The 245,350-nt window shown below is 43.5% G+C and overlaps 3 protein-coding genes across 3 annotated transcripts; 1 reads left to right on the top strand and 2 right to left on the bottom strand.

The window, feature by feature from the left end:
- The first annotated feature begins 20,810 nt into the window (after positions 1-20,810).
- Positions 20,811-81,902, top strand: TFB1M (transcription factor B1, mitochondrial). Its single transcript, XM_040238733.1, has 7 exons — positions 20,811-21,004; positions 24,184-24,335; positions 39,551-39,659; positions 40,914-41,065; positions 48,898-49,017; positions 77,061-77,188; positions 80,107-81,902. The coding sequence occupies exons 1-7, from the start codon at positions 20,872-20,874 to the stop codon at positions 80,315-80,317; spliced, it is 1,005 nt and encodes a 334-aa protein (XP_040094667.1). The 5' UTR covers positions 20,811-20,871; the 3' UTR covers positions 80,318-81,902.
- CLDN20 (claudin 20) lies at positions 61,714-64,262 on the bottom strand. Its single transcript, XM_040238734.1, has one exon. The coding sequence runs from the start codon at positions 64,170-64,172 to the stop codon at positions 63,513-63,515; it is 660 nt and encodes a 219-aa protein (XP_040094668.1). The 5' UTR covers positions 64,173-64,262; the 3' UTR covers positions 61,714-63,512.
- TIAM2 (TIAM Rac1 associated GEF 2) lies at positions 80,447-195,833 on the bottom strand. The gene is made up of 26 exons (XM_040238728.1): positions 195,530-195,833; positions 193,064-194,209; positions 187,044-187,479; positions 183,899-184,071; positions 182,495-182,719; positions 168,885-169,070; positions 167,704-167,850; positions 159,911-159,982; positions 151,221-151,382; positions 149,734-149,838; positions 149,454-149,532; positions 146,713-146,805; positions 145,874-146,137; positions 125,083-125,186; positions 96,986-97,165; positions 94,440-94,508; positions 93,408-93,533; positions 92,268-92,376; positions 88,741-88,920; positions 86,733-86,851; positions 85,667-85,775; positions 85,015-85,073; positions 84,342-84,447; positions 83,310-83,397; positions 82,796-82,950; positions 80,447-81,542 (listed from the first exon to the last, which is right to left on the bottom strand). Exons 2-26 carry the CDS (start codon positions 194,201-194,203, stop codon positions 80,947-80,949), a joined length of 5,082 nt encoding a protein of 1,693 aa, XP_040094662.1. The 5' UTR covers positions 194,204-194,209; positions 195,530-195,833; the 3' UTR covers positions 80,447-80,946.
- Positions 195,834-245,350: the final 49,517 nt, after the last annotated feature.

Here is a 245,350-nt window from a genome sequence, read left to right as displayed (position 1 = left end):
GAATGGACTGGTTGGATCTCCTTGCAGTCCAAGGGACTCTCAAGAGTCTTCTCCAACACCACAGTTCAAAAGCATCAATTCTTCAGTGCTCAGCTTTCTTCACAGTCCAACTCTCACATCCATACATGACCACTGGAAAAACCATAGCCTTGACTAGACGGATCTTTGTTGGCAAAGTAATGTCTCTGCTTTTGAGTATGCTGTCTAGGTTGGTCATAACTTTTCTTCCAAGGAGTAAGCGTCTTTTAATTTCATGGCTGCAATCACCATCTGCAGTGATTTTGGAGCCCTTCTTATGTCCCATTTGAACTCTCTACTACTAAGTTGTGATGCTTGGGGTAGCTTCCCAAAATGTTCTGCATTTCCAAATCTCATCTGGAAATGAGGGGATTAAACTCCTTAGATCAGGGATCAACACAGTATAACTCACAGCCAAATCCACCCCAGCATCTGTTTTTGTGAATAAAGTTTTATTGGGAACATAGACACCCTTAGCCATTGACATATTTCCATGACTGCTTTTCATCTACAATGGCAGTTGAGTAGTTACAACAGATACTTTATGGCACACAAAGCATAAAATATTTTTAGGTGACAGAATATTTACTACTTTGCAGGAAAATGTTTGCCCTTACCTGACTTAATTATTCTTGATTTTAACAATATAGACAGATACACATGTATGAAAATCCATATATACAATACAAAAAATGTTCCTATTGTTGGTGATTTCACTTTCTCAGAGTTTAGACTTCTCATTGTTTTCCAGTCTCTCTCTCTCTGCTTCTCTCTAGCAGTTTTGTTACTCATTACAGCAATCACTTCTTACTTTTCTTAAAAGATTCTTCCTATTGCTTCACTTTGGGTCTACTGTTTTCTCTCTTAAGTCTATCTTTCTTGCAAATATGCCTGTAATTAACCCCATATAACTATCGATGCTTTGAATTGCTGATATTTTTCTTTAAAAATACAAAGACCTTTGAAAATACTGACACTGTCTTTAAAACAAAGTAGCTTTTCAAACCAGAATGGAGGAACTTTGTCTCTCTTCAACTAGTTCTCTTTCTTTCAACATCCTGCAGAAGTGCCCAGATCCACACCACTCCCCTCAGTGGGTAGAAATGTCATGATTGACTTCAACTGGTTTCTCTGCTTTCACCTCATTCTCACGCCTTCAACCTTAAATTTCAGCTTTCAGTTTTCATCTTTATCTGCTGCACTGCTTCCCAAACCCGTGCCCCTGACCTTCCCCACATCACTTCCTGCTGCTTCCTTTCCTTCACGTTTTCATAGTCTCCTGATCATAATGGAAGCGTTTTAGCTAAATCTTCTCTATCTAAAAATCTCTCCCATACCTTTGGCTCCTTTTTTCTCCTAAATCATTCTAAATCACATCACAAGGTTCTATTTTTATGTTTTCTTTAAATATACTTACCTCTGAGCATTAAAGGACTCCCACTTCTTTCCCTTGAGTATCCCTGTATATATAGAACACTCACTAGGGCTACGGGTTATTTATATTCTAGCAGTCAGCACTGGGGTTCCTTTCCCAGCCTGCTGCCATTAGGAGAACTAAAGCAGAATGTTGAAACAAACCACAATGTGAATTTTTCTCTGTAGTGAATCTGAGTCCAAGCGATTAACTGATAACAAAGACCACACTTTCCATAATTACAGGTAAACATGCTGAAATGCAGTGCTGGTGCCGGGAAGAGATGGAGTCAACTGAGCAAATTTTTATGAAATTTATTGAGCATCACTCTTTAAACGGCAGCATCCAGACTGATGATATGCATTGACCACTAGTCAAAGGGCTTCCCTGGTGGCTCAGTTGGTAAAGAATCTGCCTGCAATGCAGGAGACCCTGGTTTGATTCCTGAGTCAGGAAGATCCCCTGAAGAAGGGATAGGCTACCCACTCCAGTATTCTTGGGCTTCCCTTGTGGCTAAGCTGGTAAAGAATCTGCCTGCAATGTGGGAGACCTGGGTTCAATCGCTGGGTTGGGAAGAGCTCCTGGAGATGGGAAAGGCTACCCAAAACACTATTCTGGCCTAGAGAATTCCATGAACTGTATAGTCCATGGGGTCGCAAAGAATCGGACATGACTGAGCGACTTTCACTCACTCACTCACTAGTCATAAAGAGAGCTAAGACTTGGGCAAGAGGATTTTAATCCCACAGCACTTCAACTACTAGGTTAAATAACTAAAAATTAAAAACTAACACTGACTGCTCTATGTAGGATAGTTCCTATGAATGCTAAAAACTTCGTAAAATGATCTCTTGCAAGCCTGCCCCAAACCACTCCCTGTGTGGTTTCGGTTGCACACTGCACAAAAGTGGCACATTCAAGGAGACTATCACACCATAGCCATCTTATTATTCTGAAAATTTTTTTTGTACTTTTATCATAACTTTGTAACTTCAGAGATGAATGAGTTTTGTGGCAGATGACTATAAAAAGTCTTTCTTCAGTAAGATTGGTATATTATCACTTTCTGATTGGACTTATGAAATAAAAATGTGTTTGATTATTATAATATTTGATAATATAATGACATTCAAAATAACCTGTATTTCTAAATAAGAAGTTGCTTTTCTCACTGAAGAACTGATTAGAATCTTAACATTAAAAAAAAAAATCTCTATCAGCATCACGTATGGAGAGAGTAACATGGAAATTTACAATACCACACGTAAAATAGACAACCAATGGGAATTTGCTGTATGACTCAGGGAACTCAAAGAGGGGGTCTGTGACGATCTAGAACGGTGGAGTGGGGAGGGAGAGGGAAGGGAGATTTGGGAGGGAGGGGACATGGGTGTACCTATGACTGATTCTTGTTGGTATATGACAGAAAACCACAAAATTCCATAAAGCAGTTATCGTTCAGTTAAAAAACAAAGAAGGAAAAAAAAAACTGACAAAATACATTCTCAAAAAAAAAATTTCTATTAGCAGCAATACACTGTAGTTCATGTACTCTGCCATGTTTTTCCTAACAAGTGGGATTGCAGAGTTCCTATTTTAAATATACAGGCACTTTCATTATGATACAAATAACTAGGCAGTAACTAATATTAATTTAGCATTAATAATATACAAAGTAAGTACTAAATTGACATAAATTAGAGATTACTACGTAATGATCTGCTAATTACATTATAGCACTTGTTTATTTGTTGCTATGGAAATTTCATAATTAACTGTTATTAAAATTTGGGGCTTGTTACCTATCTCTTATTTTTAAATTTAATTTTCTAATTATTGTGATTAAAAATTCAAATCATGTATTAGGTTTAATGATTTCATTTCTATTATCTATTCACAATTATTTTATGTTTGCATCACTGTAATTAATGAGAAATATATAACATACTAACTTCAAAAAGATGTTTTACTTGAGAATGGAAAGCTTTCTCTAATTTATGCCAAGATGCCCTGTCAGTTAGCAGCAGCCCTGATTCCTCCAGCACTATGATGGAGAAGATACTATTATTTTTCCCTCTTCACACATGAGGAAAGAGGGAAGAGAGGCTTAGAAATCTTAAATAATTTGCTCAGTGTCAGAGATAGCAAGTTATGAAGGCAAGAGTCAAATTCTAACACTTTGAGACAGAGCCTTCCTGCCTAACTGCTGAACTGCAGGGTTTGGGAAACTGCAGGTCTCCCCTCTTTAAAAAGGGCCTCCTTTGGGTTCCTGCCTGACTAGACACTTCTTTCACTGATGTCACCAACTGGACCACAAAGGTGAAGTGTGTTCTTCTAGAAGGTGACAGCAGTGGAAATGGAAGCTGACTACGAGGAACAAACCAGAAAGAAGTGCAGTTAAACGCCGGATCTCCAAAAACGCGTGCTTGGTGTGGGGAGAGAGCACAGTTTGATGAGAAGCAGATTAGATTCCAATTCTGCCTCTGCCGCTTACTCAAGAACTACCCGCCAAACCCTTGGTCCCCTCCAGTATCCCTCTCCAGGCATTCACTTGTCCAAGCCAGGACCCCCGGAATCAGTCTTTCCCTCACCACCCCACCTCTTCCTAACCATCCTAAGAGCCATGGAGCTATCTTCCAAATATCTCACAAACTAGCCTGTTTCCTCACCATCTCTACCACGGTCACCCTGGTCTCACCATCATCTCACACCATTTACTGTAAGCCCCTCTTCTCCAGTCTCCCTTTTTATATTCTGACTCCTCTTCAATTTATTCTCCCCATTTTCATCTCATCAAAATCAGGTATTTACTTACAACCTTGGAATATCTATTGTTCCTCAACATCAAATTCTACCCTAGCCTACAAGGTCATCCAAGGTCAGGTCCCGCCTCCTTCCCCAGTCAACTTCCCTGCTTGACACGCCTCCCCTCTTCTACTCAGCAGACCTGGTTCAGATTCTCAGAGGTTCTCAACCCCTCCCACGTGAAAGCCTTTGCATGAGTTGTTCACTTTGGCCTCCTTAACACCCATTTCAAAACTCACCTTAAGCATCAGAGCCTCCAGATGTGCCTTCCTGACCTTGACCTTTCCCCCTTATCTGTCCCTACCCCCACATTGGCTGCTGATCAGATCAGTTACCCTCTGCTAGTTTCTCCTATTGGAGAAGGAAATAGCAACCCACTTATATTCAACCTTTTGTTTGTCTTTCATGGTCTTTATCACAGGAGGGCTTCCCAGGTTGCTCAGTGGTAAAGAATCTGCCTGTCAATGCAGGAGACACAGGCAATGCAGGTTCGATCCCTGGGTTAGGAAGATCCCCTGGAGGAGTAGGAAATGGCAACCCACTCCAGTATTCTTGCCTGGAGAATCCCATGGACAGAAGAGCCTGGCAGCCTACAGTCCATGGGGTCACAAAGAGTCGGACAGGACTGAAGAAACTTAGCATGCATGCACGCACACATACAGTTACCAGTTGATTAACGTCTGCCTTCCCCGGTGGACAGAAAGTCAAAAACAGGGAGTGCCCATGTCTGTTTTGCTCACCGTTTGGATTCTTGTGCTTAGCACAAAGCATAGTTCACTAAATTCCTTTAAAATGATTGAAAGAAACATGTGGCTTTGAGCAGATTACTTAAATTTTCTTAGTCTCTTTCCTCAACTGTTAAAAAAAAAGGATAATAGCAATACCTACCTCAAAAGTCATTGTGAGACTTAAGTAAAAGCAGCATTGTAAAGCACTCAATGCATTGTTTCCTGCAATAACAAGAGCGACAAGAATTAGTCTCTATTTTCAAACTGCTTGTAGTCCTACAAAAAAAGGAAGTCATTCACACAAATAATTAAAACACTGCAGAATATGAGCTTATCAGATTAGCCTTTACCGTCTGAGACACCAGGGAAACCCATAAAAGGCCTAGCCTAAGGCATAAAGGACTTCCCACGTGGCTCAGTGGTGAAGAATCTACCTGCCAATGCAGGAGACCCAGAAGATATGAGTTCAATCCCTGAGTCATGAAGAGCCCCTGGAGAAGGGAATGGCTTCCCACTCCAGGATGCTTGCCTGGAAAATCCCATGGGCAGAGGAGCCCGGTGGACTATAGTCCATGGGATTGCAAAGAGTTGGACACAATTGAACACACACGCACTCACCACTCACTCAAGGCAAAAAAGGTGAAATGACCAATATTCAGGGCACCTTATTTATATGTCCTCTCCCCTGGGATCCCTCAGGAGCCCTACTGCTGGAATAGAAAAGACAAAGGACACAAGAGTGATATGGAGAAGACAGGCCTCTCCACTCCTCCTCAGTACAGTCCTTCCTCTGTCCACAAGGGGGACTCTACTTCCTTCTCCATTGTCCTCTAGGAGGGTGTGTGTGTGTGTGTGTGTGTGTGTGTGTGTGTGTGTGTGTGTGTGTCCCTGCAGGACTTTTGGTCCTGTGCAAAACGTCCACAAGACATTTGGTCCACAAGACATTTGGTCCACAAGACATTTGGTCCACAACAAAGGTCCTTGAAATTGTTTCCTATCCAAAATATCTGACCGTATTTAGTCCATGCCCAAATGTGTTTTTTTTTAAATTTCATTTCATTTTTCTAAATCTTTATTATGGTTGCTTTACAATGTTGTGTTAGTTTCTACGGTACAGCAAAGTGAATCATTTGTATGTATACATATGTACCCTTTTGGGGGGATTCCTTCCCACCATGCCCAGAGATTTTGGACATGACCAGGTATCAAAGATCTTTAGTCTCCATGGCCCTTATGAATAGAAACGAGTGTCTGCTAAGTGTGTGTGTGCCTGAAAGCAGGAATCATTTGAAAAGTCAGCTGTTGTCCATTTCCATTATTCCTGCCCATATCAACTACATTAAGTACCCAATTAAGGTTCATGAATGAATGAATGAAAGGGAAATGAAATTACATAGAAAACAACATGGATGCATTTTACATCTGTAAGATGTTTTTGGCAAACTCAATAGAAAAGACAAGGACACAGGAGGAACCATGAGGAAGCAGTGCAAGAGCCCAGAACATAATTCTGTTCAGAGGGTTTTCAAAAGAGAGATCAAAGGAAGTGAAACCCCCACCAGGGGCAGCTCTGGTATGTTTAGCCTTCAGCCGCTTCATAATCTACCTGCACCCCCTACCCCTGAGTCTACTTTGACATGAGATCTTTAAATGTTTGGGGGGGCCAGAGAGAACCACTTAACTGCTATCTGATTCTTCATCTGTAAAATAGAGCTAATGACACTGACCTTCCTCCTAGAGCTATTGTGTGGGATAATTAATTAATAATTGTAGAATCCTTTGAGAGTCTAAAGTGCGACATAAATGCTAAGCATTATTTCCACACAGTCTCAGCTGGCTCTTCGAAAGTACATTCTGGTCTCGATGCCTTTGATCTGCTGTTATCACCTGAAATAGAGCAAACAATGCCTCTGTATCATTAAGCAAATGCATAATGAATGCTATTCATTGTTAAAGGTTACTTAGCAATTTAACTTTTTTTTTTCTTTTGAATAGGGACATCCTCCTGTGAGAGGATTATGTAAGCTAATAGCTAATGTATCAAAGGAAAGGGGAGAAAAGAAGCCACCATGGCAACCAGAGTCACGAGGCCCATGCTTCAGCCTTCAGAAGAAACTGGTGTCCACTTCACCAGGAGAATAAGGAGAGAACCAAAGGAGAAGGCAGGCAGAGGGGTCAGTGGTGGAAAATGGCAGGCCAGGGCTGGGCCTCCTCCTTCCACATCTCTCAGCTTACAGTGCAAGACACCATGTGCGCTATTTGGGAGGGAGGAGGATTTAGGCAAGAGTCAAGTTTCTCCCTCTCTCCACTGTTGCCCTCTTCCACAAGTCCCTTCATGTTCACTGATGCTTTACTGGGGAGATTGTTCTTTTGAATAAAACCTTTTCTAGAGATAAAGGTGGGCAGTGCTGTGATCAGAAAGCCTTTATCCTTCCCTGCATTCCTACCGATGCTCATTTATCTCCACAGAAATTGACCTTGACTTGAAGCCCAGCAAATACCAGTCCAGTTCATTAACTCCCAGAGCAATCAGCCCAAGGTTTTTAAGGTAAGCTAGGTAGCCTGATGGGGCTTCCCAGGCAGCTCAGTGGTAAATAATCTGCCTGAAATGCAGGACAGGCAGGTTTAATTCCTGGGTGGGAAAGACTCCTGGAGAAGGAAATGGTGACCCACTCCAGTTCTTGCTGGGAAATCCCATGGACAGAGGAGCCTGAAGGACTACAGTCCATGGAGTTGCAAAAAAGTCAGGCATGACTTAGTGATTAAACAACAACATTCTCCTATAAAATGTGGAAAAGCTCGAAACTTGTAGATTCATTCCTTTTATATTAAAATATTGGAACAGGATTACAACTCCCTTACGTGTTTCCTTTAGATTTAGACAGAAGAAATAAAGCGCTCATTTATTTGGTTTAGATTTTGTAGGTTTAGATTCTTATCTTCTGGTGCAGTTAGAAGGTATTGGGTTATTTTACAAGTTAAATCTTTAAATGTTAGAGTTAACTTTTAAACCATGTTTTTCAAAAACTATATACATTTACAATGTACTCCTCTCCCTCTATTCCTTTAAATAATACCCAAAACACAGCTCTCACATCCCCTCTATGCTTTTTACTGCCTTGACTATGGAGATTTTATGTCCCTTATTTGGCATTGCTGTTTATTGTCATTCCTCCATAATTCTGGGTTGTTTTTTTTCTTTTTTTCTTTGCTGACCTGATTTTATTTCAGTATCCTTTGGAAAATCTATCTTCACTATGCTTAGTTAACTCAAACTTTGGCACGATTGGAAAAGGCTGGAAAATCTTTCTTAACGTGGAACAAGATCACCACCAAGTGGCCAAGCTGGGTGGGCTTCCTTCTGTGCACCTTTTCAGATTTTCCCCCCACATTTTTATTTCATTGGATTATACACAGCAGAAGTGTCCTTAAAGATAACTAATCCAGCTCCTATGCTCTTCAAATGAGAAAACTGAAGGTCAGAAAGATGAATTTCTTTGATTGAGGCCATGATGTCTCATAACATGCTATCATCTGCATTTTTTCAATGACAATGTCTCGAAACTGGGATTGAACTTCAGGGTCAACCAATCCAATCCTCTGTCATGTAGACAGATGGCTTCCCTGGTGGCTCAGTGGTAAAGAACGTGCCTGCCAAAGCAGGAGATGGGGTTTGGTCTCTGGGTCAGGAAGATCCCCTGGAGAAGGCAAAGGCAACCCACTCCAGTATTCTTGCCTGGGAAATCCCATGGACAGAGGAGCCTGGCAGGCTATAGTCCATGGGGTCGCAAAAGCATTGGACACGACTTAGCAACTAAACAACAAATCATATAGATGGGGAAACTGAGACATAGAGAAAGAAAATGCCTTCTCAAGGTTCAGAGAGCTGATCAGATTTGTACAAGAACCCAGCCTCAATCACACGTAGCCTGGCATTCATCCTCCTACTAAACCAGCCCCATTTGAAAATTTTTTTTTGCCCCCATAAATTATAACTCTAGTCTTAAGAGGTGGCCACAGTATCTGAGAATAAAGTACTGAAATTTTTTCTTCTTTGAAATAAATAAGTCTACACCAGAGGAGCCCTTTTTTTTCTTACGATTTTATTTATTTTTGACTGTGCTGGGTCTTTATTGCTTTGCAGGCTTTCTCTAGCTGTGGTGAGCCAGGGCTACTCCCTAGTTGCAGCGCAGGGGCTTCTCACTGCGGTGGTTCCTCTCCTTGTGGAGCACAGGCTCTAGCATGCGTGGGCTTCAGAAGTTGCACTTCCCGGGCTCTAGAGCACAGGCTCAGTAGCTGTGGCGCATGGGCTTGTTTGCTCCGAGGCACGTGGAATCTTCCCCGACCAGGGATCAAACCGGTGTCTCTCACATTGGCGGGCGATCTCTGTACCTCGGAGCCACCCCTGAGCCACCGCTGAGCTCCACCTCCCAGAGAAGACTTTTGAAAAAGGCAAATTTCATTCTCGTGGATGAATTGTTCCTTGTGAACAGATAGAAAACATATTTCACCACTTTTGTTTATATTGAGGAGGTGATGAATTTGAGCGAAGGTAATTAGAAATTCCAACTATACTCTTTTGACTTAGGGAAAAGACTTATCTCTAGCTCAGAATGTCTTGATTCTAAGGTTTGACTGCCTGGATTAGAGAACTTTCTTTGGTCAACTGAGATAACTGCTCATTGTCTTTGAATTCCCTTCCATCTACCTTCAGAGTCATTGTAACAAAAGTAGAAAGGTCCACAACACTGAAGATTCCTCATCACTCTGAGCAGTCTGAGTTCCTCAATTCTCAGGGGGAAGAGGAATTCGCCTCAGGCAGCAGGCGCTACGCATTCTTGCCCCAGCCTGTGTCGCAGGCCCTCCTGAGTTTTCCTGCAGCTATGATGCTGGGCTTTCCCCTCCCTACCCCCTCTTCTGTTCTCCGTTCTTAGGGCTCTGGGGTGCCTCCTCAGCTTCTAGTGGGAAAACTCCAAGTTGGATTTCACCAAGTTTTTCAATGGGTCCTCAGGGAGGTTGGGGCTTGGCAGCCCTAGCATTAAACCACATTTAGTGACTTTTCTCCATTTCCCGTTGCATGTTTCCCTTTCCTCCTCTGTGTCTCCTGGGATCACCTTCCAGGTGAACTACCTGCATCCAGAGCTTTGCCTCAGGGTCTGATCTTGAGGTGATACAGGCCACGATGCGGACACTGTACCCAAGCCAGCTTTCTGCCTTGGTGCTAGAATAAGCGTGGTCCTCTAATAAGCGTGTCCACCAGAAGTGGTTCAGCCTGGCCCTCGCTCCTGCATATGGGCAGATGAACCATTAAGCTTGGGAAGTTAAAAGTGACGGGCCTTCACTTAAACAAGCCTCTTGCAAGACCCTGGAAGGGTCCCTGGAAATATACTAATATGGTTGTATGTTTTTGTAAAATTTGCAAAAGTAGGGCATTTTAACAACAGTTAAGACAACTGTTTCTGTCCAGGTGACATCTGGTGGCAGAGACCACTTTGGGAATCTGACGCAGGTGGAAATTGAGCTAGGAACACATTTTAGTTGAACTTTGGAAAGATGATTTAGAACATTTCAGTAAAATAAATGCAAAATTATAGACTCCTGGTTTGTGTGAATATGGAATATGCCTTTCTGCTATCTTTAAATTTATGTAAAGAACAAAAAGAAAATTTAGACTAAAAAATAATGGGTAAGAAAGAAAAGCAGTAGAGTGATAAATGGAGCAATAAAGTCAATAAAATTATTCTTATATCAAGAAGTGAATTGCAACCAAAAAATTCATATCAAATGCAGTAATTTATTAAGAGTAATAAATACATTGAATAGAAGTAAGGAACAGGTTCATGAACTATTTGATAATCTAATTAATAAAGAGAAGTGAATCATATGAATACACTGGAAAAATATTAAATATCTTGATTATTTGACACCACATACTGACATCAATAACCTCAGATATGCAGATGACACCATCCTTATGGCAGAAAGTGAAGAGGAACTAAAAAGCCTCTTGATGAAAGTTGAAAGAGGAGAGTGAAAAAGTTGGCTTAAAGCTCAACATTCAGAAAACGAAGATCATGGCATCTGGTCCCATCACTTCATGGGAAATAGATGGGGAACCAGTAGAAACAGTGTCAGACTTTATTTTGGGGGGCTCCAAAATCACGGCAGATGGTGATTGCAGCCATGAAATTAAGATGCTTACTCCTTGGAAGAAAAGTTATGACCAACCTAGAGAGCATATTCAAAAGCAGAGACATTACTTTGCCAACAAAGGTCCGTCTAGTCAAGGCTATGGTTTTTCCAGTGGTCATGTATGGATGTGAGAGTTGGACTGTGAAGAAAGATGAGCACAGAAGAATTGATGCTTTTGAACCGCGGTGTTGGAGAAGACTCTTGAGAGTCCCTTGGACTGTGAGGAGATCCAACCAGTCCATTCTGAAGGAGATCAGCCCTGGGATTTCTTTGGAAGGAATGATGCTAAAGCTGAAACTCCAGTACTTTGGCCACCTCATGCGAAGAGTTGACTCATTGGAAAAGACTCTGATGCTGGGAGGGATTGGGGGCAGGAGGAAAAGGGGATGACAGAGGATGAGATGGCTGGATGGCATCACGGACTCGATGGACATGAGTCTGAGTGAACTCCAGGAGTTGGTGATGGACAGGGAGGCCTGGCGTGCTGCAACTCATGGGGTCTCAAAGAGTCGGACACAACTGAGCGACTGAACTGAAATCAATGACTGTAATATAAACTCATGATACATCAATACAATGAGGATGCCTGTGACAAATTGGTAAATGAGTGTCATGAATTTGAAGTATTTAAAATTAGACACCGCACCCTGAAGTGCCCTAAGAACATACAGATCATATATATCAAAAGCTTAAAAGAGAATTTCCAACTTTGACAACAATCCTAACAACTTATGTGCCATTGCCAATCATGAGTTTGAAGCTGAAAGAAATGTTTCTAAACTATCAAAAATAAAAACCAAATTTTAATCAGTCAGAGTAGAGGAAATACTAAGTTTATCTTTCTATGCTCTCTGTGGAAAATATTCTCAAAATATTCTCATATGAAAAAACAACCAAGGAGTGTGCTCCCCAAAATGTTGGGGGAAAATTATCAAATGAGCTTGTAACGAGTTAATAATAAACATTACTTTTCCAGACGTTGTGATGTTTGTGCTATTTGTCATGACCTATAATTTCTTTCCTTATTCCAAAAAATGATTTTCATATCCAATTTTGTATTCTTTTTCTTACAGAGAGCCTCCCAAATTGTATAAGCGTCCATATCTTACCAAGGTTTCCTCTAACGAATGTAATGCCTGTATGCATGCATGCTAAGCCCCTCAGTTGTGTCTGACTCTTTGTGACCCCATGGACTGTAGTCTGTCAGGCTCTTCTGTCCACGGAATTGTCCAGACAAGAATACTGGAGTGGGTTACCATGCCCTCCTCCAAGGGATTTTCCCTGCCCGCGTTTCATATGTAGCTGGCATTGGCAGGCAAGTTCTTTACCACTAGCGCCACCTGGGAAGCCTGAATGTAATACATCAGGCCTTAATCCTACAAGGGAAAAGAAGCAAGATGCCCTATCATCTGCTGAATATGCCAGGAACGGGTATAAACCACGAGATTCCCCAAATCAATGCATGTAAAGAGAGTGGGAAAACAGTAAATGATCTTTCTGATATGTCATGAATCGTTACATTTCACAGTAAAGTTAGGAGTATATACATTTACTCAAGAAAGGAATTACCAGCTACTATATGTGACAGTGACCTACCCTGCTGACATTTCCAAAACATAGAAAGAAAACTGTCACGTAAATTACAGAGGCAGTCATCACAGGGGAATGGAAGGAAACTGACAGAGACCTTGGAAAACTGGAGCCTGTTCCATTTTTTAGGCTTAGGGACCATTAAGAAAATAAGACAGTGTGTTAAAACCTGCAGGTCAGAATCCATTACAGAGCAGTAGAAACTAATATATTGTAACAATTATTTTAGAAAAAAATGGTTTAAAAAGAATAGTCTAATTTACAAAACAGATTGGATCACACATAGTTATATTAAGGGTTCCAAGAAGCATCTGTGTATGAAGGGGTGTGTATAGGGTTAAAGTATAAAATGAATTTTTGCTATGACTCAAAGCCTAAAAAGTTTGAAAAGTATGTATAAGGAACATGGAGTGGTTGCAGATTCAGGCACAAGAGAATAAGAATGACAGAAACAGCAGAGTCCAGTTTGGAAATCTGTAGCAGATTATAAATTCACTAAAATTGGGAAGGCATTTTTTAAACAGAAATAATAGTCATGATTGGATTCTGGAGTGAAACCACAAAAGCTTATTGACTCAAAATACAATATATAAATTATAGTATGATATGATACCATGTGATAAAATATGGTATGGTTAACATAATAACGTGATGTAATATAATGAACACAATACAACATAAATAAACAATTGTAGGTATTATGGCCCTAAGCCAGCTCTCCCATTTTCCTCCTCTCTGTCTCTCTCATTTGTAAGACTCATGAGCAAATCATTTTAGATAGTCTACAATTATAGGATTTCAAGCACAATATTATGTGCATACATTTCAAAACACACTATAAGAGTCTGTAATGATAATTTAACATTGTTTTGCACTACCACTTGATTGAACATAACTGTTACCTAAACCTTTTTGCCTAAGTAGAACCACTCACCCTTCTTTGCCTTCACCTCCCCCAAAAGAACAACAGGGTACTGAATAGGCTAAAAGGAATACCTTTTTTTAAACTGGGTAACAGTAAGATCAAATGACACATTTGTTTTCAGGTGTAACATTTGTAATTCCAGCCTTAAGACAATCCTCTGATGTTAACACTGTCAATGTCTCTAAATAATGAAGTGACAGAATAAAAAGTCAATATGCAACAGCCAAGCTCAATAAAAATCTGCAGAAGGGAAAGTCATCTTTCATGAGCACCATAGAATAATAAATGGGCAGGTAATCCTCTGAGCTTACTTTGTCACATGTTACAACAATAATAAGGGAATTAGAATGTAGTTCTAATGGGTTTTTTACTTCAGTACCACAAGGAGCTTCCCAGGTGGCACTAGTGGTAACAAACCCCCCCAGCCAATGCAGGAGACTTAAGAGACGAGGGTTCAATCCCTGGATCAGGAAGATCCCCTGGAGAAGAAAATGGCAACCTACTCCAGTATTCTTGCCTGAAGAATCCCATGGACAGAAGAGCCTGGCAGGCTATGGTCCATAGGGTCACTAAGAGTCAGACATGACTGAAGTGACTTCACATGCACACATCGTAAGAGTATTAACAATATGTATGTTGATTACATACAACTGGATATAAATCTTATGAGTGTATTCAGACAGGAAGAGAGAAGGGGAAGAGTGTTAACATTTATGAATGTCAATAGGGTTGGGCACTATGTTTGGTCTATTATTCTATTATATGCCTTATCTCAGGCTTCCCTGGTGGCTCAGATGGTAAAGAATCCATTTGCAATATAGGAAACCCAGGTTTGATCCCTGTGTCAGGAAGATCCTTCGGAGAAGGGAATGGTTACCCAGTCCAATATTCTTGCCTGGAGAATCCCATAGACAGAGGAGCCAGGCAGGCTACAGTCCATGGGGTTACAAAGAGACAGACATGACTGAGTGACTAAGCACACACAATACACACCTTACTTTATGAGGTATAATGATATATGATATATGAGGTATAATGATATATGATATTTTAATATTGCAAAAATTTTTGTAACACTATGTTATCTATTACTATTCTCATGTTATAAAGAAACTATCGGTGTTCTGTCTCTGTATTGTTAACAACTTACCATACCTTTGTTGGCTCAGAACATAAATTTGTCTTCCTCTTCTGTAGTTCAGAAAGGTGAAATGGGTGGGCCTAAAATCAAGATTTTGCCAGGATTTTGTTCCTTTCCAGGGCCTCTAGGGAAGGACCCCATTCCTTCCATCTCCTAGAGTCTCCCCACACCTTGAAGGTTTTACCCTCTCAGCTCTTGACATTCTTCCTCCATCTTCAAAGTTAACGACATTCGACTAAGTCCTTCTCATGCTGCTTTCTCTCTGGTTTTCTTTCAGTTCCCTCTTCCACTGTTAAAGGCCTTTGGGGTCACATTGGGCTCACCCAGATAATCCACAACTGGACGATTTAGGGGAGGGAGAGGATAGCATGATAGATGAATATGGCAGATCCAACAGCAGTCTGAAGACACTGGGCTCCAAGGGGGCCCCAAGGGAAATGAGAGGGCACCAAAAACCCTGCACTGGCCTCCCTATCCTTCTTCCTGCTGTCTTCACCTAGCCCGTCTCAACTAGAGAACAGGCAGCCCATCGCTGTGAATGAGTTACAGCTCACTAACCTGTCCTGGCAGGAATGCAAATCCCAGGTTCAGTGTGTGCCCACAGGCACAGCCACTTTGGTCTTTGGGGCTTAGGCTAGAGATGGGCAAGGCAGGGGACCTGGGACAGAGAAAGAAGGCATAGATATGGCTTGATTGAGTATCCAGTTCACCTCATAGTCCCTTTGTTGAGGAGGGACAGGGGGCTGTCACCAAGAGGCCCAGGGAGATCCATTTACTTGTTGAATAGTCTCCCCATTCACAGAGCAATTTGTTCCCACATAGATTTTTAAATACATGGGAAAGACTTAGATGCAAAGGTATTCACAGACACAGTTTTATTTATTTTTAACCTTTGTTTTTCAATTGGATGTGGTGTTTTAAACTAATAAACTACTGATATAAACTACTGTTATAAACTAATAAACTACTGTGGTGTTGTGCTCATTCACTTCAGTCATGTCCAACTCTTTGGGACGCTATGGACTGTAGCCCACCAGGCTCCTCTGTCCATGGGATTCTCCAGCTAAGAATACTGGAGTGAGTGGCCACGCTCTCCTCCAGGGGATCTTTCCAACATAGGGATTGAACCCTCATTTTCTGTGTCTCCTGCATTGCAGGTGGAGGCTAATTATTTTTACAATGCCTTTAGCATGTGTTGACTTTTTCTTCATTTGCAAAAAGATCTGCTTCATTCTGCAGGAAAAAATCCTACCCCCTACTCTGAGTCATCCTGAGTGGTGAGGGTTGCCTGTTCTCACCTCTTTATTAGGATACTTGACAATAATTCACAGATCTTTAGGGAGTCAGCAGGCTCTCAGACACTGCCTGGAATGGTGATTAACATTATATATATATATATATATATAATGTAAAATACATATTTATATATCATATATTATCATATAATCAAATATAATGTATATATATATTATATAAATTATATATATAGTGTAAAATTTATATATATATATATTTAAATAGTGTAACTTGTACATGGCTCTCTCAAGCAATTAGCCTGTGTTGCTTGCCACTAGTTGTTTTGCTTCCATCCCCAAAGAATAAGCATTTGGTCTCTCTGCTCAGAATTATCATGTATTTGCTTCTTCCCTCTAGGTAGGTCACTAGATTCCTTTGTGAACAGTGGGCATCAAACAGTCACCAAAAAAATAAATAGAGCAAAATATGTCTCAATATTTCTCTAGAGCATTGAGTCATATTACATGGAATTATAAAATACTATCAGAAAAGGGCACTTTATATACCATAATAGTCATTTTATAAAGTTCAGTTTGATAATTCCAAGCCACATTTAATTTTCTCTGAAAATTCCCACATGGCAGAGAAGATACTGCTCTTTGTGGCTTTCAAGTCTCTTTCAGGGAACAGTAAAATGACAACCTTTTAGAATTAGCACTTCATCCATAAATAAACACTAAATTACTTATACCAAATAAAGTCACCTATGCATTTTCATTAAAATAAATACTAAATTAATAAGTAGCTTTCCTATATAACCATCCTGGGATTTATGAGGTTTAGAATTCTGCAGTTTAGTTTAGTACAAATCACTTGCAGTTCTTCATCTCCACTGATAGGTGGGGCTAGGAATTTCTGTATTAATTATAATATTTTAGCATATTAAAATTTATATCTAGATGAAGCAGATACTTCAAAGCTTCAAAACTGATGAAACTGCATACTTCTCTTTTAAGGGATAAAACTGTTTGCATTAATATGTGAAATACACTACTAAAACACCCCCTGCTGATTTCACAGGCTTTGCAGGGAGTTATGCATAATTTTCTGAAAATTAAAAGACTGAGGATCAGATATTTACGGTGATAAAAATTAGATCTCAATAACTTTTAAAAACTTGGAAGAGTCTTTTAAGGTGGAATTTTAAAAATTCAGTTCAACTATTTAACACATGTATGCGTGCATGCTAAGTCATTTCAGTCATGTCCAACTCGTCACGACCCTATGGACTTTGGCCTGCTAGGCTCTGCTGTCCACGGGATTCTCCAGGGAAGAATACTGGAGTGGGTAGCCATTCCCTTGAGAGACTTGCAGAGTCAGAAGATTGGAGTTCGGGACTCAGCTGTGCCCTCGCTAGCACTGCAGCAGTATATATTGAATACCTTTGTAAACTTCCAGCACAGAATTGAAATCAAAATTAACCGAAGTAACTGTTTTGAGAATAAAAGATCATCCACTCTCAAAAACTGATTACTGAAGACAGCATGGCATAAGACAATAATTCTTGTATTTAGATGTGAGACAAGTTCTTAAGAACCCACCAATTCTCCATGTAATTGTGCTTTTGCTTTTGCGTTTTTTTTTTATGTGGTTTTAATCTTTTAAAAGTTCATGTGAGCATATTCTGAAGCTTCTGAATACTCTCCTTCTAACTGCACTCACACATATATACTCATGACAGCATTGTTGTCACGTCCGGTTGCTAGGTGGTGTCCAACTCTTTGCGACCCCATGAACTCCAGGCTTCCCAGTCCTTTACTATTTCCTGGAGCTTGCTCAAGTTCATATCCATTGAGTTGATCATGCCTTCCAACCATCTCAACCTCTGTCACCCCGTTCTCCTCTTGCCCTCAATCTTTCCCTGCATCAGGGTCCCTTCCAATGAGTCAGCCTTCACATCAGGTGACCAAAGTAATGGAGCTTCAGTTTCAGCATCAGTCCTTCCAGCGAATATTCAGGGTTCACCTTCAGCATCTGTCCTTTCAGTGAATATTCAGGGTTTTCTTTAGAGGTGACTGGTTTGATTCCCCCTTTGCTGTACAGGGACTCTCAAGGGTCTTCTCCAGCACCAAATTCGAAAGCATTAATTCTTCAGGGTGCAGCCTTCTTTATGGTACAATTCTCACACCTGTACATGACTATTGGAAAAACCATAGCTTTGACTATACTGACCTTTGTCACCAAAGTGACGTCTCTACTTTTTAATATGCTGTCCAGCTTTGTCATAGCTGTTCTTTCAGGGAACAAACATCTTTTAACATACTGGCTGCAGTTACTGTCTAGTGATTTTGGAACTTGAGAAAATAAAATCTGTCACTGCTTCCACTTTTCCCCCATCTATTTGCCATGGAGTGATGGGACCAGATGCCATGATCTTAGTTTTTTAATGTTGAGTTTTAAGCCAGCCTTTTCACTTTCCTCTTTCACCTTCATCCAAGAGGCTCTTTAGTTCCTATCCCCTTTCTGCCATTAGAGTAGTGTCATCTGCATATCTGAGGTTGTTGATGCTTCTCCCAAAATCTTGATCCCAGCTGGTGAGTCATTCAGCCCAGCATTTCTCAAGATGTATTCTGCACATCAGTTAAATTAACAGAGTGACAATATATAGCTTTGACATACTTCTTTCCCAATTTTGAACCAGTCTGTCATTCCATGTTTGGTTCTCACTGCTGCTTCTTGCCATGCATACAAGTTTCTCAAGAAACAGGTAAGGTGTCTGGTATTCCCATCTCCTGAAGAATATTCCACAGTTTGTTGTGATCCATATAGTCAAAGGATTTAGTGTATTCAATGAAACATGCCGGCATTACTGTCAAGTAATTTGACCTTTGTTTCTAAGCTAATGAAAACGGCTACAGGCTGACTTAAAGTATAGCTTTCATGTTACTCCAAGAGAAAGGCAAGCCACAATGGCAAAAACTCTGAATGAAGATTTGGTGGTAGTTTGGATCCAGAAAACTGATGAGAAAATTCAGTCATTACATGGCACACTATATTTGGTAAGCTGAACTTTAAAGAAAAGAATTCTGCCAGTCTGCATTAAGATCAGTAATTTAACATCACACACCATTTGTTTTGGTTTTATAGCTATAGATATGTATTTACTAAATTGTATTTTAGTTAGTCATATGAAAATGGTAAACAAGTTTATAGTCAAGATTCAGAATCTCTATATTAAATAGCATTATAAAAATTAAAAGGAACATACATTAATTAATTAACTTTAAAATAATCTAATACTTGAGGGGTGTGGCCAAAATTGGAACTCAGAAAAGAAAGAACTCAGATTAAAGTCTTCCAAGTCAAATGACCTCATCTCCCTCTATTTCTTCATAGTAAGGATAAGGATGGGTTGGCTCAGTGGCAAAGAATCCACCTGCCAATACAGGAGAGGTATGTTGGATCCCTGGGTCAGGAAGATCCTCTGGAGAAGGAAACGTCAACCCACTCCAGTATTCTTGCCTGGGGAATCTCATGGACAGAGGATCCTGGAGGCTTACAGTCCATGGGGTCACAGAAGAATCAGACATGCCTCAGCGACTAAAACAACAACTAAGGATGATAATCTCACCACATAGGACTGTTGTGAGGAATAAACAAAACAATGAATATAACCTGTGAATGAACACCTATGTCAACAGTCTAGACTTTCAAAAATAGGATAAATATTACTAGCTTCTGTTTAGGGTGGAGGAAACAAAATCTTTAGAAAGGTGGTATAACCAAGTATTTGATATATACAAGAAAACGCTTCCCAAAGCCTAAAGCGCTAAACAAAGCGGCTTTTCTCACTGACTACATTTTGAAGGAAAGGAGTTGGGTTCTATTCTAGCTCTCTAGCATATATGCTGATGTCGTTTAACCCCCTGGGCCGCATTCACCTGCAAGTAATTATAGCAGTAACGACCATCTTTGATAGCGGCTTTACCAAATACGATGCACTTTAACTACGTTCTGGATTTACACACCAGACGACCTCTCTCAGTGCCACAATTTTAAAGCAAATATTACGTTCACTTAACAGATTTTTTAAAAATAACAATAAGGCTAAGAGAAGTTAGAAACCTGCCATGCCACACCTGCTATGCTGAGGTTCTAAAAACATCCACCATAAGAGAATTGTTAGCAATCAACAGTTTTGCCGTTAACAACCTGCTATCCCGCAACCCTCCACAGAGGCGCTTTTAGGATCGCCCATCCGCCAAGTGGGGCTTCCCTGTGGCTCAGGTGGTAAGGAATCTGCCCGCCATGCGGAAGATCACGGTTCGATCCCGGGATTGGGAAGATCCTCTGGAGAAGGGAACAGCTACCCACTCCAGTATTCTGGCCTGGAGAATTCCATGGACTCTGTAGTCCATGGGGTCGCAAAGAGTCGGATACGACTAAGCGACTTTCACTTTGGAGTCAAACTCAAAAAAAAATCCTCCACCAGGCGAACTTCATTCACCAGTTCTTGGGTCCGCCCTTCCTCGCTCAGGCCCAGGCCCCGCCTCTCCCCGCCCCGCCATCGCTCCGGCCACCGCCCACCTCACGTGCAAACACGGAGCGGGTACCCAGCCTGCACCGCACTTAACAGGACGGGGAGCATGCGCTTTGTGTGCGCCTGGATTTCCTGTTCGCGTCCTTCGCTTCCGGCGGGGTACGTCTAACCAATCAGGTAGGCTCGGAGGTGGGCCATAGTTCTCCCAGGCTCCTCCCCCTGCCTTCACTTGAGCCTTGGAGGAAAGTCCGGCGTGAGACCTGTACTGCCAGGCCGGGGTTCATGGCTTCTTCCAGGACGCTCGGCACTTTCCGTCTCCCGCCGTTGCCCACGATTCGAGAAATCATTAAGTTGTTTAGACTGCAAGCCGTGAAGCAGCTATCCCAGAATTTTCTTCTGGACTTGAGGCTGACAGGTGGCTTATCAGTGTTCCCCCGGCGTCTTCCTTGCGTCCCTGGGGGAGTGGGGTCGGGGGGGTTTCGCGCTGACCCTGCGGGCGGGCGACGGGGTTCAGACACAAAGGTGTGCGGTGGCCGTAGGTCAGACTCTTCTGCCGCTTTGCCCTGAGAGAACTCCGGAGCCCCACCGCCCAGGGGGTGTGTAGTGTGTCTCGTTTGTTCAGGGGCATTTGCCGTGGGCTTTGGAAGGCAGGCTGTGTGGACGCCGAGCAAACACTAGCTTTGGAAGTCTTCGCATCTCCTGAAAGGCGCTTGTGGAATTCGAATCTTGGTGTGTTACCAATAAGGAATACCTGCACGTGCTGACTGGTTTGGCTTTTTATGCAGTTAAACTTGCAGGGACTTTATCGGTAACAGGTCGGAAGAGTATCCATTTCATGGCGTTCGATATTTAAACGTTTACTTGTTGAGTCTCACCCTAGACGGTGCAGATATTCATTCTGTAAACACTCATGAAACCAGCCCCTTTGTGCTAGAGCTGAAGTGGGATATGAGAGTGAATGAACAAGGCCAAGTCTGTCCCCAAGGAGCTTACATTTTAGTCAGTTTGCTTTCCCACTCCCTAAGTCACGTTTTATGAAGTAAAATTTAGATACAATAAAATTCACCTGTTTGAAGCGCACAGTTGGATAAATTTTGCAAATGTATATAGTCGTTTAACCTCTACCACCGTTTCTTCGTGCTGGTCTTTCTGAAAGATGATACTACAAGAAAGATTATTAGAAATATGGCAGTTCACAGTTGGAGTACATAACATTTCTGAGGTTTTGATATTTCATTCTATTTGGCCCCTCTTAAGAAACTGAGTCAGTAAATCACATTTCGAAAGTTGTGAAGTACAGTCCAACAGCAGGGATGGGTGGTTTTATTTCATGAAGATAAAGTAGCAGTGTCGGCAGGCCAATAGCGATGGGTAACACGGTAAAAAAAACTTAACCTGTTTTCAGTTTTCTTATTTAATTAGATGAGCGCTCTACCACATGAGCATTAAAAGGTCATCCACCTCGAAAATTCTTTGGTCGTGAGATGGTTGGATGGCATCACCGACTCAATGGAGTTTGAATGGGCTCTGGGAGTTGGTGATGGACAGGGAAGCCTGGCCTGCTGCAGTCCAGGGGGTGGCAAAGAGTCAGACGTGACTGAATAGTAATTAGAGCCAGCCATTTCGGGTAGTCATTAGCTGCATTCTAGATATAAAGCACCGTTCCCAGGACTGAAAATAGAGATCTTTATATTGAAAAAAAATCCTTCACATGTCCTTTCTCATATGAATCTTTAGTCACCTTCAGGAATCAATCCCAGAATCTAGATACTATTGTTCCCTCTTCTACAGGAACCTTATTGAAGACAAATAAGGAACTTGTGTGAGGTGAGAAGCTCAGGTGTGAACAGAGCAAGGTGGAACCCCAGACATAGTGAATTGACAGTGCTCTTTGATATCCATTTGTGTTTGAATGTTTCTGAAAAGTTTAAGGTGAAAAGACTGTCCTATCTACTGTTGTAGCTTCCATTTAAAAAAAGGAGAGAGACTATTAAAATCACTCTTAAAATCACTCTGTAATACCTGTGCTTAAGGTAGCCTCTCTGTTCCCTCTGAGAGGTAGTGCTCTTTAGTAGAGAAAGGGTTGGCTTTTAGGACTTACACCTGAGCTGGTGTCCATTTGTTTTCCAGGTAACCTCACTCAAAATAACAGATGAAGAAACTGGAAAGTTCAGAGAAGTTAAAATGGGGTAGTAATTCTTAAGTTAGGGCTTCACAGGTGGTGTTACTGGTAAAGCACCTGCCTGCCAAATCAGGAGACTTTATAAGAGACATGGGTTCAATCCCTGGGTCGGGAAGATCCCCTGGAGAAGGGAATGGCAACGCACTCCAGTATTCTTGCCTGGAAAAGTCCATGGTCAGAGGAGCCTGGTGGGCTGCAGTCCATGGGGTCGCAGAATCAGGTGCTGCTGAAGTGACTTGGCACAGCACACACAGCACAGTTCTCCGTTAATGTAAGGATCTGCTGTGAGAAAGCATGTTAAACACCTGTAACATGCTCAGTGTATGCTCGTCTTCTCCTGGCACCCGTTGAAGAGAAAACTATTCTCGGATAATTGAGAGATTGCTTTTGCCTCTAAGCCTACAAAGGTAGGTTATCAGTAACAAGCAAAAATGAGACTGTACACTATCAGTGAACAGTGTAAAGTGCTAGTATGTTTTCGGTGGCTAAATTTCCATCATCCCAAGAGGCCCAGTTGCTTGGATTTTAATATCTCAGGCAATAAGATTAGTCTGTTGTGTTTTTCCGGAAGGTTGGTTGCAATAAATCCTCAGTAATGTGCTTTTACTTGCTTTCTTAAGGTCTGCTAACTTAGATTGATTAAAAAATTAATTTTTTCATATCAACTTGCATATTTGCAAAGCTCAAAAAACCTTCACTGCTAAATTTAACTTTTTCCTAAAAATAACCAAGAATCTCAATTTCTGCAGGTCCTATTAGCTAGGAACTTGGTACCATTGCCACATTAACCAGCAGCTAGATGTCTGTAGATAAAAGTAAATACTGCCAGCACTTTCTGCTTCTGAATTTCTAACTCGCAACATTGGAAATTCTGAATGTGAAGCTCGCCTTGCTTATTCACGTAATTGATATTCAGCAACTGTAGAGAAGTGGTTTGTGTTTTTCCATCACTTCTTATATTGATTGGTGTGGCAGAGAAACAGGTGGAAAATACCGTGTGTGCGCCTGCTTTTGTGCACGTGCACTCAGTCGTGTCCTACTCTCTGCAGTCCCGTGGACTGTAGTCCGCCAGGCTCCACTGTCCATGGGATTCTCCAGGCAAGAATACTGGCATGGGTTGCCATTGCCTTCTCCAGGGGATCTTCCCGACCCAGAGACTGAACCCTTGTCATGTATATTTAAGTTCAGGAAATTTGTCATGGGAATCCTATTTTTATTAAGGGTCTGGTAGAATTCATCAGTTATATGGTAGACTGTTGGTTTAGGCTGAGTTAAATAATCTGATAAATACTATGTATAAAAGATTAGTTGGTTGAGTAATGCTGATAAGAATTTGTATAGGTTATTTTTCATTTTGAATTCCATATGTTGACGTTTGCCAAGGTAATCGATTCAAACTTTCTTTTCTCTAGATAAAATTGTAAGGAAAGCTGGCAATCTGACAAATGCTTATGTATATGAAGTGGGCCCTGGGCCTGGGGGAATCACAAGATCCATTCTCAATGCCGGTGTTGCTGAACTTCTGGTGGTTGAAAAGGATAGTCGATTTATTCCTGGATTACAGGTAAGTTGCTGAAAGTATCTTACTTAGGAGGTAAAAACCCAGTTTCAATCTTCAGGCCACGATTCTTAAACCTCAGGGTATATACCTTATATACCTCAGGTATATAAGACTTCTACAGTTTGCTCCTCAAACTGCAGTTCTCCAGGCCTCATTCCAGAGATTCTGATTACAGTGGTCCAGGAGTGGTCTAGTAATCTGCATTTCTTACCCCCATCCTCACATGAATTGTTGGCCGCAGCTTTAATAAACCAGCTTTATGCATTGATGCTAAGTAAGCTAATTGCGTGACTTTTTTGGCTACTAATAGCTGTGCGTGCCATGGTACCCCGTTCCTTCAAAAATAAGTAAAACTAAGAAATGCTAACAATGTCTCAGTTACTGGCATGGTTTCTGAGAACCTTCTTTAAATTCAGATAATCATTGCTACAAGCATAAGAGAGAAGATACATGCCTTGTTGACAGAAAGTAATTGTTAAGCTTAGGCATTTGTATAAGGATTTTTTAAGTGAAGAAATTAAGTTGTGCCACAGGTTTAAAATGAGGTTTAAATAAAATGATCATTGTTGTTCTTTAGTCACTAAGTCATGTCCAACTTTTTTGCAACCCCATGGACTATAGCCCACCAGGCTGCTCTGTCCATGGGATTTCCCAGGCAAGAATACTGGAGTGGGTTGCCATTTCCTTCTGCAGGAAATCTTCCGGACCCAGGGATCAAACCTGAGTCTCCTACATTGACAGGCAGATTCTTTCCCACTGAGCCACCTGGGAAGCCAGAATGAAATGATAAATGTATCTTTAAAACAGTAGGTGATGTCCTATGAGAAGTGTTTTAAGAAACTGGTTGTATTTCAATGGAAGAGAAGCCTTGAGTGAGGGGATTCATAGCTGCCTCTCCAAAGCTGTGGTGGGGAGGATCAGTTTGTTTTGGTCTTCTCTAAAAGAGAACTAAACTAGATGTATAATAAACCCTTAAAATCATTGGTAAGTGTACAAATGGAACCGAGGCATTTACTGGACAAAGTCATGTTACCGTAATGGTTACTTGCTTGTGCGTTACCACACTGTGTTATAATTTGCTTCATTACCTTGCTCTTTGATACATAGTGTGCATTTCTCTGTCACTGTAACAATTATAATGACAAATTTTCATCTTACTGCACAATCGAAATGGCATTGATAGGAATGAACTCCAGAGGCCGGGCCTGACAGGGAGGTTGGTCACTCAGGCCCGGTGCTCAGTCGTATGACCTGTACCTCTCAACTTTTGCCCTATCTGTTAAATATATGCGATGTCATTAAATGCTTTTAAATCTAAAAAAAAAAAAAAAAGTATTGAGGGAGGCAGGTGGATTTAAAAATGAGGAGAAACTTAAATTTTTTAAATAGTATAATACAGTGGAACAGATTATATAAGGGATCTTATAAAGGGATTCTTCATGGGGGGCACTTACACCTAATGGCTTAAGGGCCTTTGTTTGATTCCTCTGTAATGCTGAAACTTTAAAAGAGCCCTTAGCCTTTGGTTCATAAGAGTAGCAATTTATTAAGTGAGTCCAACAGAATAATAAAATTAGCTACATTGTTACTTTCATATAGGAGGACAAATCAGTTTAAAATTAGTACATTCTAAAACTTGTATGTGTATTAATGGATAAATGTTTAATTTCTGCCAGAACAGTTTGAGAAAATTTGAGAAAATCTAGAGCTTGCGTTTATGCCTCTGGATATTTTTCGAAACCCAGTGAGTTTTCTTCTCATTATTTTGCTATATCCAGCTTTTATGCTTTAAAAAAATTATATATTTAGTTCAACCTAATTTTGCCAGCCTTGATAGAATTGGTTTCAGATTTATAACTTTATTTGGGGATGATTATATGGTGCAATATTCCTTGATTAAATATGGAATTTAATAGTGATTTTTGCTCTGAACCAGTTTCTTTCCAGAATGGTGTATCAGTTGGAGGTGGAAGTTGTAACAGTGTTATTTTTGGTGGGAGCATAAAATGATAAAAAGAAACTGAATAACATTACACAGTTCCCTGCAGGTTTATTCATCTAGGGTGTCTGCTGGCATAGAGAAGACTCTTCTGACTTCTTTTCCCCTTAAAGGGATATCTTAACCCTGAATCTCACCCTCTATTACGTGTAATTCTTTCTTTTTAGGCAGGCAGGTGAATCACATTTTGCATCACCAGCTTAATTTACATATCCTCCTCTCTGATCTCAATGAAAGATGTTTTAAAGACAGACCAACAGACAGCCACACTCTTTTCACTGCCCCTCCCATATCCCTGCACTCCTGACTTCTGCCTTGTTTCATTTGTCTCATGAGATTTATTATCATCTGACACACTGTAGGTTCTTATTTCTTGTCAGTCTCACATCTTTGAGGTCTTCCCTGGTGGCTCAGACAGTAAAGAATCCTCCTGACAATGCAGGAGACCAGGGTTCGATCCCTGGGTAGGAAAGATCCTCTGGAGAAGGGAATGGCTCCCCTCTCGAGAATTCTTGCCTGGAAAACCCCATGGACAGAGAAGCCTGGTTTGGCTACAGTCCACAGAGTTGCAAAGAGTCAGACACCGCTGAGCAGCTTAACACTTCTTCACCCCTCTGGAATGTAAGTGCCATGAGGGTAGATGTTTTTGTCTGTTTTGTTCCCTGCTGTACCTCTACAGCATCTAAGAGTGCCTGGTGCATACCAGGTGTTTAGTAATGTTTCACATGGAGATAGAAAGGTTGACTCTTTGTAGATATCTAATCAGCTCATTAAATAAATGTGTTACTTAATGGTGAAACCAAATAATTGGGTATCATTAATTATCAAAGTTCTGTGCTTTTTTCCCTAAATATGAAGGTTGGTTTCAAGGTAAATTGCTGTGCAGGAAGTTTATATTTGACTTCTGTTTCTGTAGAAGAAGTAAAATTAATTTTTAGTGTCACATATGCAGGAAAGGAATTTGCCTTAAAAAGAAATGTTGGGTACTAAAATATCAAATAGACTTCTTTTTCTTGTAAAGAATGTTTCAATATGTAAAACCACGTTCTTTTAGAGGTGCTAAATTAATCATAAAACTGAGTAAAGGCAGAAAGAGTGGTCTATTTTAAGAATTCCATTTTAGTGATATCTAAGCTAATAAAATTACTTTTTAAAGAAATTGTAATAATTTATAAAATGTCTGCTAGCTGGAAGTATGTCATTTGTAGCTTAATTCAAGTTCTTAAAATATTATCACGAGGCAGCCTAGGGAAAGAACATAGTGATAACATACAGGTTTTTCACTATTAGCATGCTGTAATGTAAGAAAGGCTTCCCTGGTGGCTCAGATGGTAAAGAGACTGCCTGCAATGCGGGAGACCTGGGTTTAATTCCTGGGTCGGGAAGACCCCCTGGGGAAGGAAATGGCAACGCACTCCAGTATCCTTGCCTGGAAAATCCTATGGTCAGAGGAGCCTGGCAGGCTCCAGTCCATGGGGCTGCAAAGAGTTGGACACGACTGAACAACTTCACTATTCACTAATGTAAGAAAACGTGTTTAATACGTGAAAGCATTGTAGTGTGATTTTTGTAATAAAGAACAGACTCAGCGTCAAATGACCTGTGTTTGATGTCTGGCTCTACCATTTACTATTTATATGACTGGGCAGGTAACTCTCACTGTGCCTCAGTTTGCTCATAGGATTGTTATGGTTTAAATGTGTTTAAAAACGTGCTGTCAGGTTTTGGGGTTTTTCTCCAGTGCTCTTAAGATGTTGCTCTGCTATCTAATTACTTCTGTTGTTTCTGACAAATCTGTCATTCTTTGCTTCTGTCTTTTTTCTTGGGCTGTTTTTATGATTTTTTTCTTTTTTTATAATTTTATTTGTAATTGAAGGATAATTGCTTTACAGTATTATGTTGGTTTCTGCCAAACATCAGCATGAATCAGCCATAGGTATACGTGTGTCCCCTACCTGTTGCACCTCCCTCCCCATCCTACCTCCCTAGGTTGTTATAGAGCCCCAGTCTGAGTTCCCTGAGTCATACAGCAAATTCCCGTTGGCTGTGTGTTTTACATACGGTGATGTGTGTTTCCATGTTACTCTCTCCATACGTCTCATCCTCTCCTCCTTTCCCATGTCTGTGTCTGTAAGTGTGTTCTCTGTGTCTGTGTCTCCTTTGCCGCCTGCAAACAGGTTCATCAGTACTGTCTTTCTAGATTCCATATATGTGCATTAGTATCTCATACTTGCTTTTCTGACTGTCTTCACTCTGTATAATAGGCTCTAGGTTCATCCATCTCATTAGAACTGACTTGAATGTGTCCCTTTTTATAGCTGACGATTTTTTCTATATCATTGGCTTTGAGTCTTTCCATCGTGATGTGCCTTGGTGTTCTCTTCATGTTTCTTGCCGATGGGCCAGTGAGAGCTTCTTGGATCTGCAGGTTTTCCTGCACTGCCTGTTGTCCAACATCTGAGTACTGCCTCAGCTTTTTTGGCTATTTCATGTTTAAAGTGAAAGAGTGTAACTGGTCTGTCTCCTGTATTACATCTTGACCAGAGTAAGAAGCTCTAGGATTCTTAACCATTAAAATATTTATTTCATGAAATTTTGGAGATAGTAAGGCATTGAGTATTGTTAGCATTGCCTCTGGAATTCTATTAGGTAAACAGTGAGTATTTCTACTTGATAGGCAATGTAGGCTTTGTGGGATTGAGAATCAAATAGATTGGTTTTCAGATATCATGTATGCCACTTACTAGCTTTGTGACCCTGGCCTTGCCTTTGAACCTTTTTTAGCTTCAGATTTCTCATCTGCAGCATGGGAATGTTAGTCTTCTTTTGTGGTTATTACAAGGATTGAAATTTATGTAAAGAGATTGGTCTGTTGCCTGTAGTCAATAAATGGTTGTTCTTATAATTCTTCCCCTTCCCCATCCTCTTGCAAAGGGAGATATAAAGTAATCTAGTCATCCTAACAACAGGACCTGTTTTTAATCAGAGATAGTAAATATTTGAAATTCTTTCTAGCAGATTTTAAGTAGGACTTCCTGTTGTGATGACTACATACTTATACATGTAATTTACTTGATGCAGTTATGACCACAGTTAATCATAACATGGACAGCACTCAACCAGTTAGCAAAAGCTGATTCACAGACAAAGTGATCTCCTAGTCCACTGCAAGTAAGTACAGAGAATGCTGGAAGCAGACCCACTGACTACAGCAAGAAGTAACAGTTATTACTGTGGCAGAAGAGCTAAAAGAAGCAAAAGCACAATAGGGAAGGATCCATAGCTATTGAGGCCATTGCTCTACAGTCAACAGTGATCCAAGTCATCAAGAAAAGACTGAAATTGGGTTCATTGTTCTTAGCTTAGGAAGAGAATTGTGCATTATAGTTTAGAAAAATTTATACCTGTAAGTTTATTTTTTAAGAAAAGTTGACACTTAAAGGAGTTACATTGGTTGAATAGAAAAAGTCTTAGTTGCTCAGTCGTGTCTGACTCTAAGTGACCAGTGGACTGTAGCCCACCAGGCTCCTCTGTTCATGGAGTTCTCCAGTTAGGAATTCTGGGGTGGGTTGCCATTACCTACTCCAGGGGATCTTCCCACAGGGATCAAACCTGGGTGTCCTGCACTGCAGGCAGATTCTTGACATGTGAACCACCAAGGAAAACCCGGGGTTGAATAGAAAACTTATTAAATCAAATAGCTAATCCCTTGATGAGTCTGAGTGGGTTTCTGCTGTACCTGTTCTTATTGTTTGTTGTTTAGTCACTCAGTTGTGTCTAACTCTTTGCGACCCCATGAACTGCAGCACTCCAGGCTTCCTTGTCCTTCACTATCTCCCAGAGTTTGCCCAAGCTCATGTCTGTGACTCAATGATGGCATCCAACTGTCTCATCCTCTGTCGTCCCCTTCTTCTTCTGCCCCCAATCTTTCCTAGCATCAGGGTCTTTTCCAGTGAGTCACCTCTTTGCATCAGATGACCAAAGTATTGGAGCTTCAGTATCAGTCTTTCAGTGAATATTCAGGCTTGATTTCCTTTAGGATTGACTGGTTTGATATCCTTGCTGTCCAGTGCGGGGGGCACTCCGCAGAAAGAGAGAGGCAGTGGAACTTCCCTCAGCAAAGCCGAGGGGTCCTGAGGAGAGGTGAGCCTGCTGTCCACCAACCCAGCCCCTCAGCGAGCGAGAGACAATCAGACGCGACAGGGGTTCCATCTGAGAGGTTCCGCTTTATTGCCACAAACTCTTGGTTTATATAGGCAAGCAAGGTTGGGAGAGACCTCCCATAGTTGCACCAATCACGTTAAAGGTCAAATTAGAATATGCATATTAGGTAAAGTCCTCATGAGCTTAACAGGAGTGTATGGTAATCACGTACTGTCCACGTGTATGGAAGTCAAGAGAGCCAATCAAAAACTTTAACATAGACCATGCCCCTATCTCTTCCACCAGACGCCATCTTGGTTTCCAACCGTTAAAGCTAGCCCCTTTCTTTTTAAGGTTTCCCACGTAGGGCCCCACATCCAGGGGACCAGCACCGTAGTTTGAAAAAAATTCAGTTCTTCTGTGCTCAGTCTTCTTTATGGTCCAACTCTCTCATATGTACATGACAGCTGGAAGATAACATAGCTTTGACTATGTGGACCTTTGTCAGCAAAATGTTGTCTCTGCTTTTTAATATGCTTTCTAGGTTTGTCATAGCTTTTCTTCCAAGGAACAAGCATCTTTTAATTTTACAGCTGCAGTTATTTTGGAGCCCAGGAAAATAAAATCTGCCTATTTCCTCTTTCTCCCCCATCTGTTCGCCATGAAATGATGGGACTGGATGCCATGATCTTTGTTGTTTGAATGTTGAGTTTTAAGCCAGCTTTTTCATTCTTCTCTTACACTTTCATCAAGAGGCTCTTTAATTCCTCTTTGCTTTCTGCTGTAAGGGTGGTTTTGCATATCTGAGGTTATTGATATCTTTCCAGGCAATCTTAATTCCAGCCTGTGATTCATCCACCTGACATTTCACATGATATACTTTGCATAAAAGGTAAATAAGCAGAGTAACAATAGACAGCTTTGATGTACGTCTTTCCTAATTTTGAATCACTCCATTATTCCCTGTCCAGTTCTAACTGTTGCTTCTTGACCTGCATACAGATTTCTCAGGAGGCAGGTAAAGTGGTCTGGTATTCCCATCTCTTTAAGAATTTTCCACAGTTTGTGATCCACACAGTCAAAGGCTTTAGTGTAGTCAGTGAAGCAGAAGTAGATGTTTTTCTGGAATTCCCTTGCTTTCTCTATGATCCAGTGGATGTTGGCAATTTGATCTCTGGCACCTCTGCCTTTTCTGAATCAAGCTTGTGCATCTGGAAGGTCTCAGTTCATGTACTGTTGAAGTCTGGCTTGAAGGATTTTGAGGATGACCTTGCTGCCATGTGAAATGAGTGCGGTTGTGTGATAGTTTGAGCATTCTTCGGCATTGCCTTTTTGGGACTGGAATGAAAGCCGGCCTTTTCCAGTCCTGTGGCCACTGCTGTGCTCAGTCTCTTAGTCATGTGCAACTCTTTGCATCCCCGTGGTGGACTGTAGCCCACCAGGCTCAGCTCTCCATGGGATTTTCCAGGCAGTAAGACTGGAGTGGGTTGCCATTTGCTTCTCCAGCACCACCTTTCAGTTTTCCAAACTTGCTGGCATATTGAGTGCAGCACTTAAACAGCATCATCTTTTAGGATTTGAAATAGCTCAATTGGAATTCTGTCACTTCCACTAGCTTTGTTTGTAGTAATGCTTCCTAAGGGTTACTTGACTTCACACTCCAGGATGTCTGACTCTAGGTAAGTGATCATACCATCATGGTTATCTGGGTCATTAAGACCTTTATTGTATAGTTTTCTGTGTATTCTTGCCTCCTTGTCTTTAATATCTTCTGCTTCTGTTAGATCCATACTGTTTCTGTCCTTCATTGTGCCCATCTTTTCGTGAAATGTTCCCTGGTATCTCCGATTCTCTTGAAGAGATCTCTAGTCTTGCCCATTCTGTTGTTTTCTTTATTTCTTTGCATTGATTGCTGAGGAAGGCTTTCTTATCTCTCCTTGTTATTCTCTGGAACTCTGCATTCAGTTGAATATACCTTTCCCTTTCTCTTCTCAGCTATTTATAAAGCTATCTCATGTAACCACTTTTGTCTTCTTGCATTTCTTTTTTGGGGGGGTGGTTTTTGTTATAACCTCCTTACATTTTTATGAACCTCCAACCCACAAACTGGAGAACAATAATACCAAAGAAGTTCTTCGACTGTTGCAAATGTTCTAGGCCCCACATCAGGCTTCCCAACCTGGGAATCTGGCAGAGGGAATGGGACTCCCCAGGGAATCTGACTTTGCAGGTCTATGGGATTTGACTATAGAACTTCCACAGGACTAGGGAAAACAGACTCTTGGAGGGTGCATTCAAAACCTTGTGCACACTGGGTCCCAGGAGAAAGGAGCAGTTGACCCTGTGAGAGACTGAGCTGGGCCTGCCTGTGAGTGAGTGAGGGTCTCCTGTGGAGGCACGGGTCAGCAGAAGCCGTCCTGGGAGGTATGCATTGGCATAAGTCCTTTTGGAGGTCACCTTTAGCCCTACCATAGAGCCTGTAGGCTCTAGAACTGGACTGCCTACAAAGGCAGGGTGCACAGCCCCACCCATCAGCAGAAAATTAAAGATTTAGCGAGCATGGCCCTGCCCGCCAGAGCAAGACCCAGTTTTCCTCACAGCCAGTCCCTCAGGAAGCTTGTACAAGCCTTTTATCCTCATCCATCAGAGGGCAGACAGAAGAAGCAAGAAGTACAATCCCACAACCTCCAGAATGAAAACCACAGTCACAGAAAGCTAACCAAAATGGTCACATGGATCATAGCCTTGTGTAACTCAATGAAGCTATAAGCCATGCCATACAGGGCCTCCCAAAACAGACGGGTCATGGTGGAGAATTCTTAAAAAACGTGGCCCACTGGTAAAGGGAGTGGCAAATCACTTCAGTATTCTTGCCTCGAGAACCCCATGTGTGAAAGTCAGTATGTGGCAGGTTAGAAAGAAGGTAATATTACTGGGCTGTGTAATTACTGCTTAGTTCACTGTACAGTGTTGGCTGCCATGAGCCCCTCACCAGGAAAAGGTGAAAGTGAAATTGCTCAGTCATGTTGGACTCTTTGCAAGCCCATGGACGGTAGCCTACCGCACTCCTCCATCCATGGGATTTTCCAGGCAAGAGTATTACCTGGAAAGATCAACCCGACCCAGGATTCGAACCTGGGTCTCCTGCATTGTAGGCAGATGCTTTACCGTCCAAGCCAGCAGGGAAGTCACCATGAGAAGGTGGCGTAAAACATATAAAATGGCTGTTAGTTTTTTGCACTGAAGGGATTTATAAATGGGCATAGGTTCTAGAAATTGCACAGATTCTTTCCTCTTCAAATTAGATCACCAGCAAACTACCTAGTTAAGACCATAGCTTCCCCTCCACCACCACTCACCCCCTCACCCCGTGACACACACATGCAGGACAGCATTCACTAAGTACTTGTAAGAGGAGAGAGATTTTTAGGTGACTGTGAAGAACACTTCTGCATTTGTTTTCTTAGTTTTATCAAAGGCATTCTCTATTTCTTCCTTGTACCCTTTATAGAACTTAATACCAGAAAAGCACATGTTCTCCCTTGGAAACTGGCTGTAATTACTTCCAACACTGAGTAAAAATGATAGAGTTCAGTATGTTGGCTTCAGGATTTAACATCTCTAGGATTGGTACAATGTAAAGCTCTCACAATCTACATACTTTGTATGCTTCCTTTATCACAGTTTGATTTTCTTCTTTTACAGCCTTATTTAATGAATGCTTTTTACTCAAAGCTTGCTTATGACTCGTTTTGGAAAAATATAGGATTGAAAATGGCAGAACAATTTGAGTGTCTGTAAAAATACTCATTTGGCTGTCATTAGTGCCTGCATAGATTGTCAGTGGTGCCTTTGAGGTCAATATGAGGCAACACTCCCAGAGTTCTGAGGTGTAACAGGCGCCAGTGTTGTTCCTGAAGGGCTGTAATAGTGATCTGTCCCACCCTTTTGTCATTCCCCAAATATCATTATTGTAATGCAGACATTTTCTTCTGTTAGTGGTTGGTTACGAGGTCTTTCTGTGTCATTGCTGATTATCATTAGGTGTTGAAATGGCTGCTGTCCATAATTATACTGTCATTTCTGTTTGTACAACTTTTTTATTTTTTGGCCTCCATAATTGCTCAGGGCCTTCACATAAAGCTGTGAACAGCAGCATTCATTCCTTCTGCAGTGGGGAGCGGGAAGGGGAAAGCTCGAGCTGGAGAGCTGTCCTGGAAAAAGTAGACCTCTTAAAGAACAGGAGGACTTGGTGTGTCATTGACTGACACATAAGCCAGAAGGGGAATCCAAAAAACTAGCACTTTAAACTTGGGAAAGGAAGGTAAATGTGTATTTTTACCAGTTTCCTGGTATGTAGCTGTGTGCGTAAAGGTGGAAAATAATATTTCAAACATGGTTAAAGTTATCAGAGCATGTAAATTAATGCCACAGAGCCAAATTTACATTGTTTTATTTTACCCTTAATTACTAATTACTTCATTACTTTCTATATATTGACATTGTGAAACATAAGCTTTTAATTCTCCCTCTTTGTTTTTGGTATGCTTATTTGTTTTTTAATTATGTGAAGCATAATTACAGAAGAAAATTTAATGTTCTTCATTGATGGTAAATGCTGTCATTAAATACAATTTTTATACAGTAAAAGCCTGTCCTATAGAGAGAGATCTCCCTTTTTTTGTAGTATGTCTAAGTTGTTATATTTTCTAAGTTTCTCTGGAACTCAATCAGATTAAATTTAGCAAATCATGGAAACTTAAAATAATCCATAAGTACATTAATATCAGAGGTACACAATTATTTTTGCTAAACTACCATGGCTAAACAGATCAAACTAGATGATTCCCATAATTTAAAATGTTTAGCCTCTAATCAGCATATGCATTTCAGCTCCACGTTTCTGCAACATTACATGTATAATTGACTTATCAGTGAAATAAATCTTTGCAAGTTTCTGAACCTTTCAAATTTTAGGGGCCCCCAAATATTGTAGGCTACGAGAGGAGTTTTCCAGCTTCATAGAAAACTGAATGCCATTTGATCATTCACTTACTCATTTACTTGTCAAATACATATAAAGCACCCACTGTGTACTGTTGCAGCCACAGGGGATATTAAAGTAAATAAGAAACAGGTGCCCTTAAGGGGCCTCTGTTACGGGGGAAAGAAACCTGTATATACATGACTATAGTACACAGCGCTATACAGAAGCGTGTGCAAGGCACATTGTTGACCCAGAGGTGTGAGTGAGCTACAGCTAGGCGCCTTGGTCCATGTCTCCCCCATGGCTTTTGTGATGGTGCTTTCATCCTTCCTCAGTTGCCTGAATTAGTCAGAGGAGAGTTAGGATAGAGAATTCAGCTTCATTTGAGCTAGAGAAGAAGATCCGGGGGATGCTAAGGGCAAAAGTTCCTTGAATTGGAGCCAAGGTTCTCTGAGTTCCCTGAACTGAGATTTAATGTGGGAAGAGGGTCACCTCTTCCTTTCTTCCTTTTGTAACCTACTTTATTTTTTTAACTTTTTATTTTATATTGGAGAATAGCCAATAACAATGTTGTAATAGTTTCAAGTGGATAGCAAAGGGACTCAGCCATACATACATATATACACGTATCCATTTTCCCCAACTCCCCTCCCATCCAAGCTGCCAGTAACATTGAGCAGAGTTCCCTGTGCTGTACGGTAGGGGGACCTTGTGGTTATCCACTTTAAATATTACAGTGTGTACATGTCGATACCAAAACCCTAACTATCTCTTCCCCACACTGTTTTTTAGATGTGCTTATTTTTATTGATTTTGCTCTCTTGCATGTTTACTTTATAAGCTCATGGATTGCATCTGGCTGTTGTTCTTTATTAAGGACTTCAGGAATCAAGTTTTGTTTTGAGTCCAGGGCACTTAACACATGCACGTTTATAGATGGCTTACCTGTAAGGCTTCGTTTAGTTAGGTGCCAACGCTTCAGTACTATGAGAGCATTTCTTAAGGTGTGATGCTAAGGTGGATGAGGAGGAGGGGAAAAAAGATAAAGGAAAGGAGTACTTCTCTTTTTCACTTAGAAAACCTGAAGAAAGGAAGGACAACAAAGAGTGGAAGGTAGAAATTGGCCAGGAAGTAGCTTTTGTTAAAACATGCAGGATAATTCATTAGGTTGAAAGTGCCTGTGGATCGGAATTACTTCAGGAGCGCTCTGGTCAAGGGAGTGTCTCCGAGTGCCACGTATAGCTGGGCAGGGACACATAATTTTTCTGCTTGGTTGACTCTACTCGCAGATTTAGTTAAAGATCTTGGTAATATGTAGAATCGATCCTTCACATGTACTTAAGATATAAAGATTTAGTTAAATTAAGGTCATCTTTCACATGATTTCTAATTCTCAGTATTTCGTTATATCTTTAGTCTCTATTTGTTAATCAGTATTTTTATTGACATATAGTTGACTTGTAGTGTTTCGATTTATGCTTTTCCATTATGGTTTTTCATAGAACATTGAATATAGGTCTCTGTGCTTTATGGTGGTTTGGTCACCAAGTCGCATCCAACTCTTCTGTGACCCCTTGAACTATAGCCTGGTAGACTTCTCTGTCCATGGGATTTCCCAGGCAAGAATACTGGAGTCGGTTGCCATTTTCTTCTCCAGTGCTATATAGTAGGATCTTGTTTATTCATCCTATATATACAAGCTTATATCTGCTAACCCCAACCTCCTACTTTATCCTTCCCCAACCTCCTCCTCCCTGGCAGTCAGCAGTCTGTTCTCTGACTCGTCCATAATTCTGTTTCTGTTTCATAGATAAATCCATTTGTGTTGCTTTTTAGATTCCATGTATATATGATGTCATGATACTTGCCTTTCTGTTTCTGACTTATTTCGCTTAGTATTGATAATCTCTAGTTGCATCCATGTTACTGCAAATGGCACTGTTTCCTTCTTTTTTTAATAGCTGAGTAATATTCCATTGTAGAGAAAGAAATGGCAGCCTACTCCAGTATTCTTGCCTGGAGAACCAAATGGACAGAGGAGCCTGCAGACTGCAGTCAGTGGGATCACAAAGAGTCGGACTTAGTGACTGAACAACAACGATATTCCATTGTACATATGTATCACATCTTTATCCATTCATTTGTTGATGAACATCAGGTTGTTTCACATCTTGGTACTGTGAATAATGCCACTAAAAACATTACGGGACATGTTCAGTTCAGTCACTCAGTCATGTTTGATTCTTTGCGACCCCATGAACCACAGCACGCCAGGCCTCCCTGTCCATCACCAACTCCCAGAGTCCACCCAAACCCATATCCACTGAGTCAGTGATGCCATCCAGCCATCTCATCCTCTGTCGTCCGCTTCTCCTGCCCCCTCAGTCTTTCCCAGCATCAGAGTCTTTTCCAATGTGTCAGCTTTTCACATCAGGTGGCCAAAGTACTGGAGTTTCAGCTTCAACATCAGTCCTTCCAATGAACACCCAGGACTGATCTCCTTTAGGATGGACTGGTTGGATCTCCTTGCAATCCAAGGGACTCTCAAGAGTCTTCTCCAACACCACAGTTCAAAACCATCAATTCTTCGGCGCTCAGCTTTCTTTATAGTCCAATTCTCACATCCATACGTGACCACTAGAAAAAGCATAGCCTTGACTAGACAGACCTTTGTTGACAAAGTAATGTCTCTGCTTTTTAATATGCTATCTAGGTTGATCATAACTTTCCTTCCAAGGAGTAAGCATCTTTTAATTTCATGGCTGCAGTCACCATCTGCAGTGATTTTGGAGGCCAAAAAAACAAAGTCAGCCACTGTTTCCACTGTTTCTCCATCTATTTGCCATGAGGTGATAGGACTGGATGCCATTATCTTTGTTTTCTGAATGTTGAGCTTTAAGCCAACTTTTTCACTCTCCTCTTTCACTTTCATCAAGAGGCTCTTTAGTTCTTCTTCACTTTCTGCCATAAGGGTGGTGTCATCTGCATATCTGAGGTGATTGATATTTCTCCTGGCAGTCTTGATTCCAGCTTGTGCTTCATCCAGCCCAGCGTTTCTCATGATGTACTCTGCATATAAGTTAAATAAGCAGGGTGACAATATACAGGCTTGACATACTCCTTTTCCTATTTGGAACCAGTCTGTTGTTCCATGTCCAATTGTAACTGTTGCTTCCTGACCATACAGGTATCTTTTTGAATTACAGTTTTGTCTAGGTATGTGTCCAGGAGTGGGTTTGCTGGATCATTTGGTAATTCTGTTTTTAATTTTCTAAGGTACCTCCATACTGTTTTCCACAGTGACTGCACCAACTTAAACATTTCTACCAACTGTGTATGTAGAAGGGTTCCCTTTTCTCCACACCCTCTCCAGCATTTATTTATGGACTTTTTAATGATGGCTATTCTGACCAGTGTGAAGTGGTACCCATTGTAATTTTGTGTTTCTCTAATGATTAGCAATATTGAGCATCTTTTCTTGTACCTATTGGCCACCTGTTTGTCTTCGTCGAAATGTCTGTTTAGTTCTTCTGCCCGTTTTTGATTGGGTTTTTTGTTATTGTTGTGTGAGCTGTTTTTATATTTTGGAAATTAAGTCCTGTCAGTTGCATTGTTTGCAAATATTTTCTCCCATTCTGTAGGTTGTATTTTTGTTTTGTTTATGATTTCCTTTGCTGTGCAAAAGGTTGTAAGTTTGATTAGATCCCATTTGTTTATTTTTGTTTTTATTTCTATTGCCTTGGAAGACTACTTAGTCTCCAGTTTAAAAATGCAGGAGTTCAGTTTTTGCTAAATCTATACCGAAATACAAGCCATCCTGAGGGTCAAAATTATGTCAATATTTGTGACGTTAATAGGCTATTGTTATACTATTATCTGCCGCCATTCCCAGTCATTCCTATGTGTTGAAAGTCGAACACCACGGATGTCTGTTGCAGTGGACACAGCATGCTATTAGTTCATTAATGATCATTCTTAGTCTCTGACTTTCCATATTGATTTATGATGCACAGGTTTGGCGGGAAAAAAATTAATTCCACTGTTCTTTAAAGTGTATGAGCTCATTTTATTGACCTTTTTGTAAACTAGATGCTTTCTGATGCAGCACCTGGAAAATTGAGAATTGTCCATGGAGATGTCTTGACATTTAAGATAGAAAGGGCTTTTCCAGAAAGTCTCAAAAGACAGTGGGCGGATGGTAAGTGTCTTTGGGTTGGTTTTCTTATTTTCTTTTGTAATTGTTTAGATTACAAATATTTGTATTATTTGTCATACATTATAAATATTCATTATATACTTATATTAAAATTAGATAAATAGGTAAGGTGCATTGCAATTTTTTCTGCTTTTCCACTTTATTCCAAAATAAAAATCAGATTGCTTTCTCTTCATCCAAATTTATCTGATACTAATATTTTTCAAATATTTTGGGGTCTGTTCATATAAACTTGGCATTTTTATGATACCATATAAAGATGGAATGAACTAGAAAGTGTTTTCCAAATGGTGAAAAAAGTGTTTTGGTGAGCGAAGCCGTACCCCACCTTTTTTTCGACTTTATTTCCTCTGTCTTTTACATTCAGTAACCTTCCAAGGCACTCTTCATTCATGGACAGTTTTTTGGGTACCTGCTATGTGCCAGCTCCTTGGAACACACAGAAGTGTTTCTTGCCCATAAACCCCCCTCAGAACAGCTGGAGGAGTGATTTGGGGGTGCCTCTGCAGCTGCCCTTGAGTCTCGCTGCTCCACACCAGGCTCCTTCAGAGTGGCTGGCTCTGCCTGGCTCCCCCTTCCAACCGGCTCTTCTCCGTGACCACTTCAGTTTTCTGCCCTGCCCAGCCAGTCACAGACAAGAGGGATGACCCACCTAACTGCCTGCCGCAAACCTTCTCTGCGTCCCCCAGTGTTAAACTGTTACTCTCATCTAGAAGATTTCTCTGCTTCTGTTTTCCCTGATACCAGGCCCACCTATTCTACCTTTCACCTTGTTTTGAGCTTTCTGTAACTTTGCTGGTGGTTATTTTTCCACCCACATCTTAAATCTTGACTTCACTTACCACATATATATTGTACACAGTCTTCATGTCCAGCCTGTATCCTCTTTGTGGGCATCTGACAGATTCTCTGGTGTCCCACAGGAACTTTGACCTCATGTCCAAGGCTAAATGATCTTTTTCCCTCAAACCAATTCTTTTTCATGTTTTCCTAAGCCAAAACCTGGGGACTTTAACTGAATACTAATTAGGTCGGGTTTTTTTCCTTTAATTCAAAGCTGATTGTGAGCAAACATTGCTTCTGAAGAATAAATGGACTGAAAAATACTCAGCCATTATCTTTTTGTATGCTTTTGTTTGATGCTATTAATACCCAGTTTGATTTTACTCTTCACTAAAATTGTATTCATAATACATTGCTGAATAATCATACCAAGTTTTTTCTTATGCCAACCAGATCCTCCAAATGTACATATTATTGGAAATCTGCCTTTTAGTGTATCAACCCCACTGATTATCAAATGGCTTGAAAATGTTTCTCAAAGAAATGGACCATTCGCATATGGTAGAACCCGGATGACGTTGACTTTTCAAAAGGAAGTGGCAGAGGTAAGTTTTAACTTTTTCTGATTGTTTTATCACAAGATCAAATTATCAGAACAAAAGAAAAAGAATATTATCAGTTTGGAGTTGAGAAAGGTAAGGGGGTTGGGTGTCTCATTATTCAATATATAGACTTCGACTCACATAAGCCTGCTAGGCATTTCCATGACTGGAGTGTTCCAAGTTTGTCTCTAAAAAGTAAACCCGCAGAGCACTGAAAGCAGTTTTTGAAGCAAAGAGATCTAAGGAGGGAATCTGCAGGCTATAAACAGTTCTTTTTTATGACATATGAATATAAAAGAGTGTATCATGTATATTCACGGCTTTGTGTGTGTATGGCTTAATCAAAAGAACAGCCGAATCCCCACCACCTAAGTCAAATTGTTGTTATTCAGTTGCATCTGACTCTTCACAACCCCATGGACTGGAGCACACCAGGCTTCCCTGTCCTTCACAATCTCCTGGAGTCTGTTCAAACTCATGTCCATTGAATCGGTGATGCCATCCAGCCATCTCATCCTCCGTCGTCCTCTTCACTGTGGTATTGACCATCTAGTGATGTCCATGTATAGCGTCGTCTCTTATGTTGTTCAAAGAAGGTATTTGCTATGACCAGTGTGTTCTCTTGGCAAAATTGTTAGCCTTTGCCCTGCTTCATTTTGTACTCCAAGGCCAAACTTGCCTGTTATTCCAGGTATCTCTTGACTTCCTACTTTTGCATTCTAGTCCCCTATGATAAAAATGACATCTCTTTTTGGTGTTCTAGAAGATCTTGTAGGTCTTCATAGAACCCTTCAGCTTCTTTGGCATTAGTAGTTGAGGCGTAGACTTGATTACTATAATACTGAATTGTTTGCCTTAGAAATGAAGGATCATTTCTGATTCTTCTGATGAAGGAAATGAAAGATCATTCTGTCATATTTGAGATTGCATTCAAGTACTGCATTTCAGATTCTTTTGTTGACTGTGAGGGCTACTCCATTTCTTCTAAGGGGTTCTTGCCCACAGTGATAGATATAATGGTCATCTGAATTAAATTCACCCATTCACGTCCATTTTAGTTCACTGATTCCTAAAATGTTGATGTTCCCTCTTGCCATCTCCTGTTTGATCACATCTGGTTTACTTTGATTTATGGACCTAGCATTCCAGGTTCCTATGCAGTACTCTCGTTTGTAGCATCAGATATTACTTTCACCACCAGCCACATCCACAGCTGGGCGTCGCTTCCCCTTTGGCTCAGACTCTTCATTCCTTCTGGAGTTATTTCTCTGCTCTTCTCTAGTAGCATATTGGACACCTACTGACCTAACGGGTTCTTCTTTCAGTGCCATACCTTTTTGCCTTTTCATACTCTTTATGGGGTTCTCAAGGCGAGAATGCCAAGGTGGTTTGCTGTTTCCTTCTCCAGTGGACCACGTTTTGTCAGAACTCTCCACCTGGCCGTCTGGGTGGCCCTACACAGAGTGGCTCGTAGTTTCATTAAGTTGCACAAAGCTGTGGTCCATGTGATCATTTTGGTAAGTTTTCTGTGATTGTGGTTTTCATTCTGTCTGCCTTCTGATGGATGAGGGTAAGAGGCTCGTGGAAGCTTCCCAATGGGAGGGACTAGCTATGGTTTGGAAAACTGGGTCTTGCTCTGGTGGGCATGGTCATGCTCAGTAAATCTTTAATCCAACTAAAGTCTTTAATCCCATTAAATCTTTAAATCCAATTAAAGTTAAGTTAATAATTAGATTACTAACATCTCTGACACCCTCTTGTATGCCTCTTTCTGACTGCATCTCCTGTTCCGCACCTACTACCAGGATAATCTATACCATGAGTTTGCAATTTATTATTCCTTCTGAACCTGTGTAGGGAATATTAGGTTCAGAGGGTAAAGCATCTGCCTACAATGCGGGAGACCCGGGTTCAATCCCTGGGTCAGGAAGATCCCCTGGAGAAAGAAATGGCAAGCCACTCCAGTACTCTTGCCTGGTAAATCCCATGAACTGAGAAGCCTGGTAGGCTACAGTCCACGGGGTTGCAAAGAGTCAGACACGACTGAGCGACTTCACTTTCACATAGTTTATCAGATTCTTACTTGTATAATAATATATTTCAGTTTTGTCCATTTTTCAACTTTATAGAAATGGGTTCATACAGTGTATATTCTTTTTATCCTGATCTGCTCATGTTGTCCATAGCTGTAGCTTATTTATACAGCTGTTTACTATCTGCTGACTTTGATCTGTCAGGCTTATCTGTCTGTCTTCCTGTTTGGGGACCTGCATTAGTTTCAGTGTTTGATTATTACAAACAGTCACAAAGATTCTTATGTTGATCCCAGCCGGTACACATAGACGAGATTACTCTAGGGTACAAACCTCAGGGTGGCAATGCTGGTCATAAGGCTTGCAGCCTCAGATTTACCACTCTTTTCTGCAGTGTCTAATCTGTTGATAATTGTATTTTCCATTTCTGTACTTTCATCTCTAAAAGTTCCGTTTGAGTCTTATTCTATCTTCCCTTTCTCTCATGTTTATGCTGTACTTGGCATCCTTATGCATATGTATAATATTTGTAATAGCTATTTTAAGATCTTTGCCTACTAATTCCATTACCTCTGTCATTTCTGTACTATTTTACCAGTTGATGTTTCCCACCCTCTTTGTTCTGGGTCCCATTTTTCTGTTTTGCAAGCCTGGTAATTTTTGTTACAATACTCGCTATTGTGAGGCTTGTTTTTTTTTTTTTCCCAATGTTGTTGAGGGTCAGATTTTGTCGTATAGGGTTGAGTGGTGGGTTTTGTTCTGGCATGTAAATAAAGTACTTGCAAACTGGTTTGAGGTTTGCCTTTCAAGCTTTGTTATGATGGGTCCAAAGCAGCCTTTGATCTGGGGCTAAGTCCTACTACTAAGCCATGGTGTTTCTGAGGAAGCCACCCTGTGTCCTGTGTATTTCATGGGCTCCCTACTTTAGCTGTTGGGAATGCAGACTATTTCCAGCCCCGTAGGAGCTCCGTTTTGTCCGACAGCTTTCCAGGGGTACTTTGTCCAGCTTCCCTAGCCTTGAGGAGTTAGCCTCATACACCCCTTCCAGATCCTTGCTCTGCCAAAGACTTGAAAGGGAGTGTGTCTCCACTCACTCCCTTCCTGTCTCTGCCACCTTCCCTAAGACCTCTCCGCTTCTCCAGTAGCCTGCCCCACGGATCCTAGCTGCCTCGGCCTCCCAGAACATCAACCTCTGTCTCCTGAACTCCAGGTCTTCCCTGGCTGCTGTTTCTTGGCTCCCCCTGTGCTGGAGCTGTAAGCTGGGCAGTCCCGAGGCTCACCTCCTTTCCCTCCTGGCAGTGATCACAGTCCCTTACTGCGTCGTGTCCGGTTTACAAAACCTGTTGTTTTGTGTATTTTAGCTTCATGGTTGTTTCTGTAAAAAATAAAGCAGTACAACTTAATATCAGAATTGCTTTGAGAGTAGACATTGGATGACTACCTTAGTTCAAGTCTTCCAGTATCTTCCTCTCAAATAATTTATGAATGTATTATAAGAAATTTTTTCTTGCATCCATCCCTCTCTCTCCATGTTCCCTTCCAGAGGTGCTGGTTTTCAACAGCAGTTTTGCCCCATTCCCCACTCAAGGGACACTTTTGGTTGTCACAGCTGGGGGTGCTTCTGGCATCTAGTGGATAGAGTTCAGGGCAGCTGGTAGACATGCTTCAGTGCACAGGACAGTCCCCATAGCAAAGAACTACTCAGCATTAACTAGCCCCAAATGTCAAAACCACCAAAGTTGAAAATTTCCGTTTTAGAGTATTGGGCCATAAAATCCATCACAAAAATGTAGAACCCTTTTGTGTTTGTTAGAAACTCTTAAGATGACATCGTCTTTTTCCTGCTGCCGCCGCCAAGTCACTTCAGTCGTGTCCGACTCTGTGCGACCCCATAGACGGCAGCCTACCTTTTTCCTGAGGTCCTAGTCATCTTGTGACTTAATAGTGCTTTTCTGTTGGTTTGAATTGAGGCCATGGTAATAGTTCTCTTTGTTGCTTTTCTCAATTTTTGGGTTTGTCCTTGGATTCTTTTCCTCAGCTGATATGATTATTATGGTATTTCTACTCTTCAGTAGCACAATAGAAATGCAAAAATATTCTCATTCTTTGGGGGGAAAGAGCAAAGGAACAGAGGCTGAAGAGGTGGAGTAACATTTTCAATGACTCAGTGTCACTTGTTATTAATAATAGTGTTGCTTCCAGTTTACCATATGCAATTATTTTTCTTTAACAAAAAGTTGATTTTAGTTAAATTTTAGTTTGAATATTGAGAAGAGTTTATACTGAGTCTATAATTTATGGAATGCTTTAAAAGTATAGATAACACTGGTCCCCTGACTGACTTTCACATTTTTGCGAGTGAGAGCTTCAGTGGAAGACTGTATAGCAGCATCCTCCAATTTTCCCTCTCTTTGTTCTTGACACTGTCATATTTGCATTTTGAATTTTAGCCACAGAAAGCACTTAGAATATTTGCTTGGCTTGACTTTGTGAGTTACAGGGCAGAAACAAGCATGTTTGTCTTGTTCCTCTCTAAGACGACAGGGTGTAAATGTAAGAATTCAGCTCATACACATTAAGGGGCTTGTAGACACTTGAAAGTTGCAGCTCATAAAATAGAATCAGACTGTGTAAATGAGAGTGTAACGAATCTCATCTAACCTCATGCTACAGGTGATGAAACTAAGACTCAACGTAGTTTAATGTCTTCCAAAGGTCGTGGAGTTAGCTGCAGGGAAAGCTGAACCTGAACATAGGTCATATGTGTTCTGCTGAAATCATGATGTTCCAGTGCTTTGTGTGACTGGATCTGTGGTCTTTTCTTTCTGGGTCCAGCATCAACCTCTTCATCTACCATCTCCAGGGGACCATGTCTGGTTAAGGGAATGGCCTTTCCATAAGTTATCTAGTTCTCATTGTCCCTGATATTTGGCTCTGCAGTTTCTCAAGCATAAGTCTAATTTTTCTACTTAAAATTGTTTTACATGAATAGAAAAAAAAACAAAACTGTTCTTGTGAATTCGTTGACCTCTTGTTTTTCTTACACTCAATCAGAATTTTTTAAAAGCTCGAGGGTTAGAGGTTTCCTTTAACTGAAAAATTACCTGGTTTGGTTCCCTGAACTTTCGCTCTTCAAATATATCTTGTAATGGAGTTTGAATTTTCATAGCTTTACCTGTAATATATCAAAGAAACATCAAATGTTTGAGTGGTTGGATCAAACGTTGAACTCTTAGGCTAGCATTTAATGAAGTCTTTTGCAAAGCTTTCTGGTCTGTGGATTGAATTCTTCCTTAATAAATGAGGGACAGGTATTTGTGCTGCTTTCTTCTACGTTATGAGATTGACATGTTTTCATCTCCAAAGCCTATGTGTATTTGCTGCAAAGATGGGATTGTTGTTGTTTAGTCACTGAGTCTGTGTCTGTGTCCATGGACTGGAGCCCACCAGGCTCCTCTGTCCATGGAATTTCCCAGGGAAGAATACTGGAGTGGCTTGTCATGCCCTCCTCCAGCGGATCCTCCCAACCCAGGGATGGAACCCTCATCTCCCTCACTGGCCACCAGGGAATCCCAGAGATAGGAGGGTAACACTCATGGGTCAGGATACTCCTTTCTCCTGGCAGAAGTGGATACATAGCACTCTTAAGTGAAACAGAACTTGAAGAATCACTCCATCTCCGACTGTTGAGTAGTAAGGCACACCACAGGCACACCTGGCCCAGGATTATTCCAGTAATCATTGCTGTCTGTAATGTTGATTCTGTCCTTCAGAAGAGGTCTAGGGAGCTCTAGGAACAGGATGCATTTTAGAAAAATAAGTCTATAATTATTTTATGCATCACTCAGCTTTGTCCAACATAATACCATATTTTTCATATCTTTAAGAAATAAATATGTTTGGAACCCTCTTCTATCTCCCCTTTTTCCCTCCTGTGAATTGAACTGTCTAAAAATTGATTCTCAGTATTCCCATGAACATGTTTTGCTTGCTCTGCAGATATCGATAGATATACATACACATGCACATAGAGAGTAAAGGATAAATAATCTTCAAAAGTTTTCCTATGAGTGCAGTCACACTGTACCTATCTTCTGTCAGTTATTTGCTCTATTTGGGGATTTATGTTGGTAACCTTTGTTGTTCATTGTAAATATTATTTAGTATCCATTGTCAAAATTACCACAATTATTCATTCACCTATTGATGGATCTTTGTTTTTTTGGATACTACGTATAACGTTGCAATGAATATCCTTATAAATATCTACTTGTGAAGCAGGTCTCTAGAATATATTCATAAAGGTAAACCTGACGGATTACAGCAGTTTACTCAACTTTAGCTTTACTATATATTGCCAGATTATAGTCCAAAATGCTTGAACCAGTCCCCTCTCACTAGCAGCACATGAGAATTCCTATTGCTCCATATACTCGCCAGTACTAGGTTCTATTAAGTCCTTTTTCTGTTGTGTAAGTTTTATTTCATGAAATATGAAATTGTATCTCAACTGGTTTTAATATGCATATCCCTGATCTGTAATTTACTTGAGCATAGTTTATGATTATAGTTCGTTTGGGTTGCTATAACGTTGCTCTTCTTATTTTCTATTAGTTTATTTTTTGGTTATTGATCTATAGGAGTTTCTTCTATATTCTGAGCACTAATCCTTTGTCAGATAAGAGTTTCAAATACCTTCTCTCAGTCTGTGATCTATCTTTATAGTGTTTTCATTATACAAAAAGGTGTTAATTTAAGTAGAACAATATGTATCAGTCTCTTGTGACTGCTGCTTTTGCATTGTTAAGAAAGTCTTCCCTGCCCTGGAGTCATAGATACTTACTCATACAATTTTAAAATTTTATTTTTCACTTACTTTTAATTCACTTGGAATTTATTTTTGGTTGATATGAGATATGGGCCTGCTCAATCCTCTTTGTAGATTCCTGCTTATACCAAAGTCACCAAATGATCCATCCTTCTCCCACTAGCAGTTGCTACACCACATCTGTCCCATTTCAAAAGTCCACGTGTGCTTGGGTCTTCAGGGTTTTTGTTCCATGGGTATATTTGTGCCTCTAACAATATGATACTGCCTTAATTTTGATATCTGGCAAGGCGAATGCCCCCATGTCACCTCCGCAGAGCAGCCCCCTGCCCCACATTGCTGATATTCTTCAGGAGTGCCCTGAGGTATTTTTGGCCCTTTACTTTTTCATATAACATTTATATGGAATTTAAAGTTCTTTTGAAAAATCCTTTGGGGATATTGATTGAATTGTATATGAGTTAATTCACACATACCTAATTTTAAAATAAAAATGTTTGGGTGCTTAAAATAAGTTTTTTGTTAAAAAAAAAAAGTTCTCAAAATCATCCAATTCAAGAGTTCTAAATATTCATGGTTTTATTACATTTAAATAAAGGACATACCATTGGAAATGTTCATTGAGACATTGGGGTAGTTCATAAAACTAAAGCATCTTGAATTCATTATTCTTGCTGTTTTCACCTATCTGTATTTATGGATTACTTGTTTCATACAGTATCTTCTACTTTGAAAATCCCAATAGCCAATGGTAGGGAAATTTTCTAATTTGATTTTTTTTTAAGTGCATTGTGTGTATAATTCACACTTCATAGATGTACCTCAGTTAGTGTTGAAGGAAAATGTTCCCCATGTTGGCTATGTATCATGTTAGATAGCCTATGCTTTTAAAATTTACCTAAAAAAAAAATCCACCTGGTATTCATAGATGATGAATGAGTTATTTGCCAAAATTCCTCTTTGTCCTTCTGCAGAGACTTACAGCTACTACTGGAAGCAAACAGCGAAGTCGCCTCTCCATTATGGCCCAGTACCTCTGTGACGTTCAGCACATCTTGACAATTCCAGGTCAGGCTTTTGTCCCCAAACCAGAGGTGAGTTTCTGATTATTTGTTTTGAACAATATAGTATACTAGGACTAGGATGTGTGAGGATGTGTCATAGAAAAGTATTGCTAGAATCTGATCTTCTATGCAAACTGTACCATAACTTTTTCCTTCCCTCTCCTAAAACCATAAAAATCACAGTGGTAGATCATTTCAGTTCAGTCGGTCAGTCGCATCTGACTCTGCGACCCCATGGACTGCAGCACACAGGCCTCCCTGTCCATCACCAACTCCCAGAGTTTAGTTAAACTCATGTCCATTGAGTCAGTGATGCCATCCAACCATCTCATCCTCTGTCATCCCCTTCTCCTCCCACCTTCAATCTTTTCCAGCATCAGGGTCTTTTCCAGTGAGTCAGCTCTTCACATCAGGTGGCCAAAGTATTGGAGTTTCAGCTTCAACTTCAGTCCTTCCAGTAAATATTCAGGACTGATTTCCTTTAGGATGGACTGGTTGGATCTCCTTGCAGTGCAAGGGACTCTTAGGAGTCTTTGCCAACACCATAGTTCAAAAGCATCAAGTCTTTGGCACTCAGCTTTCTTTATAGTCCAACACTCACATCCATACATGACCACTGGAAAAACCATAGCCTTGACTAGACGGACCTTTGTTGGCGAAGTAATGTTTCTGCTTTTTAATATGCTGTCTAGGTTAGTCATAACTTTTCTTCCAAGGAATAAGCGTCTTTTGATTTCATGGCTGCAGTCACCATCTACAATGATTTTGGAGCCCCCCAAAATAAAGTCAGCCACTGTTTCCCCATCTATTTCCCATGAAGTGATGGGACCAGATGCCATGATCTTCGTTTTCTGAATGTTGAGCTTTAAGCCAACTTTTTCACTCTCCTCTTTCACTTTCTTCAAGAGCCTCTTTAGGTCTTTGTTTTCTGCCTTAAGGGTGGTATTATCTGCGTATCTGAGGTTATTGATATTTCGCCCAGCAATCTTGATTCCAGCTTGTGTTTCTTCCAGCCCAGCGTTTCTCATGATGTATTCTACATAGAAGTTAAATAAGCAGGATGACAATATACAGCCTTGACGTACTCCTTTTCCTATTTGGAACCAGTCTCTTGTTCCATGTCCAGTTCTAACTGTTGGTTTCTGATCTGCATACAGATTTCTCAGGAGGCAGGTCAGCTGGTCTGATATTCCCATCTCTTGAAGAATTTTCCAGTTTGTTGTGATCCACATAGTCAAAGGCTTTGGCATAGTCAATAAAGCAGAGATAGATGTTTTTCTGGAACTCTCTTGCTTTTTCAGTGATCCAGTGGATGCTGGCAATTTGATCTCTGGTTCCTCTGCCTTTTCTAAAACCAGCTTGAACATCTGGAAGTTACGGTTCAAATACTGTTGAAGCCTGGCTTGGAGAACTTTGAGCATTACTTTACTAGCATGTGAGATGAGTGCAATTGTATGGTAGTTTGAGCATTCTTTGGCATTGCCTTTCTTTGGGATTGAAATGAAAACTAACCTTTTCCTGTCCTGTGGCCACTGCTGAGTTTTCCAAATTTGCTGGCATATTGAGTGCAGCACTTTCAAAGCATCATCTTTCAGGATTTGAAATAGCTCAGCTGGAATTCCATCACCTCCACTAGCTTTGTTCGTAATGATACTTCCTAAGACCCACTTGAATTCACATTCCAGGATGTTTGGCTCTAGGTGAGTGATCATACCATGGTGATTATCTGGGTCATGAAGATCTTTTTTGTACAGTTCTTCTATGTATTCTTGCCACCTCTTCTTAATATCTTCTGCTTCTGTTAGGTCCATACCATTTTTGTCCTGCATTGAGCCCATCTTTGAGATGAAATGTTCCCTTAGTGTCTCTAATTTTCTTGAGTGGATAGTTAGCTCTTAATCTGATTTTTCTTCCCCTTAAACAGAATGACCAAACCTTCTAGGTTTATATGTGTTATCCCGATGGTGGTATTATCGTTACTATAAATGTTTTCATCTTGCAGATGTATTCTGCCTTTTCTGCATCTAGTGAGATCAGCACATGATTTTCTTTCATTTAATTGATGTGTCATCTGTTGCATTTATTGATTTGCATATGTTGAATCATGTTTACATCCCAGGGATGAGTCCCACTTGGTCATGGTATATAATCCTTCTTTTGTGTTCTCAAATTTGGTTTGCTAATATTTGGTGAGAATTTTTCATCTGTATTCATTAGAGATATTGCTCTACAGTTTTCTTGTGGTAGCCTTATCTGGCCTTGCTTTCAGGTGAATGCTGTTTTCATAGAATGAGTTTGGAAATATTCCCTCCTCCAGTTTTTCGGAGGAGTTCGAGAAGGATTGATGTTAATTCTTCTTTGAACGGTAGGATTTTTTTAGTTAAGCTGTCTGTCTGGTCCTGGGGTTTTCTGTGTTGGGAGGCTTTTGATTACTGCTTCAACCTCTGCTTGCTATTGCTCTGTTGAGATTTTCTGTTTCTTCCTTATTCAGCCTTGGTTGTTTGTGTGTTTCTAAGAGCGTATCCGTTTGCTCTAAGTTGTCTCGTTTGTTGGCATATAATTTGTTCATGGTTGTCTCGTCTGTTCCCGTGTGTTTCTTTAGTCTCAGTTGTAACGTCTCCTTTTTCATTTCTGATTTTGAGTCTTCTCTTTTCTTAGTCTGGCTAAAGGTTTGTCAATTTTAATTTTTCAAAGAACTAGCTTTTGGTTTTGTTTTTTCATTTTTTAATCTCCATTTATTTCTACTCTGATCTTTATTTCCTTCTGCTAACCTTGTTCTTTTTCTAATTTCTTGAGGTATAAAGTTAGATTGTCTGAGATTTTTTTAAGCTCTTAATATATGTATTTATTGCTGTAAACATCTCAACTGCTTTTGCTACATTCCATAGTTTTTCAGTATGTTGTATTTTCATTAATTATTTGAGATTTATTTCTCTTTTGACTTCTTTGACCAATTGGTTGTTCAGAAGTCTGTTATTTAATTTCCACACATTTGTAGATTTTCCAGCTTTCCTCTTGTTGATTTCTACTTTCAATACCATTGTGGTCAGAAAAGATAATGGGTGTTATTTCCATCTTTAACTTTCTGAGATTTGTGCCTTATTATGATCTATACTAGAAAATGTCCCATGTGCATTTGAAAATGTGTATTCTTTGCTGTCGTGTGGAATGTTCTTTATATGCTTAAGTCCATTTACTCTATGATTTAATTCCAACATTTCATTGTTGATTTTCTGTCTGGATGATCTCTGTTGCTGACAGTGGCATATTGAAGTTTGTTACTCTTACTGCTTTGTCATCTATTTCTTCCTTAGTATTTGCTTAATATATTAAAGTACTCCAATGTTGGATATATATATATATATATTTACTATTGTTGTATTTTAAAGATGTATTGACCCTTTTATCGTTATGTAACAACCTTGTTTGTCTCTTGTTACCAGTTTTTGGCTTAAAAATCTGATACACGAATGGCTTGGCCCCTTTTCTTTTGATTTCTCCTTCCAGCCCTACACTTTGAGCCTATGTGTGTCTTTAGAGTTGAAATGAGCTTCTTGTAGGTAGCATATAGTTGTTGGTTTTTTTTTTTTAATTGGAGGATAATTCCTTTACTGCAGTGATTTTGCCATGCATCAGTGTGAATTGGCTGTGGGTATACATGAACCCTCCCTCCCTCCCCTGTCCCACCTTCTCACCCGTGTTGTCATGGAGCACCGGCTTTGGGTGCCCTGCTTCACACATCAAACTCGCACTGGTTACCTATTTCACTTGTGATGATGTGTTTGTTTTCTCAAATCATCCCACCCTCCCCTTCTCCTACTGAGTCCAAAATACTGTTCTTAATGTCTATGTCTCCTTTGCTGCCCTGTACATAGGATTTTCGGTACCGTATTTCTAGATTCCCTATATATGCGTTAATATACGGTATTTGTCTTTCTCTTCCTGACTTCACTCGGTGTAGTAGGCTCTAGGTTCATCCACCTCATTAGAACTGACTCAAATGCATTTCTTTTTCAGAGCTGAGTAGTATTCCATTGTGTATATGTACCACAACTTCCTTATCCATTCATCTGCTGATGGACATCTAGGTTGCTTCCATGTCCTAGCTGCTGTACATAGTGCTGCAGTTAACACTGGATATCTTCTTCAGTCCTGGTTTCCCTGGGGTATATGCCCGGTAGTGGGATTGCTGGGTTCTATTGTAGTTTTATTCCTAGTTTTTTAAGAATCTCCATGCTGTTCTCCATAGTGGTTTTATCAGTTTGCATTCCCACCAACAGTGTGAGAAGATTCCCTTTTCTCCTTACCCTCGCCAGCATATATTGTTTGTAGACTTTTTGATGATGGCCATTCTGACTGGTGTGAGATGATACCTCATTGTGGTTTTGTTTGTATTCATGAGCAATGTTGGGTTTTTGTTTTTAATCCATCTAGTCATTGTGTGTCTTATGATTGGTGAATTCGGTTCATTTATATTAGAGTGATTATTGATAGAGGATTTACCGCTGCTCGCTTCCTTACGCCTTCTGGTTATTTTGTATCAGCATTGTTTTTTGCCTCTCTGTTTCTGTCTATCTTTCTAATTGGTGGGTTTCCATAGTCGTTTGCTCAATCTTCCCTTTTCTATCTTTCATGACTCTAGAGTTTGGCTTTGTGTTTAAAATATGGCTTACATAAAAAACATCTCAGAAATAAAACAGTTCTTCTTATGTTGATATCACTTTATCTTTATTTGTCTGTAAAGATTCTACCCCTTTACTCTTCCACTTATATGTCTTTATCACAGTTTATCTCTTTTGGTGCTGTGAATTCATTGAGAAATTGTAATAGCTTTCCTTAAGCCTTTATGCTATAATTAAGTGGTTAACATACCATTCTAATAGGTTTAAAGTTTTCTGATTCTGACTATTTTTCACCTTTTCCAGGGTATTGTGAACTTTTTCTTTTATTGTCAGTAAATAATGTATTCTTATTTCAGTTTGAAGAATTCCCTTTCACCATTTCTTTCAAGGAGATCTAGTGGTGTGAACTCCCTCAGTTTTTGTTTGCTAGGAAAGCCTTTATTTCTTCTTCATATTTGAAGGGTAACTTTGGCAGATAATTGGCTGGCGATTTTTATCTTTTAACACTTTGAGTATGTCATTCCACTCTCTCCTGGCCTGTAATGCTTCTGCTGAGAAATCTGCTGTTAGCCCAGAGTTTCTTTGTAGGTTACTTCCTCCCCATGCCCCTACCCCATGCCTTTAAGATGCTTTCTCTATCATTGATTTTTGACAGTTTCAGTATAATGTATCTTGGATAAGGTCCTTTGTATTGAGGTGATAGGATGTTCTTTTAGCTTCTTGGACATGTATGCTAAGTTCTTTCCCCAGGTTTGAGAAGCTTTCAGCAATTATTTTTCTAAAGATACCCTCTGCTCTCTTCTCCTCTACATAGATCAATTATTCTTACATTTGGTTTTCTCCTCATACCTGATAGCTCTCTTAGGGTTTCTTCACTTTTTAAAAATCTTATCTCACTCCTGAGTCATTCCTAAATTCCCATCTTTCAAGTTGCTAATTCTTTCTTCAGTCTGATCTGCCCTATTTCTTAAGCTAATGTATTTTTCATCTCATTCATTGAACTTTTCAGCTCCAGAATTTGGTTCTTTTTTAAAATTTCAGTCTCTTTGGTAAAGAATTCATTCTGTTCATTAATTTTACTCTTTAGTTCATCAGATTGCCTTTCTGAGTTTGAAAGTGAAAGTGTCAGCCACTCAGTCATATCTGACTTGTTGTAACCCCATTGGATGCAGCCCCTGCCCCCGGCCAGGCTCCTCCATCCATGGAATTCTCCAGGCAAGAATACTGAAGTGGGTTGCCGTTTCCTTCTCCAGGGGATCTTCCCAACCCAGGGATCAAACCTGGTTCTCCTGCATTACAGGCAGATTCTTTACCACTGAGCCACCAGGGGAAAGCTCTGAGTTTACTTGTGGCCCATTGAATTTCATCATAACAGCTATTTTGAATTCTTTATAAGTTATATTACAATATCCTGTGCCTTTGAGTTTAGTTACTGGAGAACTATCATTTTCTTTTTGTGATACCGTATTACCCTGATTTTCATTGTGTTTGACTGGAATGTGCCTCTGCCATTGCTTTTAAAGTAATAGTTACTTGTTTACTTTGTAATAGAAACCCTTGTTTTCCAGACGGTGGTGCTGTAGCTCAGGTTTTTGGTGTCTCTATCTGATCTGGTTTGGGGGCTACACTCTGGGTGGGGAGCGGTGCGGGGGAGTGTTTTTAAAATAAAAAAGTGCTGTAGGAAAAGCAGGTGGCAGAGTGGAGGGAGATTTGGGCTTAGTGCTGGAGGCTTTGCATGCTCACAGCCCAGTGAGGACACCCTCAAGTGGGGATGCTTCCAGGGGTCCAAGGCAGACAGCAGGTAACAGTACCTTCCCTGCCCTCTGTTACACTCGTCTGCCTCTTTCCCTTTCCTCTCCCTCCCCTCAGTCATAGAGGTTTCTCCTCAAAAATCCAGATGTCGCTGGAGAGAATCGAATCCCTTCGCGGGCAGTCAGCCACTCTCCCCTTCCTCTTTCCATCTCCTCTGTGAGGCAAGTTCTCACTGACCTGATGAAAACTCAGCCCTAGGGAGGGAGGGGGACTGACTCTCGAGTTCCTCCTCCTTGCCTCCAGGCTGGTCTCTGTTCTGCTCCAGTGGCATGCCTGGTTCTCCCTCTGTCTGGCTGACCTCCACAAGTTCTCTATGCCCCGCGTGTCTGCCATGGATTTCAGTCTCCAGTTTTGCTTCCCCCACCCCTGCGCCCGTCAAGTCACTGGGGGTAGCGTCGGCTCACCAGCGTCTTTGGGCCCAAAGCCCCCTCCAGGATCCTGTCTACTTTCTGCAGCGCAGGAGGTCTGCTAGTTGGTCTGGTGTGAAGGATGAATTGTAAATGAGAGGACTGAAAGAAACGACTCGTGCTGCCAAGATGCTGATGTCACTTTCAGAATCCAAATATTTTTTATTTATAATGATTTCCCCCACTTTTTGGAGAAATTTTGTTTTGACAGCTTTACTTGTGATCAGTCATCTGTGGAAAAATAGTTGGATATTAAACTAGGCTCTGACTTATACGCTAATCACAGAAGAATAAAAGCTAATTACAGACACAAAGCTTCTCTGCCAGAAATACAAATCAATAAGCTAGTGTCTAGTTTAGCAAAACCACTGCTGGATGAATTACTACAGGACATACATGTACTATAAAATCTTATTTCTTCATTGAAGGTACACTGAGCCCCAGCCGCCTGAAAAGCCCTAAGCTAGGCAGAGAGGTGGTGGTGACAGGAATGAGAAGTCAGACATCTCCCTTCAGGAGTTCGCAGCTAGTGAGGAGCAGTTTTCTTCTTGCTGAAACTCAAGTATCAAGTCTTGCACAGCTTCCTTTAGATTCTTTGACATTCACTGATATAAGTAGATATCATAAAAAACTGTGTTATGCGGTTTTTAAATTTAGGTGTAGGTGTATGTTATAGGCTTAGAGTGGAGCCCTGACCAGTAGCATTCGACCTGTTTGTACATATTGAACTGTGTGATCTGAGGCATCTCCAGGGCCTTAGCTGCCACCTTCCGCTTCCTCTGCCACATGTCAGTCACAGTTACCTGAGCTTTCCAGGACCTTTAGGAATTCAGTCCGTCTTCCACTTTTATAGCAGACTTAATTGTCATCTTTTTCTTCATCAAACTCAGTATTACCTTCCTTCAGCTTCTCAAGCTTTCAGACATTGTAAATAACTTCTTCCAAATTAATAGATCCTAGTAGATCCTAGACAGAATTTGTTTGGAGATAACTTTTAGCTCATCGGATTTAACACATTGGTGCTCTCAGGGATTTTTTTGCCCTAGAACAGGTGGCCACTGGAATGAAGACCAAGTCACCACAGAGCTTTCTCTCTTCTTATAAAGCATATGTATGTGTGTATACAAGACTTTCAGTAATATAAGACCCAGTTATATCGGGAACCAAGATCTTTACTTTTAGGCTTTTATATTGGTGGTTATCATTGTCATCCAGAATCTTCAGGCTTTTTACCAGAGGTTTCTTAGGGTGGGTGTTAGAGTATTTTTACTGGAAGGTTTCTCTTTGTTTTAGTTTCCTAGTTGAGAGTAACTGATGACTGGAGGTTATTATCAACTGTATCTTTTATTTAAAAGGACAAGATCCACATGTAGTTTACTGGAGCGCTTCCCAGGTGACTTAGTGGTGAATGATCCACCTGCAATGCAGAGGACGTGGGTTCGACGCCTGACTCGGGAAGATCCCCTGGAGAAGGAAATGGCAACCCACTCCAGTACTCTTGCCTGGAAAATTCCTTAGAGGAACCTGGTAGGCTGCAATCCATGGAGTTGCAAAGAGTCGGACACAACTGAGTGACTGAACACGCATGTAGTTAACTAAAAGTACTTTCCCTCCAGGAATAAGGCCTCATGAAATTATTATTTGTAAAATAGCTAGCTATGTCTTGGATTTCCCCCGCCCCCACCCCCGACTGAGGATGTTTGCTTTTTTGGCAAACTAAGCATACAGCAGTTTTCTTTGCTTAGTTTTTATTGTGTTATAAATAATACATGTAGGTGATATATTTGTAACCTAAGAAAATGGTTATCAAGCAGGAGAGAATGTATTATTATAAAGGAAACAAATGATTAAATTTTAGTTGTAAAAGAATCTGCTACTTCTCTGAAGTAGTTTTACCATATTAGGGCAAATCAGGAATACTCTGAGGAAAGCCAGAGAATATTTGACTGATAGTTAACATTGAGCAAATCTTTAAGAATTCGTTTTCATAAAAAAGGGGAAGAGTTTTTACAGAATTGATAAAAAATAACAGTACACGGTGGTCCTGCTGGCTAAATCCTTCTAAACACAAGAAGAGAAAGTCTCAAGCACAACACAGACAAAATATGCTCAGTGCTAAAATAGAGATGCAGGCAGATTCCTGAAAGAGTTGAGAGAGGGAGGTTAATTCTCTGTAGATGCTCAGAAGAAATTTACTAAAATACATGTTCTTAATCAAATTCTAAGAATTAGATCTGGAGAATTTCCTTTGATATAACAAGAAAGGCTTACTTAAAACCTACAATGTACAATCCTAGATGTACAGTCCTACATCTTAGGATTTTTCCTGTGAGAATCGGTTAACCCTTCTAGTAATCAGTCTTTAACTAACTTAATCAAAATCAAGCTTTAATGACAGAACTTTCACTGCTATAAACCTATTACAACTATACCTGGCTCACTCAACTCTTGCCAGACTCTTCCCTCTCATTAACTTCTCTAGCGCAATCCCCAAAGTTTGAACCCCAAATTCTTTTCCATTTACAGAAAACACAATCTCTTAGGTTCTTAAAATTAGACTAATCTGTCTATTCTAATTTTTCTTACACTTTGTAATAAATGGATTTTTAAGTTAGAATTTTTTATAATTTTGTATTTTTCTTTCACTGAGTTAATAACATTATTTTACCAAGTAGAAGACAAAATCTCTTTTGCAGTACAGATTCACAGTTGAAAAATGCTTCCATGAGAATATAAGATTAGTTTAAGTCTCTCAAGCTGGCATCTGAAAACCCCTGAGAATCCATACATTTCTGGGGTTCCACAGTAATTTTTTTCAACTAGACTGCACATTGTAGTTGGTCTCCATATCCATGGTTCCACATTGGTAGACTTAGTCAACAACCAGATTAAAAATAGAAAAAAAAAAAAAAATCCAGAACATTCCAAAAAGGAAAGCTTGAATTTGCCACTTATTGTCATCTATTTACATACCATTTACTTTGTATTAGGTGTTATAAGTAATCTGGAGATGATTGAGAGTATTTGGGAGGAAGTATGTAGGATCTGTGCGAATGCTGGGCCACACTGCATAAGGGACTTCCTTGAGTGTCCTTTGATTTTGGAATCCATGGGGGTCCTAGACCCAGTGCCCCACAGATACTGAGAGACTGCCATACTCAAGTGTGAGAAGTCCTGAGCCAGTAGCTGTTCCCTCAAAATTTTATGTCACCTTTTTTCTGTTATAAATTATGGTTATGGATGTGCTGCTTTAACATCCTTTCCACATCCTGTCCTGTGCTCCAAGGTAGTAGAAAAGCCACTTAGATACAATCTGAGACTTGCAGCAGGCCCTTCTGATTGATGTGACAGAGACACTGGTGGAAGAGCTAGAAGTACTTTGAAGTCAGCTGGTCCTCCTGGAATTCCAGTGCTCCTAGTTTTGAGAACTTGGTCATGTTAATAGGCTGAGTTTTAATACATCAAATAGGGTAATAATGCCACCCTTGAAGTGTTGTGAGGAATAGAAATAATCAATATGCAATGCCTGACGGGAGTATCTCACGCAAGGAGACAGTTAAAGGTAGATCTTACTGTTACCAGTTCAGTTGCTCAGTCGTGTCCAACTCTTTGTGACCCCATAAGCTACAGCACGCCAGGCCTCCCTGTCCATCACCAACTCCTGGAGCTTGCTCAGACTCATGTCCATTCAGTTGGTGATACCATCCAACCACCTCACCCTCCGTCACCCCCTTCTCCTCCTGCCCTCAATCTTTCCCAGCATCAGGGTCTTTTCCAGTGAGTCAATTCTTCGCTTCAGGTGGCCAAAGTTTTGGAGTTTCACCTTCAGCATCAGCTTTTCAATGAATGTTCAGGACTGATTTCCTTTAGGATGTACTGGCTTGATCTATTTGAAGTCCAAGGCACTCTTCAAGAGTCTTCTCCAACACAACAGTTCAAATGCATCAATTCTTTGGCGCTCAGCTGTCTTTATAGTCCAACTCTTGCATCCATACATGACTACTGGAAAAGCCTGAGCTTTGACTAGACAAACATTTGTTGGCAAAGTAATGCCTCTGCATTTTAATATGCTATCTAGGTTGGTCATAGCTTTTCTTCCAAGGAGCAAGGGTCTTTTAACTTCGTGTCTTCAGTCACCATCTGCAGTGATTTTGGAGCCCCCCAAAATAAAGTCTGTCACTGTTTCCCCATCTGTTTGCCATGACGTGACGGGACCAGATGCCATGATGTTAGTTTTCTGAATGTTGAGTTTTAAGCTAACTTTTTTACTCTCCTCTTTCACTTTCATCAAGAGGCTTACTGTTACAAACAATTATTTATGGACTAAGCTGTAATATCCTAATAAAGTAATGTGGATTATAACTTTTAAGACATATAATTTATATCTTATTTTGTCTATTTAGAAGTATGGTATATGGAGCAAGTAACACAGATTGAAAGCATAAAATTGTGTCAGTACAATCTTAGATGAATTAAAGATGCTACACCCCTGACATAAAGGTCAGCACTTTGGGTCATCCACACATGACCTTTGAGAACAACAGCATTTTAGAGGCTTTCAGCTGCACTTGCCCCGAGCTCGAGGCCTCGGTTCAGTTCAGTCACTCAGTAGTGTCCGACTCTTTGCATCCCCATGAATCACAGCACGCCAGGCCTCCCTGTCCGTCACCAACTCACAGAATTCACACAGACTCATGTCCACGAGAAGTGATGCCATCCAGCCGTCTCATCCTCTGTCGTCCCCTTTTCCTGCCCCCAATCCCTCCCAGCATCAGTCTTTTCCAGTGAGGCAACTCTTCGCATGAGGTGGCCAAAGTACTGGAGTTTCAGCTTTAGCATCATTTCTTCCAAAGAAATCCCAGGGCTGATCTCCTTCAGAATGGACTGGTTGGATCTCCTTGCAGTCCAAGGGACTCACAAGAATCTTCTCCAACACCACAGTTCAAAAGCATCAATTCTTCGGCGCTCAGCCTTCTTCACAGTCCAACTCTCACATCCATACATGACTACTGAAAAAACCATAGCCTTGACTAGATGGACCTTAGTCGGCAAAGTAATGTCTCTGCTTTTGAATATGCTATCTAGGTTGGTCATAACTTTTCTTCCAAGGAGTAAGCGTCTTTTAATTTTATGGCTGCAGTCACCATCTGCAGTGATTTTGGAGCCCCAAAAAATAAAGTCTGACACTGTTTCCACTGTTTCCCTATCTATTTCCCATGAAGTGATGGGACCAGATGCCATGATCTTTGTTTCCTGAATGTTGAGCTTTAAGCCAACTTTTTCACTCTCCTCTTTTACTTTCATCAAGAGGCTTTTTAGTTCCTCTTCACTTTCTGCCACAAGGGTGGTGTCATCTGCATATCTGAGGTTATTGATATTTCTCCTGGCAATCTTGATTCCCACTGTGCTTCTTCCAGCCCAGCGTTTCTCATGATGTACTCTGCATGTAAGTTAAATAAGCAGGGTGACAATATACAACCTCTGGTAAAATAAGCTGAGTCAGTGGATGAGTCCACAGAAGATACAGGAGAGAACCTTGCTGTACCCCTGTCAGTCGGTCTGACTCCACTTCCTGGAAGCAGTGGTGCCCTGACCTTCAGTAGAGGCAGCCCCTGATCCATAAGCCATTAGCATCCAGTACCCACAACAGCTGGGGGAGTGGGGTTAGGGGTGTGGTACCACCCACAGCTCTGGTTTCTGCCACTAGACAAAGCTATCACATTCCTTATGTGGCCTTCTCTGACCTGGTTACCTGGAAAGTTCAAAACTAAAGTTCATATTTAATTGCTTTAACAACTGTAAACCAGGATTATCTAATAGCATCCTGTCTTCCTTTTCTTTGTGATTTTAGCCTATCCTTATCTTTTGGTTTTTGTATTTATTGGGCCAGCAATTTTATTTTAAGTTGGCTCAAATGCTTTTTAGAAGTAGATGAGTCTAAAAGAAAAATGTGTAAATTAAAAGTCAGTTTTATAATTAGAAAAATACCAGTGTTGTCCTCCTTAAAAGTCAGGTAAAACAAATGTTGAATAGAAAAAAAAGTATTTACAATTATAATCCATTTTAATTATCTTAATTATAATTCAATTTAATTAGTTATGCTTTCATATGTACTCAAGAATAAAATAAGCAATAAATATAAATCCAAGGAAGAAACAAATTGCTTTTTTGCAGATGATTCTATTTATAAAACACAATGAAATGAACAAAATTATTGGAGGTAAACAAATATGCAACAAGTTTTGCAAAATTATACGCTATGATGGAAATCCTTGAAAGTCAATAAAGTTAGTATATTCTCAAGTCATATAGCTAAAAGTACAGATGACATTTGCTTAGAAGATATTTTGACCACTCAAAAGGAATGTATACATAAATGCATTCCTAATTCCCATGTGAAATCATATCTTTATTTTAGCTCTTTGATGATGATACCGGAGAGAATGATCTACCAAAAAAATAGGTGTAAAATATTTTAGTCTGTACTTCATATGCACAATTCAAAATTATTTATTCACATGAAAGATAACTTCCCACTTTCTGAGTTATTAATGTATAATGAAGTAGCCTTTCCCCCCTTAACCGTTATGTTACGAACAATAACTAAGCTTAAACGAATAAATTATTAGAAACAGCCTTGTGCAGTGTTTCTTTTGCACGTTGGAAAATCCAGTTTTTATTTTCTTTAAATATTTGAATTACATATAAGATAATCTAACTTTTAAAGCATTCTTTATTCTTTAAAACATTTTCATAACCATTAACTAATTGAAGCAGCTCATTTGTAAAAACATTTTTAACATGAATCAAACTTGAGAAGAAAAAATGACAACTTAAAAATAACCTTTAGCGTTCAAATACTAATCAGTTTGATATTAAATGATAGGGGCAAATCAAAAATGCTACAGGTAAATGAACCTAATCTGGAGAGTCCTCTTGTTAGCAGCCAGAAGAGGGCAGTTCATAAGCATTTTAAAACAGATTCTTTTTGTTTTCACTTAGCTTGTACATAATGCTTTAAAAGTCCTAGAGATTTCAGTTGGGGTTTAGTTTGATTTTGCTTTGCTGTGGTAGCATTTACCAATTTCCTTTATTTCCACCTAATCTTTGAACGCCATATTGTGTGGAGATTATATTTCCTAAAATGTAAAAAATGTCCCCCTCTACTGGGAGGTCACAGTGGATGGGGACTTGGGATTTGGGCAACCTCTGAAACAAATGGACATCTTCTATGCGGAAGGTGCAGTCACACAATGGAAATTGAAAACAGAAGTAAATTACTATGGGGTTGTCAGGCAGAGACGGCAAAAGCAGATGATATCCTGAATTAACACCAGGACAAAGTGCTTTTTATACTTGGCAATTTAGTTCTTTTATGAAGTCCAATTAAGTACCGGTTAGTAAGATGTATGTATCAACAGTTTATCTTTAAGAAGAAAAGGCTGTGAAATAATTGCCTTATTAATATAATCAGAACCTCTTTCTTTTATAAACCTTTAGATATAAAACATGACAATAATGGGAAAATAATGTAAAACAGATATACACAAAGTTTGGCATTTTTGAAAAACTTCATTTTTAAAGTATTTCACATTCTTTGTAGAGCAAGTTAAGCACAATTCTGGTATTTAAAGACAAAAGTCACAGCAGGCACCTAAAAATTCCATGCGCATCACACAGTTTTTCACACATAGTCCTTCAGGCTGTATGCCGAACTGTCCTCTGGCTGTGTGGTGGAGATGGGTGGCTGCTTGCGTGGGTGGAGCAAAGCTCCCGACTTCTTCTTTAGACAGGATGTGCAGAAGATCGTGCCGGAGACCACCAGCAGCACGGCCGAAATGATTCCAAGGTAGACGGCTCCTCCAGGCTCATGTTTGTTGCTTTGTGGAACCGTCAAGTCCAGAAAGTTTGCTATGATCTCCTTCGTGTACCACACAGTCGGTATTAAACCAGAGGTCCCTGCAGACAGGAAACAAACTCCTCCAGCAAAACAAGCATGCCTCTTGGTTTCCGGGTCCCCTCCTAAGCGGGTGCATTCCATCCCCACTGCGGAAGTGCAGATCCCCACGGCAGACAGGATGCAGGCCAGGACCATGGCGGCCCGCGCGGCCTGCTCGTGCCTGGGGCGGGCCAGGACGGAGTACTTCAGGGTGCAGCTGAACATGCCGGTGCTGTACCACGTGCAGTCCATCCACAGCCCTTCCAGCCGCTCGATGGCCGTGATGATGCTGGAGCCCGCATCCATGTTCACCTTCCAGTTGGGCAGCAGCGTGGCTGCGAGGACCCCAGAGACCCCAGATAAGGCCAGGGCGAAAGCCAGGAGCTGGACACCCGCCAAGGCCATGACGTCGCTGCGACCTCTGTCCTCCCAGAAAACCCTGACGGCGCTCGGTCAGAACTGTAGCTGTTTCTGCACAGTAGAAAACCAAGTAACAAAAGGCTGGGGGAAGAAGACAAGATCAGGACTGAAAGAAAGGCACAGACGGAGACTTCCGTGAACAGTGAAAACTGAGAACACACCTGACGAGGCCTCCGCAGGGGACGGACGAAGTCACTGCTTCCCAGGAGAGAAGCTCACTCCAGGCCCCCGGGGCTGCCGTTTCCTGAGTGATTTTGGTCGGGTGGTGCTTGGTGCATGGAGTCAAGGAAGGAGATGTCCACTTTGTTTCTTGATTTAACATATTAAAAAGTGTTTATTGGAGTATAATTAATTTGTACCATGTTATAGCTTCTGCTGTACAGCAAAGTGAATCAGTTATACAGATGTCCACTCTATTTTGGATTCTGCTCCCTGTAAGTCATTACAGAGTACTGAGTAGCATTCCCTGTGCTATATAGCAGGTTCTTGTTAGTTATTTTATATATAGTAGCTTTATTTAAAATTTAAACCCTGCTGAAGTTGTCTTTAGGGTAGGCCTGTACCTTGTTAGGAAATTTAGGCTTTGAATTCCAGCTGTAGGACAGGTGATAAAGGATTTTAATAGTATTACAGGTTTTAAAAACTTTTTTTCTAATTAAAATACTCTGTTGGTAATAAGGAAGAATAGTTTCAACCCATCTGTTAAAATTGATTTATAAATATATATTAGAAAAGTTTTCAATATTTGAAAAATGATTATTTTAAAAATCTGTTAAACACTCTCCTTGCCATTCACATGGCCCAAGTGAATTGTTAAAGGAGAAGAAAGTAGTAGAAAGAACTCAAACTCACTAACATGATATCTCTGATTTCCAAATTGCAAAATCTTTACCTAAGGCATGCCATTGCCTCCCTTCAGGTATAAGTTATTCAAAACTGAAACAATTGAGCCAGTGTCTTTTGCTTCTAAGAATGTGAGATCCTTTCTAGTGGGGACCAGAACTGTTCCCTGACCCAAATGAAGTCTGCTGCAAAACCGGTTATTCTAAACGATTCAGAAGTAGTGACATAGGATCTTGAAAGTACAAAGCAGAAGTAACCACATCATTTGTATTTCAGAAAGTAACAGAAATAATTCACCCTTTTCTTTGCTCCCTCCCTCCCTTGCTGTGTTTTAATCTGACAATATTTACTGCCTTCTTTGAGGAAAACATAATAGTTTCTGAAATACAGCAATACTGACTTTTGTATGTTTCCAAATTAATTTTTGAATGATGTATTAGAATGGCTCTATAATGATTCATGTCTGTTTCACACAAGGCAGTATGAGCTCTGAATCTAATAAAATACCTGGGTCAAATCTTGGCTTTCCAGAACCCCTCTGTGCCTCATATCCTCTTCTGGAAAGTGGGAGGATTATAGTATCTGTATCATGGAGGTAAATATGGTAGTGAAGTTATCTAACCCATGGAAGGTACTCAGTAAACCATAACTGACATTGCTATTAGTATTTTAAAATTTTTATGTCATATGACAATTGATATTTAATGGCATTTGGGTGCTTTTTTTTTTCCTCTTCCTTCCTTAGGCCGATTTCATTCATTTTCATAGGCTCTTAGAGCTGGAGGAAACCATAGCTCTATAATCTTGGCTATCACCGTTGTTTCAGATTAGGACACTTAGGTGCTAGACCGCCTCAGCAGTAGAACGGCAGTGCCCGCTTCCTGCGTCTGCCCCTCTCAGCATCCTCACCCTGTCCGCCTCTACCTACCACAGTAATTCCTGGTGAAACCCTCGTGTGTGCTTCCCGTGGGAAGCAGGGACAATGCCACTGCATCTGGAGGCAAAAGCCACTGTTAATGGTCAAGGTCCCTCACTCCCTTTCTCCCCAAGAGAAAGAGAGACTCCAGAGGGAAGTAATAAGGCAGATGAGCAAATGGCTTAGCTTCAGAGACTCACCGAGGTCCATCATGTCTGGCTCTTGTGAAATATCTACAGTAGTATGACTCCATGCCTGTGTTACCGTGAATATAGTTGTATAGTTCAGTATAGTTATAATAACATTGATTCCCCAAGAGGTTAAATCCTGGGCTGTCTGAATTCGATTGTTCTATTTTTGTTCATAATCTTAAAATGTAAATTCTACCATTTCAGGAGATTTCTCTGAGATTTTGAATTCTTAGAGTCAGTAGCATCAGAGTACCTCGGCTTTGCCTGCCATCCTACAGTTCATTCTTTCTCTGTTTTCCAAATTTCTTTTCATATCTGAGACCAAAATAAAAGTTAAGGTTTCTAGGAAAAAAAAATAAAGCACATGTTTGTGGTTTCATAACAGCTGTTTTCAGGTTTGAGTTTTAACATTTCAGACTCCAGCCAGCTCACTCAATTGCTGCCTTCTCAGACCACTCTCGGCTTAAGGGATTCTTTCCGAGTGAGACTGCTGTTAGCATTCCCTATGAGCATCTCATTTTTTTTTTTTTTTCACTTTGGTTGAGTAACCTTTATGTGTTGATCAGTCTGTGCAGTCTGTGCTCAGCTTCCCAATTATAACTCTCTTCTTCCCATTAACCAATACATTTTATAAATTACAGTGTAACTCAGACTTGCAGACAGCCTGTTCATCTTAATTAACCAGTGCTGGCAGTGATAAATTCCAGATGGCCAAAATCAGTGTAAACAATATGACATTGCATTAAGTTAGCACAGTGCTCACTTACTAGTGAATGTTGGACTCTTAAGTGCGTTCCTCTGCATAAAAAACTTAGAATTCATTCTCCAAAATGAAGGTCACTCTTTTCCTTTCATAAAAATACACTGGCATCTTAGCTATTGCTGTGAAATCTTTTTTTTTTTCCCCCTCTCTGTCTCCAGCCATAAGCATGGTACAGTTTGTGGCCTCTTCTCTCAAATTTCTATCTCATAGAGAATAAAGGCATACTTTGTTTCAGTGGTTGTGGTGGTGAAATACTGTGAAAGTAGGCAAAAGCAGAGAGGTCACATGTAAAAACTTAGTTCTAAATAGCACTCTCATGCTTCCAAAATCTGCTGCATATAGAACAGAACCTAAAATGTTAAATTCATGAGCTATTTCCCAAAGAAATTCTGAACTGGATTTCATGAAAATGTAAAGTCAGTTTTCCAGACAAGATTTATTTATATCAAATCTAGCATTTAAAAACAGCCTTACAACTTATAATTCAACCCAAGTTACACTTGAAGGCCTATATTTAGATCCCCAAGCATTATGGAAGCTTCTCATTTTCCATACCTTTTGTCAGTAGCCTTCAGTATCTTAACTCTCGTCAGTCGTCTTCAGTTGAACCCCAATAAGGTCTGATGAAGAGACACCACATACATGAGGCTCAATTCACAGCTTCTGAATATTAATGATAAAACTCCACCAAGTTAACTTGCAAATAGCAACGAGCAACAGAAATCTGCGAGGTGAAAACTGCTGATGGTGCTGGAAGATAAATACCAGGTTCTCCATCTCATTTTTTGAGCTGTGGGAGAATTAAGACAAGAGAGGCGGGGAAGGGAGGGAGTTGTTGTTACAACAGGATTTGTCGAAACCTGAAAGCTGAAAATGCTCTTGTGTCACAATATACAGAGGAGGAATTATTTGGGCGCTCACAGAAAGACTTTCTTTTCTTTTAATATTATGCTTTAGTCCATAGTTATAATTTATTTTTGAACTTTTATCTATGTTGAGAGATAGTTTATTACTTTGTGTCCCCAATTAAAGAATGTGGTCTGAAATATTTTTAACTAGATTGTGCTTTGCAAATGATAGTTAAGTGAGACTTTCTTTTTATTCTGGTGCTTCGGACTTGTATGAAATCAAGATTCACAAAATTGGTAGCTTTCAGACTAAAACATTCAAAAGACGGGTTTAAATATATATATATATTTTGATAAAAGTAAAAAGGAAATCCAGTACCAGCTGATGACTAGAATCTGATCAGTAAACCTACAAGTGTTTTTTCAGGAAGGGTGAGGGGTGGGTATCCTGAATTTTCTTCTGTTAGCCTTTACACTGAGAAAGATTTCCTAAAGCATAACTTAATAGATTTTAGAAAATGTTGTAAAGAAATTACATTGAAATAATGTGACAAAACATTCCAGGTGAAACCAAAAGGCAATACTGAGGTGCTAGGCCATGAATAAGGAGACGGACACGTTCCATCTTCATCTGCTTTGGGTTCCCATTGTTTTCTACCTCAGTAATTTTAATTCTACAAGCTGTGCATTTATAACCATTATGAGAACGGAGGATAATTTTACGTATGGTTGGATGTTTAAATTTTTACTACTGCTAATGGCCATGTTAGATGTTACTCATTTCTTTAAAAAGCAGTGACTAACAATGCATGTTTCAGTTATCTGGATCTTTCTAAGTTTTTGTTGGTTGGTTTTAATCTTCTCTAAGTCTGGCATTTAGCAAGATATGTATCGTTTTCTCCTGTTTGAAGTCGAATGTCTCTGCATTTGTTTTTTAGCCATAGTGTTGTAATTCTGATACATAAACTTAACTTCCTTCTTTGATTTCACGGAGATATATAAGCAGTTCTTCGTGTGAGTGCTGGAAGGAGTAGAGCTGCCTCTCAGGCACTGACCCTCGCAGCGTGGCTGTCACTGCCGTCGGGAGTCCACCAGATGCCTTCAGTGTCTCGGCTTGTTCCGCTCCTTGTGTGGTTGGTGGCTGTGCCCGCTCACCTGTGCCAAGGCTGACTGGGGGCTGGCGGAGGGTGGGGCCGGGGACTGCCGCCCGCATAACACAGCCGCCTGAGGGTAAATGGCTTAAGCGTGCTTTAATGTACCTTGCGGTTTTTTGTTTTTTAAGTAGTTTGTTTAGTTGTGGCCGCAGTGGGTCTTTGTTGCTGAGCGTGGGCTTTCTCTGGCTGTGGCCGGTGGGGGCTGCCCTTCATCGTGGCGCTCGGGCTCCTCACCGGGCGGCTCGTCTTGCTGTGGAGCGCGTGGGCTCTAGGGCAGGCAGGCTTAGGCTTCAGTAGCCGTGGCACTGGGGCTTAGTTGCTCCACAGCATGTGGGACCTTCCCAGGTCAGGGATCAGACCTGTGTCGCCTTCACTCGCAGGCAGATTCTCGACCACTGGACCACCAGGGAAGTCCCTGTACTTGAGTGTTTTCAAGAACTTTTTGATTTTTCTTCTGTCTTGATGAGGACACTTATCCTATAATGTGTTAACTGCCTGTTCTCCCACCCCCAGCCACGCCTCAGTGTCTCGGGATCTTAGTTCCCTAGCCAGCAATCAAAACCTCGCCCCCTGCATTGAAAGAAAGCACAGAATCTTACCCACTGGACCACCGGGGAAGTCCCTTAACCACCTGTTTTTAAAAGGAAAACTTCTGAAATGTAAATAACTTTCATTAACTATAGGCCTTTAACACAAGGCAGAGTGTCTTATATAAAGGAGGAGCCAGAGGGACTTCCCTGGTGGTCCAGAGGTTAGGATTTGGTGCTTTCACTGACATGGCCCAGGCCGGTTCAATCCCTGGTTGGGGAACTAAGATCCCACAAGCTGCACAGTGAGGCCCAAGGAAAAGGAGCTAGAAAGTGAAAGTGAAGTTGCTCAGTCGTGCCCAACTCTTTGCGACCCCATGGACTGTAGCCTACCAGGCTCCTCTGTCTGTGGGATTCTCCAGGCAAGAGTACTAGAGTGGGTTGCCATTTCCTTCTCCAGGAGATCTTCCCCACTCAGGGATCGAACCCTGGTCTCCCGCATTACAGGCACATGCTTTACCATCTGAGCCACCGGGGAAGCTCAGGGAAATGTAATTCATTGACATAATTATCCACTGCCAAAGTAGAGAGTACAGAGAAATCTTTTTAAATCCAGAGGCTTCTCTAGGTAAACCTTATCTTTGTTTATCTTAGTACATCTCTCTTCCCAGCCCTTCCCCACTGAACACCCAAGTTTTGTATATCCAGCTGGCGACGTGACTCACTGATAGACGTCTCAGATCTGTCAGGGACAGGACTGAACTCCTGATCTTCCCCACAGCAATTCTCCCCAGTTTCCCAGTGTCCGTTAACAGCAAACGCATCCCTGGATCTTAAAAGCATCCTTTGTTTCAATACCCAATATCCATTCAGTCAACAAATTCCTTTGTTCCAAAACTTGAAAAAAAATCAAGAAACCTAACCACCTCTGAGCCCCTCTCCTGCTTACTCTGGCTTAAGACCTTTAGAATGTAAACCTCACAAGGGCAAGGATTTCCTGCTGTCTTGTTAATTGCCAGTGCTGCGCCAGGAATGGTGCCTGGCTTATTTTCAAGGTGTGATATTCGTTGAATGAGTTCAGAAACTGATTTTGAGTATATAAAATAACAATAATACATTACCTTTACATGGTTAAAAGTGTAATTTTTAAATGAGACTGTCAGTAATTTTGCAACTCTTTAGTACTGTCTGAGGTAATATGGTATTTAATTTTTTTTATATTTGGCTGCGCTGGGTCTTTGCTGCGTGGGCTTTCTCTAGTTTCATTGAGCAGGGCGGGGGGATGGGGGGGCTTCTCATTGAGCTCATTGAGTTGGCCTCTCTTGATGTGGAGCATGGGCTTTACGTGCATGAGTTTCAGTGGTTGTGGAACACGAGCCCAGTTGCTCAGCGGCATGTGGAATTTTCCCGGACCAGGGATCAAACCCGTGTCCCCTGGATTGGCAGGCAGGCTCCCATCCACTGTACCACCAGCGAAGTCCTGGTATTTAATTCTTAAACCAAGTCTGTGAGAGAGAAGAAATCATCTCACTTTTAGAGGTGAGAAAACTAAGTTCCTGAGAAGTTACGTAAGGTCCATAAAATGAGTAAGTAGCAGGAATATGGGATTCAAGCCCGGAATACTGTGATTTTTGAAGCTCTGTACACACAGCCCTGCCCCGTCCCATTTAGAACAGAATGTGTCTTCAAGTCTCATTATAACATGAGTTGCTCCTTTCTGTGGTGGTCTGGGTTAAGCTCTGGAAACGAATGAACCCTGACACCTCTGTGGCCTGAAATAGAAACATTTGCTTCTCACTCACGCCAAGTCCACAAGTGACTCAGCAGTACCAATTGTTTTCTTTAAAATGTTTTCATTTATCTGTTTTTTAAGAAAAAATGACATGTGATTCCCTTGGTGTATTTTTCTCAGTGACAGTATTCTGGACATTCAGACAAGCTTTTGTTTAAAGAATCAGTCGTTTGACTGAATGTTGGAGAAGAAATAGGGATACCAAGCCTTTGTGGGAGGCAGTTCTCCAGACCTGTGTGGCTCACTCCTGCCCACACAGGAGATCATCCCGCTTTGGAGAAGCCCTGGGGCCCTCAGTGTGTTTAGAATACCGCCCACTTAATTCCAATGGAAAGTAGAGGTTCTGATTTTTTTTTTTTAAGTGTCTTTTCTCGTTTATTTTCTCTTCAATCTTAAAAAATAATTTAAGTTTAGGTTAAGATTAAGATAGTTTACCTGTTCCAGTCCCACAAATTTAAAGTGACTGACTTAATCCTAAAAGAATGTTTCTCTTCTTGACTCCATCATGGAATATTAACATTATCAGCTCTGAGCACAATCAGTGTTTTATTTGCCTCCACCTTTATGGTCATTTTCTTTAAAATAATGCTTTAGACTGCCCTGAACACTTGATCCTTTAGAATTGGTGGTTTGTAGACTAGTCGATTACAGTGAGGACTGTGTTTAAATGAAGATAACTGTTCTCTGGTTACCGTGTGCTCCCGAATGTCTAATGAGGCCACCCGGCTCCACAGCTCTGTGCGACTCAGACACGTTTCTGATGTGGCTTACGCTGCCATTTCTCTGTTATTTACTACCTTATTTTTCCAACATTTTGTTGCTCCTTTTAATGTCTTCATGTGAAAGGATCTTGAGGATTTGCTTTCTGTGTGTTTATCACATTATTTTAGAATATTAAGACAGTCTTTGGATTTTGCAGTGACACCTGGAGATCAACCTGTAAGTATGTGTTGTTTGCTTTGCATGTTATTTTGAGAACCAGGACTTTTTTTTGAACAACATCCTCACTTGCTGGTAGTGTCTCAGGTTGTGGCCTGAGCGCCCCTCGTCCCGGCCTGGCTCTCAGCTCACCGGCCCTCCTCCTCCTCCCCTTTGCCTGCCTGCCTTGTGCTTCTCCCTCTCTGCCCACTGGGTCTCCTGCGTTTCAGTCCTGGCCCACGCTCGGCCGTCCTGGGTGGGTTCGTGTGGACTTTGTGATATTGCCAAACTAGAGAGCTTATGTCAGTTGCCATCATTTCTCTTTATTTATTGTTATACCTCTGGTTACATACATAGGAGGTCCCCCCAGACTCTGTGAGTTAAACTAGTAAAATCAGCATGTGAAGGAAGAGATCCGGTAGCTATGGAATTCGTCTTTACAAAGACAGTCTTTCAAGTCAGAAACCGGAAGAGCAGGACAGCGTGAACACAGAGTGCACCTCCGCCAAGGAGAGCGGGTCTGGGTGGTGAGAGCACAGGGGCTGGGGGAATCCGGCGCCCTGTGCCCTGTGCCCATGCGCGGCCAGGTCCTCAGGCGGAGCCCCAGCGGCCGTGGCGGCAGCATCATGCAGGAGCCTGCTCCTGCCCCGTGCCTCTGCAGGCCCTCTCAGCGTAAGAGCTCGCACCTAGGGTAGTTTTCTTAGGGAGGGAGTGTGCTGACGAGTCAGCTTGCATGCCTCTTTGACAGTTGTGACTCATTATGAATTAGTAGATTTGCATCCACGTTCATTTATCCGTCTTCTCAGTATAGTGATGGAAATATTTATAGCAGCAGCTATTACTGGTGAGTTTGTATAGATTGAAGCCACCCCCAGGGAGCTGACTGATTCAGAGGTGCTGGAGTTTCTCTGGAGCCATGAAACAAAACCAGAGGTCAGGCCCTGGCCGCAGCCCAGCCCCTAGCAGGGACCTCCTCCGTTCCCAGGTGCCTCCAGGGGATGTTGTTACACAAACACTGAAGTCATGGTTTGTGGAAAAGGTTGTGGTTTTAGAAAGGTGTTTTCCCTGTGATCATTCGGTACCTCCAAGTTAAGGATAACAGAATATCCTAATCCGGTATTTGTGCGTCCTTGTCCCTCTTGTATTTGTTTAAAATTAAGCGTTCGCCTCCCCAAAATTGTGCCCTTCCTTGGGACCAAGAAACCCTCATGTGTCTTGTTGTTGCTGGTAGGCCTAATTTACATACATACTTGTATTTACGTAACACCCCCAGTAAAAAGCCCTCTCTCTCCTCTGCCCTCACTTTGGCTGCCTCTTAGGTTTCTTTCTTACCGTGCCCTCAGCTCACTCACTTTTCTTACATGCTTATGGTCCCAGAGTAAACACTGTGACTGTTTAAAATCTGTTCTTTTTTTTATCATTCTAAGAAGGAAAAGAGAGGGAAAACACTCAGGCATTCGCCAAACTAGTAACTGTAATATCACAGGCAGTAGTGACCGTGACCACTACCCTTCTTGGGGGAAGGTACAGCCGCAGGGCCAGGACATTCTGACGGAGACATGTGCATGGGAACCCTGAGGGAGTGAGCCAGCACCGGTTAGGGAGGAACCAAGCATCCCCAGGGTGCTCACCCGACTCTCATTTCCCCTGACGCCGAATGTGACCCTCCTACCTCAGATCTCTGTGCCCTTCCTACCGTCTACACGAATCTGTCTGAGACAGTCCTGCCTTGAAGGCCGAATCCTTGTGTTGTTTCTGGAGTCTGATTATTCCCTGTAGGTCACTTTGTTCGCATCATTCCCTCTGTCCTCTCCCAGTTGTGGTCATATCTTGGCTAAGTGAACTGTAACTTCCTAAGCGTTTTTCCTCTCCAGTGGCTGATCCTTTAATGGTCCTGAACACCATGGGAGCTGCTGAAGACCTTTTCTTAGATAATGGCCAGTATTGTTTCTGTACCTTTCCGTGGGGTAGTTGTTGAGCTCTTTGACATGTTAGGATGATCATCTCAAAGTCAGAAACAGAGCTGTACAGTCTTCAGTGTCCCCTGGACCGTGCTGATTGAGGATCTGAGCTGGCAATATCTGAGGTTTAGTAGCTTCTTATCCCAGACTTCCCATGAGGCCGAGGTGCTGCTCTGAGCCCATAACCACTCACGTCCTAGACACGCTGGCGTGGGAAGAGGGACACCCGCCTCCAGCCTGCTCATGTTGAGAAGCAGAACCTCCACTTTGTGCAGCATTGACCTTACGGTGGGTTGGAGAGGCAAATATCTAACGTCGTAAACGCTCTCTAATTTGAAATTCCAGTAGGTCGTTTTAGTATACTGGCCGGCTGAGTTTGGAAAGGGACTGGCAGCATTTAGCTGCCTCTAGGGCCCACGTGCTGACTTCTTTTTTGGAATCAAACCCTTTAACAGACTTAAAACTCAGGCAGGGAAGTTTAATGGTTGTAATTTTAAATAAGCGTTCATTTATAAGTAAAAAGCATTTTTGAATCTATTACCATAGTTACCAAGTAGCTTTCCTGTGGTTCTACAGAAAATGGGCTCCATCCTACAGCATGACTCTGAGAAGTGTGTTTGGAGGCAGGTATAGAAAAGAAGGTGGTGTAGGTCTCCCAGAGAAGCAAGACACGTTGCTGGAAGAGCCTTTTTGCCTGAGTTTTCTGTGGTCCTCTGCTAAATAGTGACTGTATTTGATTGTGAGTGGAGATTTCATCTGAAACATACTATTAGCCAACTTAACTGGGTATCAAAGTTATATTCAAACTTTAGAAGTCTACTGCTACAGTTTATATGGAGTGCTGCTCTATTTATACTGGGTTTTAAACTTTTTAAAAACTAAAAAACAGACGTTGCCTGTATTTGTAAATACCAGCTATATCTCAAAAGAATAATATCAGGCAAATAAAGATGAGGCCACATTTTTAATTCCAAGGATTGTAGGAGTGGCAGTTTCTTCCTGGAAGGAAGGTCGTGTCTTTTGGTCGTAATAGTATTTTGAACATTAGAGTTTTGATAATATTTTGTGGGTTTAGGGTTGGGTAGGGTTTAATTTTATCTCAGTTTACTAAAAAATTATTTTCTCTGGAGACTGGCAGGCTGCTCACTGGAAGAATCCTTTCAGAACTAATTTGGAAGGATTGCATTGAAAGGGTTCAAGGGGCTGAGTCATAGAGGGTTGGCAGAATGAGTAGTCAGGACAGGAATGCCAGTGAGCGCAGGTGGTAGAAAGGGGTGAGCGACGTCAAGAGAACGATCTAGGACAGCTGAGTTCACTTGATCCCCAGTCCCGTGTGCTCTCCCGTGCCTCTCTCCTCTGTGTTGACCACAGGCCTCTCTGGGGTGCCCGGATCCTGTTCCGTGGTGTTCTTGAGAAGCTCTAAGGAAAGTCCTGGCCTTTTAGCTGAAACACTTAGTTTCCTACAGGAAAGGAAGTACATATTAGTGAACTTGGAGAAACACATAGAGCACAATTTGAAAAAAACTGTTAAAATTTAATAAGAACATTGAGATAGTCACTCTGCAGTGGAAGAATAACTGTTTCACCCAAGGCATATAATCGACACTGAAACAGTGTGAAGATGGACATTTTAGGGAGCGTTTTCAGGTGCAAAGTCTCTCCATTGCCAGCTTTCACTCTCCAGCTTAGAACATTCTCAGCATTTGCCAGCCTCAATGATGGGGGTGGGGGTAGGGGGTGCGCAGGGAGGTCAGCAGGGTGGTTCCAGGCGGCTCAGACCCCACCTAGCAGAAGAAACATCTCTGGCACCTCTGAAAGCACATCCAGGTTGGTCCTCTTGGGTCTTTCTCATCCACACATCCTGACATCACGTGCGAATACTTTTCCTCCACCTAAAAACAAACAACAAAAGTTGCCCCATCCTTATATATTACAGGCCCATTTGAAGGAATAATTTTGTAGCCACAAGGATATTTAGGAGCATGTCTTCCCGAGAGAACGTGATAACCCCTGTGAGTTTTAAAACATAGGATTCCTTTTGACAAGTAGTGGTATGGCCCATACTTCATAAATTGCTGGACTTTCTTAGCCTCTGTAGAGTGTATGATGTTCTAAGAAGCAGGTTTAGCGATAATCCCTTAGAGACTGAAGCTTTTGTAAATTACGAGTAGACTTCCATTTCCTAGACCACGTCTCTGTCAGGCTTTTATGTGTGTCGTAGCTGCTTTGACTCTATTTCCTCTCCTAGTCTTTACTTTCAGTATTTTTCTAATGTTGTTTTGAATATATCCTTGTGAACCACTGTGAGTCCATTTTTAGAAAAGGGATATGCCTGAGAAGTTTTATTTTCTGATAAAGAATCTCAACAGCTGGTAGTAGCTTAACACTTAAACAGTAGTATTTTTGGTGGTTTCCATTCCATTTGGTTCCTGCCTGTGCCTCGTGGGACATTTAAAGTTATTAGCAGAAAGTTCTGTGGCCATGCAAACAACGAGCATGAATTCAATCCAGCTGATTAATCAGTGTCTGTATCCGAAAGAAGTGGTGTCCTAATTGATGTTCTTTCTGGGGAGTTTAGAGCTGAGTGGTCCCTTGGGGGCCCCATCTGCCACGTCTCTGGCTTTTGAAGTCCAGCCTTATACGCGGAACTGCTGCTGCAGCTTATTTTTCACTCATTCAAAAGCTAAATATTGTTATGCTGTTACCTGCCTACAAACTTTAAAGATTACTTGGATTAATCGTAAATGGCCATTGTGACTATTCTAAAATTAAGTGACTATTAAGCACAGGCCTAGTGGCTGGCATTACAGAACAGATGCAGCCAACTGGGAGTTCCCGGAGGCAGCTCAGAGGCGAGTGTAGCATCCTGGAGGAGATCCACCCTCCTGCGCTACACGAGGATAAACCGTTTAATGTACTGCACCAGGCGGTAAAATGCTGTGTGTTTTCTGGCAATGAAGGTGGACTCGGGGGTGGTGCACTTCACCCCACTGACCCGGCCCAGGATCGAGCAGCCCTTCAAGCTGGTGGAGAAGGTGGTTCAGAATGCCTTTCAGTTCCGAAGGAAATACTGCCATCGAGGGCTCGGGTAAGAATGTTTTTTCCTGCTCGGTAGCACTTTTTACACACTCCTCAATCACCTTCCAAGATTAAGAACTAATGTTTTTATGATTGTTCAAACTGCCTGTAAATATTACTCTTAGTTCAGATCCTGCAATGAACAACCTTTGACAGCCACTGAGGAGAAAGCAAAACGTTGTCTTAACCGCAGATGCCACTGGGAGGTTTTGTTTGGTCATAAGTACAAACTAAAACTGACATCACACAGTTTACAGTGAGCCTGTACTGGGAGGTCATGATTTCACTCAGGACTCAAACCGTCTGATCTGTTGTAACTCGACACTTCTGCCACTACACGTGGTGTTTTCTCCAACATGAGAAAATTCCCTAATTCTCCGACCACCACCTGGGTGTCATGCAATTTAATTCAAGTGATAATTCACTGCCTGGCATTAACGCAGCCCCTCAGCTCAGTGCCACCAGGCTGTCCCCACTTCAGACACTAGTAGCGAGTCTCAGGTTGCTGCTGGTATTTTCTGACTGGCTATAAATTGGCCGTTTCCATGATCTCGTCCATCTTCAGCCTCAATAATCTCTAGAATGGCTCATAGTACACTTACCTTCATGTATTGGTTTTAAAGGCTGTAACTCAGGAACTGCCAGAGTTGGAGGAGAGGCCCAGCACGTGGTTTGGGGGTGGGATGCCCTCTCGAGGTTTCTTACCTCCCAGCACCTCGTGTGTTCACCAGCCTCGAAGCTCTCCTAACCCTATTATTTGGGGGTTTTATGAAGTTCATTACCCAAGCAGGACTGAGTAAAGCCTTGGCCGCTGGCGATCAAGCTCCGTTTTCCAGCTCTTCTCTCCTCAGACATGCAGAGTGGTGCATCCTTCAGTCACATAATTGAGTCCCCTAGCCTGATGCTCTCCAGGGGCCACCAAGAATCACCTCGTTAGCACAGAACTCAGGTGTGATCAAAAGGGGCTTGTTATGAATAACAATGTTCCTGTCACCCCCTACTCAGGAAATTCCAAAGATTTTAGAAGCTCTGTCTCAGGAACCTAGGATAGAGACCAAATATGTGTATATCTTGTATCACACACTAAGTGGGTTTTTTAATGCCCTCTTTCTACCAGGTTGCTATATCTTGAAGATTTTAAGGACATGTTTAAAATTAGGAAGCAAAGATAACTTCTGAGTAGCCAGAACAACGTCTGGAGTATCCATGAGATCCATGTGTATCTGTTTTCATTAACAGAAAGCTCCTGTGTGTGAGCCTGAGAGGCCTCAAGGTCACCAGTGATGCTTGATAGCCAGTGACAGGAAAACAAGTGACTAGGTCCACATAGTCTAAGAAGGCAGGAAAGCAAATGTGTGTTTTTAAGATATCCACCTAATACAGTCAACTGTAGTTCTTTACATCAGTTTAGCTTTAGAGGCATATACTATTTTCCAGGGCTTCCCAGTGGCGCTAGTGGTAAAGAACCTCCCTGCCAACGCACGAGATGTAAAGAGACACAGGTTCGAGCCCTGGGCCAGAAGGATCCCCTGGAGGAGGGCATGGTAGCCCACTCCAGTATTCTTGCCTAGAGAATCCCATGGACAGAGGAGCCTCTCGGGCTACAGTCCATGGGGTCACAGAGTCGGACATGACTGAAGTGACTTGGCACGCACTATTTTCTAAGAATAGCTAGCTCCATTTCAGTTCTCTCTTTCTGGTTTTGTGAAGAGTCCCCTTAGCATGTGAAATTACTTCAGGCATAGCTGGACAGCTGCCTCCTGAAACCACTGGAATCCACAGACCCACCCTTGAGGCTCTGACAGGACAGGTAGAATCCTCAGCCTGCCGTTGGCTGGCTCTAGTTAGGCCAGTGCTCACGCTCACCAGGAAGTTACTACTTCTCTAGTTGGTGATGCCACTGGCTATCCTGGTACCATTAGAGTGAAGGCAACCCTCTGGTTCGCCGCAGTGGCCCCCCCCCCCCCCCCCCCCCCCCCCAGGGTGCTCTGCCACAAGTCGGACACAAGCTGGAGGTCAGGGAGGGGGGAAAAAAAAAAAATCACACAAAGTACATCCTACGTGTAGCAGTCCTGGAACAGGCCTGAGCCCAGAGTTGGCCCTAGCGTTTCCAAGACAACCCCCAGCTAAGGAATGAGCTCCTTTCAGGTCACACATGCCGCCCCCTGTGCAGAGATGGACCAAGTCTTATGACGCCACACAGCAGTCTCAGATCACAGAAATCATGATCAGACCCCTGCTTGCCACGAAGCTGAACGCAGACAACTCACCCTGAACATGTGGGGACCTGGCGTGCCTGGTTGAGAAGACCATCAGCCTATGAGAAAGCTCGATCTCCTCTTGCCACGCCGTCTTCCAGGCCCTTTGAGACAAGTTCTGTTAAACCTCTGAGAAGAAAACAGAATCCAGGTGTAGCTTTGCAATATTTCAGTCAGTTTCACTATTCACTTTAAAACAATAATCTGATTGTTAGATGAAATTTACAGTTTATACTTGAGTCAATTTTAAAGATGCTTCAGTTAAAGAGGAAAATAACTTTCTATTTTCACATGTTTTCTAACTTTAGGCTGGTAAATTCAAGTGACAGAGAATCAAAACCACCAGAAATAATATGCAGTTTTTATATTTAAAATGTGAGGCACAAACTTGTATTTCTCTGAGAATGCAGCAGAGCATATGATAAATTTCCCTTAAAGATTTTTCTCACATTGTCAGATTAGCTCTGCCCTCAGTGGGGGGGTTCATACCTGTTGCTGGTGGTGTAAGCAGAGCCTCCTCCATGGGCTTGGGGCCCGCAGGTCACTGCAGAGGCTCCTCTTCCACTCCCTAATATTGTCGGAACCATGCCGTTTTCAAAGGAGGGGAGAAGGAAGCAGCATCATTTGTAGAATTTAAGTGAAATCTGATTTTTTGTCCTCTTCCTTTCAGAATGTTATTCCCTGAAGCTCAGCGATTAGAAAGCACGGGAAAACTGTTAGAGTCGGCAGATGTGGACCCGACTCTCCGACCTACCCAACTCACTGTCTCACACTTTAAGAGCCTCTGCGATGTGTACCGAAAAATGTGTGATGAAGACCCACACCTCTTTGCTTACAATTTCAGAGAAGAACTTAGGCAAAAGTCAGAAAAAAGAGGATGACAAGGAGAGCTGCAGACTGTAGCTGCTACTTCAGGGGCTGCCAGCCTGCCAGGTGCTGAACTTCTCATATGTGCTCACGGCTGTGACTTACTCCCCTTTTACAGCTTGGTAAAGAGAATAAATATCAAGTAAGATACAGTACAAGCTTTAATATACATATATATACTGCATAGATGTGACATGTTTAGTATAAACAGCGTCTATTACAACCTTACAAAAATGAAGTATCTGCACACTGTACCCCTAACCCACATTAGAATAATTTAAATATGCTTTAAATAAAGTGAAACCTAATAGTTGAAAGTACTGGAGAAAAAATGACCTTTTAAAAGCTATTAATCACAACTTCCCCACTTTTTTCTACATAAATTAGAATGCATTCGTCTTAAGGATTCTAAATCATTTTGATACCTGCTCAAAAGGGATATAAACTAAGTAATTTACAAATTCTGACCAGTTTAAGCTAGTTTTCTGATCCACAATAAATTAAAATAACTTAAGTCTTTACAGCTATTTGTGGGAAAATGTATCCTGCACAAAACCTAATGAATAGTGTTTCTGCAATTTTCATTTCGCCACCAGTTTAAAAGTGAAACCAGCAATGTAACCCATATCTGGGTTGGACTGTGCTAGGACTTTCCATGGCTCTCTGTTTCATAAAAGCACTCTTCGTTGACAACCGACGTTAAGCTCTGGACACTGAATTCTCGCTCGAGGACAGAGCTGAGATCAAGGTTGGCGTTTCCAGGATGACTGTCCAGGGACTGGTGACGCGTCTGCGCCTTCAGCAGGGTGCCCCTGTCCCGCTTGGTGCTGTTAGCCTTGCGTTTGATGGCGCAGAAGTGCCCCCGCACCAGCTTGGGCTGCCCATCCTTGACGGGCGGCTCTTCAGCCGGGTGAGCGCCGGGGTCCTCAGAGATCCTCAGTCTCTGGAACTGGATCTCGATGTCTTTGGTGGGGCTGCCCTGCCTCTGAGCCTGGGGGTAGTCGTCCTCGTCGTCGCTCAGAATGTCGCTCTCTTTGATGAGACTGTCGGAGAAGTCGGCCAGGCCCGAGTGGGGGTGCTGCCGGGTGTCCTGCCTGCTCCCAGCAGGGGGGCAGCCGCTGCTCTGGGTGCTGCTGCTCAGGCTGCCCTCGTCCGAGTCCAGGGAGCTGCCCTTGCCTGGCTCCCCCGGCCACTCGCTGCTGGAGGAATTCTTAAGGACTTTTAAGGACCTGGATGAAGCTGCAATGAGAAAAGCACACGTTCCCTTATGACAGAGGAACTGATTCTGCGATGTGTCAAGTTTTTGGAGGTTAGGAGAGTTAACATCTTAATTAAAATTTTTTCATCTCACTTCAGTTACCAACTGTCCTGGGACTTGAGCAAAAAAAAAAAAAGTAGATACTGCAAATATGGACCTTTTTTACTTATATGTAGTTGAAATTTTAAGTTGGGGAATTTGGCATTTTTGGATGATCAGTTATCAGAACTTAATTATTGAGATAGAGTAAGTTATGAAGTGTCATAAGGGCTAGGATTCTTATTTTGCTAATGAATAAATTTAAAAGTTAGTGGCTAATCTAGGTCCTTTCTTTTACTAAAGTACTTTGTAGTTTCAGAACTAAGATTACATTCTTTCTCTGCCCACCTTCCCACCTGTTTATTTCCATTGCTGCTCAGGTAAAGATTGAAAAATGCTCTTTTTCTCATGAGAACTGTCTGTTGGATTTCTCATCAGCTTTGAGATTTAACAAGAATACTGAGTTGCACACACATGTATTTGTGTTTAATTCCTCTCTCTCGGGTTGAAAGGAAGAGGGGGAGTTCAGTTGTGTTTCTGCAGATAGTAGTATATTTTTGATGGCTGTAGCTTATTTTGCCAGTGGAGGAAAAAACAGAAAATATATGGTAAATCTGAAGAGGTCAAACTACCAAAAATAAAAGAGATACATTTTGCAAGACTAAAAACTAGATCAGTGATATTAACAAAATAGCTATATAGAAAGCTGAAAGTTTAAAAAAACAAAGTTTAAGAGCAGCAGGATTTGGAATGTTTATCTATACAGTGGGTTTACTAAGAGTGGGTATATTCGATTTTTTGACCTTTATTTACTTAGTACTGACCTTCTCTAGAGGCTTTGCACTGTTGGCAAAGCCAACGTGGCAATAAGCAGAACCAAGTCCCTCGACTCTGGTACATCTCAGTGGAAGAGAGAAGATAGGAAGTATAGACTGTCAGCCAGTGGAGACAAGGATTTGGGGTAGGGGGTGGTTATACTGTATAAAGTGGGGAGAGGCATGCTTTAGTTTTCTTAAATAGAATGGCAGTGACCACCTCATTCCATCCTGTGTGTTGGGGTCTGGTTTACAGCTTAGAAAGCTACTGCAGATCATTTACAAAGTGATGACCGGCTACCCTGTTCTAAGAGCATACGTGCTTACAGAGAAGGTCATCATGTTCTCCTGAGTACACCCAAGGCTAGACGAGTTCTCACCTAATTTGGCCGAGACAGGAACGCGGTTCTTAAGGGGTACCAGGCGATCCTTACATGTTTTCTCCAGGGGCAGTTCACACTTTATGTGACGCCTGAAGTTTTCCCTCAGAATAGCTCGAATCACCTTGACGATGCTGGTTTTGCTTTCGTTGTCACTGGAGGGGAGAGAAAACACTGGTGGTTTCTGCTCTCACCCAGCGTCCCCTTGTCTGCTGTCCTCCCGTGCTGCATGAGGGCAGACTGACGGCAAGTTGCCCGGTCTCTGCATGCCGCGGTCTCTTGTCACTTACAAAAGGAGAATTGATCGTCCTTGAACTTCCTGCAGGCACTAAGCTTTGGCTGTATATTTAATCAATGTATTATTCTACGAGAGCCGCAGTTGCCAGTTTGCGGGGGCGGGGGTGTGATCCTGAAGTCATCAAAATTCAAGAGGGCACTAAAAATAAACCCATCTTTAAGAGAACATAACTCTGTCTCATTCCCACTGGCTGTCATTTTCGGAAGGCAGTAATACCTGCAGCACAACTGAAAGATGGTCTCTGGGCGTCCTTCTAGTTCTGACTTGGTGTGGATCAGCTCCCATAAGGAATTATTTTCTGTCCCTGTGTAGAAAGAAACCAGGGGCTGCAACTCTGCCAAAGATGCTGTGATAAAGGACACTGGTGAAACTTGAAACCCACACTCTAGTAACTTTTTTTAAAGAGTTCAGTATTCCCAATCCTGACTCTCATCATTTTCTTGTGGGGCCCAATTCTGTGTATGACTTCCACAATAGTTACAAAAAGTTAAATATGTTTAGTTACTTTTTGTACACTTCCTGCTGACATTTCCCATCCACCTTGGTGCTTTTGCCCTATCTCTGGGAAAGAGGTTAAGTGGACCCCATTTTTCAACCTCATTCCTTGGAAGGAACAATAGGATGTGCTCAGGCACTTTAGGTAAGGCAGCCAGCACCACACTCAATCATGCTCCAGGAAACATGAGTACTTCCCACAAAAACTGAACAGGGACCCAGACCGTTACTGCGGGCCTCAGCCTGGTGGTCTTTTCCATTACCAGAGGCACTGTCACCAGAACAGGGTTATTCTAGAAGGATCTCTGAATATTTTGCATGGAAAATTTTTTTCTGTATCACTTGTAATACTGCTGAATCTTAAGGAATTTTCTGGTATTTCAAATTTTGTAAAAATTTGTGGACCTGTGTTTCTTTAACAAATTTTAGGGATAGATATTACCCTAAAATTATTAGAATAACTAGAAATGTTAGATATTAGGATATTAGGAAAATGTTGAAAACCATAAACAGTGAAAATAAGAAAACTATGAAGAGAAGTATTTGGCAAAGAAAAGTCATCCTCTAGCATTTACTTCCTCCAAAGCCTGTAAAGAGACATCACAACAATCTCTCGTCCTCATTTTCCTTGCCTGTAAAATACCAGAAATTATCCTCAGGTTCCTTCCTCCTACTTTTTCATTCCATAGTTTGAAAATTCCCTGAAGATTTTTTTTTTTTTTTTCTGGCATTTGTACGACACGCAACAATTACCTGCTGTATTTCCCAGTCTGACTTGAAGCGCGGATATGGGGATCAACCAGCGGAACTTAAACGGATCCAAGTCGGCATTGCCATGCACAGGCCGGGAATTTGAGGGCTGTAAGGTGAAAGCCCCCCAAGAGCAGGGTTAGAGCAAGCTGGCTCCCAGGGTACGTGTGCGCATGGCAGGAACTGGGCGCTGTCCCTGGTGCAGACCTGCCGCTGTGTGGGGCTCGGAATGCAGAAGGGAATTGGTCAGGTGAGCCCCAGCTTTGAGGAAGCTCTCCGACGGGATGTGGACAGGGCAGAGTTGTAGTTTGGGGAGCAGAAGCCCTAGGCTTCTAAGCAATAATGACAAGCAAGCCTTCTATGACCTCATGTTACCACCTCTAAAAAGAAACCAAAAGTCTGACTGACTTGTATGGAGCAAACATGGGTCATTTTTAGGGACAGAAAAGCTGCTTTTCTAGGTAGGCCCCCAGAATGGGTATTTGTGTACATCTTTTCAAACAAACATCTTTGATGGGGAGAATAAGAAATACCCCAAGTATCTGATTTGCTCAGTTACCCCAGGAATAAACCATATCAGTTGGCCACGCCTTGGTCCTTAGCAGGCTTCCCAGTTCAGTAACAGGAAGGTACAGTTCACAAAGTTAGCTTTAACCAAAGTTAATTCATGTCTTACCAATTTCTTTTTCAGTTTGCAGTTTTCTTTATAAACCAATATGACAGCTCTCTTAAAAACTAAAGAGAAGAGAAAGAAATGTCATTATTTAATACAAATTCTCCTAACATTGAACTGAAGCTGAATATTTTAATAGAACAAAGCTCTTCAAGATTCCACAATGCTGACACACGGGTGAATAAATAGTACTTCCTTCTGTTCATATTTGAATCACGCACAAGTACTTGCTTATTTAAAAGCTATTGTTTGAACGAGATCCTGGCATTTTGTTTTCTGAATTCTTGTTTTATCAGAAGCTGAGGACATGGGGTTCATCTCAATGAGAACACACAGTCTATGCCCCCTCTCCCAGCTCTCGGTGGGAATTAAGACATTCTGAAGTGCAGCAAACTAAGATGACAGATTTCAAAAATAGACCCAGGAGCTCTGTTCCTGTAACACTTGGCCAGATCCACCAAGCCAAGCGGCAGAAGGGAGAAGAAGGTCGTGTGTGTACAGGGCAAGGCTTCTAAAGAGCTGGAAGCGGCCCATGTTAAGTCAAAGCCCTTAGTGCAGTGACTCTAAGTCCTGGAAATCAGGAGTTTGTGGGTTTAGGAGATTCTTCATTCTTGCCAGCCCCTCAAGTCTACATTCTTACGAATGGAATACTAACCAAATACTGTGAGTTCAAGGTCCTTTCTGGCTTTTCCTAGAGACAGAAATGGATTCAGCCAGGACACTGTCGAGTGCATCAGAAGCTCCCCCATTGAAAGTTCTGTGACCTAAACGGTAAAAACAAGATCAAGAAGACATGGAAATCCGGGGGCGGGGGTCGCTCAGGAGAGAGGAACCACACATATGGTCATGGCTGAAAGTCAAGTATGTTCCATTTTTATGATTCCCATGAACACAGGGCCTTAAATAGCAGGTTTGAAAATATAAGCTAAGCACCACACTGAAAAATAAAGGTGAAGGCATTTTGCTCCAAGGCACACACACTGTATGTGACCTGTGGGATGACATTCCTCCCTCCCCAGGGTCAAAGTTCATCCCAAGTGCCTTTGAAACCACATGAGGCCTGCTAATAAAAGAGGTACCAACATTGAAACTGACTATAATTTAAAAAAAAAAATTCCAGCTGTTTCCTGTTCTAGCCTTTTTCTACTTAAACTACATTGCTCCTTATGTGTAGACTTTTTAAAGCTCAAGATGCTAAATTTGGTAATCCAGCCAGAGAAGAAAAGTAGGGAAATTGTCAAATTCCACTTAAACTGCTTTTATAAGTAAGGAGGTAGCCACCAATACTTGAGGTTAGAAAAGAGAAAAAAAGGAAAAGCTTTCAGTTCTCTTTCCACATGCTGACTCCCACTGCCTTTATCCCTCCCCTCCCCTCCCCTCCTACAGCCCCAGCTCTCCATTTATAGTCTAGCCTCTGGGATTTGTCTTGACCTCATGCTCCACAGGAAAAGGAGGAAGAGGTATGGATACGAGCTAAGTACTAGTTCTTTTGGTGTAGTATTTATTAACAGAACAGATGGTTACGTCTTTAGACCAATGCAATCAATTTTATATATTTACACCTAAACTGTGTGGCTTATTATAAGCATTAGGATCAAAAAGAGAAATTTTAGGCAATTTCTCCTGTAGGAAGGCCCTAACTGGGTGGCCTGGTCTGGAGGTCACCTCCAGACCCATGGTCACAGGCATTCAGCCTCTTGGAATCCGAAAATCCTACTGACCTCCTTCTCTGTTCCACTCTGCTCTGCTACAAGCTGGTCAAACACGGTCCCATAATCTTCATATATCTTCTGCATCTCATTGATGTGGCTGGCTACTTTCTCCATTGCCTTTAGTGCTTCTGCAAAATACGCAGCCATAATTTGTTTTACAGTTTTGATTTGTTTGAAATCCTACCCAACAGCAATAATGAAAAACCTTAAGATTCAAGCCAGAATTCGAGACCAGTTCTTAACTAAGAGTAGCGTCATTCAGGTAGGGCTTAAATAGCCTATGGTAATCTAGTTATAATGAAGAACAGCAAAATTATCTTCCACCTCAAATTCTCCTTGAAATGAGGCAGAGTACAAGTAAAAAGCATCACTAACAGTAACAGCTCCCACCTATTGAGCACTTTCTATCTGGCATATTCTCCTAGGTGATTTACATGAGGCATCTCATTTAATCCCCACAGCAATGCAATCAGATTAGGACCTATTATTGATACCATTTTACAGATGAGAAAATTCAGGTGCAAAGGGTGGTTTTTGCCAGACATAAGGAGGAGCCAGAATTAAACCCACGGCCGATTAGCCATAGGATACCTGCTCTTAAATTTTGCCCTCCTCCCGGACCACTTAACTGAAATAGTGATCAATGACAGTTCTTTAACAAGAACTTACAAAAGCCTCCATAAATATCCCCTTTCCAGAGCAACTGTTTACATTTATGTTTGGTGTTAATTTGAACTTTCTACATGGGCATGTGAGGGACAAAATGATTTTTGTCAAGGTCAAAAAGCAAAATTTCAAGTCACCTCCAAACTCACTATTTTTCATATCTTGTTCTTCTGATTCAGGATTTTAATTCCATCTTTAGAAGAGGGACTTTCAGAAGGCAATTTTTTTAACAGACCCCTTTTAAAGACCGTCTCAGTGCAAAGTGAACTATTATACGCAGCAATTTAATCCTAGTCATAATCTGTATCATTTATAAGTTTTAACTTTCATGCCAAAAAGTTTATCCTTATTACTTATGATACAATATGCTTGTCACAGAAAAACCGTTTCATTTACACTTTGCACTGTTTGCTATTCAGTAATACTAATTTATTAGTAAGTTTGTTTCCCTCTCCATGTGCTTAATAGGTGCAGCTTAACTGGATCTCCTAGTTCTGACACATGGAGAACAAATCCCTTTTACTCTCCAAACAGCATCTGTTGAAGGGATACTCATTGCTGTTCGGTCACTAAGTCGTATCAGACTCTGAAACCCCGTGGACTGCAGCACGCTAGGCTTCCCAGTCCTTTACTATCTCCTACAGTTTGGTCAAGCTTGTGTCTGTTGAGTCGGTGATGCCATCCAGCCATCTCACCCTCTGTCGCCCCCTTCTCCTCCTGCCTTCAATCTTTCCCAGCATCAGGGTCTTTTCCAATGAGTCAGGTCTTCTCATCAGGTGGCCAAAGGATTGGAGCTTCAGCATCAGTCCTTCCACTCTACTATCAAAGTGAGGGGCCCTGTGTATTTGACAAACTTAGGCTGATAGAACATTTCTGAGGTTACCAAGAAGACACGTTGGCTGTAAAGCTGCATCTGTCCTTGGGAGTTCAGTCTCTGCTCACAGCTCTCCACAAGGTGGAGCCTCACACAGCAGAACGGATCAGCAAACAACACAGAACCTCACAAAGTTGTGGGGAAACAGGCCCGGGCACAGGTCCTGGCAGCCCTGTTTGTTAGACACGTGACCTGAAGCAATTTATTTCAACTCCCTGAGCTTAAATTATGTTCTTTGAAAATGGAATCGTCCCTCCCAAGGGCTATTCCAGTGAGATAATTTTTGCCCAAATGCTGTGCCCGTCTACAGGGGTGGCCATAATACCTAGCTATTTGCACACACTAAATGGTACCTAAAGGGGAACAATCACGATGCTGAGAAATGTTCCGAATGTGACACCAGGCAGAGGAAGAGAGGAGCGGAGCGCACAGGCCGGGGGTGGCAGCCGTCAGGTCCCCCCGGGCCCCGCTTCTTACCCGTCAGATGATAGTGCTCCTCGCTCTCGTGGTCCGTCAGGGACACCAGCTCCTTGAGCAGCAGCGGGTACTTGAGCACCCTCTGAACTGGCTTGATGAGGTAAGACTCCAGCGTGGAGGAGTGCTGCTTGGTGGGGTTCCGGGCGTCCAGAAAAGCCTTAAAGGCTTTATCAGTTTTAGCTGCAAGCAGATGGATTAAAAGACCCTTAGAAGAGCACAGCAGGATGATGTAAATTCCACTTCCTTTAGGTTTTAATGGAATTAAAGATGATCCGCTGCTCCAGCCCTCCTAATGACATCCTTCCAGGAAAAAACCAACTGCACCAGTGGGTCATGCACCCGCTGTCAACAAGGATTCAGCGTCACCACTCGGTGACGAATCCCACAAACAAAGGGAGCTTACTCGGCTGCCAGAAGGGCCCCAGCCCCAGACCAAAGAAGAACATGGAGTCAAAATGCAGCGGAGTCTGACTTTAAAGGTACGTTCACCTGCAGACCCACGAGACAGACTGAAACTCACTTTTTCAGCGTCTATACCACATAATTCATAAAGCCACAAAACAGTACTATCCAAACCTAAACCATACCGTTCACAAGATTCATAGAGCAAAACAAACCAGTATTTTTTTTTTTCCACTGACCTAGGACAGACTTATTCTGTACACTTAAGGGCTATTTTTAAAGCAAGATCTTTTTTTTCCTTTTCCTTTAAAAATAAGTTGACAAGCACTACAACTTCCATCTCCATAGCTCCGAGCAGTCTAAACCTTTCACCAGATTCAGACCCCCCACCTCCAGGCAGTGAAAACCCCCTCTCTATGCGGTGTCATGAAGGTACATGTGTGAGTCCAAGTGCATTTAACGTTTGCAGAGTGCTTGTGGACACCTCAGCTATTGCTTTGGATTCCACGTGCTGGCACCGGTCCACCAGCTGCTGGAATTCAGCCAATTTGAATGAAGACAAACCTTTATTTGGGGGTTTATACAAAAGGCAAAATACAACTTGTAGGAGGTTGCAGTACCATTTTGAATATGGCTACGAGACAGCGTGGATGGTGAGATGACCGTTCATCTCCATGACAAGGAACTGAGCAAACCATCTGTATGCTTTTAGTTTATTATACTGCCAAGAAGATATTCCTCAGAGGAAATTAGTTGTTTCTGGTTTAAAGAACTAGACAAGATAGATTTGGGCTGTATCTTGTTAACCTCTATGACTTCATCTAGAGGGTAGCACTCTAAGACTTCATTTTTCAACTTGAGCCTATTTTAAGATGCTACGAAGTTCTGGATTTAAACTGATGGGCAGAACTGCATCCATGGACATGACTGAACACTGTCAGTGTCTAGAGGAACCCTCCACACCCTCATGATACCACAGAGAGACCATTCCCTGGTTCTGAAACAGACACGTGGAAGCACAAACTCCAGATGGCAATGCCATTAGGAAGCATTTGATGAGAGAGAGAAGGGGCTTGAAATGTAGTTGGTTGCTATTAACCTGTTGACACAACTAAAAAAGTTCCAATACAAAAGCCTCTCACACACTTGCCCCTGTCACAGAAAACAGCCCGGATTCACTGGCTTCCAGACAGGTGGCAAATCTTCCCAAGAGTAAGCACACGAAGGCAACCTTAATTCCAAAGGGGGCATTCACCTCTCAGGAGAATCATTTCTTTCTCCTGGGAGTTTTATATTAAGAGTTCAAGATTCAGTGGGTTCAGATCCTAAATAGGATCTGCAAGTACACTTGGAGAGAATGCAGGTAGCCTGGTGACCTTTCCTGGAGACAGTTCAGATGACCTTATCTAGGATGACATATATTTTCATAAGTAAGATGCCTCCACTATAGGACCCGTGCAGAACGGGAGCGACCTCCGGGGACCTGTATCTGTTTGACGGTCTCCATGCAGACTGAATTACTGCTGCTCATGACCTTGAGCTTAAAGGCGTCCTCTCATCTCTGCCGCCAGAAATGAGAATTCCGAAGAACAAGATAGAAACCTATCTTCTGAGAGAGACAAGTTTGAGAATTCTAATCCCATGCCTAACGAGTTGTGTGATGACTGAAAGAAGCTTTTGGTAATAACAGTTAAGCATTTCTGGTTCAGGGCATAATAAAAGAAATGTTTATGCACTGAGGTCTGGAGAAGTCATCCTGGCTTAATACCTGAGTTAACTTGAATTTTGTGCCAACAGCCTGTTTGTGAACCATCAAACAGACATTGTGCATCTTCTTTAATTATTACAGAAAAGGTACACTGACCAGAAGTAAAGATTATCTGTGTTAAAAATAAAGATTAAATGCCTCCCAACCTGGGACACCAATGCTGCTCCTCCTCCCATGGTAAAACTCCCTTCCCAGGTGCCAAGGCCATACTGACTGGCTCTGTACGTGCTGATCTGGTTTTCTTGAAACCCTGAAGGAATGTATTCTTGACTTGTTTGGTATTCTTTGTTCTGACAAGACAGAAAACTGCTGGCAGCCCTGCTTCTCTGGAGCAAATCCTCAGAGAGTAATCAGAGAAGCTGTCTTCTGGGCTAGGGTCCTTATGCTCACTCGTGTCTGGCTGTTTGAGACCCTACTCAGTTTGGCTCAAATAAAACTTCCTCCTATTCCTGTTACTGTCTGTTTATTACTTCCATCAATAGGTGGTACAGGAATAGCTTGGGCATAGGGTTGTTGACTTGGTGCTGGGGACTGTGACACAGACACTCCCTCCAATATCCTACACATGAAGAAGGTCCCTGCGGCCATCAGATCTCTGGACAGACTTGCCAGGCTGAGCTGACTGGCTGGCTGGTCACTGAAAACCCAGGAGGATCAGTGCACTGACCATCTGGCCCAAGCTGACCCACTGCAAGTCAGGGGCCAAAATTCAGGCATCTCTCCAGCTCCACAGAGTAATGTTTGCTGTTGACATGAAGGGGGAGAGCGAGACAGGTTTGTTACCCCTGTCTACTTGGACTTCAAAAATGTAAAAGTCTTCGGTTAAAGTCAGTCAAATAAAATAAGAGGATAACAATGCAGAGAGATAAAAGGTACTTCAATGACAAGCTAGGGGCTGTGATAAAAACCAGCTTCACTTAAGAGGTTTTCATTTTAGTTAACACATGTCCTGTGAGTTTGGTAGTAGTTATCTCATGGTGGTTTTTTGCAGTGGATCCTCAGGCTTAAGACAAAGGTTAACAAGAAAGAAAACACCATACATTGCTTTCTACTCCATCCAGGGGCTTATATGGTTGGTTAAAAGTTTTTAGAGCAAGGAAAAAAAGAATTGGTAAAAAAAGAATGCAGATGTAATCTAACAGCAAAGTGATAGCCAAGCGACATCTCTGTTCTCAGGCACACACATTCACTGTTACCAGAAAACTGAAATGAGTTTGGAACCTCCCCCTGTAATGTTTGTTCATTTCAAGGCCAACAATGGAGCACACCCCATTAAAATCACACTTACCCTTAATGAATACAAATTTGCTCTAATTAACAATTTTGAAAGTATAGCTATAAAATGTGAGCCACTTACCTCGCTCTAGAACCTTCTGTACTTTAATATGATTAGCACAGAATCCACTGTACAGTTTAAAGTGGTCCGCGTAATAAAGGAAAGAGCCTCCAAGGGAAAACAGCAGTTTCTAGAAAGAGAGGGAAAGTTACATCAGACGTGGTTCATTCAATGTCTGCTGGCTCTGGCCTGGCATCTGACCGCTTTGAGTATTCGTCTTTCAGACACCAGGGCACTGTGCTTCAGGAAGGTATTGACTGAAGCCAGGGAGCACCACTTGCCCGGCTGATGGACGACAGCCCAGGCATGCCTCTGGCAGATCTTCAGGCTGACTGAAAAGTTTCTGGCAGCAGAGCCTATCGACACAATGTGCAGTCAAGGACAAGAAAGAAAGTTCTATCTAAACAAATACATCCGACAGGGCAGGATATAAATAATCTGAGAGGCTCATTAATAAAGCCAGCTCTGCCTTACTTAGGACGAATGAGGCTCGCTGTGTATTTCCTTAGTCCCTTTCTACTGCCTTCTGCCTTTCCCTCCCTGGAAGGACCTCATGGAAAAAAAATGAAGTGGCTTCAGTCATGTCCGACTCTTTGTGACCCCATGGACGATAGCCCTCCAGGCTCATCCGTCCATGGGATTTTCTAGGCAAGGATACTGGAGTGGGTTGCCATTTCCTCCTCCAGAGGATTTTCCCAACCCAGGGATCAAACCCGGGTCTCCTGCATCGCAGGCAGCCTCTTCACCATCTGGGTCACCGGGGAGTCCTCTTGCCAGCCACCAATGCCCACTTGGAGACAGGGCTCCATAGAACCTATGCTTTCCTCCCAAGGTCACACGACCAGAGATGCAGGATCAGACGCAGGACGTGCTCCTGCCTCAGAAGCAGTCGGCCTGCAGAGCCTTGGGCAGAGCTGAATAGGGAGCACGGACACGTCAACAGCAGGCAGACTCCATAAAAGCCGGGCTGCCCAGACACCTGATCCCCAGAGCATTCACTCGAGGGAGAAGCAGAGCCTTTTTTTGCCATCTGCCAGAGGAATGACAGCACCAAACTTATCTTTTCAACAGTCAAGCGACACCGCTTTCTCTTCTAGGGGAGAACTCTGCACTGTATCCACCTGTATTTATTTGCTTTAAACCTACATCTAAAATACTTACTCTGAACTGCGAGGGGGTTTCAAGTATGTTAAAGTCAGACGATGCTGAAATCCCATCCTCCAGGGTCTCGAGAAACACCTTTTGAAATTCAAGCATCTCTGGCAAACTTCCAAAAAGTGACTCCATCTGAGTGAAGACCAGGATTTGAAAAGAGGGTGTTAGCGATAAAGATCTAGATACCACTCTGAACTCCCAGGTGCACAAATGAATCACAGTCATTCAGTCATTCACCAAGGAGGAGACAGAAGTAAATCCTGTATTAAGAAGACAGCATAGTCATGAGGGGATAGAGTGCATACACAGAGGGTTACATACATCTCCGGTCCCTGTAATTCTAGAATAAGTTTTTAAGGGGATGTCAAGTTTTCAGAATTCAAACTGAGGGGTAGGGTGTAGGGTTGGGGGGGAATGGAAGTCAGTAAGAAAGAATTAATAACTGTGAGTTAACACTAAAAAGTCACATATTAAAAGGTAATTTGGGTCACACCTTCTACTACAAAAAGGACGCAGTTGTTTTTAACTCCTGCCGCTGTGCTTGAGGGGACAGAAGCCACATAAACAGCTCTGCGGGAGGCCACACCTAGGTCTCTCTGAAGATCCCTAAGTCTCTATGTTCCTTTGGGACCATTAGATAAAATCTAGGAGGTCTACTACAGTCCCCAACCTTTTGGGGGATCAATTTCATGGGAGACAACTTTTGCACAGCCAGGGGTGGAAGGGAGGGGATGGTTCCAGGATGATTCTCACAAGGAGTGAAGGATCTCAATCTCTCGCACGCACAGTTCACAGTAGGGTTCTCACGTCTACGAGAATCGAATGCCCCACTGAGGGCATTTAGGAGGCAGAGCTCAGGTGGTAATGCAAGCGATGGGAAGTGGCTGTCAATACAGATGAAACTTCACTCGCTCACCTGCTGCTCACCTCCATGGACCAGTACCGGTACCATTGCCCAGGAGTTGGGTGACCCCTGAACTAAAGGGCAAGCAGAGACTAACCTGTGGGTCGGTGGACTGAGTGAAGGAAGTTATTTACCTCATCTTGGGTAAGAAAGGTCTCATTCTGAAGTGGCTCCAAATATAAGTCGAAGAGGCAGCTCAGATCCTGAAAGAGAAAAGACGACAGTCTTTAACCCGTGAGTCTCCCAAACACCCAAGTATCGCTCTGGCCACATCTCAGACTGGTGTTAAGAACAATGACACTTATGTCTGGTTGAGAGACTAGGCCCTGAAGGTGGTGGTTCCTTGCTCACCTAATTCAAAGAGGTTAACAGCACAATACAATCGGCATTTGCATTCCACATTTTTCTTTATGGCGCGATCACCTACTCTGCGTATTTGAATGTTTTACTGGCAGAGCCAGGATCTCTCAGCTGCTGCAGCAGGAACACTCCTTTCCCTGCAGATAAGTGAGGTTTGGGCAGGAACTTCCGGCCAACCCGGCTTCCTCCTCTGCCTCAGGGAGCCGGGCGACGGCTCCAGCGTGGACAGCTGAGCTGAGGAGGACAGGACGAGGTCTCAGGAGCTCTTCAGCTTCATGCATTATCAGAATTTCAAACTCCCAAACTCAAGCGCAAGAAAAATTTTCCAGAGATGAACATCATAATGTTTACCATCTAGGCCATCTTTGAGTCTTCACTAAACCTGGGCTCTGACAGCACAGAACAGTGGGAGTTGAGGTATTTACAAAACTCTTTAGGTAAGTTTTGTTTTGTTTTTAATAATTTGAAACCAAGACCAGCATATAATTTAGTGATGGGAAAGATTTCTTCTTCTTGTTCACTGATTCTGAAGAATTTTGAGTCACAGAGTGTTAGAAGTAGGTGACTACATCTGGTTCCGCTTACAATCAAGAAATCCAGTTCTGGAGAGCTTGCTAAAGTCAGAAGCCTCCAGAACCTTGTGGTGCAGGTCCTGAGAGCAAGTGACCCTGAGGGTTTCACAATCAAATGGCCCTGGTCTAACCAGCCTCCAAGAACCCCACAGCAGCTGCTTCAGAGCAGAGAGAGCGGTGGGAAGTTCCTGGGCCATCTCTCAGGGAACACAGGAGCGCTGCGAACTCCAAGCCAAGTGCAGAGGTGCAGGTTAGAGAACAAGTACAAGTCCGTGTTCAATGTCAGCAACAAAAAGAAATTAAAAAACAATGTGTGCGGGCACGCACGAATCACAGTAGGTACCGGGTGCTGGTTCCTTCATCAGAGGCGGTGGTGGGCTGTGGTCACTCATGCCCACGAGCAGTGACACACTGAGGCCGGCCGCCCTAAGCTATGACACGGGGGCCCTGAGGAGACGACAGGTGGGATTCTCGCAGAAAGAAAGGAGAGCCGCCCTTTTTATCCGCTTGGCCCACAGCATCCATTTCGGTCCCAGGCTAGGGTCACAATGCAGCGACCCTCCTGGATCCAGGAGTCTAGCAGTTAAATATACCGACAACAACAGGAATAAAAAGGGGCTTGGTCTGCTCTCAACTGTGCCCTCGGCCCTGTGGATGGGGGCTCCTCAGACATCGTCAAGTGGCCACAGTGCCCACCCGGCTAGGCACGGCCACTGTCAACTCCCTGGACATGCACTTCATCTCCCCACATTTGATGCAGGACGAGACGTGGCGGAAAGGCCACGAAACTGCCATCTCTGCCGTTCTCCTTTGTCCCCTGCAGGACTACAAGGCACAGGGGTGGTTCTCCCAGGCTGCCTCATTCGTTCTGCCAAAGGCCCTGCGTGAGGCTCTGGCAAAGTTCAGATAAAATGATGTGGATGTTAATAAATGGCAGAAGCTCAGATATGTCTGTGCAGAAAGGTGAGAGCGTGTGTGTGCATGCTGGCGCATGTGCCAAAGCCTAATTCAGGACTCAGCGTGTTAGACCTGGGACAAGAATGCCCCTGTCTCAGACCCCAAGAGGGGCTCAGATGGGGCCGCCCAAGGCCACGCCAGCAGGTGGAGGCCAGGCCAGGCCTGGATTCCTCTGGCCGAGGAAGCGAGTTTAAAATCATTCCAGCAAATACTTCAAAAGAACTCTGTCTTCCCAGGCACCCGCATTTTTTTTGTAAAATGTTTCCCAAACTACTAACTGGAGCCCCTGAGATAAATAAGTGGTCTCCCTGGGTTGTGAAAGGCCCAGCCGCTGCTCTGTGTGGTGGCTGCGGATGGCCAAGTAATGCCCGGGGCCTCCCCTGTGGGGCTCTGTCCTGCACGGTGAGGCCTGCCCTCTGGGGCCTGTGCCAGCAGTCGCTTGTGAACACGCTGCTCCCTGGTTCCTCATCACCTAAAGTGACCTCCATCCCCCTTTCCCTAAACCAGAGCAGGCTCCCTTCCCACAGATTGCAAATGACAAACTAGAACATCTGTTTCCATAGTGAAAGCTACCTTGGTAACAGAATGAGCGGGGAGTCTAAATTCTGCAAGCCCGCTCAGCTCGCTCTTCCACCCTCTCGCCCTCCCTGACAGCAATTTGCCACTTCCAGGAGCAGGCATCTCCCTGGTGAGTGGCAGAGTCCTGGGTAGATACAGCCAGGAGCCCCTGCCAACATGCAGCTGGCCATCACAGGAGGGGAGCAGGGAATCACAGCGGCATCTCCCGTCACCTTCACATAGGACTTCTCTGTGTCCATGAGCTCCTGGATGACTTTCCGGAGGCGATCTGCATCAGAGAGGTGGCGAGCCAGTGGCCTCGGAGGAGGGTCCTGACCGTCCCTTGGTCCTTCCATGCCGTTGGTCTGGGTGTCGTTACAATTCTTACACAGCGCGGTGATCTGCTCAGCACTCTGGGAGGGAACAAGAGGCACAGAACGTCCTCCATCATTATCAGCCTCCCACCAAGGACACGGGGGCTCTCTTCGCCCAGCACCCTCTTGGGAGTCTCATGGGACATTGATTGGGGGCATCCAGCTTCGGTCATCTCAAACCCTGCTGGCTACCACTCAAGGTTCCGGTCGTGAAGATACAAACTTACACTTGTTCAGTACTTACCCATGACGCTTTTCGACTTTCACAGAAGCTGTGTGACAGGCGCTTCTTTAGTGTTGAGACTAGAGAATAAAGCACAGAGCTAACCCTCTGCAATACACTTGAGGCTGCTCTACAATCAAGGTCAAGGCTCTGTGAGAGCACCATGCAGACAGACGGTCCACTCTGTCCCCTCAATAACTGACACTCAACAGCCCTGGGAGACCCAGGAAAGGGACAGAGTGTCAGGGAAGCTGGATCACAGGGAGCCTGGAGTGCTCCCCACCAACCCCCCCTGGGGTTATGTAGCCTTGAGCCAAGTCCCAGTGCGAGGAGTTAAAGTGTGAGCTGCTGCCTCTGCTAGGAATGGGAGTAGGGGTCAGGTCATGTAGGAAAGATAAGGTCCCCACTCCGATGGGGTACAGAGCCCACCAGAGGGCACAGGTGGGAAGCAAGCGAAACAGCAAAGCCTGCTGAGGTCCATGGGAACCTTCAGGGAGGAGGGAACCTTGAGCATGTTCTCAGCAGGAAGCAGCCTCGTGCTGAACCCAGGACATGGGGGAAAAAAGGCTTCTCACTCTAGGACATGGGAAGAGAAACCTCACAGCTTAAAAGCCAAGGAGGAGCTGGAATGTCTGCAAGGATGAACAGCCTTCTATAAAAGTTCCTGCTTGGGTTTAAGCGCAGCACGAAAGCCTTCTCTAGGAGAACCCATTTGTATATTCCTGCCAGAGGCTAGTGGTTTAAAGTCTCAAATATGTCTCTTCCTATATGCCACCACCTGCCTGGAGCATCATCAGATTACACACAAAATATCTTTTTTACTTCACTTTCTTTCCATTCCTCCAACACACAAGATCCAGCCCAATTTACCACCTGCCAGCCTGGCAACTAGTCAAGGGCAGGAGCCTGCCTTTCTTTCTTATCACCCCCAAGGGCTCAGTGTTGAGTCCACCTCTGTTGGGACTGATGTTATTACTGAGTAACAAAGCAGCTTAGTCCTAATATGCATGGCCAATATCCATCCATTCTTTTTTTTTTAATTTTTATTTTTACTTTATTTTACTTTACAATATCCATCCATTCTTAACAGCTCAACTAAAACTCTCTTTTCTTCAGCTAGATGTCTCCATGCCTGATTTCCATCACTGTCTCAGGTAAAAAGGTGAACCAGTCGGAAGCACCTCTACATTCTCACTGAGTTCATTTACTTTGCTTAGATATTTCAGAACGCTAACTCACACAAGCATACAGGTCAACCTCAGTGGCCAATTTGTTATAAAAACTGTCATCTGACCCACTTAAGTGGCTCAAAGTAACAGCAGGACGCCTGCCCTCCCTTCTTCTCTGCTTCCCTATTCTACACCCACCTCCCCCCAAAACAGTGTCTTTATATGATGGAAATAAGACAATCAACATTGACACACAACACTGATCTTTTGGCTAGACTTTCAACTAAATCCAGTGGGAACCAACCGAGGACCTGCTCTGTCTCCAGAGAAATAGGAACCACCCCCTGCACAAGAAGATAAGACTTGCCAAGGTAAGAATGCCGAAGCCCAGCCTACGGCAGACTGGAAACCAACGCAAGCTTGTGTGGAACAAACGAGAAATGTGACATCCGTGAAATGAATGAGAGCACCACGTTGAAACAGGTTGTCTGGAAGGTGTTAGTGAAGACTGGATTGTAAATGATCCTGGAAGGAGCATGTTCCAAGGGAGAACCAGAGAACAAGCCAAAGGCACAAGGAAGACGGAGCCCAGTAACGTACAGAGCCCAACGCAAGACGGGGGTGAAAGCAAGCCCCCCCCCAACCCCGCAGATGTCTATGAGGAGGACGCCCAGACTGCTAGCCTCTTTCAAGTAATCACTTCTCTCATATTTTGACATGCATCTTGGTGCAAAAGTTAAATGAACCAAGTGGCAGATACTAAGCCTCCAACCAGACACATAGACACATCTGAAGTAATTTACTTCTAAAACAGTTCAAGCATGTGTAAGCACTAACGATTCTCCTTGGATATACACAGCACCCCTTGTTTCTGTCCTTAACTGTAACACAAGCATATTGCTAGCAACACCTGTCAGAAGATGTTCACATTCAGGATAAACTTTCAAAGAACAAGAAAACAGACAAGCAAAACGGTACTCATAAACCTGTTTGCAGGGCAGGAATAGAGAGACAGATACAGAGAACATTCTTGTGGGCACAGTGGGGGAAGGAGAGGGTGGGATGAACTGAGAGAGGAGCACTGAGACACACACATTGACATATATAAAACAGATAGCTGAAGGGAAGTTGCTATATAACACAGGCAGCCCAGTCCGGTACTCTGTGATGGCCTAGAAGGGTAGGATGTAGTAGGGGGTGGGAGGGAGATTCAAGAGGGTGATTCATGTTGCTGTATGGCAGACGCCAACACAATACTGCAAAGAAATTATCCTCCAATTCAAAATCAATTTTAAAGGAAAAAGAAAACAGACATGGGTCTTAAGGCATTGATTAGAATGCGACTTGATCTCTCAAAATGTCTCATATCATGTTTGAAACAATCAGATCTCAAGGTTATTGAAGAAACTCCTAACTGTTCAGTCATGCCCTAGAAGCCTAATGACACAGCAAAAGCCAAACAGAGCAATGCAGCCAAAAGGCAGTTTTCAAAAAGAAATGGCAACCCACTCCAGTATTCTTGCCTGGAGAATTCCATGCACTGAGGAGCCTAGCAGGCTATAAAGTCCATAGGGTTGCACAGAGTTGGACACGACTGAAGTGACTTAGCACAGCACAGCACATAAGAAATACTCATTGCTGGACCAAAGGAATCTGAATATTTGGGGGCCCAGGTAGGAGTATTTTTAAAAAGCTCCTCAAGTGATGCTGATGTGTGGCTTGCATGAGAACTACTGGTCTACCCATTAGCAGAGCGAGCCTTCTGCTTGCAGTTCCTGGGAGGATCACACTGCCCCAAGGGTCTGCACTGAAGGATGGCCACATGAAGCATGTGTGGACCAAGCTCACAGATAAGAGGAAACAGATCAAACCTGTGACCTTGGTGTTCTGCGTCTGGCTCCACTAGCAGTTAAACAGCCCAAGATAATATTGAGACTCTCAAGTTCACTTATTTGAAATCTCTATACTGCTATTTGCACCACAAGCTCTAACAATACAATTCTGCAACCCTGAAAAATAACAGTTTTGGGGGCTGTAGAATCCACATTAATAGCTCGCATATACCATATAAAATAAGATCTGACAAAATGCACCATAAGTGAAATGGCAGCTGGTGAGATTGCAGCTTTCCTTGCTGGGATGTCGAAAATCACACCTAACAATGCAGTGTTAAAATAACGAGATTTTAAAAATAAAGTATCTTGCCATCTTAGAAAATCAGAATTCATTTTAAGAATACTTCTGGTAATTCTAAGTTGGAAAAGCAAATGTTAGCTGAGTGTTTCATAGAAAATGTACTTCTGAAGATACCACAATGAAGTGTTACAAAGTCACCTCAGGTATTGTCTAGGGAAGTCATATACAGATGTGAGTTGGACCATCAAAAAGGCTGAGGGCCAAAGAATCGATGCTTTCAAACTGTGGTGATGGAGAAGACTCTTAAGAGTCCCTTGGCCAGCACAGAGATCAAATCAGCAATCCTAAAGGAACTCAGTCCTGAATATTCATTGGAAGGATTGATGCTAAAGTTTCAATACTTTGGCCACCTGATGTGAGGAGCCGACTCATTGGAAAAGACTCTGATGCTGGGAAAGACTGAGGGCAGGAAGAGAAGGGGACAACAGAGTATGAGATGGTTGGATAGCATCACCAACTCAATGAACATGAATCTGAGCAAACTCTGGGAGATGGTGAAGGACAGGGAAGCCTAGCATGGTGCAGTCCTTGGGGTCATAAAGAGTCAGACACAACTCAGCGACTGAACAACAAGGGGAAGGCTGGGGGTATTCTCTGGGATCAAAAGGAGGCTGAGCCACTAAAAGGGGAAGGATCACTATAACTGTGTTTGTAGATTGTATCTGAAAGAGTCTCCCAGTGGGTTATATTTCACTTCCTCTGTTCTTAGCAACAGTTATAAAATCGAACTGTTAAAAAGTAGAATTCTGGGTGAATTGATGCGCAGTTTCTGGAAAGAGCGACTACTCCAGTTGGGGTATTTTCACACGTACAAGTGGTGATGGACGTAGGAAGCTCAGACAAGATGGAGAGGAGCCGAGTTCTAGCCCTGGCTCTGCCCTGAGTCCTCCCAGCATCGGGGGGTAAAACATTTCTCTCTTCAATTTCCTTAATGATGAAAGAGAAGAAGCATTACACCTCACCCATCAAGTGACCCCTCCAACTGCCAGTCAGGCCAAGGAGGAAAGGGAACTCACATTTGTTGAGCACTTGGTGTATGCAGGGGGGTGAGGGGTTCTCACGGAACTCACAGGCATTGGGTCTTCACCGTGTGACACAGAGACGACAGCTGAAGGGTGTGGGGTGGGGGACAGGACCCTGATGGCACAGGACCCGCATCCTCTGGAGCTGTCTGCACAGTGCTGACCACTCTGGGAGTATCAGGCAGATCATGGGGGCAAAAAATTCCTCCTCCGGTGGCCTCTGCCCACCATGCAGTCAGGGCTCTCCCAGCCTCAGGAGAATCCGAACACACCCCAGGCGTGCCCAGGATGCAGCCACAGCCCTCCGGAGGTTGCCTCTGCTCCCCCACATCTGCACACAACTGTGATTTCTGGTAGGCTGGTCCCTGCTCCCCTCCACCCCTAGGAATTCTGCCTTGAAAGTAGAGACAGATGTTCACACATCAGGGCTGGGTGTGCATGGGGATTCAGTAGCTGGACAGTGTGTGCTTGTTCAGAACAAAAACAACACTGGACTGTGAAACTCACTCAAGTATTCTCTGGGGCTTCCCTGATAACTCAGTTGGTAAAGAATCCGCCTGCAATGCAGGAGACCCTGATTTGATTCCTGGGTTGGGAAGATCTGCTGGAGAAGGGATAGGCTACCCATTCCAGTGTTCTTGGGCTTCCCTTGTGGCTAAGCTGGTAAAGAAGCCACCTGCAATGTGGGAGACCTGGGTTAGATCCCTGGGTTGGGAAGATCCCCTGGAGAAGGGAAAAGCTACCCACTCCAGTGGCCTGGACTCTAGAGTCCATGGGGTCACAAAGAGTCGGACAGGACTGAGCAACTTTCACTTCACTTCACTTGTATTCTCCAGTTCATAGTGATCAATAAGACCTTCCCTGGTGGCTCAGTGGTAAAGAATCTGCCTGCCCATGCAGGAGACTTGATTGGGAGGAGCCCATGGAGTAGCAAATGGCACCCCACTCCAGTACTCTTGGCTGGGAAATCCCATGGACAACCATGGGATTGCAAAACAGTCAGACACGACTGAGCAACTGAACAACGGCGATCAAAGCTAAGAAACTTGGGTTCATTGGGGGCCTTGCCTTTTATAAGAAAGCATGAAGCTGATCTGTTTACGAATTCACTTTTAAAATTTAATGAAAAGTTCCCCCTAAAACTACGTTGTATAAAAAAGTAGTGATATTGACCCCCAAAAAATTTCTTTTCAGGTTTTTAAGGTTTCAGTAAGCTGATCCCTGCTTGAAAGAAATGGTAAAGAGTCTGCCTGCAAGGTGGGAGACTGGGGCTCAATCCCTGGGTCTGGAAGATCCCCTGGGGAAAGAAATGGCAACCCACTCCAGTATTCTTGCCTAGAGATTCCCATGGACAGACAATGAGGTCACAAAGTGTCAAGACACGGCTGAGCACTAAACAGCAAACATAAATCAGGAATTAGAAAAGGGAGTGGCAACCCACTCCGGTATTCTTGCCTGGAGAATCTCATGAACAGAAGAGCCTGGTGGGCTACAGTCCATGGGGTCACAAAGAGTCGGACACGACACAGTGCTAACACACACACATACATAGATGAGAAACACCTGTCAGTTCAGTTCAGTTGCTCAGTCGTGTCCAACTCTTTGCGACCCCATGAACTGCAGCACGCCAGGCCTCCCTGTCCATCACCAACTCCCAGAGTTCACTTAGACTCATGTCCATCGAGTCAGTGATGCCATCCAGCCATCTCATCCTCTGTTATCCCCTTCTCCTCCTGCCCCCAATCCCTCCCAGCATCAGAGTCTTTTCCAATGAGTCAGGACCTCTCAATTAAGTCGCTCTTCTGTGTTCGCAACAAAAACAAAAGAGCAACTATGTGAGGTGATGGGTGTGTTAATTTGGCTGTGATAATCATCACATATCAAATCCAGTTGTATACCTTACATATATATAATTTTTAATTCTCAACTATACCTTGATAAAGTTGGGGAGAGGAGACAGCTAAAACAGTTATCCTTGGTTTTGGGTCTTCACTGTGTGAATAAGGACACTTGCTATCCTGGATTAGCTCTGTGATGTGTTTTTTTGTTTGTTTTTTTGTTTTTTTTTTGAGGAGCCCCATTTCTTGGGCGTGGTAATAAAACTGCTCAAGTTAATGAAGTGCCCTGCCCCTAGATTCTCTTTGGAGGAAGGCAGGGGTCAAGCTTCTTTCTCAAACAAGCTTGAATCCCATGCTGCTGCTGCTAAGTCGCTTCAGTCGTGTCCGACTCTAGGCGACCCCATAGACGGGTGCCCTTTTTAACCTTGATTCAGCTCAACGCTTTTCATCCAAAGCATTAGTGCTCCTCCTGGCCTGGATTAGTTAAGATCAGCTCCCGCCCCCCGCCCCTCCAACCCTGGAGCATAACCACTCTGATGTCTGCTTTACGCTTGTTTGAAGACATTACTATCTGAGGCTTTTCCATTTCCCTGTGGGTATTGGAACCTAAGATGGGATAAGTACATCACATTGCTGCTGCTGCTGCTAAGTCGCTTCAGTCATGTCCGACTCTATGCGACCCCATAGATGGTAGACCACGAGGCTCCCCCGTCCCTGGGATTTTCCAGGCAGGAGTACTGGAGTGGGTTGCCATTGCCTTCCAGAACTATTTCAAGACAATGGCCATGGTTTCATCTTGTTGTTCTAAGTCAGTCGTGTCCGACTCTTTATGACCCTTTATGACCCCATGGACTGCAGCACGCCAGGCTTCCTTTTCCTTCACTATCTCCCGGAGTTTGCACAAACTCATGTCCATCAAGTCGGTGATGCCATCCAACCATCTCATCCTCTGTCATCCCCTTCTCCTCCTGCCCTCAATCTTTCCCAGCGTCAGGGTCTTCTCCAATGCTCTTCACATCAGGTGGCCAAAGTATTGGAGCTTCAGCTTCCACATCAGTTCTTCTAATGAATATTCAGGACTGATTTCCTTTAGGATTGACGACTCCATGAAATTTCACTGCCGTGTGCCTTGCCAGCAGCTGAGCTCCACCCCACCTTTCTGGGCTCAGGTTTCAATCCTGTCCTCATTTAGAGGCTTCAGGTACCCCAGACTCGTTTGTCAAAGGCATTTGTTTCTATGACTTAGACTCCAAAAACACTTCCAGCCAAAGCAAAAAGGTCTAAAGGTGCTATGTAATTTGGGGAATAGTTCATAGGGAAGTACTCCAAGGTCAATGACAACACTTGCAGAGTGCTTCACTTTTGAAGGCCTGGTTCAGAGGAAAAGGACATTAACTTCAGGGGGAAATCAGTAACAGATACAGTCAACACGTGCACCTAAACGGGAGGACACCTCATGCTGCTTGGGTAACTGGTCACACACAACGTGATCAATTTGGCAGACCCCCAGCTGCCACCCACGTCCACCTCCCTCCAGCTGTACAGATCAGCTCTATGCTGGGCCACTGACGTGGACCTAAATCCTAGTCTGGGTCACACCCACAGAGTCTCATCCTGCCTGCCTACTAAGCCACTTCAGTTGTGTCCAACTCTTTACGATTCTATAGACTGTAGCCCACCAGGCTCCTCTGTCCATGGGATTCTCCAGGCAAGAATACTGGAGTGGGTTGCCATGCCCTCCTCCAGGGAGAGCCTCATCCTACCAGAACACTAAGCAGAAGAATCAGAGGTTCTTCTACAGTCCCTGGAAAGAATGTTGGAAAAAATAAAAAGCTGTCAGCCCTGGGTAAATCACCAGTGGTCCTTGGGACAGTCCAGGTCTGGAAAGGCGTGGCTGAGCGGAGCATGCTCAACGCACTCATACAGAAGTCCTGGTTCACTGTCTGGAGCATGGGTGGTCGCATCAGTAAATCATCTCAGAGTGCATCTAGGGAGTCAACTGTCCCAGCCCAGCAAATGAGTTAAATCAGAAATGCTCCCCTTGGTGGAAAAAAGAAATCTAAAAATAGTACAGAGGACTTTTCAATTCATGCTTTAATCCACTGAAGTCTCTAACTTACAGAAAGCTCTGACATTAATCCCAAATGCTCTCAGCAGAGGGAACCCAGAAGCAACGCTGATGGACAGAGTCAGACGATGGACCCCAGATGAGCTGGGTCCCCCATGGGCAGGTCCAGTCACAGACACCCTGTGCCACCCCACCTCTGCCAGGTCAGGATTCCAGGGCTACACTCTGCTCCATGCTCAGAGGCAGCTGGCAGGGCCCACAGGCTCGGGGAGAGGGCAGTCCAGTCCAGTCTAGCCTAGGGAGGGTCTCAGCAGAGGGGGAGGAAGGAGGTTGTATTCAGCACTGTGGCAGAGTGTAGTGAGATGATTATTTTTATATTTGGGGACAATCATTCACTTTATGGGGCTTCCCAGGTGGCATGAATGGTAAAGAACCTGCTTGCCAAAGCAGGAGATGTGACGTGGGTTTGATCCCTGGATCAGGAAGCCCCCCTGGAGGAGGGCATGGCAACCCACTCCAGTGTTCCTGCCTGGAGAATCCCATGGACAGAGGAGCCTGGCAGGCTAGGGTTCATGGGGTCCCAAAGAGTCAGACACGACTGAAGTGACTTGGCACAGCTCATTCATTTTACAGTGATACAATCCTTGGATTAAAAACTCTAGAGAAATGACCTGCAATTTTTTCGTACTTCTCTCAAAATGATACAAAAAGGATAAGAAAATGCTCACAACCTTTATTTTCTAGACCAGGTAGTTCTATTTCCAAAGGCAGAATGGAAAGGAAAAACATAAAATTAAATGTAAATGTGTCAGATGAGTGTTCTTGTTTTATATTGAAAAGTAAAAGAATTAACCTAAATAAATGATGGTGCAAGAAAAACAATGAAATCTATGCAGCAGTTATCAATGACGGGAAGGATTGACATCTGTAGACCAAAAGAGGACATGATTTACTGGAAAGGGAAGAAGGTAAGTCTGCATTTTTTAAAGTAACTTTTATGTGTATCTGCTACAATGCAACCCACTCCAGTATTCTTGCCTGGAAAATTCCACAGACAGAGGAGCCTTGTGGGCTGCAGTCCATGGGGCACAGAAGCGGACACGACTGAGCAACGGAGCACCACATATAAACATCCGTGTGTGGATTTTTTTTTTAATGGAAAAATATAGGTCATAATGGAGAAGGCAATGGCAACCCACTCCAGTACTCCTGCCTGGAGAATCCCATGGACAGAGGAGCGGGCGGGCTACAGTCCATTGGGTCGCAGAGTCGGACACGACTGAGTGACTAACCACACACTCAGGTCATAAATTCAGTGGTTAACACCTCATTTCAACTTATTTTAATTTCTGTCTTATCTATATTTTCTCATTTTCTATAAGTGGTTTAATTTTTTAAAGAAATTTCTTAATGGAATCCTTTCCTGATGCTTTAAAAAAGTGATTTAAGGCAGACATGAGCTGAAAAGCGTTCCATTTCTAGGAGGACATGGTGATGCAAAGACTGACACAGTCCCTGAACTCCGGGTGCCCAGAGTTCGGCTGAGAAGACAATCAAGAGTGAGCCAGTCAAGAGCACGTGGTACCCAACAGCGTGGGGTCTATGGGAACAGAACAGGGCTGCCTTCTCTGGTCAGAGCAATGTCGAGGAAGGCCAAGGTGGAAGCCAGGATGACCTCAAGGGAAACAAAATTACCTACACTAAGCAAAGTTTGGGGCTGGGGAGGGTGCCAGGAACTGAAGGCCAGTCCAGCTGTGGCCCACGGCCGAGTCAGGTCACTTGGGGAACTGTGGCAGGAACCAGAGGTGGGGGCCTGTCGAGGAGACCCACTTGGAGCGTGTGCAAGGGGTCCTGACGTGGCCACCCCTGCCACCTCCTGGGCACACATCCTATAGCAGGCAGCAAGATGAGGGGCTATGATGGCGTCAGAGAGGGTCACTTGAGCTCAGCCCTACCTGAGTGCGAAGCTCCCACTAAGGGCCTCAGCATACGCTCTGGGCTATGCTTTCTGAGCCAGTTACTTCTTCCAAGACTGGAGCCTTAAACCCACAGGCCTGGGTGACCACCATGGGCACGGCCATCCCCAGCACTGATTAACTCCTCTATGATTCAGTTTTGCGCACCTGTAAATCAGGGGCCGTTTTTCACAGGGTCACTGAGAGGATTCCATGAGGTCATTTTAAGGTTGTGAAAATACTTAGCAGAGGGCAAGGGATCCACAGGGGCCAGGCCTCCATAGAGTTCTAACAGGCACAGGTAGTTTAACTTTCTAAGTTCTGTTATTTTTACAAAGGTAGGAGGAGAAACTTCCTCTGAGTTCCCTGAAGGGAGGACCAGAAAAATCAAATGGTTTATTTGTTAACTTTTTACTGAGCTCCTCCTCCATGCCACGTTCAGCTCTAGGTGCTGGAGATGAAGCTTGAACACAAGAGAGAAAACCTTGACCTTCACACAAGAGGAAGGGCAGAGAGAGGTGACAAGGACTCGATAGATGACAAGAAGTGGAACCCACAGCACCTGGACAGAGGCGGAGGGCCCTGCAGAAAGCCAAAAGTTGTTAGTCGATCAGTCGTGTCTGACTCTTTTGTGCCCCCATGGACTGTAGCCCGCCAGGCTCCTCTGTCCATGGGATTCTCCAGGCAAGAACATTGGAGTGGGTAGCCGTTCCCTTCTCCAAGGGATCTTCCCGTCCGAGGGATCGAACCTGGACCTCCATCATGGTAGGCAGATTCCTTACCATCTTAGCCACCAGGGAAGCTGGGAGAAAACCAAACCAGGAGGCTATGGAGGGCCAGCAGGCTGGGCAGCCGCTTTAACAAGTGGGCAGAGGAGGAGATGAACTTCACCTTCAAAGATCGGAGGGAGAGAGGGAGTGGCCGACCAGAGGGAAGAGCAGCCTTTGAGAAGGCAGAGAGTGTCTGCATGGCACGTGTGTACCCAGCGGTAAGGGCCTGTCCTCGGGCAGCACACCCCAGGAAAGGCAGGTCCAATCCCCCGCCTGGAGGTGGGGAAGCGCCCCCCCCCCCCCCCGTGTGTGGTTATGGGACTCCCAGGCCAGAGTCACCCCCTTGGGGAGGGAGCTGCTGATCCAGAGCCTTTGTGAAACAGGCCGGCTGCCTGCCTTCTGCTCAGTTTCCTTATTTAAAACTGGAGTTTGATCTGAATTCAGGAACGAAAAAGATGCACGCTCTCTCAGCCAAAGATACTTCAAGGGCCAGGGCAGCATTTCGACACAACCAGGCACTTCTTTCACATAAAATATTGGGTGTTTCAATATCGCTTATGTATTGGGTTGGCCAAAAAATTTTGGAAAGCCTAAACAGACTTTTTGGCCAACCCAGTAATTTACCAAAAAAAAAAAAACCACAGTTCATCCTATCCAATAGATTATATGCCAAGTACTGCATTCTCTCGTTCCCATTTCTCACCCAGAGAGATAAGGCTTACTTCTGATATATGTTAAACTTGTCCATCAAGGAAGATGCATTGGGGGCCAGAAATTTTCCTTCACTTCTAAGTGCAAAGATGGTAAAGTCTCCTACATACGAATCTCCCAGCTGAGACGTTCAAAGAGACGAACATGCAGCTATTTCCAGCAAGGAACCAGAGCCTGGGCCATCAGCGTCCCCTGTGAGTGACACTGCAGCTGGCCCTCCGTCTCCTATTGCTGACGATCCTTCTGCTCTACCATCTCCCACCTCCTCTCCCTCCAGCAGTCAGTAACTCTTCTTGCCTGTTCATTCGATGCCAGCCCCTGCTGACCAGCCATTGTACTGTACTGCTGAACTTCTCAAGGTACTATGCTGTAAGATTAAAAATGCTTTACTTTTTGTGCTTGTTTTTTTATGCATGATTTGGGTGAAAGGTATTATAAGCCTATTATAGTAGAGTGAGTGCTATTTCACTTCAGTCGTGTCAGACTCTGTGACCCTATGAACTGTAGCCTGCCAGGCTCCTCTGTCCATGGTATTCTCCAAGAAAGACTACTGGAGTGGGTTGCCATTTATTATAGCCCAGTACTATATAGCCAACTGTGTTAGTTGGGTACCTAGACTAACTCTGTTGGATTTAAGAACATGTTCTTGGAATGAAAGGCATATGTCAGGGGCTTGACTGCAAAGAGACTCCCATGACCTCACTCTGAAACAAACAGATGCAGGGGTCAGCAAACCTTCAGGCCAAACCCACCCTGCTCACTGCCACTGAGGATAAAATTTTATTAGCACTCAGCCTTGCTTCTCCATCAGCCTATGGTCGATCGCTGCTTCCACACTGAGATGGCAGAGGTCAGTGGCTGCCAGAGCCTAGCTTACTTACTACCTGGCCTTTGATGGGAAAAGTCTGCCAATCCCTGATATATAGAGAGGAGTCCAAATGAGGAAGATTCCTCTTCTGAAAATTAGATCTGAATTCAAACTTGAAAAAATCTTCTCAAACTTTATTCTAAATTTTTCAGTGATTGAACTAAAATGCATATTTTTAAAATGACTTCTACATGGCAATTTTCTAGAGACTCCAAATAGCACCCTAATTCCCATAAGATATAAACTGTCTTGTATAATATGCTTTCAACTGTGTCAAAAACCAAGGAAACAACACTTGCGTGCTCACCTGGCTCAGATCCAGGCTTAGAAAAATGACTCAGATTCTCTTTAACACTTTTCGCTTTCTTTTGTGTGGCTTTTTGATGGATGGGAAGAGAATTCAGCCTGCTTTTCCTGTGACTTGCGGCATTAAAGCCTATATTTCATTTCTTTCTATGATTCTACCATTTAACATTCTTTCTAAATATGTTAGTCTAACTCAAGAAGTCTCTCAACCCCTATCTTTCAACTCATTTTTGGGGAAAACACACACTTGCCTATGACTTATCCATCAACACCACCCTCGCCCACTTTCCCAACCAGAGGTATTTATCTCAGGTCTTAGCTCCCTCTTAATTCTCTTCCCTTTATTTTCTCTCACAGCCTACTTTTGTTCTGATAATCACATAAATTCATTTAAACTTGTATATTTACAGTAACTCTCCCTCTAGTGGTTAATGTTTTCATTGAACACTATTATTCTAGTTGGTTTTGTTTACTGATGATTTTTCCAAACCCAGCATTTCTATTCGAGTTGCATCTCTAACTTTATTTCTGGCCACTGATACTATATTACTGAGCATTTTTTGCAGCAAAGGTCTTTAAGTGCTACATAGTTCAAGAATGTACTAAGATTTTTTTCTATCTTTGTCACTGTATTTAAAAAGAAAATGTGTCAATAACACCACCAGTTGTAATCCAGTTCTGGACAGACTAAAGCTTTGACAAACCTTTGTTAGCCTCTAGTTTCCTGGACAGGCAGAGTCTCTACTATAAACAGAAGACTGAGGATGACACAGTTGAATCTGGAAGGGGACCCTGCACACTACTGTTCAACAGCTCAGGCTGTGTCTCACTGCTGCGGACAGCTTTGCCCAGCTACCCAGCCTGGACTGTCCCCCAGCCAAGCCCTCTCTGTGGATTTCTAGTTGGAATCCACATGGGTCCCTGGTTGCCTCACCTAGAAAAACAAAATGCAGGGCAAGATCTGCTCCCCAGCTGCAGACCAAGGCCTAGGAGCTGTTCTAAGATGGTCAGGAAGCTACAATTCAGTTGCTCTTACAGTTCCCTGATGACATTCCCTAGGCATCTTAGATCAGCTTCCTATCATAGTGTTACATCTCAGCTGGCTCTAACTGGTTGGCCTGGTCTACCTTCTTGGGCCTCCACACTCTTACAGACCCCTCTTATCTGTAGGGCAATGGGGGTGCTGGGGGACTTCACAGAGCAAGGACCAATACCATCATCTTGTAATCTGCTCTTCACTGCTCTTTTTAAATTTTTTTTTTTTAACCACACCATGTGGCATGCGGAATCTTAGTTCCCTGACCAGGGATCGAACCAGTGGCCCCTGCAGTACAAGAAGGCACCACCATTCTTAACCACTGGACCACGAGGGAAGTCCCATGCACTTCATTGGTTTTAATTCAGGTCACCCTGCCAATGTCCCAGCTAGTCCTTTTATTAAATACCGTTATTGTTGCCGTATGATAATTTTATCTCAGGAAATATTTTTGTAGGAATCACAAGACAGGCACTGTTCAGACCTCTACTGCGGTTAAAAAGGCACCATTTTTTCCTGCAGTGTTTCTCCCAACACCAAAGAAAGACAGCAGGAAAAATAGCAAATAAAGGAGAAGAAATTTATTGCATTTATTGTTTATTTACAAATAAACTGTATCTTTTAATCCTATGAGGATGGGTTTTATTTTGGGTCTATATAAACTCTACAAGGAGTGAGCTCCAATGGAAAAATCCAACATGAAAAGGTATGTTCAGATCAGCAAAGTTACAAATTGCTGGAGAAATGTTCTCTAGGCTTTACTGATGAAAATAACTCACTATTACTAAACCCTCTGCTTTATGCAGAGATACCCAGGGTAGGAACTCTCAGCTACCAAGGCACTGAAGATTCAGGAAGAAATCACCAAACCAGCCCTGGGAGAGAAGAGGGTTTCTGTTTAGATATAAGTGGTCTTCTCTCTGTACTTACTTGTACCTTCACGATATACCTTTTTCCTAAAAACCAATATCTACTTTTTATACTGTATGATTTTAATGTTAAGGTTATCATACAGTGGCAGATTTTAAAACATGAATTTTATCTATTGAAATAATTTTTGGAGGTAAAAATATTCACATATGGCCTGCCCCTAGTACAAAACCACACAGCAAATTATCAAACTAATTACTAGTAAGATGCAAATATCAGATACTAGTACTCGGAATTCTGGGACTTGAGAACTCTTCTGCAACAGATTTCAAATTTGCTGACATTAACAACTATGGGAATTTCATTATAACTCTATGAAATAGAGTCTTTAAAAGCTGAAACCAAAAACAATATCAAAAATAACACATCTACGCTGCTTAACCATGTTTGTAAATTAGGCTAAAGAACTAAAAAGTTGTGTCCGGATTTCTAATGTCATACCTGCAACTGAACAAAGAGATTTGCTCTGCTTTTAAATCTCTTGTATTTAAAGGCACTGTTATTTATCTGGTTTTCCCCTTTCATCATGCTGGGCCCATCTCCAGGAGGAACCGAGCTGTGGCTGCCCTAATCGGAACAGGCAGACGGGCCCGTGAGCTGATTTGGGGGAATGAAGGAACCACTTTCCTGCCTGAATTTGGTGCAAATTATGAATCCTAAAGACCTTCTCTGGGCATTTCCACTTCATCACTGACAATCTTGTTGTCTCCATCAGAGCTGACACAGATGCACAGCAAACCGAGGTGGCCCCACTGCAGCTTCAGGAGGGCAGCCCACCCCCTCCCCATATACCCCCGCCCCCCCGAAGGCCGGTGCCTTCTGACACCGACTTCCAATGACAGCAATTCCACGAGGTTTCATCAACCAGGACACCCCGCACTCACTCATGAACACAGGTACAGGCTTAGGAGAGAGGGTCCAGGTGCTAGAATTTGTCTGAAACCTGCTGCATCCCCTTTGTGCATAAAAAGGCCTAGATTTTCAGTTCTAACGTTTGCCTGAAAATCAAAGTATTTGTTAAAATCCTGATAACCTTAATTGGGCACAAGCATTGATAGAACCATCTGTCTTGAGTGCACACAGGTACATACCTGTGTGGCCTTTTACTTGTAGTTTAATTTTTTTTTGCTGGATTTTAGCAATGTGATCATCCAGTCTGTTACTTTACTCTGGATTGCTTACTAACAGGGTCTCAAAATAATCATCTCATACGGTGCCCACCTCATACACATTTATCTGAGACTTTAGCACCAACCTATCCCTAAAGTCCCTTGTAGCTTAGACGGTAGAGTATCTGCCTGCAGTGCAGGAGATCCAGGTTCGATCCCTGGGTCAGGAAGATCCCCTGGAGAAGGGCATGGCAATCCACTTCAGTATTACTGCCTAGAGAATTCCACGGACAGAGGAGCCTGGTGGACTAGAGTCCACGTGGTCCCAAAGAGTCGGACACAACTGAGCGGCTACACTTTCATCTCAAAAATCTAGCCCTAAGTAACAGAAATGAAATAATAACACATAAACTGGGATGATGTCCATGTTAACAAATGGTTTAGCAATTCTGATCAAACTTCTAGAAAATACAAGCTGGTAAATACAAAGTAACCAAAGCCATGCTTCCCCAGGGTGAGAACAGGTGAGGACACAGGGAAAGGGTGTACAGACAGACAGACACTCATGCACAACCAAAAGAGATGGTGTGACTACTATTCACTGTAAATATACATTTCTGTATAACTGACTCACTTTGTGGTACACCTGAAACTCACATAGCACAGTAAATCAACTATCCTTTAATAACAAAACTTTTTTTTTTTTAAGCCTCAGACATAGAAAATTTTTTTTAAATCTCACCTGCGAAGACTGGTTGGAACATCAGTCTTTCCATCTTGGAAAATCGTCTATAAAATCATGACATTCAACATCTCGCCAGGCTACTAAGAGGCGAGCAGAGGATGCCTGGCCCCACCCTGATGCCCAGAGCCCCCAGGCCATGTGGGGGGACAGGCAGGCTTCTCAACTGACTGTCCTTTATCTTATGGTTGCTGAACTGAGAAGGAAATGGATTCTAGTCTCCAAAGCCAGCTCAAAACAGCTGGAGAGGAGAAGACAGCAGGACTCCTCAAGCTGTGCAACACTGGTGGCTTCTAAGCAGCTGGCCTGAAATCCCCAGCCTGTGCAATGCCAGACCAGGACTTCCTAAGCAAATGCTCAAAGAGTTTCCTCATCTGACATCTGTCTTCTGCAAACACTAGACAACTTAGGTGACGGCCAAGGATTCGAGGGTGTGAAGGAAAGTGAGTCATGGGACCGAGGGAGGCACTGGAGGCTGAACAAACAAGAAGAGGGAGAAGGAGGTGGCGATGTACAAAAGAACGAGAGGGAGAAAAGACAGAAAGAACCGAGGACCCCAGTAAAAACATACCTCCAGTTTTCTCCTGGCTCCTTTATTAGGGACAAATATATTTTTTGGACATTTAATATATTTTCATTTTGAAATAATGTGAGATCTGGGCTTCCTTGGTGACTCAGTACTAAAGAACGCACCTTCCAGTTTAGGAAAAGCAGGTTCAATCCCTAGGCCATGAAGATCCTCTGGAGAAGGAAATGGTGACCCAAGCCAGTATACTTGCTTGGGAAATCTCGTGGACAGAGGTCCACGGGGTTGCAAAGAGTCAGACACAACTAGAGACTAAACAACAACAAGCATGAGGTTTACAAAAGAGTTGTCAAGGACAGAGTTTCTGTGTATCATTCCCTTTCCCCCGACGTTAACATCTTATATGACACGTACATTTTCTGCTGCCATGTTCCTCATGCTATTATCAGGAACAGCAGGAGGCTGGTTTACAAAATTAATAATCCCATCTTTGTTCGCAGCAGTTAGGAACCTGGGATGGGAAGATGCCAAAGACACAAACATCTGCTTGTGTGAAGGGCTCCCGGGCAGAGTCCCTCCCCAGCCCCTGACCTCCACGCCTTCAGCCGCCCAGCCCCAAGGACGTAGCAAAGAAATCTTCTCAAAGAGGAGAGCATGGGGGAAATTGCCAAATGATTTGAAACAATTTCTCAGAACTTTTTTTTTTTTTCTTTAGAGTGAAAGAGGTGACACCGTGGGGCTGGGACTTTTATCAAAAGGTAAGAAATCTGCTATGAGTGATGAAAGACACAAAAAAGCACTGAGACTCAAATACACTGTCCCTGACCCAGCACAATCAGAGTGTTCATCTAACCACCATCTCCACGTACACAGAACAAGAAAAGGACTAGCTCAGAGCTCTCAACAAGAGCTAACAGCTGAGAGCACCTTTGTGAAGGAGATTTAGTAAAGGGGTGAAAACGAAGTGTGATGATACCGCCATTCCTGGGAGATATTAAAGATAAGATGGATAAAGATCCCCCGTGCCCAAACAGTGGCCAGTCAAAATTAGATGACAACTGCGGCTGTTACTCCTTCAAAAGAAAGGGAAGGAGAACGCAGCAGTTGTGACCAGCTCCCCTGCTGATGCAGAAGTGGCCAGGCTGAGCTACCCGATCCCCCCCAAACTCAGCATGTAAACCACTGCCTCCCGGCCCCTCAAGACAGCTGTTCATTTTACAAAAATGAGTTTCACACAATTCTGCTTTGGAATCAAAATTTACATGCTTGTCCCCCTGCAACATCACTTTTTTCCCCCACTAATTACAGAAAAAACTTTTTGAAATGCTCCAACACCCAGCACACCACATTACAGCTGGTGAGCATCAAGCAGCGTCCACCCACCACCATCAGCGTGGTCTCCTCATCTCAACCTAGCAATGCGTGCCGTCCAGGGCGGGGTGGTCATTCATCTGATGTGCCTCAGTCTCTTAACACATTGAAAGACTAGAGCACTGACAGCCAACCCCACACCACCCATCAGGCTTGAAGATAAAAACAAAGTTCAAGGGCCACTCGACGACACAGAGACAGTGCTTGTCTTATTGCAGGTACTTGATGTTTGATTCCGTAAAGTTCACCGTATTAAGTCAACAAGCTAGATGCCTCAGGGCTTCCTGGTAGCTGCCATGCAGGAGACATAGGTTCGATCCCTGGTCTGGGAAGACTCCACTTGCTGTGGGACAATTAAGGCTACAGGCCACAACTAGTGAAGCCGGAGCGCCCTAGAGCTGGTGCTCCACGGCAAGAGCAGCCACTGGAGTGAGAAGCCCGCGCCCCGCAATGAAGAGCAGCCTCCTCTTGCTGTAACTAGAGGAGAGCCCAAGCAGCTGAGAAAACCCCAAATAAATCAATAAATTGAATCACGAACCCAGAGTTCATCAGTTCCTAAGCAGGGAATCCACAGATAAGCATCGTAAGATCAAGGAGCTCCCTGGAATCATGGGTGACTTTTTACAGACGTATCTGTATGATATGCATTTTTCTAAGACGCAATTTTCTAAGTGTCTATAGTTTTCAGCAGATTCTCCAATGGTCTGCTCTAAATAATTTCCTAAACAAACTAAGAGAGGGAAAGCCTAGAGCGGATATGGGAATAAAGTCTCTGACATCGATTCCCTCACCTTCACTTAGCATACCTTAAATAACATCAATAACTGTGCACAAGACCGTAAGTCCCCAGTATTCAGTCTAAGTGGATTCTTCTAACATTTCTTTTTCTTTTAAGCAGCTTTCTGTCTTCACAAGAAGAAAAGGCTGTCAAGCAGAAGACCACTTTAGATCACATTTGGACAGAAAGACAGACCAGGATGGGTGTCAGGGACTACAGACGCCTGGAGCCAGGATGGGCCGCCAAGATGGACAGACCCGCCCCTCAGCTGCACAGATGCAGGCATGAGATGACTGGACCGAGGACAAAGGGACTCAGTGTGAGACCACCCCACGTCCAGCAGGTTTCCACTGAGAGCCTACCAGTGGTGTTTATGGAGGTTAGGGGTTGGCCTGAGAAATTCAGACTCCCTCCTTTCTCTCCAAACAGCAAAGCTATACTCAAGTCTTCATAAGTCCTTGTCCAATCTGGGAGGCCGAGAAAGAAAGTAAAGATGGAGAAAAGTAGCTAAACACCAAGGAGGACAAGGTTGGGAGCTTCAGGGAGGCAACAATTGCTACAACTCCTCCCACGACCGTATCCAAAAGCGCACGGCCCCTCCTCAACCGGCATGAACACAGGGAACTTGTGGAAGCCCTCCTGGACTCGTCCAGGCGCCAGGATCAAGGGAAAGACCTCAAGGAGCGGGCCGAGGGCCCTGTCCACTCCCGAGGTGGGGGTGGCCAGCGGGCTACTCTGTCTGTCTCGGAAGGACCAACACAGTCCTCTGCAATCTCACTGTGGAGAACACGGGAGCAAAATCACGGCCCTGCTGTTCCAAAGAGGAGGAGAAGGAAGGAGGTGCCCGGACCAGAATCCAGGGCGGCTGGTCAGTCATCAGCCTAAGACCAGGCTGCCCGTCCCTGCGGCCTCTGTCGTCAGGGTCAACCCCAGGTGGCTGGGCCCAGGGGGGTCTTCAAGTCGCTCTCCTGTGAGTCATCACCCCGCAGTGTGAGGCCGCGTGTGTCATCACCCTGTCAGCCCGTGGATCCAGAGCCACATCCGCCTGGCACGCCCGCCCGCGGGTGAGTCAGCCGCCGCCACCCCAGCCCCCTCCTCTCTCCTCTTCCTTGTGTGACTGCAGATGCCTCACCGTGACACCTTTTCTCTCTTTCCAGAAAAAAAAAAAAAAAAAAAAACAGGATGAAACGGGAGAGCCTGGAGGGGAGGGAGAAAGCGGGGGACAGAGGCGGGAGGAAGGGGAAGCTGTGGGACAGCAGAGGAGCAAAGGGAGGCCCAGAGGGAAACTGAGTCAGAGCGCCCACAGGAGTGCCCTCAACAACGCCAGGGCACGAAGGGCAGCGGCTGGGGGAGCCCTGCAGCTGCAGCTCCACTGGGGCTCAGGGTCCCCGCTCACAGATGGAACCAGGAAAGCAGGGGTGGCCCCGGGGCTCCCCAAGCTGAGACCCATGTCTTCAGGGGCCCCACACACCCTGCTGCCTGCACGTGGCGCCTTACCTCCCTTGTGAGCACAGGGCCCCAGGGTCGTGAAGTACCCCCAGCCAGCTCACAGCATCTGGTGGGCCCCCCATCCCGGCCCAGGTTCCCAGCAGGGCGTTTGGGCCGCTGGGCACTCGTTGGGCATCCCCCAGCTGGAAGGAGTCTCTGGTTCCAGGTGGCCCACAGCTCAGCCAGCAGTGACTGCCACTGGCCAAGGGGCTCTGTCCAGGGATGTGTTCCTGACGCGGACCCCTTGAGGACCCCAGCCCACGGCCACGGGGATGGGGAAGGAGAGGCCACCACCAGTGAGATCTCTTTGCCCACTGGACATGCCCTCCTGTCCCAGACTGGGCCAGACAGCAGCCCGCTCGGGGCACAATGCTGCCCAGCTCATGGGCATCATCACTGTGCGATGCCCAGTGCCCGAGCATTGCCCCGGCACTGAGATCTGGTTACCTTTCTTCCTTGCCTTCTCTCTGACACTGTGGGTGGCATCGAACCCGGTGGGACAGAGGGTATGAATGATCCGTGGCCACAAAGGGGTCAGCAACGTCCTTTCCAGCCACTCCCAGCAGAGACTCGGCATCTCCCAGGCATTTCAGCCTGAATGATCAAGGACAGACCGAGAAGAGTGGGGAGCTAATATCCTGAAGCTAGGAAAATGGAAAATCCTCCCCCCACAAAAAAAATCCAACAAACTACAAAGAGATCAAACAGCCTTGCAGAAGCCAATGAAAATGAACCCTAGTCATTTCAAACGGGTTCACCAACTTGCCACCAAGTGCCTGCTGAAAGGAAGCAGCTGTTAGGAATGCAGAATGATGCGCTTGAGGGCTGATGGGAAACTCGGCTCAACTTTGATCCTTCTCAGCCTGAGTCCTCTGTGTCCTCGGCGCCTCCCTCTGCCCTGAAGCTACGCTTCTCTTGCAAAGAGCGAACAGTAGAGACCCTCTAAGCATCTCACACTCACAGCTCACTCCTGCTAAGGATAAAGGCAAACCTAACATACACCATTTTTATTCAGTCACTTGAACAACCCTTTAGAAAAGGTCATCAGTTCAAAACACTACCTAAGAAAATTAAGCTAAAGATGGGCAAGATCTGTCTCCATGCAGGTGACAAAGAGCAAACAGGACTCAAGGGTCGAGGCCCTTGGTTTCCCATTCTTTTTTATCTCATGGGACAGCTCGGCAGGCTTTGACCACAGACACTAACTTCAGGAAGACTCGGGAGGCAGCCCGGTGACTAAGTCTCGCATTAGATGAGTAGAATGGAAAAGCATTCAGAACATGTAAATATACAAACCAGTCGGGGAGGGGGACTGCTCGCCCAATAATCCCTCGTGTCTGGGCTTCCAGTCATCTATGATCCTTTCTGCAACACAGGTTTGGGACTACTGTTATTTTTACTTACAGAGATGAAGACACACAGGCTTATTAAAAGGCTGGGTACCTTGCCCCAAGGTACACAGTGGTAAAGCCTGGTGGCTCAGGACACGGATTCCAGTTTCCAACCATGAAATGAAGAGTTCTTTCCATGGTACCACTGCCTGTCTACCTGGAAATGAATCTCTGCGAAAAATAACTGTCTCACTAATCAGACCCCAATTCATTTCTCAGGGACCAGTTTGCTTCAAAGATGCTACCTCTCTGTTCATCCTTCAGGGATTATGTCAGATGGCATGCCTTTAGACATCAATGTGTTTAGTTTCTGAAAAATGATCACGGTTATATTAATCTATTGAATAGCAGCCATGTGGAAAGACTATTTATAAATAAGTTCTATTTGCACTTGACTTTTTAACCAAAGCATCTTACAACCAGGAGATCCTGAAATAACACAGGATACTCAGAGAAAGGTAAAGAAGACATATAATTTAAAATGCTGGAAAACAAATCATGTGACCCACAAATCCTTTTCCTTTAGCTTCTTAGAGATGCAAGCTCTTAAAAGCAAATCATGTGAGAAACTCAAAAGGTTAAGCTAAATGGGTGAGCAGGCATTAAATATTAAATGCAAGTTAAGATCATGTCAGGTACCAAAACTTAATCATCAGTGCATCGCCATTTTTCTACCTTGAAAAACGAAACAGGACACGATATAAACTAAAGCAATTAAATTGCAAAGAGTACAACACACAGTTGTCAGGGCTCTGTGTCTCCAGATTCTCAAAGCTCGCTGTTCTACCAAAACAACGCCTACAAACTGCAAAAATAATCACTGCCAAAGCTGCCCTAGGTGATTACATAAAATTCTTCTCAAAAGCTGAAAAAAATTATTTAATCATGAACAACGAAAGTAAAAATGCTGCTTACCTTGTAGAAAACAGGTTTCACCCTTGTGGGTTTTCTTTCACAGCATTAAGCCCAATACAAGTATCCATGATGCTCCAAGAAAATTTGACAAAGCCTAAAATTATTTACTGTCTTCAAATTATCCTTCTCTCTTTTCAAACATCTTTTACAGAGCAAATATTCAAAATTTCCCTAGTTCTTTCTGATATGTTTATATTTCAAAAAGACAGGACTATTATTTCAGACATCCATTTAGAGACCTGTGCAACCCTGGAAGGAGAGCGGACAAACTGATGCCGCCACCAGATAACGACTATGTGAGAATTCTCTTAACCTGAGCTATAAAGAGTGCTTGAAGATTACTGCCAGGATCCTTCTGGAAAGAAAGGCTTATCTTCTCTGCCTAACAGCCTTGAAACATTTCAGAGTAAAAATCAACTTTCAAGACAGAGAAAAGAAAAGCATGCCCCATGCACGCCCGCATCTGGATCCGGAATCCACATCCCTGGGAGTCAGATCCCTCAGTTTACTTACGCGCTGCACACAGACAGGAAAAGTTCACAGAAACCTGCTCCCTCTGGGAGCAACGATTCCATCTACAGTCGGCTGTTGGGAAGTGAGTATGACAAGCGTTCTCTCTCACTCTCATCCCCAGGCGGAGGGGGAAAAAAAAAATTCCAAACTGTTCTTTCAAGTCACATTCACAAGGGCATCCTAGCGTCACCAAGCTCTTCCTCCAAGGCAGCCCAGGGGACGGGGGTGGCTGTGGATTTCCACCTCACGCCCCGAGCCCGCCGGCTCTGGAAAGGTGCCAGCTCAGGACACACAGGGAGATGGGTAGAACCACCAACCAACCACCAGTGCTACATCTTCCCAGCCAGCTCAGAGGCAGCAAACCAGACCAGCAGCCCTTCTGTGGGGACCGCTTTACACACCTCAGGTTCCCAGAACAAACCAGAAACTCCTTCAACCCCTTCACCCCCAAAGAAACTGTTTATTCCTTTCAAACTCCAAACTGTTATAATAGTGTGAGCTAATTGCTAACAATACTGGGTGGGGGAAAGGCCCCCACACAGGGGAGGGTGGCAGGGGCAGACAAAGAGCCGTGACAGTAATAGGCGCCCTTGAGGAGAAAGAAGGCGATCAATTATAACCCATTTGCAGAAATTGCGGGGCTGTCAAAAGCCCTGCTTACAGCTGTGCTTCATCAAGCCAGGCTGTGCTTGATTTTCAAGAGAAATTATTCCTTATTTTCAAATCTAGTATACGGTGAGTAAAATACCAAACCAGGGTCTTATCTGTACACAAGTTAATGACCCCCGAGAGGGCTGATGGGCCAGCGTGGGAAGCCCAGGAAATAAGGAGGTCTCCCCTCTGGGGAGTGACCACCTCCTGTGGGCACCAGGGGACACTGCCAGGGTCATCACACACTGGACACGCGTCATCAAACTCCCAGATCACCATTTGAGAAACAGACAAGCACTGCTTTCAGATGTAACCCACTGTTTCCTAGGCGGCTAAAAGCAACAGAAATTTTATTGTTTAATTCTTCAGTTCAAAACTTCCTTTTCACTACCATCCATCACAGTGATCACTTCTGATGATCACAGATTCTTCTCTGCCAAAGAACAAAGAATATGTAAACTCAGTAGCTGCAATGCAATTGCTAGAATGTTTTAAAAATGTACTGACATCCATTATTATTGGTAGATATCTTCAGATTTGAAAAAGATGAGATGATAACTGCTCTAGACTTGAGAGGAATTTGACAGCAAGTGCTTAACATGCTAATATTCTTTTTTAATATTTCTTCTGTATTCCTTGGCATTCCTTCGCTTTATCCTTAATCATTTTAGCAATAAAAATGAGCTCAGAGGGCTCCAATTTCAAGCTGAACTGCATCTTTCACTCCTCTTCTAAATTTTAACTGATGCCCCAATGTTCATTTTATAAACCTTTGCTTAGTTATGATAAGTACTGTTAAGTAATAGAAATGGAAATAGCCTCAACATGGTAACTTTCTGCAGATTTATTTGACTGAATCTTAACATAAAACTTGGAAAAGCATTTCCTTCTTAAGAACTGTAACATGGAACTCAAACAGATTATAGCAGAGAGGAAACCATTATCCCTAACGGCATTAATGACTCTCCCCCAACCCCAAGCTGCCACCCTGCGCCCGTGCCCCCAGGCACACGATCTTAGAGAGCCTAGCTTCTTGAGGGTTTCCTTAGCATTTGCCTTGTTTAAAAAATGTGAGAGAGATTTCCCCAGAGGTACAATGGATGAGAATCTGTCTGCCAACGCAGGGGACACAGGTTCGATCCCTGGTCGGGGAAAATTCTACGTGCCATGGAAAAACTGAGCCTCTGTGCCGCAACTACTTAAGCCCATGCGCCTTGAGCCCCAGCTCCGCAACGAGAGGCCACTGCAAGGAGAAGCCCATGCACCACAATAAAGAGCAGCCCCTCCTCGCCACAACTAGAGAAAGCCCACATGCAGCAACCAAGACACAGCACAACCAAGTATCGATTAATTTTTCTTTAAATTTAAGACAATGCAAGCCAAACACATCCATTTGATGCTCTAGGATCCACTGCGTCATACACACACACACACACACACGACGAATTTGAGCTATAACATTGGGTTCCCAAAAGTAAATAACCAACCGAAGTTGGAACAGAGCAGAAAGACTAAAAATCCATATGACTTCAGTTTAGTAAAAGAAACTACCTCCTGGGTATAACCAGACCAGTGAAAGCAGTTGAGTAATTGGTTTGCATGAGGCATTGGGAAGAAAGAGAAGGGAGATTTTGGAGGAAGTGGATAGGGAATGGGGTAGGAAGAGGAATTCAGGGGGTGAGAAAGCAAAACAGGGAAGAGAGGTAAGGACCAGGTGCCAGCAGCCACTAGAATCAGCCCTGAAGCTGGCAAGCTCTAACCCCATCCCCTGCCCCACAATCAAGGCCACCAGTCACCGCGGGCTGGGCCACTGGCCATGACAAAGGGACCGGCTCCTGGTAGCATTAGTTTAAACCCAACGGGGATGTGGCCAGGCTGTACATTTTATTCAAATGCCTGTGATGGTTTATATTTTCTCCATTCTTGCTTTGTATTTAAGATGAAAGTGAGAGAGAGAAAACATGAATAATCTCAAAGTCAGTTAAAACTGGACTCGGTACTAAAAGACATCATGTCAGACGGACCATTCCTGAAAGGAGAGCTGACTGCTGCTGCTGCTGCTGCTAAGTCGCTTCAGTCATGCTCGACTCTGTGAGACCCCATAGCCCATCAGGCTCCTCCATCCCTGGGATTCTCCAGGCAAGAACACTAGAATGGGTTGCCATTTCCTTCTCCAACGCATGAAAGGGAAAAGTGAAAGTGAAGTCAGTCAGTCAGTCGTGTGTGACTCTTCATGACCCCATGGACTGCAGCCTACCAGCCTGCTCTGTCCATGGGATTTGCCAGGCAAGAGTACTGGAGTCGGGTGCCACTGCCTTCTCCAGAAAGCTGACTAAGAACAGTTAAAAATGCAGGAAAGGAATGGGACAAGCGTTGGTGAGAATGTGGAAAAATAGGAGCCATCGTACATTGCTGGTGGGAATGGGAAATGGGTGCAGAGCGGTCTGGGCACAATAGTCGGATTGTTCCGCAGAAAGCTAAACAAAGAATTACGACATGACCCAGCGATTCCACTCCAAGAGGCATACCCAAAAGAAGTGAAAACAAGCTCTGAAACAGATATTTGTATGGCAGCGTCACTGCAGCACTACTCACAACAGCCTAACGGTGATCCAATCAGTAGATGAGTGGATAAACAAAACGTAGTCTATACATACAATGGAATATCAACCAGTCATAAAAGGAGTAATGTTCTGATACAGGCTACCACATGGAGGAACCCAAAAAATATTACGCAGAAACAAAAGGACAAATAATATACGACCACACTTCTATGTGGCAACCAGAACAGGCAAATGAGAAAGTATAACAGGGGTTACCGTGGGATCAGTGGGTGGGATCAATAGGTGGTTACTGTCTAACAGTTACTGGGTTTCTACCTGGCAGGATGAAAAAGATCTGGAAATGGTGATGGCTTACACAACATGGTGAATGTACTTACTGCCACTGACACACACTTCAAAACGGCTACGACGGGAAACTGTGTGTTTTGTGTATTCTACCACAACCAAAAGACAACATCCTTAAAAGAATCTTCAGCAAAATAAAAGTAGTAAAGGAAAATGTTAGTAATTCAATGTGACCTTCAGAATACCTGAACACAGATTCTCCTTGTCAAACCACCCTAATGTATGAACGGCCACACTTGCCCTGCTCTTCAGTGGCATGTCAGAGGTCATACTGGAGGTCGGGCCAGAGTCAAGGGTTCCTACGAGGACTTCACCTTCAATAAAGAAGGAAACTATTTTCTTTAAAAAAAGTGTGTTGGCCATTGGACCTAGAGGTAGGATAATTCCATCTTTTTTCCCCCACCTCAGGTGCAGGCAGGAATTAACACTTGCCTGCTACGTCCTTCTTTAAGATTTGGGACAGAGTCTTACCCTGAATGTCTGCTCCTTCTTCTCCCTGTGGGAAACCTGATCCAGTGTGCCATCAGTCTGACTCCTTTTCAGGCCAGTTGTGACATCAGGGACGTTGCTGAAATCTGCATGAAAAGTGACAAAAACATAGGCAAGTTTGGCCATCTGCACAGAATAGTAGTAGCTAGCTTAAAGGCTCAGATAGAGAAAGAGAGCAAAGGAAAAAATTAAAACCTAGAAGGCAGGACATCATGGTCCTCAGTGATATGGTAGTTAGCATATGCACAGCTGGGCTTCTGAAACAGACCTGGGCCCTGGCTAATGGAAGCAGCAACATCTGACTGTTTGGCCAAAGAAGGCCAATGACCAATCAAAACAATAACTTAAATGCCTGGCTGATTCTGTCAAACTTGATTGTTGTGCAAACTTCACTAAGTACTTTATATAAAGTGTTGGTCACTTCCCTTTATTTTTGGCTAAGTGATGGTAAAGGATAACTGGGCAAACGAGGGATGTAGCCCCATAGATTCTTATTATAACCCACAACCTGCTCATTTGCAAGCATAATTGTTCTTTTTCTGGCATCAACCACCATTGCAATGTAAACTGAAAGTCCCAAGAGGAACAGCAAACTTTGTTAACTTCCAAAGTTAAGGTTAAGAAATAATATGAAAGGTTAAGAAATTATATAAAAGGTTAAGCAGAGCATGTGATTTTCCAATCTGTACTTATACATGTACACTATTTTCAACAGTTCTTTCCAGGGGTTCTCAAATTAAACTCAAGAAAGATGAAACGACCAGCTTCTATCAAAACCACACACAGGTTTTCATTCTAAGTTTTGTATTTAGACTTTCTCCTCAAGTAGGCAAAACCAGATGGTTTCTGATTCCAGTTAACTATAACAAGCCATCAAACTCATACCTGTCTGAGGTGATCTAGGCAGAAAAGACAGGGATAGACACTGGCAAACCACCCAGCATGTGGAGGGCAAGGACAGTGGTCTCTAGTAGACCTTTAGAAGCTATGGGAGCCCTAGGAGGTTGATGGAACTCATGGACAGAAATGCTGGTCCATGATCCAGGCTGATATTACCAATCACTACATAATAAGAGACCTAAAGAAAATGCCTTAGTGGTCTACAGAATTCTAGAGCTCTTATTTCTTCTTCCTTTTACTTCTTCCAACACCCTGACCCCACCCAGAAAAGGACCACAATTTTTCTAAGCCACACTTCATTGTTGTTGGTTGTAGAGTAAGTTAGCCCCATAACGCAGTGCTGATCACAAAAGCACGAGCCATCCCCAAGCAAATTTCAGGAAGCAACGACAGATGGGGATGCCGAACTCACCTCTCCAGGCCCCTAACACCACACCAGAGAACAGTCCACTCGCCAACAGGCTGAGCACATGAGAAGCAAGGTCAGACTCTAGACCAGTGACGCACCACTGGTCCTCTACCACTGAGGCTGCTACATGCACCTCTGTGTAAGGAAGACCAACCAACAGAAAACAGGCAACATTCCTACTGTATTCAGCACAAACGCACCTCTTCATCCATGCATTCAATACGCACTTTCTGACAACAGGCTCTTTTCCAGGCACTGTGCAAGGTGCTGGATATACAAAGATGATGAGATGCAGTCCCTGCTCTCAAGATGTGCTTCTGGTACCGGAGGCGGGAGACAGAAACACAAGCACAGCAAACTACCAGAGATGACGTGAGAAGAAGCCACACGGGGCTGAGTAGGGCCACTCTGGGAGGAAGTTAATTCTCCCTGGGGCCCTAACAGCGTTCAGAGCAAAGCAGACACTTCAGCAAAGTCTTCAGCGGAGGGTAGTGGGGGCGGGGGAGGGGAAGGTAGCCCAAGGGTGGAGGAATTGATGGAAGGCAGGACTTGGGCAGAAAAACAGGCCAGAAGTCACAGCCACAGTGAGGGAATGAGGAAGAAGGATCCAAACGAATGCAGAATAGCATGAACACACAAAAGTCAAGTGAACACAGAGAGTCTGTGCAGGTCAACTCCACGGGTCTCCTCTTCGCCACCTATTTCACGTAATGATATGCAGACAAGGAAGGCATGAAGGCAGTGTGTGGCTTTCATGTCTCAGGTGACAGAGTGGATGGGCACAGGATGGGGCAGGAGTGGGCAACCCAAGACTGGCTTGGCCAGAGCTGAATCTGAGATGCACATGGACTATCCAATGCAACACACCCAGGTGTCTGGTAGTGCAAGAAAGGTCTGCACAGGAATGTGGCTTTGGAGCCATCATCATGCACTTGGCCGTGAAACACGGGGATGGATGGTGCTCCCCGGGGAGAATGTGCAGAGAGGGACAAGAACAGGACCAAGGAGAGAACCCTGGAACCACCAAGGCACTGTGCACAGGGGAGGAGAACTCTTTCTTTAGAGAGAAGTCACAGAGAAGTACAAGGGAATCAAAAGCAATGTCACAGACGCCATGAGATAAAAATGTACATTACCTAGGCAACAGAGTCAAATTTGCTTTATGTCTGCCTTTATCTTAAAAATAAAAAGCTCCAATATTTCCAAAGAGTTGTATTAAATACAGGACACACAATCAATGCATTTATCCATGATGACGATTTCTACACCACCTACTCTGTGTCAGGTATGCACTAAGTTCTGGGGACACAAAGATGAAGGTGACCTCAAGTCCCCTGAAGATCTCAGAGACATCATGGCCACAAGGAGCCTTGGAGCCCCAAGGCACCAGATGGATGCTGGAGAAAATAACACGGCTGATGTCAAAAGCGGGTGCCAAGTTTGAGTTCTGAGTCATCTCTTCAACATATTCACAAAATTTTGCAACTCAGATGCTGGAAACTCCCAGAGCCACCTTTTATCTCTTACAAAGGCAAAGTGCTTACCTGCTAACAGAACATATTTCATGTCCTTCCTCTCCAAACCCAGCCCATCCCAGGACGAAAGGCTTTACTATGAATCAGAGAGGAGCCGCTTAACTGCATGGAGCCCCTGGGTGCAGCTGGCATCCTCTCTGAGGCATCACAGGATCCAGTTCCCACCAAGGCTGGACCCTGGGATCCAAGAGGAGGACACAGCTCTACCAAGACAGGGAGTCTTGGAGCTGTTCTGCTGCCCAAATTGCAAGAGGGTGACTGGTATCTGGATCCACAGAATCTCTGGGGTGACTGACTCCTTCTCCAGCCCCTCAGCAATGCACCAGCTCTGTCCTGGAGGTGACAAAACACGAGGAAGCCCAGCTTGACAGTATCCTCCACCTTGGATCTGGGTCCAGGAGCCTCAGATTTCAACTGAACCTGCATCCCTGTTTGTAAAAAAAAGCAGCATGCCCTTCTGGAAGAAGAGCAGACTGGCTAAAAAGAAGTGTATGCTGGTACAATTCAAACGCTTATTTACAAAGCGGTTTTAAACAGGCACCGCGCTGACATCCTGTCCTGGGTGCCAAACGCCTATGTATAGCCCCACTTACACTCTGCCCACGGCCTGAGCACCAGCTGCTAAAGTGAGTAAATATATCCTTTCCCTCCCAGCCAAAAATGGGCTCCCCACCTTGGAGAGCCTCCATGCGGTCCTGCCCCCTTGACACTGTGCTGGACCACTGGATTCCTATCACAGAACCCCAGGCACGTGCTTTCCGCCCACCCAAGGCTCTGCCACTGCAGAACAGATGTTCAGACGCACTGCAGAAGAGTCCTTAGCCAATGTGGTTGTAAATAATGAAAAATAACCAAGTTGCAAATTTAAGTCAAGACATTTATTTATAACCGGTAAATACACTCTTTTGTTTTTCTCACTTTATTCCCTGTGGAAATTAATAATTTGGGGTGAGGTCTAGCAATTCAAAATATCTAACATCTGGTGCTGGAGAAACCTCTTGAGAGTCTCTTGGACAGCAAGGAGATCAAACCAGTCAATCCTAAAGGAAATCGACCCTGACTATTCATTGGAAGAAATGATGCTGAAGCTCCAATATTTTGGCCACCTGATGAGAAGGAGGCGAACCACTGGAAAAGACCCTGATACTGGGAAAGATTGAAGGCAGGAGGAGAAGTGGACAAGAGAGGATGAGATGATTGGATGGCATGACTGACTGAATGGACGTGAGTTTGTGCAAATTCCGGGAGATAGTGAAGGACAGAGAAGCTTGGCATGCTGCAGTCCATGGGGTCGCAAAGAGTCAGACATGACTTAGTGACTAAACATCTAATTGGCTGACATGAGCTTCTGCGCAATGGTGAGCAGAGATGTCTCAAGTCTTAGGCTCTGTTCCTCCATGTGGACCACGAATTCCATTTATTCATTCCCTGGTCAGATGGGCACTGCATGCTCATGGGGCAGCAGGAACTGTCAGGTGTGGCACACAAGCCCAGGCTCAGACATCTCTCCCTCTTAAAATACACATTTTTGGAGAGTAACGACATCCTGGGCAGGCTATACCGGGCGTTGACTGTCCCCTGCTTTCTTGCACTCTCTATCATGTCTGTGGGGGACTGAGGGAACCATGGGACTTCAGGTGTGAGACCCCTGAAAACTCAGTGTCTTCCAGTTCTGAGCATCAGCACAGACCCCACAGGTATCACAGTCAGCCAAGTAACTGGCAACCCCAAACTACAATAAAGGGCAAAAACCTGTGTTCAGTAACATCCTGGGTTATCAACTTAAAATCAGAAACGTTAGGGCTTCCCTGGTGGCTCAGCGGTGAAGAGTCCACCTGCCAGGGCAGGAGAAAGGGGTTTGATCCCTGGTCCAGGAAGATTCCACATGCCGTAGAGCAACTAAGCTTGGGCACCACAACTACTGAGCCTCTGTTCTAGAGTCCAAGAACCGCAACTGCTGAGCCCACGTGCGGCAACTACTGTAGCCTGAACGCGCTCGAGCCTGTGCTCCGCAACCAGAGAAGACACAGCCGTAAGAAGCTCGTGCACCGCCACTAAAGAGTAGCCCCAACTTGCTGCAACTAGAGAAGAGACTGTGCGGCAATGAAGACCCAGCACAGCCAATACACAAATTATTTTAGAAAACAGAAACAACAGAATAAATGTTAAAGTTAAGGTCGCTTAGCCCACTTGGCTTGTAACGTGAATTCCAAGTTTACGTTTCCGTCACTTCCAAATTGAGTTGAACAGTTCATATGCAGGAGTGTGGGCTTGGCCATTCATTTCCCCTGGGCCCGTAAGGAGCAATAGGCTCTCCGGGTACTGACTCTGATGTGCACAAAGGGGACCCTCAGCAAACAGGTGGCACTGGGGGCCAGGAGGAGGGCTTGGGAGTCTTGTGGCGGGGGGCGGGTCCCTGCCAATCTCTCCTGCTGCTTACTCCCTCCAGGAACCTTCACTCTGCTCAGCCAGCAACCAGGATGTCGGCTCATATGACTGATGCCTCCCCACCAGCCTGGTCTTGCCAGCTGCCTCCTCCTTACCCAACCAGGCAACAAGTTCCTCCCAGTCTCTGACACCCACCTAGGTGGCTGTCAGCAGCACCCAGAGACACCCAGCAGCTCCCGGCTGTAGGAGGGTGGGTGAGGTGCTCTGCCCAGGCCACAGCTGGTTCTCAGAAAAGAGAGATCCAGAAAGTCTGAGCAGGCCACCTGCATTCTCAGGAACAGCAACTCTAAGAGGAATCGAGTTAAAACTCAGTATTATATCAATCCCAAGGCCAGAAATAAACTCACATGAGAGGAAAACATTTGTTTTCCCCTGTTTAATACAGTAAGACTTTAAAAAAAAAAAAAAGAAAGAATGGTAGTCATAGCATCAGGACAGCCTCTGCTTTGGTTTGTGGGCTGAGGAGTAATGTGAAGGAGATTGAAAGGATAAGCAATGAGAATGGGAATTATTTTGAAACTGTGCTTTTTGTGCTTGAAAGCATACTACACACTGATTCGTATTCCTCAAGCTCCAAAGCCCCCCTTTTGATAATACATACTTTTACTATATTGAAATAAAATTCTCTAACATAGGCTACCCCCACATCTAATTTCACAAAAAACTAATACATGCCTTAACAGTAACATAAGAAGTAATTCCCTGGTGGCTCAGTGGTTAGGACTCTGTGCTTTCACTGCCCAAGGGCGTGGGTTCAATTCCCGGTCAGGGCCTAAGATCCCAGAAGCTACTCAGCAAGGTCAATAACAACAGCAAAGGAAATTCCCTGGTGGCCCAGTGGTTAAGAATCTTCCTTCCAATGCAGGGAATGCAGGTTCGATCCCTGCTTGGGGAACTAAGATCCCACATGTGTGTGTGCAGGCTAAGTCACTTTAGTTGCATCCAGCTCTTTGGGACCCCATGGACTGCAGCCCGCCAGGCTGCTCTATCCATGGGATTCTCTAGGCAAGAATACTAGAGTGGGTTGCCATGTTGTCCTCCAGGGGATCTTCCCGGTCCAGTGATGGAGCCTGCGTCTCTTCTGCCTCCTGCATTGGCAAGCGCGTTCTTTACCACGAGCAACACCTGGGACGCCCAAGGTCCCACATGCCATGGGGCAACTAAGCCCCCATGCCACCCAGTGAAATAAAAAAATCCACCACAAGGGAAAAAAATTAATGGAAAGTAACATAATTTGGTTTAAATACATGTCTCAATATGTAAATGCTTGGACACAACCATTCTAGCAGCTGTGATGAAGCTGTGAGAAGCCTGCCCACAGAGATTCACAGGGAACGTCTTCACTTCATCCAAGACCAATGGCAGCATGTCTTGGTGGAGATTTAAATGCCTGTAGGGCACTGCCAACTAGATTCCTCTAGCTGTGGCATGAGGGTTTAGTTGCCCCATGGCACGTGGGACCTTAGGCTTCCTAGGCGGTGCTAGTAGTAAAGAACCCACTTGTCAATACAGGAGACGTAAGAGACGGAGGTTTCATCCTTGGGTCAGGAAGATCCCCTGGAGGAGGGCATGGCAAACCGCTCCAGTATTCTTGCCTGGAGAATCCCATGGACCTGATTTTTCCAAGCAGGCAAAAACTCTTGACAAAGTTCTGAACAAAACAAAGGGCAAACTTCCCTTGATGTACGGAGGTGTTGCACTCCTAGAAAATTCAAAGTACCCACAATACCCTATAGCTGTGGGGAAGAAATAATCTGTGTCCATTTGTAAAATGGACTTGGTTCCTGTGGTTTTCACCATGTGAACATCCAGGAGCACGTCTCTGCAGAGGGAGCGGCTCATCTGAACAGGCAGGACATCCTGTACCACGACCCCAAGCAGTAAAAAGCACCTTCCTCCAGTTCATATGAAAACCAAAAACAGACCCATAAGCTTGCAAAATATCACTGATAGGCAGCGCCTCGATGGCGGAGAACTGCCCCTGCCTCTCGCCATGCCTGGGACTTCAACTTCACCTCTGGGAGGGTCAGTGACATCAGAGAACACCAGCCATACCGAAAAGCACACAGTCCACAGCCAGGGCAAAGGGAATGCTAGCTCCTCACCTCCTCAGGAGGAGGACATACACTCACTAGAGCAATTTAAAGGATAGCACTCTGATAAATAATGTATAATGTTTAACTGGGGTTTTCATCTTGGGATCAAAAATGTCTTGTTTGATTAATCATTAGCCCTTCGACTTGCTCTGAGTTGAAAACTACAGAACGATAATCTTCTATGAAGATGATGGAAAGAAAAATCTAAAATAAAATATCAAAGAAGTTACAAGTAAATAATAAATGGTTTAATCAAGTTTTCAACCACAGAATCTCCTGTGGCATGAAAGTTGTACATCCTTGACATAGAACAGTTTTATCTCTACATTCATCCCTCAGTATCAGAGGGGGGCCAGTTCTAGGGCCCTCAGGGAAATCAAATTCGAGGATGTTCAAGTCCTTTACAGCATAGAATAGTATTTTCCATCCATGGTTGATTAAATCCGAGGATGCAGAACTTACAAATAAAAAGGGCCAACTGTAGTTAAGTTCAGGTAACACAATTTGGTCTACAGACACACCACCCATAATGTGCTTGATCTTGTCAGATATACAGCTTGTATAACTTATATTTTTAATCTACTCAATTTATTCAGTTTCTCAGAATTTCTACTCTGTAATTTCATAAATGAACAGCTTATAAAGAACCAACGAATTTTACATCTGAAAAGAATCTTAGAAAGTATCCAATTTCTTCATCTTACCTTCATCTTATCCTATATCTTGTTATTTAAAACACCATGAGTGCCTACCATTTTAAGAAAAGGTAAAGATTTTGGTAAATGAAGGCTGCCAGTAGAAGGAAACAGCATTTCGTAAATTCAAAATTACAATATTTTTTCAGTTCTCCAAGCTTCACCCACCATATAAAATTCTAAACTAATGTTTTCAACACACATTGAGCACTGACTTCATTTGCACAGAAAAGCTTAACATCTCTCAATTTTTAATTTCAGCTTGCAAGCTTTGTATACCATTCATCATTTTTAATTAACTCAGATTTCCCTACATTTTGCTCATGCTTTTACTTAAAAATGCAATGGTTTGTGACATCTTTCATTAATGATATTGGCTATGCACTGTCATTCAGGCAAATATTAATTGTCATCGATCAGTGAAAGACAATGAAACCAAACCATTTAAATAAAAAACAGAAGGACTACTCAGTGAGAGAAAAAAATAGCTATATTTGTTGACTACATCCAAAGGCTAGTCAAGTCCTAACCTGCACCATTAACAAACAGATCACTATTACCTTATGTTCTTCTGACAAAGATAAAAAATAATCTACTTTTCAGAAGGTATCTGGGACTCCACATTTCTTTATTGTTATTATTCTTGTGTCAAGGAAATTCAAGGCAGCAGTTTGAATATCATCATTAAGCTTGTAGAGAAGGAAATTCTATCATAACAGAAATGCCAAGCAGAAAAATGCAATTTCACAAATCTTCCAAGTGCACTTGACCTCAGGTCATTCCAACTGGTGACGTTCTTGACAATGCAAGGTCTCTGGCGATAAACAAGACAGAAGTAAATACTGGTACTAAATGTTTCTTAATAGTAGGCTGCCATGATTTGATTCACTTATCTTGTGATGAATATTCTCAGCATCTGAAAGGACATTTACAGGAACAGGACTGTGGCGGGTGTTTCCAAGGCAGGCAAGTGCTGCAGGCCATCTCCATGCACATCACATTACAAAAGGGTGGCTTCGAAGGCCTTCCTGGAGGAGGGGGAAGGAACGCGAGTGCACCCATGCTCTGGTGTTCCAGGAGGCTATGGCTGAGGGGGGGTGGGGGGTGGGGGCCCTTCCATGGCACATTATCCTGGTCCCTGATGGAAAGTACAAAGTCCATAGCAACAGGATCTTCAGCCAGAGTTTTTGTTCCACCAGAACCTGATCCCTGCAGAGCTGGGAGGACCACCCAGATGTCCCAGTCATATTCAGAGGCATGTAACAGACACCAGCATTTCTGATACTTAAAGAACTTTGATAAAGAAGTATGTAAGTTCAAAACCCTGACAAGCTATTTAGCTGGAATTCTATTCAAGACCCTGAGGACTTCCCCAGTGGTCCAGTGGTTAAGAAGTCACCTGCCAAGGCAGGTAACATGGGTCTGATCTCTAGTCTGGGGAGATTCCACATGCCATGGGGCAACAAAGCCCACGTACCCTACAACTACTGAAACCTGAGCACCCTAGAGCTTGTGCTCGGCAACAAGAGAAGCCGCCGCAGTGAGAAGCCCGAGCAACTGGCGAGTAGCCCCCACTTGCTGCAACTAGAGAAAGCCCATGCAAAGCAACAAAGACCCAGGGCAGCCATAAATAAATAATTTACAAACTTAAAGACCTGAAGGAGAATCCTAACAACAAATTACTCACAAGTTTCTACTAGGGGATGTGCTGTAAGAAAAAGGAAACCTGAAGATCACCTACTGCATGGTGGGATTAAAGAGGGTAAAAAAAGAGCATTATTCAGCCATAAAAAAAGATGAATGAATGAAGTACTGCTTCATGCAACAACATGGATAAAGCTAGAAAACATCACGCTAAACAAAAGGCAGACACAACAGGCTACATATCGTACAATTCCATTTCTGTGAAACAGCAGAACAGGCAAGTCCATGGAAACAGAAAGCAGAGAAGCAATTGTTGGGGGCTGGGAGGAGCAGAGAGGAGAGGAGACTGCTGATGAGCACAAGAGTTTCTTTTCTTTCCTTTTTTTTTAATCGTGGTGATGAAAACGTTCTGGAATTAGATAGTGGTGACAGTTGCAGAGCCTTGTCAATATACTAAAAATCACTGATCTGTACACTTTCAGAGGTGACTTTTATGGTATATGAATTATACTTAACTTTTTTAAAAGGTAAAAATGTCAGTGCAGATTTTACAGGAGAGAAATAAGTTACAGGAAAACGCCACCATCAGTAGGTTTCAAAGAACTGTGTCACACAAAATATATGTTTGCATTGATACACGGTGAATGAAAATCAGTGTGAATTATAGGAAGAGAGAGAGAAAGAGAGAGAAATAGGAAGGAAGGAAGAAAAGTGTAAGAACAAAGATTAGTAAGATGATTACTAAACCATCGAGCTTTCCTTGCACTGAACAAGCCCAAATAATCACAAGGCAGTTAATTCCTAATTGCAAGCCCCAGCCCCTGGATAAGAACCCAGATAAGGAGGCAAGGGCCGTTATCAATCCAATTACATCTAAATTTGCTTTACTGCAGGATATATTATTATTGGGTTTTACTCCATGTGTGTTAATAGAGGAGTATTTAAAAGGGGGCGGGGGGAGTGGTTAAAATCCTGTTCCCCTACATGGAGGGAAAAAACAAGAAACAGTTCTCTCCCAAGGTCACTGACCGTAACCTTGTCCAAGTTACCAGCAACTTCATGTGTCTCTGTGCCTTGACTTACCCAGCTGTGAAAATAAAACGCTAATAACACATCTCTGCTACATAGGGTGATGTAAGGGGTAATTAGTGCTCTTAAGGTTCTTGGTGATCTTTATATTTGAGACAGCCTGCTATTATGACGAAGCCTTAACAAACACCTTCTCTGCAGCAGTCAAGACCTGATTCTATTTAAAGAGATTAATGAGATTTGTTGCAAAACCAAATGGAATGCTTGATCCATTACTTCACTTTTTTCGCTTCATAAGCTTGTGTGATAAATGCACATTCCTATAATTGTTTAACTTGGTGCTTTAATCATATTAAATAACTGAATTTTTGAAAATGAAAAAATGCTAAACAGTCTCATCCAATCCTTCACTTTTAGAGGCATTAGAAAATGAGGAGTTAGAATAATGCCCAAGGCCAAGCATGAGGGCTGGAGCTGCCCACCCCATGGGGACTGTGGTTCTTTACTTTTGTCTCTCTGCCATTTAACATAATGCTTGGCACATAAACACAATGCATCATCTTAGTGTTCTGAAGGTCAGGAAACTAAACTTGGCCACAGCAGGGCTGTATTCCACTGGGAGGTGTAAGGGGAGAGTCTGTTTCCAGGCCTTTTCCAGCTTCCAGAAGCCTCCTGCATTCCTCGGCTCACAAGCTCGCATCACTTCAACCTCTGCTGATGTCCTCATATCTCTACTTCTGACTCTCAACCTGCTCGGTTACAAAGACCCTGTGATGACTTCAGACCCATCCAGAGAATCCAGGATAATCCCATCTCCAAACCCTTAACTGAATCACACCTCTGAAGTCCCTTTTGCCAGGTAAACTCCTTTTGCCATATTCCCAGGATCCGGAGGTAGACATTCCAAAGTGAGGTGAAGTTGCTCAGACGTGTTCTACTCTTTGCGACCCCATGGACTGTAGCCTATCAGGCTCCTCTGTCCATGGGCTTTTCCAGGCAAGAGTGCTGGAGTGGATTGCCATTTCCTTCTCCAGGGGACTTTCCCGACCCAGGAATCGAACCCGGGTCTCCCGCCTTGCGGGCAGATGCTTTACCGTGGGAGCTATCCAAGGGGGCCTATTATTCTGTCTATCCCAACAAGTATGAAGATAATGCAGTAAAAACCAAGAAGAAAAACACCCCACCATGTCCCCCAACATTTAAGAGTCTCCAGGCTAGGATGAGAAAGACACAAGGGACAGTGATTACCTTTGGGAGAGAAACTGGGTGGCCAAGGACAGAGTGGGAGAAATTTCTCTTTTGCTTGTTTAACTAACAGCTACATGGCGGTGACTATGTAGGCACAGGCCACGTGACATGGCCAGGCACGGTCTCACTGTTTCCAGCTATTAGCTCATCAAGCCCATAGACTAGTCTATTTCACCGCTGTTAAAAACTCAGCATAGATCGCGGAAGTGACTTGCACAACCAAATCCATACAGTTAATAAATGGGTAAGCCTGGAGTGAAGGCCTGAGCCCAAGTGGTCTGGCTACTTGCTCTTAACTACCATTTCTATACAGCTTAGAGGGACTTACCTATCCCAGTTTAACTTTTTATCCTGCTGGAATTTCGTAGCATGCCCATATATATATTAAAGATCTGAAAAGCTAAAGATATATAGCCATGACAGAGCTGTCTCTAGACATGAGAGCTGAAAACGAGATGTCCATACTTGGTTCTTCCTGAGTCCCATTCCTTCATAGGGAAGAATTAAGTCAGGAACATAATTCATTCGCAAAGAAGGGGAACAAAACTGGAAATGCAGACAAACATCATTTGGCAATCAGTACTTGTAACATCCACAGGAAGGGTCAGACCTTTTTTCCCCTTGTGTGTAACCGGCTATATGTTTCCTCTTTCCGATAATAGCTAACAGCTTCACAGAACTACTACCTCAGAGAGATCTGGCTCACTACACATGCACAGGTGACTGCATTTGATCCAGTCATTCCAACGTCTCAAATGGCTATTTTAAAAGTGACGTATCTAACAGAAATTACATGCCCTGTTCTTTAGAGAAATTCTGTAGATTTTAACCTGAAAAATGAATTTGCATGTCATGTTAGGGGAGAGAAAATAGGACTGGTTCTACTCAAAATGCTGGCAAATTTAATTTACCAGCTTCTCCCTCAGCTCTAACATTGTCTCATCCTCACGGCTACAGGCACCTCCTCACCCCCAGCTGTCCTGATGCCAGGCTAGTCAAGCCCCTAAAGAGGATCTGCGAGGACCACACCATTAGTGGACATGGCTTTACAGTGCTGAGGAGTACTTTGTTTTTATAGGCACCAACAGTAATTCACTTGTTCTTTCTTTCCCCCCAAAACATTTATTTGAATCTTTATTTTACAAGGGACTTCTGATCATTAAAAACAATACTGCGTGAGCCAAAGGAATGAAGCTCTAAGAGTGAAACAATAAAGCCAATATGGAGAAGGGAAGAGTATCTGCCTCTTGAGAAACCTGTGTGCAGGTCAGGAAGCAACAGTTAGAACTGGACATGGAACAACAGACTGGTTCCAAATAGGAAAAGGAGTACGTCAAGGCTTATTTAACTTCTATGCAGAGTACATCATGAGAAACGCTGGACTGGGAAGAAACACAAGCTGGAATCAAGACTGCCAGGAGAAATATCAATAACCTCAGATGTGCAGATGACACCACCCTTATGGCAGAAAGTGAAGAGGAACTAAAGAGCCTCTTGATGAAAGTGAAAGAGGAGAGTGAAAAAGTTGGCTTAAAACTCAACATTCAGAAAACAAAGATCATGGCATCCGGTCCCATCACTTCATGGGAAATAGATGGGAAACAGTGGAAACAGCGTCAGACTTTATTTGGGGGGCTCCAAAATCACTGCAGATGGTGACTGCAGCCATGAAATTAAAAGACGCTTACTCCTTGGAAGAAAAGTTATGACCAACCTGGATAGCACATTTAAAAGCAGAGACATTACTTTGCCAACTAAGGTCCGTCTAGTCAACGCTATGGTTTTTGCAGTGGTCATGTATGGATGTCCGAGTTAGACTGTGAAGAAAGCTGAGTGCCAAAGAATTGATGCTTTTGAACTGTGGTGTTGGAGAAGACTCTTGCGAGTCCCTTGGACTGCAAGGAGATCCAACTAGTCCATTCTAAAGGAGATCAACCCTGGGATTTCTTTGGAAGGAATGATGCTAAAGCTGAAACTCCAGTACTTTGGCCACCTCATACGAAGAGTTGACTCATTGGAAAAGACTCTGATGCTGGGAGGGATTGGGGGCAGGAGGAGAAGGGGATGACAGAGGATGAGATGGCTGGATGGCATCACTGACTCGATGGACGTGAGTCTGAGTAAACTCCGGGAGTTGGTGATGGACAGGGAGGCCTGGCGTGCTGTGATTCACTGGGTCACAAAGAGTCGGACACGACTGAGCGACTGAACTGAACTGAAGAATATCTACTCTGGAAGGATTTCAAGCCACACTTTGGTGCTCCTTAAGTGACCAGACAAATGCTCTGTATTTTCTGTAAGGCAGGGAAAAGTAAGGCCAATACTTGCTCCTTTCTCCATTTACTTGCCATGATATATTTGTTATAAATTTCAGGAATTCGGGATTTTATACAATCTGGTCCCAATAGACTTTACAATGTCATTTCCCATTCACACAGAGCCCATGGCCTCTGCTCTGGGCCTGTGTCCCAGGCCACACACTCTATGGAATGCCCTCCCAGCTCCCACCACATACCTCCCGGCTCACAAAATGCCCATCTGGCCCATCTGAGTTTGGCACTCAGACCAAACACTCACCTTCCTCCAGTCCTCACACCTCTCTCTTTGGACTCCTTTGCTCAAAATTAACAGAAGATCAGTGTTCGGAATTCTCCCTCTGAACTGGACCTCTAAGTCTCTTCACTGAAAAGCCTTTTTTTTTTTTTTTAACGTGAACTATTATCTATAAGTGTTTTACTTTTCCTACTCAACTATAAGCTCCTTGAGGGTAGAAAATAATGTGTGACTCATTGTTATAAACCTGCAATGTTTCACGTAATTGTTTATTTGTTAAGTAAACAAGTGAATAAATGAATGAATGAATACGGGAAAAGGAAAACAAATTCCCCAACAACACTAGGTTTTACAAGGAGATTAGCACCCAAGGACCCTAGTTACTGCTAACAGAAACCTATATTGCTCACTCCCGCTAATGAAACTGAAAACTGTCTTCAGCACCATTGGAACAAACTATGAACTCGGAGACCAGAGTTCTCTGTGTCCTGGTAAAATCAGTGCTTCCCACTCAGATTTTTAAAAAAAATTTTTTACATGCACTCACCATCTTTAGAAACTTGAGTATGTTTTGACATCTGGGTATCTGGGGTGTCAGCCAGACAGACTTGGTAATAGTACTTTCACACACAAACAGGGCATTTTCTGAGCTCAATGTTATTAGTCATCCTAAACCAGTCTATGGAAGCTGAAATGTCCTCACTCTCATAAACAGGAAATAAGCGGGTTTGCCACATCAGAGCTGGCTCTATAATTCTTCCCCTGGTAGAAAGCTGTATAACGGATACATACATTCCCAGGGGCAATTCATTCCAAAGAGCAAATTTGCATCTAAGTGGCTTCTGGTAGCTTGACAGTCTATACTACTTACATAGCAATTTAAAAAGGGACTGATTCAAAGTGGGGTAGGGAATTAAAAAAAGAGCCTCAGGCTGCAATTACCTTCAACATCCTGTGAGAAGCACTGGCTGGGTTGACATCTACATGGAAGCAGGAACATAGGTCTTTTCTATTTTGTTTCCTGTTAAATATACCCCAACCCTAAAGAGGCCAAATGAATAGCTGTTTATAGATGGAGTCTACATGAATGCCACATCAAGTTCAATGTTTACATAAAGACTTTATTCAGGAAGTCTTTGCCCAATGAGACACTCTTAAAAGCTATTGAAATGTTTCAAAAGATGGCATACACTGGAAAAGGGACTTTTCAATATAAATCAAAAACAGCAATAACAGGAAGCCAGTATCAACAGGGCTGGCACGTCTGATGACTTCAATGGTGGCCTTGTTGGCTCAAAAATAACAGTGACTTATCTGGGGAATTCCAGCGGTAAAACTAATTCTCTGAACAAGAAGTCTTTCCAGATGATATTACTGCTCAAGTCAAACACAGCCTCTAGACATTTCTTCTCTCTCTCTCTCTCCCCCTCTACTGTAGATAACTAGAACAAAAATTCAAACCCTTACAGGCAGGAATCAAACGGTCATTCAACCCTAAGGATACAAAGGAACTTAGTACTGAGCACCCAACACTTCTCGGGGTATCCCTGCCCGTTCCACTCTTCACAGCATCATGAGAATATCACAGCAAAGCCAGTGACTGGTGGAAGTTCTCTAGTTCTCAGTGTATCAGTCCACTGATTGGGGACTGTCTCCCATGGGTGGGCTGAGACCCAATAACGGGAACTAACAAACCAGTCTGCTGCCTCCTGAGTGCGCCGAGGACCGGCTCGGGGCTGGGGCATGGGATCCCTGAATGAAAGAATACCAACACACAGGTACAAGTGCAGTCATCTGTTGGGAACTTTATATACATTTATCTCATTTAATCCTCAAGACCTGGGCACAGAAGGGTTCAGGAAAGCGGGGTCAGGAAGGGTTCAGGAAAGTACGAACTGCTGGGGAGCAGACCACCTCCTTCAGGCCACTGGCCTTGGCAGTGTAAGTGAACCCTGGTCCATGATGAAACCGGCATTACCCCAGACTGCCTGAAGGGGGCTCTCTGGCCACAGGACCCAGGAATTTGAATTTCCACAAGGCCTTCAAGTGAGTCTTAAACACTGTGAAGTCTGAGAAGACTATACACATCATGAGTCTCAAGAAGGCCACCAGGATGCTTCTTTTCTAGAAAAGCATGAAACCTGAACAGAAACTTTATTATTTCCCAAGTTTCATGGGACAGTCTCATGTATATATGCGTGCTAAGTCACTTCAGTCATGTCCGACCTTTGCAACCCTATGGACCGGAGCCCACCAGGTTCTTCTGTCCATGGGATTCTCCAGGCAAGAGTACTGGACTGGGTTGCCATGCCCTCCTCCAAGGAAATATTCCCAACCCAGGGATCAAACCCATGTCTCGTATGTGTCCTGCACTGCCAGGCAGGTTCTTTACCCCTAGTGCCATTTGGGAAGCCTATATGTATATGTAAAGAAGGTTTTATATTTTTTCCCCCAGTTCAAACCCAATCAAGAGACTAAAGCTAAATTTAGTACATAGATTCTGGATACCTGAATCACACCACAAGTAGACAGGAGGTTCTGAACTCATGTTGCTTACTCCAGGGCCTCCCGTATTTCAAGTACCCAGAAAGGTTCAGTGAATATTCAGCCCAGACAGTTAAAATATACCCAGAACAGTTGCTTAGGGAGTCTTCTTCCTCCACTTTCTGATGTTCTTTCAGTTTCCATTAACAAAAACAAAGGCAGGTCTTCCCTTCCAGAAGAACCAAAAACCCGCTGTGTGGTTTTTATTAACAAGCAAAAGACTGGTTTCTTGGGGAAACAAAACAGTTTCCTTTGAGTGCCAGGCTGCCTCTGGCAACGCTGGGAGCAAGCGAAATTTAGGGAAAGGCAGACTCTGAAATGACCACTCTTCAGTAACACTCAAAGTTGTATGAAAAATTGCTTTTCAAAATCATTTAAATTACTTTATGTGTGTAATTTAAAAACTTAAGCATAAAAAGTGGGACTACTGTTTCCTAATTCATCACCAAGGCAAGTCAAGGTAACCTGTAACGAGACAGCGAGCTCACAGGGGGAAGGGGATGGGAGACCCCCGTGTTCAGGCTTCCTGCCCCCAAGGAGCCAGGCTGGAGGTGCAGAGACTCAGACTGGCTCAAGCTCACGGCAGCCCCCTGGGCTGAGATAAGCTTCATCCTCCAGATGAGGAACCTGGGTTCGGAGTCCTCATTTGAGCTCCCCCAGACACAGAGCCCAAGCCAAGTTGTGGGTACAGAAGTTTATCTAGAAGGTGATACCAGGAAGCCCAGGCGAGAGACAGCGGCCGGCGAGAGGGCAGAAAGCGTGTGAAAGATGTGAGATGAGAAACCGACTGCCCTTGTATCTGGAAGAACTGTGGGGCGCACCCCAGAACCGTCTCAGCAGGGGACAGGGAGGCTAGGGTGTCATCCACCGATGTCCACCCCTCCCTGGCTGAGAGCTGCCCCCAAGGTCACACAACCGGTAAAGGGCAGGCCCAAACTCAAGCCCAGATAGGGTGGGACACGAAGCCTGAGTACCTGTCACCTGGCCACTTAGCCCACCCCCACCCCCATCACCATCACCCCCACTCCACCCCCATCATCACCCCAACTCCGATCACCATACCACCCCCATCTTACACTTCCACAAACACTTCTCATGTCAGGCTCAGCTAACAGGTTCCCTCTTTTTCCTCCCTCCCCTCGCTTAATTTCTTCTCCCCCAACCTTCAAAACAGACAGGCTTCCCTTGGAGACATTCACTCACAGGCATTTAACTTCCTTCACAGGCTACACAGCTACTTCAAAAAAGACAGTAAACCAAGGGGGAAGGGCAGTGGAGGAGGGATGGACTGGGAGTCTGGGATTAGCAGATGGCCAACTGCCATACATAGGATGGATAATCAACAAATAGCTCAGGGAGCTATACTCAGCATCCTGTGATAAACCATAAAGGAAAAAAACATAAAAAAGAAGGTATATATGTATATAACTGAGTCACTTTGCTGTACTTCTGAGACCAACACAGTATTGTAAATCTACTATAATTCAATTAAAAAGATCAGAAATTGATGGCGGGGGGGGGGGAGTAAATAAATTCCACATTTGCCAAGCCTTTGGGAATGCAGTCCCTCGTGGCTGTTTTGTTTCCAACACAAGCACATTACTGTGGACCAGTGGAGGGGACAGACAGTGATCCCTGGGGAGAAGCCGTCTCAGCCCCACAGAGCACAGTCTCACCAGGAAACCAGGGCGGTGATAAGCCATCCAAGGAAGGATAAGAAGAGATATACACTGCAGTGGGGGCACCTGTGGCAAGACCAGGGTGGAAAAGCACTGCCATACTGGACACCCATTGGAAGGACTGATGCTGATGCAGAAACTTCAGTACTTTGGTACCTGATGTGAAAAGCCGACTCATTGGAAAAGACCCTGATGCTAGGAAAGATGAGGGCAGGAGAAGCAGGGGGTCACAGAGGATGAGACGGTTGGATGGCATCACCGACTCAATGGACCTGAGTCTGAGTAAACTCCGGGAGATGGTGAAGGACAGGGAAGCCTGGCGTGCTGCAGTCCATGGGGCTGCAAAGAGTTGGACATGACTGAGCAACTGAACAACAGTCTGATGAGCTAAGGCACCTGCACACAGACATGGGTGTCCTCAGTTAAAAAGCTGTAGCCTGGAAGAATGGGTCCCTAGGACAGGTACTTAACGATCACCTAACATATCCAAGCCCTCTTCTTATGCTGAATCCTTGCACCAAAAGAAAAAAACAAGATTAACTGACCTGCTTGATTTTCAACTGCTAGGGGAGGGGAAAAAAGGAGTCAAATTTGACCTCTTTTGCTGCTTTCTGTAGAAATTCATTCCTGCAAGTACCAAAAGTATTACAGACTCTGCAGTGATTTCTTATTATGATAAAATACATAGAGATATAACAGGCAGTGAATGTATCCCTCAAGAATAATGAATCCAACGAATGGACACACAATGTCTTGTGTGGAACACTCAGGCCTGTAAAGCAGCCCAGGGTGACTTGAATCGCGTCCCTAACATAACCAGGTAATTAATTAGTTCCGTCATATTTTTGGTTTTATGACTGACTTTTATATGCCAATAGTCAATGTAATGGCATTTTAAATTGGAGGGAAATCTCTAGAGAGGAGGAAAAAGCAGTATATACCTTATTGAATCACAAATCTTACCATCTGATGTTTTAATACCAAAATGACCTAATAAACCTGCTTTATAATTAAATCGATCTTAACAGCTTCTGTGTTCTTTTATTCATTTTTGGTGATCATGCAGAGATTTCCATTAGAAATCTGTTATGATTGTAATTAAGAATAAAAATGACTCCATGTGCTTGTCACGCTCAGTCGCCTGCGGGGGCTTGGCCGGCTCCCTCCCGGGTACAGAAGGGACCACGGGTTTTCAGCGTGAGCTGGAGTCTCTCATTTACCAGACTGTAAAAATACGAAAAGACTCTGGTGCTGGGAGCAGGAGGAGAAAGGGATGACAGAGGATGAGATGGCTGGATGGCATCACTGACTCAACGGACGTGAGTTTGAGTGAACTCCAGGAGCTGGTGATGGACAGGGAGGCCTGGCGTGCTGCGATTCATGGGGTCGCAAAGAGTCGGACACGACTGAGTGACTGAACTGAATTGAACTGAAAAATACGAAATGTGCACCAATAATAGGCCCAGGAAGTCAAACCTTCAAATGACTGCCTCAAATGGAAATCTCACCTTTAAAAAAATAAACTGGCATACAATTTTTCATTTTCAGGCCTTTATAAAATTTTAAAATTCATGACCCACGTGAAAAACTTGCTATTTATTGAAAAGGTAGTATTCAACCAAACAGGTAAAGATCTGAATTGTATCAATTGTTCTTAAAACCCAATAAATGACTGCAAAATGCTTTTGCCTCCCTGAATAACCAAGTAATTATAACACTAAATATCATGGGTGATTTTTTAAGACTGTAATTTTAAGGAATATTACTTTGTGCAAAACAATTATTTTCTATTTTCACTAAAAGTGTTATAATTACTAAAACGCATGGAATTCTGTATCAAGTCAGTTTGCTTGGCATCTGTGCTCTTCCCCCAAGAAATGAGAAAATATTCTTTGAACAGAGCTAAATAATCTCAGTTTGCAAGCAAACACAGCCTAAAAATATTATCTGGTGATACCAGCAGTGAAGAAAGGGAGAAATAACAGAACCTTACCATTTGCCGTATCCTTTTTAAAGTGATCCAGGAATTCCTCCAGAAGTTGGGACTGGTTAGGAGGGGGCAGCAGACCCTTCTGGTCCCTGGAGAACAGGTCACTGTCTGACCAGGAAGAACACAGAGTCGCTTTTGTGTCCGGTGGCCTGGCAATCAGAGTGAGCCCGACACTTTTCTCAGAAAACAGAGCCTCCATCTGCTTGAGGTCAAGATCAGACACGGCTTCCCCATTTAAGGTCATGATTTCATTGCCCTTTCTCAGCCCTGAGAAGGAGGAAGGGGACACAGAAGAAGGAGAGAGAGAGATGACCGAGAGGAATATTTTAAGATGAAAGATGATTGCAAATTCAACCCGCTTAGTGTTTTCAAGGGCTCTTCTGTTGCTACCTTCAAAGATAGCACCAAACCCTGTAGTAATCAGATTCCACTGATAACAAATTTCAGCTCTCTCAAGACTAGCATTAGAAGAAATAGTTTAAGAGTCACTCAAATTAATTAGTCCTCTAAGTGATGTTCAACATGCTGGAAATAACCTTTGGTGTGTCTGTCTGCCTGGCTGGCTCTCACTGTCTCTTTCTCCATCTACCTGAACATATGCACAGGTACTCTGTGTATATATATTGTCTCTCAAAACCATACACACACAGTCTCTCACTATATACCCATATACATGTGTGTGTGTGTGTGTGTGTGTGTATGCATACGCCTTTGCATTCAAAATTACTTTCTTTAAAATTCTAGGAGAAACTGTTTTCTGACAAGATCATGAGCAACTTTCACTAGCCAGACTGCACTGCACAGAATTAAGAGAGAAAAGAGATATCGCCTGCCACACGGACCTTCCCCATACGCCAGGCCTTCAGGGAGGACATCACTTATAAAGATGCGGCTGAGATGCTGGTGTTCATCCACCTGCGCAGTCACTGCAAACCCTAGGAAGAGAAATAAAAGGAGAAAACAAGTCTAAGTTCCTGACACTAAGTATTTCCATCTTAGTGGAAGTACTTGACCATATATGTATTTCCAACATTATACAGAAGTAGGGTGTGTAGAAAGTCTAAATGACAGCTGTTTTGAAAGCACAGATATCTAGGAGGGGCAGAAAAGGGGGAGAGTCTATCAGATCTAAAGGTTTAGGACATTACACTACATGAAAAAGTCAGCCCCAGTAGACAAAGGACTACATGATTCCACTTCTATGAGGTACTAGAGCAGTCAGATTTAAAGAGACAGAAAATAAAAGGCTGGTTGCCAGAGGCTGTGGAAGAGGAGAGAATGGGAAGTTACTGTTTTACAAGAGTACCAGTTTTGCAAGATAAAAACATTTCTGGAACTAGGTGGTGTTAATGGTTGCACAACAGTATGAATGTATTTAATGGCGCTGAATTGTCATTTTAACCTGTCTTAACAATTGCTATGAAGGGAAATTATGATATGTGGTGTTGTTTTTCAGTCACTAAGTCATGTCCAACTCTGCAGCTCCATGAACTCCAGCATGCCAGGCTTCCCTGTCCTTCATCATCTGCCAGAGTTTGCTCAAACTCAGTGATGCCATCCAACCATCTCATTCTCTGTCACTCCTTCTCCTCCTGCCTTCAATCTTTCCCAGCATCAGGGTCTTCTGCAATGAGTAGACTCTCTGCATCAAGTGGCCAAAGTATTGGAGCTTCAGCATCAGTACTTTCAATGAATATTCAGGACTGATTTCCTTTAGGATTGACTGGTTTGATCGCCTTGCAATCCAAAGAACTCTCAAGAGTCTTCTCCAGCACCATGGATAGAAAGCATCAACTCTTCGGTGCTCAGCCTTCTTTAGGGTCCAACTCTCACATCTATACATGACTACTGGAAAAACCATAGCTTTGACTAGATGGACCTTTGTCAATGAAGTGATATCTCTGCTTTTTAATATGCTGTCTAGCTTTGTCATACCTTTTCTTCCAAGGAGCAAGCGTCTTTTAATTTCATGGCTGCAGTCCCCATCTGCAGTGATTCTGGAGCTCCCCAAAACGAAGTCTGTCACAGTTTCCATTGTTTCCTCATTTGCCATGAAGTGAAAGAGTAGCCAGCCATTCCCTTTCCCCAGGGGATCTTCCCAACCCAGGGATCAAACCTGGGTCTCCCGCATTGCAGGCAGATTATCACGTGAGCCACCAGGGAAGCCCTATATTATGTGCATTTTGCCACAATTTAATTTTTTTTAATTGAGATAAAAAAAGTCTTATTAAAATAAATTAAGTTCACTTCAATATAATATTTGTTAAGAAACAACTCTGTATGGGGCTAGGCATTTTGAGCAGGTGGAAAAATACTTGAATGGATACTGCTTGCCCTAAATAGGACTACCTGGGACACCCAGGTGAGATGGCCCTTCTCTGAATGTGCCTCCCTCCATCCTCCAAAAGTGACCTCATCTGTGATACCATGGTGGGAATACACATTTTCATGTCTTGGTCCCATAATCCTGAGAGGTCTCTGACAGTAGGAAGAAAGGCATGTCCCTTTCTTCTGTGCCTCACGCAGAGCCTGGGAGAGCATGGTCACCAAAGGGTATTTTTTCATATCTCCCATCAGTCATTCAAATGCAAAGAAGATTGAGCAAAGGAGACCTTGGCGAGCAGAGCGAGACCAACAGAAACAGACAAAACGCTCAGAGGCCTTGAGAGGAAAACCAACATAACATCTGGGGCCAGAAACAAGGAACATCATTTTACCAAAAAACCCCAATAAATCATAAAAAGGAAATTTTTAACATATTACGATCAGGCTGTGTCATTTTAAGGGAAATAATTATATCAATATATCTAACAAGAAACAGTCTTTCTATGGAGATATCTACTGTTCATTAACCGGCAGGCTATACAGTCCATGGGATCACAAGAGTCAGATATGACTTCGGGACTAAACCACAAGCACCACCATCTAATTATCAGGTTTCTCTGGAACAAGACAAAGCAAGATCAGGGAGGAACTTTAAGACATGAGCACAGTTTATAAGGAGCCAAATTTAAACACAGATAAACAGAAATGCAAGAATTGAATATTATGAAGTGATTTGGATAATACTGACCCTTAATTATTAAACTGAAGGTAAAGCAATGGGTAAGGTTTCTTCAAGGAAGTGAGACTTTTAGTCAGTCCTTGAAGGACAAGTTGGATTTATACACTCAGAAAGAAGGGAATAAGGGAGGGGAAACAAGGGGGGCAGTTCAGGCAGGTGAAGTGCTAAGAGCAAAGACCCGGAGACGAAAGAACTGTTACATGAATCATATGTTAATCAGCTAAGAACTGTGCCCAGCATACAATAAATTAATTGTGTTGTTATTATCACCATCACTTCAATTTCCTTTCAGCTTTTACATTCATTCCTCTTAAGTGTTTTGGCATTTTCCCCCAATAATAATACATATCTTTTTAGTCTGCTAATATAAATTAATAGGAATGAGGGAAGAGAAAGGAAGCTCAGAATCTCTTGTCATAGTTTCCGAAAATGGGAAGAAAAGAAGATTAGGTCCAAAGATATTGGACCAGGCAAGAATGGACCAGACGGTTCTCTGATGAATACGTTCCTCCTGCTTACCGAAGTCAGACACACCCCCGGTCTTTGTCAGCTGCACATCATACACGCTTAGTGGAAAGACTTCTATCTCATCATAAACCTACAAAAGGGAAGACCCACAGAATCAGAGGATCTAAAGTAATAGTATCTTGGAAATTTATTTTGATTGTTTCCAAACTAGACACCAATTTAAACAGAATTTTCTCCCCTGAACGACACTATTTTTTTTTAAATTAAGGGGCCATGGATGGGTTTCCTTGGCCCATGGATTGGTCCCTTACCAAAGCCAAAGAACACTCACCTGCTCCTGCATATATTCGTACGGTGCAGGAATACAGTACTCAACGTTCTCGTCCACTAACTTCCGAAGTTGTAGGCCATAATGGCTGGGTTCCAACTGCCTCATCTAGGGAAAAAAGACAGCTATTCAGATATTAAATGTTCTTTCTAAATGCACCATTGTTCACTAAAAATAAAAGTATTTAAGTATATACAAGAGCTCAAGTTTCAGTGTGCAAAAAAGAAAAAAGGGAAATTATTTTTAAGAAGGTTTTCTCTAAATGATACCACTTATCACTAAAAGCAAGAGATGTATTTTGAAGCAGTTACGGTGGTTGATATCTGATAACAGAATATTCCTCAGCATCAGAACTGCTCTCTTTTAATAGACAGGTAGTACCTAAATTTAAATTGTTTCCTGTTACTAAAGTAATTTGTGAAATGTCAACCATCTCATACTCTGCAGACTTCAGAATTACGAATTTCCCGTTTCAACCATTTTTCACAAGGAAAACATATATATAAATACACACACACACACATATATACATATACACCCACACATTCTGTCTCAGACACATTTTCAACAATGAGAAATTATCTCAAGCCTATGTTCTAACTGGATCTAATTCACCCACTACGTCTGACCTCCTCTATCAGAATATTTACCAACTTGATATTATTGTTATCGAATAATATTATTGACTGCCTGAATAATCACCTGACATAATGGAGCAAAAGAAAATTAAATTTATTAACAGTATAAGCTGCATATAAAAATATCTGGAATCCTAAGGCGTTTAGTCAAAGTGAAAAAGGAGGACTAAAATGAAAGATTATCTAATAAGCATTTGTGGAAAAGAGCTACCAAACTCGACATTTTTTTAACCATTTCGTATGTTTGCATTTTCTCTGAAAACTCAAAAATATTTCAGCTCTACTGCGCCATCTGGTGGTCTGAAAGCATATTATCTGATGCTGCTGAGTCTGTTTCATGGATCTCAGAGGGCTCTCTTGTAAATATATCATAAACTTTCTTTTCAGAAATAAGACCCAGTTTAAAAAATGAATAAAACACCATCTCATAACAATCTCTCCATGAAGAAACTGTGAATGGTATTGAGTGACTCATTTAATCCAGAGAAACTTGATAAAACTAGCATCAAGTCAAACCACTGCAAAGTTTATGCCACTTTCTTACAGAATACCATCTATAAGTACTTTAAATAACAAAAGACACTTCATAATTATCCCAGATATAAAGGTGTATATACAGAATTTCAGTAAAACAGCTCAAGTTCTTCATGAAGGCACTGGGCCATGACTCAACTTATTCCTCTAAAACATGGAGAAAGAGAATACTATAATGAATATGTTAATTAACATAACATATTGTTCCTTCCTGTAGAAAGTGAGGTCTTAAACACCACACAAATTAAGCAGGCAAAGGAGGGCAACATTAATGATTATTCCCATTCAGAAGTATATTTCTACAGCAAAATCCACTACCTTGCAGGCCAGAGTCAGAATATCTTCTACTCTGGTTTCCGGCTTGATCATCACAGTCACGGCTTGCTGATCCTGAAAGTGAACATCAACTTGGCTCTCCCACGTGCCATCTCGGGGACCGCCATCCACTGCTGACCCGTATAAGTGTAGCAGGTCATCCACCTGTTTTGGGGTCCCAAAAGAAAGAGTGGGCTTGACAAGCAAATGAGGGAAGCCATGGGAAAATGCCCCGTGAATTTAGAGTTAGCACTTTTGCACTCCTCACATCTAGGGCTTCTCATGACCCTCTGGGGCAGACAAGCCTGGAGTTTCCTCATTTGTTTAACCGACATGCAACTGATGTCCTGGGAGGCTGACTGGAGTCAATCAACTCCTCCTCCCATGTTCTAGCCACTTTGCCTCTTAGCCCAAGTTAGCACAATGCAATCAAAGAAGGGCTGCTCAGTATCCACTCTTACTGCTCTAGAATTGTCCAGATGACCAGGAACTTCATGAAGTCTATGTGTAAGCCACGATCCCAGTGAATTTCAGATACACTCTCGACCATGGCCTCTGACGCCTGCCTGCATACTAACCATGAACTGCACTTAACTTAATCCAAGCATGTTTCTCTTCTACTTGTTTTTAAAAATTACCCCCAATCCTGGACTAAGTGCTTTTCCATCTTCAGCTAGACACTCATTCAGAAATCATCCACAAACATACCATGTTTCAGAAGCTTTTCCCAAGGAAGCTTTGTTTCCTAAACTTCACCCTCACAGTAACTCCATGACCTCATGCTAATATGTTCTTCTATGATTTATAAATGAAAATAGTTAACATTAAATATTAAGCAACTCAGTAATGTTCCCTTCTGGTTAGGCTCTCATATTAGTCTGGTTGTAAAGACAAGACTTAAGGATTTGAAATCAAAAGACTGAGGTTCAAGTCACACCACTTAAGCAGTAGGGCAGGAGATTTCCTGTGTTCAACCTCACCTCCTATTTTGTAAACAGGGATGTTATTAATACAACACAATTGCTTACGTTTACCAATCAATAACACAAATTTTGTGAACAAAAGAGATCATATATGTGAAAACACCTCACACACCAGAAAATGTTACATACAGATTCATCATCAATATATCACGTATACCCCACCTATCATATGTGAGAGTTGTCACTGACAGGTTTTTTACTTTGAATTTCATGCATTTAAAAAACACGCATACACACACACAAGATTCCCCTATGTGCTAAGTTGCTTCAGTCGTGTCAGACTCTTCACAACCCCATGGACTACAGCCCACCTGGCTCCTCTGTCCATGGGATTCTCCAGGTAAGAATACTGAAGTGGGATGCCATGCCCTTCTCCAAGATTCCCCTATACCAATAGGATTAAAATACTAGAATATGTACAGTATTTTAAAAAAACAACAGGTTTAGGCAAAGGGAAGAATCGATTTTCCTGTGTTGTCTTTTTAAATGTGGTACTCATCTTTGAAGTGACATTTCTGGCTCTGTCATTTCCTGTACCTTTTCCTGGAAAGATGGTCACAGCCCAGAACGCGCATGAACCACACTTGCCAAAGAAAAAGACAGTGAGCGAGCAAGCGAGAGAAGCAGATGACTGGAGCCAAGGACTCAGGCAAGGAGCACGGACCCCAGTATCCCCTGCAGGGTCCCATCTCACGTGGGTCCCATTTTCTTCTCAGGTTAAGCCTCAGGCACATCTGTCCACCTGAGCAGCAATTTCAGCCAGGGGCATCAGCAACAAGCAGGTACGGGCTTAAAGGCACAAGCCCCGCCTCTCAAATAAGGCTCGCTCAGAATCAAACCAAAACCCCAGCAGAGGTCACTGTGGAGTAAGAAACCACAAAGAGCCAGGACGAGGGGACGTCAGACCATCCTGACTGCTGCTGCAAAGCAATTCAGGGCTGTACTTTCAGAGCAGAGCCGGGAAACCTGACGCAGGATGGACAAGCCCGGGGAGGGACACGGGGAACACAAATCCACAGCTACCCTCCCCTCATCCCAGAGAGACCTCACGACTCCTCGCCAGTTCACTCACCACTCACAGCCCTCTGAGGCAGGCGCTGTCCTGACTCTCTTAACAGTGAAAAAAGGGGGGCTCAGAAAATTCTAGAAACTTGCCCCAGCTCCCACAGCGCGCTGCGACTGTCGTACTGTGGGAATTTGCACCCTGGAACCCAGTGTGAGCCTGGGCTCCCACCACCACTCTATAGAAACATCAGCCTGGCAGTTAGTCACCTCTCGCAAAAGGGACACAGGCCAGCTGTCTGACTCCTTTCGGTTACTCCACGAGGCACGCCATGTTTTCCGGCTCCCCCGACTCCCCCCCGAGCACTCTCCTGCCTCCAGACCCCGGTCACCTCAGCTTCTTCCTCCTGCTTTACCCTCCCCAGAGCTCCTGTACTGAATTCACACATACTTTCAACCTTGTTTCAAGTGCTACCCTCTTTCTTCGGAAGTCTCCCCTGCCCCCTCCAACCCCCAACCCCAACTCCACTCAGTTAGATGTGTCTACACTCTGATGTCCCTGCAGTGAAGGCCAGCCCGCTTGATAGTCATTGCAGGGCTGTTCTCAGGTCCCCCAGGTGCTGAGATGAATGAATGACAGCAGAGGCACTGTCTTTCTCATTCTCAGTCTCCTTCCGCCCTTCACACAGTGTGTCCCTGCACCCAGAACTCACCTAATCCATGGGTGCTGAACTGGATGCAATGAGAAATTCAGTCACGTATGGGCTTGTAGGCTAAGAGCTGCCCATTTTCATTATCTTATGCAGAATCTATTTCCACAGTGATAAGTTCTTAATCCTCCCTAAAGTTTCAAGAAGAAAAACTAAAAGAGGATTACTATAGAGAAGTTCTAAGCTAGAGATAACTATGCAGGCAAATGAGAAGATGCGATGGAGGACAAAAGAAACATTCATATTGTATTCAATTAAACAAGGTTTTGTGCCTAGTTGTGCTCTGAGGAAACATTTCCTGAGTCTACACTGCTGACCTAAGGTCAACTGAATGATCGAGAAGAGGTCTATCAACAGCAAGGCTAGGGAAGGTTCAGATTCTCTCAAGAGATCCTAGAGTGAAAATTTACGTGTAATTTTTTTCCTATGCATAACACACACACAGCCTAGAAGTTCAAGCAATTAAAAAAAGGTGAAATATTTCAAAAGGAGTATCAAGCATGTAGAAGTGATTCATTAATTAGAACTAGAGAAAGAAAAGACTAACTGCTGCTTATACATCTCCTAGGCTGTTGGAAGATTTGCCCACTTAGGGCATTGCCCACTTAAAGGATTGATCCTTTTAAGGGTCAGTGTTATCCACACTGAAATCACATGCTTCATTTTCAGTGAGTCAGATAAGATATTCTCTCACCTTCTTTTTCATAAAAGGAATAGAGAATCATGAAAATAAACCCAGCAAGTTGACGTATCTGGAAAACCCTTTTCTCTGCCTATTCTTAAAGGTGCTACATTAATCTTTTAGACCTCCACCCGGAAGTCCTTGGTTGGCTACCCCTGTTCAAGACTATCACATACCGCTTCACCCACTCCATCCCTCCCTCCCTACAAAATTTAGTTTCCAGTCGGCTGGTTCAAGGTTTCCAGTTGTTGGAGGAGAAAATCGAACTAGCAAAAATACAATAAACAGACAATCTTGGTCAAATCGCAGCCTTGTCAGGGCTGGTTAGCTCATGTCTCTCGGTTCCAATTTCTTCACCTTTACAAGGGGCTGAAGCACACCAGTCCCAGAGAGAAACCAGGAGACTGGCATGAGAAAGGGCATTTGAAGGGACTACATAAACTGTAAAGGGCCATCAGCAATGTAAAAGATCGCTTTTGAAGTTCGGTGTGGGTTATGGAATTACACCATATGGACGGGGGAGCCTGGTGGGCTGCCGTCTATGGGGTCGCACAGAGTCAGACACGACTGAAGTGACTTAGCAATAGCAGCAGCAGGCTTGACCAGTAAATGAAGTCAAGTCAAATCACCGTGGATGGTGACTGCAGCCCTGAAATCAGAAGGCTGCTTCTAGACATGAAAGCTATGATAAACCTCAACAGTGTGCTGATAAGCAGAGACATTATTCTGCTGACAAAGGTCAAGGCTATGGACTTCCCAGTGGTCATGTATGGTTGTGAGAGTTGGATGGTAAAGAAGACAGAGCACCTGTGGTGCTGGAGAAGACTCCTGAAAGTCTCTTGGACAGCAAGGAGATCAAACCGGTCAATCTTAAGGGAAATCAACTCTGAACACTCATTGGAAGGACTGATGCTGAAGCTGAAGCTCCAATACTTTGGCCATCTGATGAGAAGAGTTGACTCACTGGAGAAGTCCCTGATGCTGGGAAATATTGAAGGCAGGAGGAGAAGGGGCGATAGAGGATGAGATGGCTGGATGGCATCACTGATGCAATGGACATGAACCTGGGCAAACTTTGGGAGATGGTGAGTGACAGAGGCCTGGCAGGCTAGGCTACAGTCCATGGAGTCACAGAGAGTCAGACACGACTGAACAAAGGCTTGACCACCGCAATTCAACAGTGGCCACTGTAAAAAACCGCATGAGAATCAGCCCTTGCTCCAAAACCCAAGGGAACCGTGGTGACTACTGGTGCCCAGACCACCATGTGTCCTGGTGCTGAGTGGCCATCCACCAAACGGTAACATCACTGAACTGCAGCCACAGCCAATTCCGTTAAGGTGTGCAAATCACTTCTGCCCTCCAGGTAGGGCAGCTTCTACAGAAGCATTTATTACCATCCCATTAATGGCCTTGAAAGCACATGTCAAATTACTTCTGCTCAGTGTGCCTCAAGGAGAGAAAATTGAAACTCCATGGGCTCTCATAGCAGATGCTTTTGGATCAAATGGCTCATAATTACTACTTGGATCTCTGAAGGGAAGTGAGTGGCAAAATCACAATCTGGCCGTCACAAAACGGGCCCACACCACAGTTGCTGATAAAAGGAAGGTCTATTAGCAAGTGAGATGAGGGAAGAACACAAAAGGCGTTCCGTGCTCTTGGCTGTCTTAACAGCAGCAAAATGTCACAGAGGAGGAGGTGTTCATTTCCTTCTTGGGTGGATGCCCAAACATCAGTTGATATGAAAGGGAAACAAAGATCTATCTATGTACCATCCATCTGTGCGCGTACAACTGTTGTGTAGGGTTCCAGACTAAATGTTCTATTTAAACAGACCAGAGTGATGGTCAAGAGTAAGTGGTTTCATTCATAGTTTCCATTAAAAAAAAAAGTTATCCCCCCCCCCCCCCCAGTTTGGAACTAAGGACTAGTGTGACAATACTTCATTCACTTGCTGCCACAGAAAGTTGGGACACCCCAAGCCAATTTTCCAGGAGCGAGAGCCAAGGCCCAGGGCGCCAGGGTATCTGCAATGATGCTTCTGGGGTAGCTCCCTTCCAGAGCCTCAGCGGGGGATTTGTTGTCACTATCTCCATAACAAACACATCCCTTCAAACTCTGACTGAGACGTATTATTACTCACCAAGAAGTACCCTCTATGAAAAGCTTTCACTTTTTTGGCGGGCCAAAGTGTCCTTTAAAAAAAACCACTCAAATAAGACTGGCTGGATTCCAACATTAACAGATTTCAAATTAGGGTGACTCACTGTTGGACTGTTACACGATGCACCGATTAGAATGGAATATTTTTAAATAACCGTGACCCCTCCTCCCTCCCAGCACTCAGGAATGACTGCCTTTCTGTGTTACACTGATAGACATAACACACCATTTACAAATAGATGGTTTGTGCAAGTTATAAATATTCTCCAAGAAAGATTAGCAGAAAAACAAAAAAAAAGAGTGGAATGAAATATTAATTATTCAACCAGCTACAGGCAGAATCTTAAGTCCCAGAGACATAAAAAAAATCAAATACCCCTTCATTCTCTCTGCTACTCAATTTAAACCTAGTTATCTGAGTACTACAGGACAGAAATTATTGACACGCCATTAAAATAGCCCCCCATGTCAAAGAAATTTATTCACTGTTGCTATCCAGAAGCAATGTTTAGTTAAAACAAATAGGGATAAATGTTTAAATATATATGCTTAAAAAAAAATAATAGCAAATGCAATAATACTTTCCTCTCACTGGTTATAGCACCAATGGGGCTTGTTAATTAAATCACAAGAAGATGATTTGGTCATTTGAACCCAATTTAAATAAGCAATAAGCTTAATTCTGATCATTAATGACTAGCAAAATTTATTTTCAGTGTTCAATGTAAGTTCTGTTAATAGAAAGTGTTTTCATGATACAATTTCTAAACTCTCAAAGTAGGAAATTTAAATTATCACAATGCTGAAAGAGATATGACCTTAAAACCATATGGCTTTTATTGCAGATCAAACAGTTCTTCTCAACCATTAAAGGGCTACATCTAATACAGACAAGTAATAAGCAAGTTTATTAAGCAATACTATATCCTTAGCAGTGAGTCATGGGTTAAGAATATACACATAATCAAAAGTGAAAGTGAAAGCAGCTCAGTTGTGTCAGACTCTCTGCAATTCTCCAGGCCGGAATACTGGAGTGGGTAGCCTTTCCCTTCTCCAGGGGATCTTCCCAACTCAGGAACCGAACCCAGGTCTCCCGCATTGCGGGGGGATTCTTTACCAGCTGAGCCACCAGGGAAGCCCAACAAATAATCAAGGGTCCTAGTTATAAACTTGCCTGGGAGATATGGCATGTATACTTGGTGGGATGACTAACAGTAAAAGATAATAAGAAGCAAATAAATAACAATGATATAATTTGCTGCTCTTGCTGTTTAGTTGCTAAGTCGGGTCCAACTTCTTGCAAACAATTTTTTTAATCAACTAAAATCTCTCGTAGACTGTGTAATTTGATCCAGATTTTGAAAAAAAGCTCTGAGTGTATACAGAAATAATAGGGCAGAGACTGGAAATCATTTACTATGAAAAGTCTACCATTTTGATGGTATGATCTATAAAGAGGAAGGTTTGGATGTGGCTTCCTCAGAGTTCCACTCAGTCAAATCAGGTGGCTCTAGTGGAAAAAAACCCATCTGCCAATGCAGGAGACATAAGAGATTGCAGGTTCGATCCCTGGGTCAGGACAATCCCCCAGAAGAGGGCATGGCGACCCACTCCAGCATTCTTGCCTGGAGAATCCCATGGACAGAGGAGCCTGGCGGGCTCACAAAAAGTCCACGGGGTCACAAAAAGTCAGACATGAGTGATGTGACTTAGCACACACATGGCAAAAGGAGACCAACCAGGAGCAGTGCCCGTGACCTGGCCTCCTGGAATAGCCACCCTAGCTCACTTGACCTGCTCCTGCAGCCCCTGCGCTGTGAGTATGGGAGGTGAGGGCAGGGTTTTGAGCAGAGGTTCTCTACTCCATCTCAGGACACCTTGGGCAGGGCTTAACTATGAGGGGTGGTTCGACAATAACCATGGAACTGAGCCCCTGCTCACTACCCACAGTTGGGTCCACTTCCCATGGAGGCAGAAGAGGTAGCTGTCTATGGCGTATATTTTAAGATCGCCAGAAATTTCCTCATTTACCTCCCTCCAGACCCATCACAGGGTCTAAACACTCCGTCATTCCTCAGATCTTTCAAACTATCACCAATTCACTGAATTACCCCAATTATATGTTATGTAATATTGCCTACTTTTGTAAAAGCACATTAAATTGTGTCCAAGCCCTTAAAATCAGGTTGGAGCCTCAACAAATAGTTTAGAGGGTTATTGGACATAAAACCCCAAGATACAATGATTTAGTGAGGAAGAAGATAAGAGAAACAGTAACACAAAAGACAGCTTTAATTGGAAGGTGTGGATTTGAAAAAGACACAAAGAACAAGCATGAGCTCACCCAGACCACCTTCACCCACCCCAGAATTCCTTCCAGCAATGGTTCTGAGGCTTTGCTTAGTCAGAAACTGTCCTGGGGACTAGACAGAGCCTCTGTGCTCAGCTCTAGTGAAGGCACCAAAGTCTGCTGATTCACAGCGTGAAGCACTGTATGTGAAGACCCCTGACAATCTGAGAGGAAAATGCAAGTTTGGATGCACTAAACTCTCTAATGACAGTTAGTACTACCCAAGAAATAGGGATAAATAAATGAAAGTTGCTATTTTGACTTCGGTCTAGCTATATACTTCAGTCTAGCTATATTCATTGGAAGGACTGATGCTGAAGCTGAAACACCAATACTTTGGGCCACCTGATGCAAAGAACTGACTTATCTGAAAAGACCCTGATGCTGGGAAAGACTGAAGGCGGGAGGAGAAGGGGATGACAGAGGATGAGATGGTTAGATGGCATCACCGACTCAATGGACATGAGTTTGAGTAAGCTCCGGGAGATGGTGATGGACAGGGAAGCCTGGTGTGTTGCAGTCCATGGGGTTGAAAGAGTTGACACGACTGAGTGACTGACCTGACTGATATCACTTTGAAGATGGAGTTATCATGAGTTTAAGATACCTTCAAAGATAATTGGCATTCTGAAAACACCTTTTACCTACTCGGCACCATTTGAGTTCCAAATTTATTTTCAACAGATTCAGGTAAAGATTATTTTCAACAGGTTCGGGTAAAGATTAAGCATGCCCCACTTAACTTGGCATTTCTGTCATCCAAGGAAAATAAGACAGCTGCCGTCTACAACCACACTTACCTCACTGGAGTTATTGGAGCTCTGAGGTAGCTGAGTTCCGGAAAATCCATGGCTGCCACTGGAATCGAATATCTGATAGACAGCAGGAGAAAAAAAGACTAATGAAGTGTCTCTGCAATATTCGTTTGGCAGTTACTTTCTCAGTATTTAAAAATTTAAGTTCTATAACATTTGACAAGATCTTCCTATCACAATGTGTACTGTTTACAACTTGAAGTTTTAACTTGAAGTTGCTTTTTTTTCCTTCCCGTATGGCTACATATATTACTCTTCTATGATATATATTGTTCAGGTCATCCTAGATCTTCTTGATGTTGCTTTTAGCAAGAAGTACACATTTCTGAAGATGCAGAAATCAGAGTTTGCAAAACCACCAAAATCAAGTTTATAACTATTTTTTAAATGTGCATAGAAAAAATATTAGGAAGCAAAATACTAAATATTAAAAGTGGTTGTGTCTGGGAACAGGAACTGGGAATAATTTCTTTTTCCAATTTTTATCTTCTAGATTTTATAGTAGAATACTAAACATTAAAGAATAGGGCCATTTAAACATTTATAAACCTAGTACTAGTAGAATGTGGAGCTACTCCACGTTTAAGGTCAGGAGGGGCTGCCTTGAGGAGATACCTCTTGTCCAAGGTAAGGAGCAGTAGCTGCGCTTTGCTGGAGCAGCCATGAAGAGATACCCCACGTCCAAGGTAAGAGAAACCCAAGTAAGATGGTAGGTGTTGCGAGAGGGCATCAGAGGGCAGACACACTGAAACCACAATCACAGAAAACTAGTCAATCTAATCACACAGACCACAGCCTTGTCTAACTCAATGAAACTAAGCCATGCTGTGTGGGGCCACCCAAGACGGGCGAGTCATGTGGAGAAGTCTGACAGAATGTGGTCCACTGGAAAAGGGAATGGCAAACCACTTCAGAATTCTTGCCTTGAGAACCCCATGAATAGTACGAAAAGACAAAATGATAGGCTACTGAAAGAGGAACTCCCCAGGTCGGTAGGTGCCCAATATGCTACTGGAGATCAGTGGAGAAATAACTCCAGCAAGAATGAAGGGATGGAGCCAAAGCAAAAACAATACCCAGTTGTGGATGTGACTGGTGATAGAAGCAAGATCCGATGCTGTAAAGAACAATATTGCATAGGAACCTGGAATGTTAAGTCAATGAATCAAGGCAAACTGGAAGTGGTCAAACAAGAGATGGCAAGAGTGAACATCGACATTCTGGGAATCAGCAAACTAAAATGGACTGGAATGGGTGAATTTAACTCAGATGACCATTATATCTACCAAGCCTATGCCCCAACCAGTAACACTGAAGAAGCTGAAGTTGAACGGTTCTATGAAGACCTACAAGACCTTATAGAAATAACACCCAAAAAAGATGTCCTTTTGATTATAGGGGACTGGAATGCAAAAGTAGGAAGTCAAGAAACACCTGGGGTAACAGGCAAATTTGGCCTTACAATATGGAATGAAGCAGGGCAAAGGCTAATAGACTTTTGCCAAGAGAACACATAGGTCATTGCAAACACCCTCTTCCAACAACTCCAGAGAAAACTCTACACATGGACATCACCAGATGGTCAACACCGAAATCAGATTGATTATATTCTCTGCAGCCAAAGATGGAGAAGCTCTATACAGTCGGCAAAAACAAGACCGGGAGCTGACTGTGGCTCAGATCATGAACTCCTTATTGCCAAATTCAGAATTAAATTGAAGAAAGTAGGGAAAACCACTAGACCATTCAGGTATGACCTAAATCAAATCCCTTATGATTATACAGTGGAAGTGAGAAATAGATTTAAGGGACTAGATCTGATAGAGTGCCTGATGAACTATGGACAGAGGTTCGTGACATTGTACAGGAGGCAGGAATCAAGACCATCTCCACGGAAAAGAAATGCAAAAAAGCAAAATGGCTGTCTGGGGAGGCCTTACAAATAGCTGTGAAAAGAGAGGCGAAAAGCAAAGGAGAAAAGGAAAGATATAAGCATCTGAATGCAGAGTTCCAAAGAATAGCAAGAAGAGATAAGAAAGCCTTCCTCAGCGATCAATGCAAAGAAATACAGGAAAACAACAGAATGGGAAAGACTAGAGAGCTCTTCAAGAAAATTAGAGATATCCAGGGAATATTTCATGCAAAGATGGGCTCGATAAAGGACAGAAATGGTATGGACCTAACAGAAGTAGAAGATATTAAGAAGAGGTAGCAAGAATACACAGAAGAACTGTACAAAAAAGATCATCATGACCAAGATAATCACGATGGTGTGACCACTCACCTAGAGCCAGACATCCTGGAATGTGAAGTCAAGTGGGCCTTAGAAAGCATCACTACGAACAAAGCTAGTGGAGGTGATGGAATTCCAGTTGAGCTATTTCAAATCTTGAAAGATGATGCTGTGAAAGTGCTGCACTCAACATGCCAACAAATTTGGAAAACTCAGCACTGGCCACAGGACTGGAAAAGGTCAGTTTTCATTCCAATCCCAAAGAAAGGCAATGCCAAACAATGCTCAAACTACCACACAATTGCATTCATCTCACATGCTAGTAAAGTAATCCTCAAAATTCTCCAAGCCAGGCTTCAGCAATACGTGAACCATGAACTTCCAGATGTTCAAGCTGGTTTTAGAAAAGGCAGAGGAACCAGAGATCAAATTGCCAACATCTGCTGGATCATGGAAAATGGAAGAGAGTTCCAGAAAAACATCTATTTCTGCTTTATTGACTATGCCAAAGCCTTTGACTGTGTGGATCACAATCAACTGTGGAAAATTCTGAAAGAGATGGGAACACCAGACCACCTGACCTGCCTCTTGAGAAATCTGTATGCAGGTCAGGAAGCAACAGTTAGAACTGGACATGAAACAACAGACTGGTTCCAAATAGGAAAAAGAGTACGTCAAGGCTGTATATTGTCACCCTGCTTGTTTAACTTATATGCAGAGTACATCATGAGAAATGCTGGGCTGGAAGAAGCACAAGCTGGAATCAAGATTGCTGGGAGAAATATCAATAACCTCAGATATGCAGATGACACCACCCTTACGGCAGAAAATGAAGAGGAACTAAAAAGCCTCTTGCTTAAAGTGAAAGAGGAGAGTGAAAAAGTTGGCCTAAAGCTCAACATTCAGAAAATGAAGATCACGGCATCCGGTCCCATCACTTCATGGGAAATAGATGGGGAAACAGTGGAAACAGTGCCAGACTTTATTTTTGGGGGCTCCCAAATCACTGCAGATGGTGACTGCAGCCATGAAATTAAAAGACGCTTACTACTTGGAAGTAAAGTTATGACCAACTTAGATAGCATATTCAAAAGCAGAGATATTACTTTGCCAACAAAGGTCTGTCTAGTCAAGGCTATGGTTTTTCCAGTGGTCATGTATGGATGTGAGAGTTGGACTGTGAAGAAAGCTGAGCACCAAAGAACTTATGCTTTTGAACTGTGGTGTTGGAGAAGACTCTTGAGAGTCCGTTGGACTGCAAGGAGATCCAACCAGTCCATTCTAAAGGAGATCAGTCCTGGCTGTTCATGGGAAGGACTGATGCTAAAGCGGAAACTCCAATACTTTGGCCACCTCATGCGAAGAGTTGACTCATTGGAAAAGACTCTGATGCTGGAAGGAACTGGGGGCAGGAGGAGAAGGGGACGACAGAGGATGAGATAGCTGGATGGCATCACTGACTCAACGGACATGAGTTTGAGTAAACTCCAGGAGTTGGTGATGGACAGGGAGGCCTGGCGTGCTGCAATTCATGGTGTCGCAAAGAGTTGGACACAACTGACGACTGAACAGCCCAGGCAGTACTAGTGGGAAAGAAGCTGTCTGTCAAGGCAGGAGACACATGAGGCTCAGTTCAATACCTGGATCAGAAAGATTCCCTGGAGAAAGGCATGGCCACCCACTCCAGTATTCTTACCTGGAGAGTCCCATAGACAGAGGAGCCTAGCAGGCTACAGTCCATAGGGTTGCAAAGAGTAGGACACAACTGAAGCAAATTAGCACACACAATATTGACTGCATTCAGTTATAAAAATTCATTGTTCAGTCGCTCAGTTCATGCCTAACTCTTTGCAATAAACTGCAGCACGCCAGGCTCCTTGTCCATCACTATCTGCCAGCGTTTGCTGAAACTCATGTCCATTGAGTCAGTGATGTCATCCAACCATCTCATCTGTCGTCCCCTTCTCCTCCTGCCCTCAATCTTTCCCAGCATCAGGGTCTTTTCCAATGAGTCGGCTCTTTGCATCAGGTGGCCAAGTACTGAAACTTCAGCTTCAGCATCAGTACTCCCAGTGAATATTCAGGGTTGGTTTCCTTTAGGATTGACTGGTTTGATCTCCTTGCAGTCCAAGGGACTCTCAAGAGTCTTCTCCAAAACCACAGTTCAAAAGCATCAATTCTTCAGTGCCCAGCCTTCTTTATTGTCCCACTCTCACATCCATATGTGACTACTAGAAAAACCATAGCTTTGACTATACGGACCGTTGTCGGCTTTTTAATATGTTGTGTAGCTTTTTCAGAGCTTTTCTTCCAAGGACCAAGTGTCTTTTAATTTCATGGCTGCAGTCACCATCTGCAGTGATTTTGGAGCCCAAGAAAACACAGTCTGTCATTGTTTCCACTGTTTCCTCATCTATTTGCCATGCAATGATGGGGCCGGTTGCCATGATTTAAGTGTTTGAATGTTGAGTTTTAAGCCAGTTTTTTCACTCTCCTCTTTCACCTTCAAGAGGCTCTTTAGTTCCTCTTCATTTTCTGCCATAAGGATGGTGTCATGGGCATGTCTCAGGTTATGGATATTTCTCCCGGCAATCTTGTTTCCAGCTTGTGCTTCAGCCAGTTTTGCATTTCGCATGATGTACTCTGCATTTAAGTTAAACAAGCCAGGTAACAATATATAGTCATGACATACTCCTTTCCCAATTTGGAACCAGTTCATTGTTCCATGTCCATTCTAACTGTTGCTTCTTGACCTGCATACAGGTTTCTCAAGCGGCAGATAAGGTGGTCTGGTATTCCCATCTCTTTAAAGAGTTTTCCAGAGTCTGATTATGTGATCCACATAATCAAAGGCTTTAGCACAGTCAGTGAAGCAGAAGTAGATGTTCTCCTGAAATTCCCTTGCTTTTCCTATGATCCAACAGATGTTGGCAATTTGATCTCTGGTTCCTCTGCCTTTTCTAAACCCAGTTTTTATGTCTGGAAGTTCTCAGTTCGTGTACTATTGAAGCCTGGCTTGGAGAATTTTAAGCATGACCTTTCTAGCGTGTGAAATAATGCAATTGTGTGGTAGTTTGAAAATTCTTTGGCATTGTCCTTCTTTGGAATTGGAATGAAAACTGTTCTTTTCCAGTCCTGTGGCCATTGCTGAATTTCCAAATTTGCTGGCATATTGAGCACAGCTCTTAACAGCATCATCTTTTAGGATTTGAAATAACTCAGCTGTAATTCCATTACCTCCACTAGCTTTGTTTGTAGTAATGCTTCCTGAGGCCCACTTGACTTTACATTGTACATTTCCTAACACTGCACAGGAGGCAGTGATTAAAACCATCCCCAAGAAGAAGAAATGCAAAAAGGTAAAATGATTGTCTGAGGAGGCCTTACAAATAAATAGCTTTGAAAAGAAGAGAAGTGAAAAGCAAAGGAGAAAAGGAAAGATACACCCATCTGAATGCAGAGTTCCAACGAACAGCAAGGAGAAACAAGAAAGATTTGAGAGACTAGCAGTGAAACATGTATATTACCATATATAAAACAGATGACCAGTGCAAGCTCAGTGCATGAAGCAGGGCACTCAAAGCCTGTGCTCTGGGACAACCCAGAGGGATGAGGCGGGGAGGCAGGTGGGAGCAGATTCAAGGCAGGGGACACATTTGCACCCATGGCTGATTTACATCAACATATGGCAAAAACCATCACAATATTGTAATTATCCTCCAATTACAATAAATTTTTTAAAAAGCCTTAAGTGAACAATGCAAAGAAATAGAGGAAAACAACAGAATGGGAAAGACTCGATATTTCTTCAAGAAAATTATAGATGCCAAGGCAACATTTCATGCAAAGATGGGCACAATAAAGGTCAGAAATGGTATGGAACTAACAGAAACAGATATTAAGCAGAGATGGCAAGAATTACACAGAAAAACTGTACAAAAAGTCTTACTGACCCAAATAACCATGATGGTATGATCACTCACCTAGAGCCAGACATCCTGGAGTTATATAAATACCAACACTACAATTAGCTTTATATCTTTTAAAAACAAAAATGTTCAAACAAATGCTTTTGCTTCTCATAAAATTTTACATTAAGGACATTTACCATATATGATGGGGTAAAGACCATATTAAGCTTATATCATATTAGCTAAATCTCAACATTTTATAAGCAAATTACCAAGATATTTATTGTTGTCATTTAATTATATAGAATTTGCTATCTTGATTAAAATGAGAATTTGCCTCAAAGAGATTATTTAAACTTCATAGAAGTTGAATTCAAAAAGATGAGCCCAGCATTAGCCAATGGTGTATAGTTAACCATAATCTATAATGAAATGTTTTCATTTATAACCAACAAATGATTAATTTCACAATTGAAGTACAAATAGAATCACAATTTTTAAACACGATATCATTTCTGATTGTGAGCATACAAAATAGTGGCCAAGTAAAGGGTTGCATGTATTTTTGCTATCTTTCAATCAACCAATCCACTTCCTACCACTTCCACCTTTATTGCTTTAGGGTTATAGATAAGTCACAAAAGCTGATTCTCTCCCTGCTGTTCACCTGTTTCATGAAACTGTTTCACAAGTTAAATGTGTATATCCATATAAAATTAGAAAATAAAGTTCATAAAATGTGACCCTCTCTGCCAGCATATTCAGAATAACAGCTATCTGTCAGAAATAAAAACAAGAACTTCCTTGGACTTCATCACATTTTCCCTATTCACTTAAATGACCAACTCATTTTGTGATCATTTATCTTTCCAATAGTCTTACAAAAAATAATAATCCTAAAACATACCGCTCAGCAACATAAAAAATCATCAACACATACTGTATTTGCAGCATTAGGAAATATTTCAGATATGAGTAATCAAAACGTTCCAAAAACAATTCACTATCCATGGGCCACCTTTCAATAATACGTGCTCAGGCTATTTTTACTTGGCATGTTTAAATAGCCACTCATCCTCTTTCTAGGATAATAGGTAGCAACAATGGTCCCGTGTTGTAGGATCCAGGTAGACCAAGCCTCAGCCTTGACTCTCAGCTGCCTCAGGAACAAGGAAAGGAAGTGACTTCACCTCTCCCTGTCTCTGGCTTCTCATCTGTAATAACTGATGACACAATGCCTACTTCATGTCATACAGATGAAATTAGCAAAGCGTCTGGCACTATCAACAGAATTCAGTTGCTGTGATTCTATTATTAACTTTACATGTTGGTTATAACAGAAAATCTATGACAATTACTCCCAGAGGCGATGACAAGTGCAGACGCTTTTCTGAGGAGTCTTACCTTTGCGTCCCCATGCGCTGCAGAGGTAAGGTGTGAACACCTCTTTGGGAGTGCCAAAAAGAGTGTGAGCAACTTGAGTGTTTTCTTTTGGGGAAAAAAAGTTAATGCTGAGACTGCATCCCTTTGAAGCAACTTTGATCTCATTCTGAAGGCTGGTGAACGTGTATGATTCACAGCGTATCAGGGATTTCCCGCTTGGTCTACTGTCCCTCCCACGCCGAGCAACTCACCTGAGTTATAGACGGTCTTTTTTCCTTCCCTTTTCTAGCAAGTGTGTCCAGGCCTTTTAATGAAGAAAACAACCCCTTCTTGTGTCTTCCCCGCTGAGTCAATGAGAGAGTTCTTTTCCGAAGGGCAGAGTCATCTCTAGAACATACCTGATTTAAAACACAGTTTAGAAACATCATAAAGTGCATTATGTCCTAACAGGAATAAGCCCCGCTAAATGTTAGTTGCTCAGCTGCTCTTTGCAACCCCATGGACTGTAGCCCGCCAGGTTCCTCTGGCCATGAAATTGTCCAGGCAAGAATACTGGAGTGGGTTGCCATTTCCTCCTCCAGGGGATCTTCCCGACCCAGAGATCCAACCCAGGTCTCCCTCGCTCCAGGTGGCTTTTCTACCATCTGAGCAGCCAGGTGTTCTGACCAGTCCCTAGAGTTACTCCAAGTCTGACATAGCAGAGGCACATTCACCAGAGATCTCTTTTCTAGATAATGTAAGTCTAGCTACCACAGTCACATCTCTCCAGGGTGGGCAGTAGGGTTGGCAGAACCACCTTCAGACCCCAGACTGAGCCACTGCTATCCACGGAAGCCACCCACACAGAAACGATCTCACAAAACCCAGTGGAACTCTCGGCAGAACAGATCTAAGCACCTTCAATCAGCCCTTCAATTCTTCACACCATTGTCCCCGTTCCTCAGGGATTCTACCTTCCTGACTGTACGAGGTGGAAGAGACAGAAGGGCAGACGCAGATGGGAATACTTAGTAGCTGGGTACTTGCTTGCATGCTCAGTTGTGTCTGACTCTTTGTGACCGCATGGACTTTAGCCCTGGGTCCTCTGTCCATGGGATTTCCCAAGCAAGAATACTGGAGTGGGTTGCCATTTCCTTCTCCAGGGGATCTTCCCGACCCAGGGATTGAACCCGCATCTCCTGTGTCTCCTTGTTTACGGGCAGATTCTTCCCACTGCACCACCTGGGAAGCTGGATTCCAAAAACGAGCAGCAGAGAAGCTGGCACTCTACAGCAGGACACCAACCCTCCCTCCCCCAGCACCGGGTCCCTGGGTGGCCCTGGCCAGTTACTGGGTTAAGTCACAGCAGAGCCGAGTGTCAACCAGCTGGAGAAAGGTGAGCTTCCGCAGTGCTCCCTGCATGCCACTGAACCGCCTTTCCTTGGAAACTTACCAGAGCGTGGAAAGAGGAAACTGACAAGATGCCCAGCCGGCCCAGGGCCAGCTTGGAGGGGCGGCTGGCAGCAGCAAGGAGGCTCTTGGGGTTCGGCAACTCCCCGCCCTGCAGGCTGGCCAGATAGCAGCGCATCCTGAAGAGATCCATGTGAAACTTCTCCAGGTTCTGCTCCCATTGCTGGATCTGTTTAAGCAAGAATAGGATTAATTTAAATAAAAATGAGGTGTTTTCACAGGTCAAATTGAAAATGTGACCCCTTTCACAAACTTTAAGGAAAAAATCATTTAGCTGGTTTTGCATGACTCAAATGAGCCTTCCCTGCTTGCCCCATCTCAAGCCCTCCCACCAAAACCAATGGAGTCAGGCAGCACTGTTCTACATCAGGATAGCCAAAGACAAAACCAAACCAGTGGTCCCAATATGGTGCCATGGCATGACCTTTGGAGAACTCCAGCGCTGAAAACCATGCTGGCTTAAGGCAGGATGCTCAACTATAAGTCAGTTACTTCACTTTGTTACATTTATATTCATAGCCTCTGATCTTAAACCAGATTAACTGAATTGCACACAAACAGATGCGGGATGAATGGAGGCAGTGATTGCACATTTCTGTACATTCTCAGAATGACTCGTGAAACAAGAAAGAGCAGATGAACTTCAGGCATAAGGACAGAGCTTTTACTCCTACTTTAAGTATACTGGGAAAGAATCACCATTTATACGTCTTTATTAAGACACTTATAGGACTTCCCTGGAGGAGGAAATGGCAACCCACTCCAGTATTCTTGTCTGGAGAATCCCATGGACAGAGGAGTCTGGTGAGCTACAGTCCATAGGGTCGCAAAGAGTCAGATACAAGTGAGTGATTTAACACTTGACTCCACAGTTGCTTCATGTTGTGTTAGTTTCTGCTGTACAGCAAAGTGGATCACCCATATATATGCATACACCATCTTTTTGGATTTTCTTCCCAAGGAAAGCACAGTTCCAAAAGATACATGCACCCTAATATTCATTGCAGCACTGTTCACAACAGTCAAGACATAGAAGCAACTTAAATGTCCATCAACAGAGGAATGGATAAAGAAGTTGCAGTATAGATAGATATATAGTGGCATATAACTGGGCCAAGGTCTTCCCTGGTGGCTCAGTTGGTAAAGAGACTGCCTGCAATGTGGGAGACTTGGGTTCAACCCCTGGGTCATGAAGATCTCCTGGAGGAGGGAATGGGAACCCACTCCAGTATTCTTGCCTGGAAAATCTCCATGGACAGAGGAGCCTGGTGGGTACAGTCCATGGGGTCACAAAGAGTCAGACACGCCTGAGTGACTAACACACAGGGCTTCCCTGGTGGCTCAGTGGTAAAGAATTTGCCTGCCAGTTCAGGAGACACAGGTTCAATCCCTGATCCGGAAAGATCCCATATGCCTCGGAGCAGCAAAAACCCATGTGCCCCAAATATTGAGCCTGGGAATGACTACTAAAGCCCGCACACCCTGGAATCTGTGCTCTGCAACAAGGGAAGTCACCACAATTGATAAGCTCATGTATCCCAACTAGAGAGTTGCCCTTGCTCTCCACAACTAGAGAGGGGAAAAAAAAAAAAAGCAACCGTGCATCAGTGATGACTTAGCACAGCCAAAAATAAATTTTAAAAAATGTTTAAAGACACATGTAATTATTTACAATATAAAACTTTCTATGTATTCTTCAAAACTGAATTCATAAATTGATAAAGAAATGCAAACTCTGGGGAGGCCACTCTCCCTTCTTCCAAGGATGTCAAAGTATATTATACGTAAGCATTACCTTCATTTAACCATAAATGAATAGGCGAAGAAAGGCTCTAGGAAGTTGCCAACACAGAGATTCAGAACAGAATAAGAAGTTGGGCTTCAAAGAGTGTTCAGAGGAATCTCGAAATTCAAGGGAAGGTCTGTAGTGAAGTCTTAACAACAATTTCCTACGAGAGCTATGTCATTTCATTTGCAGCAACTGCCATTTCCAGTTTTGCCAAGCTTTGCACCCAAACAGATCCTTTTCACAGTACCTTTCACAGTACACTTTCCAGGTCAATCCCTGATCCTAAATAAATGGTATTTTGAAGGATCTCTGAAAATGAACACTCTGTTTCCCTCCATCTCCAGAGAAAAGGCATAACAAATTCTGGGTGCTCTTTAGGGTCCCTCTAAAAGACACTTCCTCCTTGGAAGGAAAGTTATGACCAAACTACATAGCATATTCAAAGCAGAGACATTACTTTGCCATCTAGTCAAGGCTATGGTTTTTCCAGTGGTCAGGTATGGATGTGAGAGTTGGACTATGAAGAAAGATGAGCACCGGAGAATTGATGCTTTTGAACTGCGGTGTTGGAGAAGACTCTTGAGAGTTCCTTGGACTGCAAGGAGATCCAACCAGTCCATTCTAAAGGAGATCAGTCCTGGCTGTTCTTTGGAAGGAATGATGCTAAAGCTGAAACTCCAATACTTTGGCCACCTCATACGAAGAGTTGACTCATTGGAAAAGACTCTGATGCTGGGAGGGATTGGGGGCAGGAGAAGAAGGGGACGACAGAGGATGAGATGCTGGATGGCATCATGGACTTGATGGATGTGAGTCTGAGTGAACTCCGGGAGTTGGTGATGGACAGGGAGGCCTGGCGTGCTGCAATTCATGGGGTTGCAAAGAGTCAGACACAACTGAGCGACTGAACTGAAGTTCTCTGTATCCATTTCTTAGGAAGATCACTGCACATCTTTCTACAGGAAAGAAATAAGATGGCTACAAGATCTAAACAAGTAATTTGTTGATTTATCATAGTTTGTCAGCAAAACAACAAAATCTCCCAGAGTGCACTGAAAAATCTCAATCTCTAACTTCACTGACTACACTGTATGACCTTGCTAGTGATGTAACAGCCCACTGACATCAGCCTTGAATCAATACCAGTATGACCTGAAGGCTTTTAAAAACAAAAATGCCCAGGTTTTTACTTGATGAGCCTACTCATTAGGTATGAGGCCCAGAAAAGCAGACATTTAATTTAAAAGCATCTCTAGCAATTCTGGTACCCAGCCTGAGTGAGGACCACTGTTTCAGACTAACATGGCAGATCAAATTGAACAGCAAATCTCTCTGTAGTCTTACCGTATTAGAGAATTCTAGATCCCAGCAGTAATGGATGGGTATTATGTAACCACAAACTACACCGACCGAAAACTATAATACCCAGCAAAAACTACACTCCCAGTTCTGTCTCACAAATATGTTTACAAACTAATACCTGAAAATCCGCAATTGTAGACACATTCTTTTGTCTTTTAATAACATGCAGATATTTCTAGGTTGGGTAATGTATTCAAGCCTATCTCTCATTTATAACTCCATGTGAAACAGCTAATGAGATACTTTTTAGGGGTTCTGGAGAGAGTAGAGATATGAAGGGAAAAGAAACCAGTGAGTTATTGGGTACCAGACAATACAGAAGCCCATAGCATCCACAGAGGAACAAAAAGACAAAATAGCAAATAAAATAAAACCCAGGTCCAGGTCAAACACTATAGATCAGGGAAGATGACAATCTCATATTATCACTGACTTCTGCAGTTTACAAACCTTTTTTTAAAAGGCATCAGTGAATGTATTTAAATAACCACACATCGAAGCATCACTGGAAAGAAAAGACAGCTCTATCCTCAACAATACACAGGGAATCTCCAAATTCTGTCAGAAACATTTTGTAATCTTTAGCACACCCAGACTTCTCTGCTCAAAACCCTGGGACAAAAGGCAGGTAAGTTCATAGGAGGAATATGGATTCTGATGCTTAGGTTTGTTGAAAGAGAGGAGGAGCTGGGAGACTCCAAGAGCCCAAAGCAGATCCTACAAAGACCAAGAATTTCGTTAATATATGTGACTATGTTTCAAGAGAACTAGTATCTCAATCAATACTGCATGTTATAGAGAGCATTTTTAACCTAAACTTAGTATTAATGGTTAATTCTATGCATCGACTTGACTGAGCCACAAGGTGCCCAGATGTGTGGTCAAGCACTAATCTGGGTTTTTCTCTGAGAGAGTTTACAGATGAGTTTAACACTTAAGTGGATAGACTGAGTAAAGCAGACTGCCCTCCCTCATGTGGGTGGGCCTCATCCAATCAGTTGAAGGCCTGGCTAGAAAAAGGTCTGACCCTCCCCAAGCAAGGCAGAATCCCTCCTTTGTGAGGGGCCTCCAAACTGGGGTGCCAGCTTCTTTCCTGGCTTTTGATGACTAGAACTGAAATACTGGCTCATCCTGGGTCTCAGGGCTGCCAGGCTTCAGATGCGAACCACCCTGTCCACTCTTCTAGATCTGTGGCTGGCTGACTCACCGCAGATCTTGGGACCTGCCCATCTCTGTACTCACATGAGCCAATTCCTTATAATGGCTCTCTTTGTGAATATATTTTTTACACATCGTATTGGTCCTGTTTCTCTGGAGAACCCTGACTAACACCGCCTTCATTCCTGAAGTGCTCTGTGGCAGAGTAAGCCATCATTAGTCACACATCCAGTGCATGTGTGAGGACAATATTTATCTTGCTTTAAAGGTCATGGTTCTTTATGGACAGAATCAGTCAGAGAGGTTAAATGAGGATCTGAGCTTGGATAAGTAACAATGATTTTTCTTCCCAGAGGCTCACCGCAGTTGTAGAGAAGGACATTGGGAGAATACGCAGGTAAAAGTCTGGTGAGGGCATGGATTCAGGTGCGTGGGTTAACTGGAGAAGAGAGAGAAGTGCAAACACCAGACCCATGAGCTAATACAGATCTTGTAATACCGAGAATGCCAGTGGACACAGGCATTCCTCAGCAGAGGACACTGAGGCTCAGGAAGGAGGTGACTTGACCAGGGTCACACAATAAGCTGCCCTTCCAGGCTGGCCAAGGCCCAAAGCTGATCCTAATGGGAACAGCACGTGGGAACAGGCTTCCACAGAGCACTTAGAACACAGTCCCTGAGCCCAGGTCTTCTTGCTCATAAGGCTGGTGTTGTGCACTGTCTAGTAATTACTGTGCAACTTTCATTTAAATTTTCATCTAATCATCAACTATATTTCTCCCCACAGATCCCCAGGTGTTCTACAGAGAAGCCGTAAGACTATCTGCTCTCTCATTTGGGCGAACATCTTGCCTCTCAATTTCCTACCAGCCTTGATATTCAAGTCTGGTCCAAATTTAAAGTAACATTAACTAAAAGGAAAACATGTTTTTTATCCCTTTATCCCTCAAACGATGAGATAAAGATACATTCTTTTTAAATGAAAGAAACAGAAGACAGTTTTGTATCTATCATACATGCTACCTCGGAAAGTTTCATCATTATGAAAACACTAATATTACCCAATCTGACATTTATCAGGGAATTTCTAGAGATTTTTTTCCTAATATGATCAAAAATGAAAATGCCCCAAATCAGTTCCCTTAAACCAAGACAGTTTCCCCCTTCTTTCTACATTCTATTGCGCCTAGACATTTTTTTATTTCATCTGGACATGAAAATTAAAACTCAACTGCTATGTAGCTTGAGCTTTCATTTCTTAGCACAAAACACAAAATTAATATGAATGCAAAGGAAGTTTTATCTTTCATTTTTAAAAGACAAATTATTAATAAAAAACTGAGGAAAACTCCCATTATTAAGCACTGACACAAACACAATGCAAAAATTTCCTCTTTATGGCTAATATGTCTATATTTATTTAATGAGCTCAGAAAGGCCATGGTCCACTCTAGAAAGTGGGAGGGAAAGGAGATGAAGGCTAATGCTAAAAATAACAGATGAATAAGTGATGCATTAAAAAGATGACAAGTACATTCCTGCCACACCCGACACTCCTAGAAAAATATTTTCTACCGTTTAGCAATCTGATCACAGTATTCGGTCACTTATCCCTTTCTAAGTTGGTCCTAAAAGATTTGTTTTTCCTTTTTTGGCAGAGTGAGTTGAAAAACTCCCAAACAATATTTTCCAAGCACTAAAACCGACGTCCACAGAAGAACCCAGCTAGTAACACAGAAAACACTGGAGTCAACTGGTAGGTAGAGCAACCGGCTACTGGTTTAGAATATTGGTTATGTTTTATTTTTCCCTTTGAGATATTCATATGCCATCAAATTCACTTGCCAAATGCATTCATAATAAATATATTTCCCATCATATCCAGCTGAAACATTCAAGATAAGAAAACAAGCAAATTAAAGATTAATTTCTACTTGCCACAAAACTGTGCATCAGCTGGCTCCTTTGCCAGCAAAGCGCAATCGGATTCACAAATCTTTGTGCGAGGCTGGATCCCATTAGAAGTACAGATCTGTGTTCAAGCTCGGACACTTGACACCATGTGACAACACTGGACCAATTCCTTCATCTGTCCCAGCGTCTACGCACTCATCCATCAGATGGGTGATACAGACACCCTGACCATGTGGAGTGACTGTAGACTCACACAGGATCCCGGCCTGAGGAGTCCTGAGCGGTAGCCTTGGAAACCGTAAGGATGAAGAGTGAGACATGAAAGGAGATACTCACTGGTGAATGAAAGAGCGAAGCCCGAAGCAAAGGAGCCAGGAGCTGGTGAGGGGCTGGGGTGGGGCCCAGCCCAGGGAAGAGGAAAGGAGACACAGGGCAGGGGTGTCCACGATCTACCCGGAACCAAGTACCAGGGAAACAGATGGTGAGGGAGGGGCAGCTATGCATCCCTTAGGAGCTCTTATTTTATTCTAGGAGTGACCTTATACTCAAAGGGATAATTACAGAACAGTGTGTGAGACAAAGAGCGACCCTGAAAATTATCGGAGCATAGTAGGGTCCCTGATGGAGGGGTGGGGAGGGCGGTCAAGGGCAGCTCCTTGGAGGAGCTAAACCCTTCATCACAGACAAGCAGGGATGAGTCCAATGATGGGGGAGGGGACGGGGCAGTCTGCAAGTAGGCATGTGGTCCACGTGGGTCCTCTCTGCCTGAGGGAAAATCCAAAGAAAGAAGTGGAACCCACAGGAAGCTCAATGTTGCAGCTAAAGGTCAAGAGGAGAGATGTCATCAGGGACTTTATCTTGTAAGCAACAGGGAGCCACTGTGCAATTTTTAATCTCAGGAATCTGATGGTCAGATTCTCTTGTTAGATGCAAACCACTCTGGCCTTGTGTGGCCCAAGCACCTGAGGAAGGGCAAAACCAGCAGCTTCTGCAGCCTTAGAGAGAAGAGAGAAGACAGTTCTGCTACACCTCACCTCTCACCACCTACCCATCATGTGCTGAAAATTCAAACTTCCAGGATGACTGCATCATTTCAGAGCACTCTGCCTTGGCTCACGCCAACTCCTGGCCTGTAATTCCCTTTGCTATTCCTCTCCTGATTAACCCCTCATTCTTTGAGAGGCAATTCGGGCATCCCTCCTCCAGGAAGTCCTCCCTGACTACACAGGAGGCTGAACTCCCCATGTGTCTTTCACAACACTCTGGAATATCATCCGCTCTGAATTCATTCTATTATGCCAAAATTATGTGCTTAGCTGTCTATCACCCTGCTTGACTAGGAGCCTCTGAGGGCAAAGACAGCGTCTTCTTCAAATTCCCAGTTTGCATGCTCACCTGGCCCAGAGTCTGAACTAACTGGATGTTAACTTCCTATCCTCAGCGCTTCTTCTACGTGCCACCCCTCCGGCCTGCTGCAGGGTGTCTTGTGTTGCCTAGTCCCTGGTAATCTGGCCTTGTCTCCCTCAGATCCCCTTCATAAACACACTCCAATGCTTTGTTCCCCGTATTGCTTCCATGCACACCCATTATTTTCCTCAAGGTTTTGTTCCTTTTGTTCCTTTCACTGCCGTTTCCAGTGATCTGAGTTCAATCCATCCTTTTTTGATTTTAAAACTTTACCCAAGGGCTTGCCTAGTGGCTTAGTGGTGAAAAGTCTGCCTGCCGATGCAGGAGACATAGGTTCGATCCGTGGTCCAGAAAGATACCACACGCTGCAGAGCAACTAAGCCCGTGTGCCACAACTACTGAGCCTGTGCTCTAGAGCCCGTGAGCAGCAACTACTGAGCCCACGTGCTCTGCAACAAGAGAAGGCACCACAATGAGAAGGCCTTGCACCACAACTAGAGTGGGCCCTGCTTTGCAAGCCTGCACAGCAATGAAGACCCAGCCCAGCCACAAATAAATAAACAAATATTTTTAAATAAAAAAACTAAGCAAATATTGAAAACAAAGCCCATGGTTCACAAAACCCAGTGCAGTCCCAAACCCACCAGCTGACAGTTTGCTCCTTCCAGGGTATCACCTCCCTGCTCCTAGCTGACCCCAGAAGGTGAGAAAGGCCCAGAGAGAGTCAGGATTGGGACAGGGAGCCATCCGGGAGGAGGCCAAGATCGCCTAAGGGTGGGGAGGTTTTATTCACTTGTTTAAAATAATAAGTGGAAAGGAAAATCAAGAACTGGACCTAATTTACAGCTCTTCCTCCCTCAGAACTTCAAAAGGAACTGCCTTGTGGACGGTCTGCTCCCAATTGGACATGCCCAAATGCAAGTGGCGTCATCCTGCCCCAAAGAGTCCCCAAAAGGCCTGCGGACAAGAACACATGATGGTCTCTTCCAAGCCAAGCATGTCCCCACATGACGGCTTGAAACTCGGCTGTTATTACTGCAATAGCGACTTTATCTGAAAAGGGAATTGACAAGGAGCTCCTCCAACCAAAGCTCTTCAAAGAAAACCTGTTCCAGAGACTTCATCTCGCATGATGTAATGTATACTCTCAGTTCAGCTCTCATTAGGTGACAAGTTGACTAGATCTGGGGTTCTTGGGATCTCCGGGGAAAAGTGCTGCGTAAATAAATTATTTCCTTGTATGTAAAATAAAATAGAGTGAGGTTGAGAGTTTTCAATGGTAATTGGATAAAGCACTGCGCTTTTAAAGAAGTTTTTAAAAGGCACTTTAGAGAAAACTATATACTTCTGGGATACTTAGGAGATAGTGTTCTTATTGATTGGATTTGTAAATACCTTTGCCTTTCTATGTCATAGAACATTCTCTAGTCCAAAACCATCTCATAAAAGTAATCCTAAGCATGTGCCTGCTCCCCCTCGCCACCCCCCCGCCCCCCCGCCGATTAAGGCTTCATACTCTGTGTCTGCAAGTATAGAGAAAAATAGTTTTTTTACAACCATCTGGCAAGTGAGTGTAGAACAGTGGGCACAGCAAATGTAGCTCACATTACCTGCTGCAAAGCCCTCTGGGAAAACATGAATAAATTACAACCTTAAAAACTGTGGGTCTGGTAAGGAGAATATTTTCAGGTGGAATGCCTAAAGATCAACCCAATTGTTTCTTACCAGAAATTCAGCAACATAATATGAGAGGGTGATTGTGTGCAGGGGAGGGGATCAAGGGAAGGGTGTGGGGGAAGGGGTGAGAGCAAGGGGGAGGGGGGTCGGAGAAGGGAAAACCAAAATGAAAAATCAGTAGCATTAGCACAGTACTTTAAATACTCATGCAATGATTCTGCCAAAGAATGCACATGGGTCACAAGTTATAATTACCATAATTCTTGAAAAGAGTTCCTCTCCGGGCCATCCAACCACCAGAGACCCTTGGATCTGTGTGGGGGGTCATATGAAAGTAATTCCCCTCTCCCAAGAGAAAAACAGCACCAATTTTGACATCATCAATGAAGCATTTACCAACAATGAAAAAATTAATGAAAATTTAGTTTTAATTAATGAAAAAATTTAAAGTTAATGAACATTTAAATTTAAAAAAAAAATGTTTCCTTGGACTTCTTGTGGCCATAAACAGAGAAAGAAAACAAGAGGCCAAAAAAAAAAAAAGCCAGGACCAGCTCAATGTTGCCCAATTTCCCTTTCCTCTCCCTGGATCTAAACATTTGACAACACATAATGACCTGAAAACTCTAAGTTGGGTGTCCAGGAGACTAAAGTATGGCTTCAAATGTTAGCAAGCCAGTTAAAACCATACCTTCTCCCACTACAATCAGTATGAGAGTCTAACGGGGGCACTTGAGCCCACAAGCTGCATGTCTGATGACAGACAGACTATCGTGGCTTTTGGATCCTGGAAATTCAGGACCACGAGGGAGACATGGTGTGAAGAAAACCATTCTCCTCCTCCTCAGGCTTTTTCAGCTGTTGTGTGAATTGGGACACAGCATTACATCCCTGCCTGCCCTAGACAGAAAGCTGAGAGGTCAGGGCCTGCCCCAGGGCCAGACCTCTTCCCAGAAATGAGCCGGGCCAGGCTCTGGGGAGGAGGTGGCCAAGGGCAGAGGTGTGTCTGTCCCCCGCAGACGCAGCCTTGTCAAAACCCCCAAAACCTTCCACTCCCACCATTTTCCTTGGCAGCTGGAACCTCCTTTTCAGTTCCTGGGCAAAACTATCAAAATGTTCTAGTTTGTCGTTTGCTAGCTGTCACTCTTTAAATAAAGAGCATATTTTGGAACTTCCTTGACCATCCAAGGGTTAAGACTTTCCTCTGCAAGGGGCACCGGTTCAATCCATGACTGGGGGACTAAGATCCCACATGCCACACTATAAATAAATCTTCTGTTTGAGGAACATTTCAATTCAGATGCATAGGAAACTATTTGTAATATTCTATACAATTATCAAAAATGATACATTTGGAGAAACATCTTCCATATAAATTGTTACACTTCTGTCTTGTTACTCTGGTCCAGACCTTCACAGCTGCACATGCAGAGCAGGGTCATTCTGACCCCTATCCAAGCCACTGCCAGATTAATCTTCCAAAGAAGTTGCATTCATCATGCTTTCATCACAATTTAAAAACCCATGTTCCTCCCTTAGGTCTAGAGGCTCACATCCCAGTGTTATCTCACAGACCCTGAAAAAGCTACACCAGTCCCTGCCCCACCAAACCTCCATCTCTTCATCCCTTTCCAGCCCACATCTCGGCTCCCGTGTGCTCAGGAGACCCAAGCCACCACTCTATTACTCCCACATGTGACCCTTGAACAATAAGGATTTGAACTGCATGGGTCCACTTACACACAGATTTTAAGTAAATACTACAGTACTATATGACTGTGGTTAGTTGAAAACAGAGGGCCAACTATAAGTTATATGTGGATTTTCGACTGCCAGAGGTCAGAGCCCATAACCCTTGTGTTACTCAAGGGTCAACTATACTACCAAACTGTCCTACCATGCGCCACACTCTCTTCCCAATAGGATTTAGCTTTCATACTTACACATCTCTTGCCAATTTTTTAAGGCCCTATTCTTCCAGGAAGTTTCCTCCACCTCCTCAAAATCACAGCACAAGCTCAACCCCTGAGCCCTCGCAGCATGTGATGACTATGCCCTAATTTACATCATTCTAGAATATTCATTAGTTTCATGCTTAAGAGGCCTGCTTTCTAACTAAATGACACATTTCTTAGAAACGGGATCTGTATTTTAAAATTATTTTTATTTGTTGAAGCTATAGGCATCTATTAGGTATGTCAATACCTAAAGATGGACAAATAGTGAGAGGGAAGAATTGGATAGGGAGAAAGACAACACAAGATATCAGAAAAAGAGAAGCAAAGACAGATCCAGGTATCACCAGGAAATCCATTCAACTGCACGATCATTTAGAAACACCTGATGAGGGGGCAGGAGATAGGAATTACTTGGTTATTTTACCATTGCCAATTGATAGATTCCAAATTCTTAGTGTGTCACAAATATATCATTTGAATGCAAGCCTTTCATCCGTTTCTTATTTACAGCCAGGAATTTCTTTCCACACATTCTAAGTTCTTCATGTATATGCAGACAGAAAAAAAAAAGTCTAAGCAAGGTTAAATATTCAGACACAAATAGAAGACTATTTGTGATTTAAGTCAAACGCTGCAGACAAAATTATTTCTATGGGGAATCTAAATTGTTGTGTTGCCGTGGAATTTTTTTTAAAGAACCTAGTCTCTCTCTAATAATTTACAAACTGAAAAGGACGAAAGATTCAGGCACACGCCAACCCATCTTCAGCCTATCCCTCTTCAAGTTCCCAAGTCATCAGACACTGGTTTTGAAGGGGACTGTAGTGGGTACTGCTGTGTACCACCTGATTCCCCTTTGAAGACAAAGGCATTCTTCCCCTCAGCTGCCCATGGCTCACAAATAGGTCTCTCTTTGGGAATCTGCCCCCTCTGAAGGCAGCTACCTTGATCAGTAGCTGATCAAGCAACTCTGAATGGCCATCCCAGCTGCTAAGCCCCAGGTGGAACCAGCTCCGCACAATTCAGAACCAGAGTCTCTCCTTAATTCCCTGATGGCTCAGAGGGTAAAAGCGTCTGCCTGCAATGCAGGAGACCCACGTTTGATCCCTGGGTCAGGAAGATCCACTGGAGAAGGAAATGGCAACCCACCCCTGTATTCTTGCCTGGAGAATCCCATGGACAGAGGAGCCTGGTAGGCTACAGTTCACGAGTTCGCAAAGAGTTGGACACGACTGAGCGACTTCACTTCACTCCCTTACTCCTGAGAGCATTCCTAATAAAACTCCTTACATGCAAATCTCTATCTCAGTCTGTTTCCCAGGGAACCTGACTGAAGAGATGGGTGCTAGAAATTTCACTGACACTTGTCTAAATGTTCAGGTTGTCTGAGCAAAAGAAGACTGACACTAAGCTGCTTCCCACCCTGTAAAATGCAAGCAGCATAGAAAGTAGCTGCTTAATTACTAGATGAATGTGGAAACAGGCCAAAGAAAGCATTTTCTTTAGCACCTCATCTGTTAGAAAAAACAAGCCAAAAAATAGTGTTTTTCCCCCAAATCCACAGATACAGGAATAGCTGTGTTATACAAAACCACTGAAGGCTGAGCACCAAAGAACCAGTGCTTTCACACTGTGGTGATGGAGAAGACCCTTGAGAGTCCCTTGGACAGCAAGGACATCAAACCAGTCAATCATAAAAGAAATCAACCCTGAATATTCATCGGAAGGACTGATACTGACTTTGGCCACCTGATGCAAAGAGCCGACTCACTGGAAAAGACCCTGATGCTGGGAAAGGTTGAGGGCAGGAGGAAAAGAGGGTGACAGAGGATGAGATAGTTGGATAGCATCACCAACACATTCAATGGACATGAGCTTGAGCAAACTCCGGGAGATAGCGAAGGACAAGAAAGCTTATGTGTTGCACGTCGTGAGGTCGCAAAGAATCAGACGCGACACAGCAACTGAACAACAACCAAACTACTGTTTTTGAAGCCATCTTCTATATTAGAATCATATCTGTCTACTCTTCCAGTAGTTTTAATATATAAATTTTGTTCCAAAAGTGACAGTATTCACAGAATCAGCTAGGCAAACAGGAGCTCCTCAATACAGGAAACAAGATTTGGTCATAAAATGTTCCACTATCCGTATACAGTCACCAAAGCAGATCTTATTTCCCATATGACAGAAGTGCAGCCATTTAAGTACTTGAACCAAGAGACCACAGAAACCGTTTCCGCCAGAGGTGTAAGAACCAGCTGCCCCACCTGAGTTTGCTGCGAGGGAGGTGAGTAACAGGAGGAGACACTCATAGATAATCTGTACCTGGTTCTCTATGGCCTTCCTGTTCTTTGGGTCGCTCACCACGGACAGCTGTAACTCTGCCATCTTCTTCATCTTGCTGTCCATGTCGATCTTCTGGAGGAGGTTTCTGGTCTGGTTCTTCAGCAGCCGGACTGTGTCCTCTTTGCCGTGTTTCTTTGCAAAGAGGGATGCGCAGGCCGAGTGGATGGCGGTGACCCAGTTCTCCAGGTCTGTCTGGCTGGTGGCCTAAACACAGAGGGGCCAGAGGGTAGGGAGGGGGAAGAGATTTGGAACTGTTTCTCCACAAAAGTGTTCTCCCAAGTGGCAGCCTGGGCTTGGATGTGTAAAACCCCCAAATACCTCCATTCATAAAAACTGTTAAGTTTAAAAAACACACTCAACACAGACCTGCAGGCTTCTGTGACTCCAGAGGGCCTGGGAGAGCATCAAGGGTGTCACATGGCCCCAGATATGACGGGAAGACAAACCAGAATCAAGTTGTTCATGCAGCAAGAGAGTAACAAAAACACACAAAAAGAAAAACCAGGGCATATTCACGCAGTGTACATCTCGTCACTCTCTAAAAGAGCAGGCTACCTTCATAATTTTAATAGAAGGTGAAGTCGCTCAGTTGTGTCCGACTCTTTGTGGACTGTAACCTACTAGGCTTCTCCGTCCATGGGATTCTCCAGGCAAGAATACTGGAGTGGATTGCCATTTCCTTCTCCAGGGGATCTTCTCAACCCAGGGATCGAACCCGGGTCTCCTGCATTGGAGGCAGATGCTTTAACCTCTGAGCCACCAGGGATGAGGAAATATTAGGAGCAAAATGCTACATTTTGAAACCTGGATATGAAATTACATCCATGGTATGGACTCAATTATGAAAAATTATAATAAAAGAACATTTCTGGGAGGGCACAATAATATTAAAATAGTGGTCTGTAGAATTTGAGTGGAATACTGGAAATACGGGGCTTCCCAGATGGCACTAGTGGTAAAGAACCTGCCTGCCAATGAAGGAGATGTAAGAGACACGGGTTTGATCCCTGGGTCAGGAAGATCCCCTGGAGGAAGGAATGGCAACCCACTCCAGTATTTTGTCTGGAGAATCCCATGGTCAGAGGAGCCTGGCAGGATACACCCCATGGGGTCTCAAAGAGGCAGACACGGCTGAATCGACTTAGCACCCGTGCAGGCACACAGGCACCCAAGAAATGCTTGCTGGGTGAACAACTGAATGGTGACAGCCCCATGGTGCCTGGCAGTCAGCAGAGGCCAGTTCTCTTGCTTAAACTTTAATCCAAAGTTTAACAGCTTTTACTCGATTTGATTGCTAAGTCATGCCTCTTAATTCGGATCCTTCTTGTCCTAACAAGACATAAGATCTCGCCTCCACCCTCCATTTAGAAAGCTCAGCAGTACCTGGAACAGGTAGACATCCCCGAAGGAGTTGCTGAGGCAGAAAACATTTTCCTTCTTGGGATGTTCTGGGACAGACTGCACTATGCTGTCTTCTGCAAACAGGGCACAGCGGGGGGCACTGCTCTGATCCATGGAATTCTTCCCGTAGGTCTCGTAAAACAGCAGCGTGCATCCTGTGAAAGAGAAGAGCACAGTACGGCCCCTGTCACAGGTCCTCAGGATCCATGTAGGAAAGGAACGAGAAGAAGGGAGAAAAGGGAGACCTGGTCACACAAGTTTACAATGGAACCCAGCACAGCATAGAAATCAGGAGGAAAAAAAGGGCACGACCCCAGCTCTGCCCCCAGGAACGGCATCCCTGAGGCAGCGCTTTCTCCCTCCCTGGTACTCTCTGATCTCTTGAGTACTCTGAGCGGGGCACTGAGCAATCTCTCCTCCCACAATCAACACGCATCCAAATGCAGAGGCTGTGAGAACCTCTTAGAACAAGGGGAAGAGGCATGACCTTTATGGCCTGAGCTGCTGCTGTTCCAGCCACTGATGTACCACTGGGGACCTGAGGACCAGGGTAGCGGTGCCAGCTCCACCCCAGTCCAAATTCTTTCCAATGGTTCCCTTAACACTGAGCTCCCAGTGGCTGGGGCTTGAATCATTCTATCTAGAGGAAGTAAAGTCATTTCGGGCAGATACCAAGATGCTGCCAGCCCTAGCACCCCACCTATTGTGCGTTCTGAGGGACAGTTTATCCCCCTTGCCAACATTCTGCCCAGGAAGTCCCCTGCGAACCACACGTAAATCCACTTATTGGAAAAGACAGCTGGAAAGCAGAATCACCCTTGTTAAAGTTTTATTACATCCTCCAAACCCTAAAAAACATGTGTGCCCTTAGCATACCTATACATTCAATGTAGGTGGGCAACCAGATGGTTGGCTGATAGCTGCTCTCTTAAAAGCACTGCTTCGACTTTATTTACATAGATACTTCAAAGATAATTTTAAAACTCTGCTTAAATGTATGTGTGTGAGTTTATGTGTGTATATACACACACACACACACATATATATATGCTTTTAACTACAATTAAACCAAACAGTTAAGCCCAAATATTACAGCTTGGATTCTAAGCCAAGAAAGCTGAACTCAACATACTGAATTCCCAGAGGAAAGAGGCATAGAAAACCACATGGGATAGGTTATGCTGGAGGGAAAAAAAAAATCTTCATGCCAAGCCTGGGCTGCAAAGGAAACAAAGGGATGTGTGCTTTATAACACTGGCACCTAGAGAGCATCCTTTATCCACGGGGCTTCAAATGCTTAACAAGCAAGGGTCCAGGCAGGCCCGTGGATCTTACAACGGTCAGAGACAAGTCAGGACCATCCGTGCCCCTGAAGCCAGCAGCCAGAGGCTCCCTGGGCAGCTGCCAGGATGGGAGACAGTGTTCTAGAGACGTCCTCTTTCAACCTTAAGTGACACCTGCCCGCACCTCCCCCAGGGGCCTCCAACCACCTGGCACTACGAACACAAACTCTGGAAAGCACTAGGTTTTTGGTTTTTCCCTTCGTGTATTTTTTACACTAATTCACCATCAGCTTGTCTTCTACCTATTAGTCCTGTCCCAACCTCTGATAAACCAGAATAAACTCAGTGTCTTTTCCCGTTGACTGCTATACTCAGTGTCACTCCAGTCCTCAGTCCTCCAGGTTAAATGTTGCTAAATCGTTGCCATTTTCCATACAGCACAGCTCTACAGCCCCTCGGTGTCACCAATGGCTATGCTTCTCAAAGCAGGATATGGACACACAGACGCACACCACCCCCCCGCCACCACCACCACGGGTCTGCGCTGGGGGTTTCAAAGCCACAAGGCAGGCAGGGAAAGCATCCTGCTTTCAGCGTCCCAAAGCATCCATTTTAGTAAACAAACTTCACGTTGAAGAAAAGTGTCTGGCGTGCTCTACAGCCACATCTCCCTCTCCCACACTTGGGTAGTTCTTTGATCATTAAACCTTAAAAGCATCAACGTATCCCTTAAAAATGTTATCTTGCTGGGTCCAATCCATTATTCCGGCTTTCCAAATCTCTTCCGTCCTTCCGCAGAAGACCCCGCCTCCCCCAGGGGGTTGCCCTTTGCCTTCCTCAGCCACAAGGTATCACGAGGATCCAATCTAGAACTGGAAAAGAGGGCTGCACCTGTGAGGGCTGCCGAGTCTCGGCTTGCATAAAACCTCGTTTGCTGGGGGAAGGTGTTACCTAGTGACGAGATGGCTTCTCCGTGTCCCTTTCCCAGAGGGTGCTGCGTAATGAATTGATGCCAGCTCCCCAAAGCTCACAATTTCTAAATATGGGGAGCACTGCAGATAGCTCTGGGCCTTTCACCTGCCCTCTGTGCAGCATGCCCCCTATTTCTGCCTTCTCCCGTGACAAGGAAGGGTGCCAGCTGCTAATGAGGAACCACACCAGGTTCCTCTGACAAAGAGTCTCAGGACAGCTGTGCAGAAATGCCCGGGGCTATGGGGTTGCTCGACGTTCACATCTGTATAAATCAACACGATCCTGACTCAGAGCCTCAGATCACTTCAAATAATCTATCCATCCACAATGTGAGAGGCAATTATAATTTTTAAATGGTAAGGCTTGTGAAAAACTTTTATCATCCTCACAAAACAAAGGCTTTCTCCTATTTCCTCTTAGCTCATCAACGTGGAGTGAAACAAACCAAATGACGCGGATGAAATTCTTCACTGTACAAGCTGGGGAGGACTGCCTCTCTGGGGTTCTGAACATGTGCAGAATCCATGCTCAACGTTCCAAATAACTCAACTACACCTGGTTACTTATCCGGGGCTCCCCTCCCATCCCCCAAATGCAGGACAAGTATTAAAATAGTACAGAAACCCCTATAAAATAATAAGCAATAGTTGTTACAGTCAATCATCACTCAATAGAATGAAGGATGCATATGACTGTTAAGTGAACATATTATACAGGTTTGAGAAGGTATTTTAGGAAAGCAAGCTGGAAGGTTCTAGATCCGATGCCTGCACATGAACTCCAGTCCAGCCTGGACTTGCTGACATTTCCTAGGAAAGAGGAGAGCAGAGGAAAGAACTCCTGGGACCCCCTGGGTGGTGAAGACCACTTACCTTTAAGTGTCACCCAATACTGCTTCCATTTCCTCCGGGCCACCAGTTCCAGCTTCCTTTCCTTCTGCAGAGTGACAAGGGGTTTGAAGAAGAGCCACCCGGCTTTGCGCACCACCCCTTGCTCCTTCTCAAAGAGCAGGTCCAGTTGCTCCAAAGAGCTGAGCGACTCGCTGCTGGACTCGGCTGTCTCTGTGGACGTCTCAAGGTTCTCCGTGTTGGTCCTGCTCATCTCCAGCTCTCGCATGAAATTCTCGTAAATGTTCTGCTGGAGGGGGTCGCTGCCGATCGCATGAGCAGATTCGCTTCTATGGGACAGGATCTGAGCGGAGCCCCCTGACCACAGGGACACAGACCCCTGGGAGGGCCCCTGCGTGTCCACGTTCAGCCCATCCGAACGGCTGTCAAAGTAGTCACTGCCCTCCTTGGACCTCGGCTCCTGTAAGCAACGAAGATGACCACCCATCAGAAGTTACGTATAGCCAAAGCACCTCTTCCCCAACACGGCGTGCATGTAACAGTGTGGCTTGCTAAGAGAAATGCTGCAAAGCAAGAGTCTTTTTTTTAATGCAGCAAGTCTGCAAACCAGAAAGAATCAGAGACAGTGCCCGAACCAGTGTATAGGGAGGGGAGTCAATGCTTAAAAAGTGGAAACCAACCATCCCTGAGCATCCTAAATCTAGGGCTAAATCCAGGTGGCACTAGTGGTAAAGAACCCGCCTGCCAGGAAACATAAGAAACAGGTTTGATTCCTGGGTTGAGAAGATCCCTTGGAGGAGGAAATGGCAACCCACTCCAATATTCTCACCTGGAGAATCCCTTAGAGGAGCCTGGTGGGCTACAGTCCATAGGGTGGCAAAGAGTTGGTCACAACTGAAGTAACTTAACATGCACACATCCCAAATCTAACTTACACTTGGCATCAAAAAATGAGAGTGAGCTTAGGAGGGCTTCCCTGGTGGTCCAATGGTTAAGAATCTCGCTTCCAATGCAAGGGATGCAGGTTCAATCCCTGGCCGGGGAACTAAGATCCCATATGTGCATGCTAAGTTACCTCAGTCATGTCCAACTCTTTGTGACCCTATGGACCATAGTCCGCCAGGCTCCTCTGTCCATGGGATTCCCCAGGCAAGAATACTGGAGTGGGTTGCCGTGCCCTCCTCCAGGGGATCTTCCGGACCCAGGGATCAAATCTGCTTTTCTTATGTGTCCTGCATTGACAGATGGGTTCTTTACCACTAGCACCACCCGGGAAGCCCACATGTCAAGAGGCAACTAAGCCCACAAGCCACAACTAGAGATTCCATGTGCCTCAGCTGAAGAGGAGCCCACCGTGAAAGATCCTGCATGTAACCAAGATCCTGAGTGCAGCAACTAAGACCCGACGTAGCCAAAAATAAACAAACAAATCTTTTAAAAAATAAAATAAAGAAAGTAAGCTTGATTTATGACTTAAAAGACTCTGACGTTTCAAATTTACAGCTTAGGTTAAGGTAATTCTGCAGAGACTCTTAACACACTCTAACTCAGAGGCTAGTGAATTTTCAATTAGATTTCCTTCTCCATTAAAATAAAGAGGAGGGAAAATGGGGTCAAGGACCACTGACTAAAGACCTTATGGTGAATATTCCCATTTAGAGGGGTTTTCTTTCCAGAAATTTCATCTGGAAATCAAGTGGCAATTACCTGCTATCTTTTATAGGAAAATCATCAATTAGACAAGTGCTTCTAAATACCCAAGGGCTACAAACAACTGAGCCCCAAACATAGCTATTACTAATGAAAATATTATCTTCCACTGTGTTTATATGATATCTCATAGATTTATTTATACCCTGATGCTTATGCAAGAACAGAGCAAATAAGCCAGCTATGGTGAGTCACTTGGACAGGAAACTTTCAAAATAGTTTAAGGGTTGTTGTGTTTTGTTTTTTTTTTTTCCCTCAACTGTCACTGTGTTGCTCTTCAAACGTTCCTAGGAGATGAAGGAATATTTCTCATTTATCTCATATTGACATTATTTCAGCTATGAATAGGACTCTCTGACTCATAGTCCCAGGACACTGGGATTGCTTCTGATAGCCAGCAAGAGTTGTGATGGGGTGTTTCAAACCCAGCAGAGAGCCTGCCAGAGAAAAGCATCAAGTGTCAAAACGAAGTGTAATTTGTCACCCCTCCTGACATTGGTTCTCATGAGAGGTAGACTGAAGTCATAGTGCTAACTTTTAAATGTTCAACCAGAGCAAAAGACAAATTTTCCTCCTTGAAAAATGGAGAAAAGATCAGATATTTTAGCATTTATAACTGACTCATATACACAGATATGAATTTCCCTGGTCTGTAACAAATATGTAAAGCTTTCTATCTAGAATCCTAATAGCTAGTGACTCATTTTCAGGTTAACAGGAAGGAAGGAAGGAAGGAAGGAATACAGGAGAAAGGTAGGCCCCTGAATAGTCTCAGCTGGATTTCCTGATCACTGTGCCGTGTGTGTGACACTAAGGTGCTATGCTAGTCATGTACATAAAGAAGTCTAATTTCCATTTCTATCTGCATCAGATAATCATAAATGACAGGTAGCATAACTTGATGACACTGTAGTATTGCAGCAGAGTGAAGAGGAACTCAAGAGACGTCACTAAATTCCTTGGGAGCTAAAAGAAAACTCTTACCGCCATTCCTCACTTTATGGGAAAAAGCACCAAATTCACCGTGTCATTCTTCACATGCCACTGTCTTTCTTTTCATAGTAATGGCCACTGGTCCTCTGCAGAAATTCCCTGGGACTGTAGGACCCTCACGGGGCAGGGAGAGTCTAAAATGAAGAGGGTCAGAAAGCCGGGGTCTCTGTGTCCTTAAAGAATTTCTAAGAAACTCTGCAGCAGTGGTCAGGGTTCACCCCTAGGGTCCCTGGCAAGACCATCCCCTGCTCCCAATGCCCCTCCCTTGGGAGTTCAGCGTGGTCCCGTGACCCGCTTTGACCAATAAACGCGAACAGATGTGAAAGGCGTGGCTTCTGAGTGGGCGCTGCAGAAACCAATAGCTTTCTGCTCCCCCTGTCCCAGAGGCTTTGGGTGTCCCGGAGGGAAACTGCTCCATGGACCTGGGGGCCCAGAGGGGATCAATGCAGACCAGAGTCGCAGCTTGAGAAAGACATAGGCTCATTTGTGCTCAACCTCGGAGAACTGAGGGCTTTTTGTTACCTCGGTGTAACCTGGCCCACCTGATTTACAGGATGGAAAGTTTACCAAGAACAGCTGCATCACCTCAAATCGTTCATCAGCTTCAAACACACACTCTCCTCCTGCACACCCATCCCCCCACCCTCTATGCTTGAATATCCTTTTTCGGCTACTAAGTATCTTCACTGATGAATTTGCTTTCAGGCTGTAACTCCCCAGAGTGGTTGAAAACCCTCTAAAGAAAGGATCGCTCTTTTCACATCATTTTTTTTTATAAGTCAAAACAAATATGTCTACCCATCATGAGAAGACCTTCTGAGTCTTAGCTGTACTGGCATAGAGAAGTCTGTGTAAGAGAATAAGCATTTGGTACCTTAACTATGGTACACTGTCACAAACTTTGCTGCTCCTATGCACTGACTGCATTTTTAAAGACCCAAACTTTGTCTTCACCTTCAGTTGTAAAAGAAAAACAAAGGCAGGAGTTCCCCAGTGGCCCAGGTTCAATCCCTAGTCGGGGAACTGAGATCCCACAAGCTACACCATATGGCAAAAAACAAAACCCAACCAGAAAATTTAAAAAGAGGAAGAAGAAAAAGCCAAGGCCAGTGGAAGTTGCACACCTACCAACATTGTGTTCACCTGTATAAATTATCAAAATCTGACACAAGCAAAATGCAAAAAGCTGCCTTCGTAGGCCACTTTTTAAAAATCCAAGATAATTTGTTATCTTAATGTTCAATAACCCTCATGAAATTACTAGTGGTTACCAAGAGTACCTTGGCCATGCAGCCAAGTGGAAAAGACGCACATCTGAGCTTTAGCAGAAATGGCTTTGGCCCCAGCTTCTCCACTAACTACCCATAAATCATCAAACTCCTTTAACATTAGTTTCTTCATTTTAAAATGAGAGGGTGTGTGTGCATGCTAAATCGATTCTTTGCAACCCTGTGGGCTGTAGCCCACTAGGCTCCTCTGCCCATAGCTACTGGAGTGGGTTGCCATTCCTCCTCCAGGGGATCTTCCTGACCCAGGAATCAAACCTGCGTCTCCTACACTGGCAGGTGGATTCTTTACCACTACTGCCACCTGGGAAGCCCAAATGAGCGGGAGTCCTTTCAGATTCAGGAAGTCCTTTGATTTTGTAACCATTCTGTTCTTAACTCCATGGACTTACAAATCATCCAGTTAAGCCTTGGATGATCCAGACTTGAAGGAGGTTCACTTCCCAGGGGTGGCTGGGCAGCAAGGGTCTGCATAGGATGGAATGTGGTCAGTCCACAGCGGCAAAGGGTCTGCCTTAGAACTGAATGGGAACTGACCAGGTATAAGCCAGGCCACACACACAGAAGAGAACCATGCTCTATGCAAATGAGAGATGTGGAGGAACAGGCTCAGGGGTCCCGGGAGATGAGTGCTGAACACAAGTCGACAAGACAGCATTTGCAACAAGAAGAGGAGAAAGTTGTCTGTGTGGGACTACAGGTCCCCAGAAAGTAGGAGCTATCTTTCCCTTTACGTTTGATTGCTGTCAGTTGTCAAGTGTACTTGACAGCTGAGAGAAAGGTCAAAGAAATCTTTACTACTTAATGGTTTGACCTGAACAAGTAATGAGTCAAGAGGAAGCAAATTATTGCAATCAGAGATATGAAGAGTTCTGTAACAGGACACTGATCATCTATTCTCAGTCTCCTCCTGAGAGGAGGAAGAAAGGGACAAAGTAAAATACCTGGGCAGGGGGCTTGGACTTTGTGCCTAGGAAGGAAGTAACTAATGGTAAATTTTATAGATCTGAAACAATCTGCTCAGGGAAGCTGTATTGTTTTCTACCCCTAAAACTCTGTAAAATTTTATAATTATGTATCTATCTCAGATGGCCAAAATGCAGACTCTACTAGAGACAAATTCCTAAAGTCACTTAAATTTCCTTCAACAAATTCCTAGTCACTTAAATTTCCTTCAACAATATGACTTAAGGTGAGTTAAAAAAAAAATATATATATATATATACTTTCTCCCTTCTATAAATAATTAAAAGCAAAAAATCAAAAACAAAAGAGCAATTAAAAAACCTAGCAATTGCCTCTCATTACCAAAGAGAGCAAACTACTACTTTCCTTGCTGGCACTGAAGTCATTTTGTTTCCCCCATTCAAACTTTATACGCCCATTAAAAGTATTACTGTCACCATCACGATTCTTGTTTTATCAACATCATATTTTTGTGATTCCATGTGCTCAGGTCAAGATGTTTTCAACACTGTTAGCTGTCCCCATGAGGAGGTGGTGAGATTATACACATTTTTTTCCCCAATGTACTAAATGAACAATAGGAATTTTAATCTCCCTAAAGTAATATCGAGCTCAGGAAGGCTACTCATCCCAAAACGACAATAGCGTCTCTCTCTCCCTTTCGTCCTAGGCTTTCAGAATGAGTTTTAGCTGAGCACTCAAATAACCAATTCACTGGGGAGCGTCCCTAAGGTTGTCCTTTCTAAGAACAGTTTGGATAGGTCTTGGATGTGGCCTGTGGATTTTATTCCAGAATCCAGGAGGCACAAGATTGGACAGAATGGGAATGACTGGAGTGGAGGGTTGAGTGAAAATGCACATTTGACGCAAAAGGAAAACACACACACACCCCACACACAGATACACACACATACAGACACACACACACACACACCCCGAAAACAAGAAGTGCCAAGTCTTAAGCTAACCACTCTCAGCAGCTCATCTAAGTCTCAGGATGCTCTCTGCAGTACCTTCTGCTAGCCTTCCCCTTTTGCAGATAGAAAACCAATCGAAGAGCATCTCTCCCGGCACTCCAGCCTGACTCACCTGGAGCCTCCTTTTCTTCCTCGAGAGGCTTCCCGTCCAGTCGCTGATGCGGCGCATCCTGGCTTTCAGGGTGTCCTTCTTGGAGGACTCCTCGCCCAGGGCCCTGGACTTGCGGCAAGGGAGCGTGAAGGACGCGAACTGCCCCGGCTCCCCGCGCTCCACGCGGGCCGGCATGTCCATGTCTGAGGCGAAGGAGACGCGGGCACTGAGGCTGGCGCGGGTGCCCATGTAGTCATCGGAAAGCCGCAGGGCCGCGGGGGCCAGGCTCCCCAGGGAGGCGTTGGGGTAGGGGTCCCGGAGGGATGAGAGGGAGGCGCTTTGGCTGAAAGGCTTTGGAGCATCTCTGGTCGGGAAGCCAGGGTGGAGGCCGGGCTCGGGCGTGTCGGGCGCGGCGAAGGAGCCCTCGGCCTCGCTGACCTCGCCGGCCGGGCCCCAGGGCGAGTCGTACCAGGACGACTCGGAGCTGAGCGAGCTGCCCTTGCTGGAGCGGGGCCGCGCGGCGGCGGCCGGGGAGGCGCGCGGGCTGGGCGGGGAACCGGCCGAGTAGCGCAGCAGCTGCACCGGGCCGCCGGAGGGGGAGGCCCCCGGGGGCGCGGCGCCGCTGTGGAACTCTACCCGCAGGCAGCCGTCCAGCTTGCCCAGCGTCTTGATGAGCACCCGGGGGCTCTTGCGGTCCTCGCCCGGCGGGGTGGACGCGATGCTCTCGTTCCCGCCGTAGCAGTTGAGAAGGTGCCCGTTGCGGCAGTCCCTCGAGGCCGAGTGGTTCTCCTCGGGCGGGCGTCCGACATAGTGGAAGCCGTTCTCAGGCGAGAAAGCAGCATCGGTGCCCTGGAAATCTGACCCTGTGGCACCTGTCCTATGCTTGGCGTAGGCACTGCCTTTGGAGGCTTTGCACGTGGGGCCCCCTGGTCGGGATGCATAAGGCTGATTGCTCTTAAAGTGAGAAAGGCAGCTTCGGGCCAACGACCTGGACTTGTACCCTGCTCCGCTGCTTCCATGACCCCATCCGTGCAATGACTTGTCATCCTTGGCATGAAGGCCACGGATTTTCAGGGAGCAAGGCTTTTGTTTAGCACCAGTAATAGTACTGCTGTGATCTTTAGGTCCTTGTAGGGTGTACTGACTCTCGGAGTTTCCCATCGCCACCTGAATTAAGAACAGCAGTGTCAGTTAAGAGTCATGACCTAAACTACATTCCACTAGACAGAACTTGCTACGAGCTATGTTCAGGTGGCAGAGGAGCCAAGCAACCTCTTTCTGGGCCTGACACAACTCAGAGACGTAGGGACAAGCGTGAATTGGTTCTCCTTCTGCATTGCAGGTCATCAGCTAAGTAGACAGCACTGCACACTCCTGTGTGAGTAAGTTTAAGCACATTATCTGTTGTCTGATGTTAATTCAGGAACTGAACAGGCATAGTAATCAGCTTAAGACAGAGACCTCCTATAGGCTGGGTGTTGGGAGGCTTTGAATCAATGATTCTAAAGAGCAAAATGAGAAAATCCCTTTACTCTGTCACTGAAATACACTGATTTTTCAGTGACCACAGAGACACCTTTCCTTTATACATAAACGACTGAAAGAGCTCATATGCACCCCCATATAAGTGGTTACTGCAGCAGAAAAATGACCACGTTTGTAGAATGACTCCGGGTACCACACTATGTTGGAGCTTTCAGATATCACACAGAATAGCATACCTCAAAGGATAAAGACTAAAAGTTCTCAAAAACTAGGCTGAGATGAAAAACAGGGGGAGGAAAATAAAAGCTCTCCTTTGGGACAGAAAAACATTTTAATGAAACTTACCTCTCGTGCTTTTCTAAAGACTTTAAGGGTCCTCACTTTAGAACCTGATAAAAGAGAGAAGTCTGAAGCTGACTTGTCAGAATGTGAGCATCCTACAAAGAAATTTAAAAAAATTTTTAATTAAAAAAAAAAACAAAAAACCAAACTTAGATTCTTTCAATTTCCTTTAAAACTCCAATTTGTTTAAAGAGTCTGTTAGTTAAGCCAAATTCCAGGGGAAGATCCAAACCACCCCACCCCCTCAGTTTTTGTTTGTTTGTTTTTTTATTCTAACCAATGTATCACTGTTTGAGGCAAGTCAGAAACGATGCTTCCAGTTACATTTCTAATATATGAGGTTAGGTTTAGTCACTCAGTTGTGTCTGACTCTTGCGACCTCATGGACTATACAGCCCGCCAGCCTCCTCTGTCCATGGGATTCTCCAGGCAAGAATACTGGAGTGGGTTACCTACTTCTAATATATGAAGCTGGTTTTTAATTTCCATTCTTTCATATGTAAGAATGTACAGCCACAAAAGTCAAAAGGGCTGACATTTCTTTGGAAACAATGATCAAACTCAAGTTTAAAACACAAATAATGGGAACAAATAATTAAACCTTTACTAACACAGCCATGGCACTGGAGACGAACCACAGCTCCCACGGGCCGGACTCACCTGCCGTCTAGTTTGTGCACTGAGGGAGATTAATGGTCAGTCAACTTGACAGGGTCCCAGGAGCAAGGCAGCGTGGTTAGTAAGTCCGGGCAGTGGATCCATGAAATGATCCTGAAAAAAGCAGAAACAGGAGAAAACTCTGTCAAGCATTTTACACCTGGTCCCCCCAAAAGTCAAAAGGAAGCCTTAACGTAAATTACGTGGAGAAACAATGGGTGTCCAGAATCGCTGTGAAAATAATAAACGGCATGTCTGTGAGCTGAGTGATTCATCGGGGTTGTTTGGAAGAGGTGAAGGAAGCCAGAACCGCCCCCACCGACCTTGCGAAAGGCCTTTCCCCCTGTCCTCAGGCAAACGCATGCCTTTGTTTCAGGGGAGAGCAGGTGAGCGTGCTGCCCTGAGTCACAGCTCACAGCTCGTCTGTCACCACCGCTCGGAAAACAACTCCCAGACCCCCGCCCTGGCAAGATCACAGGAGCAGCGTCCCGGCACGGCAACAACAGGTCACTGTTCCCCAGCTGATGAAGCAGCGAAAACAAAACCCAAAATGTAGAATCACAGAGAAATAGCCCTTGGCTAAAATAACGTGTGTCAGAGATGCCGGCCCCAGAGATGAGATGAAAAAGGTTTTCTCCAACACATGCGTGGGCCTCGCTGCAAGAGGCCAGAGGCAGGAAGCCCACCTTTGAGGGGAAGATGGGGGTGCTGCCATCTGGCTGTGTTCACGGCCAGGACACAAAGCCTTTATTTTCTCTGCAGACAGAGAGAGCAAAGCAGTGAGAGCTCAATGGTGACCTTTTTCCTCTTAAAAAAAAAAAAAAAAAAACACTATATTTGTAAATGCACATAACATTTACCATCTGAACCATTTTTAAGTGGTCAGACAGTAGTGTGAAATACGTTCACATTGTTATGCAATTTGTCTCCCGAACTCTCTTCATCTTGCAACACTAAACCTCTTGCATTAAACTCCTCACCTCACTCTCGCCTCCATCTCCCCAGCCACTGGTAACAACCATTCTCTTTTCTGTCTCTCTAACGAATTTGACTGCTCTAGGTACACCATGCAAGTGGAATCATACAGGATTTGACATTTGTCACTGGCTTCTTTCAGTTAGCATAATGTCTTCAAGGCTCCTCTGTGTTGTAGCATGTGGTAAAATTTCCTTCCTTTTTAGGGCTGCATAATATTCCATTACTCACATTCTGTTTATCCATTTATCTGTAAATAGACACTTAGAAACTGCTTTCCACCTCTTGTCTATTGTGAATGATAATGCTATGAACATAGGTATACATGTATCTCTTTGAGACCCTGCCTGCAATTCTTCCGGGTATATACTCAGAAGTGGAATTGCTTTATCATATGATTCTTCCATTGTTCATTTCTTTGAGGACCCACCGTACTGTTTCCCATAGCAGCCGCACCATTTTACACTCCCATCAGTAGAGTATGCTGCTGCTGCTAAGTCGCTTCAGTTGTGTCTGTCTCTGTGTGACCCCATAGACAGCAGCCCACTAGGCTCCCCTGTCCCTGGGATTCTCCAGGCAAGAACACTGGAGTGGGTTGCCATTTCCTTCTCCAATGCATGAAAGTGAAAAGTGAAAGTGAAGCCGCTTAGTTGTACCCGACTCTTAGCGACCCCATGGACTGCAGCCTACCAGGCTTCTCCGTCCATGGGATTTTCTAGGCAAGAGTACTGGAGTGGGTTGCCATTGCCTTCTCCAGTAGAGTATAGGTTCTAATTTTTCTCTGCATCCTCATGAACACTTGTGATTCCCTATTTTTCTTTTTTAATATAGTGGTCATCCTATAGTATGAGATGATATCTTACTGTGGCTTTGATTTACACTTCCCTGATGATTAGTGATGTTGAACATCTTTTCATGGCTTGTTAGCCACTTGTATAGTTTCTTTGGACGGTTTGATGGTGACTTTTAAAATTCACAAAGCACTGGGTACAAGACATAAGTATCCCCAATAAAGCCAAAGACACAAGCCTATCTAGGATGATAAACACACACACAATTTAAATTTAAAAAAAAAAAAAGTCAAAAAGATTTCCCACTTAGGCATCAGCAGGAAATCTAACCGCTCATTTGAGTCTATAAAGACTGAAGCCAGCATCTCTAACCAATGAGGTCTGAAGTGGTACCCAGCCCACTACCGATCACATCTTTCCATAGGCAGCTCTCCCGAACATCTAAAAGGCAGAAGAGCCACTGAGTGAGTTACCCGTGACACATGTGACGTGGGAGCTGGAACAGCAGCACCCTACCTTTTGAAAGTTGAACACCTGAGTTGTCTTTTCTCAGCTACATTTTAGTAGAAGCTAAAAGTGGCCAGAGAAGCTCCCAGCTGCCACCCCCACCACAAGCTGAAGGGAGTGAGCCTTTGTGCTTGCTTACTTTCCTCAAGACCAAGGTCTGGTGATGACCCACAGGTGAAAGTCTCCCAGCGACTCTTTGTCAGGCCCTTCTGATCGGAGGGTCACGTGCCCGAAGACGCGCACACACAGCACCACTCAAGCCCCTCAACCCATGGGCACAAAGCTGCCACTGGGAGAGGGGCCCGCTGTGTCAACCACTTGAGGACACACAGAGATGGTGGGCTTTGGGGAGGAGGGGTTCAAAGGTGCAAAATGGCTTGGGCTTGGAAGCTTATGCCCCTGCGGCAGATTGTAACCTCACCTTGTCTGCTCCTTCTAAAGTTAAATATCTTAATTTAAAATTTCATGTCCTATTTCAAAACACACAGCCCCAGACCCTGTCCTTTCCAAGGTTCAATCTGCTAAGGTCTGCATCTTGAGCTCACAGAAGCATTTAATTGATACCTGTTGAATGAAAGCAGCTTCACATGTTAGAAGGCTGATTTGGGCACAGACTACGAGCAGAAATCATCCTAACAGGAACTGGCTGAAAGACTGATGTATAAACCCATGAGGCCATGTCTCAAGAATGAACACAGTCCTGCCTAGAGAAAAGCCCAAAGGCGGATATGACGTGCATTGTGACACATGGGTGATGCTGACCAGCTGTTCAACAGCCCCGGCCAATCACTCCTGCAGAAAGAAAACAGCCTTTAACTGTGGCAAGAAGAATTTATCTAATATTTACAAGGAATTTATTGACAGGGAAGGGTAATCTCTGAGGAAAACTTTAGAACTGTCTCTGAGGAGTTTGGCAAATTGAACAGTATTTATCTGTCAAGTTTCAGCTGGGACTTTTGTCTGAAGGCAATAGAATAAGTAGGTCAGATTCTCTCCAACCCTGAGTTTCTGAAATCCTTTACTAAAAGCATTTTATAGTATTCAAGTTAAAAAAAAAATTTACTGATAGAAAGCAGGCTGACAATATCAAAATGATAGATTTCCTGTGAAATTTTTTTAAAAGGAAAAGAAATAGTTAAAAGCCCCCTGTAGATAAAAACATGCACATTGGGTACATAATCTGCAGAAATACATATCAGGTATACTAACGTTCCACAAGGCCCACAGCTGTCCAGGAGAAATTTTAAGTGAAGTTACTTAGGAATAAATGAAATGGTGCTAAGGCTGTGTGTACTTCACAAATATCCTATGCTGTGTATACATTTATTTCTACAATTTTTTTTATAATTATCCTAAAATATTGGGATTTTTAAAAATTGATCACAATCTCCTGAACCTGAAAAAAAAAGCCTTTGTATTTTGTTGCCTGCATTCCCTTCCAATCCCCAACCTTATGAATGTACTATGTAGCTTTTTAAGCTAAAATCACAAATAAGAATGGAACTTTTTCGTTTCTTTTTTTTTTTTAATTGACGTATAATTGATTTACAATGTGTGAGTTTCAGGTATACAGCAAAGTACATGTGATTCATATATACATATACATGATTCACATATGATTCATATATATACAATTCATGTATATATACATGAATAATACATGCATATATATACACATGATACACATATATTCTTTTTCAGATTCTTTTCCCTTATAGGTTATTACAAAATATTGAGTATAATTCCCTCTGCTATTCAGTACCTTGTTGATTATCTATTTTATATATAATAGTGCATATATATTAACCCTAAACACCTAATTTAAACTAACTTTTTAAAACTGCAATCCATTACCACCCCAGAAACGCCCAGCAGTGTGGAGGAATTTCACAAGTATGTCATCAGAAACCAGGCAACCCTGTGACCTACTGAATCTCACAGTAAATCATCTTTTAGGAGGAAATTCAAGCTTTACCTTTTCTTCACTTGCCTTGAGCTTGGTCTCGAACTGATGCATCAAAAATGCCAGTGTCTCCACTTTCACACAGTATAGAGTTTAGAGCAAAGCGAACTAAAGTCCTCCAGCGCTGCTTTGTCTCCGCCAGCACCGACTGCCCAGATGGAGTGACCACAGGGAAGTCAAGGGTGACCCCAGCGGACCAGATGGTGCTGAGAGGAGGGCTGGGGGCTGACTGATGTAGCAAGCAGAACAGAGGCGTGGGGACTCTACACAAAAGCCAGATTTATGGCTGGGCGAGGCGGTTAAGGGGAGCTCAAGTTCTCCCAACCATGAGATATCAACAAGGCTTCCTACATAATTTCAGAAAGATTTTTATAATGAAAGAGGAACCCCATCACTGGACAAGGCAAACATTTCAGATACTGATAAGAGCTGGAAAAATAAAAGATAAGGACACACCATTAACCCTAACAATATCTACTTAGTTCCCTTTATTTAGGGGTGGGAGGCTGTGGCGGCAGGGGAAACTTCAATCATTAAGGAGACAAGCCTCAGAATCCCAGACTGGTTTGTGTCACAGAACTTGAGTTTAAGCCCTGCTTCCAGTTCTTAACCAGCATGTGAGTTTCAGGGTAAATTACTTGTGGTTTCTGCATTTCATTCTCCCCATCTGCAACTTAAGGATAAAAATAGCTGTCCTACCTACGCCGCGAGTTGAGAATCGAATGTAGACATACACCCAAAAAAACTGTGAAAAGCAAATGCTAATATACAGTACTATTATTAATTTTTAGTTATAAATTTAACTTGGTGCATTATAATATCAATATTATAACAGCCTGCTGTTTCAAACATTTTGTTAACTATTAATACATTTTATAGATATATGTATAAATATATACACACACATACAAAAACTTGGAATTTTTCAACTTCCAGTCAGTATTTATCTGATTTTGATCAATTCCCCAATAGTTACAGCACATAAAACTAATTTGTCAGATGTGTCAAATGTTAAAAAAGACTGACACAAGTCATGTACCTGTATTACATATTAGAAAATGTAAGAAAATAACCTAAGTGCTCACTGGACAATTGGCATCATGTTTACCCAGCTGATCTCAACCACGGCGACTCTGGTCCCCAGGGGACATTTGGCAATCTTGAAACACATCTTTGGTTGTCACATTGGGGCACTGGCATCTAGCGGGCAGTGTTCAGAGATGCTACTAAACCCCTTACAATGGACTGGACAATTTCCATAATAAAGAATTAGTTGGCTCAAGTGACAGTAGAGAGTGAAAAGGTTGGCTTAATGCTCAACATTCAGAAAACGAAGATCATGGCATCTGGTCCCATCACTTCATGGGAAATAGATGGGGAAACAGTGGAAACAGTGTCAGACTTTATTTGGCGGGGCTCCAAAATCACTGCAGATGGTGATTGCAGCCATGAAATTAAAAGATGCTTACTCCTTGGAAGAAAAGTTATGACCAACCTAGATAGTATATTCAAAAGCAGAGACATTACTTTGCCAACAAAGGTCCGTCTAGTCAAGGCTATGGTTTTTCCAGTGGTCATGTATGGATGTGAGAGTTGGACTGTGAAGAAGGCTGAGCACCGAAGAATTGATGCTTTTGAACTGTGGTATTGGAGAAGACTCTTGAGAGTCCCTTGGACTGCAAGGAGATCCAACCAGGCCATTCTGAAGGAGATCAGTCCTGGGATTTCTTTGGAGGGAATGATGCTAAAGCTGAAACTCCAGTACTTTGGCCACCTCATGCGAAGAGCTGACTCGCTGGAAAAGACTCTGATGCTGGGAGGGATTGGGGGCAGGAGGAGAAGGGGACGACAGAGGATGAGATGGCTGGATGGCATCACCGACTTGATGGACGTGAGTCTGAGTGAACTCCGGGAGTTGGTGATGGACAGGGAGGCCTGGCATGCTGCGATTCATGGGGTCACAAAGAGTCAGACACAACTGAGCGACTGAACTGAACTGATACATCATTGCTGTTGAGGGTGAGAAACCCTGCCTTAAAATTTTATTGCCTGTCTCATTAAAAACACTGAAACTGAAGAACAAATATGCCTAAACATCTAAAACCACAGCACTGAAACTAAGGACCTAAACTTAACAAACTCTGTCAATATGGCCCAAACTTGCTTCTACCCGCTTCGGCCCATGAGCTTCACTCCGAATGCACGGGTAACAGGACCTGAAGGAACTTATTTCTAATCTTAAGAAAACTTGACCCTAATCTGTATGAAGACGCAGGCGAAAGGAACATCTGATCTCCATAGGAATAGTGCTTGGGGAGAGTAATCCTTAAAAAGTGGGCAGAATGAGGACTGCTCCTAAGGCCTTGAAAGCTAAGCATCCATTGTGGAGTCCCACTGGGTCTATTTCAATTCTACGGGACTCCTTCCAAATGCATATTAACAGATGAAAAGACAAACCAATCTGCAGCAAGGGATGCCTGGAATAGGACCTCAGAAGACAAGCATGGCTGGTATTCAGTAAAGGAAAAGCAATAAATTCCACAGAGACAACAGCCCAGCTTTTGCACAGTTCATCACCTTAGTATAAGCCAATTTATCACAAGCAGTGTCTCAGTGCTCACACCTGTTTTTATAAAAAAAGAAAAAAAATTAACATCTGCAGCATTGCTAACAGAAGTGTTTGTCCAAGGGTTCATGACCCATTGTTGGGTCAAGACATTTATGCAATGATTTGATACCAGTATTTGTAAATGAATAGAATGGAAATGGAGCAGGGAATATGGGAAAAAAAAAAAAAAAAACAGAGAGAGAGGATTACTTTCCAATAAGGGTAAAAATTGTCCTATGACACTAAATTTTTTTGCATGCTTCTGTTTGCCTATATGCTGGGTTGTGAATTAAATTTACATCTCCTTGAGTAATGGTCAAGAAAAGAGCTCAAAAACAATGATTCATAAAACTGCCAAGTGGTAATTTCATCAGAATGACACATCCATTCTAATAAGATCCAATAGCAACCCAGGTCTAGAGAGTCTCGAAGCATCCAACAAGTCATCACTCAAGGGAAACACTTCAGCCTGAGAGAAGAAGATCAAAAGAGAAAAGGACTCTCCATCAAGGATGTGCCACACGGGAGGCCTTCACCTTTCTCCAGGCTACAAATTAAGACAAATCTTCACTGGACATTCAAATCCTTCCTGTGAAAGTTAAAAATGACCCCATTAAAAAAGTCAGATGAAGAACTGGGTCTAGAGGATGTGTGGGATTCTGCTGGATGGAGAGAGAGGATGATCCAAGGAATAGGAAAGGGCACATCCAAAGACACGGGCACTCCAGGGCCACCTACTGAATCTGTAAGTGAGCGGATCAACAAGTGGACTGAGAGGAGAAAGTCCCCAGCTTGTGCAGGAAAGGCGACAGGGCAGCAAGGCCTGGGCACAAGTGTCAGGGACGATGCTGAGAGAGATGAGGAGCAAGAGGAGGAGGTGGGATGAGAGTCAGGGGGCTGGGCGAAATCTTGCTGGTCACTGCCCATCACCTTCACCTTCACGCCCTCCCCCCACCCCGTCCTCAGAAGCATCACACGTGAGCCATCTCCTAGGGACACTTTGGGACACCACCTCGGAAGGTGTCCCCAGCAAGCAATAGCTCAAAGATTCGTGTGGGAGGCAGAGTTGGCAAAATAAGAAAATGTTCTTAGTGTTCACGGAAACTTGGGGAACTGAAGTAAAACAAGAGTTCCACTCACCAGTTCAGCGTGAATTTTTGCAGACACATTTATACATTCCCCCAAGCCCCCCATGTACTGGGCACTGGAGAGAAATAACAGCGACTTATGATCTGAACCCTTCCCCAGAAGCCTTATTAGCTTGTGTAGGAAGGGGATGCAAAAATTAACATGAAAACATTTGCAGAATCAATAAGCAAGTTCCCAATAACGTTAACGGCATTGAGTTTCCAAGAGATGCGGTGAGCCCAACAGTCCCACAAATATTACTGGTATGTTTCTGGAATGTCAGTGAATTGAGAGGCCCAGCTACATCTGAGCCATCACAGAAACTGAAAATATTTCAGTTTTTTTTTTTAATCACCTTTTCCATTAAAATTTACAGAACTAATATAGCCTAAAATAATATAGTCTACATATTATATAGACTATAATAATATAGTTTAAATAATCCAGCTAAAGATAAACCTTTTTCCTTATTTTTCTTTCAGAAATTATCAAAATGCATCTCACACATTTCCATCCATGCTCTTTCTAGCACGGTAGCATGGATATTTCTCTTTCTCTTTTTTAGTACCAAATGTTGAATTCCACTCTGCATTTGTCTCCCAAGTGTTCAAGTCTCATCCAAAAGTTAGCCAGCAGCCTGATCTCTGCAGACCTAGTACTGCTTTGGTGACAGCCGGAAACGAAGATGCCCAAGACTCAAAATGGTTAACACGACTTTTCAATAACCCTCTCTTGGAATTTTTATGAATATGGGATTCAAAGTGGTTCACATGACTTTTAAATAACCTCTCTGTTTTAACTGTAAGGAACACGAGCCATTCTACAACCATCGAGTTCAGACACGGGCAGGCACCTCCCAAGATTCACACCAAGATGAAAACAGAAGAGCAGGCATCAAGACCCCAGGCTGTAAACACACAGCCTCTCTGACTCCGAGACTTGTCTGTGCGGCACGCGCTTCCGTAAATCAGAAGCAGGCATCGCGCTCCTGAACCTCACTCATATTCTGTGACCAAAATATACCTTGGTGATTCTACCAGGTTACTCTCGGCAAAGTATTTCTTCATTATATTACTGTTCCATTTAAGTTAAAAAAAAAAAATGAACAGGCTTAAACCACACGGTTTTCCCCTCATTTAAATGGGGGCTTTTCTCACCCTCATAAATGTGTAACTATTTCACTCCCATCCGGCTTACAGCCTGACTGAAGCATTCATTTCTCTTAAGCCTGTATCTGAAAGCCACAATATAAGTTGTTCTTGGGCCTGAAGGTAAAATTAAACCAATCACTGCTGAACTTTTCCATAGAACATGTATTATTCAAAACAAACCTGGTAAGATTTTAGCTAGTAATGTTACAGAAACTTTCAGGGGAGGGAAAGAAGCACTAGTATTAGCATTGATAGCTTACCTTTTATAATTTACAGGAATTGAGAATGTTTGTCACCTCAAGGAGATGGGCATGCAGACAGAAGGGGGAGAGTTTAATATGTCCCGAGCTGCTGTGTGTCAGGGCTCCGCAGGGCACAAGAACCCCAACAGCTGACATAACCATCCTTGATTTACAGGAAAGGGAGTGTTAGCCTCCATGGATTAAATACTTTGACCAAGATCCCTAAGGAGCAAAGGTAAGAATCCAAAGGTAGGAAATTCTGGATTTCTTTCACTTTTGTTGCTTCCCTGGTGGCTCAGATGGTAAAGAATCCACCTGCAATGCGGGAGACCTGGGTTCAATCCCTGGGTAGGGAAGATCCCCTGGAGAAGAGAATGGCAACCCACTCTAGTATTCTTGCCTGGAGAATTCCATGGACAGAGGAGCCTGGGGGGCTATAGTCCATGGGGTCACATAGATGTATTTCTATCAATATAATTTCAAATTTTCCTGTACTTTTGAAATCTGAAAACATCCTATATCTTTTAATATTTACTTATTATTGATTTAGCTGTGCTGGCTCTTAGTTGCAACGTGTAGGATCAAACCCGGGCCCCCTGCCTTGAGGGCATGGAGTCTTAACCACTGGACCACCAGGGAAGTCCCTCTATATCTTTTTTTAAAACGTCCAGCTTAACTTTCAGGCTCCTCTTATAAGAAGAATGGTTGTGACTCATGTCCCTTTCATAAATACCTTTCCCTATGGAGAAGGAAATGGCAACCCATTCCAGTATTCTTGCCTGGAGAATCCCAGGGACAGAGGAGCCTGGTGGGCTGCCATCTAGGGGGCGCAGAGAGTCAGACATGACTGAAGTGACTTGGCATGCATGCGTGGGTACCCTTTCTCCAGGTAGCAGAGGCTTCTGCAGTTGGGGATCGGGATATGAGAATGAAATGAAGAACTGAAATGTTAACTAAGGAGCTGGAAGGTTCAAACGTACTTATTCTATGCTACTGCCTACTGAGAACACTTCACAAATGAGAATTTTGTTTTCTTGATAGTGTAAGCTGCATGGTCATTATTCTAAATGTCAATTATAAACTCAGACCATGCCTCCTGAAGGCTGTGGGGGTGGGACATGACAACGAAGACAATGTATGCGTGTTGGCTGGGTGGCGGGGTTGGGGGAGTGGTGAGCAGAATAGTCAAGGGGGAATCTTCATGAAGTTTCCACTTCATCCAGTGCTAAGTAATCTAAACATTGCTGCCATAATAAAGAAACATAGATCATGAAGTAAAATATGCAATTTACATTCTGAGATAAAACATAGGGGCTCCATGGCATTTAGCATCCTTAGGTGCTTTAGTTACATTATCAGGTATCTTAAGTAGGATACATTTCCACTAAATAATGTGGTCAGTGTTTCCTGAGCACCTAGTCTGTGCTAGACCTGTTCTACGCCCTGGAATAGAGTCATAAATACACCTCCTCCCCCAAGAAAAGTCCCTTTTATGGAGCTTATATTACAGTGGGGAGACTAAACAATAAACCTTGACAGTAAATTAATTATAAGGTGAGTAAGTACGTGCTCAGACACTCAGTCACATCCAACTCTTTGTGGCCCCATGGACTCTAGCCCGCCAGGTTCCTCTATCCATGGGATTCTCCAGGCAAGAACACTGGAGTGGGTTGTCATTTCCTCCTTCAGGGCAAAAAAATAAAGGGTGATGGGGGAACCAGGTAATGTGAGGGGAGGGGAGCTGCAGATTCAGAAAGGGGAGCAGAGAAGACCTCACGGCGGTGACATTAAGCGAGGACTTGTAGGAGGGGGAGACTGTGCAGATTCTGGGGAAAGAAAGAACACTGGAAACAGAAGTTCAGTTCAGTCGCTCAGTCGTGTCCGACTCTTTGTGACCTCATGAATCGCAGCACGCCAGGCCTCCCTGTCCATCACCAACTCCCGGAGTCCACCCAAACCCATGTCCATTGTGTCAGTGATGCCATCCAACCATCTCATCCTCTGTCGTCCCCTTCTCCTCCTGCCCTCAATCTTTCCCAGCATCAGGGTCTTTTCAAATGAATCAGCTCTCTGCATGAGGTGGCCATAGTATTGGAGTTTTCAGCTTTAACATCAGTCCCTCCAATGAACACCCAGGAGTGATCTCCTTTAGAATGGACTGGTCAGATCTCCTTGCAGTCCAAGGCACTCTCAAGAGGCTTCTCCAACACCACAGTTCAAAAGCATCAATTCTTCAATGCTCAGCTTTCTTCACAGTCCAACTCTCACATCCATACATGACTACTGGAAAAACCATAGCCTTGACTAGACGGACCTTTGTTGGCAAAGTAATGTCTCTGCTTTTTAATATGCTGTCTAGGTTGGTCATAACTTTCCTTCCAAGGAGCAAGCATCTTTTAATTTCATGGCTGCAGTCACCATCTGCAGTGATTTTGCGGAAACAGAAGACAGGTACAAATGCCCAGAGTGGAGGACACGCAGCAGGCCAGCACGGCTGGAGCAGGAGGGGTCAGATAGGGGTCAAGGAGGCACAGGGTCCATCCCTAAGGGACACTGTAAGGGCCCTGGCTTCCACACTGAGATGGAAAGTCTCTAATAGAGGACTGTGAATAGACGTGCCTCCTCATGCGGTATATTTCAAGAGGCTGATGTGCACTACGGGCAGCCAGGGGGAAGCCGGGGCCTGTAGGGCTGGGAGGGTCTTGCCGGTGAGAGGTGATGAGGGTCAGACTCTGGTGGGGAGTCTAGAGACAGGTGAAAGGAGAGCCAATGGGAGGCCCAGGTAGATGGGAGTGAGCAGTACGGTCAAAAACGACACCACGATCTGATCTTCAGTCTAAGCTCCCGGGAGAATGGGGAAGACAGTCCCTCCCTCCCTTGGAAGGGAGACGAGGAGGTGGGTTCTGCATGTCTCAGGTGGGAGATGCCCACTGGACGTTCAAGTGTCAAAGCTGAGTGGGCACTGGGCTTTAGGAGACCAGTGTTCTAGGAAGAGATGGGCCTGGGTGCAAACCTGCTCTCACCCACATGAGGATGCCTGATAAACACAGTGGATGAACTTCCCGAGGGAATAAGTAAACCAAGGGAAGAGAAGACACCAAAGAGGCCCAGGACCAAAAGGCCAAGAAATCAGGAGCAACAGGGGAAGCCGTCAGTGAATCCAATTAAGAGGAAACCAAGGAGAAGGTAGGAAGAACTGAGAGAGAAGCATGGAAACACACACATTACCGTGTGTAAGATAGACAGCCAGTGGGAATTTGCTGCACGACTCAGGGAACTCAAACCAGGGCTCTGGGACAAACTAGAGGGGTGGGATGGGGAGGGAGACGGGAGGGAGGTTCCAGAGGGAGGGGACATATGCATGCCAATGGCTGATTCATGTTGATATGTGGCAGAAACCAGCACAATACTGTAAAGCAATTGTTCACCAATAAAAATTTAAAAAAAAAAAAAAAAAAAAGGAAACCAAGAAAATATCTTGCCCACAAAGCCCCACTGAAAAAAGGCTTTTCAGGGAGGAGACTGTGAGCATTTGATGGTTCACGTAACAAGGACTGAGAACAGAGCCCTTCTGAAGTTAGCAGTGTGGAGGCTCTCAGGGAACCTGACCTGAGCAGGTCCAGGTGGAGAAAGCTGGGTTGACGTGACTCTGAAGATGAGGTCCATGAAATCGAAGATGGCAAATAGAGACAACTTGGCCAGGAGTTCTACCATGAAGAGCAGAGAATCCCGTGGTTGCTAGGAATCCAAAAGAGCGTGGGTGGGTGGGTAGGTGAGTGGGTGTGTGTCTGCCTGTTTTCAGGAGAAATCCCAGCACGTGAATGGGGGTGACCGCAGAGAATCAGCTGTGGCAGGAGAGAGGGGAGACCTGCGCGGTCCTTCATCAGCCAGAGGGGAAGGAGGCTTCCTCCCAGCACTGCTCAGGCACCAGAAGGGGAACAGACCCTGGAGCCATGACCCTCCACTATGAGAGAGACTTCAGGAAAGCATCGAGAACCACTGATAACACACACGTGAGATAAGGCACCAGGACAAAAAGGCATCAACTCTAGTAACAAACTCGGGCCAATTTAGCATAAAGGTTTTCGCCAGGTTGCAGTTACTTCTGCGTTTGGGGGTTTCCTGTTTTGTACTTAACTTTTGACCCATTTGCGACCATCCTATCAACCATCAACAGAATATATATGCAGATACACGTATGTGCCAGTGTGTGTGTGTTCTGTGAACGTGTGTCTGCCCCCATGGAGTTCTTTACTTGCTATGACCTCTTGATATCATGGGTTTTCCTGGCTTATGACTGTCTGTGAACAATGCTTCTTTTTACTTGTCACTCCACCTTCCACAAGTGGCCACAGACGACTTGAAAACAAGTCTATCCACTCAGTTTCTCTTCAGTGGCTCGAATGATATGGACTTTTTAGCTTTTGTCCTTCCCAGCTCCTATACTCCACATACCTCTTGAGCTCTTTACATCTCAGCAATCCTACTCTAACAATTCTACAATGAGAGATGTGTCACGGTCAAGTACAAAAACAGGATGGGGACCATTATCACTTTCCAGGGTTGTCCTAAAGATACCCAGGATTTCCAAACCTATCTTTAAGGTTTGGGAACGCCCTGGACTGACTTCTTCCTGACACTATCTGTAGCACTTACCACATCCCTTTCCTAGAACGAAATGATAACCTAGTCTATCACTTCACACGTAAAGTTTATTTTTCTGAAATGGCCTTACATTACCTTGGCACCAAAGCGAGAGTCCATCTGCTGTCTTCTCTTCCCTTCCAGAGCCTCTCTTGTTAGGCCCAAAACTAAGGAAAACGGCAGTTTCATACCAGAATGGGATCATGGAAGAAAAACATCTTAATCTAAGGCCAAAACAGGAACAGGGTGACAGGTGAAGTCTAGCCAAAGCTGCCTTATCACACAGGTTAATACATGGGCACCAAAAACTCTCTGGCAATAGTTAATGGGAATGAGGACCACTGACTGAGTGTATGGCTCTGAACTTTATTAGGATCCAAGAGAAACAAGTCTTTGTCTTGTTTCTGACTATAGCTTTAAGCTTGTCTGGTTTGGTAAGTAGGTAAGTAAATAGGTATGGAAGTCAGAGACAGGAAGGACGTGAAGGGGGAAAACAGATGGACACGTGTATGTGTACATATGTGTATGTATACATGTCTCTATCAACTTATAAAGACATCAAGATGAGCTACGAATGTGTGCCTGCTGCATGCTCAGTCACGTCTCACTCTTGCAACTCCATGGACTGTAGGCCACCAGGTTCCTCTGTCCATGGGATTTTTCAGGCAAGAATACTGGAGCGGATTGCCAGTTCCTCCTCCAGGGGATTTTCCCAACCCAGGGACTGACTCATTGTCTCTTGCATCACCTGCTTTGGCAGGTGGATTCTTTACCACCGCACCACTAGAATGAGCCAAAGTCTCCCCAATTAAATAAGCAGGTAGTATAAGGAAAGATCAACAAGACAACTGGTATTGCATCTCAGCTCAGCAACTAACCATCTCAGGAACTCTGGACAAGCCATTTCAGTTTTGTAGGTTTTCAGCTTTCCCATTTGAAAAACTGCCTAAGGTCCTTTTCAGTTCCACAATACCACAGACTATAAATAGCTAACAATAGAGTCTGAGATATGGTCCTTGAGACCCTGACATTAACACATCCTAGCATTTGGGAGTCCATCTAACATGGAACTGAATAATCAAAAGACACTCAACACACCGTCACTAAAATCCAAACTATAAATACAATGTTTAGTACCTTTCAAGGGTCAAAAATTCAGGTTTATCTACTTTATTTATTTTCCCTGCCTCTTATATTATTGCTATTTCTCTGTCCATATCTTAATCCCTTTTCTTTTTTATGTCTTTCTAGTAAAGCCATTTTTACCTTGGCCTTTATTTAAGGTACACAATTTCAAAGGACAAACACAAATTATCACTAAAAACTAAAAAATACAACCAGGACATCTCAGGTAGTACAGTGAATAAGAATCCACTTGCCTGCCAGTGGAGGGGACATGGATTTGATCCCTGGTCGGGAAGATCCTCTGGAGAAGGCAATGGCAACCCACTCCAGTACGCCTGCCTGGAAAATGCCATGGACAGAGGAGCATGGTAGGCTGCAGCCCATGGGGTTGCGAAGAGTTGGACACAACTGAGAGACTTCACTCACTCACTCACCAGGAAGATTCCACATGTCAAGAGCACCTAAGCCCGTGCACCACAGCTACCGAGCCTGTGCTCCGCAACAAAAGAAGTCACCAAAATGAGAAGCCCACGCACCAGAGTGAAGAGCAGTCCCGCTCGCTGCAGCTAGATTACGTCTGCTCACAGCAACAAGGACCCAGAGCAACCAATAAGAAAATTTTAAGGGCTTAATAGAAATTGTTTTTCCAATTTAATGTGTCCAAAAATGTTCTGAATGTTCCATCAAAAGAAAATGCCTTTTCTTTCATCTCACAGTTGAGCTAAGGAATCTCAGGTCAGATTTATTTTCCCTACGTAAATTAATCTTACAAAGTGGGCTAAACCTGGAGGCACATAGACAGACACAGAAAAGTGCCCCACCAGATATTTAAGGAGCATGAGTTCCTCTCTGTATTGTTCCCACATCCATTCAATAGCTGTTGTAGGAAGAGGCTGTAGGGATCCTGCACCAACATCAGATTTCTGGGAAAGGGCAACATGGCTCTTCTCAAACACAATCTTGGACCACCAAGACAGCATCATCTATTCTACTTAGTGGTTAAGTGAAGGACCACTTCGGAAGGATAATCTCTTGGCAAGGAGCCCAGCCCTTATCTTGCACTTCCAAGCCTCCCAGACCAGGCCTGGGGTAAGAAGAAGGCTTTGCGAGTCACTCCCTCTGCACTAAAAGTACCGAAAGGAAGGTGTTATCTGCTTGCCTTCAAAACACCACGTCGGTATGGATTAGAGTCAGAAGGCTCTTCAACAGACCTCAGCTTCTGTCTACAAGCTCTGGTGAAAATCAAGGGGCTGACAAGTGTTACTGTGACTACATAAGAAGGCAGCTGGGGCTTCCTCCTTCCCTGCTCTGAATGGTTGCCAGCCCTGTCAAAGCTTCACTTTCTACATGCAAAGGAAGCGTAATAAATAAAACCTTTATTATTACGTTTCTACCAACATCCCTATTAATTCTAACCTACCTGGGCAACACTCACATTCCTCCAGCCCCAAAACACTTCTCTATAAAGGAAGACACCCACTGAAGAGGCCCACACATTACCTGCCCTGAAATAACTCATAGCCTCACTCTACTGAAAGTATAAAACTTTAGAATTCCTGAGTGTGATGGACGGAGGGCCATGGTGAAACGCTGAAAGCGTGTTAGGGAAAACTCCAGTAGCTGTTCTGTAGCACACTGACTTTTCAGAAATTCTATAAATAACCTTCCAAGTTTACAGTGACTTCAATAAAGCTTCCTATTTCTGTCTCTCCACCTACCAATTTTCTGAGAATTACACGCTTGCCCAAATTAACGTAAAGCTGAGAGAAGTACTCAGCCAAATCCATCCCTCTAGCGCTGCTGATAAATTCAGGGCTCAGACAAATGCCAAATGAATGAGCCACCTCGGAGGGATTATAACATGAATCAGTCTTCTACTTACAATAAGGTTCCCCTCCCAACACACACACAGATTACAAGGGATTCTATTTCTTTTTCAGAAAGTTTGAGGAAACGTTAAGGATAAACATGAATAAAGAGTGAACATCCCATTACAAGTTCGAAAAGAAATTCTTTAACGAAAGAGCTTACTCAGCTCCAAAGTAAGGCCTGATAAAATTATGTAATAACCAGGAAACTGTAAAATATAATCTCTCTGCACATTTTCATTTCTTTCCGGGCCCTCAAAGAAGCAACTGGTAAAGATAAGGTCATGGCCATTAACGCTTTAACATGATCAGACTGAGAAATGGAACGTCCTTGACGTAGCAGAAAAAAGAAATGCCTACAGCATACATCCATCCACTTTGGGAGAGTTCAGTAGTAAAACAGGATGGGGAAACTGCCATCAATCACCAATAGGTGAGTGAAAGCATCCTCACACTCCAGCTTGAAAGGGCCTATTCCCTTGTGCCCACCAACGTGGGCCGCCCAAGTACAAAATCTTGTGAAACAACAGTCAGCACCCAATGAAATAAAAAGGAGTATTTCGAGAAACGCTGATCTCTCACTGCATAAAATGAAGCCTCAACTGCAAAAGCGGGGAAATGAACATTTATAGCCTTACCTTTGCCAGAACTCTGGATGTAACCAGTGCTTCTCAGGCTCTTTTAATTAGGGTCTCTCTATACATCCACAGACTCCCTCTTCTTTCTGCCCATGGTAAGGCAAGAAACAACGTTCTAACACTTCAAATGCTCGGCCGTTAAGAGCTAAAAACAGATCCTGTGCAATGCTGGATATATTTTTGTCTGCTAGCTACACACCCTCATCATGTTCAATTTTTTCCATTGGTGGAAGAGTATGATGCAGGCTTAACCAGAAAGTGGTTTTCCATGGGCTGCCGGCAGCGATTAGCCAGAACAGCCTGCCATCAGGCCTGGAGCCGCTGGACTCGCCCATGACTGTGCTGCTGTGGGCTCCGCATTCCAGAATTACCACCAAAGTTCCATAGGAACGCGACTCCCCAGTTTGCTGAATAAAGGTTTACTCACTCGAAGGGTGCCTCAGCTGCTTTTTTAAGCCCCTTGGCAGGAAGAATACACACCTACCATCCTGGTGTTTGAGCGGTAGTAAACATTCTGTCTCCAAAACCACAGCTGGAATGTCGGCCATAAAAACCCTGCCTCAAGAGCAGCCGTTCAAAATCATTTTGTGATTTGCAAAATAGAGGGTGTGCACTCTCTGTGCCTTGCTGGAGTTACTTCGTTTTCCAGAGAGCTGAAAACTACAGAGCCTTACACTAGAAGTCCCTGTTATTCCAAAAGGTGGCTATTTTCTCCAAAAAAAATGCATTTAACTGCCCTTAAAAAAAAAAGTGATAAACCAGAGGTTCACAGGTTTTGAAGTCTTGCTGTAACTTTTGAAAAAAGACCCCTCATTTCAAGAATCCCCAAAAGATAAGGTGAGGTACTGGGGAGGAGGTGCTGAATGAGAGAATAAGATTCCATCTCTGCAGTAAGATTTTCCATTTTAAGTTTCAGTTTTTGAAATTATAGTCCATAGAAGAAAACAGTTTAAGCGGAGGTTTCCCAGTTATTCTGGACAAACACATGACAACAGTTTTTTTCAGAAAGCACTTCTCATAAAAAATGTGAATAAAGGACTTCACCGGTGACCCAGTGGCTAAGACTCTACCATCCCAACTAGGGGGCCCCAGTTCGATCCCTGATTGGAGAACCAGATCCTACAAGTTGCATATAAGATTGTACATGTCAGAACTAAAGATTAACTATCCCGCATGCCACAACTAAGACCCAGTACAGCCAAATAAATATTTTTTGAAAAGCAAAAAAATTTTTTTAAAAGACCTGTTTAAAAAAAATATGAGTGGATCCATACATGCAACAGACAAGATTTTGAAGTAATACTAAAGACAAGATTCTGCTTTAGACACACAAGTTTTTAATTCCTTATCTTGCATAAAAAAATGAGCATTTATGTACACATACATACATCAACACACTCAGGTACACACTCACACAAACGCAAACTGAATTTTGTTTCCATACAGTTTCCAAGTAGTTCATATACGTTTGAAGATACACTTTCTAACCTTAGTTGACACAGAATAAGAGCCATCACAAAACATCATTGGCCCAATAGTTATAAAAAGCCATCTAACCTCCACAAAAATCTGTATTAGTGAACACAGAGCCAAGGAATTTTTAGTGCTGGTGGAGAAAGAAGAATAAAAAATTCCTATCTCCAAGCCCCTCATCAGAAACGAGGCTTCAAGTGACTTGCTTAAGGCCACACGACTGCAGAGCCAAGACCTGCCACCCAAGTAACCACAAGCCCTGGGACTGAAGTCAGAAGGTTGCCACGGAAGCCAAGTCATATAACAGAAAACATGGGAATTCCCAAAATGTTCACTGACCTGTGTCTGTATTTAAAAAAAAAAAAAAAGTCTAGGTAAATACAAAAGAAGAGAGGATGCAGTTTAAGTCACTGAGTTCCTATTCCTTTAGATCCAGCGCTGCCATTTCTGTTACCCAAAAATAAAGTATCAGCCAACAGAAAACAAGCATGCTTCTTCCAAACAACCCGGAGACAGAACAACTACTCCTTGATAAAAAGGAGAGAAAGGGAATCATATCAGAACGAATATGTTTCTGAGGGTGGAAAACATATCAGAAGAACAATTAATTGCAAGGAAATATTTTTGTATCCCTATTATTCTTAAGACAGTTCTGACCTTCTGATATACTGTATACACACAGGTCACTCTAAGTCAGAACTGTTCAAAAGACTGACTTATCTCCAACATTCCTCAGACACTTCCAATGGGTTTGCATTGTCTGATTCCATTTTTTACCACTGAGGTCACCCAAGTAACTTCAGTTCTATGAATTTATAGAGTCACTTGAGGTTTCAAACTATGTTAGATTTTTCAAGTTCTTTAGACTTCATCCGACTACAGCAAAATACTCTCAGTTTAGTACTTCATCCTAAAATTACAAAACCCAGCATTATTTCCACATCATAAAACCTAAACTTTATCTTTCTAATGCTTCATTCTGACATAATATTATAATATAACAGGATATATGCATTAATAGTCATTAAAACTGAATTCCTTGGCAAAGATCTGAGCATTATGTAAATTACTAAAGAAATATTCTGTCCTCAAACACACAATGCAAAATGACACACGTAAAAGCAAATATAGCAAAATTTTAACCATTACAGAGTAGAATTCAAGTTATGAGTCTATTCAGTTCAGTCGCTCAGTCGTGTCCGACTCTTTGCGACCCCATGGACTGTTGCACGCCAGGCCTCCCTGTCCATCGCCAACTCCCAGAGCTTGCTCAAACTCACGTCCATCGAATTGGTGATACCATCCAACCATCTCATCCTCTGTCGTCCCCTTCTCCTCCTGCCCTTAATCTTTCCCAGCATTAGGGTCTTTTCCAGTGAGTCAGTTCTTTGCATCAGGTGGCCAAAGTACTGGAGTTTCAGCTTCAACATCAGTCCTTCCAATGAATATTCAGGACTGATTTCCTTTAGGATGGACTGGTTGGATCTCCTTGCAGTCCATGGGACTCTCAAGAGTTTTCTCTAACATCACAGCTCAAAAGCATCAATTTTTCAGTGCTCAGCTTTCTTTATGGTCCAACTCTCACATCCATACATAACTACTGGAAAATTGACTAGATGGACCTTTGTCGGCAAAGTAATGTCTCTATGTTTCTGCTTTTTAATATGCTGTCTAAGTCTACTATTCACTATACAATTCTTTGAACTTTTCTGTATTTTCGCAGATATTCTAAATAAAAGGTTAGAAGGAAGTGACACAAATACTCTCAGAAAGTAGAAAAATGGTTGCCAGGATGGAGGAAGGAGAAATAGGAGAGACTGGTAAAAGGGAATAAACTTTCAGTTAATAAGAAATGTTTAATAAACATAAAATGTAGTGGAAATATCTCAGATTTCACAGGGGACATGAGTTAGAAATTCATCTCCTAGTGACTTAGAAGCCTTCTAAAGACCCTGATGCTAGGAAAGATTGAAGGCAGGAGAAGAAGGGGACAACAGAGGATGAGATGGTTGGATGGTATCACTGACTCAATGGACCTGGGTTTGGGTGGACTCCGGGAGTTGGTGATGGTCTGGCGTGCTGTGGTTCATGGGGTCACAAAGAGTCGGACACTCCTCAGTGACTGAAGTGAACTGAAATCCCATTACCCTCACCATAAAATGGGGTGGATAATAATGTCTATCTAGAATAAAAATATAAAAAGATATAAGTAGATAATCTAAAGTAGTTACAGAAAAACTGACATTAAGAATACAATTTTAAAAGGAGTCTGTTGGGACAGGGGCAGTCCAGGAGAGAGGGGATACATGAATACATATGACTGATTCACTTTGTTCTGTGACAGCAGTTAACACAACATTGTATCTACACTCCCAATAAATTAAAATAATAATAACAAAAAAAGAAAGTCAGGAACAACAAAAAAAAGGAATATGAACTCTCAGAAATAACCTCTCCGCTTAAAAATCAAGACACTCGATTCCTACCATATTCTTCACTTCTGACATCAAACACACAATGATACAGAAAGAATATTCTATCAAGCATCATTTTGTATTAATAATCTATAGTCAATTCTAAGGGCTTCATCTAGTTAAAAAAAAAAAAAAACCATACACACACACACATACTGCCTTCCCAGGAGGTACAGTTGATAAAGAATCTGCCTGCCAGTGCCGGAGCCTTAAGAGATGCGGGCTTGTGGCAACCCACTCCACTATTCTTGACTGGAAAGTTCGATGGACAGAGGAGCCTGGTGGGCTACAGTCCTTAGTGTCCCAAAGAGTCAGACATGACTATGCACACACATGTATACACACACACACATGTATAGTAGTAATAATAAAGACTAAAAACATAAGTTACTTTTATCCAAACAGGATCCCAAAAGATAGAATGCTCCTGCTGCTAAGTCACTTCAGTCGTGTCCGACTCTGTGCAACCCCATAGACGGCAGCCCACCAGGCTCCCCCATCCCTGGGATTCTCCAGGCAAGAACACTGGAGTAGGTTGCCATTTCCTTCTCCAGTGCATGAAAGTGAAAAGTGAAAGTGAAGTCGCTCAGTCGTGTCCGACCCTCAGCGACTGCATGGACTGCAGCCCACCAGGCTCCTCTGTCCACGGGATTTTCCAGGAAATAGTACTGGAGTGGGCTGCCATTGCCTTCTCCGAAAAGACAGAATAATCTCTCACAAATATAAACATCCACCTTTGAGGAAATAACACAGATGAGGAAAAGCTCCACAATACGTAACGTGCTAAAGGAGCTTTTAGTCTGCTGCCGCATCGTGATGGAAAAGCAGGATTTCAAATAACACGGGCTGAAAAGATACAGGATTGAGCGATGCCTTTGCAAAAATGTCCTAGATGAAAGCCACACCAGAAGAAAAGGAAACATGCAAAATATTCATGTGAAAACCCTAAACTCCAAATAAGTATTACCTGAGGTGGCCTTCCTCCCCATTTCATCAAAAGGCAAAAATCTTAACAAGTCTGTTTCTAAAACCAAATGCAAGTGAATTAGCCCAGAGACTCATGACTGGCCTTCATATCCAAACTCCCACAGTTTGAAAGTTTTACCTCCCACGTGTGACACTGGAAACCCACACAAATGACACATGGAATTCCTTTGCCACCTAGTCACTGCTCCCAGGGGCCAGCAAAACAGCTCAGGCCCCAGACAATAGGGTCCCTCTTCCTTGACCTCAGACCCTGTGGTGTGACATTTGACTCATCACTTTTCAGCTTCTCAATCTGCGAATGGGAGATAATACTACCTACCTCACGGGGCTGTTGTCAGGATTAAGTAAAATAATACATGCAGATTGTGTAACACAAGACCTTCTCAGGAATGCAGAGCAGAGATCTTGTTAAGTGTCTACTGTTATGTCTAGCACTTTAAAAAGTACCTGGCACATGGTGAATACCCAATAAATCAATAAATATCCATTGAGTCAGTGAATGAATGAGTGAGTGAATGGAGTGATGTTGATGATGGCAGTGATGGTGAACAGGCAAAGAAAAGAGCGTTTGGAAATTCCCCAGCAGTCCAGTGGTTAGTACTCCACGCTTTCACTGCTGAGGGCCCAGGGTTCAAGCCCAGGTCAGGGAACTCAGATCCTGCAAGCTGCACAGTACAGCCAATAAATAAACAAACAGACAAAATAAAAATAAAAACTTTTTTTAAAAGAGCATCCAGTGCAGTCTACGTATTTGTGTCAGAAGACTCTAAAACCCATTTAAAATAAGCCATTCACACATTATCAATGCCCACCAAGCACATCTCCCAGAGAGAGCCTACTTGAAATTGTTCAGCGGTTCTCCTGTAGCATTGCACATTCCAGGCTGCCTTAGCCTCACAGAGATGCACGAAGAGCCCACAGTCATGCACCTTTCAAGTCAACAGTCAACTCTAAGACAATTCAAAATGCAATGCTAGCATGGTAAAGTGTTGCTTTAAAACCACAACTTCACAAATGTGGATTAAGAAGAAAACAGTGTTCCTGTAAATCAATGAAAAACTTAGTATTTACAAAATGAGGACAAAATAGAGAGCAAAAATAACTTTCAAGTTTTTCAAAAGCAAACGGGAGGTGCCTACAAAATCTACAGTCAATGTTAAGATAATTCACGATGCAATACTAACATGGTATGTAGTTGCTTTAAAACCACAGCACATCTAAATTTCATAATACAATCTTTTTCAAAGTGTTTTGAAGGCATCAAATGTGCAAAAAAATAAAATTAATGGAGATAGTTATCATGAAAATGAAAGATTTTACAGTGTAAATATTTATGAAGTCCAAGTAGTACCTTACGTTTCATAACAATTAAGCCCTAAAAATTTAACCAAATGAGCAGTTAATTACTTTAAAAATGAGCAAATATTAAGAGACATAAAAATTAAGATTTAGAGCAAATTGTTTAAAAAAGCTTTCCTTTAAAGAACCTTTTTTCTCTAAGTCCCCATACCCAAATTAAATACACTTTGATATTTAACAATTATTGACAGTGTATAAAATTCTAAATTTGGGGAGTTAAATCTTTTTTTTTTTTTTTTTCTCTTTTTGGTTGCAGTGCTCAGCTTGCTGGACCTTAGTTCTCTGACCAGGAATTGAACCCAGACCCTCGGCAGTGACAGCATAGAGTCCCAACCATTGGACTGCCAGGGAATTCCCCCAAATCCTAAATTTTGAAACTAAATAGAATACTTTATACCAAGTAACAGGTAATATTTTATATAAATGACAAAATGTGTATTAAAAATCATGCTACCAATGGAAATAAAACTACAAAATGAGTTTCAGATAAGGTATTATTAAAATAAAAAATTTTAGTAGAAAAAAATCATTTACTAATAGGAACTATGCTTGTAAAATCCTGTCTTATAAATACTAACCACTAGACACATCTGTTTACAACATTTTTGAAGGGTTATGTTGGAAGTTAAGAAAATACAAGTAATCTGCCCAGAACTCAATGTAATTAAGAAGTGTTAAATTCCGTCTCTCACTCCACTTACAATATTTTCTTTTTGTGGACTAAAGTGAAGCTGTTTTAGCTGAAAGGTTCCTAATCAGTTTAACTCAGAATAATTGAATCTGAGTTTTTGAAGAGACCCTGTGGGTCATCCATTTATCAAGCCTGGTCCCTCATCCAATTTGAGAACCATCTCCAGTATCCTGATGGATGGACCCCTCCCTTCTCCCTAAATACACGGAGGGATGGGAAGTTCCCAGCTCTATTAGGGAGCACATTCCACTGGTAAGTCACCAATTGATAGATGAGAACTCCTTCCCCGGACTTCAGATGAGTCATCCTAAAACTTTCACTAATTAAGTTCAGCCTTCCATCATTATCCGCACACACATTCTACACCCCCCTTCTACCCAATCACCCTACAAACAACAGCAGTCAGAGTTCACGGTTCTTCCCGGCTCTCTCCCTCCTTTTAGACCATCTTCACAATGAAGCCAGAGAAACCTTGTAAAACAGAACAGATGGACAACACCAGATTATGTTTTTCACTAAAAATCAAATGCACATGGAAGAGAGTCCTAAAGGCTTCAGTCTGTGTCACCCAACTCAGAGCAAAAGAGGCCACAGGCCCTCTCTGGTGCCACGAAGTCTGGGAAACGTTGGGGCTCCAGTGGCGAAGGCAGGATGGAACCTACTTCCCGAGTCCCCACGCATCCATAGACTGTTCCCAGTCCACTGAGCCAGGAGGCCCCAGAACGGAGCTCAAGGAAGGCGAGGGAGAATTTGCTGCTGAAAGAAAGGATCTAAAATGAGGGAAAGGAATGGTATCTGAATGCAGAAGGAAACTTTTACTGTCCAGACGAGGGATCACTCTCATAACAGGGCTGTCTGAACCCTATGAATGAAGCAGGTCTGGGTGCTACATTCTTAAGAGACAGAAACCATTTGTCAGCAAATGAAATGTGTACAAGTATCCTTCAGCACACACACACAAATGCTGTGTTCTGTTTTCCTTAAAATAAGAAGCTCTAGGAACTTCCCTGGCCATCCAATGGTTAAGACTTCACTTCCAACTCAGAGGGCACGGGTTCAATCTCTGATTGGGGAACTAAGATCCCACATGTTGCAAGCCGTGGCCAAAAAAAAGAACTCTCCAGAAACATCTTCTATTTTTCCATTACGGATACAGAGGTAGATCGCACTTTTTTTCACTTTTCTCCCAATTCTACTAGAAATAAAACTACTTAAGTCAAGGAAAAATGGCAGTTGACACTCAGTGCCTCGAGACTGCACAGAGGTGGGGACTGTGGCCATCTGGCCCATGATAACCCATCCCGAAGGGCCAGCTCAGCACTGCCATGGGAATGCAGAAGCCTGGGGATGTGCCAGCCAAAACTCCTTTTCAAGAAACACTGAAAATGTTGCTTTCATGTAAATTTTTCCACTTTTTACAGGTAGGCAACTAACTTACATAACCTGAAAATACTTGTCAGGGACATATTTTGCAGGCCAACCAGAGCTTACCACAGCCCAGAACCAGCCAGAAGCCCCCCACTTTGCAACCTTGGATGTAAATGATAAACCACAAAGAGGACAATTGCACATAAGCAGCAGTCCCGACTCCCTGACTTGGGAAGGCTAAATCCTAGGTTTCGAGGGGCACCCGTCTGCATGACCAGCTTGCCTCGGACACCAGAGGCACAGACAGTGTCACATGGTGAGAAATTTGTGCTCTGGAGGAGATTTTGAAGATTCAGTTTGCTTCTTACTATTTTAAAAATGTGAAATGTTCCTTCGCAGAATTATCATGTTTTATACTATGTCCCCTGCAAGCAGGAAGTTTTCTAACATTTCTGGGTTTATTTACAAGTATAGCACACATTAAAGGTACACATTTTAATAACAGCTGTTAACCTTTGTATTGACTAGCCTTTGTGTCATCTACATTAGAATATTCAGAAGGAATATTCACTTAGAGGTGTTTCACTTATGTTTCTACGAAGTTCAAAAGCCAGGACTGAAAGACACCTGTTTGAAAAGTCTAAAGTTTAGATTTTGGGGGAGTGACACTGCCTGAGTTTTTGAATCCTGCCTTTGACCTTTCCTGGGTCAGTTTCTTCTGTAAGATGGGAATAAGAAAAACATTTTCCTCATGGAGTGATGGTGATTAAGCATGTTCATACACATCCTGACCCACAGATTGAACCCATGTCTCCTGCTTTGGCAGGCAGATTCTTTACCACTGAGCCACCTGGGAAGCCCCCTTCAATTTAAAAAACATGTCAATAAATATAAAAGTAAATAAAAAAGTAATAGTTTAGCAGGTGGCTGCGTGGCCACCACATATTGAGTGCTCAGGGACAGTCACTGGAGGCAGCACCCTGAGTTGAGACCCACAAGGCACAAAGGGGCCCAGGATGATGAGACAGACTTCAGCGTGGGGAGCTTTGCCTATGTGTATGTTTTAGCAAAACAAGCATGAACTGCAGACACTGCACACCTTTCCAAGGAACTACCTGCAATCATTCCAAACAGTGCTTTGGGAACTGCTCAGATTTCCCTCTGTAACATTTACCCTGCAACAACCAATACACCAACTAGTAAGATGAACCAGTCAGAACGAAAACAGCCTCAACACCGGGGGTGAGACCTGACCTCTCCTCGGTGGCTTCCTAGTGCCCAAGTCCCCTGAGCTGTCCCGATCTTACAACTGCCACGAGAAATGATACTCTCTAGTCTGCTCTCAGGGCTTCCCAGGTGGCCCTAGTGGTAAAGAACCCGCCTGCCGGTGCAGGAGAGGTAAGAGACACGGGTTTGATCCCTCGGTTGGGAAGGCATGGCAACCCACTCAGTATTCTTGCCTGGAGAATCCCATGGACAGACGAGTCGGTGGGCTACAGCCTATAGTATTGCAAAGAGGCAGACATGACTGAGGCTACTTAGCATGCATAATCTGTTCTTCAGCAGAAGGTCCTAGCTGGTTTCGAGTTCAAACTTCCCTGACTTCACCTTCTCTACCTAAACTCCCAGCAAAGATGCACATATGCTTTTCCACAGAGACAGGATCAGCCAGCACATCAAATTAAGGGGCATTTGTAAAAAGCCACTCAGATTTGGTGCCCGCTGCCTGCAGAAACCTTGGCCACCAGCCACTAAAGGGATCCACACCACCTTTCCCCGCTCAGGTCTGCACACAAAGAGCAGTTAATAGAGCGACATGGGAAACAGGCACATAAACACCACCAGACCTTATCGCTCTTGAGATGTACAAGGGCCTCGAACTTACCCCCAGAAGTGTAGACCACACTTCATGTAATCATTCATTCATCTGGAATGAGCTGGCTGAAGAGCTGTCTTTGCAATTCAGGCACAGAACCCTGGCAAGATAAACAAAGCAAAACAAAATAGGTGTTGAGAAACAAGTTTTCAAAAATCAGAGTTTTGTAACTAAAGCTCAATTTCTCAGCATTCTGCCCTATCTTGGGCTTAATACAAAAAGGGAGCATCTGAGAAAAAAAACAAGTATTAAGTGTGTGTGTGCTCTGTTGTTTAGGTTGTGTCCAGCTCTCTGTGACCCTATGACCTGTAGCCCGCCAGGCTTCTGTGTCCATGAGATTCTCCAAGCAATACTGGAGTGGGTTGCTATGCCCTCCTCCAGGGAATCTTCCCAACCCAGGGATCAAACCCATGTCTCCTGCATTTTAGGCAGATTCTTGATTCTTTACCACTGAGCCACCAGGGAAGCCCCAGCTATTAAGTGGTTAACTATAAAGGAAATGTGAGGGTCTTCCCACATTCTAACTGGAGAAGCAGCTATACTGCTTCATCCTATAACTCTAAAGCCAAACCATTTTATAGACAGATATATGGAGGGAAGGAAAAACTGGGGAAGGAAGGAGGGAGGAAGAGAAGTGAGGGGAGATGGTTGGATGGATGGTTAGACAGACAGGACAGGCCGCTCCTCCACATGCTGAGCAATAAAGAAGAGTGAAAGTCTCTGCTCTCACTGAGCTTTATTCAGATGGGAGGAAGCAGTGAAACAAACAGGTAAATAAACAAGGAAAAGTATCCTAGAGTAACAGAGACATGAAACAGGATGATGAGCTTGTGAGGGACAAGTGTCTAACATAAACTGAAGGCCAAGAAATGGCCCTTCAAGATGGCAACTAAGTTGAGACCTGAATGCTGTTTCAAAGTTAGTGAAAAGATCCCCCAGACAGAGGGACCAGCCAAGACCCCAAGAAGCAGCAGGTGTCGAGAGGAATTATCATGCACTGTGGGCAGAAGCTGCATGCAAGGGCAAGGAGTCAAAAGATCAGAGTTTTGTTCCTTATTCAGCAGGCGGCTTCCGGCTCTTCTCCTATAATGGAAATAGTATTTTCTTCCTATGTTTGATATGCTGCACAGTGACATTAGGACTCATGGCCCTGTTGGTCAACATACCAAAAAGTACCTCTTTTCTTTCAGCATTTAAAATGTTACACAGATGGCTTTCAGAGAATGAGACTTTTTTTTTTTAATGACCTATAGTTGATTTACAACATTGTGTAAGTTTCAGGTGGAGACTTGTCTTTTCACAAAACATTATTTCACCTCTGCTATATACACGAGATACTATCTTATGGTAATAACTGTATACCATGGCTCACAGTTCACAATCCTTGATAAAGAATGCAGACTTTGGTGCCGAAGGGTCACAGTTCAACCCCTAGCTTCCCCATGACCACCTGAGTGACATTATTAAAGTTGTCTGAGCCTCTGTTTTCTTCAACCATAAAATGGAAATAATATCTGCTTTGCAGGGTTATTCTACATACACACAGAGAAAATACTTAATAAAGTGGTTGAAAAATGTGTAATACTCAAAGTGGTGATACTTTCATTGTAACCAGTAACTATTGAGAAAGGTGTGGTTATCAATGATTTATGCTGCAGAAATACGCCTGTATAACCAGGCACAGTGGAGATAACGATTTCTTTTTCGAGATCATAGAATAGCCTATGGTGGACCTTTAAAAAATAGCCCAACTCCCTTCTCTAAAGAGAAGAATTTAAAGCTTGAAGAAGTAGACTGATTTATTCAAGGTGACATCATTGGTTCAGAGAAAAATCTTAGAAACCTAAATAAAAGATAGACTTGGTCTAGAATCCCTACCTTATAAGATAAATCCTAAAGAGACATAAACTTCTAATTCTCTTTGTAATTAATCCAGTATGGACAAGAAAATATTTTTAGATAGAATGGAAAATTAAGCAAGTTTTGATAGACTCCATCTAAATACATTATACTGACAATTTTTAAAGGCCATGAATTATCATACCTTACTGATGGCCTGATACTGATGGTCATTTCCTAACCAGGAAACTATAAAATATAACACCTGCCACACCTTAATTTTTTTCGATAACAACAGATATTGAGTCTCAAGCACCTCCTATGTGACAGAAGTCTCCAAACGTTCTGAATACTTTGCCATTTCATGAGGGTGACGATCTTCTATTGCCTACACCTTTGTATACATTGTGACCTGCTGGGAATGTCTCCCTGGAGAACTCCGAATTACCCCTCAAGATCGAGCTTAAGTGTCTCCTCTTCCACGGAGCCTTCCCTGATCTACCTTTCTCCCGCCAAGACCACCCCCCACTTAACCTCACTGCTCTAATATAGACAACCACATTGCAATCATTTCTTTTTTCATTTGTCTGTCCTCTGGAGTAGATGCTGACTGCTTTGAAAGTAAAGGGCTTGTCTTTTGTTTTCCTGCCCTAAAGCACAGTGCCTTACACACGGGTGCTTAATAACACCCAACGAATGGTTCAATGCAAGAATTGACACATTATACTAAGACAACATGATTTAATTTCAGACTAGCATTCTTTTCCAGTCCATCACCATGACTTAGATTACAAATAAAAAGTTTACAGCTTGACTACCGTAATAGTTAACAGTATGGGTAAGCTCAACTAGGCTATGGTACCCAGATGTGTATTCCAATATCAGTCTAGATGTTGCTGTAAAGGTCATTTTTTAGGTGGAATCAACACGGAAATCAATAGACTTTGAGTATAGCAGATTATCCTCCATAAGGTAGGAGGGCCTCAGCCAATCAGTTGAATGTATTAAAGCAAAGATGGGGATTTCCTGAAGAAGGAATTTTGCCTCCAAACTGCAACATGAAAACCCTGCCTGGGTTTCCAGGCTCCTGTCATGCTGAACTTTGGACTCATGGCTGCAACATCAATTTTTGCCTAAAATTCCAGACAGCTGGCCTGCCCTGTGGATTTCAGACTTGCCAACTGTCCCAATCAGGTGAAACAATTCCTTAAAATTGACAGAAAGGTGTGTGTGTGTGTGTGTGTGTGTGTATATATATACACACACACACACTTATGGATGTGAGAGTTGGACTATAAAGAAAGCTGAGCGCCAAAGAATTAATGCTTTTGAACTGTGGTGTTGGAGAAGACCCTTGAGAGTCCCTTGGACTGCAAGGAGATCCAACCAGTCCATCCTAAAGGAGATCAGTCCTGAGTGTTCATTGGAAGGACTGATGTTGAAGCTGAAACTCCAAAACTTTGGCCACCTGATGTGAAGAACTGACCCATTGAAAAAGACCCTAATGCCGGGAAAGATTGAAGGCAGGAAGAGAAGCGGATGACAGAGGATGAGATGGTTGGATGGCATCACTGACTCTATGGACATCAGTTTAAGCAAGATCCAGGAGTTGGTGATGGACAGTCTATGGGGTTTCAAAGAGTTGGACATGACTGAGCGACTGAAATGAACTGACATATATATATATATGATATATATATATGAGAGAGACATGACATATATATATATATGATATATATATATGAGAGAGATATGACATATATATATATATGATATATATATATGAGAGAGATATGACATATATATATATATGAGAGAGAGAGAGAGAGATGGCGTGTTTCATCAGAGCAGCAGCAGGCTCGAAAATCACACTGCAAATTCTAGCATCCACTGGTGGTGTCAGCATGAGAATCGTTAACATTGTCACAGTAGTAACAATATTCATCACTTATAGAAGGACACGCTGAAACCAAATCCTCCAGGCCTGCACCAGTCACAGTAAGACAACCAGAGAGATTAAAGTGCTCCAAATAAAGCAGCCCTTCTCCCAGAGTCAAAACCCTGAGCCCAGGCTCTGTGATCTGGTAATATCCGAACAGACTGAGGAACAGAAGTGCAGACTTTCAAACCTCTTGATCAGACTTTTCCCTCCTCAAGAGACACAGATTCAATCCTTGCGTCAGGAAGATCCCCCAGAGCAGGAAATGGCAACCTGCTTCAGTCCTCTTGCCTGAAAAATCCCATGGACAGAGGAGCCTGGTGGGCTATAGTCCACGGGGTCGCAAAGAATCGGACACGACTGAGCGACTAAACACACACAGAGTAAATGAAGCCTGCTGGTTCTGTTTCTCTGAATATCCTGATTAATATAATTACTAACCATTTTGGATTGAAATGACTTAAGGCAGGATTACAGGATACTTAAGTTTAGAGTATATCAGTTTAAACTCTGTTCACTTTGCAGATGAAGAAAGAGAGCCTTAGAAAGGATAAATCAGACCTGTCACTCAGAGCATGGGAAGGAACTTGGATGAGAGCTCAGATCACCAAACAACTGCCTCAGTTCTGGTCCCAGAACGGATGGCACTGGTTTTGTCACAGAGACAAACCAGTGGTCACCAGAGCGCTCTTCCTTCGATCCCAGGGTCCCCCGCCTGAACTTTTTCCCTTTCTGTACTAATTCCGGGGCCACACGAACAGTTCACGTTGAACTGTGGGTGGACCTCAACCACCTTCGATAAGTGGATAAGCTCTCAACAGCGTAGACTGGATTCCGCTGCCCGTGAGTGTGATGTTTTCAGATGAGTCAACAATGGGACAGGTATCGCAATCTCCTGCAACTCCAGAAAGGTCTGAGAGGTGCTGTGGGTACAGTCTGTGTGATTCAAGGCACTGCTGGGTAGATCACACCTACCATAAAACTCTAGTGCTTCTATATTATTAGTTACACACAGTATGGTTATTACCAATGACCACACGTGGGCAGCCTGTGTGGACAGAACTGTCCATCAGCAGATCCACTCACGCTCTTTCAGCATGAAATCCTGCCATCCTAGAGCCCCTGAGCTGCCTGCTTGCCACTATGACATCATTTTAATTTAAATGAATATGGCTTACACTTTTCTCTCTTGAGTTTTATGATGAAAAGCTGGCCCCATGCCTTCCCTAGAAGCTGAATGTAGTTGAACCTTCAGCTGCTGCTGCTGCTAAGTCGCTTTAGTCGTGTCCAACTCTGTACGAACCCATAGACGGCAGCCCACCAGGCTCTCCCGTCCCTGGGATTCTCCAGGCGAGAACACTGGAGTGGGTTGCCATTTCCTTCTCCAATGCATGAAAGCGAAAAGTGAAAGTGAAGTCGCTCAGTCATGTCTGACTCTTAGAGACCCCATGGACTGCAGCCCACCAGGAACCCTCAGCTATTTCAGTTAAAAAAAAAAAAGGGAGGGGCCCACATCTAAAGAATGGCTACAGCATTCATCAATCTAGAAGCCGATGATCAAGCCCTGGCCTAAGTGCACAGGGCCCAGTGTTTATAAAACTTTCACTGCTGGGCCAACCAGGTCAAGGAGAAAGTGCTGGGGAAGAGAGAGATAAATGACCACTTCACCATGCCCTGAAAATAGGCTGCCTGCTGTCCAGCTCGGTAAGAAGAGTGCATTTCCTGCTGAGAAATTTCCTTTATATATTTATATTTGGAGAAGGAAATAGCAACCCACTCCAGTATTCTTGCCTGGAGAATCCCAGGAATGGAGGAGCCTGGTGGGCTGCCATCTATGGGGTCGCACAGAGTCGGACACAACTGAAGCGACTTAGCATGCATGCATGCATATTTATATTACATAATTGTATCCATTTATGTTTGGCTGTGTTGGGTCTTTGTTGCTGCATGAGGTCTTTCTCTAGTTCCAGAGGCTGGGGGCTACTCTCTTGAGGCAGTGTGTGGTCTTCTCACTGCGGCAGCTTCTCTTCTTGTGGAGTGTGGGCTCAACAGCTGTGGCACAGGGGCTTAGTTGCTCCACAGCATGTGGGATCTTTCCAGGCTACTGATCAAACCTGTGGCCCCTGCATTGGCAGGTGGATTTGTGACCACTAGGGAAGTCCTCTGCTGAAAAATTTCTCTCCAAAACTCATACCTTCTTCAAATTAAATCCCCTTTGTAACCACCATCTCTCTGACTACAAGCCCATCTGCAAGTTTCTGGGTTTCCTTTAGCCTTGCTATCTATCAGCGAGGCAGCTTATCGAATCAGTCTCTGCCTGGTGTTTGTGCTAAAACAATACAGCACGTGGGAGGTTTTCCAGGAGGCAGAAAGGGTCCTGGAATGAAGGGAACTGCTGTCTCCGTGAACAAGTCGTGTGACCCAGGTCTGTACCTGGCCAGGCCCACCAGCATCTCCGTCCACAGGGGAATTATTTCTGACCTGCGTCTCTTGGGCCCACAAAGACGTCAGAGCCATAATGAACAGACCCCGCCGTGACTCCCACTCCACGGCAGGAGGAGGGGTGTGCTGGAGGCCTTCACTCAGTGTCCGTTATCACCAGTTTCTCACACTGACATTGACACCCTGTTCCCACACAGAGAACTCACGCAACCGAATGCCGCCCTTAACAAAAGCAGCAGGCACCGCCACCCAGGAGGCTATAGCTTGTTAGAGAACCCATCCTCCTGACAAAGGGATGGCCGATTACAATGAAAATAGGAAGTTTCAGTCAGTCTTCCTCAAATGGCAGACTTCTGTACCCGTGGAGCACAGCGTTTACGCTTACCATGAACCAAGTCACTGCAAGTCCCTTGTTATTTATAAAACAGCTCATGTGAAACACCAAAAACAAACAAAACCAAAAAGCAGCCAGAAGAAGGACAGGCATATCCCTCTGGGGTCACTGTGTTCCCCAGGCTGGTGGCCCCCGTCTGGCCCCCGGTTAGAATAAGTGTTCCCCGGGACTCCCACAGAGTTTATGTCTCCAGGGACAAAATTCAAGGATGCAAAAGTTGGCACATTATACCTTGAATGCCTACGTGCAGGACCTTTATTAAGTTAACTCAATGCAGGAAGTATCTGATGAACAGCACTTGTGTTCGAGGTACCACGCTAAGTGTCGGGAGTACGATGGTGATCAAAAGCCTAGAGATAGTCTCACCAGCCTGTGAACAAACAGGCCATCAGCCACCACTCAGTGTGGAGACGATTATGGTCAAGAGGGGCAGATGCTATGGAAGCCCACAGGGGTGGCTCATGAGAAGACGCTATCAAGCATGCCAGCCCACTCGTTGCTAAGGCAACAAAAACTGATTTAGCATCGGTGTCTTAGAGCCACCACTGGATTTTGGCTTCTAGACAAAGAGATGACCCTCATCCAGTTGCCTGATGGTCACGTGGAGAGTGACTTTCTTCAAGAGATAACTGCAAGGTAACAGGCCCTGAAAGTGAAAAAGTTGCTCAGTCGTGTCCAACTCTTTGTGACCTCATGGACTGTCCATGGAATTCTCCAGGCCAGAATACTGGAGAGGATAGTCTTTCCCTTCTCTAGGGGATCTTCCCAACCCAGGGATCGAACCCAGGTCTCCCACATTGCAGGCGGATTCTTTACCAACTGAGCTATCAGGGAAGCCCTAATCACTTCCAAAACCAAGGAATCTGTGCATCACAAATTACATTCAGCATCAGGGTGGGCTCACTCCTCATTTATGACACAACCCTAGGTGTCTGCAGAAAACTGAGACAGTCAGGCAATCACCTCGCACAAAAGGAACTTAACACAGTGTGGAGCGGAGGCCATCTGGATGATTGCGGCTGGACCGACTGTAGCTGACAAAGAACTCATTCAGCTTCAGTAACAGTCAAGTCCCAATAGCCGCAAAGTGTGATTCAGGGTGCCATGAATGAACCAAAGATGAATCAGACCCAGCACCACCCATCCAAGGGCCTAGAGTTAGTAAGGGAGAAAAGACAGCAAGACCCCATACATCACATAAAGAGGCGGGATAACCTGCCCATCTGGGATAGGAGCAAGACGACACTGTGAAGAATGCCAGAAACTTCCCTTGGTTTAAAAAGTAAAAGAAATATCACCAAAGAAAACCAAAATCCATTAAATCTATCCAAAGCAGGCATTCTGAGCAGCAATGCCACTCAGATCAGCAAGCCAAACTACAGGAGGGTAGAGCTGGAGCCCAGCTTAAAAGGAGAAGCAAACAAGCGCACCTAAAAGAAAACAAAACAAAAAATCAAAAACATTAACCTCTACAACAGAACAAACTACAGACCTTTTAAAAAATGTTTGGAGGTTGCAGAGCATCTGTCTACAAAGATAACAGCAGACCCTGCATCCCCACATGAGAGCAGGTGGTGACACCCAGACCACCCAGGAGTGACACTCCCCAGAGCATCGTCAGACACCACTGCGGAGCAGCTCGGACGAGAAGGACATGATGCCAGACTGCGTAGAGCAAGACAGCCTTTCCTAGGTACCCAGACTTGAAGGTCTGACTTGGACGTGGAACCAGGGAGGCCCTGCGCTGTCATAAGGAGGGCAGCACAGATGAAGGACAGAGAGAGAGGCCGGAGACACAAGACACAGAGAAGCATCCAGTGTGATGAAGCATAGCACGGAGTGAAGGTGGACAGAGAGGCAGGCGAGCATGGAGCTCCTCCAAGTCCAGGCGGCCACCTGCCCTTTAGTCATGAGATAGCAGCTGGTCACAAGCCAGCAGCCCACCGGCGCTAGCCCAGCACCATCCACCAGTATGGAACGAGCAGTAACGGAGGCACATGATGATGAAGATTCACAGGGAAATCCTAAAGTGTTTGTCAAATACAAGAGCGTTCATTCACAAGAAGGCTGGAGCATGTGGTGGGGAGTCAGGAGCAAACCCCTCCGTAACCCCTGACTTGGGGTCATGTATCGACCTCTCCACACGTGATTCCCCTCCATGCAAGATGGAGGTGATGATGCCTACCTCCCGGGACTGTTGCGAAAGCAAAATAAGAAAGTATGCCTTTCAATTACCTGACACGGGGCTTAGTCCAAGTCAATAAATGCTAAGTACTAGATGTTAGTTCTTCTTGTCCCAGTTTCTAGGATACAGAAAGAAATGTTGACTTGTCCAAGGGAGCAGAGTGAATAAAAAAAACTTTGAATTATTTTTACCAAGCGCAAGGCTAACGAGATGACTCAGGAATACCAAGGCCAGGCCTCAATGTCCGTTACTAACAAATACTGTAAAACATTTAAAAAGAAGTGTCTCTCCAGGAACTGAGTACGTGGGTAAATTAAAAATCAAAAGGAAAATGTCAATTAAGAAACTGGCACAATTTGACTTGGTGATTATGGTGTTTCAATATCAACGGTAATATTCTGAAACTATTTTCGCAATATTCTAAAATCAAGAGTAAATAATTAGGGCACAGAGGCCTTCTCCAACCCCAGACCAGCAAGGCAGCCTCTGAACAGGCAGGTAAGTGTAGGTCTGTGTCTGAGTTTAGTGCAAGACTGAGCCCTGCAGGGCTTTTCTTCTTTAGAAATAATTACCCATCACCACGAAAGAGGCTCAGCACACATTTGGAGTTTGTAGAATAATCACCTTCTGGTCCTTCGGGCCCAATGTACAATAAACTATGGGGATTGTTGAGAAATGAGCATAAATTATGGCAAATTTATTAAATGTGAATTCTGAGTATGCAAGATAAAAAGGATTTGGGGAAAGGATATGAATTTCAAATTCTCAGCAGGTGGGTGTGACTAAGGGCTTAGCTATGCTCTTCTCCTAATTTTGCCCTTCTTATGGCCAACCATCCAGCAATCAAGCTGCACCTTCTCTCCCAGGACCGAATCAGAGTCCAATTAGCATCAAATTACAGTTCCCGGCTCTAAACTCTCTGTACTTCCCTAAACAACCATAATCACAGCATTTCCTTAGACTGGAGGCACTGCAGACATTTAATTTTAATTACTTCAGCATGGAATCAGCAACATTATTTCCCACAGGTATTTTATTACCTGTTCTTTTCATGTGGATGAACAACCAAAATGTCAATTAGAAGAGGGCTATACGTGGGGAGGGTTGGGCAGAGGATGATGACACACACATTTATGGGTTTTCACCATGTGAAACACATTTACAGGGACACAGTCTAGGAATATAATTTGAATCAAAGTTTCAGGGCCCATAATGAATGTTCCGTTCCCCTTCTAGCTCTTAGGCCACCCACAGGAACTTCACTGCCCAGGCCTCAGACCTCAACCCAACGACTATGAATAACTCCTTCCAAGACTTCCCTGGTGGTCCAGTGGCTAAGAATCTGCCTGCCAACGCAAGGGACACGGGTTCAATTCCTGATCCAGGAAGATCCCACATGCCTCAGGGCGAGTAAGTCCTTGTGTCCCAACTACTGAGCCCAAGTTTTGAAGCCTGGGCTCCACACCAAGAAAAGCCACCACAAAGAGAAAGCTGAGCACCGCAACTAGAGAGTGCTCACCGCAACTAGAGATAGCCCACACAAAGCAACACAGGCTTGGCACAGTCCAGAATAAATTTTTTTCAAACATACCTCCTGCTGGCTGGAACCTGAACTGCTGGCTGCCGCCCAGCCTTGCTCTCCACCTCACTTCTAATGCTGCAGGTGTCCTGCCTGTCCTGACCCCACTACTCTCTGTATTCTCTCCTCCACCAGCATTTTATGCTAAATTCCTTCATCAAGTCTTGTTCTCACTGCACATGAAACCCCAGGGACTCCAACTGACTCTAGGAAAGGAAAGAAGAGGTAGAGTCATTATAGTCTCAACTCCCAAGGAAACAAAAACAAAAAGACAAAGATGAAGGTTTTCTTCAACAGTTGATCGCTGGATTTTTTTTTAGTTCTAATGTAGTGACAGAAAAAAACCAATATTCTATTTACCTTACCTCTCATCTTTTTGCTGTAACAGGCCTTGACATCATTAAAAAATATTTCTAATGCACTAAGCATGCTCTTGAAAATCTTCTGTATGAATGAGCCAGAAGGTTCTTTACAACTCAGTCTTGCCTTACTAACCTTCCACTGCTTCCCTCCCCACAGTAGGAGCAGAGAGCAATCTGGGAGGAGCTGGAATCACATCCCAGATCCTGCGTGCCCTGCTCCATATCCTGCGGGCACCCTGCCATCCTCATCCAGAACTGCAGCTGTTCCAGCATCCTTGTCTAGACTGCTGAGATCCAAAGCATCTCTGTCATTTTACCAGATACCCACTCCATCCTCCAACTCCCCAAGGCCCTGCTCATGAGATGGACACTGGGGATCCATCTCCAGCTCTACTGACAATCCTCTAAGATTCTAATAACATTTTAACCAGCCCTGGGGTCAGTCCTCAAGACAGAAAAGTACATCAATCACAGTTGAAGAAGTAACAGCCCTAGTCCCTTCAGTTCAGTCACTCAGTTGTGTTCAACTCTTTGCCAGCCCCTGGACTGCAGTATGCCGGGCTTCCTATTACCAACCCCTTAGTCCCTTCGGAAGCACTGAACACACAAGAAAAGGTGTATCATACCAAGAGCCTACCGGGTAGCACAGGGAACTGCACTCAATATCTGGTAATAACCTATAATGGGAAAGAATTTTTTAAATAGATATGTGTGTATATATATGTATAACTGAATTATTTATGTACATCTGAAACAACATTGTAAATCGACTATATTTCAATAAAAAGGTAAAAATTCTAAAAAGATGTACTGGTAATACTTTGAAAAAAATATTAAATAAACATATCAACAGACTCAACTTTTAAGATTTTTGTTGTTGTTCAGTCACTAAGTCGTGTCCAACTCTTTGCAACCCCATAGACTGCAGCACGCCAGGCTTCCCTGTCCTTCACCACCTCCCCGAGTTTGCTCAAACTCATGTCTGCTGAGTCAGATATGCTTAAACCTTTTCCAGATGTTACACAGTCATGGTACATTAACTATTTTATAAAAGACTAACTTTATAAGTAAATTAACTCTGTTATAGGGAGGAGCGCATGACTAAGTTTATCATTAGGCATTGTCTTCCAGTTAGAACCCTTCTATCCACATCAGTGTCAATAATAATATCAGTCGCTGAAGGGGCATGAAGGAATAAGATCTGCATAGGACCTGGTGTCTTGATGGCTTCCTCAGTACAGGATGGCACCAGTAGTGGGCCTTCTTTCAGACAGTTAAATTAGTATTTTGGTTCTAGGTGGATCAACTAACAAGTTGCTTTGGGAAAAACACCCATAAGTCTCTTCCTCTGTCCAAAATCACTTTGCGTTTTCTACCTACCAGCCCCAAAGGACTTGGCAGGGATTACTGGTGTCTGAAAATCTTTCATCTCTGGAGATGAAAGGTGCTGATGAGTATTTGCTGGGAAGCACTCCCACGCATGCCCTGAGGGGAGATTCAGAATTCTGCCAAGGGTGTTGACTGCAGATGGGAAAAGGTTACCTTTGAGGTGGAAATTATGATGGACTTTTAATCATCGGGAGGTAGGGCTGCTCACTACCAGGCAGAGACCAGCGACCCTTCAATTCTAGTTTTTCCTCGAGTGCCACACTGGATGTGACCTTGAGCCTCACCCTCTTGCTCTTGGGAATCCAGCTTAAGCACACAGAGTGCCTACAGAAGCCAAACTGGAATGGAAACATTTGTACACTACCACAGTTACACAATGGGGCTTGGCTATAGTTTCAGGCCCTTCTATAAAAGGAGCCAATCGGAAGTAGGAAAAGGACCATGTAGAACTAAAAATGGATAATAATACAATCTAATACAGGGTCTTTCTAAAGTCCTTTAATTTCTAAACTTTAGTGACACATTTTAGGCATAACAAATATCACCTTATGAGTGGTATCAAAAAGGTTTAGTTCCTAATAGGGAATATGGGTTTTGTTCATTTACCATGGAATCTGTAAGAAACACTCTGTTCGTAACTTCTGGACCCTCCATCCTCTGCTGTATTCTTTGACTCCCCTGCTCATTTTCAATTCTCTGCCTCTTTCTTGAGCTCTTCCACCTCCATTCACCTCCCTGGATGTTCCTCAGTCCCAGGCTGAGTCTTTATCTCATCACCTTTGATATTCTTTCTGATGATGTCATGGGCTTCCACTCTCACGGATCAACACCGAGTCTCCTTCTCCAGCTTAAATGGAGACACACTGAGGGACCTACTGGATATGCTGTTTCAAACTCAGGATGACTCAAACAAAAGTAATTCATTACCCCAGCCCTGCACTGCACCCAAGTTACCTGGTTCTGGATGCCCAAGCCGAGATAACAGCCCTTCCAGCAGGCCAGTCTCACCAGAGGCAACCCATCAGCTACCCGAGTCTTGCCAGGCCCTCAGTTTGCACATGCAGCTGTCAGTAAACCCTTTGCTTCCTCGGTGTCTCTTCCATGTGTGTTTCCCCTCTGATATTCTGCATTCACACATACCCCTCATGACCCTCCTATTTCCCACAGGAACACTCCAGGCCTCCTGCATCCACAAATCTCTTCTCCTTTAGTCAGAAGAAAACTCTAAAGCACAAATCAGATTCTGTGATGCTTCATCCATTACAAGTAAAAACCCCAAACTTCTTTGGGCACACAAAACTCAGCTGCTGCTTCCAGCTTCTGTCCTGCCAGTCGCCAATGCAGACTCCTCAGGGCCCATGACATCCTATATTCTCCATGCCTAAGTGCCTTTCCTGCAACCAGAGTGTTCCCCTCTCCTGTGACTGTTCAGCACATTTCTCATTCTCAAAATCAGCCTACGTGGTTCTTCTGAGATGTCTTCCCTAACATCACTGCCAAGGGCTAATAAATCTTTCCTTTCGGATGCATCACTGCATACGGTACAAATCTCTTTTTAAGCACTTATCGCACTACACAAATTCTTTGCTCATATGCATATCTGCTCTACTAGGGCACAAACTCTGAGCTGTCTGTTCTTACCACAGCATCACCTAACAGGGCATGGTAAACACTACATGAGGGGTTCCCTGGGGGGGCCAGTGGATAAGAATCCTCCTGCCAGCACAAGGGTCATGGGTCCGATCCCGCGTCTGGGAAGATCCCACATGCCGTAGGGCAGCTAAGCCCGTCCACCGCATCTACTGAGCCCATGAGCTGCAACATGTGCCAAGAGTCTGTGCTCTGCAACAAGGGAAGCCACCAGAAGCCCAAGCCCCACAACGAAAAGTAGCCCCTACTCACTACAACTAGAGAAAACCAGCAAGGAAGACCCAGCACAGCCAAAAATAAATAAATTTTAAAATGAAAAAAGAACCATGGATTCTGACTTACTTTAAAAAAAAAAAAGTGACATGAACACAGAATATTTGCTGAATAAACTAATGAACAGTCAAGTTCCAGCAGATAGCTCTCCTAAGGTATAAATCCATTCTGAAATGCTGCTTCCACTTTCTTCCTATCATCCATAAATCCAGTTATTTCTGACTCAAGGGTCTCCCCATCTTTTTGAGGATTCCATGCACATATGCCCCAAAGTTGTCTGAAAAGCCAGGGCACCCCAATTCATTTGTATAGCACATAAACTCACATTCAGAAAATATTTCTTATATGTTTCAAAGGCCAAGTGGAACCACATAGCTCCATACTGAAGACACATAAATAAAGGTGCTTTCTTGGGAACTGAGTCTCCGCCCCCACCTCAGTACATCATCATCCCAACATAGATTCCCCTTTAAAAGAGTAAGACAATCAATTTGCCCTAGTGTTTTTAAGACCTTTGGCCCTTTGTTATTTATCATTTCCCTGTTTTACTCATCTTAAAGAAATTCCCAAGGCACTGCCTTCAAGTCAGGAAGAATATGCTTACCAGAAACACGTTTCAATGAATATTGACACATGGTATAGGCTTTTTTTTTTAAAGAACTACAGTAAGCCAAATTTCAACTTAAGCAAGAACCATCCAAACAGCAAACTCCAGACAACACATTGGTGGCAAAATTCACAGGGCAGTTAAAAAACAAGACAGTTTCTTCAGTGTCTCTGTTGTTTCAATTTTCTTTACATAAATCATAGCGGGAAGCGATAACAAAGCAAATCATCTGCACTTGTTTTATTTTTCTAATATATTTTAGCTGCTATACACAAGATTAATGTAAAATAGGGTGTCTCTTCTATACTAAAATTACTGTGTACAACTACACAGGCCAATCTCTTTCTATGCTTTTACAATGTAATTCTTTGTTATGTACAGTTATTTTCTTGTGTCTAAACTTCAAACAGGCACAGGTGGTTACAAAGATTATAAGCAAATATATGCTAATTTACAGAATCTTTGATAACCATTTCCCCCAAATTGCACCATTATTACCTTCCAGTGAATGGAGCATCTAATTCTGCTTTCTTGACTATGCCAAAGCCTTTGACTGTGTGGATCACAATAAACTGTGGAAAATTCTGAAAGAGATGGGTATAACAGACCATCTGACCTGCCTCCTGAGAAATCTGTATTCAGGTCAAGAAGCAACAGTTAGAACTGGACATGGAACAACAGACTGGTTCCAAATTGGGAAAGGAGTACGTCAAGGCTGTATACTGTCATCCTGCTTATTTAATTTATATGCAGGGTACATCATGAGAAACGCTGGGCTGGAGGAAGCTCAAGCTGGAATCAAGATTGCTGAGAGAAATATCAATAACCTCAGATATGCAGATGACACCACCCTAATGGCAGGAAGTGAAGAGGAACTAAAGAGCCTCTTGATGAAAGTAAAAAAAAGAGTGAAAAAGTTGGCTTAAAATTCAATATTCAGAAAACCTGGATGATGACATCCAGTCTCATCATTTCATGGCAAATAGATGGGGGAGAAATGGAAACAGTGACAGACTTTATTTTCTTGGGCTCCAAAATCACTGCAGATGGTGACTGCAGCCATGAGATTAAAAGACACTTACTCCTTGGAAGGAAAGTTATGACCAACCTAGACAGCATATTCAAAAGCAGAGACATTACTTTGCCAAACAAAGGTCCGTCTAGTCAAAGCTATGGTTCTTCCAGTGGTCATGTATGGATGTGAGAGTTGGACTATCAAGAAAGCTGAGTGCTGAAGAATTGATGCTTTTGAACTGTGGTGTTGGAGAAGACTCTTGAGAGTCCCTTGGACTGCAAGGAGATCCAACCAGTCAATGCTAAAGGAAATCAGACCTGAATATTCATTGGAAGGACTGAGGCTGAAGCTGCAACTCCAGTCCTTTGGCCACCTGATGCGAAGAGCTAACTCACTGGAAAAGACCCTGATGCTGGGAAAGATTGAAGGCAGGAAGAGAAGGGGACGACAGAGGATGAGATGGTTGGATGGCATCACCAACTCCATGGACATGAGTTTGAGTAGCTTCCGGGAGTTGGTGATGGACAGGGAAGCCTGGGGTGCTACAGTCCGTGGGGTCTCAAAGAGTTAGACACGACTGAGCAACTGAACTGAACTGAATGGAGCTCTAGTTCTCTGAACTTGAATCAAACAATAGAAAATCAGGCTATAAGGTTTACTAATAGCTATAAAGTGGCTAAAAAGGATGGTAAGATACCAGGCAGATTCTTCTCACTCACAACATTTCCTAAAGGGGAAAATGGAACCAAAATAGAGTAGCTTGCAACTGCGAAGTCAGAAGAAGAGGACAGTGCTCTCTAAGGAAGGGCAGTCCTGGATTCACATCTTGCCTCCCCCACTTTCTTAATCAGGACTGAGATCTCCTACCTCAGGGCTGAGATGATTAGATGGTCAGTGTATATTAAGCACCCAACACAGACCTATCTTCCAGGCTCCAGAAAGTCTACCTGCCACTTCCAGCAGGCAATCAGAGCTCAATTCTCCTTCACTCACTGCTCCCCTCCAAGGCCTGCTGATGGCTCCTCCTCAGTATTTTCCCAGTGCTTCCACCTCCCTCCATCTCCTCTGCTGCCATTCAGTCTACAACACCAACACTCTCTCCTAGGCTAATGCAACAGCCTCCCCACTGGCTTCCCTGAATCTACCTTTAAAACCCCTTTGGAGTCTTTCCCCTGCTCTTAGATGAAAACCAAGATCCTCATTAGGATCTGCAAAGTCTTACAAGGGTGACCCTCACCCCCTTGTCAGCCTCACTGTCCTCACTCCTTACGCTACAGCCACACTGCCTCCTACCTCAGGGCCTTTGCACACCCCACTCCTTTGCTTGAAGTGGGGGATCTTTCCTATTCCCAACTCCACACCCAGCCTAATTACTGCCTTTCCTGATCCTCAAGACTAGGTCAGGCCCACCTTGCGATGAATTAAATACTTTGTCCCTCAAAGAACGTTCTACAGTTGAGATAGTATATTTTTACTTACATGATTAATCAATGTATGACTAATCAAGGTATCACTCTTGTACTTCCCTCTAAACTCAAAGGAAGGCAGGGACTAACAAGTCTTGCCACTATCTTAGTTTGGTGTTTCTGAAACAGAGCCTAAGAGAAGGACTTGGGTACAGCTGGGTCATCATGGAGGTCACTCGGAAGGAAGGAATGAGATGGAGTAGGGAGGGTGGAACAGGGAAGGAGGGTGAGTTACCAAGGTCAACACTGTGGACAACAGGGTATCCACCCCAGGCAAGAGCCCGGGAGCTTTAAAATCCCCGCTGTGGGATAGCCAGAGGTTTCTAAGACAACTGACAATGTGAACTTCAACATCAAGATGTCACACTGCTGCCCATGAACAAGGCAGAAACTAACCTCTGTGCCAAGTCTAGACCCTCGAGTGAGTTCCCACAGTCCAGCTGGGTTTTCCACTGGCCTGGCTAACTGGAGTGGTATGGTGTGGCAGCTGCATCCCAAGACACAGTGTGTGTCCTTTTCTGAGAACTCTGCAGCTCCAACAGAGTGGGAAGATCATAAATGGAAATACTGGTAAAGAACTAACCAAAAAAACGTTCTACTTCAGCATAACCATTAGGCCTCAGGAAGGTATGCAAAGAAGAATTTCACCAAATATTTTTTTCTGAGTCTATTGTTACAATCTGGGCTTGCTTCCCATTTCTGAAATCAAAGTCTATTACAAAGGATAAAAACTAAAGGAAACCCAGGGCCAAACAGGAAAGACACACCAGAAATGTGCAGCAGTCCCATCAAATATTGAAGCCCGTCCACCCAGAGCATCCCTGGTGGGTCCCCTCTGTAAGTCCGCACAGGTGTACACGGCGGCGTCGCGGGGAGGAAAACCTCCAGGCTCTGGCAGGGCCTAGGCGCACCACACAGCTTTGATCTCTGCCCATGCTCAAGGCCTTCACAGTCTCACGTTTGATGTGATGTGACCAATGAACAACAAATACCAACAAAATATGATGTAAACAGGAGCCTGACAGAGAAGCTCAGAACTAGAAACAGCGGCATCTTCACAGTGAGGCTGAAAGTGATGGCAGGGGTGGAGGTTGCGGGGAGGCAACCTCCTCCCAAGGGCCCAAAAAGGGCAAGAGCCCAGAACCCACGATGGATGGCACAAGATAGCTCAATACTCTGGAACCCCTTCAGAGAGCAGCTGGAGTTTCCAAAGTTCAATATTCCCCATTCTAAACGACAGCAGCAGGACTGTCAGACACACATCCAGTAACTTGCCTCCACATCACCCATACCGGGTTGGCCTTAGGGGGCCAGGTTATAAACACAAATTAGCAGCCTGACCAGCTGCCAAATCCGCTTAGCGCCTGCTCCTGCCCAGATTTCAAGCCAGAGTCACCATGCCAAGAAAGAAGCTGTTCCTCCTTCGCACTAGATCATTATTTGACTTCAAATATAAATTGCACTTGAATGAGTGAAAGGGAAGTTCTGCTTTTGTATTATAAAAAAAAGAGGTTATTCTCCCTTGAAAATAAGAAGGTCACAAAAGTGCAAGAGAAAGGAAATAGACAATTATTTGCACAGGGTTATGTGTAGTAGCAGAATTTGCATTGTTGCAATATAAGAAGAATTAAAAAGAAATGGTTTAATTGTGTGTTTATGAACAAAATTAATTTTGCCAGTCCAAAGGCAGGAGGAGAAGGGGACGACAGAGGATGAGATGGTTGGATGGCATCACCGACGCAATGGACATGAGTTTGTGTAGGCTCAGGGAGTTGGTGATGGACAAGGAGGCCTGGAGTGCTGTGGTCCACGGGGTCTCAAAGAGTCAGACATGACTGAGTGCCTGAAATGAACTAACTGGGCTCTGGAGATGGGGAGGGTTGGAGGAAAAGGAGTTAGAGGCAAAGAAGTAAGGGGTGTAAGATGGAGAAGGGAAAGAAGATGAGATGTTTATCTTCACCATGACAGAAACTAGACTTGGGAGAAATAAGGAACCTAAAAGAAGAATGTTTTGTTTACTTTCAATATGCTCGCACACAAGTTATTAATCACACTGGCCATGAAGTATAATTATGGAACTCAGCTTTAATGTTCAAACCCTGTCAAGCCTCCACCTGGAGTTACTCAAAAGCAGTTTGCCCCCATTGAGAAACAAAGAAATAAAGTCTCCCGACTCAGTAATACAATTCCAGAACCAGAGCTTCTCTGTGGTGTCTGCCAGCTCTTATAATACATTTGGTTCCAGGCCAAATGGAAAGTTCTGAGGAGGTCAGCTCTTCAAATCCCAGCCCAAAATATAGTCACAATTCACAATTAGAGCATAGGCAAGCCAGATACATAAACTTTGGGTTTAATGTTTTAGCAGTGTTCATGAGACGATACGCTTTTCTCTGAATTATGTGATTTTCATGTCTTAAGGCTGTAAAAGCTAGATAAGTTTCAGGTTTAGTTCTTTAAAGTACGGTATTGTATCTCGCGTTATGTGATCCTAACACTCACCAACGTCATCAATATTCCCACACTGGCTAAGGAACTCTTAGGAATTACCAAAATGGCACAACACAAAAGTATTTTTTAAAATGTACAGGTAAATTTGTAGATCATTATTAAAATCCTACGACCAGCACACTAAGCTACTTATTCACAGTATCAAGAGAAAACAATCTATTTTCCAACCTGTAGGATATCTAGCCTTTATGCATGAGGCTAGTCTATTATTTTCCTTCTAAGCATCTATCTTCCAAGGACAGTTGTGCGGTATTCCAGATAAACATTTTTGCTGTTTTTATTTATCCACCATTTCTACATGATTTTGTCTTTCACTTATCCCTTTACCTAAGACCTCTCCACATCATATCCACATCTACACTGTTTATTTTTTATTCAGTTATAACATGCATGCAACAAAGGGCACAAATCTTAAGTGCACCTCTTCACAAATTTTACATATGTATACACTCATGTAACTATCATTCAGATCAAGATATATTTCAAGAAATGTACATACGATTGTTCCCCTTCATACACATATGCACACACACACCCACACACTCCCTCCATCCTTGGGATGACATTAAAACTGTGGTATAAGCAAACAGAAAACAGGTCAACCACAATATGATCAACTGCTAAAACAATGCTTTTTAGTTGACTGCAGAAAAAAAAAGTATTCAAAGTATCACTTAAATTTGATGCAGAGAGCCTGTTACTACATTTCTAAGTCTTGAGTCATTACCCTTTATTAAATTATGTTGCCTTGCCACTAAATCTGAACCAGTTATTTTCTTAAGGAAAAGAAATAGTTACAAATCTCAGAGTGGAAGAAAATATTTGCAGATCACATATCCAATAAAGTACTTGCCTCCAAAATATGTACAAAAAGTTGTCAAAACCAAACACTAAAACAACCCAGTTTTTTTAAATGAGAAAAAGACTTGAACAGACACCTCACCAAAGAAAACACATAGATGGCAAATAAGCACATGGAGAGAGGCTCACTTTTAGTCATTCAGGAAATGCAAATTAAAGCCACCAGGAGATATTACTGTATACTAGGAAAGTGGCTAAATTTTTCAAAAAGTAAAACTAACTGATAACACAAAAGCTGGTGAGGATATGGAGCGGTAGGGATGCAAAGTGATGGCCAGTTTGGAACAGTTTCACAGTTTCTTATAAAGCTAAACACACATCTGCCATATAACCCCCTTTATATGGTGACCAAAGCCATCCCAAAGAAAAAGAAACAAAAGAATCACAAAGTGGTTGTCTGAGGAGGCTTTACAAATAGCTGAGCAAAGAAGAGAAGTGAAAGGCAAAGGAGAAAAGGCAAGATATACCCAATCGAAAGCAGAGTTTCAGAGAGTATCAAGCAGACATAAGCAGACCTTCTTAAATGAACAATGCAAAGAAGTAGAGGAAAGCAGTAGAAAAGACTAGAGATTTCTTCAACAAAACTGGAGATACCAAGGGAACATTTCATGCAAGGATGAGCACAATAAAGGATAGAAATGATAAGGACCTAAGAGATTAAGTGGCAAGAATACACAGAACTATACAAAAAAGTCTTAATGACCCAGACAATCACGATAGTGTTGTCACTTGCCTAGACCTGAACATCTTGGAGTGTGAAGTCAAGTGGGCTTTCGGAAGCATTACTAACTACAAACAAAGCTAGTGGAAGTGACGGAATTCCAGCTAAGCTATGTCAAATCCCGAAAGATGATGCTGCTAAAGTGCTGCATTCAATATGCCAGCAAATTTGGAAAATTCAACAGTGGTTAAAGAAGCCAGACCCTCTCCAAGAAAAGAGCAGCGTATTTTATAGCCCCGTTTATATGACACTCAAGAAAACATAAAATTCTGGAAGGAGTAGGGGACCACACAAAGTTTCAGGATGATGGAACCATCCATGACGACACTAGGGTGGTGGACATACGATCCCACGCATTTGTCAGAACCCATACAACTGCACCAGGCTTCCCTGGTGGTTCAGATGGTAAAGAATCTGCCTCCAGTGCAGGAGACCCAGGTTCAGGCCCTGGGTTGAAAAGATCCCCTGGAGAAGGGAATGGCAACCCACACCAGAATTCTGACCTGGAGAATTCCATGGACAGAGGAGCCTGGCAGGCTACAGTCCATGGCGTCACAGAGTTGGACATAACTCAACTGAGCGACTTTCAAATACATACATACAACTACACCACAAAGAGTAAAATAAACTCTTCTGCAGTATTCTCAAAAAATCGACCAGCAATAAGTGGATCTCAGGATGACTTGAAGACTCTAAGAAAGGAGTCGATGGGTGACACAACCTCAC

Source organism: Oryx dammah, unplaced genomic scaffold (genome assembly GCF_014754425.2).
Source record: "Oryx dammah isolate SB20612 unplaced genomic scaffold, SCBI_Odam_1.1 HiC_scaffold_4, whole genome shotgun sequence".
Lineage (NCBI taxonomy): Eukaryota > Metazoa > Chordata > Mammalia > Artiodactyla > Bovidae > Oryx > Oryx dammah.
This window is presented reverse-complemented; position numbering and strand designations above follow the sequence as displayed.

Bases quoted from the DNA above. Each gene is read 5' to 3' on its own strand.
- TFB1M (XM_040238733.1), top strand. From the start codon at position 20,872: ATGGCTTCTTCCAGGACGCTCGGCACTTTCCGTCTCCCGCCGTTGCCC. The intron at 41,066-48,897 runs GTAAGTTTTAAC...GTCCTTCTGCAG, and splicing joins TTCAAAAGGAAGTGGCAGAG to AGACTTACAGCTACTACTGG. The intron at 77,189-80,106 runs GTAAGAATGTTT...TCTTCCTTTCAG, and splicing joins TACTGCCATCGAGGGCTCGG to AATGTTATTCCCTGAAGCTC.
- CLDN20 (XM_040238734.1), bottom strand. From the start codon at position 64,172: ATGGCCTTGGCGGGTGTCCAGCTCCTGGCTTTCGCCCTGGCCTTATCT.
- TIAM2 (XM_040238728.1), bottom strand. From the start codon at position 194,203: ATGGGAAACTCCGAGAGTCAGTACACCCTACAAGGACCTAAAGATCAC. The intron at 151,383-159,910 runs GTAAGTGTGGTT...ACCCCAAAACAG, and splicing joins GCTCCAATAACTCCAGTGAG to GTGGATGACCTGCTACACTT. The intron at 125,187-145,873 runs GTAAGGTTCTGT...CTTTTCATGCAG, and splicing joins TAAAAAGGATACGGCAAATG to ATTTCAGCAACGTCCCTGAT.